This window comes from Megascapheus bottae, chromosome 4, assembly GCF_031878675.1.
Source record: "Megascapheus bottae isolate mThoBot1 chromosome 4, mThoBot2.hap1, whole genome shotgun sequence".
Classification (NCBI taxonomy): domain Eukaryota; kingdom Metazoa; phylum Chordata; class Mammalia; order Rodentia; family Geomyidae; genus Megascapheus; species Megascapheus bottae.
The window spans coordinates 4074122-4320184 of NC_143512.1; the positions used below are offsets into that span (position 1 = coordinate 4074122).

At 48.6% G+C, this 246063-nt stretch overlaps 6 protein-coding genes and 1 non-coding gene across 9 annotated transcripts in view; 4 read left to right on the forward strand and 3 right to left on the reverse strand.

Moving 5' to 3' along the window:
- The first annotated feature begins 24982 nt into the window (after positions 1-24982).
- Positions 24983-34757, forward strand: Cd74 (CD74 molecule). 2 transcript variants are annotated; one of them, XM_090331227.1, is made up of 9 exons: positions 24983-25149; positions 29925-30097; positions 30231-30310; positions 30671-30733; positions 31682-31777; positions 32105-32192; positions 33445-33636; positions 33988-34050; positions 34280-34757. In XM_090331227.1, the coding sequence occupies exons 1-9, from the start codon at positions 25073-25075 to the stop codon at positions 34288-34290; spliced, it is 843 nt and encodes a 280-aa protein (XP_090187353.1). In that variant the 5' UTR covers positions 24983-25072; the 3' UTR covers positions 34291-34757. The 2 variants fall into 2 exon arrangements, with proteins under 2 accessions (XP_090187353.1, XP_090187354.1); XM_090331228.1 differs by lacking the exon at positions 33445-33636 and having other exon boundaries at positions 24985-25149.
- A 1809-nt stretch (positions 34758-36566) lies between these two features.
- Positions 36567-75952, reverse strand: Tcof1 (treacle ribosome biogenesis factor 1). The gene is made up of 22 exons (XM_090331229.1): positions 75782-75952; positions 73066-73121; positions 68664-68806; positions 64392-64453; positions 62853-63039; positions 62154-62227; positions 58919-59131; positions 58594-58818; positions 58091-58306; positions 55716-55847; positions 55404-55547; positions 55113-55307; positions 54809-55018; positions 51339-51443; positions 44142-44252; positions 43655-43865; positions 42681-42763; positions 41845-42022; positions 39918-40457; positions 37333-37427; positions 37005-37057; positions 36567-36848 (listed from the first exon to the last, which is right to left on the reverse strand). The coding sequence occupies exons 1-21, from the start codon at positions 75887-75889 to the stop codon at positions 37031-37033; spliced, it is 3315 nt and encodes a 1104-aa protein (XP_090187355.1). The 5' UTR covers positions 75890-75952; the 3' UTR covers positions 36567-36848; positions 37005-37030.
- Positions 75953-112652: 36700 nt separating this feature from the next.
- On the forward strand, positions 112653-112754 carry LOC150063885 (U6 spliceosomal RNA). Its single transcript, XR_016535295.1, has one exon. It is a non-coding gene; the product is annotated as a U6 spliceosomal RNA (small nuclear RNA).
- Positions 112755-134196: 21442 nt separating this feature from the next.
- On the forward strand, positions 134197-141104 carry Arsi (arylsulfatase family member I). The gene is made up of 2 exons (XM_090331072.1): positions 134197-134686; positions 138936-141104. Exons 1-2 carry the CDS (start codon positions 134373-134375, stop codon positions 140341-140343), a joined length of 1722 nt encoding a protein of 573 aa, XP_090187198.1. The 5' UTR covers positions 134197-134372; the 3' UTR covers positions 140344-141104.
- Positions 141105-147938: 6834 nt separating this feature from the next.
- Camk2a (calcium/calmodulin dependent protein kinase II alpha) lies at positions 147939-211932 on the forward strand. Of its 2 annotated transcripts, XM_090331230.1 has the most exons (18): positions 147940-148159; positions 166187-166281; positions 173182-173241; positions 179508-179562; positions 180777-180842; positions 180931-181003; positions 182959-183061; positions 184260-184343; positions 184444-184538; positions 185528-185650; positions 185960-186043; positions 187619-187661; positions 190582-190622; positions 197108-197156; positions 203696-203771; positions 206002-206096; positions 209691-209919; positions 210147-211932. In XM_090331230.1, exons 1-18 carry the CDS (start codon positions 148098-148100, stop codon positions 210148-210150), a joined length of 1437 nt encoding a protein of 478 aa, XP_090187356.1. In that variant the 5' UTR covers positions 147940-148097; the 3' UTR covers positions 210151-211932. The 2 variants fall into 2 exon arrangements, with proteins under 2 accessions (XP_090187357.1, XP_090187356.1); XM_090331231.1 differs by lacking the exon at positions 210147-211932 and having other exon boundaries at positions 147939-148159; positions 209691-209923.
- Positions 211933-218745: 6813 nt separating this feature from the next.
- On the reverse strand, positions 218746-238543 carry Slc6a7 (solute carrier family 6 member 7). Its single transcript, XM_090331232.1, has 14 exons — positions 238286-238543; positions 233238-233421; positions 231683-231814; positions 231342-231576; positions 228273-228411; positions 227282-227416; positions 225392-225495; positions 225143-225267; positions 224100-224212; positions 223888-224019; positions 223060-223159; positions 222796-222896; positions 222177-222344; positions 218746-220287 (listed from the first exon to the last, which is right to left on the reverse strand). Exons 1-14 carry the CDS (start codon positions 238316-238318, stop codon positions 220078-220080), a joined length of 1911 nt encoding a protein of 636 aa, XP_090187358.1. The 5' UTR covers positions 238319-238543; the 3' UTR covers positions 218746-220077.
- A 6566-nt stretch (positions 238544-245109) lies between these two features.
- The window catches only part of Cdx1 (caudal type homeobox 1), a 14292-nt gene continuing 13338 nt past the window's right edge, over positions 245110-246063 (reverse strand). Inside the window, exon 3 of the mRNA XM_090331074.1 lies at positions 245110-246056. Coding sequence (XP_090187200.1) covers positions 245832-246056 — 225 coding nt within the window. The 3' untranslated portion in view covers positions 245110-245831. The remainder of the gene's footprint in view (positions 246057-246063) is intronic.

Genomic DNA, 246063 nt, shown 5'->3' on the forward strand with positions numbered 1-246063 from the left:
AGGTCCTTTTGTGCTGGGGCTGGCCTTGAACCTTGATCCTCGGGTCTCAGACTCCTGAGTAGCTAGGATTACAGGCGTGAGCCACCACACCCAGCTCACTAGTGTTTTCTTATTAGGTGGAGGCCAGGACATTTGTTTCTTTCTAGTTGTGATCAGGGCCTGAGCTGATTTGAGGTCCTGGGGCAGTGACAGGTCAGAGCAGATTGTTTGAGAAGATACAGGTACTCAAAATCCCAATAGGGTTGTTTCAGGCCCTGGTGGGACAGGTGAGCCTGAGTTCTACAGCCTGGTGGGGAGAAGGGAGAATGCTGGGAGCTGGGAGCTGGGTCTTTTCCACAGTTTCTAAGTTGTCATTTTAAGCAAATCAAGTCTTAAGACCTTGTTTTGCAAGTGGAGGTGTTCTAAAAATGGATGGATTCTTAAAGAGCCAGAGCAGAGTGGGAACTGTTGAACCAAGTGTAGCCTAAGCAGAAGAGAAGCCTTCCAGACCAGAGCCATATATAAACATGTGTGGGTGTGTAGCTCCCCGCACACCGTCTGTGCGGCTTGGGGAGCTTGCTCAGCTGTGCCTTGCTTTGCTTTACTTGGCACATCTTGGAGGTTCCACACCGGTACATAAAGTACATAAAGATTTGCCCCACAAATACACACCAAGTCCTATTTTCATCAGCAGTCAAAAAGTTCTTTCCGGAAGCTTGCATCCAGCTCCAAGGACAGAATGACACAAAACGATTCTGCATGTTTCTCTAGTGGTCTCTGCAGGCCCGGGGTAGAGGGTGGCTGACGAATAGGATTGGTTAGGCTAGGTAACAGAAAGGCTATTGTGTGGCCAGGGCTGGAAAGGTGGCTGAGAGCAGTAAGATGAGGTAGTTTAAATCATGGAATGTGCCAAGGGGTTTGTTGTCAAACCTTGTATTGGGATGTAAGCAGTGTAATCAAAGCAGAGGGAAGAAGCAAGTGGTAGGGCCGGAGGTCCCAGGTGTGCTTGATTGAAACAGCCCTGGGTATGAGCCAGACCCTGCTTTACTCATCTCTGAATCCTAAGCCTGATGAAGATGATGCTCTTTCCCCTGTAATCTAGCTAAGAAAACAAAGTAAATTGGCAGAGGTGGAACCCCTGTGCTCTGGCTAGCCTCACTGAGTTTTACCCACCATGCAGTTCAGTTCCTGTTACGTGGGTTTTAGTGGTCTTGAGTCTGAGCACAATAAATGTTTAAGCTCCATCCACATTGTGAATGTGTGTGCCAGAACTTCATTCCTTTCTACTGCTGGATAAAGGTTTGTTGTCAAGATTACAAAACCACAACTAGAGTGAACGGTCTAGGTTCTATCACTTAAGCCATGCCACTTCTGGCTTTTCTATGTATGTAGTACCAAGAAATCAAACCCTTCATGCATGCTAGGCAAGCACTCTACCATTAAGCCAAACTCCCAGCCCTAAAATCTTGAAATGAGGCAAGCACTGGTGGCTCATAGCCGCAGTCCTTGCTACACAGCCTCAGGCTGTGATCTGAGGGTTATTTCAAGCCATCCCCGGCAGGAAAGGTAATGAGATGCTGACCTCCATTTGCCCACCAAGAATGCCAGAAATATCAGGCATGGTTGTTTACACCTGCATTCCTAGCTACTCAGGACGCTGATATCTGAGGATCCTGGTTCAAAGCCAGCCTGGGCACTAAAGTCCAAGAGACTTTATCTCCAGTTAACCACTAGAAAACCAGAAGTGGCACAGTGGCTCCAGGAGTAAGGTGATAGCCTTGAGCTGAGCTCAGGGGCAGTGCCCAGGCCCAGAGTTCAAGCCCCATGACTGACTCCCTGCCCCCCAGCTCCCCTCAAAAAAGCCAGAAGTATAGCTTCTGGTTAGTTGGTAATATGCTAGACTTGAACAAAAAAAGCTCAGGGACAGTACCCAGCATGGACACAAAGTTGTTCTTTTCTTTTTGACACAAAGTTTCAATGAAAGTTGTTAAATGAGACTTTTGGTTTTGGCCAGTCCTGGGGCTTGACCTCAGGGCCTGAACACTGTCCTTGGGCTTTTTTCTCAAGGCTAGTGCTCTGCCACTTGAGCCACAGCACCACTCCCAGCTTTTCTATGTATGTGGTACTGAGGAATCAAACCCAGGTCTTCATGCATGCCAGGCAAGCACTCTACCACTAGGCCAAACTCCCAGCCCTTTAATGATACAATGATACTGTTGCTCTTTTTTTTTTTTTTTCTTTTTGGCCAGGCCTGGGTCTTGAACTCAGGGCTTGAGCACTCTCCTTGAGCTTTCTCAAGGCTAGTAGTCCTCTATCACAGCACCACATTCTCAACTTTTTTCCTTAGAAAAAGTAACAGGAATTGAAACCAGGGTTTTGTGTATGCTAGGCAAGCACTACCACTAGTCCAGACTCCCAGCCTTTTTTTCTCCTCCTGTGTCTGTGGCACCAAGGAATCCTGGGTCTTCATGCATGCTACACTATCACTCTATTATTAGGTCAAACTCTCGGCTGTTCCAGCCCTTTTATTTATTTATTTCTTTTTAAAATGCTTGTCTCAGGGCTGTCAGTTTTTTTTGTTTTTATTTTCCTCTCCCAAGGCTAGCACTCTACCACTTGAGCCACAGCTCTACTTAATGGTTCTTTGGTGGTGATGAGTCTCAAAGACTCCTGCTTGGGCTGTTTTCAAGCTGCTATCAGATCTGTGGGCCTTCTGAGTATAAGGCATGAGCCATCAACACCCAGCTGCTCTGAATTTTATCAAGTGAGGAGACAGGAGTTACAAACCTAAAAAGAATTCCAAATGATATACAGGTAACTTTTTTTCCCCTAAATGGTACTCCTTATACTGGGGTGGGCTGGCTTTGGAGGTGACTCACTGCAAATAACAGAATATGGAAAAGGGAAAATAGCAAGTTGCCATTGGAACAACCAGGCTCACTAACAGCCCAGAGTTGATAGCATTTGTATCACATGCCTTCTGGCTTGATGGGATGGCAAGAGCAGCTCACTTGTGGTATTGTTCCCCAAGCTCCAGGACCCCAATCTAGGCAGAAATCTAGCATTTGAAGCCCTGCTACAAAATCCTCAGACTGTGACACACACGAAGATCAAGAGCAAAGACTGAGCACATGCCAGCGTTCATGTCTTCACGAATGCATCTCAGGAAATGTAAGCTGGTAGAGCTACAGGATGCCAGGTGAGTGGTATATGGGGAATACTGGTTACAAAGGATAAACCTGAAATTCTCCCCAAATCATTACAGGGTGTGGGGGGGGGCAGGACGGGATAGGAGGGGAGCCTTTTGTTAGTGTCACCCTTGGGTTCAAGGCAACATGTGGCCCCTGGATTGTACCATTCTCCTAGATGTTTCCCCTTTCAGCCATTTAGCCAGACTCTTATGACCAGGCTTCCCAGAAGGGATCGCAGGATGAGTGTCCCCCACAGTGCCTGGCTCTGAAGGAGTGGCTCTTCTTCCTATGCCTGCTCAGGTCTGCTGCCAAGCCGCAGAAAGGACAGCTGGCTGGAATCCTGGAGGGAAAAGGCTGGAGCATTCTTTATTTCCTGTGATATGGGATATTGCAACGTGTCCTGCTGTTTCCTGGTAACAAGGGATGCAATCAACATCCCATTGAAAGCAGGTCTTTTCGGGGCTTCATTTGCAAAGATCCCAATTGCCATGCAGCTCAACTTGGAACCTGTCTGAAGAAAATGATGGGCTGTTTCTCATCTGAGCTTAAGGAACATAGAAGAGCAGCCCAGCCTTAGCAGAGGGGCCTACAGTGGACAGCCCCACTTTGCACTGCTTCTGGCCCCTCCTGTCACCAAACTACCTTGCTACTATGTAACTGAAAATCTGCCTGGCTGGGAATGTAGCTCAGGTAGATGCTTCATGCTCCATCTGAGTGTATCACCAATACCACAAGTAAGGAAAATAAAGCTAATTGCTCTTCCCTTCTGTTTAGACACCTCCCACCCTGTTTCTTCACAATGGATTCCCAACTCCAGGACATCTGGCCTGGCCACACCCTTCTACCTTGTGCCTTCAGCTTTGGCCCTTGCTTCTCCCTGGGCCCTCAGCTTGGCTCGTTTAGCATGTCTCCACCAGGCCTCACCACCTTCTGCTCGTCTGTTGGAATTGTTCTCACAATTGTATTATTCATTCTCCCTCAAGGTGCTTTGCCACTAAAAATCCCAAAGCACCTCTGTTTCCAAGTGGTAATCTTATTCTAATGCTCATTTCCATGAGGTGCTCATCGTTCTTGCCTGCAATTTTAGCCTCTCAGAGGCTGAGATCTGAGGATTGAGGATCAAGGCCATCTGAGGCAGGAAAAGTCATCTCCTAATCACCAGAAGGCCAGAAGAAGAGGTGTGGCTCAACTGGCAAAATGCCAGCATTGAGGGGGGAAAAAAAAAGCCAAGTAAGAGCATTGAGTCACTGGGTTCAAACTTCAGTACCACCACCACCACCAACAACAAAAGTAATGCCCATTTTCCCTTTATCCTCTGGGCAAGAAGTACACTTTGCTGTATGTCTGTTTCCCTGCAGATACCAGCCCAGGCTCTGCACAAAGTAGGGACTCCATAAAGATGGGTGAATCATTATAATACCAGATGAATGGATTTCTGCCTTGTGTAGTTCAGCCAAATCACTATTTTGAAGGGCCTCTCTTGATATAGAATACATTAAAACAAAACATTCAGTCTAGGGCTCAAAGAAGTGAAGGAAATTTCCAAGGCCTTTGAAGAGAAAAGAGCCTTCCAGATGAAATGGATCACAGAACAGAAGGCCGAAGGCTAAGCACACAGAGGCATCAGCCTGAGAACAAATGCAGTGATACTGAGGTTAGGTCCAGCCTGTTTTCACACTGTTTCCCAGTCCCAAGATGAGTGAGGGAGCCAAATAAATTTGATGCTTATGTTAAACCCGAAATTTTTGGATTAATTTGGTTCCGTGCTTGGCAGTGTTGAAAGCCATGTACTATTGAGCCCTCTGATTTCCAGCAAATTATATGAAACTGAATATGGGTTCAAATAAGCACCAGAACAAGACACAGTGGAAATATAAGACAGATTTAGATTCTCCCAAAGAACTTCAGATAATTAGAATCACAATAAAAGATATATATAACACATTGAAAGAAATATGCAGCAAGATAGAAATGAGCCAGCAAGCACTATATATACATATATGTACATATATATATACATGGTATACATATACCATAAATATAAACATACACAATACACATATATACACACGTGTGTATGTATATATATACACATACATAGTATATTTGAAAAGAAGCAAAGGAAATTCTCAAGCATACATATGATCGTTGAAATTAAATACTCAATGGGTATGTTAGATGCAAATTAGAGTCAGCTGAAGGAAGAATTACTTAACTGCCAAATAAACCCAAAGCTATTATAAAACAGAGGACTGGAACTGTCTGTATTTCTGTACAACTTCCTCTGATTCTAGCTGAAATATACAGCATTGGCCCTGCCAGTGTTTCTGGCTTCTGAGCAGCCTTCATTCACTTGGACAAATAATGACGTGCACATCTGCGATCCAGAGAAGCACTTACCAAGCCATCTCATGCAGGATCAGGAACATTTTCCCAAAAAATGTGACTGCATGGAGATATTTCCTTTGGATGCTTGCTTTTGGATCTCTTACCAGCCGGGTCTCCTGGGCCCATCATTAGCATCTCCTCCTCCAGCAATCTGTCCATTTTTCTGCCACATATATAGACTTTTAAGCCCTCCCCTACCCCAGCCCCAATGGACATGAGTGTCCACTCCTGAGTTCAGTGCTTTCCAGAAAAGAACATGCACCCAATTCAGATTGCTGGGCCCCATCCCTACAGCTTCTGCTTCATAGATCTGAGATGGAGGACACATTCCTAAATCTGCTGACGTTGATGGTTCAGAGACCTCACTTAGAAAGCCATAGGCCTCAGGCTTCTAGACCTATCTGTTTAGATCACCGTCCTCCACAGGACCTGAAACAGGTGCTATAAACACGTGTGTTCCATAAATGTTTGGGTGTTTTTTCCCCCCTAGTCCTGGAGCTTCGACTCAGGGCCTGAGCACTGTCCCTGGGCATTCCTGAAGGCTAGTACTCCACCACAGCACCAATTCTGACTTTTTTCTGTATATGTGGTACAGAGGAGTCAACCCAGATCTTTGTGCTTGCTAGGCAAGCACTGTACCACTAAGCCATGCTCCTGGTTTCTATAAATGTTTTATTGTTTGTTTTTGTGCTAGTTCTGGGGCTCAAACTCAAGGCCTGGGCACTGTCTTTGAGCTTCTTTTGCTCAAGACTAGCACTCTACCCTTTGAGCCACAGTGCCACTTCTGGCTTTTTCTGTGTATGTGGTACTGAGGAATTGAATGCAGGGCTTCATGCATGCTAGGCAAGCACTCTACTACTAAGCCACTTTCCCAGTCCCTATAAATATTTATTGACTCAAATTACAGCCATCTCATTTAATTGATTTGCAATTAGTACTGTTATTATTCATACTTTTGGAAGATCAAAGAGGCTAAATGACTTGTGCAAGGGCACACTGCTAGAAAGGGACACAACCAAGAGTCAAATCTGTGCTTGTTTACAGCCACAGATTGTGTCCTGAGTCATCACACAAACCCATCCTTAGTAGGCTGGGGCTCAGAGCAGTCAGGCTGCCAGTAAAGTCCTGGGGAGTGGACCTTCGTCCTAGCATCTTCAGAGGGAAGAGGATTGAGTTCTGTCTGAGGGAGTCCATGAGAGCATTGCATCTGTTGTATAACGGTGACCACCAGGTGGCAGCATCGTATGACAGGAAGCCTGAGTTCTGAGTTCATTGTCTAACAGCCCAATTTCTTCCTTTTAGTTTGTGCTGGTTTTAGGGCCAGAACTTAGGGCCTCATGCTTCTTTCTTGGCCTTTTCTGCTCACATTGACACTCTACTATATGAGTCCAGACTTTTTTTTTATTTTGGCCAGTCCTGGGACTTGAACTCAGGGCCTGAGCATTATCCCTGGGCTTTCTCAAGGCTAGCACTCTACCACTTGAGCCATCACACCACTTCTGGCTTTTTCTGTGTATATGGTAGCAAGGGATCCAGTCCAGGCTTTGGTACATGCCAGACAAGCACTCTTCCACCAGGCCATGTTCCCGGCCCCAGATTTTTTTGCTGGTTATTTGGAGTCTTGCAGACTTTTCTGCCTGGGCTGGCTTTGAGCCACAATCCTCAGGTCTCAGCCTCCAGAGTAGCTAGGATTACAGGCATGAGTTTATAAGTGCCTTTTTCTTATTGGTTTCAGTTTCTTCATCTTTGTTGAGAGGAAGTTCAAGAAACCCTTGTAGTTCAGGTATGATGGCTTCAAGTGACAATCATAGACCATAAAATTCAAATCTTTTTTTCTCCCTGCTGAAAATAGACTTTTTTTGGGGGGGGGTGGGGAGTCATGAGGCTTGAACTCTGGGCCTGGGCACTGTCCCTGAGCTCTTCAGCTCAAGGCTACCACCCTGTCCTTGAACCATAGCCCCACTTCCGGCTTTTTTTCTATGTATGTGGTACCGAGGAATTGAATCCAGGTCTTGGTGCATACTAGGCAAGCACTCTACCACTAGGCCAAACTCCAAGCCCCTGAAAATAGACTTTTTTTTTTTTCGCCAGTTGTGGGCTTGAGCTCAGGGCCTGAGCACTGTCCTTGGACTTTCTCAAGGTTAGAGCTCTACCACTTAAGCCTCAGCACCATTTCTGGCTTTTTTCTATGTATGTGGTACTGAGGAATCGAACCCGGGTCTTCGTGCATGCTAGGCAAGCACTCTACCACTAGGCCAAACTCCAGGCCCTGAAAATAGACTTTTAAGAAAGAAATATAGGGCTGGGAGTTTGGCCTAGTGGTTAAAGTGCTTGCCTAGCATGCATGAAGACCCCGGTTCGATTCCACGGTACCACATACATAGAAAAAAGCCGGAAGTGGTGCTGAGGCTCAAGTGGTAGATCTCTAGCCTTGAGAAAGTCCAAGGACAGTGCTCAGGCCCTGAGCTCAAGCCCAGGACTGGCAAAAAAAAAAAAAAAAAAAAAAAAAAGAAATATATAATACACTGCCAGGTGCCAGTGGCTTGCCCTTATAATCCTAGGTACTCAGCTGGCTGACACCTAAGAATCTTAATTTGAAGCCAGCCAAGGCAGGAAAGTTTTTTTTGAACTCGTTTTTCCAACAAACTACTCAGAAAAAGCCAGAACCACTTCTGTGGTGTGGCTCAAACAGTAAATTGTTAGCTTTGAGTCAAAGAAGCTCAGAGAAAATGCCCAGACAACCCCAAGACTGAAGGAAGGAAGAAAGGAAGGAAAGAAGGAAGGAAGGAAGGAAGGAAGGAAAGAAGGAAGGAAAGAAGGAAGGAAAAGGATGAGAGGAAGGGTGAGAGGGAGGGAGGGAGAGAAAGAAAAGAAAGAGGAATATAATACAGGCTACAAAATGAGCCAAATATTATTTCAATTTTTAGTAGCTTTTTGTTTGGTTGGTTGTTGTTGCTATCATGGGGCTTGAACTGTGGGTACTTTGCCTGGGCTTTTGTGCTCAAAGCTAGAGCTTTACCACTTGACCATACCTCCACTTCCAGCTTATTTTTGGTGATTACTTGGAAATAAGCATCTTACGGTCTTTCCTGCTCCAGCTGGAGCCATGATCTTCAGATCTCATCTTCCTGAGTAGTTAGGATTAGAGTCATAAGCCACTGGTGTCCTACTAGTGACCATATTTATAAAGTACAAAAATGAACTTTAATATTAATTATAGTCTATTTGATATAATATACCCAGTCTCCTAATTTATCCTTTTTTTATTGTTTTGTTTTTTGTTTTTGGCTGTGGAACTTGAATTGTGGGCCTGGGTGCTGTCCCTAAGCTCTTCAGCTAAAGACTCTCACCCTACCTCTTGGCCTATGTGTTGTCCCTGAGCTCTTCAGCTTAAAGCTACCACCCTACCCTTGGAGCTATAGTGCCACTTCTAATTTTCTGGTGATTAATTGGAGATAAGAGTCTCACAGACTCTTTGGTATCTGGGCTGGCTTTGAACTGCTATCCTCAGATCTCAGCCTCCTGAGTAGCTAGGATTATAAGTGAGCCACTATGCCTGGCTTTTATCCAAATATTTTAATATCAACATAGAATAGAAATTATAAAGATATTTGATGTTTAGGGCATAGCTCAGTAATAGACCACTCTTAACTTTTAGCTTCCCACCCCCCCCCACGCCAGTCCTGGGTTTGAACACTTTGGGAACTCTGCCTGAGCTCTTCATCTCAAGGCTAGCACTCTACCTCTTGAGCCACACCTCCACCTCCAGTTTATTTTAATGATTACTTGGAGATGAGAGTCTCTTGGACTTTCCTTTCTGGGCTGGCTTTGAGTGGAGATCCTCAGATCTCAGCCTCCTGAGTAACTAAGAATACAGGTATGAGCTACCTGCAGCTGGCCTTCCATGGAACTCTTTTGTCGGTAGTGGGGCTTGAACTTTGGGCCTGGGTACTGTCCCTGAGCTCTTTAGATCAAGACTAGCACTCTTACTGGGCGCAGTGGCTCACACCTGAAATCCTAGCTAAGATCTGAGGATCACGGTTCAAATCCAGCCTGGGCACTAAAGTCTGTGAGACTCTTAGCTCCAATTAAGCACTAGAAAACCAGAAATGTTCCTGTGGCTCAAGGGGTAGGTGATAGCCTTGAGCTGAAGAGCTCAGAGACAGAGGCCAGGCCCAGAATTCAAGCTCCACAACTGACAAAAAAGGGGAGGGGGAGGGGCAGGAGTTTGGCCTAGTGGTGGAGTGCTTGCCTAGCATGCTCGAAGACCCGGATTTGATTCCTTGGTACCACATACATAGAAAAAGCCAGAAGTGGCATGGTGGCTCAAGTAGTGGAGCTTTTTCCTTGAGAAAGCCCAAGGACAGTGCTCAGGCCCTGAGTTCAAGCCCCAGGACTGGCAAAAAAAAAGAATAATGCTCTACCACTTGAGCCACAGCACCACTTCCAGTTTTCTGGTAGTTAGTTGGAAATGAGTCTCATGGACTTCTGACTTTGGTGCCTATGCTGGCTTTAAACTTCGATCCTCAGATCTCAGCCTCCTGAGTAGCTAGGATTACTGGCATGAGCCCTGCTCAGGGAACTCTTTTGTTCAAATCACCAGCAAGAAGCTAAAAATGAGGCATAGCTCAAGTCAGAGTGCCAGCCTTGAGTAGAAAAAGCTAAGCAAGAAAGAGCGCGCATGCACACACACACACAAACACACACACACACGTTTTTAGTTTTAATTTTGCAATTAATTGTGCATCTCACGCAAACAGTATGTCTTAATTTGGAGAAATCACTTTTGGTTTTGCTTCGTTTTGTTTTATTTTTGTGTCTGCTCTGTGGTTTGAACTTAGTGTTTAGATGCGGTCCCTAAGCTTTTGTGCTCAAGGCTAGCACTCTACCACTTGAGCCACAGTTCCATTTCTGGCTTTTGATGATTGATTGGAGATAAGTGTTTTATGGACTTTTTTGTCCAGGCTCTCTTCCAACATGGCCTCCTGAGGTCTCTCAGCCTTCTGTTTTTTTTTTTTTTTTGTTTTGTTTTTTTACCAGTCCTGGGCTTGAGCTCAGGGCCTGAGCACTGTCCTTGGACTTTCTCAAGGCTAGAGCTCTACCACTTGAGCCTCAGCACCACTTCCGGCTTTTTTGTACGTATGTGGTGCTGAGGAATCGAACCCGGGTCTTCATGCGTGCTAGGCAAGCACTTTAACCACTAGGCCAAACTCCCGGCCCCCTCTCAGCCTTCTGAACAGCTAAGATTATAGGTGTGAATCACCAGTGCCCAACTGGAGGAGCCATATCTTAAGACTCAATCACCGCAAATGACTAGCCGCTGCCATATCTGACAGCAACAGTCCTAGATAGTAATGCCCAACCTTCATTGAGGTGAGCACTAGGCTAAATAGTTTACAGGAATTATCTTAATCCTTGCGTTATTCAGTAGGGTAGATAAGATCATTATTAGTTCCATTTTGCAGATAAAGAAAATGAAACCTCAGGAAAACGAAATGTTTCAGTAGAGATCACATCCTAAGAAGGTGGAAGAGTCGGGATTTGAATTCAGCTCTCCCTGGGCTACAAAATCTAGGCTCTTCATCCTGATACTATCTTGTCCTAGGAGATGTTTAGCCAGATAGACAGATAAGCCCACTGGCACAGATGCACTAGGGAGAGCCAAGCCTTTCACCAACAAGCAGGCCTGGGAAGACAGGAGGAAGTGGAGGGCTTGAAATGATACCATTGTCCATTCCCTGTGTGTTTGACAAAGCTGAGTTTGCCTGGCAAACCATCAGGGATTTTAAGGAAAAAATAATGATCTTGGAGGAAATCTTGTTTGTGTACTGAATAAAGAAAATGTGGCACGAATCAAAAATTTAAAAAATTGAAGCTGAGTGCTGGTGGCTCATGCCTATAATAATCCTACCTGCTCAGGAGGCTGAGATCGGAGGATTGTGGTTCATAGTCAGTCCCAACAGAAAAGCTGGTGAGACACTCATTTCTAATTAACCACAAGAAAACCAAAAGTGGCACTGTGGTTCAGAGTGATATAGCACTAGCTGTGAGCAAAAGAGCTCAGGAACAGCACTCAGGCTCTGAGTTCAAACTCTACAGCTGACAGAGCCAGGGCGGGGGGAAGGGTAGAACAGTAGAAGTAATCTAAGTGTAGGAGATGGTGGAATTCCTCAGGACAGGGCTAGACATAAGGTACTGGTGGTTACAGGGAGATAGGTTGTAGCTGTACTCAGAAAAAGAATAGTAACAATGATTACAATGCTACCAACAGCAACTTCAACTGAAGTCCAAGGTCTGAATTAGGATGGGTCATTCCTGGAGGTAGTGAGCTTACTGTCTCTAGGAGTATGCAAGCAGACTATTGGGGCATCAAGGGAATGCTCAAAAGCAATCCTTTGCCAGGTGCTATAAGCCTGGTGTCTCATAAGGCCCAGATCTGAGAATTGTGGTTCAAAGCTAGCCTGGGCAGGAAAGTTCATGAGACTTTTTTTTCCCCTTCACATATTTGTTTATTGTATTTAATAGAAGGGTTACATTAAATTCACAAACATGGTGCCCTGTCTCATGTTCTCATGTTTTGGTCCCCATTTCCCTCCCCCGGCCTCTGCCCGAGGTTTTTTTTTTGTAATCCTAGTCCTAGGGTTTGAACTCAATGTCTGGGCACTGTCCCTGAGCTTCTTTTGCTCAAGACTAGTGCTCTACCATGTCAGCCATGGCACCACTTCTAGCTTTTTCTGTGTATGGGCCAAGGAATTGAACCCAGGACTTCATGCATGCTAGGCAAGCACTCTACCACTAAGCCATATTTCGAGCCAGATTTCTTTTTTCTTGTCATGAGGCTTAAACTCTGGATCTGTGCCCTGTTCCTGAGCTCTTCATTTCAAGGCTACCACCTTACTCCTTGAGCCACAGTGCCACTTCCAATTTTCTAGTGCTCAATTGAAGATAAGAGTCTCTTGACTGTGATCCTTAGATCTCAGCCTCCTGAGTAGCTAGGATTACAGGCATGAGCCACCTCGCCCAGCTCCCGAGACTCTTATCTCTAATTAAACACACACAAAAAAAGAAAAAGTGGAGCTGTGGCTTAACTAGTAGAGCACCAGCCTTGAGAAGAAAAAAAATACAATGCCCTTCCTTGAGTTTGAGTCCCAATACTAGCACAAAGAAATACATAAATAGGTAAATAAATAAGCAAGCCAGCTATCCATCCTAAGTAAGACAGAGGCCCTGTGATATTAAGCTCATCTGGACAGTAATGGAGACAGAAGTCAACCATGTCAAACAGACTTGTAAGAAGTCCACATGGCTTTGTACTCCTGCCCTAGGGAAGGGGCTGCATTGTGTGTGGCGTCCACTACAGCCAGCTAGAGGGCGGGGCCGGTGAGAAGCAGTGTGGGAAGTGAGGTGGGAAAACAGGATCTACAGACAGTCCATCTGGGTTTACTAGCACTTAGCTACTGCTCATAAGTCTCTCTGAATCCCTCTGAGATTCTCAGGGCTTAGATGACAATAATAGGAGAAATCATAAGAGAATTCACACTCCATCAAGTTGGTGACCAGAGCGCTCTAGGGAGCCAGGAAAGACCCGAGCCAGGCTTGTGTGATCAAAAGTTCCACTCCTAGCCTGGCCCTGGTGTCTCACGTCTATAATCCTAGTTATTCAAGAGGCTGAGTTCTGAGGATCGTGGTTCAAAGTCAATCAGGGGCAGAAAAGCCTTTCATCTCCAATGCACTAGGGAAAAAAAAAAATGGAAGTGTGGCTCAAGTTGTAGATTATCAGCTTTGAGCAAAAAGCTAAGGAACAGTCTGCCCAGGCCTTGAGTTCAAGCTCTGGTTCTGACATAGATTAAAAAAAAAAAAAGTCCCTCCATGTCTGGCACAGTAGCTTACACCTGTAACCGTAGCTACTCAGGAGGCTGAGATCTGAAGATTGAGGTTCAAAGCCAACCTGGGTACTAAAAAGTCCATGAGGCTCTTATCTCCAATTAACCACCAGAAAACCAGAAGTGACCCTGTGGCTCAAGGGATAGAGCAGTAGCCTTGAGCTGAAGAACTCAAGGACAGTGCCTTAAGCCCAGAGTTCAAGTCCCACAACAAAAAACAAAAAACAAAAAAAGACCCTCCAAATTAGCTTGGTGAGGGAGGGAGGCTCCAGAGAAGAAGGAAGGTAGCAGGGAGTTGGTTTAGCCCAGTTTGTGGTTGTTCTTGTCCTTTCTGGTCCTGACCTCTGCTTTTACAAGGTCTGGCCTGTACAGAGCCCCTCCTCCAGCCCCTCCCTCCCCACCTGGAGTTCCTCTGGTTAGCACACCTGTACCTTGGGTCATCTTCCAGCTGCTGCCTCACTATTGCTTCACCCCTCCCCTAGTATTTGTCCCCCCCAGTCTTCACCCCCAACTGACAAACCCACTCTTGCCAATTTCCCCAGTGGCCTTTGTGTGGCCTAGTCCAGTAGGCATTTCACTGAGCTTCTCTAGCTTGTTTGGCCCAAGTGACCAAGCTGCACTCACAGCCTTTGTTGAGATCCATGAATGGATCCATAAGTGGTCTTGTCCTTTCTCACTGTCCTGGCTATTTCTCTATCCTATTTCTATAAACATGGTGGCTCCTCACAGCTCTGCCTCTGACCTATGGCTTCAAAGAGCATCTGCCTTGTGATAATCCACAATGTGTATGGTTCTTTTTTATTATTATTATTTTTTTTTTCTTTTGCCAGTCCTAGGGCTTGAACTCTGGGCCTGGGGGCTGTCCCTGAGCTCTTTAGCTCAAGTCTAGCGCTCTACCACTTGAGCCACAGCACCACTTCAGGTTTTTTGGTGGTTAATTGGAGATAAGAGTCTCACAGACTTTAGTGCTTGGGCTGGCTTTGAACCGTGATCCTCAGATCTCAGCCTCTTGAGTAGCTAGGATTACAGGCACGAGCCACCGCATTCAGCTCTGCTTTTTAATTCAGTACAGTATCTTCAACTATGGACTTGAGGTCCACATGTTGGTGTCACAGCAGAAGCCAGGCTGACCCAAGCTCTGGATTTTATCTGCCCAAGAATGTTCTTCTCTATTCGTTCCCATCTTAATGAATACCACTGCCACAACCACCATGTTTTCTCCCTCTCCCTCCCAGCCTTAGCCAGTCCTAACATGGCTACTTCCAAATCAATGACTTTCCTCTCCATCTGTCTTCCTCTCCCACTGTAAGGCCATCAGGCCTTGTCTTCCAGCTGCCCTTTCTACTCCCAGCCTATGCTGCCCCTGACCCAGTCACAAACTGACTCCTAACCACTGTGCCACTCTAGCCACTGGAGCCTGAACCTCAACTAATATTTGACTTCCACACCCCCCAGCCCTGACCTCCCAGTACACCCTCAACACTGACACTACGAGACTTGTCAGGCATCTGTGTTTCAGCTTCTGGTCTAAATTAAAAAAAAAAAAATCAAAATAAGCCGGGTGCAGTGGCTCACGCCTGTAATCCTAGCTACTCAGGAGGCTGAGATCTGAGGATCAAGGTTCAAAGCCAGCCCAGGCACAAAAGAATCTGAGACTCTTATCTCCAATTAATCCCTAGAATACTGGAAGTGAGGCTTGGCTCGAGGGTAGAGCAGTAGCCTTGAGCTGAAGAGCTCAGGGACAGGCCCAGGACAAGTTCAAGCAACATGACCCACACACACAAAAAAATCAAAATAAAATAATCTATCTATCTAGCACATACTTGTTCACAGTATGTAAATAAATATAAAGCATGTAAATATATAGATATGTCAGTCTCTATATCTATCTCTATTACAGTACTGACATTTGAATTCAGGGACCTGGACTCCCCAGGCAGGTACTCTACCACTTGAGCCACATCCTCAGCTTTTTCTTTTTCTTTTTTTTTTGTGGGTCAGGGAGCTTGAACTTGGCCTGGATACTGTCCCTGAGTTCTTTTTTTTTTTTTTTTGCCAGTCCTGGGCTTGAGCTCAGGGCCTGAGCACTGTCCTTGGACTTTCTCAAGGCTAGAGCTCTACCACTTGAGCCTCAGCACCACTCCCAGCTTTTTCTATATATGTGGTACCAAGGAATCGAACCCGGGTCTTCGTGCATGCTAGGCAAGCACTTTAACCACTAGGCCAAGTTCCTGGCCCCCTGTCCCTGAGTTCTTCAGCTTAAGGCCACCGCCCTACCCCTGGGCCTGGGTGGTGTCTCTGAGCTCTTCAGCTCAAGGCTACTGCCCTATCCATGAGCCAATCCCCACTTCCCATTTTCTAGGGGTTAATTGGAGATAAGAGTCTCAGGTCCTTTTGTGCTTGGGCTGGCTTTGAACCTTGATCCTCAGATCTCAGCCTCCTGAGTAGCTAGGATTATAGGCGGGAGCCACTCTGCCTGGCTCTCTGCTTTTTTTTTTTTTCTTTTCGTCATTTGTGGGGTTGAACTCAGGGCCTGGACATTGTCCCTGAGACTCTCAAGGCTATCCCTCTACCACTTGATCCTCAGAGCCACTGTTTATGTAGTGCTGAGGAATTAAACCCAGAGCTCCATGCATGATAGGCAAGCACTCTACCACTAAGCCACATCCCCAACCCTTATATTTTTGAGGGATGGAGTGGGGAAAAGGAAAGTGGGAGAAAAACGTGGGAAGGGGTATCAAGTTCAAGAAGCAATGTACCCACTACCTGGCGAATGTTACTGTAACCCCTCTATACATCACCCCACAATAAAAATATAAGAAAAAATAAATATTTTTGAAAGAATAGTAATAAATGAGTATTTCAGTCAATATTTAATAAATATTTTGAAGGAATCATACAGAGGACTCAGCCCCCCTCTGCCACACCACCGGGTCAAAGGCCATGCTTTTTGCTCATCTGACAGCTGGCACCTCACCCTAGGAAAGAGTGGGGTGCCCCAGATCCTAAATTGGTTGTAGAGTATGTGATTCTTGGAAAATCACAGTCCTGGCTTGGGCTCAGTTGCCTCTTGCTGGGAATGAGTAGAACAGCTGGTATCTTTCTCCCAGAAACACTGGAACTTTACAGAGGCTTTTCACTCACTCCAAAGCATCCCTTTTGGCCTGCATGGCTCTCCCAAGAGGCAATGGGCTCTATTTGCCCCATGGTACAGATTCTATGCACAGCGGATGAGGCCATTTTTTAAATTCCAAGAACCAGTGCTCACACCTATAATCCTAGCTACTCAGGAGGCTGAGATCTGAGGATTCCAATTCAAAGCCGGCCCAGGCAGGAAAGTTCGTGAGACTCATCTCCAATTAACCACCAGAAATTCACAAGTGGAACTGTGGCTCAAGATGATAGAGCACTACCCTTCAGCAGAAAAGCTCAAGAACAGTGCCCAGGCCTTGAGTTTAAGCCCCATGACCAACCAAAAATAATAATTCTTTAAAAATCCAGATAATTGCCAAGCTCTGCTTGTAGCATCCTGCAGCCCTGTCTAGGTGAAACAAAAGACAGTGATGGCTTCCTAGCCATCGGGGCTCTAGGCTGTTCCCCAGTCACAGGCACACTCCCCTGAGACGACCTGGGTTCTGATAGTGACTTCTGCCCAACGCTGTCTTCCACAGACTGGTCTGGATTAACTCACCTCACCTTCAAGCCTGTATTTGATCTCTTGAATGAGGCCCCGCCCCCACCTCCAATCCATGGTCTACATAGCTTGCTTGTCTCCTGCCATTACAATATAACCCTAATAATATCATAATTTAATCTACTACTACTACAACTACTACTATAACCCTAATAAGGGGCACAGGAATAGCCCCATGTGCCCCTGGCACCCCAAGTGCCCAGAACAGTGCTTATACAAGGTACTCAGTAAGCAGTCACAGAATGAATGAGTGACTAAGAAAAATGCCCCATGCTTGTCTAGGGTAAGTATTACAGACGTGGGAGTGGAACCTGGGCCGACGCCCTCCCCACAAGATCATCCTCTTTGCTCCCTTATTCATGGGTGAAAATGTACTGGCGCAGAGAAATCACCCCCTTGTGGGATGGTGGACCGGGTGGAAGGTACACTGCCTGCTTGTACTGGAACTGGCTCATCAGGGGCTTGAACTCAGGGCCTGAGCACTGTTCTTGGGCTTTCTCAAGGCTAGAGCTCTACCTCTTGAGCCATAGCATCACTTCTGACTTTTTCTGTGTACGTGGTACCAAGGAACCGAACCCAGGTCTTTGTGCATGCTAAGCAAGCACTCTACCACTAGGCCAAACTCCCAGTCCCCAAATAAACTATTTTGATCATATTCATTCTTTCCTTAGCCCTCATATGTCCCAAGCTTGATTGCACCTTTGTGCCATGCTTCAAGGGCCAGTGCCAGCTCTGAAGACCTGGCAGTGTGATCCCGGGCCAGTTCCTTTCCCTTCTCCAGCTAGATTTCACCCTAGAACAATGGAGAAACTGGGAGGCGGTCACTGCACCCCACTTCTACATGAGGACATGGCATCTGTCTTCCTTCCTTCCCCAGGTGGTGTTAAGCTCTTTTACTAGACAGTGATGGGTTTATAGGTCAACTAAGAGACTGTGACCTTGTACCCTGTTAGGAGTAATAAAGGGAACTGTGACTCCAACACTCAGTGTTGGGAGCCAGCTTCTTGTCTAGACTCAGCCTGTAGTCTCCATGGCAAGGACAGTGTGACCTGGGGGTCCCTTGTTAGCCTCATCCTAAAGTGTTTCACAGAGCGAAGGCTTTGGATTGCCATTCTATCACAATCAGCTTAGAACCTATTGACTTTGATGTATTTTGTCCTTACTTTAAATTTAGTTTTACTTTGAATCAAAGTTATGAATTCATACCGTTTCAAGAATCAAACATTTCTTCAAGGCTTGCTGTGAAAAACACCAGTCTCCAGCCTCCTTTTCATTATACTTTCATACTTTTCCAGATGAATTTCTCCTTTGATTATTTACCTCCTTAAATCTGAATAATTTTCTGGTATTCTTACTTCCTGATTTGGTACTTGCGACATTATCTGGTTGGCTTTTCATTATGGAAAATGAAAATTTAGCTCCTTCTCCCCTGCTTCCTCTACCCCCATGTCTCTTTTCTTGTCATTTTATCATCAGGGCGTTCTTCTCCTGTGTACTACCATGTGTCTTCAGTGCTACCATGTGTAGCAATGAGAATATTATCCATAGCAGAACTAAACTAGGTTTACTGTTCATTTCCTATTGATTTCATTTTTATTATTGATTGCCATCTTCCCAAGGAATAATAGTGATCTTGGTTGTTCTTTTGCTTCATTTTCTATGGAATTATTACACAGTTCAATCTCCTACCCCCTCCCCCAATGACCTAAATTGGGCTGGAAATGTGACTTAGTGGTAGAGTGCTAGCCTTGAGCAAAAGAAGCTCAGAAATGGCAAAAAAAAAAAAAGACCTAAATTGCCTGTTAGTATATTCAAACATACATTCAGCTCATTATCACTGTAGCTCACTGAGGAGATGTCTTTCAGGACCTTGGGGTCTGGCCTCTCTGGAACCCCTGCTTTGCTCTTGTGCTTTCTCCTCTCTGGCATCCTGGAGCTTCATGTCTTCTGTTATGAGAGGAATTTTAGCTTCTTGTATTGAGTGTCTTCCTTTATCCTTGAGAATTCCTCCATTTTATAGAGGGAGGAAATCATGGGGAAATAAAGAGTTTAGGTAGTGGCTGTCTGCAGATATCTTAATGACATTCCATATTCAACGATGAAGGCCTTGTTTCATTATCTGTGGTCTCCGGGTTATTCCTAAGAAATCAGAGGTTTCTGATCTTTTTTCATTTTTATTGTTTTGTTCATCATGGGATTCGAGCTCAGGGGCCTGGACACTGACCCTGAGCTCCTCAGTTCAAGGCTAGTGCTCTATCACTTTGAGCCATAGCACCACTTCCGGTTTTCTGGTGGTTAATTGGAGTAAGAGTCTCAAGGAAGTAGGATGCTGGTGGCTCATTCCTGTAATCCTAGCTACTCAGGAGGCTGAGATCTGAAGATCACAGCTCAAAGCCAGCTGGGGCACAAAAGTCAGTGAGACTCTTATCTCCTATTAACCACCAGAAAGCCAGAAGTGGGGCTGTGGCTCAAGGGGCAGGGTGGTAGCCTTGAGCTGAAGCACTCAGGGACAGCACTCAGGCCCAGAGTTCAAACCCCATGACAGAAGAAGAAGAAGAAGAATCAAGGACTTTCCTGCCCAGGATAGCTTTGAACCTTTATCCGCAATATCAGCCTCCTAGAATTATAGCTGTGAGCCACCTGCGCCCAGTGAGGATTCTGATTTTTGTATCCATCTTGCTTTTTATCTTCTGAAAAGTTGTAGATTTTCCTTCCTCATTTTTCTGAAATTTTACAATGATGTGCCCTGCTATGGAATTATTATTATTATTATTTCTTGGAATCATTTTCATGTCTTATTCTTGGTACTCAGTGGCCTTTTCAGTTTGGAAATTGTATTGAGTTGTTCCAGCCCTTCTGTATTTCCTGTTCTCTATTTCTGAAATTCATAGTTAGTTATTGGTCCTTTTAGACTAGTTCTTAATATTCTTTTTGTTGTTGTTGTTGTTGTTAGTCAAGGGGCTTGAACTCTGGGCCTGGGTGCTGGTCCTAAGCTCTTCAGCTCAAGGCTATCACCCTACCCCGAAGACACAGGCCACTTTCAGTTTTCTAGTGGTCAACTGCACCGTCTTTAGTGCTCAGGCTGGCTTTGAACAGCGATCCTCATATCTGAGCCTCCTGAGTAGCTAGGATTACAGGCATGAGCCATGGCACCCAGTTTAATCTTCCTTTTGTTGTAGTTGTTGGTCATGGGGCTTGAACTCAGAATCTGGGAGCTGTCCCTGAGCTCTTTTTCTCAAGGCTAGTGCTCTCACTGTGAGTCACAGTGCCAGTTCCATTTTCTGGACTAGGTTATTTCACTGGGAAGCCCCAATGTCAGAATTTTGGGGTGTCTCCTTCTGTGATGATCATGCTCCCCAGAGAAGTTTCCTTTATTCTATTGCACGGAACTGTGTCCAAATGTACAGTTTCTTTTCCTGTGTTCATAAGTAACTAGATGGTTCTAGGAAGAGCAGGCAGGACATTTTATACAATGGCCAAAGCAAGAGTGGAGAACCCTTTTTTCTACCAAGAGCTATTTGGATATTTGTAACATTGAGGGGAGAGGGTATACAAAATTATCAACTTAAGAAAACAGCTTATAGCACACTGTTGGCTCAAGTCTGTAACCCTAGCTACTCAGGAGGCTGAGATCTGAGGATCATTGCTCAAAGCTACCTCTGGCAAGAAAGTCTGGGAGACTCTTATCTCCAATTAATCTTCAGAAAACTGGAAGTGTCGCTGTGGCTCAAAGTGAGAGATCTCTAGCCTTGAACAAAAGAGTTTAAGGACAACATCCAGGCCCTGAGTTCAAGCCCCAAGACTGACAGAAACAAAAACAGGCAAAGAATCCAGTCTGATATAGTCAAACATTTAATTAACTCACTCTTAATGCTGAAACACTGTCTCTGATGTGATGTTACATGGCACTGATGATGCAAGTTGGCATTGCTTTTGCAGGTTTGCATCCTTATTTCTGGGGCACACGTAATTATTGGGGTTAATAAGTTTCGAAAAGAACTTCTTATAGCAGTTGTCCTGAACACAGATGTGTGTTTCGATGCATGTCTCCTCTGAGTGGGAAATTCATCATAGCATATGTACCACTGATAGGACTCAAGCAGTAGGAGGCTACGGTATTTAGCTTTCAAGCCATCATCGATTTGCAGGTGAATAATGTCATGTTCTAGGTTCTCAGGCACATCAGCTGGTTCCACTTTGAACAGTGTAGCGAAGATGTTCACAATTCCATTTGTTTCCTTTTCACATCCTTGAATTTTTCATTAAACGTTTCAATTAGTTTCACACATTCACCAGCATGTTCAAGTGTTATAGAAGCCTTTTGTCCTTCCCTAGTGGGGAAATGCACTGTGGCAATTTCTTTCAAGGGGCACTTTCCACAGCCTTAATTTAGCTTCAAATGGATTCACTTTTGAAACCCAAGAGGTGAGAGCAGACTGCAGCCCTAGCTAGACATACTGCTCTGACAGGTACTTGGAAATGTCCAGCGTAAATACTAGGTCACACAGCCACCTGTTATCCCTGAGTTCTCTGGCAGCTCGTTCCTTTGTCTCCATGAGCTGTGTGGTTTGATGCTGCAGTTTATGAAACCTCATCAGTTTGGGTTGGGAGAGTGGCCTAGTGATAGAGTGCTTGCCTAGCATGCATGAACATAGTTATGTATGTGTACATGTACATGTACGTGTGTGTGTGTGTGTGTGTGTGTGTGTGTGTGTATGCACATGCGCATCCTGGGGCTTGAACTCAGGACCTAGGTGCTGTCCCTTACCTTTTATAGCTAAGGCTATATTGCTCAACTACTTGAGCCATAGCTCCAACTTACAGCTTTTTGCTGGTTAATTGGAGATAAGCCTCAGGTCTTTAGCGCCCAGACTGGCTTTGAACTGTGATCCTTAGATTTCAGCCTCCTTAGTAGCTAGGATTACAGGTATGAGCCACCGTACCTGGCTCTTTAAAAATTCTTGAGCCTGGCGCTGGTGGCTCACACAGGTAATCCTAGCTAATCAGGAGGCTGAAATTTGAGGACCATGTTTTCAAAGCCAGCCCGGGCATAAAAATCCCTGAGATTTTTATTAGCCATGAAAAACTTGAAGTGGCAGAAGTGTCACTGTGGCTCAAGTGGGAGAGTAATAGGCTTGAGTTAAAGAGCTCAAGAACAGCACCCAGGCCCAGAGCTCAAGCCTCAAGACTGAGGGAAAAAAAATCTTGATCATGGGCTGGGAGTTTATATACAAAATGCATGAAGCCTTGGGTTTGATTCTTCAGTATCACATAAACAGAAGAAGCTGGAAGTGGCACTGAGGCACAAACGGTAGAGTGTTAGCCTTGAACAAAAGAAGCTCAGGGACAATGCTCAGAGCCTGAGTTCAAGCCCCAGGACTGGGGGGTGGTGGGGGAGGGAGGGAGGGAGAGAGAGAGAGATGAGATTTATGTGCTATCAATGAAGTTCCTAGATTGATTGAACTTAGAGTCCTGCCTACAGCTGCCTTGGCAAGGCCGGACCAAATGACTTCTTGGGCCTTACATGGCCTGTAGACTGGATATTCCCCACCCTTGTTGCAAAGGAAGCTTTTCCCTTAAGGGTGCTTTCAATCACCAACAGTCCTGGCTTCTGTTCTGTGTCTGGAAGAAACTTCCAGTCTGCTGTCTAGGAAGACACTTGGGAGAGCTTTAGCAGATGTAGCATGTGGAAAGGATTCCTGGCACAAGGAGATCTGTAGAATGGGGTGAGCCATTCCCATTTCTGTAGCAGGGGCACAGAAATCTCCCAGCCCTGTCAGAGATTTTATCCTTAACCAGTGGTAACTGAGCTCCACCTTCAATCCCTGTCCTCCCTGGAAGTTCCAAGCCTTTCCTCAGAGACAGGGTTGTCTCCTCAGGCAACCAGTCCCCATGCTGAAGCTGATAGGCAGCTTTTAGCCACCAGCTAAATATACAAAAACCATCTTGTTTTCATTTGTGCCAGTGCTGGGGCTTGAACTCTAAGCCTGGGTGCTGTTTTTGTTTTTTTTTTTTCCAGTCCTGGGCTTGAGCTCAGGGCCTGAGTACTGTCCTTGGACTTTCTCAAGGCTAGAGCTCTACCACTTGAGCCTCAGCACCACTTCCGGCTTTTTTCTATGTATGTGGTACCAAGGAATCGAACCCGGGTCTTTGTGCATGCTAGGCAAGCACTTTAACCACTAGGCCAAACTCCCAGCCCTGGGTGCTGTTCTTGAGTTCCTTTTGCTCAAGGCTAGTGCTCTACCATGTGAGCCTCAGCTCCTCTTCCAGCTTTTTCTTTTCTTTTTTTCTTTCTTTCTGAAAGGTCAAGTTGGGAGTTTTGATTAAAAGGCAAGCAACTGCATAGTAGACTCCTGTCCCAAAGACCAGCCATTCCTGCCTGAGCTGACTTTGAACCTCAATCCTCAGACCAGCCTCATTAGTAGCTAGGATTACAGGTGTGAGCCAGTGACACTGGGCCAAAAAAAACATCTTAAAGCTGGGCACTGGTGTCTTATTCCTGAAATTCTAGCTACTCAGGAGCCTGAGATCTGAGGATTTCAGTTTAAATCAGGCTGGGCAGACATATTGGAGTGCCAGCCTTAAGTGAAAAAGCCATATAAGGCACAGGGCCTTAAACTCAAGACCCAGTACTGGCACAAAAACAAACGAATAAATAAGGTTTTAGTAGCTGTTGTTAGGAACTAGAGGCAGAGATAAAAATATAATTCTCTTTCTTTCTTTCTTTCTTTCTTTCTTTCTTTCTTTCTTTCTTTCTTTCTTTCTTCTTTTTTCTGTTCTTTTTTTCTTGGGTTTTTCTTTTCTTTTTTTTTTTTTTTGCCAGTTCTGGGGCTTGAACTCAGGGCCTTGAGCACTGTTCTTGGGCTTTCTCAAGGCTAGCGCTCTACCACTTGAGCCACAGCACCACTTCTGGCCTTTTCTATGTCTGTGGTATTGAGGAATTGAACCCAGGTCTTTGTGCATGCTAGGCAAGCACTCTTACCACTGGGCCAAACTCCCAGCCTCAAATGTATTTCTCACTATGTCACAGGCACAGAAACATGGTGATAAAACCTTGCCAATACTGTTAAATCTCCCCTGGGCCTTTTGCCAGCTTTTCCTTTTTTGTTTTCTGAAGAGACTCCCATTCTCCTGACTTTGAACCACATAATTTCAGTACACAGTCCCTGTCAGTCCTGGGGTGTGTAGCTCTGGGTTGTATAGCAGCTTTTCCAGTTGGAAAGGAGGTGGTAGAACACTCATCCATGGACTCTGTGAAACAGCCATGAGCAGAACAGTCACTGTATCTGACACAGAGGAGGCTCAGTGAATGGTAGCAAGTCTTACTGTCACAGCCTTCACACCAAGACTCTCAGATGGAAGCAGCCGGGACACTGAGTCCATTTTTGATGATTGTCACAGATAAGGGAGAAGAGTCCTTGTCTAAGCTCCAGGTCAGGGTGTGTGTGTGGGGGGGACATATTCCCTCCTTTCTCCATGAGAAAGGAAGACAAATAAAAGACTTTCTGTTTCCAAGTGATTTCCTGTGAAATCAGAGTATTTGTTTGTCTGTTTCTGGAAACATCCAAAGAGCCTTATGAATCCAAAGGTCTGCCTGGAAACAAGTGATGAGGTCCCTGGTAAGCCAATAGGATCGTGCTGGCCTTTCTACCTGCCTGGGGAGCTCCCCTGCCCAACCCCCTACCTCCCCCTCCCCCTCTCCCCCAGATAAGAGGCAGCTTTCTTGAGTGGGGTATTTCCAACTTGGTGACTTTCACTTCCACATCCACCAGGTGGGAGGAGAGTCCTCCGTGGACCAATCAGATTCCACCTCAGCACCAACTTCAAGAGGTGAGCAGAGGCTCGGGTTCCAGACCACGAAGCAGCAGCAGCAGCAGCAGCAGCAGCAGCAGCAGCAGCAGCCGTAAGGTCAGTGGGGAAGACCAGAGGCCAGAGCCATGGAAGACCAGAATGATCTCATCTCCAACCATGAACAACTGCCCATACTGGGCCAGCGCCCTGGAGCCCAGGAGAGGTGAGTGTGAGCACCAGAACGGGGTCAATCCCACATAACTCAAACATGCAGAACTGGACTTGACTCTCTGGTGTCAAATGCTGACTTTCTGAGGGATTTTGAACCAATTTCTATCCTCTCTGGCCCCTAGTTCCTTCCCTTGTAAAATGGGGGCTCCTCTAGAGCAAGGGTTTGTAAACTTCCCTGAATGATTCTCCTGCCTCACTTTGGAAAATTAGAAGAGTCCTGAATTTGCCCCCTAGAGCTTTCACACTATGAAAAGCTTCCCTGGTTCCCTCCTGCAGCGGGCTTCAAACCCTAGGTTAGAAAATTAGGACCAGATTTTAAAATGTTCTGGGTCCTAGTGGAGCAAGTTTCTACAAGAGGATGCTAGAAGCAGCTCCTCACAGCTTCTCTATTACCAGTGGGCACAGGTGTCTGAATCAAGGGAATTAGCCTGTAGCTGAGGGGCAGACGTCTGCTATCACAGCAGCAGCTCAGAGAGCAGGGAGGGGTCCTGGCTGAGTTACTACAAGGGGCTCAGCATACATGCAGGGCATACAACAGTCTGGACCCCTGTCCCTCACAGCAAGAAGTCAACACAGCTATCTAGAGAACCCCTGGTCGCTTCCCCACACATGATCACCTCAGCCATGTGTTCCCCGCACCCAAATCCCCTAAATGTGGCTAAAATTCAACTGTCCCCCATAACCATTTCCCCTAAGACTCCAGGAAGTAATTTGTTAGCTGTGGAGACTTGCAGCCACATGTGATGTCAGCTGTTGCCAGGCAGACATGGGCTTGGGAGAGACTCTGAGAGAAGTCACGTGAAGACAAGGTAACCAGACAACAGCAGTCTGTAAAGTCCCATGGCGACCCCAGGGGATCCCATCTCCTCCTCTCCACTGTGAGGACCAGATTCTACTAGTGCCTGGGTGACCTCTGATAAATCACTGCTTCTCAGTAATAATAAAACAGCCACAATTATTGTTCTTATCTACTCTGCTGGTCACCAGTCCTCAGGCACTATTTATTTTTTATTTTTATTCTTTTGTGGATCATGAGGCTTGAAGCTGGCCTGGGCACTGTCCTGAGCTCTCTAGCTCAAAGCTGCTGCCCTACCCTTGAGTCAAGCCCCACTTCCCATTTTTTTCTAGTGATTATATGGAGATAAGAGTCACAGGTCCTGGCCTGGAGTTTAGCCTAGTGGTAGAGTGCTTGCCTAGCATGCACGAGGACCCGGGTTCGATTCCTCAGTACCACATACATAGGAAAAAGCCAGAAGTGGTGCTTAGGCTCAAGTGGTAGAGCTCTAGCCTTGAGAAAGTCCAAGGACAGTGCTCAGGCCCTGAGTTCATGGGCCAGGACTGGCCCAAAAAAAAAAATAAAAAAAAGGAGTCTCAGGTTCTTTTGTGCCTGGGTTGGCTTTGAACCTTGATCCTCAGATCTCAGCCTCCTGAGTAGCTAGGATTACAGGCGTGAGCCACCAGTGCCCGGCCTCAGGAACTATTTATACTCTGATTATTTCTCAGGCATCTAACCAAAGGCTAAATTTAATTCTTAGTTATCACACATTGGTGACATATTTATCACCCTTTCTACACAAAATCGGGACTTGCATTGGTAAGTCACTTGCCTGAGTTCACACAGCTGGTGTGCTTGAGACAAAATTTGACCAAGGACTACTTTGAGTTCAGTTTGAATTCCCTTTGGAAGGCAGGATTTGTGAGGAGTGGAGGTAATACTCCTCTGACCTTAGGCCATCTAGTGAGTTGAGACCCAGGATTTGGAGAGGGTACTTCCCCTCCCCCCAATCAACTTCTCTGGTTTTCACTTCAGTTCTAAAAACTGATCTGGTCCTGTGTGCTTAGGGCCATTCATTCCAGATTGGACCTGATTCAGAGCCTTTAATGAACATGTCTGCCTGGCAACATCTATGTCAAGGCTCTTGCTAATTCTGATTGGCTCCTAACTTTGGCCCATTACTTTTTTTTTTTAATTCCACAAGGAGGCAATGCAAAGGAGGAAATGAAAAGGGTGGTAACAAGAGTTGTAGTCTACCAGAGCCAGGGGACAGGCGATCAAGAGGTATAAAGAGGAAGGAAGTCTGATACTCAAGTTAACTATTAGCTCCTCTCAAAACAGTACTGGTATTTACATATAGAGTGTTAATATCATGCTTGCTATGAAGCCAAGTATTTTACTTATACTACTCTTTTTTTTTTTTTTTGCCGGTCCTGGGCTTGAGCTCAGGGCCTGAGCACTGTCCTTGGACTTTCTCAAGGTTAGAGCTCTACCACTTGAGCCTCAGCACCACTTCCAGCTTTTTTCTATGTATGTGGTACCGAGGAATCAAACCCGGGTCTTCGTGCATGCTAGACAAGCACTTTAACCACTAGGCAAAACTCCAGGCCCCTTATACTACTCTTTTAGTCAATCTTTTTTTTTACTGTGTTAGTCATGCGGAGAGGCAAAATGATTTTTCCATGGTCCCAGGGCTAAGTGAGTGACACAGCCAGGATTCCAATCCAAGTTACATGGTCTCATTTTCAATAGGAATCTGTCTTTTTTTTTTTTTTTTGCCGTCTGAGAGGAGAAGGCCCTGGGCTTCCCTAAACTCATGTGGCAGGAGGTAAAGCCAGGGCTAGAACTACCTGCAGGTTTGTGCTCAGGGTGCTGTGGGGTAATGAAGCTACTGTCTTTAGAGCACAGGACAAATCTTTGGGAAGATCTAGAAATGGCATTTGTTTTCCCCTTTTGCTTGGTCTCCTCCCTTTTCCCCTACAGTGGCTTTTTACCCCCTTCTTTTTTCTTTATTCTTCCAGCATATATCTCCCTTGGGCTGGACCTTAGCACAGGAGGTAGGGAGGGTTGTCAAGCATAGAGCCAATGAAAAGAGCTACATCTGTGACATCATGAGTTACTAGGCAGAAAGGATGTGCTAAGGGTTTCCTAAAACTGACTTCTCTGGAATAAGGAATCTTGACGGTTTCTAGCAGGGCATGTCTCAGCCAGCTTAAGGTGCTGTAACAGAATAGCAAAGACTGGTAGTTTATAAAGAACAAATTGATTCCTCACCGTACTGAAGGCTGGGAAATCCAAGATCAAGAGTTTGCATCTGGCTGTGACTTCACAAGGCAGAAAGCAAAAGGGAGGAATAAAAACAGCCCAACTCCCTCTGCCAAAGCTTCTGTTCTCAGTCATCAGCACACTGGCATCAGCTAATTTGAGGGGCTCTATTGAGATGATGACAGGGCCCCAGTAGTCCCCTCCCATCCTCTGGGTGAGTGGAGGGTGGACAAGATTCTGTACAGTAATATATGTTAGCACCCTAAAACTTTACCCAAGGCCCATGGCTGCAGAGGTTTGTGGGTGTGACCACCCCGCACTGGACAGCTGACCAGTCCTCAAAACACACTAGTAGTTCAGCTAGGCACAGATCCTACTCTTCTACAGACAGCACCAGGAATTCTGTGCTCACTGTCAGATCTTGTTTCTAAGAAGAAAGCCAAAGCTTAGACAGAGGACAGCACCAAGGCCCAAAGGCTATCAGGGACACACAGAAAATCTGGGGGTGGACAATTCCTAGGAAGGGGTGATGGCAAATGCTGTTCAGTTTCCCCAACCCATCCCCAAAATGTCAAGGCCTCACTTCCCCTTTTCACGTGGTCATTTCCTTCCTCTTTCTCCTTAAATCTGTCCTCACTGACGAAGGGGAAATACCCCTTGCTTTATGTGGCAAATGGCAGGCATCTTTTTTTTAACCAAAAAAATAAAATAACAAACACAACTCTGGCCAGGTGCCAATGGCTCGCACCTGTAATCCTAGCTACTCAGGAGGCAGAGATATGAGGATGATAATTTGAAGCTAGCTCAGTCAGAAAAGTCTGTGAGACTTTTTTTTTTTTTGCCAGTCCTGGAGCTTGAACTCAGGGACTGGGCACTGTCTTTGGACATTTTTTGCTCAAGATTAGCCTGCTGCCACTTGAGCCACAGCTTCACTTCTGGCTTTTTCTGTGTTTGTGGTACCAATGAATCAAACCCAGGGCTTCATACATTTTAGGCAAGCACTCTACTACCAGGCCCAAGTCTGTGAGACGTTGATCTCCACTAAACTATCCCAAAAGGCAGACATGGAGCTGTGGCTTCAGTGGTAGAGCTCTAGCCTTGAGCAAAAAGAAGCTCAGGGACAACACCTAGGCCCTGAGTTCAAGCCCCAGAACCGTCATGAAAAATTTTTTTAAAAAGTCCCTTTTGCCTGAGGGTAATTTTTTTTTTTTTTGCCAGTCCTGGGCTTAAGCTCAGGGCCTGAGCACTGTCCTTGGATTTTTCTCAAGGCTAGAACTCTACCACTTGAGCCTCAGCACCACTTCTGGCTTTTTCTAAGTATGTGGTACCAAGGAATCGAACCTGGGTCTTCGCGCATGCTAGGCAAGCACTCTACCACTAGGCCAAACTCCCGGCCCCTGCCTGAGGGTAATCTTAATCCTTGGAAGGTCCTCATGGCACTTCTGCCCTCACTGCCAGATGGCACAACCAAGCATTGAGAGGGCAAGGAACTTGGCTCTTCATTTAAGTCCAGAGTCCCAGCATGGCTCTGGGATTTCTATTTAGAAGGACTTTGGGAACTCCTGTGGTTGAAAGGATCTGGGAGTGTCTTCAAGCTGCACTTCCACAGCTGAATGGGTCAAGCATGTATCTGTTGGGGTGGCTAACGAGGCATCTTTTCTCACTCTCAGCCAGCCACTGGGGCAGCTCTCTGGATTAACCTCTGACTTTCACTCCTCTCCCTATAGGAAGTGTAGCCGTGGAGCTCTGTATACAGGCTTCTCAGTGCTGGTGGCTCTGCTCCTGGCTGGCCAGGCCACCACTGCCTACTTCCTGTATCAGCAGCAGGGCCGGCTGGACAAGCTGACGGTCACCTCCCAGAACCTGCAACTGGAGAACCTGCGCATGAAACTCCCCAAGCGTGCGTACCCACTCGACTGTCACTCATCTTAGTACCCAACTGGGACACCGTCCACTCCCTCTGGGGCTAAGATCAGTCCTGGGCCTCTCCTGGGCATCGGGGCCACACTCATGCTGCGTTCCCTTCCCCACAGCTCCCAAGCCTGTGAGCCAGATGCGGATGGCCGCCCCACTGCTAATGCATGCGCTGCCCATGGAGAGCATGCTTCACGGGGTAAGACAGCGGGGGACAGAGGGAGAGGAGTGCTCTCCTGGGTGCCAGCCTGGGTGGAGGAAGGTGCCAAGGGAGAAGACATGCCTATGGGAGAGGGGCAGGGCACACCTCAGGGAAGGAGGGCAAGGCTATTCTTGCCATCTAGGAGGGCACAGTACTCCCCTCCCCCTATTTGGTTTATAAAGCACTTATTTTCCATAGCATTCTCTAGTCCTTACTCTTCCTCCAAGCTTTTGGTTTCATTTGTGAATACTATTTCTGCTCACAAATCCATCTGGACCTGACTCCGACCCAGACTCCACCTTCAGACCCCCTCTCCACAGGGGCCGAGGCTAGTAATGCTGTCTTCTCCTTCCACAGCCCCCACAGAATGCCACCAAGTACGGCAACACCACCCAGGACCACGTGATGCACCTGCTCCTGGTGAGTGGCCCTGGAGCCCACACCACACCAGGCTCACTGGAGCTCACCCTCAGGAATACCTACCTAATCCAGCGTCCCCTCGCCAAGCCCTGGTCCTAGGGCTTGAGCTCTGGGTCTAGGTGCTGTCCCTGGCTCAAAACTAGTGCTCTACCATTTGAACTACAGCTCTACTTTCCAGATTGTGTGTGTGTGTGTGTGTGTGTGTGTGTGTGTGTGTGCCGGTCCTCAGGTTTGAACTCTGGGCCTAGGCACTATCCCTGAGCCTCTTTGTGCTCAAGACTAGTGCTCTACCACTTGAATCACAGCTCTAGTTCTGGCTCTTTCTGAGTAGTTTATTGGAGATAAGTTTCATGGTCTTTTCTGCTTAGGCTGGCTTCAAACCGTGATCTTTAGATCTCAGCTTCCTGAATAACTAGCATTACAGTCATGAGCCACCAGCACCCAGTGCACTCACGTTTTTTAGTGGTTAATTCAGATTAGAGTCTTATGGCCTTTCCTGCTTGGGCTGGCTTTGAACCATGATCTTTAGTTCTGTGGCTCCTGAGTTAGCTAGGTGTGAGCCATTGGCACCTAGCACCTTCCCGAATTTTTATTGCGTGTCTCTGAACTGAACCTAGTTCCTGGTTAGTATAGGAGACAAAAGATAGGTAACTCTGGGTGGCTGCATGAGGAAAGCAGAGGGCCCAGCCTATGTGGAGATGCCCAGGGGAGTCTTCTTTGAGGTAAAAACCTGAAAGATGAGTGGGTGCCTGGAGGCAAAAGACTGGGGTCTTATAGCTGCATAGGTTATATAGCACCAGGCTTATCTCCTGTATTACAAGGCTCAACTCCCATCATGGCTGAGGCCCAAGGTCCAAATCACTCCTTCCCTTAGAATGAAGAGCAAAGGAACATAACTTACATATTTCATATAGCTCTTTTCAACCTTTCTGCTCTGCTCCCCTGCAGAGGTCTAACCCCCTGAAGGTGTACCCACAGCTGCAGGGGAACTTCCCAGAGAACCTGAAACACCTGAAAAGCACCATGAACAATCTGGACTGGAAGGTCAGCAGGTTTCAGAACCCTCTATTTCCTGATGTCTTGTGAGACTTGGACCTAAGTGGAGGGAGGGAGGGGAAGACTGTGAGAGCCATCCTCAAAGGGCTGCAGGGACGGCCAGCTTCTACAAAGCTCTGAGCACTGAGGAACACCTGGAGTCATAGAGCCATGTGGATAGAGCACTGAGGGTCTTTTAAGGGTCATCTGCAGTGGACTCCAGCTGTTGAACCACCATGTTTCTGTACCAGGGAGCACAGCCCAGGTACAGAATATTGGGCAGAGTAGGACTCAATGATGGCTACTGGGCTTGACCACCTGCTTTACCCTCACCAGGTCTTTGAGAGCTGGATGCACCAATGGCTCCTGTTTGAAATGAGCAAGAACTCCCCAGAAGAGAAGCCTACTGAGGGTCCGACTCAAGGTAGGGTGGGCTTATGGGGTGCCAGGAACTCCAGTTGTCCCTGGTTTCTGCCTTGTGCAGATACACATCCCATCCTCCCAACTTAGAGTCTCTCATGCTGTTCTTTCTGAGCTCAGCTGCCCTGGCCCCATCTTATCTGTGGGTTTGCTTTTTTCCATCATATATTCCATTAGGCACAGCCTACACCTCATCTATCTACACCTCATGGAGGGTGATTGCTCACATGGAGCAAATGCATCCTCAAACCTACCAGCAGGAATTCCTGTCCTCGTGAATCAGAAAGGGGCCTGGGAGTCTCCCACCTCACCAGCAGCACATACCAAAATGCTTCAGCCCTAAAGCTTCATTCCCAACACCACTTCGAATTCACTGTGCAGTCCTAGGCAAGTCTCTTTCCTTGGCCTCAGAGGCCTGGACTGGCCAATGGCTCACCTGGCCCAGGCCTAGTGAGTGATCCCATTCAATGTACATGTCATTTGCTACTTCAGCTAACTCTTTGCATCAACAAACACACTTCTGACTTCTACTTGGGTGTTCCCAATAACAGGATGTTGAAATTTCTCAAGATGTAGGCTGCTTTTTTTTTCCCCTACTGTAATGTGGCTTGATGCCATAAGAAATGGTCAAGATTGGTTGAGTGCCAGTGGTTTATACCTGTAATCCTAGCTACTCAAAAGGCTGAGGCAGGGAAGTCCTTGAGATTCTTATCTTCATGAGCCACCTAAAAGATGAAAGTGGAGGCGTGACTGAAGAGGTAGAGTGCTAACCTTGAGTAGAAAAGCTCAGAAACATGTAGGCCCTGAGTTGAAATCCCAGAAACCACCCTACCCTCCAATAAAATGAAAAAAGGGAAGAAGGAAAGACATGATCAAGAAACTGGGCACTGGTGGCTCAGGCCTGCAATCCCAGCTACTTAGGAAGCTGAGGTCTGAGGATTGAGGTTCAAAGCCAGCCCGGGGACTAAAGTCTGTGAGACTCTTATCTCCAGAAAACCAGAATTGGTGTTGTTGCTCAAGGAGTAGAGCACTATTATTGGGCTGAAGAGTGCAGGGACAGCACCTAGGCCCAGAGTTCAATCCCAACCATTTACTTCTCTTTAGTTTTGGATCTTGCTGGTCTATGTAGGCCTTCTTTTTCCACCTGTGCAGTGGGTGGAGAGAAGCCACCAGGGTAGGCCCACAGCCGCAGTGTGTGGGTCTCAGCAGAGCCAGAGCTCACTCACTCACTGTCTCCATCATGCCTGTCGCTTCAGTACTGAGCAAGTGCCAGGAAGAGGTCAGCCACATCCCTGCAGTCCACCCGGGCACATTCCGTCCCCAATGCGATGAAAATGGCAACTATATGCCACTCCAGTGCCATGGGAGCACTGGCTACTGCTGGTGCGTCTTCCCCAATGGCACCGAGGTCCCGCACACCAAGAGCCGTGGGCGACATAACTGCAGTGGTAAGCAGGGGCCACGATGGATGCCAGCAGTTGGAAGGACCAGGAAGGACTAGGAAAGCCGAGGGGCAAGAAATCCCCCCTAGTGCCCATGGGGTCAGGATACTGGGATGTCAGCTTGTGGGTGGCAGGTACCATCAGTCCTGCATCCTGCCTTAGGTCCACCCATCTGGACAGCCTTCTGTTTCTGCCATGTCTCCTCTCACATCCACACATCTCTCCATGCACCAGACTCCCCTATCACTGAACCACCCGACTCGGCCCCCGATTGCATTCTTGTACTACAAGGTTTGCCTCATTAGGAGGGATGGTATTGGGTCCCTGCAAGTAACAGGTGGACTTGCTTCTCTGCAGAGCCATTGGACATGGAGGATCAGTCTTCTGGGCTGGATGTGACCAGGCAGGATTTGGGCCAAGGTAAGGCCTGGTGGTGTAGGGTCACCTTCAGCCATTCCTAGTGGCACAGTGCAACCACAGGCCATTCTCCACCTCATCCCGTCAAGTCGGGGGTGGGGGGGGGAGGCTACAGGGCCTACCTCAGGTCTTGGGCTGAATGGGGGCTGAGTCCTTTTGCTCTGATACTAGGAAGGGGTAGGGACAACGAATGTCCTCTAACCTCAACTGTAACTGTCACTTCTTTTTCCAGTCCTCATGTGAAGACAGCAGAAACCATCTCCAGCACCCAGCTAGCTGAGTTTGATTGTGGCTTTCCTGCTCCCCTCTGCCTCTAGCCCCTCTCCACTCTTGGGTCCCCAATCTTTCCCAAGGTTCTCATTCCATGGGACAGTGTCCTGCTGGTTGTCCTGGGCCTATCATCCTGTCCACTCCACATCTGTTGGCAGGGAGGCAAAGTCTGAGGTGGACAGATGCTCACTCGTGACATCACTGCAGTCTCCAACATCAAGTTACCTAGGCCCATGGGGAGGGAGAAGGGACACCACCCCAAACCTTAGGCTGCACATTTGCTGTCCTTTCCCCTCTGGCCTTGTCCATATCAATCCCCAAAGGTACCTGGTCTTTCCTGCAATCTCAGCCAACCTCCAGGTCCCCTGCTCAGCCAGCTTGTCATCAGCCATCAGGACTGCACCATGGCTCATAATGAGAATAAAATATAGTTTAGAACATTCTGGCTCTGAGCTTTTCTGTTGGGTTTATGTCTGCTTGATGTAAGGCCGAAGAACCCCAAATCCAGTAAGCAGCCCAAACTGAGGCCTGTGGGGTTGGGGCTGTAGTTGATAGACACAGATATTCTGGGTTGTGGCATGTTTAATATGCAAATATTCTCATACTTCTGAGAAGAGAATCTGGCCTACAGTTTTTAAGCACAAGTTCCTTGTGTTCCAGCTTCTGTTTCTTTCCCTATGTCCCCAATTCTATTTCTATACTAAGAGCGGCATGGGTGTGATGACAGATGACGATGGACACAAGGTCTCAGTGTCAGGCACTGTGCCCTTGTGGGACCCATGTGCCGGCTACTCTTTGGCTCCAGCCATGTGTCACCACGAGGTGGTGGAGGTTCTGGTATCAGCAAAGTCATACCATTTCTAAGTTTAAAGACTTCTGTGGGTCAAAACTGCTCCACGAGGACACTTATCTGCAGCCTCTCATCTAGAGAAACCCACTTGTAGAGAAGAGGCGGTAGAAGAGGGGAGCCCGAGGTCTGGATTGCAGGGGTGCCTGGCTGGGTGCCAATCTGGGTCTCCTAGAAGGCTGCTCATGCCTTTTCTGGCCAGGGCTCTGGCTGTTACCAGGTGGCTGAGCCTTAGAGTGAAGTTTCCAGACATGTCTGATGTTCCTCACAGATCAGGGGCAGAGGTAGACCTTTGCATGCTCAGGCTGGGGCAGCAGGAGACATCTCTGCCACCCCCCTCTCCCCTTCCTCATGGAGTCCTTCTGGACGGGAGGTTCCTTTCCTTGGGCCTCCTGTGCCTGCCACATCATTCCTCTGCCACCTACCTCCAGGGCTCCTGGCCCACTCAAGACCAACCCCCCGAAGTTTCCCAGGCCCCTTCTTTCTCTCTCTCTCTCTCTTTTTTTTTTTGCCAGTCCTAGGCTTGAGCTCAGGGCCGGAGCACTGTCCTTGGACTTTCTCAAGGCTACAGCTCTACCACTTGAGCCTCGGCACCACTTCCGGCTTTTTTTTTCTATGTATGTGGTACCGAGGAATCGAACCCGGGTCTTCATGCATGCTAGGCAAGCACTTTAACCACTAGGCCAAACTCCCGGCTCCCCCTTCTCTTTCTTATCTGGGCATCTGTACCATCTACCCTGGCATTTGGAGACCAACATCTTTCATCTCCTTCGTACTGAAGGTGACACTTCTCCAGGAAGGCTTCCCTACCAATTCAGGGAGCTTCGCGGAAGCTCTGGGACAATTTGAACCAGAGTCAGAGGCTCAACATGAAGCCTGAAAGGAATCCTGAGCACTGATTTGTTGACAACTGGGAGTCAGAATGACCTTTGTATGCATTAGTACTGGAGCTTGAGCTGCTGTTCATAGCTGCTATTCTACCACTTGAGCCATCACATTTGGCCTTTTGCTGATTCTCTGAAATTAAGCCTCTCAAGTTTGCCTGGTTTGGCTACAAACTGCAACCCTCATATCTCAGCCTCCTGGGTCACTAGATTATAGTCCTTGTCTCTGAATGACTTTCAAGACTATGTCTAAGGGTTACCAGACTGTCCTTCCAATAGCCAGGCGTACAGCATTTCCTCCAGTGCACTGGGAATGCTCATCCTTTCCTTTAGGCCTTTTATTTTAGTAAAACAAAACAAAACAGAACCCTAACAACCAGAACAACTGACACCAAGAGGACAAAGCCTCGGTGGAAATCAGCCAGAGAGCCAGCAGCATGGGGTGGGCCTGGCCAGCCTCACTGGTGCAGAAAGACAAGTGTGAGTGAGTGTGTGTGTATGTGTGTGTGTGTGAGAGAGAGCTCAAGGACTCCAGCATACTGACTTGTAGAGGGAAAGGCAGGTGACTTATATAAAAAATATATATATATATTGTACATGTCTATAGGAAGCGCCTTGCGTCGTGAGAGGGGCCCACTCCTCCTCGGACCAGCCTCCTGCAGGCTCACTGGCTTGGCCAGCGCGGTACCCTAGGACGGGCAGTTTTCTCATGGAGGGGGAGGAAGGTAAAGATCCAGTCCCAATCCACGACGGGCAGAGGGCAGAGGCCTGGAGATGGTCACCTCTCTGCCATGATATCCCTAGGGGGAAGGAAACAAACAGATGTCAGATTTCCTTAGTCTTTTCTCCACCAAGGATGAAGTGGGGCCTCCCACTGCAGCTCCAGCTTCTGGCATCAACCCTGGCCCCACCTTCCCTTACGGCCCCCTGGGTGTTGGGACCATCAGGAAGCATACCTGCGCCTCGTGCCTGGCATTCGCCTTCACACTGCCTGCTCTTCTGTCTTCTTCTGAAAGAGAAGTACAAAGGCTCTTGTCTGGGGCTCTCCTACCCTCCACTCACCAACATCCAGTGAGGCTTGGTGACTCCCCGCAGCGCCACGGAGTCTGCAGCTCCTTCTCCTCACTTCAGCCTCCCACCAAGACAGGGGCCCTCCCATGGCCTCCAGAGGCTGGGAGAGGGGACACCTGCCTAGACTGGTCCTTGTTAGGTCTTCATAGCTCCGGAATGGGAAGGAGGCAGGGAGGAGGCCCTTCCTTGGGTTCAGATCCAAGAACTCCCTACCTTTTTCTTCTTTTTCTTCTGCAATGGTGACTCGGGATCTTTGGTGATCTTCTTTGCTTTCTTCTTCTTTTCTTTTTTCTCTTTGTCTTTTTTTTCTGAGGAAATAGAAGAAGCTTTCTAAGCAACGAAGATGGATCCTAGGTGTTGGATTAGTGACTTTCTCAGCCCATAGGGCTCTGAGGACTTGTTCTTCCCAACACTGGTCCTCAACTCTCTTCACATGCCTGGGAAGCCATTAAAGCTGGCTGTAGTCAGGCTAGGACACCTTTTTTCCCCCCCAGTCTTGGTACTTGAACTCAGGGCCTGAGCACTGCCCTCGGGCTTTCCTCAAGACTAGCACTCTATCACATGAGCCACAGTACCACTTCCAGATCTTTCTATGTATGTGGTACTGAGGAGTCGAACCCAGGTCTTCATGGAAGCTAGGCAAATACTCTACCACTAGGCCAAACTACCAGCCCTGACACTTCTTTCTTTTTTTCCCTTTAAGGGCCAGCTCCATAATTCCTTTCCATCCAGGTACTTTTCTTTATTGCTTTTTTTTTTGGAGGGGGGGAGTTATGAGGCTTGAATACGGTCCCTAGATCTCTTCTGCTCAAGGCTAGTGCTCAATACCACTTTTTTTTTTGGTGATTAACTGGAGATAAGAGTCTCATGGACTTAACTGGCAGGCTGGCTTTGAACCATGACTCTCAGATCTCAGTCTTCTGAACAGGCAGGATTACAGGTGTGAGCCACCAGTGCCTGGCTCTGTTTTTCTTTAAATTAGTATCCCATACAACCCTTAGTACTGGGAATTGAACACTGGGTATGATAGATAAGAGCTCTTCCACTGAGCCACAACCTCAGCCATTTTTCTTTTCTTTTTACCTTTTTTTGGTCAGTTGTGGGGCTTGAACTCTGGGCCTGGTCACTGTTCCTGAGCTCTTCAGTTCAAAGCTACTGCCCTATTCCTGGAGTCACAGTGCCATTTCTGATTTTCTGGTAGTAAATTGTTCACGTTCTTTAGGGCCTAGGCTAGCTTTGAATCTGGATCCTCAGATCTCAGTCTCCTGAGTAGCTAGGATGACAGACATGAGCCACTGCACCTGGCTCCCTTTTTTTTGTTTGAGGAAGGAATGCTTGAGATGGTCATAGCAGGTAGTCTCCTAGTTGTTGTGGAATTACTGATCTTCCTACTTCGGCCTCCCAAGGGCTGGGATTCTAGGTATTCTAAAAAATAGTCAGCTGACTTTTTTTGGCCAGTCCTGTGGCATGAACTCAGGGCCTGAGCACTGTCCTTGGGTTTTTCTCAAGACTATCACTCTGCCACTTGAGCCACAGCACCATTTCTTTTCTTTTTTTTTTCCTATGTATACGGTACCAAAGAATTGAACTTGGGTCTTCATGCATGTTAGGCAAGCACTCTAGGTCAAACTACTGGCCCATCAGCTGACTTTTAAAGTAAAATTCTCTTGCCAGGAGCTGGTGGTTCATCAGGAAGCTAGCTACTCAGGAGGCTGAGAACCAAGGATCATTGTTCCAAGCTAAACTGGGCAGGGAAGTCCATGAGAGTCCTTTTCACCAATTAACTACGAAATGTCAGAAGTACAGCTGTGGCTAAAGTGGTGGAGTGCTAGCCTTGAGCAAAAGAAGATCAGGGATAGCACCCAAGCCCTAGGATAGGTATGCAGGTCTACACACACACACACACACACACACACACACACACACACACACACACACACACACACACACACACACACACACACACACACACACACACACACACACACACACACACACAGAGTGCGGTTCTGCCTTTGCTCTGCAGCATTAGGCACCAGGCATCTACAGGCTCTCCCTTCCACCTTGGCCAACTCAGAGCAATGCTCAAGACAACTGCCTACGTTAAGCAGCTTTTCCCTGCTGAGCCTGTTTCCCACGTGGAAATGGGAATGAAGTACTCCCTACTGTTACAGGGCTGGTAGAAGGAAGTGAGGAAATTCTACTACATGCGGATCTCAGTAAAAAGGCTGTTGCTACTTGGGAGAAACAACTGTAGAGATGAGGCTTGGTTAGGTGTTCTGATGCATTCTGCACCTGTGGAACTGACAGGATATGCAGGTATCTCCAAGATCTGTTTGCTGTCTTGGGCTAGCAGCAAGAGGACACCCTTCCCAGGGCTCAAAGTAGATGTGACTGCTGAATGAGCTCCAGAGGCAGGACACTGTGTGGGCCGAGGTGCCCTGCAATCTACTCTTAGCTTTGCCACTAGCTGTACCATGACCCTGGACAGCCACCTCTGAGTCTCTCACTTGGAATGGGACTCCTGCCACCAGTGTGGTTCCCTAGCCGCCCTCAGTAGGCACCAGGAGGAGGTGATGGCATTTTTTTTTTTTTTTTGCTAGGCCCGGGGCTTGAACTCAGGGCCTAGGCCCTGTTCTGAGCTTCTTTTGATCAAGGCTAGCACTCTTATTGCTGGCACCAAAGAATCACTTTCAGCTTTTTCTGTTTTATGAGGTATGGAGGAATGGAAGCCAGAGCTTCATGCATGCTAGGCAAGCACTGTACCACTAAGCCACATTCCCAGCCCCATCACTTACTCTTACTGGATTTCTTCTTGTCTTTCTTGCTCTTTGAGTGGTTTTCATCTCCACCCTCAGCCTTCACCATCCCCAGCTTCCCTTCAGGCTTGTCCTTGGCCCCTTGGGAACTAGGAGGTCCCTTCCCCTTCTTCTCTTTGACGTCACCACTCCCTTTGTCCTTCTTTGCTTTCGCTTTGGGAGTCCTGGAGGTCTTCTCTGGGAAAACAGCACCCTCCCCACCTTCCCCAGCTGCTGTCCGTTTCTTCTTGCTCTTGGGGAGCCCGGCGGCTGACTGGTCCCCTGACAACTTCCGCTTCCGGCTCTTCTTGCTACTCTCCTTGGTGCTGTCTGTGACCTTCTTCCTCTCTTGCTCTAGCAGCTGCGTCAGGACCTTCACCACGGACGCCTGCACCTGCGCCTCGCTCAGGGGCCAGGGCTGGCCCAGCAGGTGCTGGGTGATGCTGCTCTGAAGCGCCTGCGTGGATGCTGCAGAGCCAATGGCCCCTTTCTTGGGCTTTCGAGGCTTCTGAGGTGTGCCTGAGGCAGCCTCTTTTCTACCTGTGGAGAAGTCTTGGGGTCACACGTCTGAGAGAGTTGAGAGACAAGAGATCTAGAAGCTGAGGGGAGTCAGGAAAGATTTCTCTAACAGCACAGATGGGGAGAGTGAAGTCCCCCCTCTCATCTCCTAGATTCACCCTTCTCTCAACTTCAGCTCTCTCTCCCAACTGAAAGCTCTTCTGTGTCTTCACACCAAATCCCAGCTCCAGATGGGGATGGACAATGAATATAGACTATTACAGGAGAGGCCTGCAGTGAACAGGGAGATGCCAGGTGGGACGGGACAGAGGAGGAACTGCTGCGGGCAGTACGGGAGCAGGAGACCACCCTGCTGAGATACAGGTTCCAGCTCTTCTCAGGGGCTTTGTTCACGTGTATAAGACGAGGAGCTGGGTAAGTACTGAGCTCTCCTACTGTAAATCACAGACTCAGACATTCCGTCCATCACCTTTGATACACGGTGGGTCCTTGTCCTTCCTGGCCAGGGCTCCCAGCGGCTTGGGAAATGCTAGGGTGGGCTGTGCTGTGCACGCACGTGGCGTCTGACTAAGCAGGTTTACCGCCTACCAGAGTGACTTCTGGTGCTGCCTTTGTTTAGAATTTTCCACGCCTCTGCTTGCCTTTGATAATTGTGTGCTGACTACACGTGTTAAAAAAACCTTCCACAGCCCCCTCTAAAATGTCTCCTTGTCACACCCGCCTCTCATGTAAAAAGGAAGATGGGCAAGAAAGTGAGCAATGACTCCACCCCTGGCTCAGAGCAGGGAAGCTGCAGCTGAGACCTGGCCTACCTCCACCTCTCATCTCCCAGGTCATCTGGGAGGTCACCACTGAATCACAGAACTACACGAAGTTTCTAAGGGTGGACCCTGAAAGGGGCTCAGAGGTTGGGCCCTGGAGGCGTTCACCTCAACAGCCCATGTGAGGGTCCTTGCAGAGGGGCCATGCAGAGAATGTGACAGTGCCCCCCTGCCCTCCCCAATGCCATTTGCCTATTTTCTAAGCACCAAGTCTTGATATGACCTAGAGGCGTCTCCCCTGCCTCAAATGGTTAGGACACAGGGGTCCAGGGTGACTAGAGGTCTGTTCAGGCTTCAAAGTAAGGCAAAGCAACCTTGGGGCCAAAGCAGTGACCAGGGTCTCCTAAGCTGGGTTAGTTATCCTGAATCCTGACCCCTCCACGGTGAGTCCATTTGTGAGGAACTCAGCAGGGATGGTTGGAGAGAGTCAAGGCTTACTCCACAAGTCTGGAATCACTCAGAGCAGCCTCAGTTTCCTGGGGCTGGACAGTGCTGAGTCCCAGAATCCAACTCCCCTACAGGACCATGTGGGTGGGACACGGTGTCCTATGGCCATGTCCTCTGTTGGCTTGCTGCCCTTGACTTACCTATTTTAGGGGACACGGTGACTGATGTGTGTTGGGACTCGGCTTCTTGCTTCCCATCTGGGTCATCTCTGGCCAGAGCTGAGGAAGCTGAGGGATTGGAGTCTGGCTTAGGAGTGGTCTTTGAAGTCTGGGAATTGGCCAGGGTCAGCCCAGGACTCACATAACCTGAGAGGAGAGACTGAAGAAGCCCAGTGTAAAAGAGGCTGTGAGCCCACCCATCCAGGCCCCGGATACACACACATGGCATACTGCAAGGAAAGCAGCCCCGAGCCCCCAGATCAAGCTGGCTCTGTCCACACAAAGCAGGCGACACTCACACCCAGATAGGAGCTTAGCCCTGCAAATGCTTTCTCAACTATTTTAATTAGTATTTATTTTAGGCACATTTGAAAAGGAAATTTCTCATTACTGATGCAAATGGAAAATCACTAGACTTGGGAGTAACCTTATAAGGCATGTTACTATTTGGGCATTAACACAGGGTCAAGGCAGATCTTTCTACAGAACAGAGGGAAGGTTAGCTACTGTGGACCCTGGGGAGAGGATGCGTCCAGTACCTCAAGTGAAGGATGGTCAAGAACCTACCCTGGAGCTGGGCGCAGTGGCTCACGTCTGTAACCCTAGCTACTCAGGAGGCTGATATCTGAGGATCACAGTTCAAAGCCAGCCCAGGCACTAAAGTCCGTGAGACTCTTATCTCCAATTAGCCACCAGAAAACTGGAAGTAGGGCTGTGGTCTAAGGGGTAGGGTGGTAGCTCAGGGACAACACCCAAGTCTGGAGTTCAAGTCCCACGACCGACAGAAAAAAAAAAAAAGAACCTACCCTGGCAGTTACCTGTGAAGGTGCCACTATCTCATCCTCACTGGAATCAGACGTGGTCTCCTCCACCAGAGTCTCCCTCTTGGACAGAGCTGAATCTAGCAGAGAAGCAAAAGTATCCCGTCAGGAGTCCTGTCAGCCAGGCAGGATGGGCCACACGAGGGCCCATGCTACTCTAGTCTCTGCAGTGCCCATCCCCTGCCCAAGCCCCCATCAGCACTGGCTATGACATTCAAGGAGATACTCAAATACCCTAGCTCACCTGCTTGCTTGCTTTCTCTCTCTTTCTTTTGTGGGTCATGGGGCTTGAACTGTGGCCAAGGCACTGTCCCTGAGCTCTTCAGCACAAGGCTACCACCCTACCCTTGAGTCAGGCCCACTTCCCATTTTTCTAGAGGTTAATTGGAGATAAGAGTCTTACATGGGCCTCCTAGCCCTTCACCCGTCTTGCTTCCTCCACCTTCCTCCCTCTCCCCCCGCCCCCTTTCTTCTTTCATGCTGGTCCTGGGTACTATCCCTTATCCTTTGTACTCAACGCTATAGCTTTACCACTTGAGCCACAGCTTCACTTGTGGCTTTTTTGGTGGTTAATTGGAGAAAAGTTTCATAGACCCAGGCTGGCTTTGAACCACAATCTTCAGATCATAACCTCCTGAGTAGTGAGAATCAGATAGGGGCCACTGATACCTGGTAGCTTTCATTTTTAATTCCCAAACCCCATTCTTCCCTATTCTGGGGACTTGGGGTATTCAACAAAGAGCCAAATAGCCACAAAGCCACTGGTGGTTCAACAGCAGACTCATTTGGGTGAACTTCTTCATGGAGTTGTAAAAGTGAGTATAGCGGGGCCCAGTATGGGATGTCATGCGGGATCAAGTCCTAAGATCAGGCTGGGACCAGAGTTCACCCAGGTGACATTTTATGTCCTCTTCTCCCCTCAGGCACTCTGCCCGGCTTTGAGGTCAATATGGCCATCTGGGGTTCCTTACCATCCTGCTTGCTCTCGGAAGAGGTGCTGCTGCTGTCATCATCGCTGTTATCTGAGCTCTCAGGGGTTTTAGCTTTGGGTTGGCCCAAAGGAGTGCTTGTGGCCTGCTGGCCCATGGGAAACGTGGGCTTTCTGAACTTGTTGGTCACTCGGGCCTGGACAGGGGTGCTCTGGGGAGATGTCACAGGGAGAGCTCCCAGGGCATTACCAATCTAAATTGGCAAAAGAAGATAAGGGAAGTCAGGATAACAGGGGTGGATGTTTGCCCAGCACAACAGGACTGGCCTCATGCAAGAAGCTCCACACACATAGCCAAATGTGACCCTTCCCACCATTCTCAGGTGAGTACTCTCCAGTCCCTTCCTAAGCACAAGATGCCAAGAGAGCTAAAGGGAAGGACTGGTGTGAGAGCACAGGCCATGTGGTGGAGGTGAAATGGAATCCCAACCTGGAAGCAGAGCTCGGTCCCTTCAGCTCCCTACACTCACCCCACTTGATGACTGGGTCCGAGCAGGAGGCTGCGCCTCACTGGCTTTCTGGGTAAGGACCTTCAGGGCAGCCTGTGTCAGTGGAAGGGATGCCGGGTTCTTCTGTGTCACCTGTGGACAGTGACAGGCAACCTTGAGACCCATGGATTCTTAGAATACTACCTATGCCATGTCTGCATGGAGTAAGAGGACTGAGGAGCAATCAGAGGTTAACATCACCAGCTGGGCAGAGTATGTGCGACAGGGTTCAGGGGATGGATAAATCACATTGTTCATAAATAGCAGAGAAAGCTCCGGGGCCGGCAGAGACAGGAAGTCCAGCACTCTGTTGGAGCCTTCCTACTCCCTATACCCCAGCAGACACACAAAGAACCTGGGATGACGTCTGTCCAGAGCCTCCTTCAGTCCTTCTACACCACACAGCCTATCGCTGCCTGCCCTGCCCCTTAGATCTCATCCTGCTGGTTAGGTCCCCTTGTCCCACTTGAGTTCCTTTGGGTCCTAGTACCTGCTGGCATCCTAAATGCAGGGCATCCCTGCCCCTCCTTCCTAAAGCAGGTCACCCCATTTTTTACTGTACACTTCCTTCTCAGCACCTAGCAGCTGGTGAAGACTACCTAGATCCGCTTTCCTTGTTCAATGGCTTGGGAGCTCTAGGAGGGCAAGAGCCCCTCTTCCTTGTTCCTCAACAGCCCCAATGCCTGAGAAGGAAAGAAACACAATTTCTGGGTACAGTGACCAGTCAACCAACCCATTCCGCACCCACACTCCAGAAACGCTTGGGCTACAGTTTGTTCATGTACCTGGGTGGCACACAGTCCCTTCAAGCTCCAGACGCCCAACTCCCCAGTACCACTGCCTGCTTCTGCCCCTCAAAAGGGGCAGTGTACAGGAGTATGCTTCCTCTCTCTATGGGATGGGAGGACAAACTCAGAAAGCACAGGGAACAGACTAGGAGTCAGGACCTGGGTGCTGACCTTGGGTAGGATGTGCCAGTCCTGGGACTTGAACTCAGGGCCTACGTGCAGTCCCTGACCTTCTTTTTGTTTAAGGCTAGCACTCTACCACTTAAGCCACAGCGCCACTTCTGGCTTTGCTGGTAGTTTAGTGGACTTTCCTGCCCAGGCTGGCTTTAAACCATGACCCCTGATCTCACTCTCCTGAGTAGCTAGAATTAGAAGCCTGAACCATCAGTGCCAGGCTGTGTTCAGTTTTATTCACAATAGGCTATTAACTTACCCTGTTGTTTTTCAGATTTAGGAAGGACCAAAAGGAAAAAAAAAAAAGATGCAGTGAAAATAGGGAAAGTTGGGAAGAACATGCTTTGAATGCTAAAACAGGGTAGCTATTGCTCACGGCATTTTAAAACTATGGGGGAGGGGAAAGGCTGTAAGCCACTGCCTAGCAAGCGTGCTGGAAACGCTCATGGGGGAAGGAGACCCACACAGTACAGCAGGTCCCAGCCCCAGTGTGGGGCGCGCTCCTAGGCTGCTTCCTCACAATGTCAAGGTGGCTCGGGAGCCTGGGATCAGGGCGGTGGCCTGGAGCCCACCAATATTGCTGCTAGCTGGCACTGTCTCAGTGGTAGAAAATGGTTACCACTGTGCCACTTACTGCTACCTGCTGAGGCAGTGGAGAGCGGGCCCCATGCCACTCCCTCAGCTGTCAGTACCTGAGTGGTGGCTGCTTCCTGTTTCTTGCCTTTTGGTACCCAACTGGACTCCTCGTTGTTGCCTTGGGGCTGCCTGGAGGCTACCCTTGCGGGAGCAGCAGGCACAGTCACCCCCTTGGTTCTAACAGCTGAAAGGAGGAGAGGAGCAGCACATCAGGACGCAGAAGCCACCTGGACCCAGCTTGGTGTTACCCAATCACTGGCCCTTGCCGGGCACCTGGTACGGTGCCCATCAAACAGGGGAGCGGGCTCACCACTCTCCCCAAACCCCCAGGCAGTAGCTGGCGCTCTGTCAACTGACAAGGCTCAGGGATTAACAAATGGGGGCTGGGGCAGTGACCCAGGTCTTTTCAGTGCCTCTCTTCTCAGCTGGGCAGGCCAGTACTCCCGAGCCACATGACAGGCATGTACCACACTCCTCTCAGTTCAGGTAGCCTCTCTGAGAACCAGTAGGGTGAGGGGCTCAGGCTTCAACAAAGCCCCAAGAGACCCTTCATGCAGTGCTGGCTGAAGGAACTATGGTACTACTTTGCAGTCAGTAGGAATCACACTTCCAATATGTAACAAGAAATGTCCTAATAATGTGCTCAATAGTTCTGATACATCTGCTGATGAGGACAGGGCCCTGGATACAGGACTATCTCACTGATCATCACCCATCATCATCCCACATTTTAGTTAAAGTCAATGAGTATAAATGTCAGTCCTATATGAAGGAGGGGGATTATAGGTATTTTTTCCTTTGGTGATCATCTGTATTTCTTTTTGTTTCTATTTTTCTTGTTGGTTGTAGGGCCTGAACTCAGGCCTGGGTGCTGTTCTGAGCTCTGTTGCTCAAGGCTAATTACCACTTGAGCTACAGTGTTAGCACCACATCCCATTTTCTAGTAGTTAACTGGAGATGAAAAGTCTCATGGCCTTTACTACATTTGAGCTGTGATTCTCAGATCTCAGCCTCTGGAATAGTTAGGATTAGGGGTGTGAGCCACCAGCTCAAGGCTACTGCCCTACCCTTGGGCCTGGGCACTGTCTCATGCTTGGAGCTGGCAGAGACAATCCTCCAGAATGGGCTTTTAGCTAGCCCCCATCAAGATCCAATGCAGAGCCCTGGGCCCTGGCCAGGCACTCTGCTAGAGTCCTGCCCTGTCCAGCCCTAGTGGGCTGCAGCCCGACTCACCAGGAGCAGAGAACTGTGTGGCAGGGTTCACACTGTCATGGCCCTTGCTCTCTGAGGTGCTGTCACCCTGAGGCTTGGGTTTTCCTTGGGGTGCCTGCGGCCTGGGATTGTGTGGGGGTAGCAGCTGGCCCAGCTGGACTACGATTAGGGCTGACAAAAATCAGAGGGGGTTTAATCAAAACACCCCCCAGTGATTAAAGGCCAAAAAGAAGGGGAAGTGGGCAGAGGAGCTCAGGAGCATCTCGGCAGAGGCAATTCTAGTTGTTCAGGGCACTCCACGTCCCTTAGCACCCTAGGTACCTGCCAAGATGTAACACACCACTGGACAGCTCCCAGAAGCCCTGGGAAAGCAGCAGGGCCAGCCCCACTGTATCCATTGGAGATTGGTGTTAAAGCTATAAACAAGTCCAGAGAGGGGCCCAGGCCACACAGCTTAGAAGGAAAGCCAGAATCCGAATGTCAGTTTAGTTTTCTTCCCTCTCGCAGATTTTAGAGATGGTCAACTGCCGAGGGGCTGCAAAATAGCATCCCCACCACCTGTGGTCTAGCTGTAGCATATGGCTATCCTGGGGAGGTATTCACAGTTTCACTGCCCCTACTCCAGAGACTGATGCAGCCCTCACCCACACTGACCTAGTTTTCTCAACACAAGCTGGGCAAGGAAGAATCCGTAAATGAAGACTTAAGGGATCAATAAACGAACACAGTACATGACCATTATTTGAATACATTAGATGTATACATTATTTAAATACATTAGATGTAAAATAGCATTCATGAGATAACTGGGGAAATAAAAGACTGCCGGCTGTAGGCCAGTTTTTTAGATGTGACATTGTACTGTGGTTATGCTTAACATTAAAACAACTCTACCATTTTGGGTCAAGGTGCAAAGTGTGATCTTGAAAGCAAGCCATGAATACGGGGGACGAGAGGGCAGGGTGTGTGGGTGTGAAACGAGCTTACTCAGCAGTATGTGACTGAGGAGGCTAGGGATATGATATGGATTCTTTCTTTTTCTTTTTTTTTGCCAGTCCTGGGGCTTGAACTCAGGGACTTGGCATTGTCCTTGGGCTTTCTCAATGTTAGTGCTCTACCACTTGAGCCACAGCACCACTTCCGGCCTTTTCTGTGCATGTGGTTCTGAGGAATTGAACCCAAGGCTTCTGTGCATGCTAGGCAAGCATACTGCCACTAGGCCACACTACTAGCCCTAGATTGTTTATAATTATATATATTAAAGATAGGGTATATATGGATTCCAGGCGGGCTCAGTGCTGGGGCTGTTAAGTGTCCAAGTGTTCACCATCGTGCCCAGTATCACTTTAGTGCCCAGGCTAGCTTTGAAACTTGATCCTGGGATCTCAGCCTCCTGAGTAGCTAGGATTATAGGTGTGAGACACCATGCCCGGCAAGTTCTAGGTCTTGAACTCAGGATTTGGGCACTGTGCTTGGGCTTTGTCAAGCTTAGTGTTCTACCACTTTTGGCTTTTTCCGTGTATGTGATATGCAGGAATTGAACCCAGGGCTTCATGCATGCTAGGCAAGCATCTACCACTAGGCCACACTCATTATACCCAGCCCCTCACTATTTCATCTTTAGGTATACTTATACTTCCTAATTCTTACTGGTAAAAGAAAAAGCAAGGAGCAACAGTAACTCCTTACCATCAGACAAGTCAATCTGGCCAGGAACCCCTTTGTCCAGAATGTAACACTACATACTAGAGGACTGCAAGACTGTTTCCTTCTTCAATCCTCAAGCTGAAGAGACCTATGTGTAACCAGCCACCAAGCCAGGGAGCTCTACCCCTCACATGGCAGAGCTAGCTGGAAGTCTATTCACATTCTGGCCGGTGGGGGAACAAAGAGAGGAGGGCTGCCTAAGAACCTGGAGGCAGGCAGGGCGAGGTCTCTGCTACTTTGCTCTACCCACCTTCTGGGCCTTCCCAGGTACCCATCATCCCCAGAGGCTATGGGAAGAGAAGTAAAGCAATAAGGCAAAGCAGAACACTACCCATGGTGGGGGTGGTGGTGGTGGAGACTGTGTTGAGCTTAGGCCCTTCCTACCCTTGCCAAACAGCCTCCCCCGCGGCCGCTCTGATCTGCCACTTCCAGAGCCGTTCTCCCCATGTGATGAGAAAGAGAAGGATGGGAAGTGGGAGAAGGCTTGCAGTGGAGGGAGGGGATCTATATATATGTGAGAAGACAGAGGAACAGATTGTCGGGGACCAAGTGAGGCAGCGAACCCACTGAGGCAAACAATAGCGTCTCAGGATGTTAAAAGCAGCTCAGCAGCACAAGCCTCCTCCTAGCTCCACCTGCCCACGCCACCCTATCCCAGCCACAGGGCAGTCTCAGGGAGCAAATGTGGGGGCTAGATGCCGAGGGTGGGCCGGGGCAGGAGTGGGGGAGAAGGGTGGAAGGGAACAATGATCAGGTCCATAGGCATGACTGCTTTGTGGTTAAACCCTCCAACTCCTCAAGGTCCAGTTTGCAATAATTCCTCCCTGGGCCTGCTCCATGTAGGGGAAAGAGCACACAGGGATGTATGCACTTCTGCCTAGGAATGAAGCAGTAGACCCCATCAGTGAGCCTTTGGTTTCCTCCCTTCCTTCTGAGGGCCCAGAAGGGATCCACCACACTCTTGCCATCTGCTGAACCACACCTGGGGTGTTTGGACAGTAACTGCTGCTAGCTGTGCCTCTTTCTAGCAAGTCTTGGGTGGCGTTCAGACGGTGCTGAAAACCCTGGCTATCAAACCCTAATCTGTTTCCTTACCATTTCTCTCTTCTCAAACTGGGAGGGTAGGAATCTATTCGTTTTGTTTGGACAAAGTGTGTAAGGGGCATTTAGCGATACATTATACTATATATTATGATGCATTATAATATATGTATCAGTTTCCCTCCATGCCCTGCAGCCAGGGGCTCAACTACCACCCTGGAACCCAGCCTCTTCTGCCACTCATGGGATATGAGGAAAATGGCACAGGAGACTGAGGTAGAAGGGTCAAAAACCCAGGCCAGCCTGGGCGATACAGTGAAAGAAAACATCTGTCGCTAGAGAAATGCTGGATGATGATGTCAGTGATCATAGTTATGCGAGTGGGGACTGAGGGGCTAGAAGTGCTCCAGTTAGGGGAGGCCACAGTCCCAAGCTGTACCCCTCTTCCCAGAATCCTCCTGGGGAATGCTCGCTGCTAGCTTTTTTCTTACTGCTAAAAAAAAAAAAGGGACTCCATATAATCTTCAGTACTAGTATACCAATTTACTGGTTCAGTTTAAGCAGGATGTTCATTTTAATTGTGTTAAACCGCCCCCACACAGAAAAGCGAGGCACCCCCCCTCCCCTTTCCAGCTGTGTGGAACACTTCAGAAAGTGTCTCAGGATTCCAGAGAGCAGAAAGGCAAAAACAAAGGCTGAGCCCTGCAGAGGGGAGTGTGAGGTCAGCAGGGTGGGGATGAGTGCAGAACTCTCACCTTCTCTTTAGAACAAGAACAACAAAAGGTGTTCCCCCGGGGCTCTTGCTGGCTCAGCACAGTGCTTGGCACTGAGGGAGGGTGTTCATCATCCTCTGTAACTGCACTACTGAGATGTGCATCTGAGTGCCCCAACTCTGGGTATGCAAGCAGCACCAGCTTGATGGACTGACAAGCACATGGCACACACTGTGGAGGTGATAGGAGACCCCACAAGTGTGTGGATACAAGATGCCAGCACCATGAAGAGGCCTAGCCAAACCTCCAAGAGTGTGGGCTGAGCCCTGAGGGGGTTGCTGTTACCAGAAAGGGGCCTCTGAAGGCAGAGCAAACGCTGTTTAGATCTCACCCGTAGCACCAGCTTAGCAAGACCCAGGAGAGTGGAAAAACCTTTGAGGTGCCTCGGATACTCAGGCACATTCTCAGGTGAGGCACACAGTGAAGCCTCCTGATCCCCAGGAGGAACAGGAAGACTGGGACCTGGGAGAGGTGTGTGTGCTCCCTTAGTATCTGCAGAGCTCAAGCCTGACCTTCAAATGCCTCGTGACTACAGGCACTCTGCTCAGGAAGGGCCAGTGAAAGGACTTGAGATGCTTAACTTCAGCACATAAACACCACCGGGACCCTACTTTGCAGCTCAAACACCCCAGTGCGGAGAAGGCTGGCCCAGGATGGAGGAGTTGGGGTGTGGAGCTGGGTTTGACCCTGCCCCAGCAGGCAACCATGCATACCAGTGTGCTGAGAGAGAAGAGAGCTACAGTTGTTAAATGCTGTCTTGCATGTGCCGAGATTCCTTGGAGGAAGATGTGACCCCTCTAAGAGCCCTAGGCCAGCCCTGAGCCATGTTTGGAGAAGGTGCAGCCTACCTGGCTAGAAGGCAGCTCCTCATCACTGCTGTCTGAGGACTCCCCTGCATTCTGCATGGGGGCTGGAGTCAGGGCTTTGCTTTTGGCAGTGCTGGAGGTACAATCCTTCAGAGGAGACAGGATTGAACAGAATATGATGGGGGAGTTAGCTGAGGAAGTGCAGCCAGTGAGCAGTTGCTGCCTAGTGTGCCCACAGCCAATGCAAGCACATCCCCACTTGGCTTTTGGATTCTAATCTGTACATGTCATTTCTATTTTTAAAAAATGTCTTTTTTCTTTCCCCCCTTTTTTTGGTGTGTGTGTGGTTGTTACCAGAGTTTGAACTTAGGGCTTTGTGCTCGCTAAGACATTCTACTGCTGAGCCATACTTCTAGTCCTTTTATTTTTGGCCAGTCCTGGAGCTTGAACTCAGGGCCTGAGCACTTTCCTTGGACTTTCTCAAAGCTAGAGCTCTACCATTTGAACCACAGCAGCAGCACTTCTGCCTTTTTCTATGTATGTGCTACCAAGGAACCAAACCCAGGTCTTTGTGCATGCTAGGCAAGCACTCTACCAATAGGCCAAACTCCGGGCCCACTTTTCAGCAGTGGCTACTTTTGTTTTTTGGCCAGTCCTAGGGCTTGAACTCAGGGCCTGGGCACCAAAGGCTAGCACTTTACCATTTGAGCCACAGCATCACTTTTGGCTTTCTTTTCTGTTTATGTGCTACTAAGGAATCGAACCTAGGCTTCATGCATGCCAGGCAAGCAAGCACTCTATCACTAAGCCACATTCCTAGCCCAGTGGTGGCTATTTTTGATAGGATCTCACTTCCTGCCCAGGAATGCACCTGAACCATGAATCACGGCTGGGAGAAAAGGTACATGCTACCACATCAGCTTATTTCACAGATTCTTCTGCCCAGGCTGGCCTGAAAACATGATCTTCCCATTTCAACTTCCCACATAGCTAGATGACAGGTATGTGCCACTGTTCCCAGCCATTGGTTCCGAAGGGGTCTTGTGAACTTTTTATTTTGACATCCTCCCAATGTCAGCTTTCCAAGTAGTTTGAATTACAGGTATGAGCCCTTGCCAGACTCATTTCCTAATTAGGGTGTGTGTGTTGGTCCTGGGGCTTGAGCACTCTCACTTCTGCCACAGCTCCACTTCTGGCTTAGTTTATTGAGATAATAAGTTTCATGGAGGGGCCAGGAGTTTTGCCTAGTGGTAGAGTGCTTGCCCAGCATGTACCAAGACCTAGATTCAATTCCTTAGTGCCACACACAGAGAAAAAGGCAGAAGTAGTGCTGTGGCTCAAGTGGTAGAACACTTGCCTTGAGAAAGCCCAAGGACAGTGCTCAGGCCCTGAATTTAGGCCCCAGGACTGGCCAAGAAAAAAAAGAAGTTTCATGGTTTCTTCTGTCAGGGCTGGCCTCAAATTGCATCCTCAGATCTCAGCCTCCCGAGTAGCTATGATGACATGCATGAGCACCCAGCTTCGTTTCCTAATTTTTTTGGGGGGGGGGAGGGGGGAGGAGGTCATGGGGCTTGAACTCCGCCTGGGCGTGCTGTTCCTGAAATCTTTAGCTCAAGGCTACCACCCTACCCCTAGGCCTGAGCGCTGTCCCTGAGCTCTTTAGCTCAAGGCTAACACCCTACTCTTGAGCCAAGCCCCACATCCCCTTTTCTAGAGGTTAACTGGAGATAAAGAGTCTCAGATCCTTTTGTGCCAGGTTGGCTTTGAACACTGATCGTCAGATCTCAGCTTCTTGGGTAGCTAGGATTACAGGCGTGAGCCATTGTGCTGGCCTTGTTTCCTAATTTTTAAATAAGGCCACTACAATGCACATTGTTGACTGACTCCCAACAATCCTGCCCTGCAATCATCCTTCCTTACACACCACCGAGTGTGTTGTGGTGTCCCTCACTAATGCTCTGCAGAGGGGCAGGGGATCCCAGCCTGGGGTCTGGATAGGAAGCCTTTAAGGTGGTGCTATAGTCCTATGGTTCCCAAAAGCTGGTGGCACTGAGGGGTGGAAGAAATGCAGGTTACTAGGGATGCCACACTGCTGAAGGAAAGACTTTGCAGTAGCTTACTTCTGGACTTGGTACTCTGTTCTTACCCTCCATGTCACAATACTTACTACTCCAGCACCTCACAGAAATCTTAAAACAAAAGCTCTCCATGGGAATGGGAGTTTGGCCTAGTGGTAGAGTGCTTGCCTAGCATGCACAAAGACCAGGGTTTGACGCCTTGGTACCATACACATAGAAAAAACTGGAAGTGGTGCTGTGGCTGAAGTGGTAGAGCTCTAGCCTTGAGAAAGCCTGAGGACAGTGCTCAGGCCCTGAGTTCAAGGCCCAGAACTGGCAAAAGAAAAGAAAAGCTCTCCAAGTTGAGCCCATGGGTTAGTCTGGGAGTCAGGCCCTTAATATTTGCAGTAGTCTGCAACCAGCAGGATACAGCCTGAAAAACAGCTGCCTATGCTGACCACAGCCTACCAATCGGTGCACACTGCTTTGTGAGGTGCTTATCTCTACCTGGGCCCTGTGAACACCCAGCGGTACTTCAATCTCAGCTTCTTCACTGAGCTGCACGCCCAGACTGTATCTCCATTCTCAATGCTTACATGCATGAAGGAAGAAAACAGAAGAAACCTAAGAGGGGATGGAGTTTGTTGTGGGGTGGAGATTCTGTCTTCCTTTAGAAATGTAAGCTGGAGGCATGGACTACTTAATCTAGCAAGTAAAAGGCTCCGAGTTCAAACTCCAGTATATATTAAACTCCTGTATCATAAAATAAAAGAGAAAACACGAAGATCTAGCTGTAACAAGGACACATTTCTACAAGGTCTCAAATAGCTGAAACTGAAAGGCACTGTCCATCCCATCTGCCCTAGCCGCCGCCTTCTGCAGTCTCTCCTGGCACTGAAGCACAACACCTACTCATCACCTAACACTGTTTCCATTACATGCTTGAGCTCAACTGGAGTTTGTCACCCTCCATTTCTGGACATAGCCAGCCCTGCCACCTGCTGTAGCTGGGGAAAAGAAAACATCTTAGGAAAGAGATTCTCCTTCCCTCCTACTGCCCAGAGGTTACCCTAAGCTAGATCAGGCCCCTGGGAGCACCAGCCTTTGTGAGGCCCAGAGGAAGGGGTTTCCCCACCGCCCCACAGCCTATGGCCCCTGCATGGTAGTCCCAGATTTATTCTAACAGGGACAGCTTTGGAGGTTATGCTTGAGGTTGGTGAGAGCATGGGGCAGGCAGCTCTGTTCCAGTGCTGAGAAGGCCCTGCTGGTTATGGGGTGCTGTGGATGTCCTTTATCAGACCAGTTGAGGGGTCTCCAGGTTCTATCTGAGACAAGGAAGCCAGAAGAGGGGCCAAGAATCCTGAAACCAGAGTCACCATCTGTACTTCCTTCCTAGCGGGCCCTACAGTTGTAATTCAATTAACATGTAGGGTGATGGTGGTTTGAAAGCCTCACCTGGCCTTGGGTCACAGCTGCTGGTGTCTCCTCGTCACTATCAGACTCATCACTGCTACTGTCTGAGTCTTCCTCTGGTTTCCCAGCCTGGGGCTGAGGAGCTGCAGGCCCTGTCCTTCCAGATGGTGCTGAAGGGCTTGCTTTCTTGGAGCACTCTTGAGTAGGGGCTGAAGTGGCGCTGACCTGGGCTGTCTTAGCTGAGGGCTTTGTCTGAAGTGAAAATGAGGAAGTAGAGAGAAGGTGGATATACAAGAGCCGGAAAAGCTGAGGCCCAAAGCACACTTACAGCTCTCCCTGGGCCTACCTGGGCTGGCGCTGCCTCCTCCTCACTATCAGACTCCTCGCTGCTGCTGTCCGAGTCTTCTGCTAGCTTTCCAGCCTGGGCCTGAGCAGCTGACGGGCCCGTCTTTCCAGAGGGAATTGCAGGGGCTTTCTTGGAGGACTCTTTAGTCGGAGCTGAGACAGTGCTGACCTGAGCCATCTTAGCTGAGGGCTTTGCCTGCAGTGAAATGAGTGAAAGGAAAGAGCTGGAAGGTGGGCATGCAGGAGCCAGGAGCTGGGTCCAGGGCACACTTGGGGCTCTCCCTGAGCCTACCTGGGCTGGCAGTGCCTCCTCCTCACTGTCTGACTCACTGCTGCTGCTCTCCGAGTCCTCTTCTGCCTCTACAGTTGACCCCTTCTGTGGCTGGCCCTTTGTAGTGGTGGTGTTATTCTGAGGGGTTCTTGCAGGTGGCTTTTCCTACAACGGGAGGGGTAAAGGCATGGAAGGAGGAAGGAGAAAGTGTGGTCCTCCTGGATTAAGCTCCCACTTCATGGTGTGATGGGGTGATCATGATGTGGTACTCTGCCTACGCAGAGCCTGGTCCAGGCTAGGTCACTGTTAGGGGGTCTCCTCTGCCCCATTTACCTTGCCTGGAGTGACTTGTCTTGCTTGGGTAACTGCAGTGGCTACCTTTCCAGGAGCTGTCCCTTTGACTGAAGCTGCCTTTGCAGAAGTTGGGGAGGCTTTGGCCTCAGAGGCTTTCCCCGAGGGCTTGGTCTGGAGGAAGAGAAGGGAATTAGAGACGAGAAAAAGTTGAGAGTGGTAGTCTTGGGAGCCAGGAATGCCCATTCTGTAGTCAGAGCTACACTCAGATCTAACAACTGTGTAAACCAGATTAAATCACATGATCATTTCATCCTCTGTAAAATAAGCCTAGTAATAAGGCTCAACTATAGGGTTTTAATTTTTATTTTATAGTGTTGGTACAGGGACTCGAACATAGTACCCTAGGTGCCCCTTAGTTTTTGTGATCAAGGCTATAGTTCTACCACTTGAGCCACAGTTTCATTTCTGGCTTTTTGTTGGTTAGCTTCGTGAACTTTCCTCCCCTGAGCTGGCTTTAAACTTTGATCCGAGATCTGAGCCTCCTGTATAGCTAGGATTACAGGTGTGAGCCACCAGCGTCCAGCTACCTATAGAGTTATTGTGATAATAGGAGTATTTAAACACATTGCCAGGAGGCATCTAACATACACTCAAATTCACCACTGTAATAAAACCATCCAGAATAAAGGTGTTTCTAGGATTCTTTTTAGCTTGGTGTCCATGTCATTAAGTTCAGATCAAAAGATCAAGTTAAAAGCCATAAAGATAGGAAATACGTTTCTTCCTCCTCTTGGATGGAATGCTAAGGTAACAGTGAGAATTCAAACAGCTATCTAAAGTCTACGAGGCAGGAGCCAAGAACAAGATGGAACATTACAAGTTTTGTTTTGCTTAAACGTAATCTCAAGTCATATCCAGGGAACTCTCACAATGCCTGCCTGGGTCTTCGGTGAATACACAAGAGAGATAGGCACAACAAAGAAGGAACTAAGAGGAGTAATCACTGGGGAAGATCAGAGACGAGATGGCATTGGAAATCTGCAGCATTCTAAGGCACAGAGATGCCAGAAAGCATCTTGCCCCAGCACCTCTCAACTGCCCAGGGAGTCAAGGCTCAAATGTTCCAGCCGTGAGCTCATCAGAACAGCATTTGCTTTATTAAAGGTTCAGGAGAGAGGAGTACACAAATTCTTTCACAGATGGGAGAAAGTCAAAGCCATGAAGCCCACCTGGACTCAATAAGCCAGTGGAAAATAGGACCAAAACCACAGAGAATGTTCTCCAACCACAGTGCAGCTAAATTAGCAATCAACAACAGAAAGGCAGCTGGGTAATGCTAGATTATTTGGAAATTAAACAACCCACCTCTAAATAACCCATGGTTCAGAGAATAAAAATAAAACAGCCCCCTCTAGGGAGAGGTGGGTGGCTCAGGTGGGAAGACAAATGAGTGATCTACACAATGGCATCCTTTGAGGCACTGGGTCCGGCATGTGTGTGCAGCCTAAGGAAAGGGGAAATCTTCCTAGGAAGACTGCACAGCTTAGACCCCCAGGGACATGGGTGTCACAAGACAACAGCAAGCTGGAGAAGCAAAGATTCAAAGAAATGTGTTCACTAGTTTAGGGCAAAAAAAGGATCAATTCATGCCTGAGTGGTTATTGAACAAAAGAAAGTGGCAATTCAAGTAATAAGCAATGACAGATGGGGATAGGCAACATTTTCATTTCTCCTTGCTCTTCGAGGGCGGGAAGTCTGAGTCGTGGCTGCTGCACATCAAGCCTGGCCATGAATGGTCCAGAATTCACCAGACGCAGGCCCCTGACTGGTGTGCAGTCTCACCCTCCACGGGAGAGCTCATTTCTAGTGCACAAGAAAACAACCAAACCCTGATAGACTACTAAGTATGGAATCCAGGAAGTATGCTCCAGGCCCTGTCATCCCCGCCTCCCTAGGGAATATGCTCCAGGCACCCCCAAGTCAGGCTTCCTGGCCTTTACTCTGGCTACTTCTCTGCCTGGAAAACTCTATTCGCTGCTTCCCAAGAGACTTTCAACCCTAAGTTAGCTGCCAGTCTTCTGAAAAGCCCTAGGTGATCACTTGTCTCACTCAGCAAGCCTCCTTGAACACTCCGATCCAGTGGAACAACCTGCACACACTTCCATGACCACTTGGTAGGCCTTTCCAGGGTGAGGACCACAGCAACCGCTGCCCTGACTACCTAGCAGAGCAATGACTGGGCAAGGTGCGTGTGGAAACTCAGGGGGCCATGGAGAAGACGCAGAGAGTTCTGCCGGGTGGAAAACAAAAAGAGGGGAGGGGAACGAGGTTGCCCAGCAGGCTTCTATACACCCAACAACTGACATGAGAACAACCAGGATAATGCCACCTAGCAGCCTTCAGTCCCCTCTCACCTGAGCTGGAGTCACCGCTGCCACTGCTGTCTCCTCCTCACTATCTGATGAGTCCTCACTGCTCTCCGAGTCTTCTTCCTTGGATTGTTCAACCTTGACCTGGGGGGTCACAGGCCCTGTCTTCTGAAGGGACACTGGAGCAGCTCCCTTCCCCAAGGAACTCTTGGCAGGATCTGAGGCAGGTTTGATTGGGAGGTTCTTCCCCAAGGGTTTTGCCTGGAGTGAGACAGAGTAAAAAGAGCTCAAAGAAGGGTGTGTGCAGACCAGAGACCAAGACGGCTACAAATCTTGGCACAAAGGGGATAGGGCATAGGGCTCCTCTTTGTGGGCTCTGGGGGAAGAATCTGGAAGGAATGGGCCTCACTTGGGCTGGGGCTGCCTCCTCCTTACCATCCTCTTCCTTCTCTCTAATGTTCTGAGTCCTTCTACATTTTCTGTCCAGCCTACAGGGTGTAGGCCGCCTAAGATACTTCTCGGGGGACAAGGTGGCCCCTCAGCCTCACCTGTGCAGGGCTCACAGGTAGTGTTACAGCTGCTGGTGTCTCTCCTTCACTGTCAGAGTCCTCTTCGCTGCTGCTGCTGCTGTCTGAGTCCTCCTGCTTCGCTGCCTGGACCACTACAGGCCCTGTCTTCTTCATAGGGGTGGCTGGAGGAGCTCGTTTCTGGGGAGACTCCTTGGCAGGTGTCGAGGCTGCTCTGACCTGAACTGTCTTCACTGAGGGTTTTGCCTGTCATGAGAAATGGGAGTGAGGCGAACACAACTCACAGCACAGATGGCACTGCCAACCTGGGAGCCCAAGGGTGCAGGGGGCTCCCTGCTGACCTCACCTGAAGGGGGGTAACAGACACTGGCATCTCTTCCTCACTGTCAGACTCCTCCTCACTGCTGCTCTCCGCATTCTGCTCTGGCCTTCCTTTCGTGGCCGGGTTAGCCAGGGGACCTGTCTTTCCAGGGGTCACTGGAGGGGTACATGTTGAAGGAGTCTGCCTGGCAGAGGCTGAAGCAGTTTTGACTTGGGGAACTTTCTCAGAGGCCTTTATCTAGCGAGGGAGAAAGGGCAGTTTACTCTCATGATGCCTTCAGAATAAAGCTTGGAGACCCTCCAGGGCTTCCCCCTGACCTTGACTGTGCTGCAGCCACACCAGTCCCCAGTTTCTATTTAGGCTCCACAAGGACCAGGTTTTATCCCTCTTCACCTTCGTGGTCCCTGCTCCACTTGACAACCCTTTGGGGTTCCAGCACACACCTGGCATGGCAGGTCTCATTCTGCTCTGAACTATCCTGCACCCATGGTGGTGATAGCTGGACCCTTGCTAGAAGCACCAGTGCATGTCTGACTAGGCTAGGGAAGGGGATGGATGTGTTGATCCAGAGAAACAACAGAAGCAGCTTTGCTATGAAAAGAATGTGAGTTGGCTTGCCATCCTATCTACTTAGGAAGCTGAGATCTGAGGAAACCAGCTAAAGGCAGAAAAGTCCTTAAGATTCTTATCTCCAATTAGCTACCAAAAAGGCAGAAGCAGAGCTGTGGCTCAAATGGTAAAGCACTCTTTTTGAGTGCAATCACCAAGAGAGAGCTAAGTTCAAACCCCAGCACATACCTATACACAAGGCAGTCTGAATATGGATGGAGTGATGCCCTTAGAAAGAACTTCAGAACCCTAGCAACCTGTCAGTCTCCTGGGGAAAGATCTCAGTCTGGCCTCTTCTCAGGCAGGATAGCTAAAGGCCTCTTCCAGAAAGGTTCAGCCCTGAACCAATCTTCCCAGGAAAAAGGCAACTAACATATTCTAAGAATATTCTCAGGTACATGGAACAGATACCTCATACACACTTTTTAAAAATTTGATTGTCGGGATATTGTGTAGAGGAGTTACAGTTCAATTTGTCAGGTAGTAGGTGCATTACACATACTTTGTTTTGCTTCTTTTCAAATTCTACACCAAAATGGAGAGTATAGAGTTTCTGTGGAAGCTCATGTGAGCTTTTCTGAAAAGCGGATGTCAGTACTGCCAGCCCTTGATCACAGCAAAATTGCCCTGAGCTGGGGAGCAGCATCTACCCTGCCCCAACACCTAGGCCTTTACTGGGTCTACTCCCTCCTCAGGCTCAACACCCTTCAGGAATGACCTCCTACCAATGACCTCCTGTCTTTTCAGCTCTGGGCCTCAGCTCCAATCTCTTGCTGCCTTTGCTGCCTCCATACTTTACACTGCCATAACCCTACCCTACCTATCCATCCTGGGTGTGGGTACTCACGCTCCTCCTAACTCTAATCCCAACAGCTTGCCAGTCCAGTAGGCTTATCCTCGGGATGTATATCGTAAGAGGAAAGGCCCCTGCAGACCAGAAAGGTAATGGATCCCCTTTATCTAGCCTGGTCTTGACCTGAGAAGCAGATAGGACCAGACAATTAAGACCTGGAGTCTTAGTACTTGGGAGAAAAAGAAAGGGGGATCTTGAGCTATGGAGAGAGCTTGTTTCGAAAACCAAAACAGAACTAAAAAAAGTATCTTCACAGCAGAATTAGCTGGGTGGAGGACAGAAGCCTGAGCATTAGAAATGCAGACGGAGGTAAGCAGTAATCACCAATGGAGTAGGCTGCAGCATCCACCCTCTGAGAATCAGCCATCGTCGGCTACAACAGGCTGGAAAGACAAGTTCACTCCTTGGACCCAATCTCCAGGATAGGTATTCTCTGGTAGGGGTATATAATACAGTGGCTCTGCCAGCATCAGGGGCCATAGGCAACCCTTCCCCCTGTGCCTGGTTGCATGCTCCTGTGGGGGCCTCCTCCTCACTGCTCTCAGATTCTGCTTCTGGCTTAAACTTCTCGGGGCCTAGGGTAGCCCTTCGTGAATGCATGAAGTCCTGGGTGGTAGTTAGGAATCGAACCCAGGGCTTCATGCACACTAGGCAAGCACTCTACCATCAAGCCACATTCCCAGACCAATAGATACTATCTTTACACCAGTTTTCTAGAGCGGAACACTCAGAGTTGGCTCACAGGGACCACTGATTACCTGGCCTTGGGGAGCAGACTCAAGTCATTTTACTTGTTCCCTACTTGGTACACACAGAGTCTAGCCTAAGTGGGCATCCATGTGTGGCCCTTAAAACAGCTGGTGTCTTGAAAGGCCAAACCTGCCCTTGGCTTGCCCAGACAGCTCAGGCACATTTGCATTCTTTTTGTGAGATGTCCCTGAGACTTCTAAAATTCTGACTTTGGTTAATTGGAGTTAAAAGAGTCTCACGTCTTTAGTGCCTGGGCTGGCCTTTGAACCACACATGATCCTCAGATCTCAGCCTCCTGAGTAGCTAGGATTACATGCATGAGCCACTGTGCTTGGTATTCATGTCCTTTGCCCCAAACTTTTCTTTGCAATGGAGTGCTGAGAGCCAAGGGCATCCTTACAGCTCCAAAGTGAAAAGGCAAGGCAGGAACAGCCCATACTAGGAATGAGGTAGATGGGGAAACTCAGACTTTTCAGGGTCCCTGGGTGGCGAGGTAGCAGCCTGGGAATCACACAGATCCACTCTTGACTCTAGGTGATCTCTTTCCTGAAGCAGCGTTTGCACTGGACACCCTGTGCCAGCCACTAGCATTTGCCAAGCCACTCCAACAGCTGATCCCTCTTTCTGTTATACACCACCCTCCAATGTGGGCCACTGCCAGCAATCTTTCTGAAACACAATTCAGGCCACCTTACCTTTGAAACAGACACCCCACAGTGGCTTCTCAGAGCCTCAGAACAAAACTGCGGTGGCCCTCCAGCTTGGATGGTGGAGCTGCCCAGTCTATATGTGGTTTCTACCTGTATCTCACGTTCTCTCTTCCAGGCTGTCTCCACCCTTCCCCTACACTGTGCTCCATTGTCTTGTACAGCATCTCACTCCCATAAACTTGGCCCTTCTGCTATTTGGTGTGCCACAAGCAGCCTGAACTCCAATTGCAGCCACAACCTTTCTAGCTCCTGATCTGACTTGGTCATGAGATCTGAGCTCCACCAGGGTCTGGGAGTGATCAGAGAAGGCAACTACTGAAGATGGGGGGGCAATTACCTCTACATCTGTCTCATCACTTGAGCTGGAGGTGTCTTCACTGGAACTGCTGGCCTGGGCCACTGATACCATTCCTGAGGGGTGGACATAACATAGTGAGGGACACCCTCTCTTACTCACCTGCCCGCCCCAGTACATCTGTTATGCCAGCTGCCAGTGAAAGCCCAGTCCAGCACTTGCTATTCCTGTACACAGAGCTTATGTCTACTGTCTCCTACGTACCCCTCCACACCACCTCCCTCCCAAGTTGGAGTCCTTCGTTACCCCTGCTTTCCTATACACCTCTAATGGCCTCTCCAAGGCCAGGATAGGACCTTACAAACGTGCTCTAGGACCTGATGTCTAATATCTCCATTTGCCACCATGTCCATGTAATGCCATGGACTGGAATGCCATCTATGCAAAAATGGAAACCAACCAAGGCTTTTCCACTTAAGTCTCTGGACAACCTCATCGGTCCCTGTGACCTGCAAGAGTGAGAAGTCAGTACATGCTCTAATCCCACACTCTGAAAAGCCCCAGCAGTCTCTATGGAGCTGACCCAGGAGTCAGGAGAAGAGAAATGGCGAGGTGCAGGAGCTTCCTGACATCCAGACAAACTTCTGGATTCTAGACTGTCTCAGAGCTTAACAAAGCAGTGCTTCCGCTTGCATCAGTCTAAGCCCTATCCCCAATCTGAGCAAGTTAGGGGGTTCTTACCAGGCCTGGCACTGGCTCTGAGATTCTGGACACTGCCTTCCTCCTCAGTGTCTGGGACCAAGATGGTATTTGCTGAGGGCTCTGCTAACTTCTTGGGTGACTTTCCAGAGAGTAGATGGATTCCCGCCTTCCCCGAGTCAGCACGTGGCATGGAGTTCACTGTCTTGTTGGCCGTCTTGGTCTTTGCCTACATGGAACAAGAGGGCTAGGAACATTTTGCATGGCATGATGCTTGAGCAGCTTAGCCTGTTGCGTGTAGGCCTGACAAGGCTACTCCTAGGTAACCTGCCTCCTTGAGTCTCATCTCATCTTCATAACTTTTAACCAGTAAAAAGCCAAAGTGGAGGTAAGGCTTGAGTGGTAGAGCACCAGCTATGAGTTTGACAAAGTCAAGTGAGAGCTCAAGGTTCTCAGTTCAAACTATAGGATAAAAACAAACATTTTTTTTTTTTTTAAAAGCAGAGAAAGGCCGGGGCATTGGCTCATGCCTGTTAATCCTAGCTTCTATTCAGGAGGCTGAGATCTGAGGATCCTGGATCAAAGCCAGCCAGCGGCAATACAAAACCGAGACTCTTATCCCCAATTAATCACTAGAAAACAGGAAGTGGGGCTATGGCTCAAGGGTAGGGCAGTAGCCCACAGATGAAGAGCTCAGGGACAGTGCCCAGGCCAGAATTCAAGCCCCATGACCCCATCCCACCCCAAAATAAAAAAAGGAGAGAAAGGACATGAAGAAAATGTCATTAGAGGGCAGAAGTTTGGCCTAGTGGTAGAGTGCTGGCCTAGAAGACCCCAATTCCATATACATAACAAAAGCTGGAAGTGATGCTGTGACTCAAATGGTAGAGCTCTAGTCTTGAAAAAAGCCCAAGGACAGTGCTCAGGCCCTGAGTTCAAACCGGGACTGGAAACAAACAAATCCCTCCTAGCTCACACCAGTAATCCTAGCTACTCAGGAAGCTCAGGCATGAAGATCACAGTTCAAAGCCAGCCTATGCATTAAAGTCCATAAGACTCTTATCTCTAATTAACCACCAGAAAACCCAAAGTGGCCTTGTGGCACAAGGGGTGGAGTGGTAGCCTTGAGCTGAAGAGCTCAAGACAGCACCTGGGCCTAGAGGTCAAGCCTCACAAAGAAAAGAAAATGTCATTAGAGTTTCAGAAGCACAGGTGCCTTGTTCACTACAGTGCCTCCATATCTGGACTTCATCTAGGGTTTCTATGCTTTGACTGGAACTTACTAAGTATGAGCAACAGGTATCAGCTCCTCAGAAAACAGGGGAGTGCAAGGATGACGGAGGAATAAACACGCATACTCAGGTGCAGGATGTTTGGTGACCCACTGTAGAAACTAAGTAGACCCCATCTTACAGAAAAGGAAAGAGACCCAGAAAAGCAAACAGATTCACCAAGATCACACTGGACAAGCTCTTAATCCAGGCTGGGCAAATATAACCCTGTCCTTTTCCATTAAAAGAGATTATTCTCTACTGAACTTCTATTCCCACAGTCAACAATTTGGAAAGTGGTCCCACTCACCTGGACCTTTTCTGGCAAGTCCCCTGCTGTGACCAAAGAGTTGGTAGATGCCAATCTTAGGGCTGAAAAACACAAATACATACCAGGTAAGTCAGCCAGGTAGGCCTTTCTCATCTAAGACAGCTAGGCCAGATTTTACCTAACAAATCAATTGGTACTGGTTACATGCCGATGTGAAGATCTGAGGCTGAGCCCACCCTTGAGAGAAAAGCTCTATGATACATTAGCCATGCCCACTACAGTAATGTAAGTGCTACATTTACATCCTCAAGGGACTCCTCTGTGCCCAGTGATGTAAAATGCTGAGGCCTCCAGAGGGAAAGGACTGGCTTACATTCCTGCCACCCACTACACAACTCTGGTGGATGTTTTTCACACGGGCTAGTACATAGTGGCCCTGAAAGTCCATGGAATGAAGGTACAACAGTCAGCTCCACGCCTACAGAGAAAATGCTTGGAAATCAAGTGGCTCCTTTTTCGTTTTTTTATCAGTAAGGTTTTTTGTTATCAGCTAGGGTTTTATTTATTTATTTATTTATTATTTTTTTTGCCAGTCCTGGGCTTGGGCTCAGGGCCTGAGCTTTCCTTGGGTTTTCTCAAGGCTAGAGCTCTACCACTTGAGCCACAGCACCACTTCTGGCATTTTTTTCTAGGTATGTGGTACCGAGGAATCAAACCTGGGTCTTTGGGCATGCTAGGCAAGCACTCTACCACTAGGCCAAACTCCTGGCCCATTGTTGTTATTTTAAAATAAAGTTTATTAGGATAAAGTAAAGTAGAGAGAAATAGAGGAAAAGACTGCCTATGCAGGAAATAGGAGTAAATGACTCCTTGGGTGGTTTCCTAATGAAGAGGTAGTTGAACCATGAGTTGGGGCCTACTTATATGTGGAGATTTGTAGGTTATCAATGCTTTAAACGAATTATAAATAATTAGATCTTAGACAAAAAAGACTTCTAAGTTGTTATTATAGAGATGTTGCTGCTGGGTAAGGTGGCTCACACCTGTAATCCTAGCTACTCAGGAGGCTGAGATCTGAGGACTGTAGTTCAAAGTCAGCCTGGGCAATAAAGTCAGTGAGACTCTTACCTCCAGTTAATCACTAGAGAAACCCAAAGTGGCACTGTGGCTCCAGGAGTAGGGTGGTAGCCTTGAGCTGAAGAGCTCAGGGACAGGGCCCAGACCCAGTTCTAGCCCCACGACCACAAAAGAGGAGGGGGAGGGGTTGCTGAAAGGAATGGAATGATCTAATTCTTTTCTTGCACTTAAAACTTTCTCCCTCTTTTGGCAATTATGGAAAACTTTAAACATAGTTGGACAGGAAACACCCAGCTCCAGCCACGCTTTACTGTGGTCACCTCATTCTATCCATTGTGTATCTATGTTACCTGCCCTAATGCCCCAGGTGTTCTAGCTGGTATGGCCGCTGCTGTGACAGTGAGGGGGTATGCTGCTCAGCCCCCCCCCCCCCCATAGATTGTGGAGCTTGATCACTGGGCCTGGGCTCTTCAGCTCAAGGCTACCACCCAACCCCTTGAGCTACTTCTTGTTTTCCAGTAATTAAATGGAGACGAGTCTCACGGTCTTTAGTGCAGGGTTTGGCTTTGAATCAGGATCCTAAGATCTCAGCCTCCTGAGCCGCTTAGGATTACAGGGGTGATCCACCAAGCCCGGCTTCATAGTCCCTTTTCCCAGAAAGACTGCTTGCCTAAAAAATGCCAGACATAAATACCATCACGTACATAAATATGTTCATTTATTTTTCTCAATAAGAACTCCAAAAAGGGCCGGGAGTTTGGCCTAGTGGTAGAGTGCTTGCCTAGCATGCACGAAGACCGGGTTTGATTCCTCAGTACCACATACATAGCAAAAAGCCAGAAGTGGTGCTGTGGCTCAAGTGGTAGAGCCCTAGCCTTGAGAAAATCCAGGGACAGTGCTCAGGCCCTGAGCCCAAGCCCAGGACTGGAAAAAATAAAATAAAATAAAATTCTTAAAAAAAAACAACTCCAAAAAAGTGTAATAATAACTCCATTATCACAGCTTTAGAAATTGATTAAATTGAAGCTGGGCTTGGTGGCTCACACCTGCAATCCTAGCTACTCACAGGTCGAGATCTGAGGATCACAGTTCAAAGCCAGCCCAGGCACTAGAAAGGCAATGAGACTCTTATCTCCAGTTAACCATCAGAAAACCAGAAGCAGTGCTGTGGCTCAAGGGGTAGGGCAGTGTCTTTGAGCTGAAGAACTCCGGGACAGTGCCCAGGCCCAGAGTTCAAGTTCCATGACTGACCCCCCAAAAGAAAGAAATTAATTAAACAGTAGCCAGTCAGTATGAAGTGATAGGTAAGCAAGCAGGGAGGAGTGTAGGACAAACAGCAAACTTCTTTTTTCTGTTTTTTTTTTTTTGTATAGTTTAATATGGATTTGTTTTGCATTTATAATTTAGAAAAATTAAACAAGATATAAATTATACATACATCCAGTATGATCACATGGCATTCGTGTGTGTGTATGTGTAGTTCCTGGTGCTTGAGCTTTTATGCTCAAGGTTAGTACTCTTACCACTTCAGCCACAGCTCACTTTCAGCTTTTTGATGGTTAACTGGAGGTAAGTCTCATAAACTTTTCTACATGGGCTAGTTCTGAACCATGATCGTCAGATCTTAGTTTCCTGAATAGCTAGAATTACAGATGTGAGCCATGACTGTCTAGCTAATGAATGATTGATATATATATGTATATCAATATATCTCTATCTCTATTATCTATCTATCTATCTATCTATCTATCTATCTATCTATCTATCTATCTATCTCAAGGCCATGGGGCTTGAAATAGGCCAGGGTGCTGTTCCTAAGCTCTTCAGCCCAAGGCTACCCCCTCCCCCCCCCGGGCATTGTCCCTGAGCTCTTCAGCTCAAGGCTGCAGCCCTACCCTTGAGCCAAGCCCCAGTTCCCATTTCCTAGTAAATTGGAGATAAGAGTCTCAGGTCCTTTTGTTCCTGGGCTGGTTTTGAACCTTGATCCTCAGATCTCAGCCTCCAGAGCAGCTAGGATTACAGGCATAAGCTACCCCACGCCCAGCGCCCCAGCGCCTCAGTGCCGGTTTAGCTAAAGAACGTTTTTAAAAACAGGTTCTGGGGCCGGGAGTTTGGTCTAGTGGTAGTGCTTGCCTACTATGCATGAAGACCCAGGTTCAATTCCCTAGTACCACATATATAGAAAAAGTCAGAAGTTGGGCTATGGCTCAAGTAGTAGAGCTCTATCCTTGAGAAAAGCCCAAGGGCAGTGCATAGGCCCAGAGTTCAAGCCTCAGGACTGGCAAAAAAAAATAAAAATAAATACAAATAAAGATAGGGTTTTTCTATATAGCCTGATTAGACTAGGACATGTTAGGTAGCATAGCTGTCCTCAAATTTTTATGCTTCCCTTCTTCCCCCAAGGGTTAAAATTAGAGGAATACAGGCCAAGCACATGGATGATTTCTTTCCCTGCCCCTTCTCCCTCTTTCAGTGCTAGAGATTGAACTAGGAGGCCTTGTGTACACTGGGCAAGCATTCTACCAATTGAGCCCTCCCAGCCTTCCTTCAGCTTTTCAAAATTCTGTAATGAATATGTTATAATGAATCCCGCATTTCTTTTCTAATCAGAAACTTTACTTTAAAATCAAGAAATTGCCTTCTATAAGAGCAAAAACTGCCTAGGAGACACAGCAATGGCTCTGCTGTGGCAAAAAGAGACTCAAGAAGCAGGGGCTATAGAGGCCTCCACAGGGCCACTCGGCCTATGCTGGAAACCAGCCCAGCACTCACATGCACACTGCCGAGGCAAGGGAAGGTCCTCTCAAAGGAACCCAGTCACTCAGACAAGGGGCCTGCTGCATGGATTTGACTTTGAATTCAGTACTTGAAATTATAATTTACAAAGATTAAACAAGGTATAAATTATACATCCAGCATGGCCACAGTTCCTGTACAAATGCGACCTTTTTTCACATCTAATAGAACCCCAGGACTATGCAGCTCCTAGATCTCACAGGTGGGCCAATCGTATGGCAGAAGTTTTTATGGTTCCTCTTGAATGCCCTGAATTTGGAAACACAATTGTCTGGCACAAAGAAAGCACTTCTGGGACACCTGCCTAATCTCTTTCCTAAGAGATTCTACTAGGGTGTGTCCAGAGGGCAAAACAGAAGAGGATTGTTCACGAGGTGTTCCCAAAGGTGTAAGCTTTTGCACAGTCCCCCTGCCACACCTAGAACAGCGGGCTCTTACTGGCTTTGGTGGCTTCAGCTTCTGCCTCTTCCTCCTCTTCTTCTGAGCTCTCGGAGGTGCTAATAGGGTCCGATACACGAGTCTTCTTGGCTTGCAGTGCTGCATCATCCTCTGCCTTCTGCTTCTGGCCAAGCTCAGAGGTCCTGCAGAACAGAGGAGATTGTCTGTTCCAATACAGTGACAGGACACCTCGATGACACCTGAGAATAACCCCCCCCACACACACACATCTCCCAGGCCCTAAAGGAAATGTGAAGAGTTTAAACAGTTTTGAACTGGGTGGCAGTTAACTGTAGAGCTACTTTGCAGCTGGACCACTGAAATTTCTTTTCTTGAAGAACCTCAACCTCCAAGTAAGTGCCATGGCTTCCAGGAAGTATGATGGATGAGGGCCAAAACCAACTCAGAGCTAGAAGCTAGTCTCTTTCTTAAAGACTTTGACCATGAGGGACAAGTATGAATGAAACAAACTGAGGCAGACAGGGCAATCTCTGCCACACAGATGCTATGGCTAGGGCGCCGTGTGACACACAACAGCTTGAGTACTTTGTCCTTAAAGGAAACAAACAGGCCAGAGAAAAGGCAGCAATAGCCGATAAGGATATCACAGATGTAAGTACCAGCAAGTTATTCTCTGAACTCTTCCAGAAAACAAAAGGTAATACTAATGGGTTAAATGACAGAGGCAGAAGAACAAACATAAAAATCTTACAATACCAAGGGTCAAGAAGTGTCCTTGGGGCCAGGAGTGTGGCCTAGTGGTAGAGTGATTGATTGCCTAGCATGCACAAACCCTACCCTCAATTCCTCTTACCACATACACAGAAAAGGCTGGAAGAGGTGCTGTGGCTCAAATGGTAGAGCAAAAGTGCTCAAGGACAGTGTCTTGGCCCTAAGTTCAAGACCCAGCAGTGGCCAAAAAAAAGATGTCCTATAAAGGAAGAGAACACAAGATAATAGGGAAAGGAAAGAAAAAAAAAAAGAGTGAGGATAAAAGGTAGGAATAGAGATTTGTTGTTGTTTTTTGTTTGTTTTGGGTACTCCTATGGCTTGAATTCAGGGCTTGGGCACTGTCTCTCAGTTTTCTCAAGGCTAACGCTCTACCACAGTACCCTAAATGGGGTTTTACATATCCCCTGCTCTCCTGCTGTGCTAAGTAGCTCTTGTCAGGTTGTGAAACAGTGTTTCAAGTTTCTCTTTGCCAATGACCATAATTGCCCTGGAGGCAATTTCTAAGTCTTGACCTCTACCTCAGTGGGAATTTTAATGAAGGGATTGCAGGGCTCAGAGCAGTCTAAGCTATACAGAGTTTAGTAATCCCTAGCCTGTCCGTAGAATGTAAACAGCATGTCTCCTTATGCCGACCACTGGGAGGCTTCTGTGACTTATCTGCTGATCTCTATTCTCTATTGTAGAGGCTGAGCTGCTTTCAAGTTGTTGTATCCTATTTTTCTGAAACTTTCATACATATTACTTTCCTGAGCAATGGTGATTTGTTCTAATAAGAAACACTAAAAGATGCCTAATTCAGTAAATTCTGTTGTGCTGATCTTGTGAGGACTGTCCCTGAAACTTTTTTGCTCAACGTTAATGTTCTGCCACATGAACCACAACTACTTCTGGGTTGTTGGTGGTTAACTGGAGATAAGAGTCTTTCTGCCTGGGCTGGCTTTGAATCACATTCCTCAGATCTCAGCTTCCTGAGTAGCTAGGATTAAAGGCATAAGCCTTTGGTACCCAGCTTATTTTTTTTTTAATTAAAGAATTTATTAACATTGATTTTTACATCATATTTCAAATGATGTGTTTAACAAACAGGTATTCAAGAAGGGAATCTCTATATACAATCACTGGCACCAGCTTTATTTTTAAATAATAGTAAAAAGAGATGTTTAAAGTAGTGATGCCAATACACCATTGCATTTCATTCATTTGGAAAAGTGCTCCTAATAATTATTGACCACTCTTGGCATCCAGCTTAGTTTTTAAATAATAATAAAAAGAGATTTTTTTAAAAGTAGTGATGTCAACACACCATTGCATTTTCATTCATTTGGAAAAGTGCCCCTGATAATTATGGACTAGTCTTAAGTAGAACCAGGTATGTTACAGAGGATTACAGCAGTAGCTAATGGCCAGCAGATGATAGGCTCTGTGTACAACATCTGGCTCCTCCTCCAGAACCTGCCCCACCAGCCATGCCCTCTTCTTTCCTACTATACCCGGGCTGAAATTTCCATCTGAAGTTTAATTCAACCTCCTCAGTACCCTGGCAACCATCTCCTCCCCCACCACATTCTAGGCCCTATCATTAGGTTTCATTTCCTTTTGAGCATTTCTCTCTCTGTTGCTTTACTTAGTTCTGGCCTGATTCCTCACCCAATATATAAGGCCAAGAGGAAGTTCACTCCAATACACAGGCCCAAGAAGTTTGCCCCAGCAACTCCCAACTCCTTGCACACACTTAGAGAAAGGAGTCACTAAGTACCCTGCCCAGGGTCAAGGAGTTAAGTTTGGAGCATTGTCAGATATGCACCCAAATGGATGAATCTCCCCTAATTCCTTCTTTAGCCCCACTGATCTCCACCCCCAAGAGTCAGTCTGTGTCCTGTTTCCAGCTGGGATGGAGATGGCTCTCCCACAATCTGTATGTTATTCCTTCCCAGGAAGGCCACTTCTCAGGAGCACCTTGCTAAAAGCAGGTTTCATTTATTACCTATGATATAGTAACTTGTTCTGTCTCTTTTCTCCCAACAGAATGTTAGGTCTAGTTCAGCCCTTGTGGCTTTCGTCTGTAATCCTACTCAAGAGGACGGAGATCTGACCATGTAAATTCCAAGGTCTAGTGAGACATATTTTAATGAAAGGGGAGCTGTGGCTCAAAAAGGTCAAGGAACAGCACTCAAGCCCTGAGTTCAAGTCCCAGTACTGACACAAAAACAAAGAATAGTGCTTGGCTTGTAGTAGCTGTTCCATAAACACTGGGACATTTTATTTCATACAGTATTGTTTAATTTTTACAACGCAATGAGATAGCTACATTAGTTTTCATTTTATAGATGAAGACCCTTAAAAGTCAAGGTCATACAACTAGTGGTTGGGTTTGAATGACTAGGAAAGACCCTTGTTCTGAGAAGGGGCTAGCAGCAGGAAGGGTATGTGGTATAGCTCACCGGAAGCTGGGCCAGATGGAGAGGGTGAGAAGCAGAGGACATGCCATGTACTCTGAGCTTACCTAAGCACCAGTGGAGAGCCAGAACTGAGGGTGGACAGGTTTTTCGTGACTTTAGCTTTCCATTACAGACTGGCAGCCTCTGTTTACATACTACTGACAGCAGGAGGCTCACTGCCACTGTCCTCCCACTCATTTCTGGGTATCTCTGATAAGTAAGTGCTTGTATCTAGAAATGAGAACTTGTCTTTGATCGCTAGCATTCCTTAGGGGCTATGTCTCCGCTTCTTTGCCCCTCAGGGCAGGGAGAGAAAACAATCTTTCAATCTCAAGCCATTTCTCTGATGATACTCCCTTAACTGATTCCCGCCTTGGAAAGTGTTTACATTTCCTGTTTTATACTCCCCATGATCTTGGAGGCTTTCCTTCCAGCTCATGCGTGGACCTACCTTCCCACAGGTGCACAAGTCAGATCTGGGGGTCAACTAGACACTTCTGGAACCCATCCACATCCTTCTTTCATCCCTACCCTTCCCAACACACGCTGCCCACTGGCTCTGTGCTCCCACCTCAGGCCCAGCCAGGTCTTGTCTCACTCTGCCTTGTCCTTCTGTGGCTCCCATTGCTTGTGAGTAAAGACACACTTTCTCATTAGATGGCCAGGCTGCAAGGCTTGGCCTTGTCAGTTGCCTGGCTTCATCTGTACTATCCCTCGGCTACAGGCCTCAGCATCAGCAACTCCCACTGCCAGGTACTCTGCCTGCTTCTTCAATGCAATACCTAGTTTACCCCACTGCTTCCAAAAGCTCTATGTTACAGCCCTTCAGAGAAGCCCCAGAAACTTCCAACGAAGTTGTGTTTCATGTTCCCAAGCGCCTGTCTTTCCTAGTCCTGATTACTAGAAGCATTTTATGGTTACGTGTTTTATCCTACTTCCTTGTCTATAATGTCAGCAACAGGAAAGGAGCAATCAGTTCTGTATCATTTATAACAGTACCACCATTCCTAAAACAGGACTGGGCATTCTGCAGGTGCTCAATAAATGCTTATGATAAAAGATTATGACTTTCAATGTCCCCTCCCTTACCAAATGTCCACAGAGAAATTCCCACATGGGATGGGACCTGGCTTCTGGAGACAAGTGCCACAGTGGGTTATGGGGTTAGATCTGATTCCTGGATGACTGAATGGGGCGTCTCTGTCCTACATCTTTAGTCCCACCACACTTACTGTTGCCAGTGTGTATAGATGTCCAAAAGTGTGATAGACTGAGCCAGAAGATTCTTCTGCAAAAAAGTAAAGAGAACTACAATGAATTCCCAGCACGGTAACATCCCCTTGAGGCCCAGTGCCCCTCACCTTGTACCTGCACAGACAAGCATTTCAGAGAGGGTCTTTTTGCTTGTTCCTGACAATACCATTCAATTTCTTCTAGATACAAGAAGGGCAAACAAATAATTCTAGCTAAAAGAAATTTTTTTTTTTTGCTAGTCTTAGGGCTTGAACTCAGGGCCTGAGCACTATCCTTTTCTCAAGGCTAGCACTCTGCCAATTGAGCCACAGCACCACTTCCCGCCTTTTCTATGTATGTGGTACCGAGGAATCAAACCCGGGTCTTCGTGCATGCTAGGCAAGCACATTCAGCACATTGGTAAGAGGCATCTTTGAACCAAGACATGAGAAAGGGTATCAATGTATGTGAAGTAATGCACCTTCTATCTGGTGAATATAATGTAACCCTTCTATTAATTTCAATACAAAATATATGGGGGAAAAAAAGAGGGACCTTTGAGAGGCTGGAGGTGGGAGGGTCCATGAGAGCACCTTTCTAGGCCCACTGGCACTACCCATTTGGCCACTGATGAGACAGGGCTTTTCCTACTCATGACCTTTCAGAAGTCTTTCAAAGGTCTGGCTAGGCGACTTACCCAGTATACAAACCACAACCCAGACACTCAGGCATCCATGTGGCATAGCCTGTTGGTCACTAGGAAAAAAACGAACCCACATGGAACTAGTCTCTAAGTAGAAGCAGAAAGGAACTAGGTGAAATCCAAGCCCCTAGATCTGGGGCCCGAAGCCCACATCTTGTGAACAGAAGTGTCAGTGTTCTAATGAAACTGAGAGCCATGTGACAAGAACAGAGGGTGTCACACCTGAGCAGATGTACCTAGAGTCAGGCAGAGATCGTGTCAGAGATGATGGCACTCCTCTCCTTCTCCTTTAAACTTTAAGAGCTTTCATTATACCACATATAACATATTGTGGATGTGCTTACATCTGGGATAGTTCATGTCAGTGCCTAGTACCACAAGCTAGGAACACCAGACTGTCAGTTTCACTCTTTTCCATCCCAGGAATAGTGATGGCCTAGCTTCCCAAAGGGCTTTGCCATTTTTGTTATGTGAAATGCTCTCCTGTCTGGTAAGTACACAATTTATTCTCCCATTTTCTTTTGGTTTTTACACAAATGACATATCCTCAAGAAGGCTTCCCTGACTACTCTAGTAATAACTGAATGCTGCCATCCCCTTCCCCAATTGCTCTACTTCTTGTGACATTCAAACCTCTCATCTATCAGATATAATACACTACAAGTTTGTGTGTGGGTTTCTCTTTTGTTGTTGTTTTTGACCTCAGAAACTTGGTGCTGTCCCTGAGGTTTTGTGCTCAAGGATGCACTCAACCACTTGAGCTTCACTTCCAGCTTTTTGGTGGTTAACAGATAAGTGTCTCATGGACTTTCTTGCCCAGGCTGGCTTGGAAACATGACCCTCAGACCTCAGTCTCCTCAGCCGTTAGGGCTCCAGGCATGAGCCCCCAGCTCCTGGCTCAAGCTTGTATCTTTTATTTATTATGATTATGTCTGACAGGACATTCTTGTATGGGCTCATGCCTAATGAAGATGGACACTATCCCTTGCCCTCTTATCTCTTAGGTGAAATAACTGAAGAAAAGAACTAAAGTCCAGCCAGGATTAGGAAACCAATAGTTTTAGGGTTCACCATGCTTTGGCCCCTTCAAGAGGTCCTGAGAGCTCTTTTTTTATTTTTAAACTAATCAAATCCGTATCCATATGGTTAGCTTCAAACTCTCTGCCTCCATTTCTCAGAGACACTTCAGTCACAACAGATTTCTGTTTGCAATCCCTGAGCACACAACACTCCTCTCTCAACCCCAGAGAGAGGCATTTGCACCTCTACTTGAATACCCACCACTGCTTTCCGATCACAAATCAAGTTCCTCTTCCTCAGGAGAGCCGTTCTTGTTATTCCTGACTAGGGCACTGCACCATCCCGGTTTTAGCATCCTGAGCCTCTTATCTTTTGCTACTCAGTACTATCCGGCCAACTTTGTGATTCTCTGACCTCTCCCTAGTACCAGACTGTAATTTCCAGAACGGCACTGAAAACGCGCCTGGTTCCGTCTAAAAGTCGGAGGATGAAGTTAGCTTTAAATGATCGAGCACCACGAGTTCGAGTCCCACAGCTGTCCTAGGTCATCCTGGGTCACGGATGGCCAGGGGCCCGAGGCCCAGATCATTAACTATGGGGGCCCTGCTCCTGGCGTTCCTCAAGGCGTGATCGCAATGCACCCCAACCCAGAGCAATGTGGACGCGCTGGGGGGGACCGCGCCGAGCCACGTGGCCGGGACTTAGGAAACGTTAAAACCCCCCCGCTACCAGGAAGGGGTGGGGAAAAGAGGCGCGGGAATTACAAAGCCGCCCGGAGCGCCAGCGCCCTCGTCGCCCGCCCTCCCACTGCACGGACGAGGAAACTGAGGCCCGATCGGGCGGCGGGGAGCCGCGGCTGGGAGGCGCAGGCCGCGCTCGCCGCGCTCGCCGGGCGCGGCGCCGACCCCGCGGAGCCGGCTCCCGGGCCGCCCAGCCACCGCGGGGGTGCGGGCCACTGCTCCAGACCTTGCACGCGGCCCGCGGACGCCTACCTGGCCGCTCTGCTCCTTCACTTCCCGCGCGGCGCGCACGTAGCCCGTGTGCAGCAGATGCTGGTAGATCAGGGGAAGCAGCTCCCGCCGCTTCCGGGCCTCCGCCATGCCCGCGACCCCGGCCGGCCAGCTAGCACGCACGCCCCCTTCGGCCCCCCGCCCGCCACTTCCCTCCGCCCTAGGACCTCGCGCACCCCACTTCCGGCTCCTCGTCGCCTCGGTCGCGGGGCCCGCTGGGAAATGTAGTACTCCTGTGGACCGGCGGCCCAAAGGGGGCGGAGACAGACCAACAAGCCCTCCCATTGGCTCAGGGGCGTGGATAGACGTGAACCCGCCTCTGGGCCTGCCATGAGATGAATGAGTAGTACCTCTTTTTCAGAACTTCACTCCTACACTTCAATTTTTTTTTTTTTTTGCCAGTCCTGGGGCTTGAACTCAGGGCCTGGGCACTGTCCTTAGACATGTTTTGCTCTGTCACTTGAGCCACAGCACTACTTCTGGCTTTTTCTGTGTCTGTAATACGGAGGATTTGAACTCGGGTCTTTATGCATGCCAGGCAGGCCCTCTACAGCTAGGCCCACACTTTAGCTCTTTTACAGCCGTGAGCACATTTATTGCATTCCTCCCTGGACTTGAGCTTCCAGAATATTTCATACATGTTGTAGGACCCATTGCCAGTCCTAGAGCTTGTCCACAAGGCATGGGTGCTATCCGTGAGTTTCATTTGCTCAATGTTAGTGCTCTAATACTGGAGCCACAGCCCAGCTACTCCTACTTCTTTTGTGATTAACTGGAGATAAGAGCTCTGGTCTGTTTTTCCCAGAGCTGAATTTGAACTGTGATACTCAGACCTCAGCCTCCAGAGTAGACAGGATTACAGACATGAGCCACCAGCACTCAGCAACTTACCGGATTTTTCTAAGCCCATCAATTTAATTAAAAGCTGAGCAACCAGTTCCTTCCCTTCCTTTATATCAGTGCCCTTTGATCTGAGCTGTTTCCCACTGCACTCACTTCACAATTGGACTCCAGGAAAAATAGGATTCACTGATAATTTACCTTGTGGCAGAGGGCAAACTATCCCTCAAAACCAATGCCAACTGTGCATCATCTTAAAGTAAAAAACAAAAACCATTTGCTAACTAGTTTCTTTTTGTTTCCAAGGATAAAGTGATAACTTGTCTGGAAGTCACCTAAAGATAAGGACTGAAATAATGAACAACCAAGTCATATACGTTGCCCTGGACTGTATTAATGATGCATAACCTGCCCCCAATTGGCCCTATTTAACCTGAAACCAGTATTGGTCTCCCAAAGGTGGTTGAGGATATACTATGGTGTTGTCTTCTTGTGGCTACTATGTAATAAATCTCCTTTTTCTTGTCTTCACTATGTCTCTTTATTTGGCATATGGGAGTAAGTGTTGGGATCTAATGTGAGACTCCTAGACTTTGGATCTAGTTTTACCATGAGCCAGAAATGAGTTGTCTTTAATTTAGTCATTTATTTACTGATTGAAAAATCTTAGTGAACACTATTCCTCAGGCTTACTCATAACCACCTAGGCTTGGGTCATAGAAAGATAAACAAGTGCTGGGAATGTGGCCTAGTGGTAGAGTGCTTGCTTAGCATGCATAAAGCCCTAGGTTTGATTCCTCAATACCACATACACAGAAAAAGCTGGAAGTGGTGCTGTGGTTCAAGTAGTAGAGTGCTAGCCTTGAGCATAAAGAAGCTCAGGGGCCAAGAGTAGTGGCTCATGCCTGTAATCCTAGCTACTCAAGAAGGCTGAGATCTGACAATCATGGTTCCAAACCAGGCACTGAAGTCCCTGAGACTCTTAACACCCAGTCAACCACCAGAAAACCAGAAGTGGCATTGTGGCTCTAGGGGTACGGCAGTAGCCTTGAACTGAAGAGCTCAGAGACAGAGCCCAGGCCCAGAGTTCAAGCCCCACACTGACAAAAAAAAAAAAAAAAAAAAAAGCTCAGGGACAGTGCGTAGGTCCTGAGTAGCCCCATGACTGGCAGAAGAAAAAAGGAAAAAAAGAAAGATAAACATGATGTGGTGGTTAACCTGACAGCTCAAAGAGAAAGAGGTAATAACTAGGAGACGGTTAGTTGAATGTCTGATGTGAGTTGTCAGGCTAGGCAGAGCCCATGGGAGTACCTAGCCCCAAAGAGATAGCTGGTGAAACATTCCCTACACATTTTTTAGCAATTCAAAAAGGTATGCAAGAACTGTTCCTAAAAGTATTGAAAATGAAAAAATATATATACCCAAGCTGAGGTTTAAAGATTGTAGAATCTTTTCCCTCCTCTCCTTTCTTTCTGCTAGTGCCAAGGTTTGAACTTAAGGCATTATGTTAGGAGGCAGGTGGGCTACTTGAGCCATTTTACGATTAAGACAGTCTTGCTGTAATTCCTAGGCAGACCTGGACTGTCATCCTCCAGTTTGTACTTCCTTGTGTTGCTAGGATTATAGGTGCATGACACCACACCCAGCCATTGTGGTTTTCCCCGAGTTTGAGATGACACCACAACTTTTGTCCACCTACTACAATCACTAATTTCTTGGATTCTTCTGATTCCTGCTATAAAGGCTTTCCTGTGACTTTTCTCTCAATTGTAGCTTTGGCTGTAGGGGCTGTAGGTCTGTTGCACAGGTTCTTCTCTCTGTTTGGAATTATCCCCTAGCCTCCTCTATATTTAACTCAGGTTTCCTCACAAGCATCCTTTCCTCTGGGAATCCTTCCCCATCCTCTAAGTAAATAGCTTCTTTCCTTCTTGTTAAATGCTTTTACAATAGTTGCGCACGCGCGTGCGCACACACACACACACACACACTACTTTTAGGAGCTCTTCTGTGCATGTATGCTTAGGACTCAGTCCCCCCCTTGTGATAACCTTAGGTGGTAGAAATGAAAGCTAGCCCCATTTCATAGGTAAAGAAACTGAGGCACAGAGAAGTTATATAACTTGTCCACTTAGTTAATAAGAGGCAAAGCAAGAATTTAAACACAGGCAATGTGGCTTTGCAGCACTATTATTCCATTAAAATGTTACCTTTATTCTTCTAGCACGAACAATTTGTAGCTGTATAATGTGGTCACTTATTTAGCATGGCTTCTCTCATGAAACTACAACCTCTATTAGAGCCTAGACTTCAGTCCACCATAGATTGTTATTCCATGGCTAGCTGAATGAAGGACTTGGCAATTCGGGTTCTGTCCGGTGGAGCATGCCAAGAGGGGAGAAAGCAAGAGGGAGAGGCAGTGCAGGACAAACTGGAAACCAGCAGATAAAATCTTGATCTGAGATGGAAAAACTGAAAGAGGGCTCGGTGTGGGAGGCACTGAAGGAGGAGGATGGAGGGGGAAAAGTGAGAATGAGAGTCCTACTTCAGACATCTTGAGCTCGGAATGTCTGTGGATAACAAGGGTAGGTACTGTAGGTAAAACCCAGGGCATTTTGCTTGCGAGGTGAGCCTTCTACTACTGAGCCACATCCCTGGGCCCTGACTGGGTGCTAGGAAACCTGGATTGAGGCTACCATAGAGATCTGGGCTAGACAGAGTGACCTTTGGTTTAAAGGACTGGTATGGAGATTGTGAGGGATGCTAAGAGCAGGGCTGTTGCATAGAGAGGATCAGATGACAGTGGGAATCCTAAAGAATAAGGGAGGCAGGTTGTTTGTTGTTGTTTTTAAGGTTTATATGAAGGATAAGAGAGATAATGATGGTGGTGGTGGTGGTGGTGGTGGTGGTGGTGTGTGTGTGTGTTTACACTGGGGAAGAGAGATTAATCAAAGGGATTGAGAGCCCTGGGATAATGTGAAGAAGGCTGTGAGAGGAGGATGGGGGGAGTGGGTGGAGAGGCTGGCCTTCGAGATGAGGGGGGAGGACTTCTCTAAAATCCCGAAGGGGAGAACAAAGAGACACTGGGTACAGATGTAGATGTAGGTTTGTAGTGGGATGTGAAGGGGGATTTCATCTTGAGCTTCTATTTTTCTTGGCAAAGTGGGAGGTAAGGTCTGCTGAGAGTGAGGAAAAGTTGGTGAGGAATGGGGAGGAAGAAAGAGAAGGATCATTCTGAGGGTGGAGAAGCGACTTGCCCACAGAATCTCCAGTTCCCTGATCTGTCTTGACAACCCACATGTGGCTGATGGTCTTTAAGCATGTGTGTTCTAGCCTGGCCTGCTGAAATTTCCACCATCTGGTTTACCTGCCAGGTACCGACAGAGGAAAAAATGTAGTAGGGATCATGTTGGTATAGGGTTTTCCCAGATGAGCGGGGAAAAAGGACATAGGACTCTAAAGTGTTGGCAAGACTCTTGGTCATTGGATCTAGGCTTGGGAAGAAGTGTAATGAAGACAGGTAGGATTAGTTTTCAGAGACACAGTGCAAGCCTTTGCAGACTGGGCCATTTTAAGACTAGGAACCAAAAGCCTAGGGTCAGAGAAAGCTCTAGAGGGATGGTCAATTGGCATGTATGATAAGGATGCAAATCTTGGTATGAGCTGAGATTTCTTTACACAATTCCCTGCCTCCCAGAAACCATTATGCTTTCTTTAATTTTTTTTCTAGTGCACACAATGGGGCTTGAACTCAGAGTCTCATGCTTTAGCTTCCCTTCTCTCCCTCCCCCTCCCCACCAAAGGCTGGCACTTTAGTCTGTAAGCCACATGTTCACTTCTGGCTTTTGCAGGGAGAGTTAATTGGAGAAACAAATTTAATAGACTTTCCTGCCTTTGGCTGGCATTGAACCTTGATCCTCAGATTTTCTTGAAGGCATCCTTACTCTAGCTGAGAAAGCCAACACCCAAATACAAACTGCAGCCCTTGCATAGGACCTAGGAACACAGAAAGCTGTCAATCACTGTCTGAAAATTGATGGTGACAGACTTTCCTATAAAAGAAGAGGACATTGGCTGAGAGGAGAGCAAGATAGGGAAGGATATGCATTCTTGGCTAGCCTTGGAAGAAATAGAGAATGAGGTCTTTTTTTCCCCCTTAAGTCCAATCCTAAACAAACCAGGATAGTCTAATACCTTCTGTCTGGCAACAGGTTGTTTGTTTTTGTTAGGTCTCTAATAGGATTTGTTGTTGGCACTTACATTTTGTCCTCAGCTCTTAGGAGGCTGCTTGCTGCTTCTGAGGACAATTTCTTTATTTCCCTGCTTTTTGCTTTTCCAAACCATACCCTTCACTGAAGTGCCTCAGGGCCCAAGCTCAAAATTAAAACATTAAACCAATAAAATATAACATGGCAACAATTAAGGAAGCTGGGCAAACAAAGCAGAGCATTAAAAAAACATTTTGCCTTCTCCCAGTTAGGAAAAGATGTCTTTGTCAGGGAGTGGTAGAAGCTGCCAGTGCTGCTGGGCAAAGCAGCCAGTCTTAGTTACTCTGGACTCCGGAGCAGGGCACAGCCAGGCAGGGAGTAGACTGTAAGCTCAGCAGGTGGGGCGCTGAACCTTTTTTTTTCCCAGCTGGGAAGACTCTGGCACTCTGGTGGGTGATATCATGGGAGGGGGGGAGAGTAATTGGACTAGTAGTCAGAAAATTACATTTTTGCCCTGGTTCTGCTGTGTAACCTTGATCCAGTCTCCTGCTCTCTCTAGTCTTCAGCATTAGCTTAAATGAAATGGTCCTTCTCCAGCACAGGATTTAAGAGAAGAGCTCTTCTGGGATGACTGCTTCTTCCTCCTTCTCCTTCCCCTTCCCTTTCCCCTTCCCCTTCCTCCTCCTCCTCCTCCTCCCCCTCCCCCTCCTCCCCCTCCCCCTCCTCTTCTTCTTCTTCTTCTTCTTCTTCTTCTTCTTCTTCTTCTTCTTCTTCTTCTTCTTCTTCTTTTCCTCCTCCTCTCCTCCTCCATCTCCTCTTCCTCTTCCTCCTCTTACTTTTTTTCTTTTTTTTTTTTTTGCCAGTCCTGGGGATTGAACTCAGGACCTGAGCACTGTCCTTGGGCCTTGGGTTTTTTCAAGGCTAGAGCTCTACCACTTGAGTCTCAGCACCACCTCAGGCTTTTTCTGTGTATGTGGTACTGAGGAATCCAACTTAGGCTTCATGCATGCTAGGCCATGCTTCTGGCCTGGGATGGCTGCTTTTTAACCCTAGGACCCAAAGATGGTTCCCTTTATCCCTGCTCCAAGTTACTTTGGCCAGTAGATGTGCATGTCTAGAAGCTCCGCTCCCTTCCCTCTTTTTTTGTTGGTTCAGCTTTTGTTTGTTTGTTTGTTTTTGGGGGGGTCATGGGACTTGAACTTGGTCTGGGAGCTCTCCCTGAGCTTTTCAGCTCTAGTCTAGCTCCCTACTTGTTTCTAGAGGTTAATCAGAGATAGGAGTCTCAGATCCTTTTGTGCCTGGGTTGGCTTTGAACCTTGATCCTCAGATCTCAGCCTCCTGAGTGGTTAGGATTACAGGCGTGAGCCATCGCACCCAGCCCCCCCTCCTTTTTTTTTTTTTTTTGCCAGTCCTGGGGCTTGAACTCAGGGCCTGGGTACTGTTCTTGAGCTTCTTTTTGCTCAAGGCTAGCGCCCTACCACTGGACCACCGTGCCACTTCTGGCTTTCTCTGTGTATGCGGTACTGAGAAATCTGAGTACTGAGGAATCTGAGGAATCAAACCCAGGGCTTCATGTATGTTAAGCAAGCACCTCCCACTAAGCCACCTTCCCTATTGTCATAGAAGCTTTTAAAGGTTTACAAGTTGCAACTAAAGTAGCAAGTTAAACAATTCAGGGATGTATCCAGACAGTCAATCATCTAATCAAATCATTTTCTATACTCTCTTACCAACTCCCCCCGCCCCCACCTCTCCTGGAATTCAGATGCCCTTCCATTTGAGGTATGATCATCTCAGTTTTGATTATCTCTTTGCTCATTTCTCCTTTTTTCCTTCTTACAAAAAGGGATTTATAGCTAGGCTGGAGGTGGCTCATATTTGTAATTTGAGCTCAGAAGGCCTAGAGTTTAATACAGAGAACATACTCACACTTCCCTGATAGTCTGCAAAAACTCTTTTGAATGGTATTTTTACACTCCCCACCATATTTTATTTTATTTATTTTTGCCAGTCCTGGCTTTGAGCTCATGGCCTGAGCACTGTCCTTGGACTTTCTCAAGGATAGAATTCTACCACTTGAGCCTCAGCACCACTTCTGGCTTTTTTTTCTATGTATATAGTACCAAGGAATGGAATCTGGGTCTTTGTGCATGCTAGGCAAGCACTCTACCACCAGGCCAAACTTCTGCCCCCCTACCATATTTTAAACTCTAAATTCAGTTATTTATGCTTCTTCAGTTCTCTTTCACTGAGATAGTGTTCTGTTAGGACTTCAATTAAAGTTCGAAGCCAGCCAGGGCAGGAAAGTTTATGAGCTGCTCATCTCCAAGTGTCCACCAAAAAGCCAAAAGTGGAGCTGTGGCCCAAGTGGTAGAGTGCTAGCCTCAGGCAAAAAAAACTCAGGGAGGGGCTGGGGTTTGGCCTAGTGGTAGAGTGCTTGCTTAGCATGCACAAAGACCTAGATTCTATTCCTCAGTACCACATACATAGTAAAAAGCCAGAAGTGGTGCTGTGGCCCAAGTGGTAGAGCTTTAGCTTTGAGAAAACCCAAGGACAGTGCTCAGGCCCAGAGCTCAAGCCCAGAACTGGCAAAAACAAACAAACAAACAAGCAAAAAAATCTCAGGGACAGCCCATGGGCTGGCACATACATGCACACACATGTACATAATTTGTTGTATACACATATCTCTACAACACTTTATTTTTCCCTTAAAGATAGTATATCACAGCCATTTCCCAAACTTTGTGATCTACCATGTATTCTTTTTTTTGTGGTGGGCACACAGTTTCCTAGAGCATGGACTTGAGGCTACTGGCACTAGTCTGTTTATCCCCATGACTTCTCCAAAAAGCCCTGCTAGCAGATTGGAAAACTGCGGCTTTGAAGATCAAGACCTGGGCCAGGTTCTGGGGGGTGGCAGGCTTTAGACAGACCCTAGCTATTTCCACCAGACCCTCGGGCAGGACCATAGACAGGGTTGGGAGACTGCAGGACACAAGCAGTTTGGGACTAATATGATAGAACCCACCCAGTCAAAAGCTCTCAATTGTGGCTGCGACTTTAGCCTAGTGGTAGAGTGTTTGCCTTGCATGTAAGAAGACCGGGGTTCAATTTCTCGGCCCCACAGAAAAAGCCAGAGTGGTGCTGTGGCTCAAGTGGTAGAGCTCTAGCCTTGAGAAGGTCTAAGGACAGTGCTCAGGATCTGAGTTCAAGCTCCAGGACTGGCAGGAAAAAAACAAAACAAAACAAAACACTGAAAAAACCACCCAACTAGCCAGGCACCATGACTCAAACCTGAAATCCTAGCTCCTTGAAAGGTAGAGATGGAAGATCAAAGTTCAAAGCTAGCCTAGCCATCAAAGTCCACAAGACTCTATCTCAACCAGGTGCACAAGCCCAGGCTAGCCAGAGCATAAAGTGATACCCTAACTCCCCTAGAATAGGGGGGCAGTTGTGTGGCTCAAGTGGTAGAACACCAGCCTACCAAGTACAAGACCCTGGGTTTGATCCACAACACTTACAAGAGAAAAAAAAAAAAAGAGGAAGAAGTCATTTCTGAAGCCTTGAAGTCCAGAGGATGGAATCAAAGTGAACGAGAGGACCACATGAGCTTTTCCATCCTGGGCCACTTCACCCTTCTTTAGGCAATCTGGTGGTTGCCACTCCTGGGAGGTCACCATGCCTAATTTGCATTCAATTGACAAAGGGCATTGCAGCCCAGAACTCCTGAACTCAAGCAACCCTCCCAGCTCAGTCTTCTGAGTTGCTGGGATTAAAAGTGTACACCACTGCACATGTGCCCAGCCACATGTACTTTTATGCATGCATGCATGCATGCATGCATGTATGTATGTATGTGTGTGTACATATGTGTGCATGTATGTATGTATGAATGCATGTATGTATGTATGTATGCATGTATGTATGCTGTTTGTGTTTTGGTGGTACTGGGGCTTGAAATCATGACCTTGTGCTCTTGCCTGGCTTTTCTACTCAAGGCTGGCACTCTACCATTTGACCCACACCTCCACTTCTGGCTTTTTCATGGTGAATTGGAGAAAAGAATTTCATGGATTTGTCTGCTTGGACTGGCTTTGAACCAAGATCCTCAGATCTCAGCCTCTGGGGTAGCTAAGGTTGTAGTCCTGAGCCACTGACACCCAGCCTACATGTATTTTATTTTAATAGATGAAGCCAGAATAACTGTCAGCCTCATCAGTATAGTTGCTTTTTTTTTTTTTTTGTGCTTTTCTTTTGCAGAGCTGAAACAGCCCCTGGAAAGCATTTAGCCGAGCTCTCTCCTCCTACTATTAAGGTCCAGTGACAGGAAGTGACTAAGCCAGGTCCCCAGCAAGTTAGAGATAGAAGTAGGCCTCATAGCTTTTTGTCTGGGCCTCCTCCTCTTTCTCCAGAGCCTCTGCCTCTCTCCTTGTCCCTCCTATCTATCCCTGCTGTTCTACGCCACATGGCCCAGCATCATGCCCAGCTCTGCTTGTCACATCTCATCCAGCTGAACCATTGACCACGGGCTCTTTACAAGTACTGTGCTCTCTGATATGTTTCCAAGCTAGCAACCAATTCTTTAGTACCCATTGTCCAACGGGGAAAAATAGCACTTTCTTCCGAGGATTTGGGCAGCTTGCCCTTTTCTCCTTTGAAGTTTCACTGTTTCTTCTTTATCCTTCAAAGCCAAAAGCAAATGCCACCTCTTGTATGGTGCCTTCCCTGACTGCACAGGCTCTCCATCTACCACTTGCATTTGGTAGACTGGTTTTCTACCACTTAAGTTTTCTTCAACCAACCCCCCTCTTCTGTGCTGTTCCTTCCAGAATTCTTGTGATGCTACAGAAGGACCAACCAGGAGGGGGCAGTGCGCAACCAAAGGACGGTGTTCCTAAAGGTCAAGGTCAAATGGGACCTGAGCATAGGGGAACTACCAGGCTCAACCCCCTGTGGCTTGACCCTGAGCAAGCTCTGCTCAGGGCCCCTGTCCCAATTTGCATGACAGGGTTAGGTTAGTTCCTAAAATTGTAGTGGTGATACTAAGAAGCTTTGAGAGATAAATAGGTGGACATTTTAAAATGGAAATCATTATGTATTTATTTTAATGTGTATTAGACAAAAAATAACTAGCACATCAAACCTGTTATTTTGCAGGTAACATTGCCTAGGATGGGGCTAAATAGACATTTAGATAAAGAAACAGCGAGTCAATGTAAAAGAAAGTACCAATTAAATAATAGTACAGGTGGAAAGCCTACAGTGAATGTCTGTGATGGGGAAACATCACCATGTCTTCATCATTCTGGGATGTGTTGTGATTTGCAGGGATGTCTGTCTATGGAGGAGGGTGTGGGAGAGGGAGAAGAAGGAGCTGCCTGAAGGAACTGGGCCTTGGGGTGGAGGGGCAGGAGTTCAGCACATGCGCAGTGGCGTTCTCACCCCAGGCCCTCCTCCACCTGTGGGGGTATGTGGTGCTGGCTCCCCCTCCCGCCTTCTTTCCCAGCTTCCCTGTGGTTACTAGGGAGTGGGAGGCAGAGAGGGGCCGTGTTCTGGAAGCTCATCTGCTCCCTCTTTTTCACCCAGCACCCTGCTTGGCATATACTATTCAGAGTGATGATTAACAAAGATGTAGAAAGGCACTGGGGGTGGGCAGAAGAAATATGTAGCCAGTGTTTTTCTGCGTTCGTGAATGTCCAACCTGGAATGATCTGCTTAATGGTTTGGCCGTGCATTGGAAACCCTGGACTTACTCAATGAGAATAGAATTCCAAGACCCTCCTGCAGCAAATCCAATCTTGGGATCCTTGTATCTGCTTCTCAGAAGCTCCCCAGTTGGTTCTGATGCTTCTAGGTTTGGAATAGCTATGTTAGATAGTATATCTCCCTTCGTTGTACCCACGGAGGCTCCGAGAGGTTGGGTCACTTACTCAGAGTTACCCAGTAAATCAATAGCGATTATCCACACTCCCAATTTAGTCCTTCTCATGGAACCACCCATCCTAAAATGGGTCCAGGGTTAGCAGAGAGCTCCAGTGATAAATCTAGGGATTCTCTGAGCTTCCTTTGCCTGTGGGCTTGTCAAGGACTTTCTCTAGAAGAGAACACACTGTACACGCAGCCATCTGCTGAGGAGGCTAGAAGGAGTGGGGAAGGATGCTGGTGGAGAAGAGTGCAGGGGATACCGTGCCAGGGGAGGGGGTGGCCAGGAGATGCAGCCTTGTCCCTGCAGTTGCCAGTCTGCAGAGAGCAGGAGGCATCTTGGATGAATGCCATGGATGGTTGGGTGTTCACTTGAGATTCCTTCAGGAACAGAATTGGGGCCAATGCCTAGAAGGTGAATATCCAGATGGAACTTTCTGACAGTGATCAGTGACCTGGGAGACCACTGACTTTAGGGAAGTCCTCCAAGTTCTTTCCTGCTTTTTAAAATTAGAAGACAGTTGACATATGAAAAATATGGGGACAAATATAGGCAGTCCCTTGTTCCCATGGTCTAGATTGTGAATTAAGGCTATTCACTAATAGGTGCTTCTCAATTTATTTTGCCCCTCCTGAGAGTGGTCTGCCCTGGTGGCAGACAGCGTTCCTGTACATGCTTCTTTTCCTTCCTTTGCTTCCCTTCCCTCCCTCTTGGTTTCTTTCTCTCTCTTTCCTTCTTGTCTCTCTCTTCTCCTTCCTTTTCTCCTTCCCTTTCCTCCCTCTTTTCTTTCCTTCCTTCCTTCCTTCCTGCCTGCCTTCCTTCTTTCCTTTCTTTCACTTCTTTTCATACCAGGGTTTAAACTTAGGGCCTGGGAGCTGTCCTTTTGCTTTTTGGCTAAAGGCTGATGGAGATAAGAGCCTTATGGTCTTTAGTGCCCAGGCTGACTTTGAACCTCAATCCTCAGATCTCAGCCTCCTGAGTAACTAGGATTTCAGGCATGAGTCACTGCACCTGGCTAATTAATTAATTAATTAATTAATATTTTTTTTTTGTGGGGCATGGGGCTTGTACTCAGTCTGGGCACTGTCCCTGAGCTCTTCATCTCAAGGCTACCACCCTACCCTTGAGCCAAGTCCCACTTCCTGTTTTTTTTAGAGGTTAATTGGAGATCAGAGTTTCAGGTCCTTTTGTACCTGGGCTGGCTTTGAACTTTGATCCTCAGATCTCAGCCTCCTGAACAGCTAGGGCATGAGCCATCACCCGGCTTTAATTTTTTATGTTTTTGATTACTTTTGGAGTCTTTGATTTCCTGCCCAGGATTGGAACCATGATCCTCACATCTCAATTGGGATTACAGGTGTTAGCCATCAGCTGCAGGCTTATCTACATCAATCTTATGTAATCTATGTAGTCACTCATGAAACAGAGAAAGTATGGCATTGTCCATTTGTAAACTTTTCCTAAAGAGCACATAATGTAACATTGTATACATCATTCTACAACTTGCTATTTTCATTCCACATTGTGTTTGAAATTTATTCCCATGGATGTATACCATTTCAAAAATCCATTTCCACTATGGGGGTCTATTTCAGTGCATATCTCCAGCATAGTAACCCGCCCTCCTGTGGATAGGTGTTGGACTGATTCCCAGTTTTCTACAAGAGAAGCCACACTGTGGGACTGCCCTCATATGCATCTCATGTGTGCTTCTGGGGAGGTGCTGCCTTTATGAGCTTCTTGGGAATCACCTGACATTTCCTGGCTGCATCAGAACGGGCTTGTGTCTGCCAGTGAATGTCATACCTGAGAATGTGTGCCACCTAACAGGGTCATTGTCTCTAATGCGAATTTACCATTTGTATCCTCTCTGATATATAGGATGGGAGCATTCACATGACTTCATTGGTTGTCTGGATTTGGTTTCCTGGGATTCACCTTCTGTGTGGGGATAGTCTGTGGGATCATCTGTGTTTTCTGATTTGTAGAAGCTTGTTTCTGGGCTTCTCTGGCAGCCAGGGGCTTATCTGTTCTTATACTTATCAAGTGTGTGTGTGTGTGTGTGTGTGTGTGTGTGTGTGTGTGTGCATGCCAGTACTAGGGCTTGAACTCAGGGTCCGGGCACTGTCCTTGGGCTTTCTCAAGGTTAGAGCTCTACCACTTGAGCCACAGCACCACTTCTGGCTTTCTTCTACGTATGTGGTACCGAGGAATCAAATCAGGGTCTTTGTGCATGCTAGGCAAGCACTCTACCACTAGGCTAAACTCCCGCTCCGCCCCCCCCCCCCCACCCTCCGCCTTTTTTTTTCCAACTCGTGAAATCAGAGTAAGAGCAGTCCTGGGATATGAAGAGGCTGGAAACTGGAAGGAGGAGGCCAAAGCACAACAGGAAAACTGAAGTCCCCAAGAGAGGAGAGCTCACAAAGCATCTCCCCAGAAGTTGAGAGAATGCAGTGTGACATTTTATTCTTGCCTGACCCTTGGGGATCAGCATTCTCATGTCCTGTGGCTCAGGAGGCAGGGACCTGTGTGGAGAGAAAGAGACAGAAGGAAGGGCCACATCCTTCTTAGACCCTGACTGCTCAGAGCTTCCTAGGCCTGGGTGGCAGCAAGCTTAGGAGAGCATCTTGTGGCTCCAGGGAAAATATTTGTTGGGGGAAGAAAAAGACACATACCCTTGATCACTTTCATTCAAAGGTGACCACATGTCAGCCTACACAAACAGGTCTCTTGAGGCCATCGTGAGGGTGGAAATACTACCCCTGTCACCAGAGTGCAATGGTGTCATCCTGGCAAGAACAAGCTGTGGGGAAGGCCTCTGAGGTCAGCAGCTCATTGTCAATAAAGTTGAAGGGACAACCTTCCTCACCCCCATTTAGTGACCATCACCACCCCAGGGCTTCTGTCTGCTCAAGTGGCCCCGAAACTGCATGGCATTGAGCAATGCTATTTAAAATAGAAACATGTTTTCAGAGTGGGTGATACATTTGTATATTGTACAAATGAAAAGATACAAAAAGAATACAGAGTAAAGTAACTTCCCAGCCTCCTACTCCCCAACCCCAGCCCCTCAGTAGGAAGCGCTAAGGCAGAAATTATATGTGCATGCAGTACTTACAGATGGTGGCCTGTTATCTATACTGTGGTAAACTTGGCTTGTGATTTCCATGCCATCTTCTCCCCCCTCCTCCACTCCCCTTCCCTGCCCATGACCTTGATCTTAGGGCATGGAGCTATCATTTAGTTTCATTTCTTTTTCTTTTTCTTCACTCAGGGCTGGCATCTATGATTGGAGCTACATTTTCATTTCTGGGTTTTTGCTGGTTACTTGAAGATAAGAGTCTCACAAACTCTCCTGTCTAGGCTGTTTTTGGGGGGGGGAGGGAGAAGAGGCTGCTCATGGGGCTTGAACTCTAGGCCTGGGCACTGTCCCTGAGCTTTGCAGCTCAAGGCTACTGCCCTACCCCTGGGCCTGTGCATTGTTCCGGAGCATTTCAGCTGTAGGTTACTGCTCCACCCTTCGAGCCACAGCCCCACTTCCCATTTTCTAGTGATTAATTGGAGATAAGAGTCTCTGATTCCCAGTTCTGGAGCTGGCTTTGAATTGCAATCCTCAGATCTCAGCCTCCTGAGTAGGTAGGATTTTAGGCATGCGCCACCACACCCAGCTTCTAGGCTGACTTTGAACTGCAAACTTCAGATCTCAGTCTCCTGAGATTATAGGTGTGAGCCACTGGAGATCAGCACCCATGCCCATCTTTTCTCTCCCTTACATTTAGAGTCAGTCAGTAACACAGCAGGCAGGAATGAATGAAAACTGGATGGATGAGTGGATGGGGGGAGGAAAGATGGGTGCTTGATGCCCTTCTGGGCTTAGCTTTTGAACTAGGTATTTTAAGACACATCTCTGGCCTTGCGGGGGTGGGGGGTCTTTCTTCTCTTTTATACCACTGTAGGTGGGTAAATTCAGGCCTGTTTGACCCTGGCAAAAAGCCATAGTGGGGGAACTAAGTGAACCAGGCAGCCAAACAGCTTAATTGTCATTTCCACCAGCAGATGGTTACCAGGGAAACTAGAGGACTGTTAGAACAGGGAGGGGTTTCCAGGCAAGGCAGAGCTGCAAGATAGAATCTTAGATCAGAGAGGGGGAGGTTCTCACAAGTTCTTTAAGACTTTAATTTTTAATTTTCCTTTAGCAACAATCCAAAACAATTCCAATTGTATTTTTAGATCATTTTGATGTTTTCTTTACAATACTGCACAGCCATATAGCACTGAGGCCATATTAGCGCTTATATTTGTGATCATGTTAGCACAGTGGTTATCAGTGACTTTGAATAAAGTAAGGTTTTGCTGTTGGTCAGCCTAGGAAACTTATTTTTCTTCTGCCTTTTTTTTTCCCACTGATGCATTCAAAATACAAAGAATATCTGGGTGTCAGTGGTTCAGGGCTGTAACCCCAGCTACTCAGTAGGCTGAGATCCAAGGGATAATGGTTCTAAGCCAGTCCAGGGGAAAGAAAGTTCATACACAGCATCTCCAAAATAACCAGCAAAAAGCTGAGCTAGAGACATGGCTCTACTAATAGAGCACCAGTCAAGCAAATGCAAGGCCCTGAATTCAAACCCCAGTACTGGCCAAGAAAAGGTTCATATTGATGGGGTATCATATTACTGTGAATTTTCTTAAATTTGGATCTGTAGATCATTAAGATTCCTAGACATATTCTTTGGGTCAGAGAGAATTTTTCCCAGGGGGATGCTGGTGGACCATACTTGTAATCCTAACTACTCACCAGACTGAGAGCTGAGGATTGAGATTTGAAACTAGCCTAGGCAGGAAAGCCTGTGAGACTCTTCCCTCCAGTTGACTACCACAAAGCTTGAAGTGGAGCTGTGCCTCCTCTTTCAGTGGGCCTGGGTTGGGTCATTTGCATTCTTCTGCTTTAATTTCTCTTTCTCTTTTCACTCTGGCCATATGCCTCCATCTTGTGCAGGCCCACAATTTGTTCTCTCCCAAAAAAGTCTTTTCTTCCTTAAAAAAAAAAGAGGAAAAAGAAAAGAAGGATAAAAAAGAAAAAAAGGAAGAGAAAGGAAGGATCAAAATGCCTTGTTATGAGAGGAAATGAAATGTGAATGCTCTGCTTTTATAAAAAAGATAGAAAAGAGCCTTGAAGAGGCTCCATGACATTTCCATGGTCACTCTGTCTCTGGTAGAGGCTGTGCCCAGGTCTTGGGCTTCTTGCCTTTCATAACTGGGGGGCATATAGGCCATTTACAGTAATTTTGGATTCTAATTCTGGAAAGTATCATATTAACACTCAGGTGGAGCCTGCTACCATTTGGGCAAACATATTATCTTTATTTTTATTTGTTAAAGAGATTAGGGAAACCAAACAAATAAGTAAGCACACTGAATTTCCTTTAGCTATATCTCTCTTCCAGAGAAAAACACACCAATTCTCAGGTGAAAGGTCATACAAGAGGCAGCCAGGGCTTTCAGTGCCTGATACCTGGTCTACCATCTGGCCAGGCTGAAGGGCCACTCCAGGCCACTCAGGAACCCAGTTTTAGGACTGGGATCACTTATGGCAAGCAGTGGGCTTCAAAATGCAGAGATTGTGACTGATAATGGCTGTTTCTCCTAAGCTCAGCTTATTGTTTTACTTGTGTAAATGTGTGTGCCACCACCAGCACTTAAATGAAGAGCTAGAGTCATGTTCTTTCTTTTTCTTTTTTTTTTTTGCCAGTCTTGGGCTTGGGCTCAGGGCCTGAGCACTGTCCTTGGACTTTCTCAAGGTTAGAGCTCTACCACTTGAGCCTCAGCACCACTTCCAGCTTTTTTGTATGTATGTGGTACTGAGGAATCAAACCCGGGTCTTCGTGCATGCTAGGCAAGCACTCTACCACTAGGCCAAACTCCTGGCCTAGAGTCATGTTCTTTAGGTTTAAACCTGATGGGGTGATACGTGCCTGTAATCCTAGCATTGGGGAGATGGAGGCAGGAGGACTGATATTTCTAGGCCAGGCTAGAACACAAAAGAGATCTTGTCTCAAAAACACACACAAGGCCAGGCACTGGTGGTTCACATCTGCCATCCTAGCTACTCAGGAGGCTGAAATATGAGGATCTGCAGTTCAAAGCCAGCTTCAGGAAAGAGCCCATGAGACATGTATCTCCAATTAGCTATCAAGAAATCCAAAAGTGCAGCTGTGGCTCAAGTGGCACTACGCTAGCTTTGAGCAAAAGAGGGCTAGGGCCAGCACTCAGGTCCTGAGCACTGGTGGTCCTTGTTACTGAGGAGGTTGAAACTAGGAGGACTGGGGTTCAAGGCCAGCCTCGGCAGAAAAATGGAAATTCTACTTCAAATGAATGAGCAGAATGCCAAATGTAGCTCATTGAAGTAGCAGGGCAAGCAAGTCAAACTGTGCTACTGGAAAACACAACAATGAAAACAAGATTCGGAGGGATCTCAGAATGGAGGATGTGTCAGAAAAGATGTTATCTTCCATATCCATTCACTCAGGAAGTAGGGAAATAAGGAAACTCAAAGTCTACATAGCTGATGGTCTTGAGTTACAGGGCCGTAGAGACTGACATGAAAAAAGCCCAGTCCAGAGACTGAAATCAGTCAGAGCAGATTTGTAACTTTCATGGGCCAGAAGAGTCTGGGAATCCCAAGTGATAAAAACAGTCTGTACTCCAAAGAACTACCAGTCTGTGACAATGTGCCCAGGATAGTGAAAGGGAGATTGACCTTTGGAGTGAGACAGACAGTCACACAATGTGTGACTTGGGGCATGTCACTTGACTTGTGTGTGTGTGTGTGTGTGTGTGTGTGTGTGTGTGTGTGTTGGGGGGGCATTCACCTAAGGCTTCCACTTTGTACTTTCTAGGTTCAATGTTACGTAGGAGGGATAAGAATGTCCCAAGAAAGTGCTAAGCAAACAGCATGGTGTTAGCTGAAGCTAGGTCCATGGGAAGAGGACAAGGGAGGAATAGAAGAAAGGAGGTGGTGATAATAAGCTTTGTCTTTGGTCTCACTGCTAAGATTTTTCTTAGTGCTGACCTTCTCGGCTTCCCTCGAAGGAAGGAACATCTTGCTGTGGCCTCCCCCCCACCCCCAAATATTCTGGGCAGGAAGGAACAGGATCTGTTTTGTCAATGCAGCTTGCAATGAAGAGTCTCATTCAGGGAAGCAAACAGCTGCTTGACTATTAATAGGCAGGGGCCTCAGCCGCAGCCTGCTGGGAGGGCCTCGCATACAGCTCGCAAAGGTGAATAGCTCCTTCTGCCTGTCTGAGACTTGTTCCCTGTGATAGGACAATTGGAAAGCTATTTATTGCTTAGAAGTTCAGTCACCTCCAGTGCAGCTTGGCTTGGCCCTGCTAGAGTGCAGACTTTCCAACTCTCACACTTCTTTTTATGGTGCCAGTACCAGGACTTGAATTTCGGGCCTGGGTGCTGTCCCTTAGTGTTTTCTCTCAAGACTGCAATGCTACCATTTGAGCCACAGATCTACCTCTGGCTTTTTGGTGGTTAGTTCTTGCCCTGGTTGACACTAAATGGAGATCCCAAGTAGCCATGAAGACAAGTGTATGTCACCAGCATGTGGCTTCTCTCACTCCTTCATGCTACACACAGTCAGAGGCAGAGGGCTCTCCGAGAGTCTCCTGCTTACCAGAGACCTAGGCATCCCTGATGATGGAAGGTGGGTCTAGTCGAGCTCTTTATAGCTGCTCAGAAGGCAAGATCAAGCCCCACTCTCAAGGGGGGTAGGGGTCTGGGAAGGAAGGGGTGTCCATCTAGAACAGGAAGACATCACAAAAACTGGGGATGAAGCAAGAGGCCAGGAGAAGACACAGTGCATTCTGGGTCATAAGCCAGACCAGGGCCAAGGGGAGCCAGTCTCCCATGCCTGACTTCATTTGGCAGGCCAGGCCATCTATTCAAAGGCGTCTGCAGACAGGGCGGCTGAGACCAAGCTAATGGCAACCTGACTGGCTCCCTGGCAGCACTGAAGCCAAGCCCTGCTGTGCTAGAGACTTCATGGCTCCTGCCCAAGAGGACTTGGGGATCACAGGCTGGCATGGTTCCTGCCCTTTCAGGTGGTGGCTTCAGGTGGGGACCACTTCAAAGAATCCCCATTTAAAGCAAGGGCTCCCCTTAAGTTTCCTAAGGGTCCTGTCCAGGCTAATGAGATCATTAAGAGAGTCCTTGTTAAATAGGCTTACATAGAGTTTGCCTGTAAGGCCTTTGGCTGAGCCTTGTGCCCAGGCTGCAGTGATTTTTAGCCTCTGAGCATCTGTGTCTGGGTATGTACTTAGCAGTGTGCTGGAGAGCACAGATTCTGGCTCAGACTGCCAAGGATCCTGGGCCCCAGTTCTTTCTGGTAGTGTGACTTCAGGCTAGTTAGCAAATTATGCCTCAGTTTCCTCACTTGAAAAAGCAGGCCAGTGCTGAAGTTATACTGGAGATTTTTCTTCTCTCTCTCTCTCTTTTCTTTCCTTACTTTCCTCTTCTTTGCTTCCCCCCTTTCCCTTCCTCCTTCCCTCCCTCTCTCCTCCCTGCCTTCCCCCCCTCCTCCTTCTCCTGCCCCTTAGCTTTTATACTTAAGGCTGGTATTCTTCATTTCAGGCCACAACTCCATTGGCAGCTCTCCCCCCACCCCCCCGCCTCTCTCTCTCAGCTAGTTGGAGATAAGAATCTCATAGATTTTCCTGCCCCTGGTATATGGCTGGTCATAGCATTTTTCAAGTAGAATTGGTGAGGAAAGCGAGGTAAAGGTAAGGTAAGAGAACTAAAGCTGGCCGCAGGACAGTCAAGAGGTTGACCACAGGCAGCTCTCAGGGGGAGGTGGAGGCCGGAAGCTCAGGGTCAAGTGGATTCTGATGTCAGGGTCTTCTGCCTGGTGGCTGAGGGGACACTTAGCATAAACCTGCAGCTCCTTACAAACCAGGAGCTTCTTTGTAGGAGCGAAAAGTGCTTTTCCTATCTGTAACCCAGAACTGTAAAATGAATCCTGTCAGCACTGATCAGAAGGGGTTTTCCCCTGGTGCTTAAAATGGATGATACTATGCTACTACTAATAAAAACAAATATCATTTGTGGAGCTCTTATCATGCACCAGGTACTGTGCTAAATACTTTACATCCATCATCTCTAATACTGGCAGCTCCACGAGCAGGAACTAGGTCTGTTTTGTTTCACCACTGCATCCCTAGAGCCTAGCACAAGGCTGACATGTAGTAGATGTCTAATACATATTTATGACATAAAGAAATGATCCTAGGTAAGGAGCCTCCTCTCAAATAGGATAAGTAACTAAAGGTTGTTCAGCTAGAGGGACGCAGAGGGCAAGATTTACCCTGAGGCTTGAGTTTCAAGTTCCTGGGCTTTACTCAGCTCTGCAATCCCTGTCATTCTCTTTGTGGCAAGGGAATCAGCATTAGTGGCAAATCTGAGAGCTTGTGGAAAATGGAGAATCTAGGGCTGGGGATGTAGTTTAGTGATAGAGTGCTTGCCTAGCATGCATGAAGCCCTAGGTTCAGTACTACCTACCCAGAAAAGGCTGGAAGTGTCATTGTGACTCAAGTGGTAGACTGCTAGCCTTGAGCAAAAGAGCCTTGACTGTGCCTAGGCCCTGAGTTCAAGCCTCAGGACTGGCCAAAAAAAAAAAAAAAAAGAAGAGAATCTCAGCGACATCCACATGGTAATAAGAGCCTGAGTGGTTCAGATATAAAGGGAAGCATGATTCCCCCACTATTCCAAGCCACACCCCACCCCCACTCCAGCTGCTTAGGAGCCAATGTTCTTGGCTTGTTCAGCAGCTTCAGTCACACTGGACTTGATCATTTTGGTTCTATGTCCTTTGCCATGAAACTGCTGAGTGTAATTGTAGAGCTGGTGGCATTGGCCAAAATCTTGAAAATGATTACCTCTTAAGAAACAAAAGCATATTTTCACCTTTTAAGTCATACATGCCTGCTGTCAGTATGTATTCATGACGATGGAGGCAGGATTTTCTAGCTGGTGGTCTTTCTCTGAACAAGACCATCTCAGAAGGGATTCTTCTTCCTGATTCTTTGTTTTTCTACATCCAGTCATGGAGGTTGTGGATTCTCTGCCCCAGTCTATATTATGAGCAGATGATTTACTCTAGTGATTATATTCATAAACAATTCCCCAATGATTTAAATAGTTCTGTTGACTTGTGTTGTGAAACTTATGGTCTGGTCTTTCAAAACAATGTAAAGACATTCTCTCCTAGCAGAAGAAACAGAGAACATGGTTTTGTGGTTATTTCACCTGTTTTTCCCAGCTCCCTCCTCTCTCTCACCCAGTCTCTGTTTCCTGGGCCACTGACCTCATTGTGTCATTGTAGTCTCTGTGCCTCTGGCCTTTCCTAATAATTAATGTAGAGCTCTAGTTCAAGAATTCAAATGTGGGTTTGCTCCAGATCCACCCGACTTCCTCTTATGGGTTTGGGTAAGCAATAGTTCTTAGTAGAGACCACCCAGAAATTGTATGAAAAATTTGGCTTGGGTTGTATGGAGTTGGTCACTAATTTTCTCAGATCCTCACTGGGTCTAGGACTCCTCCACCTCCTCGATAATGATTGGTCTCTCATCTCTGCCACATCTCTTTCTCTCACTGGGTTTATTTTGCTTGGATGGTATCTTCTTTAGTGAACTCTATGCAAATCAGGACAATAGTCAGGAACACTTACATTGGAAGCTGTACTTTTTTTTTTTGCCAGTCCCGGGCCTTGAACTCAGGGCCTGAGCACTGTCCTTGAGCTTTTCCCTCAAGGCTAGGGTTCTACCACTTGAGCCACAGCACCACTTCCAGCTTTTTTCTATGTGTGTGTACTGAGGAATTGAATCCAGGTCTTTGTGCCTGCTAGGCAAGTACTCTACCACTAGGCCAAACTCCCAGCCCCAGACCTGTACTGTTTTCCCCCCTCTGTGGTACTGGCATTTGAATTCAGGGCTTTGCACTTGCTATCTATGTAGGCCACTCAAAGTACTTCCCCTGCTTGGAAGCTGTATTTTATTTTTTTCTTAGATTTTTTTTTATTGTAATTAGTAAAAGGGTTACATGGTATTTGCCAGATAGAAGGTGCATTAATTCACGTACATTGATACCCTTTCACATGTCTTGGTAAGGAAGCTGCATTTTAATTCTTTTTTTTGGCCAGGGGTGGGGGGTATAGGCTACCACAGTCCCACTTCCCATTTTCTAGAGATTAATTGGAGATAGGAGTCTCATGGTCTTTAGTGCCCCGGTCTTTGAACCTTGATCCTCAGATCTCAGTCTCTCGAGTAGCTAGAATTACAGGTGTGAGCCACCGTGCCTGGCTTACACTTTAATTTTTAAAGTGTGAGATCTTTTGGCAAAATACAGTTGCCTCCTTGCTTTAAGACACATGAAAGTCATTGGAATTTTATATATTATTTACAGATAATCCTTGATGCATGAACTGTTTTCCAGACCTCTCAAAAGTAATCTGGTACCCCTTGCTCTAGGAATCTGTAGCTCATAGACTCAAAGATAATATCATAACAGGATGGAAAAGGTCACAGATAATAGGAAAGGAAACATTCTTAGATATTATTAAATCTGACATCCCATTTTACAAGCGAGGATAGTAAGGCCTAAGGAGAGGTCACACAAAGAATTCCTATCAGACCCGGGGGTAGAAAACCAGTTCTTATTACTCAGATTTCATGCTTTTTTTTCATAGCCTGTCTATAGGCATTCTAAGAGGGGTTGGTGAGATCAATGGATCAATATTGGGTAGATAAATAGCAGAGGATCCAAGAAAGCTTAAGGATGCCTGTGAATTTGAGTTTTCTTTAGTTAGCCTGAATAAACTAACAGTCTTATTCCTTCTCCTCCTCCCTTCCTCCCTTCCCCCTATACAATACTCCCTCTCTGTCTCTCTGTCTCTGTCTGTCTCTGTCTCTGTCTCTGTCTCTGTCTCTCTCTCGCACACACACACACACACACACACACACACACACACACACACACACACACACACACATCATTAGACTAGACCAATGTTGCAATATAAGCCTGAGGATTCAAATAAGGGCTTCTCTTCTTGAAGGTTAAGAAGCATTAAATCGATTGCATTTGATGCCAACCTCAGTTTTCCAATAATAATGCCTATTATCTCAACAATTAATCATGCATGTGTTCATTTGGCAGTTATTTATTGAGAGGCTTCTATGTGTTGGGCTGAGAAATAAGCAGCTTTAAGTGTAGATATGGCCCCTGCTCTCTGACTGTCCACGTTCTGTGAGGTGAAGATTTTACACCTGCCTCATAGGGCAGAGCATACTGATTATCCTCTTTCTCCTGATTTCCAGTCTGGCAGGGTTGTCACTGATGCAGGGGAATCTAAACAGTCAGGACTGCTTCCTCTTCATGGGGAGGGGGGGTGGGCACTTTTGCCATTCCCAGTGGTAGGACCAGAATTTAGATTGTGGTCTTCAATCCTGTTATTTTCCTGTGTTCATGTGTGAAATATGTAAGTTCTCTTAGTCCCAGAGAAGGGAAGGGACTGATTGGAAATAATCAGTGAGTCAGGAGTCCAGCCAGGACTGCTTGCTTTTTGTTTTGTTTGTTGGTTGTAGGGCTTAAACTCATGGCCTGGGCACTGTCACTGAGCTTTTATTACTTGCTTGTGCTCTATCTCTGTGAGCCACAACTTCACTTTGGAGATAAGAAGATCACAGACTTTCTAACCCGGGCTGGCTTTGAACTACGATCCTCAAATCTCAGCCTCCTGTATAGCTAAGATTAGTAGCCACCAGCACCCAGCTCTTTTTCAACCTGGGTTTTAGAGGTTGGTCCTGGGAGCTGGGTCAGACAAAAGGGAGAGAGGGAAAGCAAGAGCAAGAATGCTGTGCCTGGGACGGCAATGGCAAAAACCGGGAGTCAGGCAGCAGATGGTTGTGGAGTCAGGAAAAGAGGATGTGAGGCTGAAGTTATGGTCATGGAGAAGTTATCATGAGGCCCGTTTCAGAAACTGAGCTCAGACCACAAAGCCTCAGGTACTGGGGGCCTGGCAGAAAGGGGAAAAATGGTGCCGTCAAATTTATGGAGGACGTCTGAGAATTACACTCGATGCACATCATCTCTGTCAATTGGAAAATGGATGATCTTCCACACTTCCTTGAGGATAAAGAATAATTACTGCTATTTAATAATGAAGCAGCAGCCATTTATTTAGTGAGAACACATGCTGCAGAGAGAGCCATTCACCAGAAATATACCATGCTATCCTCTGAGCAGTGCCCTCGTCCTGAATACATAGTGAGGAAGCAGACCACAAAGAAGACAAAGGACTCAGAGTGAGCACTGGTGGGACTGGAACTTCCATCCTCCTTCCCCCAGGTCAAGGCCTCTCCTGTTTTAGATCTGAATTTGCAGCCAGCCCAGCTGAGTTCCTGTAGCACCTCAGAGCCACTGAGGTCTTCCCTGGCCTTTAGACACTAGGCTCTGAGGGTTTCACATCCCCCATTCCAGAGAGAACCAAGCCTAAATGTCATCTAAACCTGATGATCTGCTTGTACAATCACACAGAGCTCTTGGAAGCTTAGGAGAGAAGAAGGCAATTGTCTTCTCCAGACAATGTGTGTGGCCTGAGAGGTGGACACTGAGTCCTTTGCCTATGGAGCAGAAAGGCACTTTATATCTCACTCAGGGACAGTCTCTGGGGTGAATGAGGGTGATGTCAGAAGATACCATTGAACAATTCTGATCACTTAAAGAGAAGGAGATAAAAGTTCAGTGACATTTTCAGTCCTCAAAATGTTTTAATTTGATTATAATATGTCATTAGTAACCTTTCCGAGCCTTGCTAACACACACACACACACACACACACACACACACACACACTCACACACACAATTTTTCCTCTTCTTTCTTTTTCCTTTTCTTTCTTTTTTTGAACAAGCCTTGGGCTTGGAGCCATTGGCAAGCAACAGTATCTAGTTAGAATTTAATAGCATTGTTTTATTGTATTTATTTTTACTTTTAGCTCCTATTTATGGCAGGTGAGACTGGTTTTCCATTTGCAATAGTGATTTAAAGTTTCCATTTTAAAGACATTTATTTAAGTTAAAAGGAGTCTATTTAAAGAAAAACCTTGAATAATAATAATACAGGTGCCACACAGACTTAGTCTAGGTGGTAAAGGTGGTTTGGCTACAAATGAGATTTAAGGAACATGGATATTTGCAATGGTGGAACAAAATAGCCATATAGTCTCATTGTCTTTTAGAAGTCCAGAATATAGAATCTAGCACCATAAATCCTAAAATAAAGATAGGAAATAATATAAAACACCTTCTGTCTCTCATAAAATATTAACATGGTCCTTCAAGGTCCTTACTGGTGTGGGAAAACTGACAACTCAAGAGATTTAGGATAGAATGAAATCACATGTGAAAGAGCCTTGGAACACATAACATGTTCATCAAAAATTAGGGATATTTGTAAAGTACTCTCCACTTTGAAGTTAGTAAACCACAGGATGTCTAGCTGAGACTTGGGAGTCAAATCAGACTTTTTGACTCTATGACTTCTTTGAGCACCCTCAGCTATGACAATGTTCTTGAGGAACTTGTGGCATTAGAGGGCATGGGAGAAAATCTGTAGAGGGGTTGGTCTGCTTGGTACCCCCAGAGACAACAACAGAGTTGGGGGAAGGACCTGGTCCTGGGTCCTGGGAAGGGAATGCTGTTAGAAGAAGACTGAGTGTATTCAGTCTTCCACTCATGGAGCTGTATAGAGCTGCCCCTTTGAAACTAGCATGTGCCAAGTAGCCTTCAAAGGGAAATCTGCTCTATGATTTAACCTTTTTCTGGGGCCATGGGTTTTTGCCTTCTGTCCAACCATCAGGCACCCAAGCAACTCTTTTTCTATCCCTCATGGCTATAAGTTGATTCCCAGGGTTTTACCAATAAAGACAATGGGGTTACATCCTGTTTGAGTTTTGGAGAGTCTCAGCTAGGACCAGGACATTAACAAGGCAAGAGCTTGAGAACGATTGATGTGATCTAAGTAAAAAGCATAGAGGCTTGTTGGAAAACACCCTGATCTCCCAGTTCCTTACAGACTACTTAACTTCATTTTTCCATGCACTTACAATTTATGGAGTCTCCTTTACCAGGAAGAAACTACCTTAAAAATGAAGACTCCATGGCCAGGCACCAATATAATCCTCGCTACTCAGGAGGCTGAGTTCTAAGAATCACGGTTTGAAGCCAACTTGAGCAGGAAAGTCCATGAGGCTCTTATCTCCAATTAACTAGCAGAAAGCTGGAAGTGGTGCTGTGGCTCAAGTGATAGAGTGCTAGCTTTGAGCAATAAAGAGCAGGGTCAGTGCCAGGTCCTGAGTTCAAGCTCCAGGACCAGTACACACACACACACACACACACACACACACACACACACACACACACACACACAAATGGAGGCTACAGGGTATGTCACCTTGCTGTATGAGATGGTGAGGTATAATAGATATATTGTCTGTCTTGGTAGTAATTGATGCCAACTTTTAGAAATGTCTACCTACCCATAGTCATATAAGCAGCTCACCGAGGGCTTGGGCCTCATGTCATTGTATGAATGAAGTGAACGGTCTCTGATGGAGGCCTAGTTTCCTCCAATCCCACAGCCAGTGGGCTCTTTCTCCTGATGGTCAGACTTTGACCTCAGTTGAATCTCCAGGAGGCCCAAGTCCTTAGAACTGCCCACTTCTTATGGTCAGCATCCTGTCTGCCAGGTTCAAATTTTCACACTCACTCCTAAAGGGTGTTCTTGCTCCCTCTCCCTCAAGACCTGTTTCATGTGGCTCTGTGAAGGGAAATACTCATGGGCGGTTGCTTCTCAGTAGTTACCAGGCTGAGGCTGGAAAGGGCCCCTCTTCCTGAGGTCGCCCACAGCCTGTCTCCCAGGTGCCAGAACCCTGTGTGTTCAGTGATGTGGATTCCTGAACACATCCTAGGTGGCCCTGCCAAATGCTTGACCCTTCCCTGCCCACTGTCCTCCAGACAGGCGCCTGGGGAGAAGCAAAGAAAGGACCGCTTCTCTTCCAGTGGGCCTCAAAAGTGTCTCTGCCATTCTCTCCCCATGAATCATGGAAAAAACAGCATGCCCCAACTGGGGAGGGAGAAAGCACTTTTTTTTTTTTTTTGGTCTAGCTACACAGGTCTCAGGCCTAGTTAAACTCTACTCTTGACAACAAGAGTTGTCCTACTGCGTCAGACCCTTTGAGTTCTCTTCTACCTACATCTCCAAAGGTTAACAGAATTAAACTGATATCACTTTTCTGACAAAAAGATTGACAGTCTGTCTTGTCCTCCATTTCCTGTGGAAGGCAGTTCATGGGATGATCAGCAGGTCTCCTGCCCACCCTCTCTGGTGTTACGCTGGGCTGGGACTGCTAAGTATTTCCTCATTAAAGCTCTGGCAGCTGGGCCAGGACTCGACGCCAACACCAATAGTTCTGGCCGCCTTGGAATGTTTGGACAGAGTTCTGCAGTTACAAGTTGTGAAGTTGAAAGGTCTTATGGATGGGGGAACCCTGCTGGTGTTAAGGGAACCCATTTCTCCTGAGGCCTGCATCTGCTGGCTTAAGATCCTAGCAGCAGGAAGTAAAGGGGAGAGGGTCAGCCAGAGAATGGAGAGGCCAGACAGGGAGCAAAGGTCAATGGAGCCCAGAAACAGGTGGGAAAAAGGAAAGGGCTGCTGAATTAGGGACAAGGAGTAGGAGGGGACATCAAAAGGCACTTTTGCCCCAAATTCAGAAACAAGTTCTATTCACAGGCACTCCCAAGTTCTGAGCTTGTTTTTACAATCAAAAGGACACCAATCTGATGGTCATGGTTTTCTCTCTGTGTGTGTGTGTGTGTGTGTGTGTGTGTGTGTGTGTGTGTGTGTGTGTGTGTGTGTGTTTGTTGTGAGGTCTGGGCACTGTTCCTGAGCTCTTCAGCTCAGGAACCACTTGAGCCACAGCACCACTTCCAGTTTCTGGTGGTTAATTGGAGTGTCCTGGCTGGCTTTGAACTTTGATCCTCAGATCTCAGCCTCCTGAGTATCTAGGATTACAGATGTGAGTCACCGGTGCCTGGCTGGTCATGGTTTTCTGTTCTCAAAGTTGTTGCTCTCAGGAAAGGATTCTGGGTTGGGCTTCACAGGGCAAACAGGATGCTGCTGGATCTTTCTTGGGAAACAAGACCCTGTAACAGGGTGCCTGTGATTCACACCTGTAACCTAGCTGCTCAGGAGGCTGAGATCTGAGGATCTTGTTTAGAAGCCAGTTTGGGCCGGGAAAGTCTGTGAGATGCTTACCTCCAATTAACCACTGAAAAGAGAGTATGAAAAAACTAAAGGATAGTATCTAGACTTTGATTCCAAGCACCAGCATAAACACACACACACACACACACACACACACACACACACACACACACACACACACACACACGCTGAATTATACTTACCCTCTTGTGATATTGCTGGCCAAATTGAGGTTTATTCATTAATCCACTCATTCTTCAAGTATTTATGGAATGTCTAAGCACTGAGGAACTGGTGAGAAAGCAGAAGGTCCATGCAGCATGGCTCTGATGGCTGTGGGCTGAAAAGCAGAGATTCTACATAGGCAGTATTACACCAAAGAAGAGCTAGGAAATGTCCAGGAGTCAAGGTGTGCTGTGCAGATGCAGACACAGGCTCTTCCCTCTCTGATGGTGACATGTCAGATTCAGCTCAAGAGTCAAGGAGGAAGACAGCTGAATGCCCAAGGTCTCTGCAGAAGGCATGGACAGGGCAAAGGCCATACGAAATGAGCATGGAGACAGTCGGGAAGGCTGGCAGGGTAGACCACATAGAGCCATGGGAAGGAATTTGGAGTTTATGCTGAGGACAACTGGAAGGCATGGAGCTTGGGAAAAAGTTCAGAGAACCTAAGAGGGGCAGATAAGGCTCACTGAAACATCTCTGATTTATAATGATTTTTTCTTACTACCTCCCTCTTGTCTATCCAGTTACAATCTCTGCTCTTTTAAGGGGAGAGAATGCAGGGAAGTATCTTGGTGGATGGGATTGCTTTCTTTTGTTAATATTATTATTGTTTATGGGTTTGAACTCAGGAACTCATACTTACTTGGCTTGCTTAATTGCTTTGCTGGCACTCTATCACTTTAGGCACTCTGAAACCAGTACTTTTTATTGTTTTATTATTTTGTTTCTTTCTATTTTGTTGCTTGAGATGGAGTCTTGTGGACATCTTTACCCAGAGTGGTGTCAAATCTTGATTCTTCAGATCTTAGCTTCCTGAATAGCTAGGATTACAAGTGTGAGTCACTGGTGCTCAGCTTTGAGTTACCTTCTTAGCTGTTGTATATTAATGGGTTGCAGACCACATAGTCTAAAAGGACCCTTGTACAACATCAATCTTGGAGAGGGAATGGGTCTTGTGATCCTGATAGCCATTTTTGGCTCGGATAACAAAATAGAGTGGGCAGGAGTGCAGTGGCCTTGGGAGGGAAACTAGGAGAATGGCCAGGAAACTGTATAATTCTTCATATGGATAAAACTGCTAAAGCAGTTTTCCTCTGGATACACCTTCCATGCTCTCTCTGTTATATATCACTGGGTCTGTGAGGCACTGTTTCTACTTCTGTGACAACACGTGTCTATTTTCTTGCTCCTCAGCTCAGGCCTCAAAGCTGAGAATTCATAGGCTGCACACATTTCCTATTATTATTATTATTATTATTTGAATATAGGGCTTGAACACTGGGCTTGAGCATTGTTCCTGAGTTCTTCAGCTCAAGGCTAGCATTTGATCACTTTAAGCCACAGAGCCACTTCTGGTTTTCTGGTGATTAATTAGAGATGAGAGTCTCACAGACTTTTGTGCCCAGGCTGGCTTTGAACCATGATCTTCAGATCTCAGCCTCTTGGGTAGCTAGGATTACAGGTGTGAGCCGTAGGCCCCTGGTTTCTCATTATTTTTTAAAGCTGGTAATTGGGAGAACAATTGGATTCTCCACTATTTTCTTTGGATAAAAACACTTTTTTGGGGCTGGTAGTTCGGCCTAGTGGTAGAGTGCTTGCCTAGCATGCACGAAGACCGGGGTTCAATTCCTTGGTACCACATACTTAGAAAAAGCCAGAAATGGTGCTGAAGCTCAAGTGGTAGAGTTCTAGCCTTGAGAAAAATCCAAGGACAGTGCTCAGGCCCTGAGCTTAAGCCCAGGACTGGCAAAACAAAAAAAACAAAACAACCCCCCCCCAAAAAAAAATCCCCACTTTTTTGTTGAAATAAACTCCTCAAATAGCTTAGGCTGTCCTCAAACTCACAATCCTCTGGTCTCAGTCTCCGAAGTGCTGGGATTACAGGCCCACCCCATCTTGCCTGGCTGGGTAAAGACATTTGTAAATAGCTACTATTAGCTGAGGTTGGTGCACAACTGTAATTCCAGTACTAAGGCAAGAAGATTGCTTGAGCCTGGGAATTCAAGACCAGCCTGGGCAATGTAACAAGGTTCTATCTTTTTAAAGAACTAACAAATAAAAAGGTAAAAAACAGTTGCTCATTTTTTTCCAGTCCTGGGGTTTGAACTCAGGGCCTGAGTACTGACCTTGGGCTTTCTCAAGGCTAGGGCTCCACCACTCGAGCCACAGCACCACTTCCAGCTTTTTCTATATATGTGGCACCAAGGAATTGAACCCAGATCTTCATGCATGCTAGGCAAACACTTTACCACTAGGCCAAACTTCTGGCCGGAACTGTTGCTTATTGTTAGATTTATTGGAATACATTGCAAATGTGTGGAAATGTGAGAATGAAATCACACACTCACCTTTAATGTAAACTAATAAATAAAAGCTATTAATATATTGATTATCTCTTTAAAGATAGGAGGACTCTTTGACATCAAACAAAAGCAGGAAGGACATAATCCCTAGTTTAAAAGAAACTCTTTAAGAGGGCTGGGAGTTTGGTTTAGTGGTAAAGAGCTTGCTTAGCATGCACGAGGACCAGGGTTTGATTCCTCAATACCACATACATAGAAAAAGCTGGTAGTGGTGCTGTGGCTCAAGTGGTAGAGCACTAGCCTTGAGAAAGACCAAGGACAGTTCTCAGGCCAAGTTCAAGCCCTAGGACTGGCAAAAAAAAAGTCTTTTAAGAAGGCGAATGAACATTGTTTTTTTTTGTTTGTTTTTGTTCAGGTCCTGGGTTTTGAACTCAGGGGCTAGGCACTGTCCCTGAGCTTCATTTTACTCAAGGCTAGCACTCTACCACTTGAACCAGAGCTCCATGTCTAGCTGTGTGTGTGTGTGTGTGTGTGTGTGTGTGTGTGTGTGTGTGTGTGTGTGTGTATGTGTGTGTGTGTGTATGTGTGAGAGAGAGAAAGAGAGAGGGAGAGAGAGAGAGAGAGAGAGAGAATCAGTGGTTGAATTCTGGGCCTGGGCACTGTCCCTGAACTCTTTAGCTCAAGGCTAGATAGAGCTCTATCACTTGAGTCACAACACCACTTCCGGTTTTCTGGTGGGTAAGTGAAGATAAGAGTCTCATGATCTTTCATGTGTGGGCTGGCTTTGAACTGCAATCCTCAGATCTTAGCCTCCTGAGTAACTAGAATTACAGGAGTGAGCCACCAGCACTTGGCTGAACATTGTTCTTACCATCTTCCATGAAAGCATCCTTTGGGCCAGGCCAGCACCTGGACTGCTTGCTCCTTGTGAGATCCTGCCTTGTTTTCCTGCCCTGGCAGGGTTATCCACCCCCCCACCCCAATGGTTGTGAATGTCAAGGGGCTATTTAAAAAAAAATTCACCTTGAAAGAGCAGCAGCGTCCATGGGTTCCAAAAACTGTTATTAATCCCTCAAAAACTTCCATGTTCCAACCAACCCGTGGGCATGCTTTTAAATGTTTGTAGTTGCCTCCCTCTCCCTCTCAGCTTTCAAGAAGTAAGGACTTCAAAGGCTGTTTCCTTGCTGAAATAAACATAGGCTGGAGGGAGCGGGAGAGAGGAATGGGCTTGAGGAGTGGAAAAGAAAATTGTGTTTTCTTCTAAAAGGGATCCGGGCTTGTCACTGTATGAATGGTATGGAGTCTGGAGAGCAAACATCAAGATGGTTGAGGAGGGGGGAGGGGGGCTGGGAGAGGATGGCCAGGTCCTCTGTGTGTTTAAGGTTGGAGTACACACAGCCTCGTGCACAAGACTGTTAGCGTCTCAGATGCTTTATCTGTGCATCATAGCTGGACCCCAGATTTCACTTGTAGGCTCTGTGGAAGTGGCTTGTACATACCTCAGTCTCCTCATCTGTAAAATGGGGAGAATCATTTTCATGAGGATCAGGCCACTTTATGGAAGTGTCATTGTTCTGACAGTGTCTGGCACTGTCAAAGTCCAAGGCCAATGGCGACAGGATTGCTGTGGAAGTTCCATTTCCAAGTCTGAAAAGTCTTATCCATGCCTGAAAAGTCTTATGATCCTGATCCATCAGTAGGGGAGATAACTGGATTCTCCAGAAAAGAAGCAGGCCCTTAACTCTCTCAGCCAGAAGTCAGTAGGCAAGAAAATACAGATCAAAGAGACAGGATCTAGCGCCTTAGTATGTGGAGAGGGGAGAGTGACCTGATTTTAGTGGATGGGGGAATCCACAGGCAACTAATGAGGAAGGAACCTCATTCGAATAGGGAGAGAAGGCCAGGCTGGGAGGCTGAGGCCTATTCCCAGACTGCCATGATTCCTAGGCCCTCAGTTGCCACTCAGGAACCCAGGTCAACCTGGAAGGGTGTGCACCCAGCCATGGCCCTGTTGTGATGAAGGGATGGATGGGAGGGAACTACTGGAGCAAGTCAGAGGCAGAGTAAGCAACCTAGCTCCTGTCTGAACTTCTGCCATGGAGCTTGTTCTTGGCTCTGATGGCAGACATGAGGAGTCTTTGGGACACTAGACTGTCTCAGGCTAAAATCACCTGGCAAGAAAGCAGGTGGGCCTCTTAGGAATTATCCAGTTTAAAGGCCTCTCTGTGCAGAAGATAAGACCAGAGCTGTGTGGAAAACTAGTCCTGTGTAACTCCCCAGGCTCATCTAAGTATCAAGAGGGTGGAGCTGTTAAGTCTAGAGGTATCTGTGGCTTCTCTGTGCCTGGGAAAGGAATCATAAAATAGTGACAGATGGGCTTGAACTCTGGGCCTGGGCATTGTCCTCAGCTCTTCAGCTCAAAGTTACCACCCTACCCTTTGAGCCACAGCCGCATTTCCTGTTTTCTAATGGTTAATTGGAGATAAGTCTCACAGCCTTTAGTGCCCAGGCTGGCTTTGAACTATGATCCTCAGATATCAGCCTCCTGAGTGGCTGGGATTACAGGCATGAGCCTACCGCTCCCTGTTCCTGAATTCTTTTTGTCAAGGCTAGTTCTCTACCACTTTAAGCCACAGTGTCATTTCTAGTTTCCTGGTGGTTAATTAGCGATAAGAGGCTCATTGGAACTTTTCTGCTCAGGCTGGCTTAGAACCCTGATCCTTAGATCTCAGTCTCCTGAATAGCTAAGATTATATGCATGAGCCACAAGCAGTATTTCTATTCTTTAGAATCATTTTGTAGAAAAATATTACACTGAGGCTTTTTGCATCAAGTACGAAGAAATACTTCACACCTTGTATCTACCCCATGATAAGATCCTCTGTTTTATAATTTTTTCTTTGATCAATCTAATAGTTGAATAACTTATTTTCATGCAGTGGCTATTGAAATAATATTATTTCCAATGTACGGTAAACATTGGAAATATAAAATATCATACTTTAAAAATATTAGTTATAAAATTTGAGCCTGCCTCAAGAGCAGATTTCTCTTCTCTCTCCTGCTCTTTTCTCTTCTCTCATTCTTCTCTCTCAGTATACTCCTACCTTCCTTCCCAAACCTCTCTCTCTTTTTCCGAGTAATTCCCCTTTAACACCATTCCCTCCTTTTTACCTGAGGTTTTGGTGGGTTCTGTGGTTCTAACAGTTGACAAAGGTAAAGCCTTTGGGGACCAACTATAGAAAATAACAGTTAAGGTTATTGCAATTGGTTTGGTTTGGTTTGGTCGTTTCTAATGGCTAATACTATTTTACCAATAGAATACATCAAATTACAGTCAACTGCTAGAAAATCCCAGATAAAAATGCACACATACAGTTGTTTTAAAGTCTTATCTTTTCCCCCTCTTTCCTTATCCTCCATTTCCTTTCCTCTTCTGTTTATTTCCATCAGAGTTCATTCTCTCTCTGTCTCTCTGTGTCTCTGTCTCTGTCTCTCTTTGTTCTATTTTTTTCCCCTATGGTTAATCTTGGGTGGTTACTGTATCTGACTTTGTTACCTCGCATATTGTATATACATTTATTTGTTTATTTGCAATAGGGAAGGGAAGAGAGGCAAGCAAGATTTTTGGGAGGGAGTGGGGGAAAGGAAAGGGGAACAAAAACATGAGAAGGGGTATCAATGTTTGACAAGTAATGTACCCATTACCAGATGAATATAACTGTAATCCCTCTATATATTACCCTGACAATAAAATGCGATTAAAAAAATAGTGACAGAGCCAGGCACCAGTGGCTCACCCCTGTAATCCTAGCTACTCAGGAGGCTGAGATCTGATGACTGAGGTTTGAATCCAGCCTGGGGAAGAAATTCTGTGAGACTCTTATCTCCAATAAACTACTCATAAACGCTGGAAGTGGTGCTGTGGCTCACGTGGTAGAGTGCTAGCTTTGAGCAAAAGAAGTTTGGGGACAGTGCCTAGATGCTGAATTCAAAACTTACTCAGGGCTTCACCAGGAAGGAGTAATGCTGTAGCTTAATGCTTAAACATCTCACTGTATGTTTTTCTGTGTTTGTACCACATCTCCATGAAGAGTAGAGTCACATGACCGTTTCCATGTTATAATTGAAGAAACTGAGGTCCAGAGAAGCCCTTGGAAGCTAGAACTGGTGAACAACAGAGCCCAGATCCAAACACAGCAAGTCTGGCTCTCCACTGTGCCCCTGTCAGGGCAGAGATGGAGGTATGTGCCATTCCTGGCTGAGAGGAATGAACACAGAAACAAAACTCCAAGATGGGAGAGGCAAGGACATTTGGAGGAAGTGAGCAGTTTTCTGAAGTAGTGGGTTTGGGGAAAGGAGACAACAGGGAAGAACATTCTCCAAGGAAGGCAAAGGCTTTGCCCCAGTTTTGGCTTGGCGAGTGTCTTGCACAGCACAGTAATTAAAACTGTGGGCTGTGGAATGGGGAGGCTGTACCTTCAGTGTGATTGTGGATGGCGTGCTGCATTGATTGGAATAGCTATGGTACGGTATGCTGCAGTAAATAAACAACCGGAACCTTTTCATGGCTCCTTACATCCAGGCTTATGCCTTGCTTGTCTTACATAATCCTTATGGCTCAGCTGGGCATGCGCTCTCTTTTCCCCCACTTCTCTGCACTATCCTCATTCTCAGACTCCTCACCAGCAGGAATTACATGTTTGAGTCCAGAAGTAATGCCTAATTCAAGAAGGGCTGGCAACTGGTCTCATGGCCCCCCTCAGTCTTAAAGGAAGCCATCTTCCATGATCCCGGGAGACAAAGAGCCAGAATGTTTGTTGAACAACCACGGAGGACAGCCACACAGATAGGCTGCAGGAATGGCAAAGACCACAGTAAAAATCCATTTCCTTCCCAACCTCGTCTCAGTGTTTAGAGGATGTGTTAGGTGGGTACTTCTATGTACCTGCATCCTCCTGTATCTGCTTATCCCTTCTGAGCTTTGAAGTCATGGCCTCTTGCTTTAATTGAGCTTTCTTGCTCATGGCTGGCACTCTGCCACTTGAGTTACATCTCCAGTCCAGAATTTTGCAGATTTTTTTTTTCTGTCTGAGCTGGCTTTGAATCTCAGTTCTCCAGTTCTCAATCTCCTATGTAGCTAGGATTACAGGCATAAGCCACCAGCACCAACCAAATTAAATTTTTTTTGTATGTGTGCCAGTCCTGGGGTTTAAACTCAGAGCCTGATTGATGTCCCTGAGCTTACATTTTTATTATTATTATAAAGGTACAGTTACAAAGGAGTTACAGTTTCATAAGTCAAGTACTGATTTCGTTACTTTCTGGACAATGTCACACCTTCCTTCCCCCCCTCTCTGTTTCTCCTTCCCATTTCCACCATAAGTTGTATAATCTATTTTCAACATAGTGTTTTGTGAGTACCACTGCTACATCTGTTTGCCCTTCATCCCTCCATTTCTGTGGCTCTCCTACCCTGCCAAAGACAGGTAAATGAGCAAACAAGACAAAAAGAGAACAAAAACCAAACAAAATAAAAACACTCTTGTTTCCATTTCCTGGGCTTCTTTTTGTTAACTACTATTTTATAAGACCAGAGACATATAGGCATTGTACCTCTGTGTTTCTCCCTTAAAAATATCCACCTTTGGTCTTTCTGTGTGTGCACGCCTAGAGTCTTCCTGAACTTTTTTTGACAAGACTAGTGCTGTACCACTTGAGCTATAGATGCACTCCTGGCTTTTTGGTAGTGAATTAAAGATAAGAGTTTCATGGACTTTCCTGCATGGTTGAGCTTTGAACTGAGATCTAAGGAGCTCAGCTTTCTGAGTAACTAGGATTATAGGTGAGAGTCACTGGTGCTTAGATCTAATATATATATATATTATATAACATATAATATATATAAATTTTTGGCTGTTCTGGGATTGGAACTCAGGGACTCTCACTTACTCAGAAACTGCTGAGCCACATCTCCAGCCAAGAAATTTCCTTTGAGAAAAAGAATTTAATATAAGTAAATAAAACACTTGCTTTAGCAGCACATGTACTAAAATTGAAATGATACAAAGGAGATTACAGTGGCCCCGTGAAAGGACGAAATGCAAATTTGTGGGCCATTACATTAAAAAAAAAAGCTGGGCACTGGTATCTCACATCTGTAATCCTAGCTATTCAGGAGGCTGAGATGTGAGGATCACAGTTCACAGCCAGCCCAGGCAGGGAAGTCTGTGAGACTGTTATCTCTAACAAACTACTAAAAAGCCGGAAGTGGAGCTGTGGTTCAAATGGTAGAGTGCCAGCCTTGAGCTAATCGAGGCTTTAATCAAAGTTCTTAAAGCCTCAGCATTCACAATTGTTAAATGGCAGTAATCCAGGTAACAACATTACAGGGTGGCTAGCAAAAGCCAATCAAGCTCTCAACATATGTCTTGACCCAGAGTAAGTTATTTGTGTAGCTATTTACGAGTGTCTTGATAGGGAGCCCCTCACTTCCCAGCCTCAGTTTCCCTGGCTATGAAGTAGATTTGAGGATGATCTATGGCAGGCTATTATCCCTGCTGAGAATAGCTGAATGCCAGGATAATTGAACTTCATAGTAGAGAAGACGCTATGAACCAGGCCAGCCTTATCCCCTGTCCTGTCCCGTCCCTTGTCCTCCCCTGCAATTGCTAGGCTTCTGACAGACAGCTGTGTTTTTTCTGCTGAGCAAGAACCTTAATCATAAACAGCAGAAATTGGGTGACCTGTGGCTTTGAATGCTTCACCCCAGGGGTCTGGGTGAGAAAGGGCTCCCTGTGTCTGGGGCCCAGGGTGATTCTGCATACCTCCTGTCCAGTCACTTACAGATTTGCTCCTGGAGGCTTCTGGTAGTCCAGTCCATTCCAGGAATAGCAGAAGGCCCAGAGCAGCTTTGCTGTAATGCTAGTGCTCCCCAGAAAGGCCTTCTGGTGCCGTGAGTGCTGAGGGTCAGTGGTGTGGACTAGACATGGGGTGTCCCCTTGGGAAATGACCACATACTACATACACAGAGAAGGCTAGAAGTGGCACTGTGGCTCAAGTGGCAGAGTGCTAGCCTTGAGCAAAAAGTGTCCAAAGACAGTGGCCAGGCCCTGAGTTCAAGCCCCAAGACACACACACACACACACACACACACACACACACACACACACAGAGTGCTTTGAGTTAACTTCCTCTTCTGCTGAGATTTTCTTACTTATTCTCTATTCACAGTTTTATTGTCTTACTTTTCACTAAAGTTTAATTTCTACAATGGCAGAGACCACTTCTGTTGCTATCTATATAGTCTCTCCTCAGTGAAAGTTTTGGCTACTCACATCAGTTACCTGTATGACCCACAGGCCCTGGAAAGTCATGATTTGAGCTCTGTTCCCTCTGGCAAGCACTTATGAAATCCCTGTTGAACAAGTCAAAGAGTGAATAAAAGGAGCACATGGGAAGAGGCCCTGAGTAATATTTTTTTTATTACTAAGTAACCGTGAGCCGAAGGCAGGTGGCTCATGCCTATAACCCTAGCTATCAGGAGGATAAGATTTGAAGAATACAGTTCAAAGCCAGCCTGAGCAGACAAGTCCAGCATTCTCTTCTTTTTCTTTTTGTCAGTCCTGGGGCCTGAACTCAGGGTCTGAGCGCTGTCCTCGGGCTTTCTCAAGGCTAAAGCTCTACCACCTGAGCCACAGCCCCATTTCGGGCTTTTTCTATATATGTGGTACCAAGGAATTGAACCTTGATCTTTGTGCATACTAGGCAAGCACTCTATCACTAGGCCAAGTTCCCAGTCCAAGTCCAGCATTTTATTTATTTATTTATTTTGTGAATCATGGGACTTGAGCTGTGGGCCTGAGCACTGTCTCTAAGCTCTTCAGTTCAAGGCTACCACCCTACCCCTGCAGCCACAATGTCACTTTGTGTTTTCTAGTAATTAATTGGAGATGAGCCTCATGGTCTTTAATGCCTGGGCTGGCTTTGAACTGCAATCCTCAGTTCTCAGCCTCCTGAGTAGCAAGGATTATAGGCGTGAGCCACCATGCTAGGCTGAGTCCAGCATTCTTATCTCCAGGTTAGAGATGGAGATATAATTCATGTTTTAAAGTACTCATCTTTTTTTTTTTTTTTTTGCCAGTCCTGGGGTTTGAACTCAGGGCTTGGACACTGTCCCTGAGCTTCTTTTGCTTAAGGCTAGCACTTTACCACTTGAGCTGCTGTGCTACTTTCAGCTTATTCTGCTTATGTGGTACTGAGGAATCGAACCCAGGGCTTCATGCATGCTAGGCAGGCACCCTACCACTAAGTTACATTCCCAGCTGAGTATTCATCCTTGAATGAGGAAAAAGCCAAGGGAGAGCATGAAGCCCCGAGTTTAAGCTCCAGTACAGGCACTCACACATCCAAAATCCAACCATACGATATTATCAGTGCCCTACATAAGAGCTAGTGTATTATGTATGAGGCCCTATAGTTCTGATTTGGCTCTGGTTTTCCCGTTTTCAGAAGCCCAGAGAAGTCAAGGTCTCTCTGTGAGTAGGAGGCAGAGTTGAGACGTCAATCTCAATGATTGGTTTGTCTGTGGCAGAACCCATGCACCACCACCCCTAAATGCCACCCAAGACACTCTTTTAAGTGACTTGCCCAAAGAGGGTTGGAGGGAGGTGGAGAGGTGTCTCCCTGCCTTTCATCATGCTCCCCTGCTCTTCCATTTGCTAGGACTTTCCATTTTCTCCTCAACACAGAGAGCACAGCAGGTCAGTATTCCACTTCTGGACAGTACAGAGGTGGCTCTGGTCTCTCTGAGTCATCCAAATCCCTGTGGCCTCACAGGTCAGTTCCCAAGATGCCAGGCCATGACCTGAGGCCACTCATCCAGCTGGCACATTTGTCTAAGCTAACTGGAGAATTCACAGGGCTCACCCCACAAGAAAGACCTGAGGCTGAGCTGTGGTGCTACCCAGCCACCGGGAATGCTGTTGACTCATACAGTGGGTTGCTGGTGACTCAGGGGCCAAGCAGGCACAGCCTGGGAAGGGGAGAGGAGAGAGGGAAGGGAGGAAGCAGAGGAGACTGGAAGGTCTCCTGGTGGAATGCAGGGCAGGCCTGGGCTCACTGCCTGACATGAGGTAAGTACATACCAGGGACGGTTGTATCTAGAAGGGCTCTGCACATACTAGCCCTTGCTACAATCCAGATCTGTGATCATGGGAAGCTCCTTACCTCCTCCAGGAACCTTGATTGCCCCATCTGTGAGTAGAGGATGGGCTCTGCTGGTCTGTCACCTGTGAGTCACATCGTAACAGTGGGTAAGAAACAGGTGATACAGGGTTTGGAATGCCAGTGGAAAGAATCAAGGCTGGGATTTGCAGGCCAAGACCCTGGGTTAGGAATGAGGAGTCCAGGTTCTACTTTCCCTCATGGGGTGACCTTGTAGCATTACCTTGTCTTCCACAGCTCCTATTCTTGTATCTATCAAAGGTTGGACTTAAGTCAAATTCCGCCCTCTGTGGAGAAGGCTCTGGCCACCCTCTCTGCTTGCTGATTCCTCAGGGGCTCATGCAATGCCATCTCATCAAAAGCAACTTTTAGAATTTTCTGTTCAGAATTCATCTCTCATAGATATTCAAATGAGGGTATGAATCTGCATTTGATGACAAAAACTGAAATACATTGTGGATAAAAAAGCAGGAGGCAGAATAAAATACATAAAATGCATTTCTATCCATATATGTGTATCTATAAGTAGAAAGGCATGGAGAGAAGCATATTGGGATATATATATATATGATTATCATATTAATTATGATCATCTCTGAGTCATGGAAATTATATTGATCATTCTTTCCTTCTGCCTGCCTGCCTGCCTGCCTTCCTTCCTTCCTTCCTTCCTTCTTCCCTTCCTCCCTCCCTCTCTCTCCCACTGACTTTGTGCTGGAACTGGGGTTTGAACTCAAGGTCTAGATGCTATTTCTTACCTTTTTCTTCTCGAGACTGGTACTTCACCCCATGAGCCTTATCTCTACTTTTGTTTTTGTGGTTGCTGTTTTGTTTTTGCTCATTAATTGGAAATAAGAGTCTCACAGACTTTCTGATCAGGCTGGCTTCAAATCATGATCTTCAGATCTCAGGCTCTTGAATAGCTAGAATTATAGGCATAAGACACTGACACCCTGGATTTCTTTACTTTTTCTTAATATTTTTAAGGTTTTTTTTTTCTAATTTGTATGTAACAAGAATGGTACTTATTACAGGTGCAATAACACTCAGAAGGTTGAGATTTGAGGATTGCAGTTCATCTCTAGTTAACCATGAAAAGGCCAGAAGTGGAGCTGTGGCTCAAGTGGCAGAAACCATCCTTGAGCAAAAAAACTCAGGGACAGAATCAAAGCTCTTGAGTTCAAGCCCCAGGACTGTCATGTAAACAAATACATGAAAAGACAATTGAACTTTTTACTTAGGAAGCTTTCTTAAAGGCAGGGAGCATGGCCTGTAGTGGTAGAGTACTTGCCTAGCATGCATGAAACCCCAGGTTTGATTTCTCGGTACCTCATATACAAAAAAAGGCAGAAGTGGTGCTGTGGCTCAGGTGGTAGGGTGTTAGCCTTGAGGAAGCTCAAGGACAATGTTCAGGCCCTGAGTTCAAGCCCCAGGAAGGGGGAAAAAATAGAAGAAGCTTTCTTAATTCTTCCCCTAAGCTGAGTCCTTGTCATTGGCCTGTCTGGCTCTAAATTGCTGCCTATGTTTAGGAAAATCTGTTCTCTGTCAGTGAATTTTCCCAGTTTGGACAACATTCCTGAGAAAATCAAGTTAAAGAAGGAAATGGTTAATGGTTTCAGGCTATGATCTTGTGACTCCATGGTTCCTGACCCATGGTAAGGCAGGACATCATGGTGGGGGCATGAAGAAGAGCAGAGCTTCTCCCTTCGTAGGGGCTGAGAAGCAGACCGAGAGAAAGCAAGAACAATATATCCTTCAAAGGCACATCCCCAGTAGCCTGCTTCCTTTAGCCAGGCCCTGCCTCCTTGTAGCCTGTTCATTATGAATTCATTGATGAATTGACTCAATGATGATCTTTCAATAGCACCAGCTAATCAGAACTCCTCCCTGGAAATTTATATTTTTATTATGATGAAATTCATATATCCTAAAGTTAACTATTTAAAATCAATTCAATGGAAGTCTATTTACAATGTTATGCAACCAGCACCTCTGAGTTCCAAAACCTTTTCATCATTGCCAGTGAAAGTTTTCTCCATCCATCCTTCCACCATATCTTGCCAACCACTAAGTTCTGTCTCTTTGGATTAGCCTGCTATGTATGTTTCGCACAGTGTATACAGTTTCGCGTGTGTGACTGCTTTTACTTAAGATAATGTTTTTGACATTTGCCTGTCATCGTGTACTTCATTTCTATTTTTGACTGAATAATAATCCGCTCTATATATTTACTAACTTGTTTATCCATTCATCCATTGAGAGGACATTGGGATTCTTTCTACCAGCTGGCTTTTGTAAACAGCCCTGACATAAATGCTCATGTATTTTCAGCTGTTTACCTACTATTGAACTGCTTAGTCATACTGTGTTCTTTTCCTTACCTACTAGATAATTTTATGATGCTTAACTAAACTTAATACAGCAGTCATCCTGTTTTATATTCCCACTAGCAATGGCAATTGTAGTGTGTGTGTGTGTGTGTGTGTGTGTGTGTGTGTGTGTGTGTATGTGCCAGTATTAGAGCTTGAACTTAGGGCCTCGTGCTCCTTCTTGGCTTTTTCCACTCAAGGATAGTGCTCACTCTATCACTGGAGTCATACTTCCACTTCTGGTTTGTGTTTTGTTTTCTTTCTTTCTTTCTTTCTTTCTTTCTTTCTTTCTTTCTTGCTTGCTTGCTTGCTTGCTTGCTTGCTTGCTTGCTTGCTTGCTTGCTTTTTGTGGGTCATGGGGCTTGAACTCGGCCTGGGAACTGTCCCTGAGCTCTTCAGATCAAGGCTACCACCCTACCCCGGGGATTAGGCACTGTCCCTGAGCTCTTCAGCTCAAGGCAACCACCCTATCCTTGAGCCACAGCCCCACTTTCCATTTTCTAGAGGTTAATTGGAGATAAGAATCTCAGGTTCTTGGGGCCAGGAGTTTGGCCTAGTGGTAGGGTGCTTGCCTAGCATGCACGAAGACCCGGGTTCAATTCCTTGGTACCACACAGATAGAAAAAAGCCAGAAATAGTACTGAGGCTCAAGTGGTAGAGGTCCAGCCTTGAGAAAGTCCAAGGACAGTGCTTAGGTCCTGAGCTCAGGCCCACAACTCCCCCCTGCCCCCCCCCCAAAAAAGAAAAAAAGAGTCTCAGGTTCTTTAATGCCCAGGCTGGCTTTGAACCTTGATCCTCAGATCTCAGCCTCCTGAGTAGCTAGGATTACAGGCATGAGCCACCGTGCCCCGCTGACAATGGTATTCTTTAACATGGACTGTCCCAGTGATCCTGAGGGCTACATGTGTGGAAGAGTGAAAATGATACCCAAAGAGGGACCAAAGTAAAAGACAGAAAGAGTTCCAGCCATCTGTGAAGCTTAGCTGTTGTATTCCAGGTCCTCCTCAGAGTCACAGGAAGAGACCCCTTCGTTCTTGCCTAAGCTGGCGAGGTACATTTCATATGTAGTCCTGACTGGTCCCACCGAGTTCTAAGTCCTGCTGCTCAAGCTATGTGTGCAGTCTTGCTCGAGCACTGAGTCCCAGTCTGGACTCTGAGGCTGAATTCCTTCCAGTTCCTCTGTTCCCAGGTCACCCCAAGACAAATTTGGCCTCTAGCTGCTCATCTGATAGGTAATAAGGTCAAGGAGGCTGGTGGTAAAGGGAGGTAGGGATTAGGGGAAGAAGAGAACTAAAGTTCTCCTGAGGACAGGGGAGAGCAAGGAAAACAGAAGGAGGCTGGAGGCCAGGCAGGAGGAAAGGGAGGAAAGATGGAAAGAAAACCCCAGTAGAATAACCAATGTTTGGATGGCCTTCCACAAGGTAAATGAGACAGCCTGTCTGTGGCCAAACATGAAGGCCTTTTAGGTTCTGAATGGAAATGACTCCAATTTCATTTTCTGGGTGGAGGGAAGAAATGGAAAGTGATGGAAAAGGGCAGTTTCAGATAGTTTCAGAGTCTCATAGTTGAGTTCTGGGTCCACAGGGGTAGGGTGAAGCCTGCTGCTATTCTTAGTAGGCTCTGGGGAGCACATGGCCTCAGGATAAGGGTTCTGGATGGGCAGGTAAGGAAGTTTGAGCTCAGGCCATGAGCATGAGAGAGTCCCCGAGGACCTCAGAGTATCTGGAGGAGGAAAAGCCCATTCTTAATAGGAAATGATTTTGTAATCATCAGTAAAGATGGCCCAGCCTTCCCTCTTAATGCGGTTTGATTGAATTTTCTGGTGTGTGTGTGTGAGTGTGTGTGTGTGTGTGTGTGTGTGTGTGTCCTAGTACTGGGGCTTGAACTCACAGCCTTGCACTCTCACCTGCCCTTTCCACTCAAGGCTGTTGTGTACCACCATTTGAGCCGTACCTGGCTTTTGGCTAGTTAATTGGAGATAAGAGTTATAGATTATTCTGTGTGGGCTGGCTTTCAATGGGAATTCTCAAATCTTAGCCTTCTGAGTAGCTAGGATTATTGGCATGAGTCAACGGCATGCAGCAGATCTGCTTAGGTTTTTGTTGTTGTTGCTGTTGGTTGTGGGGCACAGTTTTTGAGCTCTTGTGCTCAAGGGTATACTGCTCTACCACGTGAGTTAGTGTTTCTTCTGGTGTTCTGGTGGTTAATTGGAGATAAGAGTCTCAAGGACTTTAGTGTCCAGGCTGGCTTTGAACTGTGATCCTCAGATCTCAGCCTCTTGAGTAGCTAGCATTACAGGTGTGAGCCACTGGTGCCCAGTTCTGTTTAGTTTTTGATAGCTGGAGTGTAGACACCTAGAACTCCACCCATGGATGTTGTGTTATAGGCCTATCTTCTACAGTCATGGCTTCTGATATGTGTGCTGCTTTGCTAATGAAGCACTTTATTCTGGGTGGCTTGAACAGCATTGTCTCAGAGTTCTCAAGTCTAGGAAGCTACAATGAGGGGGTCAGTAGAGCAGGGTCCTTCTGGTGGTCTTTGGGAAATTCTCAGACAACCCTTGGTGCTTGTTGCTTTGTAGATTCGTCATCTGGACTTCTGCCTTCATCTTCACTTGTCATTATTTCTTTGTTTATCTATCTGTGTCCAACTTTCATTTTTACGAGGACATAAGTCTCATTGGACCCAATGTCACCCTAAAAACTATCTTATATATGTGTGTGTGTGTGTGTGTGTGTGTGTGTGTGTGTGTGTGTGTGTGTGTGTGTAGTATGTGCTGGTCCTGGGGCTCGAATTCAATGCTGTCCCTGAGCTTTTTTTGTTCAAAACTAGTTCTCTACCACTTGAACCACAGTTTCATTTCTGCTTTTTTTTAAAGTAGTTTTTATTAACGATAAGAGTCTAATGTGTTCTGGAAGTCTGGCCTCGTGGTAGAGTGTTCACCTAGCATGCACGAAGCCCTGGGTTCAATTCCGTGGTACCACGTATATAGAAAAACCTGAAAGTGGTACTGTGGCTCAAGTAGTAGAATGCTAGCCTTGAGAAAACTCAAGGACATTGCCCAGGCTCTGAGGTCAAGCCCCAGGACTGGCAAAAACAAACAAACCAAAAGAGTCTAATGGACTTTCTTGCTTGGGTTGGCTTTGAACTATGATTCTCAGATCTCAGCCTCTTGAGTAGCTAGGATTGCAACCTTGAGCCACTGGCACCCAGCTTTTAGTAACCATCTTTTCTGCTGATGACCTCCGCAAGGATTCTGTTTCCCAGCCATGTCACATTCTCAGACACTTGGAATTCAGCATATCTCTTTTATGGAGACACAATTCAACCCATAACAACATGATACCCATCAGAATAAAGGGAAAAAATAGTTGTGGCACATTATAATTATATGCACTACATTTGAGAGAATATTCCTGACAGGAAATAATTTCCATTTTGTCTAAGCATCTCTGAGTACAGAGACTTCTGTTTCCAAATTTTACAGATCTGATAATTGGAAGAATTTTCTACAGCCTAGAGTCTGGCTCCGTGTATTTCTCTTTTTAACACACACACACACGCACACACACACACACACACATACACACACACACACACACACACACACACACACACACACACTATTACCAGACACTGGGGGACACATTCATGTCTCCAACCAAGCCATATCTGCATCTTTGTGTTATTAGGCCAATAAGGACAGCTTTGAAAACAGCAAGAATAGTGGAAGCTGGAATTGGGGATGAGAATGTGGCTTAGTGGTAGAGTGCTTACTTAGCATGTACGAAGCCCTAGGTTTGATTCCTCAGTACCACATAAACAGAAAAGGTGGGAAGTGGTGCTATGGCTCAAGTGGTAGACCCTAAGCCAGGTAGATTCTGGCTCAGGCCAGGCTATGAGTTCAAGCCCCAGGACTGGCCAAAAAAAACCCCCCAAAAACCAAAAAACAAAAAAACAACAATAGTGAAAGCTATTTCTCTATCAAGATATACAGCTTAGGTCTAAGAGTTCCATCAAGCCAGGCTCACACCTGTAATCCTAGCTACTCAGGAGGCTGAGATTTAACGACAGTGGTTCAAGGCTAGCCCAGGCAGGAAAGCCCCAGAGGTGCTTATGTCTAATAAATCATTAAAAAGCCTTAAGTGAAGCTCTGGCTCAAGTGGTAGAGTACTAGCCTTGTACTAATAGGCTTAGGAACAACGACCATGCCCCAGGATCCTGAGCATGCGAGACACACACACACACACACACACACACACACACACACACACACACACACACACACACACATGTCCTTTAAATATACATTGGAGGAAAGCTTACCTATCTATTATGGGATAGCCACTGTGCTGCTGTGGCGGGTACCAATGAGGCAGAGGCAAGCAAATCAAGCCAGGTATAAATCTGCCTTGTAGACATCACGGTCTCCATGGAGGGCTGGGTTTTAAGCAGGTGGAGTTCTCCCAAGGGTGGATAATTTGGATGGAAGGGGGAAATCCAGCCACAGACTAGGCTAGAAACGGACTAGTTCCCTATGAGAGAAGTATCTTGAATGCTCCTGTGAGAAGAAGCCTTCTTCCAGAACAATCTCCATGTTGTAGAGCTGTAGCAATCAACATTTCAGACTAAATGGAGTTTCCTCAGTTTGGCCAGGAGTATGAGAGTTGAAACCAGAGTCACACTGCTCCTAGGACAGGCTCTGCCTGGAGATCTGGCCCCTGCCATTGGTCTAGAAACTTCTGGCTGAGTAGAAACTCATGAATATCCCCAGACTTCCTGCCAGTGGCAGCCAACCCCAGCTGTCTGCTACCTGTTCTTGCCTAGCTTCCATCAAGATGGGCAGTTGAAGAGCTATAGCCCTCCTCTTTGAACCTCAGTGAGACTCAATGGATGCCAATGGATTGTTCACTCCAAGAGACCACCTTTGTGTGTGTGTGTGTGTGTGTGTGTGTGTGTGTGTGTGTGTGTGTGTGTGTGTGTGATGGTGTTTGAATTCAGGGCCTGGGCACTGTCCTTGGATACTTTGTGCTCAAGGCTAGTACTCTGCCACTTGAACCACAGTGCAATTTCCGCCTTTTTCTGTACATGTGGTTCCAGAGAATTGAATTCAGGGCCTTGTGCATGCTAGGGAGCACTCTACCATTAGTCTAACCCGGCCTAACTTTTGCAATTTTGGGGGGTGGGTGGGTGGGTCATGGGGCTCAAACTCTAGGCCTGAGCGCTGTCCCAGAGCTCTTCAGCTCAAAGCTACCACTCTATCCCTTGAGCCACAGCCCCACTTCTGTTTTCTAGTGATTAACTGGAGATAAGAGTCTCAGGTTCTTTAATGCCTGGGCTGGCTTTGAACCTTGATCCTCAGATCTCAGCCTCCTGAGTAGCTAGGATTACAGGCGTGAGCCACTGGCACTCGGCTCCCAAGAGTCCATCTTATAGTGTCAGCCATGGTGATCAAAAGGCACAGAGCACCTGTTCAGCAAGTGACCGTCAAGAGAGGACTCCTTGACTTTTGAGGGTGGGGACAGAAGACTTGTTGCCTTTGGTACTTGCTTAGTTACAAGAGTCTAGCACCAACACAAAGTGCCATAAGAGAGAAGGAATACAATTATGCGTAAAACTAAGGTCCAGGGGGGTGCTTTTAGCTTCAGGTGTAATTGGGAAACATTATATACTCCAATGACAGCGTTAGGCATCTTCTCCACCTCCATCCCTGGCTTCCCCCTTCCTCAGAAGCAGCCCCAGGAGAGCCCAACCTGCTACTTTTCTTACTCCAAGTTAGGGATAAAAGAGACCATTTCAGGGGCTGGGAGTTTGGCCTAGTGGTAGAGTGCTTGCCAAGCATGCATGAATCGAACCCTGGGTTCGATTCCTTGGTATCACATACACAGAAAAAACTGGAAGTGGTTCTGGGGCTCAAGTGGTAGAGCACTAGCCTTGAGGAAAGCCCAAGGGTAGTTCCCAGGCCCTGAGTCACAAAAGAGACTATCATAGAATGGGGTTCAGTGGGCAGCCTTGGGTTACTTGCTAATACCCCAGTGGTTCCTGAGGCCAGGGACAGCTGATGCTCAGATGGGTCAAGCCTGTTACCAGAGTTGATCCACCAGGAGAGGATGAAGTAGCTTTATTCAAGAAAATCTGTCACCAGGAAAGAGGAAATGATTGTAAGATATTTAACAAATGCCATTGTAGACTGAAGTCAGGCCATTCAGGCAGATCTTTTCAACGCTGAGCTTTGGTTCTTTCCATGTCACCGATGTCACAAACAAGATTCCCGTCCTTCCCTTTTCAGAGCTTTCAGGATGCCTTAAGTCATAGAGGAGAGCTCACTGGAAGTAAGGCATTGCAGGTATCTGGCCTATGTGATGTAAACCCTTTACACATTTATGTTAGTCCTTCCAACCATCCATCCCTCGGAACAGATGTGGGCTGGGAGACGCTGCGAGGCTAAAGCCTTGTCACACAGCCAGGAAGGGTGGAGCTGGTGTTTTGAGTAGTGCCCTCCAAGCATGAAACTATATATAAACTGTAAATAACTTTACAAGCATAAGGGATTATTAGTAATGGCCTGTTCTGTTAATAATAGTAATTTTTAAAAAGCCTGAAAGGGAAATTAAAATAAATTTAAACAAATGTTTGTTTAGCACCTACTATGGGCTGATCACTCACCAGGGGCTTAGAAGGAGACACATAAATAACTGTGAAACAGGCACACTGTGATCTAATAGAACCATAAATGTGCCCCTGAGGGTCGGCAGCAAGAGGCAGACTCGATGTGTTGGGAGGAGATGGTGGGGGGTCTGGAAGGGTCTCTTGGAAGCGCGGGGATTTAAAGATGAAAGGACTTCCACAAATGGGGAGGGAGTGAAAATTAACTTGTAAAGGACTTGGGAGGATCTAAAGATCCAGCCCAGAATTCTTGGGTAAGGGTTAAGTACTTCTATGCAAAGTAACTTTCATACCAGCATGAGCTTCAAAAGTGATTGACTAAGTAGAGCACAGCAGTTGCCATGGGAACAGAAGCAAGCTTCATCCCTGTCATTAGCAAGCATCCCTGGCATCCGAGCTGTCTAGCCAGGGCCAGGAGTCAGCGGGGGCCGGGTTGCTCTGTCCCTTAGAAGAGAAGTCCAAAAGATCGTTGCCCTTGGGAAATTAATTCTTGTCTCAAGGGAGGCAGAGCTGACGGGTGACACCTGGGTCTAAGAAGACAGGCAGCCAAAGGAAGCCTCTGTCTCCAGGGGCAGAGGTCTGAGGACACCCCAAAGCGACTGGAGCAGGCTAAGGGGGAACTTAGAGCAACAGAGGAGGATAGATGATGAGTCTGCAAGAAGGTTGTCTGATGGCTCCATTTCCACCTGAGCACCATGGTAGGAGCAAGTTGGGGTAGCTCCACCCACAGTTTCAGCCCACAGGTTGTGTCTGGGTCATTTCCCTGTCTGCTCCCAGGGCTTCTAATGGCTGCCTGGCCATGCAACACACTAGGGATTTCGGTGCTTCACCATTCCCTCAGCCACAGTGGGATCTTCACTCAGGCAAGTAGTAGTTCTGAGGCATAGCTTCTGTCTTGCCTTTGGTATTTTCCAGCTGTGTAACCTTGGTCAAATTCCCTTCCCTTTCTGTGCTTTCGATTTCTCCATCTTTGAGTTGCAGGTAACAATTTTGCCTACTTCCTAGCATGATGGGAGGGTTAAGTGACATAACTGATACGAAGAGTCATATAGTGCTCATAAATATTAAATAAATGCAAATGGCTACATCATTATTATTGCTTCTAACTGTAGATTTGGTGAGACTACAGGGTTCTTTTGCTCTCCATGCAGTCTCCTTATTGTTTGTGCTAAAAGCCCATTTCTCCAACTATAACAGATGGTAACAACGAACATAGAAACAGCTGTATTTGGACCTATCTATCTTCCTTGTATCCTATGACTGTAAGAAAGGAGAAAGAGAGCTAGCAAGTGCTCATGGCTCATGCCTGTAGTCTTACCTACTCAGGAGGCGGAGATCTGAGGATCATGGTTCAAAGCCAGTCCAGACAGAAAAGTCTGTGAGACTCTTATCTCCAATTAACTGGCAAAAAGCCAGCAATGGCACAAGTGGTACCAGCATTGAGTGAAACAGCCAAGTCAGGAGTTCAAGACCCAGCATGGGCACCAAAAAACAAAAAAGAGGAAGAGAAAGTTCTGTTGCTAGATGTCAGACTAATAGGCTTGAGCTTTCTACTGGAGACTGCTAATAGCTATTGAAATTTTCAGAGGACCAAAACAACTTGATTGGGGAGAATGCAGGTTTGTCTCCTGAGGCTGTATGTATACTTGCAGGCATGAAATCAAAGTATAATGACAATAGAACCCAAATATAGAAACAATAATAACAATAGCTATCACTTGGAAAGAGCTCATTATACACTAGACACTGAACTAAGAATTCCTTTAGAAAGGAACTGTTATTATTTTCCCCCATTTTATAAATAAGAAAATTGGGGCTCAGAGAGATTAACCCAGGTAGCTAAACTGCATAGCTAGCAAGAGTACAGGCAGCCTTGGACTGAGGATCTCACATATTTGATTTTGTACTAAGGCCTGAAGTCAGGACCTTGAGCTTTCACTTGAGATTTTCTTCTCAAGGCTGGCAGTCTACCAGTTGAGCAACACCTCCATTTCCAGCCTTCTGTTGGCTCATTGAAGATATGAGTCTCATAGACTTTTCTGCCTGGGCTGGCTTTAAACAGCGATCTTCAGATCCTAGCTTCCTGAATAGCTAAGATTGCAGGCATCAGCCACTGGTGCCCAGCTTAGGGATCTCATATTAAACCAGAACATTCTTTCTTCTTTTGAGGAGGGGCCTTCACCACATTCTATCCATTTCAGTACCCCACCCTCTGTTTCTCTGGGCCTTCACTCGATTTCTCTGAAAGTACGTATGTGAAGAGGAATTAAAAAAACAACTTCAGCTGACTAGTGAGGATGGAAGCCCCACATCAAAGTGGGCAGAGTCCAGGATTGGTGAGCTGGAGGCCAGTGTGGGTCCTGTTAGGCTAATTCCTCCCAAGGCTGGCAGAAGCCATGGCGGGAACTTCTGAGAACATGGAAAACAAGTCCTTTCATACGGCCTTCCTTTGAGCTGGCCTCCGGTGGGGCCGGGGGGCCAGGGGTGGGTGGGTGGAGGGTGGGGAGTGTGCAGAGAGGTGAGCCACGGTCGGGCTGGGCAAACAGATTGGGCAGTGGTTGTGAGTACAGAGTGCCCATTGTGCACCGAGCTCTGCTTTCAATAATCCACTCGGAAGAATGTTTCATTGAGTGCCACAGAAAGAAGTCATTGAGACTGCTGGGCCCCAAGAAGAGTTAAAGGGTGCCAGGCTCTTGCCACTACTAGCTCAGATGCCTGATATGGGGATCCTGACCACTAAGATGAGGGACACTCAAATGGGAAGAAGCAAGGATCAGAGGACATGTGTTCCCCTGCAAATGCTAAGGGTGCCCCCAGAATCAAGGTGGAAAATGCCTTTCCTCCTAGAACCATCTGCTCGAGTAATAAATACCCAGAAAGCACTGGGGCATCAAGATACCCCCCCTAGGCAGCATATAGGGAGGACAGCATATTGGGCAGGCCTCTTTCTCTCTCCTGGACTTCCTGCAAGGGGGTATTAAGGGACCCTGCCACTGCCTTTATTGACATAGCTGGCACCTCTGACCTTCCATTAACCATTAAATAATTCTCATTAATAATGCACTTGTGAAGGGTAGGTGTTATAGGGAGAACCAGAGGTCACCTTGCTGGGTGACCTCTGACAGGAGCTCATGAGGAAGATATAGCCTGTCCAGGAGTGAATAGTAGAAGTGGGGTGCTGTGTTCCCACAGCAGGGCTACATGCCATTTCTAGTGGTGGGGCTCCCAGCGCTGGCAGCATAATGCCACCTGTAGGTGGCAGGACAGCTAGCAAGCAGATGACACAACCTGCCACGGAGAATGAGCAAGCCAACACACTCTTGTTGGCTTGCTAAGAATACTCTTCTTTCCCATCATAGTGGATCAGCTGAGGCCATTATCACTTCCCTGAACTCATGGCACGGGGAGAAGGCCCTACAGCCAAAGCGAATGTCCACTGTGTGCTTTTCATAATGATCAGTTTGGATAGAAACCTTTAAAACCAAATAGACTAACTTCCTGGCTTTCTGAAGAAGAGGATCCTGAACAGGATTCAAATTTGAGTGGATCAATATCACTCACTTTCAAGCTAGGCTGTGTGTCTTGGTGATGCCCCAGAGCCCTATTCTGGTGCATAGTTCTTGGCTACTAAATGCTTCCCAAATCCCAGCCATTTGAAATTCATCAGAACATTTTTCTGTATTCTTTTTCCTTCCTTCCTTCCTTCCTTCCTTCCTTCCTTCCTTCCTTCCTTCCTTCCTTTTCCCTCTCTCCCTCCCTCACTGCTCCCCCCCCTTATCATTGAACTCAGGGCCTTATAATCTTGCTTGGGTTTTTCATTTTTTTGGCTAATGGCTGGTGTTCTTGAGCCACTTGAGCCACACTCTACGTTTTTAGCTTTTTTTTTTTAACTTTTTTTTTGTGTCAGTCCTGGGGCTTGAACTCAGGGCCTGAGCACTGTCCTTGGCCTTTCCCAAGGCTAGAGCTTTGCCACTTGAGCCACAGCACCAAGTCCAGCATTTTTTTTTCAATGTATGTGGTACCAAGAAATCAAACCCAAGTCTTCCTGCATGCTAGGCAAGCTCTCTCCCAAACTCCCAGCCCCCTTTTTAGCTTTTTTTTGTTAATTGGAGATAAGAGCTCTACAGGATTTTCTGCCTGAGTGGCTTCAAACCACAATCCTCAGACCTCAGCCCTCTAAGTAGCTAGGATGATAGGTGTGAGGCACCAGAGTCCAGCTTTATTCTTTTATTTCTTTCTGATGTTTTACTGGGACATGTGTTACTACAAAATATTCTCAAGCCAACTTCTTACCTGAGCTCACTGCCTTCTGCTAGTCTTGGACTGGGAATGAAATGATGGCTCTTGCTAGAGCCGCGTGTGAAGTAAGAGTCAGCAGGTTTAGTATGGAAGGCCTAGAAACTCCTGGGAGCTAAGGGATTGATTCTTGTGATATTTCTGACTATTCAGAGGCCTTCTTTGTGTTCTTTCAAATTCTGATGTGGTCAGTCTAGACAAATTGACCTAAAGTGAGAGGCTGACTGGTATGCAGAATAAAGTCTTCACCAAGGCTTCTAAGTATCCCAAAGGAAATCATATCTACACTAAGGCAATTTTAGTTTAAAGATGACAAAATACCATATATACCTATACTCTTTGTCTCTGCCTCTCTCTCTGTCTCTGTCTGTCTGTCTGTCTCTCTCTCTCACGCACACACACACTTGCACGCACACATACAGGAGGCATAACACTGAAAGAAGAAGCTACCAAACATTCTTACCCAGTTTTCCATTTTTAGATCTCTATACCCTAAAAAGCTGTTGGAGGACAATTAGCATAATGGCATATTCAAGTTTGCAAGAATATTCTAAGTCCCTTTGCATTGTTCCCCACTTTAGTTCCAAAACCTTTCTGTTCCCTCCTAGACACATGGACATTTTATTCCTTGCCGCAATGGAGAACTCAGCACGTTTCCAAGTCTGATTTTATCAATGGAAATAAAATCTCCAAGAGTCAGGAAGTCACAAAGCTATACTCCTTGTCACTTCTAATCTGCATTCTGTGGGCAGATGTCAGTCTTCTTGAAGTGTTGGATGTGGCTGTCGTGTGGAGGCAGGGAATAAAAGCATGATGTGAACAGGGGATGGGTCTTTCCTGAGTGGAATGGGTGGGCATTTGTGACGTCTGTCATCTGGGAAACTGCTGGGTTCAGAAACAGAAAGTGAGCAGCATAGATTAGCCTGTCTGCCTCTCTGTGCCTTCCTTCTGGGACCTGAACTTGGGCCTGAGTGAGGGTAGGGCTTCTAGACACACCCTAGGAAAGGAGGTAGGCAGAGAACAAAGAAGGCATATAAGTAGTCCATCTTGAAAACAATATGACCTGGATCCCCATTACGCTTTATGTTTATTTCTGACTTGTCTTCTCTGAGGTTTTGGAATGTCTGGTTGAAATGCTTGAACCCCACCCAGCTGCATAATGGCATATAAGAAAGAACGGAGGGCCATGTTCATTTCTCCTTGGGCATTAAAGGGGAAGTAACATCCTCTGAGGCCATGTGGGTTTCAGTGATTACCAAGAGGGATGTGTCTATTGGGGAACAAGAGCTAGGTCTCAGTGGTACACCCACTTCTCTTCACATGGTGATTCACCCATTGCTGTTGTCCTTTTATTGAGCAAGCTGCTGGAGTTCCTATAAAAGCAATCCCTTAAGTTGTCCTGGAATCTGTCTCCTAGTAACTTTCACCCACAGGACTTACTCCTTCCTCTCAAAAATCACAGAGCTGGGCTTAGTGATGCATACTAGTAATCTCAGCAACTTGGAGGTGGAGGTAGAAAGATGGAAGTCCATGGCTAGCCAGGGCAAAAACATTAGACCCTTTCTGAAAAGCAAACATAAAAATGAAAGGACTGAGAATGTAATCCGAGCAGTACAACACTCTCCTAGCAAGCGCTGAGGCCTGAGTTCAAACCTCAGAATCACCATTGAAAAAACCATAAGGACTGGGCACTGGTGTCTCAGGCCTGTAATCCTAGCTACTCAGGAGGCTGAGATCTGAGAATTGAAGTTCAAAGCCAGCCCAAGCACAAAAGTCTGTGAGACTTTTTTTGTAAATCAGTTGTGGGGCTTGGACTCTGGGTCTGGACACTGTCCCTGAGCTCTTCAGCTCAAGGCTAGCACTTTACCACTTCAGCCACAGTGCCACTTCCAGTTTTCTTGTGGTTAATTAGAGATAGAGTTTCATGGACTTTAGTGCCTGGGTAGCTTTGAACTACAATCCTCAGATCTCAGTCTTTTGAGTAGCTAGGATTACAGATGTGAGCCACTGACACCAAACTGTGAAACTCTTATCTCCAGTTAACCACCAGAAAACCAGAAGTGGTAGAGTGGTAGTCTTGAGCTGAAGAGCTCAGGGACAGCTCCTAGACCCAGATTTCAAGCCCCAGACTGACAATAAGCAAACAAACAAACAACAGGGACTGGAGGCACTAGCCAATGAGCAAAAGCATCAGGTACTGAGCTTAAGTCCTGGTCTCACACTTAAAGAAAAAGTAGCAACATAGAATCATCATCTATTGCTTACTATGTGCTGAACACTTCACTGAGCACTGCACTATTGATTTATGTTATTGCTGCACTTACAGACAAAGCAATTGACACTGAGGGAGATAAAATAATTCCCCAAGGCTAGCCCAATGGCAGGATTTGAACTCAAGCAGTCTGGTGACAGAATCCCTGCTGAAACATTCCCAGGACTCAGGAATACTATCTTTCCTGCTTCTGAGGCAGCTCCACACTGATCTTCAGCCTGTGATCTTGCTCCCCTTGGCCTTTTTTTTTTTTTTTTTTAATCAGGCTGATTCCCTCTCTCCCCCCTCCCCCTCCCCCCTCCCCAATTACCATCTCCTTCTTTCTTTTTGTGTGTGGTTCAAGTGAAAGGCAGTCCTGGTCAGTTCTTCCTGACAAAGGTCTGAGAAAGCATAACAAACGCAATAACCTGTCCTACTTTGGCACCCAGGACAGCCTGGGCTGAAGCCTCCGGAAGCACCATTTTAGCAACCTTCCCCTCAGGAGGCTGTACTTTTCCTGTCTGTCCTCAACATCTCTTTTGCCAGAACAACAGGCTCAGTTTTCCCTTCTGATAAATCTGGTCACCCTAAATCTGGGGCTTTGAGCAAACAGGAGTGGCTGGCCCCACGCAGCCCTCATTTCAAAATGCAGATTTGCCATGGGCTGCTATTTTGGAGGTCTGGTTTTCCTTCCCCACACACAGTGCTTTGCAGCCAGAGGGATTTGGGATTTGGCAGGCAAAAGGTGTTGGGAGAGAAGATACACCTGGGCAGTCTTTGTTTCCCACATCTGCCAAGAAGCACTGGGAGAAAGACAGCCTCTGGTCACCTAACACTGGCAAAAATTCAGCATAGCCCACCCCTTCCTGGGATCAACCATGGAACTAAAAGAACACTTGCAGCCTTAGGACTGAAAGAAGCCTGGCTGGTTTTGTTCAGCTCAGTTTTCCCATTAAAAAAAAAAATGCAGCCTAGTACACATTTGGAAAAATGTTGTAGAATGGAAGTTAAAATGTATACCCAGTGGCCTGATAATAGTTCTCTTAAAGGTTTATTTGGCCTTACATGATTCTTACATGTTTTTACTTTAAACTGTTACAACAATGAACAACTGGAGTATGGTGGAGGGGATTCCTTTTGAAAAGTCAGAAGGTCTGTAGACAATGATCCAATCTAAATGTACCTGTGACAAGGGACAGCCAGAAACAAGGCTCTGTGATCTCTTTATCTCTTTTGTGCCATAGTGAGCTTGAACTCAGGGCCTGATACTTAATGGCACTCTACCTCCTGAGCCATACCTTCATTTTTGGCTTTTTGCTGGTAAATTGGAGATAAGAATCTCTTAGATTTATCTGCCTAGCTTGGCTTCCAGTATGGATCTTCAGATCTCATTCTACTGAGTAAGCTGGGATCACGGGCCTGTACTTAAGTCTGCACAGTCTTTGGTGGCTACAGCCACTGGACTTCCCTGTGGCAATGCAGCTGCCACTGCCAGGCTCACCCAGTCACCTGCCTAATTCCTTCCCCTAACCTTGCTTAGCATGGAGGTTTTCTGGATGATCTTAGAGCTCTATTGTGTGCCAGGTTGTGGATATAAGATACACACAAGGGGCTGGGAGTTTGGTCTAGTGGTAAAGTGCTTGCCTAGCATGCATGAATACCTGGGTTGGATTCCTCCGTACCACATACACAGAAAAAAGCTGGAAGTGGTGCTGAGGCTCAAGTGGTAGAGCTCTAGTCTTGAGAAAGTCCAAGGACAGTGCTCAGGCCCTGAGCTCAAGCCCAAGACTGGCAAAAAAAAAAAAAAAAAAAACAAAAAAAAAAAACAAAAAAAAAAACCCAAAACAAAACAAAACAAAACAAAAAACCCCAAACAAACAAACAAACAAAAAGATGCACACAACTGTCCTGATAAGTTAAAAGGTTGGTTCTTTTAAGATTCTATTGGGAAATGCAGAATGTGTACTGACTGGAAGGGGTTGAGAGGGCAAAGCCCACTACCAGGCCCAATATTGGCTCATTTTGGGGGCAACTACTGTGAATCTCTCCCCCCTCCCTCCAGGTAAAAAAAGCCACTACAATTCTTCGACTCAGAGGTGTATCCATCCGTCCCAGGCCTCAGTTTCCCCACCTCTAGGTCGACCCCATTGGACTAGAAAACAATATGCATGCCTTTTTCCAGGGCTGGCTTTCAGTGAATCAAAAGATTCCGTAATCAGGGAATGTCTGACTGGGCCATTCCGGAATTATTCTACAGAATTCCAAACAGCACACCTCCCTCTTTTCCCAGGCCGGGCGGGCGCGGGAGTGTGTGCGCCCCGCCCGAGCTGGCCTGGGCACCTTGCCCGGGGGCGGGACCGTGTCCGCGTCCCGCCCCTCCACCTGGGGATCGGCGGGCAGATGTTACAACTTTTCACATTCTTTGCCGCGGTGTCCCCTCCCAGACCCGCCCCAAGCCCTGTCGCCCTCCCCTTCCCTTCTGGGGTCCTGCCCACCTCCCTGCGGGGAGCCCGGACGGTTCTGAGTACTCAGGGCGGGGCACGAGGCCCGCCTGGGGGTTACGGGGTCGGGGGGCGTGGAGGAGAGCGGGAAAAGCCGGAGAGATCCGGGGCCAAAAGGAAGAGGAGAGTTAGGATGGTGGAGAGCACTTTAGGGCAGCCGCCACGCCGCGTCTCGGGCTGGTCGGGCTAGGCTGGAGGAGAGGGAGCGAGGGCTGCGGGAGGCGGCGCAGCGCAGCCGGAGCACCCCGCTGAGGGCAGCCGGGTCGAGTCCCCGACGGTCAGCTCCCATTCCGGGGACAGACGGAGCCTGGGCTGTCCCCGGGGGGGCGCGGATCGCTCTCGCCCCAGGCATCCAGGCCGGAGGGGCGGCGGTGCGCCCCGAGCGCGAGACGCACTGAGGCCCGGGCGCTTTGCGCTCCCGGACGCGAGGCTGGCTTGGCGATGCACGCCCTCACCGGCTTGTCTCTGGTCAGCCTGCTCAGCTTCGGTTACCTGTCCTGGGACTGGGCCAAGCCAAGCCTCGTGGCTGATGGGCCTGGGGAGACCGACGTGGAGCAGCCGTCCATCGCTCCGTCCCAGCCTCCCCACATTATCTTCATCCTTACTGACGATCAGGGCTACCACGATGTGGGTTACCATGGGTCAGACATAGAGACCCCCACGCTGGACCGGCTGGCAGCAGAGGGCGTCAAGTTAGAGAACTACTATATCCAGCCCATCTGTACGCCTTCCAGGAGCCAGCTCCTCACTGGCAGGTAGGTATGGGCCGGGGCCTTAGGACTGGGTGGACAAGCTCCACGTGTACCCAGATTTCCTCTGCTCCCAAATATCAAGACCTCTGAAAAACCTGTGCTGTGGGCTAATTTTGGTTGTGAGTTCATTGCTAAATTCCTTGTCTTCTCAGGTCTTACAACTTCCATGACCCAACTTAACACTGAATGTGTCTGATGTCTTTGAGCGCTCTCTCTCTTTCTCTTTCATTCTAGGACACACACTTTCTACCCAATGTGGAGGAGACATCTGGTCATTCTTTTGTTAGAAAAGCATGGCAGCGCTTGACATTTATTTTGAAAGCTACAAGTCTATTGAAAGAACTAGCCCCTGTACAAGTCCTTTAACTTTCCCGAGCTGAGCTTCAGTTGCCTTGTCTTTAAGATAAGATGAAGAAGTTTTTTGGTATTAAACAAGCTGTGTGTGAAGAATGAGTTCTGTGTAATAACACGCTGCTTGGCTGTCAATAAGCAGCAGCTTGCAGAGGACTGGAAGGATTTGGGTCCCCACGGTTCAGTGATTATCGTTGGATGAAGCCCCAGGAATTGATCTGTGGCAGAGGAATGCATTGACCCATTTACTCTTAGGCTAGTTGCTCACTTTTTCAAGCTTCTAGATTTCAACGGCAGAATCCTGCGGGATTGGCTGGGGATTCCAGATGTGCTACTTTCTCCTCAGGAGCTATCCACAGTGGGGCAGTGGGTCACAGGATTAAAAGAACAGGGAAACCAAAGGGAGGTATAAAAGGCAAGGTCTGGCCACTTATGAGAAAAGCCTTTGGCAGGACTGAGCTAATTCTCTTTGGAAAGGGGCCAACGAATGCTTTCTCCAAGTTCCACCCAGAGCCACAAGTATGATCTCAGGACCTAGAGCCCTAGTTTTCCATTTCCTGGATGGGAGAAACTGAGGCCTACTGTCCGGTATCCAAATTCAGTGTCTGTAAGAGAGTGGTCGGAGAGTTCAAGAGCTAAGCAGTGATGGGAATGGAATAAAGATGCCCTCCCTTTCTTTGAGCTGACACTCAGCATTTGAATCCAGGAATTGAGCGGAAAAAGAAGGTGGGTGGAGATGCTTTTACAGCTGAGGCCCATGGTAGTGGGCATACACACTGCATAGTGACCAAGCTCCTGAAGAGAGGAAGAAAGGAAAAAGCTGCTGAGAGTTTTATACTAGCTAGCATTTCTAGAGAGTGGAGATTGGTTTAAGCAATAGAATGAGCAGCCAACACTCCAGTCCCCTGATCTGTGAAGTTTGCATCGCACTGCATGGTATCATGCATGCAGCGTCTACCTTTTTGTAGCAGACTCTCACTCCTCTCCTTCCTGTTTGTGGATACATCCAGTTCTTGTGCTTGGTGTAACTGGAGAAAGCTAAAGTTGCTTGTGGCACTCATCTGCAAATGGCTTTAGTAACTTTTCTTTTTCTTTTTTTGCCAATCCTGGGCTTAAGCTTAGAGCCTGAGCACTCGGTTGGGCTTTCTCAAGGCTAGAGCTCTACCACTTGAGCCTCAGCACCACTTCTGGCTTTTTTCTTTGTATGTGGTACTGAGGAATCAAACCTGGGTCTTCATACATGCTAAGCAAGCAGTCTATCACTAGGCCAAACTCCCGGCCCCTGGGCTTTAGTAACTCTTATCTGCTCTACCCCACCCTATCCTATACAGAGACACTCAGCTGGGACTCAACATGCTAGGGTACGTCTCTGATCAAATCTAAACATTTGTTAGCTTAGTGAAGCTGGAAAAACTGTTATACAGAAATGTTAGCCTGATTTGCATAGACTTGGCTTCAAAGCTCAGCCCCACTGCTTGCCAGCTGTGTCCTCTTGGCCTAGCCTCTGCACTTTTGGGATCCTTGATTTCATCTGTGCAGTGGGGGTAGTGATAGTCTTCATTGCCTTGGGTGTATGTATGTGTGCTGATACTGGGGCTTGAACTCAGGGCCTCTTAGGTTTTTCTGCTCAAGGCCTGTGTTCTCTATTTGAGCCATAGCTCTACTTCCAGGTTTTTGCTGGTCAGTTGGAAGTAAGAGTCTGGTGGATTTTCCTGCCTTGGGCTGGCTTTGAATAGCAATCCTCAAGTCTTAGTTTCCTAAGCAGCTAGAATTATAGGCCTGAGCCACCAGTTTTTAAAATAAGGATTGGAGATAATATATGTATGTGGTACATAGTGTTAAAAAGGAAACACAGAGCCACTAGAGATGGGCTGAAGATGTCAGGTCTTAGGCTAATTTGGATTCCTGGCAGAGTGGGGGGGGACGAAAGACTGTGGGATTCTGACACATTTGCAAAGTGAAGTTTTGGGCTTCTTATTTACACTGAGACTTTTTAAGATACTGTAAGATACCAGATCATATGGGGGCTTGACCACAGAAGCAGGGAATTCAGGATTTTGCTAACATTTCATTTATTTCTGCCTCAGGGTGTTTGCCTGTGTGAGAGGCCACATGAGCTCATTGCAGGCACGTGGAGCTGGTCTCATAAAACTTGGGAACTGGGTGGGTCTTAGAGATTTCCCATTCCAGACAGCTCACTCATGCACACAAACAAGCTGATGTTGCATGCACAGAGAAATGGGCAGCCTAGTTAACTGGGATAGATTCCTGCCCAGACTCTGTTTGGATTTCTGTTTAAATCTTAGTTCTGTCCTGACTACTGAATGACTCTGGGCAAGCCCCTTTCCTCCTCTGTCCTTAGTTTCATTTAAAAAGGCAGATGAGGTGTTGGAGGTTTGGGTTGGGTGGTAGGGCACCTGCCAATGCTATGTAGCATCAGACTACAAATTCCAGTCCCAGTTTTTTTTTCCCCCTAGGGTAGAAAACAACAACAACAACAACAAAGTAAAATAGAAGAGTTGGTTCCTATCTGGCTGTAAAGCCCTCTGAGTGTTAGCATTCATTTACTCAGCCATTCACTTATTTGTTCATCCATTCATTCATTTACCCATTCATTCATTCCACTAGTAACTGCCTAAGCATCACCGGGCTGCTGGGAACACTAAGCTATGTAAATAACAGTCCTGATACCTATCAATGGGCTCAGGAGTTTGTACCATTTATATAATCTCATGGCCTAGGAGGACCGCGGTGACATGCTGTAAATGGTAGGAGAGTAGATATGAAACATTATAGCATGGTAACAATTAGGGTAGACTTTCAAGAGTGGATAGGAGTTCACCAGTGAGAGGAGCACTTGCCCAGGCCCTTTAGCAAGTTAGGTAGGTAGGTAGACAGATAGATAGATAGATAGAGTTCAGGGGCTCTGAAGTCAGGAGGCAGATTGCTTGGGATATAAAACCTATCCCAGCTACAGTTAGGATTTCATTTTCTGGGCCTCAGTTTCTTGAGTTGGGAACTGGGAATAATAACACATAGGATTTCATTTTGGTGAAGATTAGGGCACTGCTGAGCACATAGTGTAAGCTTGGTGTTAGCTAGTGTTAATGTTATTTTGCACTGCTGGGACTGAATTAAGGATTTTACACTTACTGGGTGGATTCTCTACTACTTGAGCCATGACCTTAGCCCCACCCCTCCCTTTTTTTTTGCCAGTTGTCCAGAGGCTCAAATTCTGGGCTAGGGTGCTCCCCCTGAGCTCCTTTTTACTCATGGCTTGTGCTCTACCAGTTGAGCCACAGTGCCACTTCTCACCTTTTCTGTGACTAACTGGAGATAAGAGTCTCATGGGCTTTCCTGCCAGAGCTGGTTTTGAACCACAATCTTCAGATTTCAGCCTCCTAGCTACTAGAATTACAAGCATGAGCCACTGGTGCACAGTGCCATTTTGCTTTTAAAACAAGGCCTTGCTGCTTCCTTTGCCCAGTGTGGCCTCAAACTCATCACCCTCTTGCTTCCATCTCTCTAGTTACTAAGATTACAGGTGTACACCTCCACACCTGGCTCAGTTGTCATTACGGACCTCTGTTCAACTCTTCAGTCCTCGCTCACTTCCCTAGCTGTAGCTGTGTGATTCTGAGCAAATGGCTTAACTCTGCTGAGCTTCAGTCTCATTTCAATCTCATCTGTAAAATAACAATGACACCTACTTCCATTGATTTGAGGATTCAGTGAGGGAGTGCATTAGAGGCACTTAGGTAATACTTGGTGCTTAACTGTTACTGTCTTTGCTGGCACTGGACCAAAGGCCGCATCAGGGTGGTATTGGGGGTTGGTTGGTAGGAAGAAGAGCAGTCTATGACTCACCTTCCATTTCTGCCCACTCGCCCCCTCCCACCAGGTACCAGATCCACACAGGATTGCAGCACTCCATTATCCGCCCACAGCAGCCCAACTGCTTGCCTCTGGACCAGGTGACACTGCCACAGAAGCTGCAGGAGGCAGGTTACTCCACCCACATGGTGGGCAAGTGGCATCTGGGCTTCTACCGGAAGGAGTGCCTGCCCACTCGCCGGGGCTTCGACACCTTCCTGGGTTCCCTCACAGGCAACGTGGACTATTATACCTATGACAACTGTGATGGCCCGGGGGTGTGTGGCTTCGACCTGCATGAGGGTGAGAATGTGGCTTGGGGGCTCAGTGGCCAATATTCCACCATGTTGTATGCCCAGCGAGCCAGTCACATCCTGGCGAGCCACAGTCCCCGACGCCCCCTGTTTCTCTACGTGGCCTTCCAGGCAGTTCATACCCCTCTGCAGTCACCTCGGGAGTACCTGTACCGGTACCGTGCCATGGGCAATGTGGCCCGGCGAAAGTATGCAGCCATGGTGACATGCATGGACGAGGCTGTGCGCAACATCACCTGGGCCCTCAAGCGCTACGGTTTCTATAACAACAGCATCATCATCTTCTCCAGTGACAATGGTGGCCAGACTTTCTCAGGAGGCAGCAATTGGCCCCTTCGAGGGCGCAAGGGCACTTACTGGGAGGGTGGTGTGCGGGGTTTGGGCTTTGTCCACAGCCCCCTGCTCAAGCGAAAGCGCCGGACCAGCCGGGCCCTGGTGCATATCACTGACTGGTACCCAACCCTGGTAGGCCTGGCAGGAGGCACTGCCTCAGCGGCCGATGGGCTGGATGGCTTCGATGTGTGGCCGGCCATCAGTGAGGGCCGGGCCTCACCACGCACAGAGATCCTGCACAATATCGACCCTCTCTACAACCATGCCCGACATGGCTCTCTAGAGGCTGGCTTTGGCATCTGGAACACGGCCGTGCAGGCTGCCATCCGTGTAGGGGAGTGGAAGCTCCTGACCGGAGATCCGGGCTATGGTGACTGGATCCCACCACAAACGCTGGCTGCCTTTCCTGGCAGCTGGTGGAATCTGGAGCGGATGGCCAGTGTTCGCCAGGCCGTGTGGCTTTTCAACATCAGCGCTGATCCTTATGAACGGGAGGATCTGGCTGGCCAGAGGCCTGATGTGGTCCGAACTCTGCTGGCCCGCCTCGCTGACTATAACCGCACGGCCATTCCCGTGCGCTACCCTGCTGAGAATCCCCGGGCCCATCCTGACTTCAATGGGGGAGCCTGGGGACCCTGGGCCAGTGACGAGGAAGAAGAGGAAGAGGAGGAGGAGGAAAGCAGGGCTCGAAGCTTCTCCCGGGGTCGCCGCAAGAAAAAATGCAAGATCTGCAAGCTTCGATCATTTTTCCGTAAACTCAACACCAGGCTGATGTCCCATCGGATTTGATAGGTGGGGGTGCCAGGGACCTCAGGTTCCCTGCAACACTTCCCCCATGTCAGCCTGGCCCTGCACCTTCTGCAGGGAAAAGGAGGATGCTAAACCCCACAGATGAACAGAATGGAAATAAAGTGGGCGGTATGGCTGCTCAAGTCCCAGACCTGCCTGTCCACTGACTCCCTCTGTGACCTCAGGTGACCCCTGTCCGCTTGCAGCCCCGCTGCTCATCTGGGAGATGAGCTCTGTGTGACATGCCTGGGGCCACAGTGGAATCCTGACTGACCTCACCACCTGCCAGCGGATGGAAGGCCTCAGCCTACCCCGTGAAGACCAGGTGGAGGTAGTTCCAGGCCAGATGCTGACAGGAGCCACACCATCTGACTGCTTTGTCAGGGGACCCTTTCAGAGTTGAGGGTAGAGGTGCAATGAGGGAAGGTTGTCCTTACGAGGCCTTCAGTGACTTGGCCAGACCTGGGGCCAGGTGGTGAGGGGAGCTGTGCTGGAATGCTTCTGTTTCTGTCCCCCAGTGCCCAGTGAAGCTGGCTGGGCCCTCGGTGGCTTCAGTTCTGGAGGTGATGGACATAGCTGTGAAAAAGAGCCTCTGAACCAGTCACTGCTTTTGACCAGGGCTGCTATCCTTCCCCTCTGGGTGTCAATTTTCCTAGCTATATATGGGAATGCTGCCTACCTCACAAAGCTGCAGAAGACTGGCCATGGCAAGGGCTGAGGAGGGGCCTGCACACTTGATTAAAGTGCCATTCCACAGAGGCAAGGACACAGCACTGTGTAAGCATCTTTTTGGGAGCATGTGTGTCCTTGGGGAACCTGAGAGTTCCTGGTTGGCTAGTGAATGGCAGAGCGTGTGGTCAGCCTGGCCAGGAGGTGAGATGCATGGAAGGCCTGCCACAGATTGACTGTGTGATCTCAGGCAAGTCCCTGACCCTTTCTGGGTCTCAGTAGTGTCCTGTGTACAGGATGATGTGAGAGCCCTTTCTACGTGGCCATTCTGAGTGCTACTGTATGTGTGCGTCCAGGGGGCTCAGCTAAGCAGTGGGGAGGAGAGGTGTGGGGGTTGCAGAGCCTGCTTGCTGCCTAACAGCTCTACCCGCACACTGCGCTCTGCATATCTCTCTTCAGGTTCCAGTCGGCACAGTGTGTGTAGGCGAAGGCCCTGCTGTGAATTTTGAAAATAGTTATTTTTGTCACTGGCAAAGGAGGCCTGTTAGGACTCGTCAGCTTGTAGATGAGCGGGATGGGTGGGGTGGGGTGGGGTAGGGTGGGTGCGGTGGGGATGCGTCTGTTGGTGGCATGGTTGCACCCTTGCTGCAGCAGTCGAGTCTTAGGCTCCATTCACCCTGGCTTGGGCTGCAGGGTGAAGAGACCATCATGTTCTGTTTTCATTTTTTTCTTCTTTTCTCTTGTCCCTCATCTGCAGCCTTTCTCTGCTTCTGTAGTGTTGATAGCTGACCACCAGGACAGGGGCCAGGGCTGACACAGGCTCCAGGCATCCCCAGCATCTTTGCCAGCTCAAGAGAGAGGCTCTGAAGAAGTCAGACTGGGATCTGTCCAGTTTGCCCGCTGCTCAGCAGTATACTCCAGCTTGTTCCAGATGTACACGCAAGACCAACGAAACAGGTGCAGCCAGGCTTCCATGCAGCTTCAGGCTGTGGAATTCCGTGGGTGCTCTTCAGAGGCCTGCTGAGTTAGTCCTGCCCAAGCTCCTGCCCACACTTCAGTTTGTACGGTGTCTGACTTTTGGGACCCAAAAGTACAACCATAAATAATTCTTCTGTGTTTCGCTGGGGCTCCAAGGTCTCTTCTTTGTGGCCAATCTGACCTTAAACCATGGAGACCCTAAAAAGGAAATGTGGCCCCACTCTCACCTGACCCGAGAGTTCTTTTCACCCCAGACAGTGGCCAGTCTAGCCATCTAGACTGTTCATCTATCCTGGTGCTTTGTGCCCTTGGCTGGCACTTCTGGGCATGTGCTTTGATCACCGGAGCTCTTGGGTAGGAAAGAGGAGGGATGATAGCCAGGAAGAGGGGCCCAGAGATGCCTTCTGCTGTCCCTGTTTCTTCCTTGGCTGGGCCCAGTGACAGCAGACCTGTTAGCTAGAGGGATTAGAGCCAGGTGATAGTCACGGGTCCTGGCTGTAGAGAGCTGGGTTTGACGACTAGTCCTTCATACCTGCCTGGGCCTGAGAAATATTCTGCTTTCAGTGCTCTATGGCTCACTTGAGATGTAAGCAAGAACCCTTGCCATGCCAAAAAAGGGAGGAGAATCCAAGCAAAAGAAAGAGCACTGTTCTGGGAGCCAGGAACTCAGGGCTGTCCTTACTGTCTCTGACTGTGTTGTTATGAAACAACTGTCTTCCCTCCCCTGGCCTTGATTCTTATCTCTGGGACCAGGATGGTTCTCTAGCCCTTGCCAGCCCTCATGGAGGCTTGATGACCCAGCACGGGACTGCTGGAGGTGCTCAAATCTAGACCACATGCCTTGGCTGAGTAGATACCTCTCACTGCCCATGTTTGCTGTCAGGTCTGAACAGAACATTGTGCAGATTGCTTAGCACAGGGCCTGACTGAAGTAGGATGGCTTTAAGTCCTTGAAATCAGAGAATGAGTATTTTGTCCCTATGTTCCTGGGCAGAAGTAGAGGCCACGCTGGGGAGATGTCTCTTGCCAGCTCACCTGACCTCAGAACACCGATTCCCTTATTGCATGGCATGATTCCCTAACCCCTGGCTCAGCACCCTCATCCTCTGCCCTGTCTCTCTTTGCTCTCCCACATAGGGAGGCATTCTTCTGGGGGCACTTCAGAAGATCCCTGACTTGCCCCTCTGCTCTCAGCCTGGCACCCCTCACTGTACCACATTCATCCAATCATCCTCCACCCCAACCCTTGGGCAGGATCACCTCTCTCCTGGCCCACTTCCACCCCCACCCAACTGCTGCCGTTAGTGGGACACACCCCAAGAGGGATCCTTCAGATGGCACGTGTTCAGTGTGGTACCTGCTCAGGTCCTGTGGGACCCTGTGATAGTTAGACACATGCATGGGAACACACAAGTGGTCTGTGGAAGGCAGGATTTGATTTGGCTGTCACCAGAACTCTGATCATCCACCCAGGAACTCAGCCAGGCCTCCTGTTATCAGGCGCATTTCCTGTTTGCATGCCAGCATGCCAGGCCTAACTCAGAAACCTCCAGGGCAGGCTGCCTCTCCCCACCTCTCCCCCGCCCCGCTTCCCCCGGCCACCAGCCTGTGCTCACAGGCCTGTTCTTGAGTACAGTGCACATGGTGAAGACAGGGGCACACGTGCCTGCCATGGCCCTGGGGACTGAGGCGTCTGGCAGGAACAATTCTCCTGATGCAATCATCAGCTCATTCAGTGCCACGCAGGCCTGGCTGGCTCCTCACTGCAAGCCACTACCATGCACAGCTGCCAGCCTTGTGGGCTCAGGGAAATGGTGAGTTAGCAGCAGGCCTTCTCTGCAGAGGGGCAGTTATACTCAATATGGGGGGTGTCCATCCCAGACAATGCCAGAACCCCTACTCTAGGCTCTAGAAGGCTCAGGGGTGGTTTACATTTAAGTGCTAAGGAGGTCTCTTCCTCATCTTCCTCCATTTTCCCCTTTCCCCTGTGTCTAGTAATTTCCATCATCAGATGGATCCTGAGACCTGCCCATCCCCCAGCGCTGCATTCAAAGGAGAGGAAAGTGTCAGAGAGCAAGAAGCAGAAAGGAGGGGAGATGGAGCAAGAGCAGCTGTGAGAAGGACTGGACAGGGAATACCGAGGAGCAAGGGAGAAAAGGGAGTAGAGGAAGAAAGACAAGAAAGAAGGGAGAGTTCGGATCAGGAACAGCACGCAGTTCGGCTCTGTCTCCTACTGGCACATTAGTCTCCCTCACGATCACTGCCAGAGACAGGGAGAGTGTTGGCCTTCTACACTATCTCCGTGAGTGAGTGAGTGTGTGTGTGTGTGTGTGTGTGTGTGTGTGTGTGTGTGTGTGTGTGCTAGAGCTTAAAGTCAGGATCTGGGCACTGCTCTTATTTTTTCCTTTTTTTTTTGCTCAAGGCTAGCACTCTACCACTTGAGCCCCATTTACAAGTCCAGCTTTTTGCTGGGTAATTGGAGATAAGAATCACTCCAGTTGGCTGACTTCAAGCCATGAACTTCAGATCTCAGCTTCCTGAATAGCTAGGATTACAGGCATGGGCCACAACACCTTTCCTCCATGATTTCAGATTACCCCCTGAATCTCTGCTAACTTCTGAACTGCTCCATTTCACCACGGAAAGGGGGAGAAGGAATGGTGATCAGGCTAGCTCCAGGCCAGGCCGGCATATCATCTCCTGTTGTTCACAACGTTACCCTTTTATTAATACAGCCATATGGCAATTTATTTTTTATTGCAGTCCTTTCCCCACAATGTTAAGGATTGAACCCAAGGCCTCATGTATGCTAGGCAAGTCTTGTACTACAAGCTGTACACTCGGCCCCTGTTTACCGATATTTTAGGGGATGCAGTATGCAGCTTAATTTTACTGATTTTTTTTTTGGTGCCAATCCTGAGGCTCGCAGTCCTTGGGTCTGGGGGTCTATCGTGAGTTTTTTTTTTTTTTGGTTGGTTGTTGGGCTTGAATTCTGGGTGTGGGCTCTGTCCCTGAGCTCTTCAGCTCAAGGCTAGTGCTCTACCACTTTGAGCCACAGCATCACTTCCATTTTTCTGCTAGTTAATTGGAGATAAGAGTTTCACAGACTTTTGTGCCAGGGCTGGCTTTGAACTGTGATCCTCAGATCTTAGCCTTCTGAGTAGCTAGGATTAGCATCACCCAGCTATCCTTGAGCTTTAGTGCCCAAGGGCTGCAAAGATGGGGTGACTGAAAGGTCATGAAGGTCTTGGAGAGTAGGCAAGCATGAGGTCATATTTTAATTTTAGAAGGACAATGATCATTCTCATACTATAGTTTAACTCCTCCACTCAGGAAAACAAATGGCACTTTGGTACATTTCACAGCTCACCAGGCAGAAGCCTTGGACCAGCCTTTTCCCACAGCAAGTGCGGGCAGGTAAATAGTTCCCAACACTCTGGGTTTCCAGCTCAGCCCCTGTAATCCTATAAATTACCTGGAAGGTAACCTGCAGGCAGGACTCACTGTGTGCCTCTGAGAATTCTCTAGCCCCCAAAGTGCATCCAGTGGGCCCTGGGCACCTGGCACACTCTGCTGAGAATCACTGGTATGGGGGGTTGAGGAACGAGCTCTCTACCAGCCACTTCTAGGAGGAAGAGGGGAGGGCATGGAGGGGAAGGAGAGACGCAGCAAGGGAGGAGGGTGAGGCTTAGCCACTAATTGCACCATTACCACCTTCAGAAAAAGCAAAAACCACTCCGTTTTGTTTCTGTACACAATATGCTTCCCGCTTCTGCCGCCAACGTGGCAATTCAGAGGCAGAGTGGAGAGGCCTGTGCTTGGGGGCCGCACAGCTGGTGGGCAGCAGGCAGGGCACAGAACACCGTGGCCAAGCTGGAGGCATGAGGGGGCCACCAGGAGCAGGGGAAGGGCAGCCTTGCTGTCCTCCTTACCCAGACCCTCTAGCGTGTCTCATCTCCATGACCTCCATAGACGGAAGTGCTGCCCGCAGCCTCCGTGTCCCTGAAAGCACTAGCCATTCCCCCGGGAAGCTAGTGCTGTTCAGTCATTTCATGGCTACATGGTTTATAGGCTGTGTGATTTGGGATGAGTGTCTTAACTTCTCTGAACCTCGGTTTATTCATAGTTAATAATATTCTCTACCTCATTGTATCCCCTATCTCTGGGGATTCAACGACTTGATCACAGTGGCTAGCCTGCTATATGTGCCCAATCCAAGGCAGCTTTGGTTACAGAGGGACTCAAAGCTTTCCCCCTGCGTCTTCGTTGAGCCCTGTGAACCCACACTAAACTAGCACCAAACCTTGGCACTTTGGGATGTCATTAACTGGAATTCAGCACATGATTGAGACTTCACCTTGTCTTGGCCTCATGAGTAGAAATTACCACAGAATAAAAGCCTGGGGCTAGAAAAAGAAAAGGCCACTAGAGTCTCCAGCCAACCAAATGATAACTTTGCTTTAAAAATCAGTAAAGTGCTACATGCAGTAATTCACGCCTGCTAGCTACTCAGGAGGCTGAGATCTGAGGATCGCAGTTCAAAGCCAGTCCTAGCAAGAAAGTCCATGAGACCTTAAACTTCCATGAATCATCAAAAAGCCATAAATGGAACTGTGGTTCAAGTCACAATAGTACTAGCCTTGTGCACAAAAGTTTGGGGACAGTGTCTAGGCTCTGAGTTTAAGCCCTAGGACTGGAGAAACAACAACAGAAAGCCCTGGAGGTTCAAAAAGACCAATGCTTGCCTAGGGTTCATTATACAGCTAATAAATGGCAGAGCTGGAACTTGAACTCAAGTCCTTAGTCTTAACCTCCAGTTGCTTTCTTCTTGACTACACCCTACACCCCACCAGGTAAGATATGAAGCCATAGTAAAGGCTAGTGTCCTGGAGAAAAGAGGTTGATAGGGTAGATGCTCAAAGAATTTAGAAATGAAGACTTTAGAGCAGGCAGGTCCAGGCCACTGGCTGAGCCCTGCATAAGCTGGGCTGTGTGTATTCCATTGCAGCAGCCTCTCTCTTCTTTTACCTTGCCTTGAAGCACAAGCAGAAACTGGGGCATGGGCCCCAGGAGACCAGATCTCCTGGTCCCTCTGGGGGCATGAGTGGGGGAGAGGCCTTGGAAGAAGTCTCAGGAGAGGTTGGAGATGAACAGAGTCCTGGGGTCTTTTCTGCACTGACACTGCAACAGTGATAAAGGTGGCAGAAACTGAGGCAGAGGTCAAGCCAACCAAACAAAAAGACTACAGAGAGGAGCAGAGACAGTTTCAGAGAAGAGAGAGAAAAGAAGAGAGAGAGAGAGAGAGAGAGAGAGAGAGAGAGAGAGAGAGAGAGAGAGAGAGAGAGAGAAAGAGAGAGAGAGAGAGACAGAGAGAGAGAGACAGAGACAGAGAGAGAGACAGAGAGAGAGACAGAGAGAGAGAGACAGAGAGAGAGAGAGAGAGGGCTGTAAACCTTAGAACCCAGCTGTTGCCCAGCTGTTGCCGGGGCAACGGGGCAATACCTGTCTCTCCAGAGGAGATGAAGTTGCCAGGGTAACTACATCCTGTCTTTCCTGAGGACCATCCCAAAATGTGGCACCCACTGGCCGTTACTATAGCAACTGCCTCTTTGCCCCACTTAATCCCATCCCATTTGCTAGAATGGCCCCATAGTTGGAGATGGGGGAGGTGAGAAGAGATTACTTGGAGACTAAGTTTGTTCTGTTTCTTTTCTGCCTCCCCTCAGCCCCTAACCCTCGGGGGTACTGGGTCCACCCGCCCCCGGACACATGCAGTCCTGTGGTATTATGTGCGGTAGGGCCAGGGCGACTGGGAGCAGGTTTCACAGTGGAAGGCAGGCAGGTGTTGGGGAGGCAGTTACCGGGGCAACGGGAACAGGGCGTTTCGGAGGTGGTTGCCATGGGGACCTGGATGCTGACGAAGGCTCGCGAGGCTGTGAGCAGCCACAGAGCCCTGCTCAGAAGATCCAGGCTCTTCAGTCAAGCAGGCTCTTCGTTCGCACTCAGCAGCACGGGCAGGCGAGTGGCCCCTGGTTCTGGAAGCAGGGCAGCAGTGTTCTCATCCTGGTCCCCCATCCTCCAGGCTCACCTGCCCGTCCAGTGCTAGCATGGCCACCATCACCTGCACCCGCTTCACGGAAGAGTATCAGCTCTTCGAGGAACTGGGAAAGTGAGTTACACTCAGGGAGTCCTGGAGGGTGAAGAGGGTCAACCTCTTGGGTGCGTGGAGAGTGTGCCTACATGGCTCAGAGCTCTCTGGCATGTAGTGGCAGGCAGGTTGCATGGTTTAGGGGGGGGCAGTATTGGCATGTGCACAGGGGGTCCAGAGTCAGGCATGGGCACATTTGTGAGTGCAGACATGCCAAGCTAGCAAGATATATGTAGCTATAAAGGTGACAGGTTGACCGTTAGGTTAGCATGCACTCAAGTAGACATGACCTGGGCACACAGACATTCTTAGAAACGCGGGGCTAGAAAAAGGGATTTTCCTCAATCAGCTGACTTCAAGATAGAATCTCTTCTGTACTTTCACTTGTATACCTCTGCTGACGGAGAGCTCACTACATTCTAGATAGGATGCCGACTGTGCAGCCACGGTGCAGCTTGCCAACTTCTCCCTACCAGCACCTCCCCTCCCCACTTCCCTCTTTCCACTTCCTACCATGAGCAAGAGTAATGGCGCAGGAGGGGTTAATATGCCAGTGGCTGGTGGGGGGGAGGAGGGGATTGCCATCTGCAGGCTGTGGTGGGGTTGTGTACCTAAGCTATGGTCCGTGGGCAAAGTTGCTCATTTTGTTATGCCACTCATGTTCATGCAAGAAGAATTGGAGGTTGAGGAGAGAGGGAGCCTTGGGGTGACCCAGAGGGGTGCAAGTGCCTGTTGGGAAGAGATTGCTGGATGCCCATATCTAGGCTTGTGGAAGATGGATTAAGGGTTGGGGACAGTTTGGAGGTGCAGTGTGCTTTGTGTCAAAAGGAGTGCCAGTGTCCTGCTGGGTCTTCTGGAGCAGCAGGAGCTGGGGAGAAGCCCAGAATGTGGGTGTGAGGTCTGGACCTGTGTGCACCAGGGCACATTTCAAGGTGGGGGTTGATATGTACTGCTATAAATGACTCTCAAGGGGAGCCGATTGTGTTGTGTAAGAACCGACTCTGAGGAGCCCTCAGACATTCCTGTGTGTGCACCAGGAAGAGGTGTCGATGTGTCTGATCTGTGTGTAGAGCTTGAAAACGCAAGTGTGCCCAGCAAAGGTTTGTGTATGTGCAAGCAAGACAGGGTATGCTATTGACCAGCTGGCACGGGTGTGGAGGGCACATGTATTACCATGTGTGCACATGTGTGGCAGGTCACAGCTGTGTACACTCATCCGCAGGCACACGTGTGTGAAGCCTGGGGTCTATAAGGGCTTACATGTGAGGTGGGACAGAGTGGTGACTCAGTGTGCACATCTGTGTGAAAACGGGGAGCATGCACACAGGAAGGCACATGTATGTGCATGTAAGTGTGTATGTGTGTGTGTTCATCTGTGAGGCCTGGACTTGAGGACTTGTGTGTAGGTTGTACATACATGCGAGCTCATGCTAGCATCTGCATATGTGTGGGAGGTGAGCCTATGGCTGCATGTGTATATATATATATATATATCTGAGTTCACACACACACACATACACACACTTGTACAATCAACCTACCCTGAACCCTCTCCCACTACACACACATTCTGGTTCCCTAGGGCAGACACATATTCTTGTACAGATGTGTGTTCACTGTTGCCTGCAGACTTCCTGCCTTTCTAAGTATGTCTTTGTGCTAAAGGTAAGGGCAGGGATGGATTTAGGGCTGCTCTGCTGACTGGGGCTCTCCCTTCAACTTTAACTGGGAACCCTCTCCAGCTAAGATCCATTATCTACCAAGAACTCCAGAATCGCCTGAATAGCCAGGAGCTGTCTTTGAGGAAGAGACTCAGGCTGGGTCTGGGCAGGAATGTGTCACAGAGCACAGAGATGGAGTGAGGATATGACTCAAGCATTCGAAGGAAAACAAAGTGCTGTTTTGCCCTGGGAGGAGATGGGGATGCTCAAGATTGGGCTTAGTGAGGTGACTTGGTAAAACTGCTGAGCCCCTTGGCCTCCTAGGCCCTCGGAGGCACTGGAGTAGGAATAAAAGGAAGAGAAGGCTTTGGATGGTCACTGTAGGAAAACTGAGGCTAGCAGGCATATCCGGGCCTTGTCCAATCAATTTCAGACCTCTTCCTTCCAGAACTATCAGTGTTCTTAACCTTTTTTTAGGTCACATATTCCTCCAGGAATCGGATGAAAGTCTAAATTGACATTCCCCAAGAAGAGAAAAGTGCACAAGCTTACAAAATGTTGCATACAGTGTCAGAAGACTGCAGGACCTCAGAAGGCTGTGTGTGGGCCTGGGGTGAAGGATGCTTGTGCTGGACAGAATGGGGTGAGGTGGCTGACAGAGCACCTGTGTTCTGGAAGAGGCCTTCAACTCTTGCTCTGCACGACAGCTTCTGTCCAAGCATCCAGGAGGACAGGGATGTGGGGGGGGTAGCCCCACCCCACCCTCAGCCCTGAGAGATTGGCTGCAACACCCACCTGCAAACTGGAGATAAAAAGGGAGGTTAGGATTAAATGAGATGGTACATACGAAGACTTCAGTCTGGTGTGTGCACAGTGGGTCTCATGTAGGCATTGCTGCTGGGTGGATGCTGCTCTCAAGGATGGGGAAGGCTGGGGAGGGGGTGAACCTTGTACATGTTTACCTTTTGCCTGAGCTGGCAGGGAGGCTCGAGGTCCTCTTCTGTGAGGGAGGCATTGAAGATGTCTGCAGAGCTGACCCCAACAAGGATATGATTACCCCCATGCAGAAGCTGAGTCCCTTTCCAGAACCCACCCTAGATACCCACACAGTGACTGCGGGCAAGACTGAGGGTGGACTTAACAGTGGATGTAGGACCTTTGGCTCATCTCTGGCAGGGTCCGGGCCCAGCCAACTGCAGAAGAAATGACTCTCTGGGGCTCCCCTCAGTCCTGCCTGGTAAGTTCTGGCTTGTCATGGTGGAGTTTCCAGAAGCTCAGGATGCGGCCTGCTGTGTTAGGATGGACAGCCAGCAGGGGTTGTGGCTGGAGTGCAAGGGGTTCTGGGGCTTTTACATGCTACCGCACTAAAGCGTATGAATTTTAAAGAGACATTTAATTCCAGAGCCAATACAGAGTTAAGGTGGGCCTTCTGTTAAGGCAAAAGAGATTAGCTTTCTCCTTCTTCCTTGACCTCGATTCTCTTCCCTTTCTGGAACCCAGGAGTGTGACTTTGCCTAGAAGTGGTTTTGATGTCAGCTCTAGGGGTCAAGTGGACTGGGATAGTGGGACATGGCTCCCAGGACTCTCAGCCTTCTCTGATGTCCAGAATCCCCGAGAAAGGCAGGAATTCTGGGTTGGGGGAGGGGACAAGGACTCAGGATGGGGGTCAGGAGGGGGTGGGGGGGAGGCAGCCTCCTCCTGTCTTTGCTATTTCCTGGGCTTTGGGTCTGCCCCCGCTCACAGAGGTTAGAGAAACAGAGAATCACCCTGCAACCTGGATAATCACTGGGCTGTACAGAAAGCGCCTGCGAAGGAGATTTTTACTTGAGAGAGGCAGAGAGAGGGAGGAGAGAGCTCAACCCACTCTTTTCTCTCTAGAAACAAGGATCTGAAATTGACTCAGGCAGCACTGGGGAGGGGAGGCTGGCAGGGGTGCTACGGGTTGGCCACAACGACAGAGCCAGGAGAGGACTGGATGCTGAGCTGAGCTCGGTGCCCACTGGGGGTGTCCTGTTGTGTGCCATCCATGACTGGGCTGTCGAGGGGTGGTGGGAAGACCCAGTAAGAGCAGCAACCATACTGGGGGTCAGGTCCTGGTGCCTAAGCCCTCTCTTGGACTGTAACTTGAGTAGGATGGACTTTTCCCTCCTGCCCTTCTCGGCTGAGCCGTTAGGAGAAAGTTTGACAACTTGGAAACACCATGCCCCACCCAAGGACAGCATGCTGTGCCTGGATTCCCCACCTGTATCCAGGCAGCCTGGGGGGGGCCGCTCCCCCTCCTTCCCTCCTTATCTCCCTCCTTCCCTCCCTCCCTCCCTCCTTCCTTCCCTCCTGCTTGCTTGCTGTGTGTGTTGGTCTTGGCCTTGAACTCAGGGCCTGGGCATTGTCCCAGATGTTGTCCCTTGTACTCAAGGCTAACACACTACCACTTTGGTCCACAGCTCCATTTCTGGCTTTGGGGTGGTTCATTGGAAATAAGAGTCTCGTAGACTTTCCTGCCCAGGCTGGCTTTGAACTGCGATCTTCAGATCTCAGCCTCCTGAGTAGCTAGGATGGCAGGTGTGAATCACCAATAGCCAGCTGTTGTATCATCACGATCCTGCCTTGACATTTTCCCGGACCACCTTGAACGAGTCCCTAACTTAACCATCTGGAAAACAGGAGTTAATCTCTGGGCTGCCGCTTTCCAGTTGCTCTGTAGCCTCCTGCCGTGGAGGGCTTCATAGGAAACTCAGAACCCAGCACAGCAAATTTGCAAGGGCTACAGATGCTGTTCATGCATCGCGTAGATGGAGAGAAGCCCACAGAGGGACTTCAAAAGGGTCCAAAGCCACTGTAAGAGGCAGTGGAGAGCTAGGAGTCCATGATATGCAAGGCCCAGAGGCCAAAGCTGGTGAGGTGGGACAACCCACTTGGGATGGGGGCTTGGGGAACAGGGGAAGGGACAGGCTTTCCTGGCTCTCCCTCCAAGCCATCCGAGTGGCAGGCAGACACACGTTCTGGTGCATGCCGCAGCCCTCCGCCCCCACACAGGCTGAGACACACTGACACTTCCCTGAGCCTCCCTCCTCCCTCCTTTCTCCCTCCTTCCCTCCCTCCTGCACACCCATGGCACTGCTGCCAGCAGCCCCTGCAGTCTGGAGCTGTGGTCTCCTGTGTGACATGAGAGCAGCCCCTTTGGGACACCACACAAGCGTGAACCTTCCGGTGGGTGCACACACACATGCACACACTCGTGTGTACACATATGTGCACATGCACAGATGCACAGAGCACAGGTTCCTGTCCCGTTCCACTCAGGGTCAGAAAGAGGACTTGGGCTGTGCTTCTGAGCTCCTCCGTTTCGTGATCTCTCTGTCCAACTCTCCAGCCCCTCTGTCTCTGTCTTTTCCACTTCCAGTCTCTGAGCAGGCCCTCCGCCTGAGCCCATCCTGCTTCGCATACAGGCTCACTTCCTCCAAGCTTCTCCGTAGGAAATTCCCACCTTAGTGCTATCTACCCAGCTCCTCCCTGAAGAAGGTTGAGCATCTCAGTGCCTAGGGTTAGAGGGAAGGGAGGTTTCTTTGATACTTGCTGCCATCTACAAGTATTTCCTGAGCAGGTGTTCTGTTCCCAGCTCTGGTTTGAGCTCAGCACACACCACAGGCAGAACTTTCTATTGTCTTCTGTCCTCATGGGGGTACACAATCTGGTACAAAGACAGTATTAATTAAATCACCTCGGAAGTTATTATTTAAATGCAACTATGTAAAGGTGATGAACACAAACAAGGGCTACAAAGAGACCTCTTATTAATGGAGCGAGGGAGCTATCCAGGAGGGCTTCCCTGAGGAGGTAGCCATCAGGACTAGAATTGAGTGAAAGTTACTTGGAAGGAAGTGGGTGCACATGTGTTTCTGAGAGTGAGAAAAGCTCAGGCAAAGGCTCGAGTGTTTCCAGCTAGCATGTCAGCTCTGAGAAGATCTAGGGTCTCACCATTCTCTGGCCTGCACAGCCTGCTCCTCTTCCCCCAACTGCCAGACCTTGGATCCTAGAGGGATATTAAAAGCCTGTAGTTGTCTCGTGCAAGGTGAAGATCTGGAGGCCAAACAAGTGCCAAGGAAAGAGGGCCTTCAGGGGGGATAAGGGCATCATGGGTGGGGGAGGAGGCTTTTTCTTTCTCCCTAGGTCTTTATCGATAGCTGGCCCCAGAGAGCCAGCAATGATAAATGCCCAGATGAGAGGAGGTGGATTTTATTTCAGGACTGCTCTTTAGTTCCACAGATGTCCACAGCCTCTGGACACGGTAGGTCAGTAGGTATGTTTGTCCTGGCCTCCCAGAGTGCCTTTCTGTTCCCACATTTCTCCCCTTATTCAGCAAGATGCTGGCAGCAAGAATGGAATAAGGATTCACACTGCCGGGCCGGGCCAGTCTCCATTCACTCAGAATATCTGAGAGACCAATGCTCTTATTTTATGGATAAAAGGGCAAAAGAGCTTTGTCCAGGGTCACATAGGCTCTTTCCCATGCATGGCGTGCATCCCTTGGGGTCTCTCTGTCTCTCTGTCTCTGTCTCTCTGTCTCTCTCTGTCTCTCTCTCTCTCTGATACCAGGACCTTTAAAAGCCTCTGGGGAGTTTGGCCTAGTGGTAGAGTGCTTGCCTAGCATGCACAAAGACCCGGGTTCGATTCCTCGGTACCACATACATAGAAAAAAGCCGGAAATGGTGCTGAGGCTCAAGTGGTAGAGCTCTAGCCTTGAGAAAGTCCAAGGACAGTGCTCAGGCCCTGAGCTTAAGCCCAGGACTGGCAAAAAAAAAAAAAAAAAGCCTCTGGGTGTGCGCCCTGGAGAGGCAGGCCAACCAGCCATCAGAGGCTGGCAAGACAGCATCTCCTCTGCCTCTCTCTGTTCTGGCTTTGCTGCTAGGCATTGACAATCCTTTTCTATTCCCTCCACCCTTTCCTCCCCCCTTTTTTGTAACCCATTCAAGAAAAGCCATGTGCAGCCCAAACAAGGAATATGTTGGAACTTCTGTTGGTTCAATGTTCCCTGCAGCAAACAGAATCTTCCGGTTCTGAGGCCTTCTGTGTCTCCTGTGAGACTTCTGCTGGGTTGGCATTAGGGCCGGGGGTGCAGGACAGCTTGTGCCCACAACATCTTCTGGAGTCTGGGAGTGGGTGGCACAGTGGCAGCAGGCAGGAGGAGAGAAGCTTGGTTTGAGTTCTAATCACAGAGCTGTGGCAAGAGGGTAAGATGAGAGAAGAAAGCATCTATTCCAAGCCAGCCTGGCTCCTCTCATCTATTTGCCATTTGGAACTGGCATAGCTGTGCTGTATGTATATGTTATTAGAAGAAACTATTGTTTTCAAAGGCAAATGAAGTTTAAAAGGATGAGAAGGGGCTGGGAAGGTGGTGTGGTGGTAGAGTGCTTGCATGAAGCCCTGGGTTCTATTCCTCAGCATCACATACATGGAAAAGCTGGAAGTGGAGCAGTGGCTCAAGTGGTAGAGGGATAGCCTTGAGCAAAAGAAGCTCAGGACAGTGCCCAAGTCCTGAGTCAAGCTCCACGATTATTCCTCCTCCTCCTCCTCCTCCTCCTCCTCCTCCTCCTCCTCCTCCTCCTTCTTCTCTTTCTAACTGGAGGCTTATACCTGAAATCCTAGCTACACAGGAGGCTGAGATCTGAGGACCATGGTTCAAAGCTAGCCCAGGCATGAAAGTCCATGAGACTCTTATCTCCATTAACCACCAGAAAACTGGAAGTGGCTCGATGGCTCAAGTGGTAGAGCGCCATCCTTGAGTTGAAGAACTCAGGGACAGTGCCCAGGCCCAGATTGCAAGCCCCTTGACTGACCAAAAAAAAAAAAAAAGAAAGAAAAAAGGTTTGTTTTGCTTATTAATATTTGAGTCTCCACAGAATTAGAGTTGCCTAAGGAGCACAGAAGCAAGTACGATAGAAACACCTTGTGTGGGAATTTTCCTTTTGATTCTGAATGCTCCTGCCTGGCCCGAGCTTTTGAACTGTTTGGAGAATTAGAAGCCTTCTCAGGTTCACATATAAGCTAAGACTGTTCTTCGTGCCAGCACATACTCTTTTTCAAACACCCTGAATCTGTCTACTTCCCACAGACTTCCCTACTGTAAGCCCCACTGTGGATTCAAATTAGGGACCCCTCTGATCCCCGAGTGTGGGATATCAGAAAAGTAATGGGCTTCGGTTCAAGGTCTTGGACCTTGGCTTCTATGTAACTTGAGGGGTAGGTCTCCATGGTAACCTGAGGGATATGTCTCCATGGTAACCTGAGGGGTAGACTGCCACAGTACGATACTATGGGGCATGCTAGTTTTTGATGGAACCCAACAGGGGATGCTGCTTTGTGCTGACCCTAGCTCTTTCCCTTCCTCCAGAAGTTCTTTTTTTTTGGGGGGGGGGGTTATGGGGTTTGAACTCTGGGTCTGGGCACTGTCTCTGAGCTCTTTAGATCAAGGCTACCGCCCTATCACTGAGTCACAGCCCCACTTCCTGTTTTCTTGTAATTAACTAGAGATAAGAGTCTCTCGTTCTTTAGTGCCCAGGATGGCTTTGCACCATGATCCTCAGATCTCAACCTCCTGAGTAGCCACCGTGCCTGGCTCCTCCAGAAGTTCTAACTTTGCCCTTCTTGGTAACTCCTGGGTAGTGAGATCAGCTCACTGGGCTATGAATTATTGAGACCAACATGTCCTGACAGGCAGCAGTTCTGTCTGCTCAGGATCAGGGACCTTCTGATATCACCCCAGTTCATCTCAGAGAAGCAAGATGCTTCAAGTGTTTTCACAGACAGAGAGATTTGAACAGGAGAAGACTGGTGAGAGTAGAAGTAGCCAGCTCAAAGAATGGGACTAGAATTATGGGGACAGGTGTAGACAATGGATAGATGTCAATTCAGTGGTGTGGTTAACCTCTCAGGAGCCACAGACTCCTTTGCTCAGAACAATGCACAGACACAAAAATCATTCCTATATTTGTGCCCATCTTGGGGCTTGAACTCAGGACCTGGGCATTTTCTTTGAGCTTTTTTTTTTCTCTCTCAAGGCTAATGTTCTATCACTTGAGCCATTTGGTAGTTAATTGGAGATAAGAGTCTCACGGACTTGCCTGCCCAGATTGCCCTTGAATCATGACCTTCGTGAGTAGCTAGGACTGCAGATGTGAGCTAGTATGGGGCTTATCTTGATATGCTTTTGAGTGGACTCACAAATGTCCAGAATATCCCCCAGAGGTACCAACTAATGGCCCCTGGTCCTGGGAATGAAGGGGGAAATAGTGAGAGGAAGGGTAGAGAGAGAACAGGACGGGCAGGGGGCAAGAGTGAGGAGTGGATTCCCAGAATCTTAGAGGTGGGTGAGCAGCAGGCCAAGTGCCACCTGCTATGGTACAGACAAGGCAGATTAGACGCAAGGAGGTTGACTGCCAGGGTACTGGGGAAGGGGAATACTGGGTGGGAAAACCTTGCACAAGCATTTCTTCCATGGAGCCCGGGGGGGGGGGTAGCAACCAGATTGTGGTGGGTTCATGGAGTGTGGGAGGTGGGAGAGGAGGCGGCGGATGTCGGACATTTGTTCTGGAAGTTTGGCAGCAAATAGGAAGGGAGGAAGGAAGCAGCCAGGCTGCTGGGTCGAGAAGAGCGTTCTTAGTGGTTTTATTTTTTGGAGAAGGGGGAGGGGGTTGTTTGGAGAAACAGCCTAGGAAGAGAAGACCCTGAAAACTGTAAGAAGCATGGACAATCAGATTAGAAGGGGTCCCAGGTAGAGGGGTGGCTCATGAGTGGCCTCCTCCCAGAAGGCCACATGACAGCGACTCTCTGCAGAGACCCACGCGAGTTCTCGGCTCCAAGGGAGCTTTCCACATAGAGGCAGTTGGTGGTGACCCATCTTCAGTTGCAGGGACCACTCCCAAATGATCCAGGAGAAAGTAGGACTGCAGCTCCTTGCCCTCTCTTTCCATTGGGGAAACTGAGGCTCAGCAGCATAAGCCAGCTAGTAGCCAAGCTGAGTCAGAGCCTTGGGTCTTCTGAATCCTCACCCAGGGTATTGCCGGACTACCATATTAACCCTCCAAGGAGTGCCAGGCTAGAGAAGGTGATGGGCCCCTTGTGGCTGACAGCCAGCAATGCCCAGATCCTGCTGCCTGCCAGACAGACAACAAGCAATTTCCCAGTGTGAATCGAACTCTTCACAGCCCATTAGTGTGCTCCCACATTCTCAGCCACACAGTCGATCCACTAGGACTCTGCCTCCTTGTTGTCTGCGAGGCTGGGTGGGGCCTCCCTGCCCACACGGACAGCGAGGAAGCAGCCCCTTTCCTTGTGGTCCCCCCCTGTCTCCTCCCTGGATCACTGTTGCCTTGAGCTTGGCAAACCAGGTCCATTTTGTTTCTGATGATGCTAGCTGCTCTCATCCCCTTGAATATAATGATGCCCGTACAAGGCATTTTGTCTCAAGCATTTACTGTACTCCTGGGACTCCACTAAGCTCATTGCCTACTTTATTATCTCATTGGATCCCTGAAGCAACTGCACAAGGTAGAGGGCTCTTATTGTCCATATTTTACAGGGGGAGGAAACAGGAAAAGGAAGGTGAAGTGACTTGCTAGTAAGTGGCTGAATCTTAATTTGAACTCTGGCTGGGCTAGACCATAAGAGCCTGCTCTTACCCACTCAGAACTACTTTCTCCAACACAGTGGGCAGAAACTACATACAGACCCCTAAAGAAAATACAATTAAAATTCTGATCTGCAGATCCACTCACTAGTCAGATGGCAATTGCACTGTAGCTATTTGCAGAGAGTGGCTGTCATACCGGACAGCACAGATAATTCCCCCCACACAGAGATTTCCACTGCTGAGATGCAACACTGAAGCCGGAAAAGCCAGAGCCCCACCCCAACCTCATATTGAGGATGAAGAAACTGAATTCTCAAAGCCTCTCACAAATGGCCCAGGAGGAGGTAGGGCCAGGAATCCTCACCATTGTCCTTCAAGTAGGGAGACTGAGGCCCCAGGGGGACAACAGGATAAGCTGGTAGGTAGACAAGCTAGATGAGGACTCTCCTCCTCTTTCTCCTTCACTTTTCCTCTTTCTCCTTCTCCTTTTCTTCGTCCTCCTCCTCCTCTACCTTCCTCCTCTTCCTCCTCCTCCTTCTTCCTCTTCCTCTCCCATCTTCCTCTTGTATCCGGGCTAGAACTCAGGGTCTGGGTGCTGACCCTTAGCTTTTTGCTCAAGACTGGTGTATTACCACTTAAACCACAGGTCCATTTTCAGCTTTTTGGTGATTACTTGGAGATAAGAGTCTCATGGACTGGCTTCAAATCATGATCCTCAGCTTCTAGACTCCTGAATAGCTAGGTGTGTTCACAGGAACCAATAGTGCCCAGTTCAGGACTTGGGTCTTCTGAGCCCCTTATCTAGGGTCCTTGGTGCTGTCCCTGATTTCCACATTACACATTTCAGATTCTAGGCCAGAGAAGATGATGGGCCCTGATTCTATCGAGTCCATTCCATATTTTACCTGGCTACATTCTGTGACCTTCGTGCTCACATGGACATAGACTTGAAGCACATGGTACCTGGAGCCTCACTGAGTCACACACTCAAGGCATCCACATTTTCACGAATACCTGTGCCAGACACCCTCTGCACCCCCCTTCCCCTGCATCCTGGAGCACCACCCACCTCTTCCAGGAGCACACCCGACCCTTCTCCATCTCCACTTAAGTACCAACCCATTCTTTCCCTATACCCGGAGCACAATACGGATCCTTTTCCCTTCTGTTGACGACATTCTCCTCTTTCCAAGGAACCTGGGAGCACTTTCACAGCCAGTAACTTCCCCCCATTTACACAGGGCTCCACATTCTGGCCTCACCCCTTCTCCGAAGGGGAGACCATGCCCCCACCTTGCTTTCCCCACTCTTACCTCCTTGCTCTTCAGTCCTGTCTTTTCCTAAACTCTTGCCCTTCTCCTCCCCGCCCTGCCATCTGCTGACTGCCTGCTTGCCAGGTACTCTAAGGCAGGCAGGGTAGTCTTCTGCCTTGAAGATGGAGATTTGAGGTTGTAGGAGTAAAAATGACAAGGCTTTCTGGCCCAGGGGGTTTCCTCACCTTTCTGCACTCCTCTTTCCTCCTGCAATGTCTTCTGCATTGGTCATTTGATGGATGGATGGCCTCCATTGCCCTCTTATGGGAAGAAATAGAGAGATCGAGTGCTAAGTTCGGAGCCACATAGCCAAGTAGGTCCAACTAGGACTGGAGCACAGGCCTGCATGACAGAAGAACTCCTAATTCCTGAGAACTACACTCGCCTGCCTTTGGTGTAGATAAGGAAGTTCAAGGGTCTGAATTCTCTTCACAATCCCACTAGGACCATTCCTGCCCACCCAGGCCTCAGTTTCCAGGTCTGTTAAAGGAGGGCTTTTAATTCTGATTTCTTGAGTTGCTGTGGTGTCAAGAGAAGCCTAGTGGTGCCTGTAGTCTCGTGAGGCAAGCCTAGGCTTGAGAAGTCAGGAGAAATGGCCTGGTTCTGAGAAGTGCCTCCTTCTGCGCATGTAAGACAGATGCTGTGTCCCTATCCTCAGACCAAAGGCCTTACATACCTGACTCCACAAGCTCAGGGCATCCTACAGGACTCTCAGTACCCTATGGCCAAGTGCTTACAGCCTGGGCCTCTAGTTAGAAATCTCCAGCTTACAGGAAATTGTGCCCTGTGCTAGCAGCCTGCTCAGAGGCTCCCAGCCAACAGCACCAGAATGTCCAGGAGACGTGGTTTGTGACAGGACTTTCCCAGAAGGTAGACAGGTTACCTCCAAGCTGTCCAGGAAAGAATCACTTAGAGAGGGCGTTGTTTTTCTGGACCTGTACTCAGAGGTTCTGAGTTAGTAGGTCTGGGTGGAGGCTCAGAATTGATTGTGTAAGAGATTCCCCAGGTAGTCACTGGTTTGATCTGAGGCCCTCACCGAGAATAAAAGTGTTTTTGCTGTTTGGGTTGTTTTTGTTTCAGTACCGAGGATTCATCAAAGGGCCTATGTATTCTACCCACCTGAGCGTGCTCCCAGTTAGTTTGTCTTCAGTGTCTTTTTCACATATGGTCTTATATGAAGTTTGCTTCACTAGCCTCCAATCTATTTTGATCCTCTTGCCTCTACCTCCAAAATATCTGAGATTGCAGAATCACACCATCATGTCCAGCTTGTTTTTGAGAGAAGGTTTCCTTATTTGTCAGGGCCAGTCTATAACCACAGTCTAGGATGTCTGCTAAGATTTCAATTCTACCCTATCTGGGTAGGAGGTTTGCTTATTATTGTTTTTTCTAATGGAAAAATTCTATTCATCTTCCTCCCGCATCTCTCCACCCACACACTGGTAAGCAGGGCAGGCCCGGCCCAGCCCTCTACAGCTTGCAGCCTCTTCCTTCCCTGCCCTCTGCTCTACAAAGCACTCAGAACCCTTCCCAGGCTTGGTTACTTTAAATGTTTGCTCTCAAGATGGCTCTTGAGAATGGCATCTAGGTGGTTAAAGGCCTTTGGGTCCATGTATCGGCCTTTGAGAGATAATTGTCCCTATCTGTCCCCAGATGACGGCTCCTAATACTGGCTGAAGATCTCTCTTGTCTCATTTTCCCTTTCTCTCCATGGTACTTAAATCCCCCTTCTGTTTCTGCAAGTCATTCATTGCCTACCAGTATAGAGAGGAAAGTGAAGTTCTGGTCCCCAGGAACTTGTGGGCAGAGGGAGAGATAAGGAGAAATGAACAGCCCCTACCTGGGCTAGGTTAGTGAAATGGTGAGAGAATGCAAATGTATATTTCATATCTGTATCTGCTTCTTGTACAGAGTTCCTCAAATCCTTGCAGCATTCTAGGTAGTGGGGTGACTGGAATAGTTTTTCTTCTAGTATTTGGTCTTTGACCCCATAACTCTTTTTGGAATTTACTGGCCATTAAGAACATTCTCTCTCTCTCTCTCTCTCTCTCTCTCTCTCTCTCTCTCTCTCTCTCTCTCTCTCTCTCTCTCTCTCTCTCTCTCTCTCTCTTTCTCTCTCTACCTCTGGACCTTGGTGCTGTCCCTGAGCTCTTCAGCTCCAGGCTCTATCACTTGAGCCAGAGCACCACTAGCCGTATTCTGGTGGTTAATTGGAGGTGAGAGTCTCATGGACTTTTTTTCCCAGGCTGACTCTGAACTGCGATCCTCAGATCTCAGCCTCCTGAGTAGCTAGGATGACAGACATGAGTCACCAGCGCCCAGCAGGAACATCTTTTATTATACTCATCATGGGATCCTGGGTAGGATTGGTCACCAGAAAGACCAAGCCATGATTAGAACCTTGATACTGAACTAGGAGTGCATTCCTATAATCCTAATAACTCAGGAAGCTCAGATCTGAGGATCATAGTGTAAAGCTAGTCCAGGCAAAAAAGTCTGTAAGACTCTTACCTCTACTAATCTACCAAAAAGCTGGAAAGTGGAGTGGTACATCAAATGGCAGAGTGTCAGCCTTGCACACACAAAAAATAAGGGACAACACTTAGACTCTGAGTTCAAGCCCCAGAACCGGTACCAGTATACACACACACACACACACACACACACACACACACACACACACACACACACACACTCAGAGAGAGAAAGAGAGAGAGAGAGAGAGAAAGAGAGAGAGAGAGAGAGAGAGAGAGAGAGAGAGAGAGAGAGAGAGAAACATGGAACTGTCATCTTAACCCCCCATCTTCCAGGAAGGACCTCAAGCATTGAGCTAATAATTGATGTGTCTCTGTGATAGAGCCTCCAAAAACATTCCCAAAGCCCGGAGTTGGGAGAGCACGTGGGTAGATAAGCATGTTCATGTGGTAGAAGCATGGTGTGCTCCATAGAAGCAGACTTTCAGTGCTCAGGATGCTCTGGGCTTGCCGTCTGTATTTCTTCATCCAGCTGTTAATCTCTCTCCTTCACCGTATTTGTCTTGTGGAATAAACCAGTACATGTGTTTTCCTGAGGTCTGTGAGACATCATAGAAAATTCACAAACCCATGGGGCCGGGAGTTTGGCCTAGTGGTAGAGTGCTTGCTTAGCATGAACGAAGACCTGGGTTCAATTCCTTGGTACCACATACTTAGAAAAAGCTGGATGTGGTGCTGAGGCTCAAGTGGTAGAGCTCTAGCCTTAAGAAAGTCAAGGACAGGGCTCATGCCCTGAGCTCAACCCCAGGACTGGCAAAAAAAAAAAAATTCACAAACCCAAGAAGGGGTTGTGGGAATTCTCCATTGCTAGCTAAGCTGAGCAGAAGAGTGGTATCCCGGGGTTCTGCTTCCTGTGATTGGCATCTGAAGTAAGCGGGGTGGGATTCTTGTAGGACAGAGCCCTTAACCTGTGGGTCTGGGCTCACGCTAAGCAGTTATGATAGCTCTGTTGTAGGAGACCCAACTCAAGACCTAACTCATGAAGGAGAATCAGTTTGAATGAAAGAAGCAGCCCATTTATAGTGTCCAGAAATGATGTACAGTGTGTTTAAAGAAAAGTGAGTTTTCTTTATATAACACATCACCAAAGAGGAGCCTGGTGGCAGGCCTCCACAGCTCATAGAAGTGTTGGGGTCTCGCTTGTAAGGAAGAGGCAAGGTTTCCTGCCCCAAGGAGAACCTGAACTTATTGATGTGAGGCCATTGATTTGTGTTCTGACCTTCTCTTTCTTCCTCATCCTTTTCCTTGAGCCTCCAGTGGCTTACTTCCTGGTAGATCCCCCCCACCCCGGCTCCAATGTGTGCACAGCAGGGATCTATGTCAGTCTGTGGTTTCCTCCATCCACCAATGTCATCCTCTGCCTCAGTTGGCCTCATCTGTGTGGCTTGGACCTATCCATCCTCCAACATGGGAGATGAAACTTGGAACAGGGATATGTCCTGGCAGGAAATGGGAGGCTCAGGTGGTATGGAAGTCAAAAACCAGGAATGAAAATATGTGTTGTGGACAGTGGCTCTGCCTGCCACTTGTTGTGTGACCTCTAGTGGTCTCAGGGAGCTTCAGTGGGCTCAAAGTCTTGGGAACTACTCTAGATGTACAGAATGAGAATTGGCATTTTAGTGAAAGGCCTAGAGGATTGAAATAAATACTAGCATCTGGGAAGCCTGCCCAGAATCCCCTCAGCTTGCTATTGGCATGTGGTTAGGGCAGCAATAATGCTGACCACAGCATCAGGCCCTCAGGATCCGCTCATATGGGAGGTTGACCAGAAGGCCTTGGTGAAGAATAGCATCTGAACCCACACCTAACCTTCAAACTAGATTTATCTTTCCTCAGCTCAAACTCTTTGGTAATAAGATGTCAGTATTTAAACACTGGGATATTTCTCATCCATTTCAAGACTTTTGGAATCTCTTGAAAAATTGAACAATGCAGGAAATGAGCCTGTCCCTTCTGGCAGCAATTATTCCCAGGCCCCACATTCACATTCTCTACTTGTCACTAATACTTTGAGGATAAAAATCTCAGGGTTTCTTAAAACACCTGGAAATATGGCCCACCTCTGTCTTCATAAAATTAAAAATGAGCCAGGTGTCGGTGGCTCATGCCTGTAATCATAGCTAATCAGGAGGCTGAGATCTAAGGATCGCAGTTCAAAGCCAACCCAGGCCCGAATGTCCATGGGACCCTTATCTCAAATTAATCACCAGAAAACTGGAAGTGGTGTTGTGACTAAGATCTTAGAGACAGAGCCTAGGCCCAGAGTTTAAGCCTCATGACCAACAAAAAAATAAAAAAATTAAAAATTAAACCAATGCTGAATTGTTCTATCCTTCTCACTAGCAAATATAAAAAATAAAATTTGGGGGCCAGGAGTTTGGCCTAGTGGTAGAGTGCTTGCCTAGCATGCACAAGACCCAGGATCGATTCCTCGGTACCACATACATAGAAAAAAGCCAGAAGTGGTGCTGAGGCTTTAAGTGGTAGAGTTCTGGCCTTGAGAAAAATCCAAGAACAGTGCTCAGGCCCTGAGCTTAAGCCCAGGACTTGGAAAAAAAAATCAGTTTGCTAACTCACTGGGTTGACAAGGAAGATAGAGAAAATGGGTTCCCTTACATGATCAAAATGGCCAAATACCATTTGCCTCTTGATCAAATGCTATCTGCCATTTTCCACAGGCAAATGCATGGGTGGGAAATGTAAACCTACTGCACATATACAAGGGCACTTGTGGCACTGTTCATTATAGCTAACGATTAGAACAGACTCAACTGTTCTTCAATAGGGAGCTGGCTTGCCATCCAATTACAAATACATATTCAGAGCTTTTTACTCGTGATGGATATGAAGTCTCCAAGGTGCACAGTCTAGAGCCATATGTGTGTGAGAGAATCGGCAGAGAGAGCCAAGGACCCAGGCAGTGGTCACCTCTGGGGTACAAAGAGAGTGGGGCACAGGAGTGCTTGTTTAGTTTTGTATCCTTTGAACTTTGAACTATATCAGTGTATTACCTACTTACAGCCAGGCTCTGGTGGCTCATGCCTGGTATCCTAGCTACTCAGGAGGCTGAGATCTGAGGCTCTCAGTTCAAAGCTGGCCTGGACTGGGAAGTCTATGAAACTCTTATCTCTAATTAACCAGAAAAAATTCAGAAGTGGGGGTGTGGCTCAAGTGCCAGCCTTGAAAAAAAATAACCTAAGGGATTTTTGCCCAGGTCCTGAGATCAAGCCCTAGAATGGGCACAAACAACAGCAATGAGAAAACATGTGGCCTGTTCAAAGAATTAAAATATTACGGATTTTTCAGAGACTTATAGTCTGTGGCTCTGACACTATAGGATTCTAATGTTTCACAATTTGATGTGTCTAACCTTCCTCCCTTCTGTTTTTTTTTTGTTGTTGTTTTGTTTTGTTTGTTTGTTTGGTTGGTTTTTTTTTGGTCAGTCATGGGGCTTGAATTCAGAGCCTGGCTGCTGTCCTTGAGGTTTTTTGTTTGTTTGTTTATTTGTTTTTCTTGAAGTGAGTACTCTATACTTCGAGCCACAGTGCCACTTCCAGTTTTCTGGTGGTTAATTGGAATTTAGAGTCTCATGAACTTTCCTGTCAGACTAGCTTCAAACCACAATCCTCAGGTCTCAGCCTCCTGAGTATCCAAGATTACAGGCATGAGCACTAGCACCTGGATGAGTCTAACTGTTGATGACTTTTCTGGACTTGCTTTGGGTGAGACTAGATATTTTCGGTCCCTCTCTGGGTCTCTCTGGCTTTCTCCATCCTTAATGTGGCCACAGTTGCCTCTGTGAGTGCAAACAGCTGCAGGGAGGGCATAGAGGTGGTAGCTCTGCAGGAACTCTGGCGTCCCTGGGGAGCACAGTGCTCAGACCCCTAACCTCTTGGCCCTCTCTGTCTTCCTAGGGGAGCCTTCTCTGTTGTGCGCAGGTGTGTGAAGGTGCTGGCTGGCCAGGAGTATGCTGCCAAGATCATCAACACCAAGAAGCTCTCGGCCAGAGGTAGGTTCTAGCCAAACCTCTTCCCTAGGGCTTTCCTTCTCTCCTAGCTCTTGGCTTCCCTTTCTTGGAGAATCTAGGTTGTGGGCCAGGCAGGTCCCCAGGATGCCTTTCCAGGGCATCTGATAGAATTTCCTTTCCTTGCTCTTCTGTACCCGGATCCTTTCTCACCTTCACACTCCTGTTCCACTGCCCGCTGCCTAATGCCTCATCCCAAGGCTGGCCTTCAGGCCTCTGCTCAGCTCAACCCTGACACTTAACCTCCACCATTTCTCTCTCTCTCTCTCTCTCTCTCTCTCTCTCTCTCTCTCTCTCTCTCTCTCTCTCTCTCTCTCTCTCTCTCTCTCTGCCTTATCCCATTTGCTGATTTGATTCCTTGTTGTTAAACCTTGATCTTAATCCATTGCCTCGTGACCGGAAGCTCCAAGATGGGCGGGGCTTGCCACTGAGATTGGTGCTCTCAGCACCTGGGACAGCGCCCAGGTCCAGGCAAGGTGCTAGGCGTGGCCACGAATTCCAGGTGTCTCCTCCATCTTACAGGCACACTACACTCCTGGGTCTCTGAATGGGTGGGGTGGGTGTGATCCTGGTTTTGGAAATGATACATTCGTAATTCTAATTTGTAAAAGGATTCAGAAACCAAAGCCCTAGAATCGCAGAAGTGATCTTGGATACAGCAGACTGAAAAATCCCAAATCTACTTTTTTTTTTTGGTCTCACTACTGGGGCTTAAACTCAGTATCTTGTGTGCTTTCTTTTTTTCTTTTTTTTTTGTCGGTTGTGGGGCTTGAACTCTGTGTCTGGGCATGTCCCTGAGCTCTTCAGCTCAAGGTTACTGCCCTACCCCTGGAGCCACAGCACCACTTCTGATTTTCTAATGGTTAATTGGAGATAAGAATTTTGTGGACTTAACTGCCCCGGATGACTTTGAATTGTGATCTTCAGATCTCAGCCCCCTGAGTAGCTAGGATTACAGGTGTGAGCCACCAAACGCAGCCCTCTTGGCTTTTTTGCTCAAGACTAGTGCTTTACCTCTTGAACTATGCCTTTACTACTTCTGGCTTTTTAAAATTTCTTTTTTTAAAAAACTAGTCCTGGGGTTTGAACTCAGGGTCTGAGCACTGTCCTTGGGCTTTCTCAGGATAGAGCTCTACCACTTGAGCCACAGCACCACTTTGGGTTTTTTCAATGTATGTGGTACCAAGGAATCGATCCCAGGTCTTCGTGCATGCCTGACAAGCACTCTACCATTAGACCATGCTCCTGGCCCCCACTTCTGGCTTTTTGCTGATTAATTGGAGATGCATCATGGACTTTTCTACCAGGGCTGCCTTTGATCCATGAATCTCAGCTCTCAGCGTCCTGAACAGCTAAGGTATAAGGTATAAGCTACCAATGCTTGGTGTGAGATGCTCAAGTGTGTGCTAGGCATTTAAGGTTTAGAAAAGCCTTCCCTCAGAATGCTTACCTTTAGCATTTATTTCAAAGGGCAGGAGTGGCCATGCCCATGGGGAGATTATTTTCAAAGATGCTACAGTCTTCCCAAACCCCAATGCATAAACTACATTGGGGGCTAGCTGATGTGGGGGGAATTCTGTTGGTTGGTGGGGGATGCAGGCATATGTCTAGACACTTGACAGATTGCAGCTGTGTGGGTGTGGGGCTCCAGAGCTCCTGTCTGTGCTGGGGCACAATGTTCATTCTCTCTCGGGCCCTCAGGCCTCCCTGCAGGCCTTGCTGCTTTCATCTCCTGCTCAGTGACTCGGGGATGTTGTCTAGTTACAGATCTCTGCATCCTGCAGTATGAAGAGGCTCAGTACGGGGTCTCTGAGGACCCTGGACCCTTACATGGCAGGCTTGATCTGTGGAAGGTGTGGAATCAGAGCCAAAGCCATGGCCAGGGCCAAGGAGCCAAGGCAGGCAGGAAGGCTAGCAAGAACAGTGCTTCACATCCTCAGATCCATATGCTGGATTAGCTGTTGGATGCTATATAGCTAGGGACAGACGGTGCCCTCTCTGTGCTTGTTGTCACTAGGAACCAAGACAGGTGTGGGACACCTGGAGTTCACTGGCCCCTCTGCACCAGACTCATGACTTGGTTTGAATGCTGGGGCCCTGGCTCACAATTTCAGGAGTACATCGATGCATACATGCATGCACGCACACGCACAGAGGCAGGGAGAGATGACAGCACAGGACAGCAAAGAGGTCATGGCTCCAGCTGGGAAAGGTGGCGAAACAAACATTCCTGAAAGACAGCATAGACCGCCTGTGGCAAGCTGTTGGTGGAGTTCTTGACCTCCTAGGAGGGGAGAGGAAAGCGATCCAGGCCTGGGTAAGTGTGCAGGGTGGGGGTGGGGGTGGGGAGGTTAGCAGGGAACATTCCAGAAGAAGGCTGCCAAGTGTCAGGCACTTTTCCCTACTGGGAGAGGAGGAGCCAGCCTCTTTTGTTTGTCACTCAGGGAGTCTCCAGGGGGGCTTTCATGCTTCCATTTGGCTTCACACTCTACATTTCTCCTGCGGATGTTCAGAAGGGACTGTGCCCACCCGGGTGTGTGCCCAGCCCTCCCAGCTAGCAGTGGATTCCTTGAGCTGGCTCTACCCCACATCTCCAGCAACCCCACAAGATGCTTTGAATACATATTCTAAAACTAGTCTTTAAAAAAAACACTCATAATTCAAAGAAATGAGTGAAATGAAAGTTATGTTTGCATGCCCAGATTCCTGTCAGCTCTCACCCCCAATCAATGCCTTCCAGTCTTTAAAAAAATCTTTCTCTCTATATATGTACATGTGTGTATGCAGCTGCACTTGAGAGAGAAAGGGAGAGAGGAGGGAAGGAAGGAAGGAGGGAGAGGGAGGGAGAAGAAAGGAAGGGAGAAAGGGAGGAACCAGTGAGTTCTGCTCTAAGGTTGATTCAGTGGGTAAGGCCCATGCCTCTGAGGATGCACAGTAGTCGCAGTGCAGTGGAAGGAGGAGAATCTGGGACAGGCTCTGGGCAGTCTTGACTGGGGACTCGCCACGGCCCCAGCCCTTTTCCCCTTGCAGCCTGTGTGGATGCAGGGCACAAGGACAGTGCTGGTGCAGTGGCGAGTGACTGTGACCTCCTTAGGCTCTAGGCTCCAGTGGGGAGCCGAGGGGTCGCTTCCTTGGCTCCTTAGCAACTAGTCTCTGGGCACGCAGTTGAAACCATGGCAGGAGCTCATCTGGATTACCCTTCAGCTTCATTCATGGGGTCCCAGGAGAAAGTAAGGCACCCACCATTCCTATTCTCCTAGCTTCCCTTCTGTGCACATCTAGGTCTTGGGATTTGTTCTCTGCAGAGGAGAGGGAGTTTCCAGTGCAGCCTTGTGGATTTTTCCACTTGTGCTCATTGTCCCTTTTAAGATACATACATATGCATACACATATGTACACACATATGCATACACATATATGTGTACATACATAAACATGCACATGTATATGTATACATATATGTATATATGTATGTACACATATATTTTGCCAGTCCTGGGGCTTGAATTCAGGGTCTGGGTGCTGTTTCTTAGCTTTTTTCATTCAAGGCTGCACTTCTGGGGATTTCAGCAGTTAACTGAAGATAAAAGTCTCATAGACATTTCTGCCTGGGCTGGCTTTGAACTATGATCCTCAAGTTTCCACCTCCTGAGTAGTTGGGATTATAGGTGTGAGCCACCAGCACTTATCAGAAGAAACCTCTTGAGACAGAATTCTGGGCATGAAAGGAAATCTAAGGCAGGAATCTGGAGTCTTGCTTCCCTGTGTGTGACCTTTTACCACTGTGTGACTCTGATGAGTTAAACTGGTCACCAATTAAGTAGTGATAAAAGTAGGAAGCAATGTGGTACAGTGATTACAAATGTGCATTAAGTAGGAGCCTGCTCTGATGCTTGTTTGTATTAGGACCTTGGACACACCAGTTGGTGTGGCTCAGTGGGACAGTGCTTGCCTAGCAAGCTCAACTCCTTGAGTTCAAACCCCAGTGTCTACTTGCAAAAGAAGAAAAGAGAAGGCAGCCAGGAAAGCTCTCTGGAAAGGTGACATTATACTTCCTCAGTGTCAGGGACCAGTCATGAGAAAGTCCAGAAGAAAAGCATTCCAATCAGGGAACATAACAAGTGCAAAGGCCCTGAGATGGAAAGGAGCTTGATTTGCCTGAAGCCAGAGAGAGGACCAATATGGTCTCAGCTCTGTAGGTGAAATAAGGTAGAAAATAGAGAGACCTTGTTGTCTGTGGAATTCAGGGAAAGCCCAAGAATGGGGCCTTCAGAACTCTAAGTTCTAAAAAGGCCTGTCCACGTTTACAAATAATTTGGATAAGAGGGTGTTTCCTTTATCACCGGACCTTAGCTTCTTCATTTACATAACAGAACAAGGCCTCAGAGGCTTGAAGGAACATGGTCCTGACATGTCTTCAAGTCTTTGAACTTCCAAACATGACATTGGGGGTTCTAAAATCATTATATAATGTATGTGTTTCCATTCAACATATAACAGTCCATGCAAAGCAAACCATGCCATGCTCTGGCAAGAGATTTGCAAGAAGAGTGTTTGTGTATTTCTAGTAGGGTGGGTTGGTGGCCAGTTTAAAGTTGTGTGGACAGCATTTTCCTGTCAGTGATCAGAACAAAGGAGCCACAGGGCTGGTCCCATGGAGACAACATCAAAACACTGTAAGTAGCCAGCTACTGGTAGCTTACTCTTGTGGTCCTTGTTGCTCAGGAAGCTGAGATCGCCACTGACTTGGGCTTTGGAATCCCCTGGGGAACAGAGACATTGCTCTGGGATGGAGAGCTGGGTGGCTTAGAACAAGCCTAGAACTTTTTTCCACCATCCTCAGCCTCCAGCCTCCTTGCTTGCTCTGGAGGGGTCATCTGGCCAGTAGATTCTAGTCCTGGCTGGCCTCTCAGCGTCAGTCTATGAGATTTCCCCTTTGTGGGCTTCGAAGTTCCCACTGTGAGGAGGAGGTGTGGCTCCACTGCTCAGCTAAGTTTTGTATTCTACTTAACTCTGAACCTCTGACCTTCCTCCACAATGCCAGAAATTGGTGGTCTTTCTCCCAGAAGATTGTAGAACAGGCTTCACGGTACCTGGCTCACAGACAGGACAGGTTGAACATCCTCAATTTGAAAAATCCAAAACTTTCTGAGCACCATACAACAAGAGAAGTGGAAAATTCCACACAAGGAAGAGCTGTTAGGTGCAAGAATAATGAGGATATTAGATAACTGTGCCTTTAGGCTATGTGGACACAGTGTATATGGAAGCATTTATTCTGTGGTTAATCTTGAGTCCTAGCCCCCATATATCTCATGATGTGTATGAAGGGATTCTTGGCCTATAGCCTATATTTGCTAGTGGGTTCTCTTAACTCCATTGTTAGATGGCAAGCTATTAGCTTCCAAATTGTGAGGAAAAAATACCATAAGAGGCACTGGGGAAGCATTCAGCTCCACTCAGCCACTGCTGAGGGAAGCTTTGCTTGCTCCACTGCAGTTTCTTTGTGTGTAAAATGGCAGTGGAGTTCACAGCCAACTGTGGTAGCACAGTCTGAGTCGGGGGTCCTGGATGGCAGGCTCTCCTAGTTCTAGGTGGGTGAGAAGACCCAGGAGTTTGGATGGAGATTCTGAAGGCTCTGGGCCAGCCCTGAAGCTGCAACATACAAATTCTGTCCTGCGGGTTTTGGGGACACTCTGTCCCTACCCCAGAACTCTCTGAAAGGGAGGTGGCTCTTGGTAACCAGCAGAGTTCTGTGGGAGCTCTTCATACAGTCTTTCTTCCTCTTCCTTCCTTTCTTCCTCTTTCTTTCTTTCTTTCTTTCTTTCTTTCTTTCTTTCTTTCTTTCTTTTCTTTCTCTTTCTTTCCCTCCCTCTCCTTCCTTCCTTCCTTCCTTTCTTTCTTTCTTTCTTTCTTTCTTTCTTTCTTTCTTTCTTTCTTTCTTTTCTTTCTCTCTTTCTTTCTTTCTCTTTCTTTCTTTCTTTCTTTCTTTCTTTCTTTCTTTCTTTCTTTCTTTCTTTCTTTCTTTCTTCTTACAGGTAGCACTCTGCCACTTGTGCTACAGCTCCACTACCAAAGTTTTTGTTGTTGTTTGGTTTGGTGGTTAATTGGAAATAAGAGTCTCACAGATGTTCCTGACTGAGCTGGCTTCTAGTTGCAGTCCTCAGATCTCAGCTTCCTAAGTAACTAGGATTACAGGTATGAGCCCCTTGTGCCTGGCCTCATTAGTTATTTCTTGATTCTGTTGGGTACCAGGCGCTCAGGTAGATGCTGGTGGGGGAGCTGGGTTGACGGGCACCCTGCCTTTACAGATGCAAGTGTCTATGAGATAGAGAAACATTTTTGCCTGAGGTCCCTAAGAACACAGAAGAGGGCCTTGCCATGAGGGCAGTAAAGGCAGGTTGCTAGGCGCTGGTGATGTCTGCAGGTGGATTGATGGCTAGACACATGGGAGGACGTGGAGATGGTCTATGTTGAGAGCTGTGTGCTCCAAGATCGAGAGGGCCAAGATCGTGTTTAAGTGGAAGAATCCAGCAGCGTCTGCTAGTGCCAGGACATGAGGGGCAGGTCTGGAGGAGGGGCAGCAGGGGCTAGTCTGGGGTACCCCAGGCAAAGAGGGGGCAGCAGAAACTAGGCAGGGGTACCCCAAGCTGGGCAGGGAGAGGGAGGTTGTCTTGTCACACCAGACGAGTCTTGAAGAAATCCTAGAACCTGATTGCACAGACAGGCAGGGATTCACACAAGTTTCTACAACCCAGGCCTTCCCACCCCACACACCTCACTACTGTCCCCAGGAGACAGAGGCCACTCTTCCAGGGGTAGAGCTAGGGTGTGGGTGTGGGCCCTCCCTCTCTCCCTGGGACTCACCTGGCCTTTATGTTTCAGATCACCAGAAGCTGGAGCGTGAGGCGCGCATCTGCCGCCTGCTGAAGCACCCCAATATCGGTGAGTCCTGGGGAATGCAGCTGCTCTCTTTCTGTGGGGAGGGAGGCGACAGAGGTGGGAAAGAGGGTGTCTGTAGGGCTCCCACACTGCTGGAGACCAGCTTGTTTTGGGGGAAGGTGAAAAAAGGGCCCTTCCTCCAGTCCCATTCCGCCTGCTGCAGCCTCCTCCAGACAAGCTGTTCATACTCTGCTCCCCAAGCTCCAGGGAGCTGTAAATAGGCCAGGGGGAAGCTTCGCCTTGCATAGCCCCCCTACTCCCCACAGTCCACCCCTCCGTGCTTGAGCCCTGCACCAGGCCCACTCACCCTCCTCTCTATGGCTCTGATCTCTGTCCCCTGGTGAAGCTGGGTGCAGGGTGGGTAGCCAAACACGCATAGGGACGTATCCCAAGACAGAACCTCACTGTCTGACAGCCCCACTCCTCTACACCTGGGGTGCCGCTCTTTGCCATAAGGGTTCTGGGTCATGTGGGGAGGGGCACGGCTGTGAGATCCAGCTGTCAGGGTAGCTGTGTGACCTTGGTGAACCATTCCATGAGGGGAAGGACATATGGTCCAGCAGATCTGAGCACTTGGATGTCGTGTGGAAAGGAGGCTTCTGACTTAATGTGTCTCTGATGAGACCCAGTGGTTCTTACAGAGGCTGTGTGTGCGCATGCGCTTGCATGTGTCACTCCATCTCTGGTCAGGGATGCTTCCTCTATTTGTAGCTCTCTCCCCTTTCCATTCTCAGCCTTGATAGGAGGACTAAGCTATAGGCTCTGGGATGACAGATGTAGGTCATCCCCTGGGTTTGCCAGATCCTTGCTGTGTGAACTTGGACATGTTGCTTAACCACTCTGAAGTGTTAGATGCAAAATACAAATAGGTATAAAGGGAGACAGGTATAAACCTGTCCCAGTACTGGCACCAAAAGAAAATATCACAAGAATGTCTGAAATTCATGACTTCAGATGTATAAATAAAAACTAGGCTACAGACTTGTTTCTTCTATCCTTGGAGGGCAGGGAGAGGAACTCACCATGTAATGCAGGCTAGCCTCAAACATGAAGTTTTGTTTCCTCTTCTTGAGTGCTGGTATTACAGGCATGCCCCACCATGCTTGGCTTATTCTGTGACAAAAATCCTTAAAAGTCAAGTGCTCCTCAACTCGCTGCACACAGACACTGTAGACCCTGGAACGAGAGATGGAATACCCTTAAGTCCTGCCTGCTTTCTTGGGTTTGGACTGGTGTTTCTCAGAAGGGTTCTCATTCTGAGAGGGAGGCTGTATGTGAGCACAGAATCATAAGGAGGCCTGGCTTTTCCTCCTGGGTTCTGGGGTGTGATTCTACCCCTCTCAGGGACTGTAGGAGAGCTCAAACCAGCCTGAATGACCCCATTCCCAGAGAGCCCACTTCTGAGTCTCCTAGGAAGAGCTTGGATGGGCAGCCATTTATAACAGCACAAGGAACTGGAGAGAAGTCTGGGATGGAGAAAGCCTACCCCAGCTCTGCACATCCCAGGAGCCCCAAGGCCTTTTCAGGTCCAGAGGCTGAGAAGGCTGGGATCAGAGCATGGATCTGGGATCTCAGCCTTCCTGGCATACTTCCAAAAGGCATCCTTCTGGATGGTTCTGGTTGTCGTGTGGCTTCCCATTTGGGAAAGGGGATAAAGCTGACCTCCCACCAGAGTAGACAAGAAGCATCTACTCTCCAAGAATCCTGGAAGACAGGTGGGGGAAGAAAAGGGGTGCAGCCACACTTGGCCTTGACACACTAATGATACGTTTGCTGTGGATTAGCTTGTTGAAAATGGAGAATCTGGGCCTGGGAATATGGCTTAGGGGTAGAGTGCTTCCCTAGCATGCACAAAGCCCTGAATTCAATTCCTCAGTATCATGTACACAGACAGAAAAAGCCAGAAGTGGTGCTGTGGCTCAAGTAGTAGACAATGCCCCGGCCCTGAATTCAAGCCCCAGAACTGGCAAAATAAATAAATAAATAATGGAGCCCGCTCTTCACTTTGAAATGCACTGAGAAATTAAAATAGATGGGTAGACAGAAAAATGGAGCGAGATCTAGTAAGGCCAGTAGATTGAACACTATGAATCAGATATGAATAGTAAGTATAGAAGTACTCAATTAACTGTACATTTACTTAAAAATAAAATATTGCTGGGTGCTGGTGGCTCACACCTTTTATCCTAGCTACTCAGGAGACTGAGATCTTAAACTTTTGCTTTATATATTTAAAACATCTGTCAGGTTTTTGTTGTTGTTGCTTTTTCTTTTTGCTAGTAGATAGTGGAGTTGAACTCAGAGCCTCGTGTTCTTTTTTTTTTTTTTTTGTGGGTTGTGGGGCTTGAACTCTGGGCCTGAGTGCTCCCTGAGCTCTTTAGCTCAAGGCTACCACCCTATCCCTGAGCCTGGGCATTGTTTCTAAGCTCTTCAGCTCAAGGCTACCACCCTACCCTTGAGCCACAGCCCCACTTCCCTTTTTCTAGTGATTAATTAGAGATAACAGTCTCACAGTCTTTAGTGCCTGGGCTGGCTTTGAACCTGGATCCTCAGATCTCAGCCTTCTGAGTAGCTAGGATTACATGGGTGAGCTACCTTGCCAGGCATTAGCCTCATGTTCTTGCTTGGCTTTTATCCTCATAGCTGGTGCTTTACCATTTGAGCCATACTGCCACTTCCAACCTTTTGCTGGCTAACTGGATTTAAAAGTCTCAGCAGGGCCGGGAGTTTGGCCTAGTGGTAAAGTGCTTGCCTAGCATGCACAAAGACCCGGGTTCGATTCCTTGGTACCACATACTTAGAAAAAGCCAGAAGTGGTGCTGAGGCTCAAGTGGTACAGTTCTAGCCTTGAGAAAAATCCAAGGACAGTGCTCAGGCCCTGAGCTCAAACCAAGACTGGCAAAAAAAAAAAAAAAAAAAAAAAGTCTCAGCAACTTTTCTGTACTGATTTCAATCCATGATTCTCAGATCTCATCTTCCTGAGTAGTTAGGATTACAAGTGTGGGCACTGGTGCCCAGCACATCTGTCAGTTTTTAATGAGTGTCACGTTTTGCTGCTAAGAAAAATTTAAAGAAGAAAGGATTTGTTTTGCCTCTGGGCTTCTGATATTCCAGCCCCTGGTGGGGGCGGGGGAAGGGGGAAACTGGGCTCTATTATTGTTGTTGTTGTTGTTTTGGCCAGTCCTGGCTTGAGCTTAGGGCCTGAGCACTGTCCTTGGGCTTTCTCAAGGCTAGAACTTTACCACTTGAGCCACAGCACCACGTCCAGCTTTTTTCTATATATGTGGTACCGAGGAATTAAACTCAGGTCTTCGTGCATGCTAGGTAAGCACTCTACCACTAGGCCAAATTCCCAGTTCTCCATTGATGTTTTTTGTTGTTGTTGTTGTTGCTTTGTTTGTTTTTGTCAGTCCTGGGCCTTGAACTCAGGGCCTGAGCAGTGTCCTTGGGCTTTCTCAAGGCTAGAGCTCTACCACTTGAGCTACAGCAACACTTCTGGCTTTTTTCTGTTTGTGGTACTGAGGAATCAAACCAGGGTATTCTTGCATGCTAGGCAAGCACTCTACCACTAGGCCAAACTCCCAGCCCTGACTCTATTGTTTATAAGCTTCTGTGAATCTGACATCAGGGAGCAGGTGGTAGAGTGAAATGCTCACTTCATGGCTGCCTGGAAAGAAAGAAGGGAAAACAGGTCAGGGGGAGTGCTGGGGGGGGGGTTAAGGGATGGGACTAGGGTGTCAGGGACAAGATATCCTCTTTTTTAATGTTATTTTATTATCAGAGTGATGTATAGAGGAGTTAGTTACATTTGTATGTTCATGAGTGGGTACATTACTTTTTGAACATTATTACCCCTTCCCATGTTTTTCTCCCACTTTCCTTTCCCTCTCCCCACCCCTCCCAAGTTATAGAGTCCATTTCCAACATACTTTCTTGTGAACATCACTGTTACATTGGTTTATCTATAGTCTTTTGACTCCTCATCTTCCCCCACCCTTCACTTCCCTGATTCAAATAAACAAATAATGTATATACAATGCCCAGGTCAGATACAAGTTAAAGGCAGTCCTGGCGACCTGACTCCTCCAACTAAGCCCCCACCTCTGAAGTCAGAGCCATGCAGCTATCACTTCCTCAAGGGTCAATCCACTGGTGGAGCCAGTGAGAGCATGTTACATGATGCAATCGCCTCTTGATAGCGCCACCAGCTGGGAACCCCAGCTTTCCACACATGAACCTTTTCGGGGAAGATGCTCTATAGCCAGACCATGACAGTTTGTAATGTCATTTAAGAAAATTTTACTATTTTGATAAATGTGGTGGATTATGCCTGGTCCTATCATTCTGTTTGGTTTTGTTTTATTGTGCTGGTACTGGAGCTTGAACTCAGGGCCTCACACTCTCACTAGGCTTTTTCATTCAAGGATGGTGCCAGGTATCCCCTGTTTTGGGGTTTGAGACTTGGACTCAAGCTCAGTACCTTGCTCATTGGCTAGCTCTACCAGCTGAGCAAACCTCCAATGCCAACGCTTCTGGCTTTGGAGGAGTTCATTGGAGATTTAAAAATCTCACAGATTTTTCTTGCTCAGGCTGGCTTCAAACTGTAGTCCTCATATCTCAGTCTCCTGAGTAGCTAGAGTTATAGGCAGGAGCCACCAGCTTCTGGTGCATCTTAACCTTTTAATTTAAGCCTGGGCCCCTGTGATCTTCTATCTCTTGTTCCCAGGGGGTACCTTCTTGCCTCTCAACCTCCAAAGTTTTTGTAATGATGAGCCATCCAGAGGGCTCAGGCTTTTGTTAGTAATTTTTTTTTTGCCAGTCCTGGGCCTTGAACTCAGGGCCTGGGCACTGTCCTTGAGCTTTCCTCAAGGCTTGCACTTAAGCCACAGCACCACTTCCAGCTTTTTTTTCTATATATGGGGTACTGAGGAATTGAACCCAGGTCTTCAGGCATGCTAGGCAAGCACTCTACCAGTAGGCCAAATTCCCTGCCCTGTTTTGGCAGCCATGGAGCTTGAACTCAGGGCCTAGGCGCTGTCCCTGAGCTTTTTTACGCAAGGCTAATACTCTACCGTCTTGAGCCACAGCTCCACTTACAGCCTTTTGGTGTTTAGTTGGAAATAAAAGTCTCACAGACTTCTCTGCCTGGGCTGGCTTTGTACCTCAATCCTCAGATCTCAGCCTCGTGAGTAGCTAGGATTACAGTGTGAGCCTGCCAAGGGGGCTCAGTTCAGAGTCAGGAACAGGTGCACAGGCACAATTGAGTGGCAGTAAGGTTTACAGTGAGAAGTGAATGCTCCCTACTTCTTTCTTCCCATAGGTACCGGATGCATACTCCCTTGCATTCTCCCAGACTGGTGGCCATGTATCAGCTTAATGAAATACATCCTTTTTAGAAAGAACGATACGGCTTGTGCTTTGCTTTTTTCCTTAAATGGCATAATTTGGAAATGATTCCGAGCCAGTGGCTGTATAAACTGCCACATTGTTCTAGCAGCTGCCTGGCTTTCCTTTGTGAAGATCATAGCTGACCGAGCCAAGCACTGCTCCGTGGACATTTTTAGGCTGTAGCTCAGGGAAGGACGGGCCCTCTGCTTCCACAGCTGGCCCCTGTGCTGATAGGGCCCCGGGCGGAGGCACTTCTGTTAAAAAGCTCAGGTTCTTTTGGGAGACCTGGGAGTTTTCTGTTGCTGGTAAATGAGATGACAGAGATGACAGCTTAGTACTGTCACTCACCCCCCCCCCACACACAACTCCATTATCTTTCATATATAGGAGCAGAGCAGGGATGTTAGCTTAGGGCCAGCACTGTATAAGCACCAGCTGTATGCCTTATACACTTCAACAACAATACCTGTAGTATTAAGAGTGTCATTTTTATGGTCCAGGCAAAGGAAGAGGCTCAGAGAGGCTTAGCAACTTGTCGGTGATCACACAGCCGGCTGGTCTATGGCAGAAATGAGAGCCACAGACTGTTTTCAATCTGTTTCCAGACTGCCCATTCATGAAACTGAGGATTGGAGAAGGGAGAGGGTTAAACCTTGATATAACAGAGGTCTTCAATCATTACCTCAAGGCCTCATTCAGCAATGCCTGAGGTCTTGGTGTGTCATCTGCATCTGTCCAGATGTCACCAGTGAGGCATGCAGGGCTAAACGTGTGCTCAGTGGCTAAGGAGTTGGGATATGGGTTGCACTGGGGTAGGAGGGGCAGCGGGGGTGGTGATCATTGTGTCCGGGCATAACGCACTGCTTTCACCTCTTCCACAGTTCGGCTCCATGACAGCATCTCAGAGGAGGGACACCATTACTTGATCTTTGACCTGTGAGTCCATGTGAGGGTGCGGGGTGCCTGGATAGGGATGGCCTCTCTGGACCTGAGGGGTCCCCAACATCTTCAGGGTGGGATGGACCTCTCCTCCTCCTCCTCCTCCTCTTCCTCCTCCTCCTCCTACTCCTCCTCCTCCTCCTTCCCCCTTCACTCCTCTCCCCTCCCCTCTTCCTCCCTCCTTCCTCCTCCTCCTTCTTCTCCTTCTTCTCTTCCTTCTCCTCCTTCTCCTCCTTCTCCTTTTTGAATTCTGGGCCTAGGTGTTGTCCCTGAGTTCCTCAGCTCCACGCTACTGCTCTACCCCTTGAGTCATAGCTTTACTTCTAGTTTTCTAGTGGTTAATTGGAGATAAGAATCTCACGGACTTTTGTTCCTGGGCTGGCTTTGAACTGCGATCCTCAGGTCTCAGCCCCCTGAGTAGCTAGGATTACAGGTGTGAGCCACTGGCACCTGGTTCACACTGCTTCTGGTTCACACCAAATGCTTTTAACTAGCATCGTATATTTATTTTTGTTTCTGTGCTATTTGTGGCCAGTGATGCCAGTTTGCCCTTCGTCATGGCAATATAAAGTTGCCTTTTGGAATGGGGTTTGTTAAAGCTGGAGTTAAATGGCAGGCTGGTTTCCAGGTGGGTGGAAGCAGTCACCTATGCCACTGGCCATACAACAGGCTTTACTGGCCTGTCCATCATTGGAGAGGGAGGGTGGATCATGCCTGCTGGGCCAGGGGATATCGGAGAAAGCTTTGCATTTTCCACTCAATTTTCCTGGAACCCAAAGCTGCTCTACAAGTCCTCAAGACTTCCTCTCCAAAATAACCCCCAAACAGCTGGGCTGGAGATGTTTGTCAAATGATAGAGAGCCAGCCTAGAAAGCTCAAGGCCCTGAGTTCAAACTTCATCATGGAAAACAGAGGGGGAAGGGGGGGGAGGGAGGGAGAGAGGGAGACTAAGCTAAGCTGTAGAACAAATAGGTGAAAAACTAAGCCTTGGGCTTCCAAGAGCTTAATGAACCAATCACGTGTTCTGAGACCCACCCCAAAATAAACAAAAGCCAGTCAAGACCCCACGGTGGGGGTAGAAGGAAGGGTGTACTATAATAGCAGCTGTCTCAGCCGGCTGGCCCCTCTTCCCCAATGACTTCCTGGAGAGCCCCCAGGCTGGGTGGCCCTGGAGCCGCTGTGTGCAGGTGACTCCACCCTTGTCTTCCCAGGGTCACGGGTGGGGAGCTGTTTGAAGACATCGTGGCTCGGGAGTATTACAGTGAGGCTGATGCCAGGTGAGTGCTGGGCAGGGCCTGGCAGTGGTACCAGGGTGCAGGGTGTTGGTGCCCGCTGCCCTCAGTCTTGCTCCTCCTCTCTCTCCAGTCACTGTATCCAGCAGATCCTGGAGGCTGTGCTCCACTGCCACCAGATGGGAGTGGTGCACCGAGATCTGAAGGTGAGTAGCCTGTCCCTCAGCTCCTCTGCCCTGTGCTCATCCTGCCCTCCCACCAGCTGGCTGCACCTGAAATCCCCCCAACCACCTACATGGATGGGAATGTTGCCCCACTGGCTGATGAGGAAGATGGGGCCACTGGATTTGGGTCGCAGGTCTCTGAATGCCCAGGCCCAGATGCTTTGTCGTTCAACTGGGGTAGGGAAAGAGAGCAGGCTGGGCTCAGATGCCAGCCAGGCCATGATCCAGCCACTTAGCCAGGAGTTTCTTGACCTCCTGGCTTCCCTGGGGCCGGAATTTCCATAGGAATTATGAAGTAAGTGCAACCACAGCACCTGGGACACAAACCTGCTGTTGGCATCTTGTTGTTCTAATCTTGGGCCGTGAACTCAGGACCTGAGCACTGTCCCTGAGCTTTTTCTGTTCAAGGCTAGTGGTATACCACATTGAGCCACAGCTCCATTTATGACTTTTGGGGGGATGATTAATTAGGGGTAAGAGTCTCATGGACTTTCCTGCATGGACTGGTTTTGAACCACGATCCTCAGTTCTTCCTCAGATCTCCGCCTCTTGAGTTGCTAGGATTCTAGGCATGAGCTACCAGTGCCCAGCTTCCTGCTGTTGGTCTTTACTCTGGGGTCACTGGTAGGCAGAGTCCTCACTCCGCTGACCAGAAGAAGGGACGAAATAAGTCTAAGAGCTGCTGCACAGCTCTGTCTGGCCGATCCCCTCTGCAGAGCTACCAGCTCATCCTTGCTTTGCCCAACAAGAAACTAAGACTGTGAAGTCTACAAGATTTTCCCCGAGAATGCATCTCAGTTCTACCTGACCTTCAAACCCCAGATTCTGTGACCTGAAGTCATTTCACCCAGCTCCTGCTGGCCCCAACCCCTTCCAGGGTGACATTGCCATTCTTTGGCTTTTAGGGGCCATGAGCTCACCTCCTGTGTGGATGTTCCTATCCCATCTGGGAATGCCCCTTTTCTTGGTCCATTTGAAGCCTAGTTTAGCGCCACAGCAATCAAGTCTCCAGCTCCTGACAGCCCTGGAAGAACTCAAGCAGCCTTGTTGTGGCTGCTAAGGAGACTCGCCCATTCCACAAAGGAAGTACCTCCAGCCTCCCTACCCTGGATACCCTCTTGAGCATGCTCCAGACAGTCTGAGTCCCTCTTTGGGTCATAGTGCCCAGCATGGAACCCCTCCTTGACTATCAGAGACCATCCATTGCTTCTCATTTGTGCTCCTAGTCTAGACCTGCAGACAGCAGATAGATATGTGCTCCAAGAGGGATCACTGGCCATGGTGGGGGGCAGCTTTCCCCAGGGACTGTTCCCATTGTACTACAGCCCCCTCCCCCTGCCACACACACACACACACAGAATGAGAAGAGGAGGAGGAGGAGGAGGAGGAGGAGGAGGAGGAGGAGGAGGAGGAGGAGAGCCTAGATTTAGGCCATTCTGGATACACTAATTAGTGACACAGTCAGCAAATCAGGGCAGGAAACTGCTGAGACCCAGGATGTGTTGGGATTGTAGGCCCCACAGGACAAAGGAGGCCTCCACGAAGTAGGCAACAGGAGCTTCATTTGTTTGGGTCTGGGCTAGCTTTGGAGTGAGACTCCTTGAAAGGCCCCCTGGGGGAAAGCAGGAGGGAGGAAGAGTAAGAAGTCTGCATACCTTGGGATGTTCATTAAGAAAAGATGGCAGAAACTGTGAGGGGGCTTATGTGGACTGTCTCCTTTTTTCTAGACAGACCCCACCCCTCACATCACTCTGCCCTGCCTCCCCTCAGTCCTGGCTCCAGTGCTGGGCTGACTGGTGGAGGAAGCTAACAAAGGATGGAAGGCTTACCTTAGGATATCCCCCCTTCCTGGCACTGAGGCTCTGGGTCTACTGACTTTCTCTTGGCCTCTCCTTTTTCCTCTTCCTCCCTCTCTCCTTCCCCCTTTCTCTGTGAAGCCGGAGAATCTGCTGCTGGCCTCCAAACTTAAAGGTGCAGCAGTGAAGTTGGCGGACTTTGGCCTGGCTATAGAGGTGGAGGGAGAGCAGCAGGCATGGTTTGGTGAGTGCTGCCAAGAGTGGCAGGGGTGGCAGGGGGATAACAAAGGTGACTGCTGGGTGACAGGCCTGGCCTAGGCAGGGCTGTCCCCATGTTGGCAGCTTGTTGACTCTTGTTGCACCTACCCTGGGGCTCCTCTGTGTCTGCACGCCAGAGGTCCATGTCTGATGGTACAGATGACAGGGCAAGCTAAGAAGTATGGGAAAGGTCTGGTGAACTTGAAAGAGCTCTGATGACCCAGCATGCTCTGGGATTTTGGTAGAATGGCCCACATTTCAACAATCTGGGGCTAGTTTTTCGTGGCAAGATTCATTCATTCATTTTGGTGGTAATGGAGTTTCAGCATAGGGCTTTGTGCTTTTACTGATGAGCTATGCCTCCAGCCCTTAGTAGGCAGTGTTGATCAACGATAAGAACTCAGCTCTGGGCTCACATCCCGACTCTGCTGCATAAGAGGCGTGTGACTGTCGGTGAGTCATTTCGCCTCTCTGAACCTTGGTTTCTTTATCAGCAAAAGAACAGTAAAACTATGCTCCTCAAGGTGGTATAAAGGTCACTAAGAACAGGAATAGAAAGAGCCCAGCTCAATGCTTAGCACATATACTCAGCAGCTAGGAATAATTCCTAAGGCTACTCATTAATGTATTTTATGTGTCCTTCATTCCAACAAACCCTCTCAATCCTGGGGAAATATGTGCCAGATGAGGAAACTGAGGTCTGGAAGGTAAAGAAACCACCCAAGGGCCTCAGGGGCACAATGAGAATGGAGACCAAGCTGCTGCCTTATAGGCAGCTCCCACCCAGGAGTATGGAGAGCAAAGGGCTCGGCTCTCAGCCCAAAGCTGACGAGGAGCCGCATTTCCCATCTTGAAGGCCACCAGCAAGTGGTTAGCTAAGGCTGCTTGGGAGAGCCAGAGCCAGTGGGCAGAAAGGAGCTCTGTGATCCATTGCTGCTGTCTGGCTGTGGGCTCTGGAGTGGGGGAGAGTGGCAGGCATGTGATGGACCCATCGGTCAGGTTGGGTTCCGAGGTTGTGCTGAGGATTCACAATGCAATTTCAGCTGGGAGGTGTGGGGGGAGGCAGGGTCTGTCTTCCGGCTCCAGGGCGACCCGCATCCCCTCTCCCGGCAGGATCTTGCTCCAGGTTACTCACGTGCCAACCTCTGTGTGTGTGTCTGCCTGTGTGTGTGTCTGGGGAGCAGGGTTCGCAGGGACTCCTGGATACCTCTCCCCAGAAGTGCTGAGGAAGGACCCGTACGGGAAGCCTGTGGACCTGTGGGCCTGTGGTGAGTGCATCCCTGGGCCCCTCTCTCCTTCTCATGGGCCATCCCTCCTTCCTCTTTCCTCCCCACAAAGGGCTTAAAATGGTCTTGGTCCTCTCTCCAGGGGTCATCCTGTACATTCTGCTGGTTGGGTATCCCCCTTTCTGGGATGAGGACCAACACCGCCTGTACCAGCAGATCAAAGCCGGTGCCTATGATGTGAGTGCCACTCTTCTCTCCAGCACCCCCTCCCACCCCAGGGCCCCCTCTAGGCTCCAGGGAGAGCCAGCATGCAGCGAGGTCCAGAGATCTGGGGACACCCCTTCTGCCTGCCCTCCTGGCCCACTTAGACCCCTCTGCCGCTCTCTGGCTCTGGGGCAGGGGATGAATCCCAGAGAGGCAGGAAAGCTGTAGGGCCACGTGGTGAACATGAGAGGCTTAGTGGCTTGAGGCTCAATGTTTTGGGTTAAAAGGCCTAAAAGGCCAAACAACACCGATATGGGGGTAAAGAATGAGGATTGGCCATAGTTTTTCTCTTTTCATATATAAAAACACTCACAATAAGGAACACTTCTGTAACTCTTCCGACTGCTTGACTTTGTGCATGACATTTAACCCTTAGCTCCATCTGTTACCATATAATTGTTATCAATTCATTTTATAGATAGGGAGGTGAAAGCACAGAGAGGCAAAACCATTGTCCAGATCACATAGCCCAAATATGGTAGAAGTGGGAATTTGAACCTCTGAAATCTGGCTCTTTGTGAGCCATGCTTCTCACTACCGAGCTATACTGCTTTTCCATAAGGCCAGGATCTAGTACGTGATGTGTCATGTGATTTAGATGGCATTTTATGTCCATAGGGATGGCTCAAGAGCTCGTATGACTTTCTCCAGATCTCACATAGAAGACAGAAGCTAGACTCGAACCCAGGCGTAGTTTAGACTGTGGCTCTTGGGTGTGCTGCTCTCTAGGCAAGTCCCAGGCTCAGAAATCAGAGACAGGTCTCCTTTCTCATTGGCCATGTCCTAGGGTCAGAAGACCCTGGTCCTTTCCCTGGTTCACGGGAAGTTCCAGGTGGTGGTTGTGGAAGCTTGAGTGGTTAGGCAGTAGGACCCCTGCCTGCTCCCCTGCCAGTCAGGGGCTGAGGGATCGCAGGGGTGGCCTGGGGCAGGCTGGGCAAACCTGGCCTCTCTGCCCCTTCCAGTTCCCGTCACCGGAATGGGACACCGTGACACCGGAAGCCAAGGATCTTATTAATAAGATGTTGACCATCAACCCATCCAAGCGCATCACAGCTGCCGAGGCACTCAAGCACCCCTGGATATCGGTGAGCTTCAGAAGCCAGGGTGCTCAAGGACTTCCCCCGCCTTGGACCTCATAGCCCCAATGTGGGGCTCGGGAGGCTTCATCCGGGAGTCTCTGACCTCCTAGCCCTTGAAGATGATATAGAAACGAGCAAGACTCTGGGCTGGAATCCAAACTAGGGGTGATACTGGCATTGCCTGTCTCACACCAGGACTTCAAGCACCCTGTGCCATCCCCTAGAACAAAAATTATCCTCCCAGTGATGCTAGCCACAGCTCCAGGAACTACCTCCTCACTGCCCCCACCCCCAACTCCCCTTTTTTTCCTCTAGCACCGGTCCACTGTGGCCTCCTGCATGCACAGACAGGAGACCGTGGATTGCCTGAAGAAGTTCAATGCCAGGAGGAAACTGAAGGTAACAGGCCATCGTCCTTTGACCCCTGACCCTCACTCCCTTCCCCAGGCTCACTCATTCTTTCCTCATTGATTTAACATGCACGTCTTGAACACTACTGCATGCTGGCTGGTGGGGTTGGGCTTTGAGGAGTGAGCACAGGATTAGATCCTGTCCACACCCCATCTGTGCTGTGTGAAGAAGACACACAAGCACCCAGGATATTTCCAGCCACTGGTGCATGCTGTGCCTCAACAGGGGAGGATGCCAGAGTGCAGTGGCACTCCTGGGTATGGAAGGACTTGGGAAGGAGCCCAGGAGGCCTTCCTGGAGTTAGTGGTATTTAAGCTAACCATGAAGGAGAAGCAGGTATTAGCCCCCTGAAAAGTCAAACTAGGAAGATGTTCCAAACAGAGTAAAGAACCTTCACAGCCCTCTGGAAATGACAGCATGACCTCTTGGGACCACCAACGCTTCCCAGGGGCTGGAGAAAAGCTGTCTGGGAAGGAGACTACAGTGAGGTCAGAGATCCAAGGTGTTACATGCTAAGAATGATCAAGTCACTCAGAGAGTGACTGTCATCCTGAGAAAGCTACTGTGGGATCCATGTGGCCCAGAGTGACCTCTCTTAGCAGGTCCTGTGAGCCCACAGGCAGAGACAGCTCCATCTGTAATAGGCAAGCCATCACACTTCCAGCAAGGACACTGGGTTTGGCCAGGACCGTGGCCTAGTGGTAGAGTGCTTGCCTAGCACGCACAAAGCTCTGGGTTTGATTCCTTGGTACCACATACACAGAAAAAGCCAGAAGTAGGGCTGTGGCTCAAGTGATAAGAGTGCCAGCCTTGAGAAAGCCCAAGGATGGTGCCCGGGTCCCAAATTTTGGCCCCAGGACTGGCCAAAAATAAAAGAATACTGGAGGACATATGTGGAACCCCTGGCTCTCTGGAAACCTCCTCACCCAGGCTTTCCTTGATGTTTTACAGCAAGGACACAGGCCAGGGAGTGATGGCTGGCACAAGCTAGCAGAACTGCACAGTACCCCAAGCCAGCATGGGAGCCATGCAGGCCTCAGGAACGCTTAACATCACAGACTAGTGGATTAAGAGAGCATCCACCTTGGATTCAAGTCCAAATCAGAGTGTCAGGGCCAGGAAGGCTTTATCCCCCAGAGACACATTTTTCTCCTTGGGGTCTAAGCTCAAGGATTGTGGAGGATACACTGGTCTTGAAGAGAGGTGCTCTCAGCCAAGTAGGAAGACTCGTGGCCTGCTGTACTTGCCTAAGTAAGAAAGAAGCTTCCATGGCCTTTAGACAACTCCACTGGCCTTAAGTTCAACAGCTTGAGCCAGATAGACTATGGACTTAGCGATATCCACACCCTGGATGGCCCTGTCCCAAGAGCTATGTGAGACAAAGCTGGCTTCTCCAGGGAGCGGGAACTGAGTCTGGGTGCCAGATGGTGGGAAAATGATGGGGAGAGGGCAATCTATGTCTCTGAAGGGTGTTCCTGCCTGTCCTCCGTGGCCCTTCTGTTCACGTTTCTCTTCTTCTCCTCATGGCCACCCCCTTCCTGGCCTCCTCTTCTGTGTTTGCAGGGAGCCATTCTCACCACCATGCTGGCCACGAGAAACTTCTCTGGTAGGTAGTGGGGCTGGAACCCCCACTCTCTCCTGCACTAGTCTTCTTGGATCTTTGCCCTGTGGAGTAGTTGAGTGAGCCCAGAATGGGGGCTGCAGGGGATAAGATGTGTGGGGTTTAATTCACTTGCCGCAGACCTGTACACAAAGGAGAAGAAATCAGAAATCAGCAAACCAAGACATCCATAGTAGGTCAATCTGGAGATTCTGGGGGTTTTCTGGCTGGGCCAGTCAGAGGGGAAGGCTTACATAAAGTCTAGGGACAGCCTCAGCCACATACCACTACCATGGGAGCCCCGTGGCCCAGCTGCCCTCAAGCTCCTGCTCACGTGACCTCACTGGCAGGCAGCAGGGGCTGCTGTCATCTCCCTTTTCCAGATGAGGATGCAGAAGCTCAAGAGGTGCTTTCTGACTCCCTCCCTCCCACAGTTCACAGGACTAGAGAGAGGTAGAGCCTGCCTTTAGCACTGCTTTGACAAACCCAGAGCAACAGGTCATAACCAGACTGGGCCAACAGGAGAACAGCAAGAGCCTACCAGGCCCGGGTCCAATGCAGGCTGGTCAAGGCAGGGAATACCCGAATACCCTGGCCCTGTGACCCCAAAGACAGAAGAGGAAGAGATTAGCAAGCAGCTCTTGTGGCACGTAGGCCAGTGCCAGGCTGGCACCACCCAAGGCCTGTCTCTAGGGGAGCCCTGGGCACTGACAGGAGAACAGATATAGACTGCAGATATGGCAAAGCTCACCTGGGGCGCCCTTGGATGGCCCTGGGCCAGCACAGATGCTTGCCTGCCTTGCACATTGCCAGAGGTCAGCTCTGAGCAGGGCACAGGCCTGGCTTCCACGAGAGGGGCCATTTTGCCCGTGCGACCAGCTGGGAGGGAGGAACGTGGCTTATCCCTAGACAAAATCCTGCCATTTGTTAGGTTGAAAGCCAAGCCACCCATCCCAGACATTTAGAGTCTTTAAACAACAACAGTAATGGGCCAGGAGTGTGGCTTAGTGGTAGAGTGCTTGCCTAGTATGCATGAAGCTCTGAGTTCAATTCCTTAGTACTGTGTACACAGAAAAAGTGGAAAGTGGTGCTGTGGTTCAAGTGGCAGAGTGCTAGCTTTGAGCAGAAGTGCTCAAGGATAGTGCCCAGGCCCTGAGTTTAAGCCCCAGGACTGGCAAACAACACCAACACCAACAGAAACAGTGGCAACTGTTTCTGAAGCATACTAGTTTAGAGTCACAGTGAAGGCCCCATGGATTATATCCATTTCTAAATATGCTGTACAGTTATGGCTGTTATGGCTAGCTAGATAGACAGATGTTGAATAGCTATGGCTATATATTTTGACCCTGTGTTTGATCCCCAGCATGTTAAAAAGAAAAAGAAAACCAATGACAAAAAAATGGAATTTTAAAAAGAAATATGTTGAACTCTGGCCCTAGGAACTATCTCTGAGAATTGTCTTTAAAGCTAGTGCTCTACCACTTGAACCACAGCTCAACTTCTGACTTTTTAGTGGTTCACTAGAGATCAGAATCTCATGGACTGTTCTAGTTGGGCTGACTTTGAATTGTGATCCTCAGATTTTATCCTCCTGACAAGTCAGAATTATAAGTATGAGCCACCGGTGCCTGGCTTGGAATGAGTTTTAACCCTGCAAAATTCAGAGATTTTATACAAAACCTGAGATTTCTGTGATCTCTTAAAAACCAGAATCTGGGCACATTGGACATAAACCCTCCTTCAGGACCATGGGCCCCTGTCCCCAGGCCTCAGTCTTCATTCCCTGCTTCACAATGTCTGCAGCCAACATCCATTCCTCTCAGGCCTGAGACCCAGAGTTGCCGCCTACAGTTCTTTGTAAGTGGGAAACAAGGATGAATCTTGAGGAGTCATAGGTGATCATATGGGGTGTAGGAGATTTAAAAGCAGGGCCAGCCGTGAGACCATCCCTCAGAGGCCCTAAGGCATGGATGCCCTGGATCCAACTCCCCAGTTCCTACTTTCGGGACTGCCTGGAGAAGGACCAATCATAGCTGCCACATACTGAGCAACAACTGTATACATAGGCTCAGTGCTGTGCTAAAGAACTTCCCGCAGTCCTGCCTGTCTCCCTCACTTAAGGCACTGCTTAAGGTATGAAGAAGCTAGATGCCAGGCAGGACAAGACTGGACATTTGTGTATTTCCTGGCTGATGCCCACTGCCAGGGCTCTCCAGCCAGGAAATGAGGAGGCAGAAAAGGGATATGACAGAGGTGGAGGCGGGGGGGGGGGGGGGGGAGCTGTTGTTGTTCTGTAGGTGGCCAGCCACCAGGAATATAGGCATCCTTAGTGTGTGATCCAAGCGTCTGGGATTGCAGCTGGGGTGGAAGGAAGGGGCTGGGAACTGGACGGGAGTGAGCCCCAGTGGGGGCATCTGCTTCTTGTCACCAGCAAAATGCAGCCTGCAGCTGTCTAGAGTGAGTAGGCAGGACTGACACATGACCTCTGAGGCAGCAAGGGGCTAAAATTAGAGAAGGCCAGGGCGGGCAGGCATGTTAGGGGGAGCGTCCAGCCCCAGCCAGGCAGCAGGCCTCAGTGGTGACTACGATCCAGAGGGAGTCCCCAGGCGGAGACAGCCATCCCGCCATCTCAGAACAGGCTGGACACAGACTCCACCCAGGAAGCCAGAGAATTGTGTTTGAGATCACTGGGATCTCATGGCTACCAGTGGGACACGAGCAGACCTGGTTTGCTGAAGAGGGAGGAGGAGCAGCAGGAACAGCAGGAGGAGGAAGTCTCTCCCCAGCTGCTGAGCCAGCTCTGTTCTGACATCGTCCATCCTCAAGCTCCTTGCCGGCTACTTGTGGATGCTGCTTTTTCTGGCCCTATGGGCCCTGGTGCCCTGCCTGGTATTGCTAACCCTCTACTTTCTCTCCTCCACAGGAGGGAAGAGTGGAGGGAACAAGAAGAATGATGGTGTGAAGGTAAGCTCCCTGAGAGCCCGGCAGGCCTATCTGGGCAGAGTCTCTGCTCACCTACCGGGAATGGCTTTTCAGGCTCAGGCCTTTCTCATGGTGTTCTGGAAAGACACAGTCATATTCCTGGTCAGGATCTGGTCTTGCTTGGTGGAAATAAATGTGTGCATGTGTGTGTAGGGGGGAGGGTAGCTAGCAGGAGGGTGGGGGAAGGAAGAGCTGGTGTCTGGGTTGAAGTGAACACAAGGAATGAGACAGATCAGAAAGAGTTGATTTTGCGGGAGGTAGTGGGCTGGAGGTCTGTGAGCAAGAGAATGCAAGGAGGGACAGAAATGGTGACAAAAGGCAATCTCCGTCCAGGTGTGAGTGGACTGAACACACTAGTTGATTCAGGAGGCCCATGGAGGATGGCCAGCCATTCCCTTTGATGTTGGAATCCACAGGTCTTCTCTTCCCACCAAGACCCACTGGCTCAGGGCCAAGGATCCCTTTCACTCCTCACTGGGCCTGTCCCCTGTGCCCGCCCCTGGTGCCTGAGCTACTCTCCTCCATGCCTCGCTGGCCTCTCCTTCCATCTTTTCTCTCCTTTCCCTCTGCACTTGGTAGGAGCCTGGTTCCCTGCTCTCTGCACGCTCTCTTCATACTCAGTTCCCTTACAGGTTCCCATCTCTGGAGATCCTGCTTTGTTCTGGGCTTAGAGCCTGCCTGGTCAGGCCCGGGGCTGGACAGGCCCAGGGCTGGCTGGGCCCAGGACTTGGGGCAGGGTGAGACACCGTAAGAATGCAGGCATCTAGATGTGCTGGTGGCTGCATGGTTCTGTTCATGATGGCACGTATGGTTTTTAGATCTTGGGTGGGCTGGAGGAGGTCTGGGGTGGATGGCCAAAGCCAGGATTGGCCTCACCTCTGCTCTTTGGGTTCTTCTGTTTGAGTTTCCCTTAGTGCCAGATGTGGACTTGTGATCATTTTTAATTCTCTAGCTTTAAAAAAAAATAACAAAAAAACAAAAAACAAGCAAAAGCAAAACAAAACAAAACAAAACAAAACCATCTTATTGTTCTCCCTTCCTACACTGGTGCTAGAAAGATACAGGCCTTGTGATGTTTCTACTAGTGATAAACTACATGCAATGGTAATTCCCTTAAATTGTGGTGGAGCTGGAGATTTCCTGTTTCCTAAAGTTTTTAATTTTTGTTGTGACAGCTAGGGTTTGAACTCATGGCCTTGCGATTGCTGGGCGGACCCTCTTCTGCTTGAGTGATGCTTCCAGCCCTCTTGGTTTTGATTACTTTTGAGACATGGTTTTGCTTTTTTCCTGGGTCTGCTGGATTGCAATCCTCCTATTTACTCTTCCCACCATACCTAGGATGACGGAACCATGTTACCATGCCCAGGTTTGTCTCTTAAGTACTTTTGGCCTGAGGGAGCTTCCAACTGTGGTCTTCTCTATGGAAGCCTCCTGGGTAGCCAAAATTACAGCCATGAGCCACCGCACCCTGCAGCATATTTCCTGTTTTTCAGTACTTGTTTTCTTTTGTAAAGACATAGTCTTGTTATTTAGCATTGACTGGCCACGAACATCTAATCCTCAGCTTCCCACATGCTGGATTACAGTTATCTAAGACCACAGTCATCTCTACTGTTTCTCTTCTACTATATCTATCTGAAGATAGATAGGTAGGTAGATAGGTACACAATTTCTAACCATGTGTTATACTGCCTATAGTATTTGGCACACTCATGCACGTGTTCATGGTTTTAGCCTTGGCACAATAGGCTATACTTTATACTCTAAGGGTATAGCAAGTCTGTGCAAGGATACTCTACAATGTTTGAATAACTACAAAATCACCTATTCACAGCTCACAGAATGGACCCCTGTCATTGAGTGACATGTGACTACACAAAATTATTCTGGGAGGCCCTCTGGCATCGATATGGAGGAATGGGATGGGGAAAGGCCCTACTGGCTAGCACTGGCTCCCTGGAGTAATCTTAGCTGCTTATGAGCCTGAGAGCCAGAGGATCAAGGTTTAAAGAACATCCAGGAAGACAAGTCTATGGAACACCAACTCCAAAAATAACCAGCAAAAAGCCTTGGGCCGGAAGTATGGCTCTAGGGGTAGTGCACCAAGCCAAGTGTGAAGCCCTGGGTTCAAATCCCAGTACTAGCAGTAAAAGACAGAGAGAAAGGAAGGAAAGAAGGAAGGAAGGAAGGAAGGAAGGAAGGAAGGAAGGAAGGAAGGAAGGAAGGAAGGAAGGAAAAAGGCCCAGTTTCCAAGGTCTAGGCCTCTTACACTTATCTCAACCAGAGAAGTTGGTTTCATAGCTGTTGAGACAACTGGGCAGGTTCCCCCACAGCTGGTATTTAAACTCCCTGAGCCTGCCCTTGCTCTTTCCTGCAACGAGGTCACAAGTATTCCCACCTCCTCGGCTATGTGTGCGGATTATCTGGGATAATGGGCATTTTGAGCTTAACACTCTGCTACTGTGTGATACATACTCAGCAGACGGTGATGTTTCCCACAGGAGACTTTTCAGGAAAGTTGCTCAAGAAATGATTTGGAAAACACAGGAAGAAAAGCCGCCCTAATTTGTAAGGTTAATACACACTTGTCCCACATGTAGCTCTGGCTTGCTTGCTCTTTGGGTGTGCCTGAGCTGGCTGGCTCTTCCATCCAATGCCAACAGGCAACTGGAGCAGCTAGGCCGCAGACACTGGTGAGCTGTGGTGCAGGTCAAGGGAAGGGAGGGATAGAGAGAGGGGCTGTGCCAGTTTGTCTGGCAGGATGGAGCCCTGGCAAAGGCTGCCAAGGAGACATGGAGCATGGCGTCTCTAGGGGCCTCCCTTCAGCTGGGGATGGGGTCACAACTCTGTCTTGATCTTCACGGGAGGAGTTGGAGGACAGCAGTGGGTAAGAGCAGCTCAGACAGAGCACAAGGGCTCTGTTGTCACCACAGGATTTTCCAGGTGCTCAGCTGGATCAAGCCTCATTCAGGAGAGACCCCAGTGACTTCTAGGATGGCCTGGGTGTGGATGATGAGAAACTTAAAGGCCATTCCTGGCCCAATTTTTGTAGCTCAGCTTCCTTCCTTCTCATGGGACGCTGGCAGTGTCATTCAGAGGATCTGCCCCAGCCCCTGCCTACACCACTATTTTGGGAGGCAGAGAGCAGAGCAGGGGTGGGGGAAGGTAACAGGCATGTTTGCTCAAGTCAGGAAGTCATGGGTTCCAGTCTGAAGACCAAGTCTGGTCCTATGGTCTGTGCAAGGCAGAGCACAGGCTCCTGGTGGATTGTAACATTCACATACCCCATCGAAGGGAAATCGGTGCTCTTCCTACAACCCAGTCTTCAGACCCTAGCCTCCCACTGTGGGGTTTCATGAGACAGCATGGTTGCCTGGTTGTCTGGGAAGAGGCCAACTGGTGGAGTTACAGAGGTGACTCCCCTGTACTTCACAGGCCTTTAAGGACTTTCCAAGGTGGATACTCAGGTTTAACCATTCTCGCATATGTTCGAACCCCACTTCTGCATGGGGTTCTAGAGAGGTAACTCTTCCAACTCAACTCTCAAGTGCCTAGTAGGTGGAATGGTCAGCCACCACTGCCCGTGGCTTCTACAAAGCGGGGCCCACTGCTCCCACCCCTCACCCCACTCACTGCCCCTGTTGATGTCCCATCCGTGCCGTCGTGACTTCTCTCCCATGTCCCATCCTGTCACTGTGCGTCTAGATCTGATGCAGTCTCTGCTCTGTGTTTCCTCTTCGTGTCCCGCCTGGAACTTCCTGGCCCCTGTACGGCTCCTCAGGTTTCTGTTGACAGCTGAGTAGAGTGGCCTGACCCAACTCCAGCCAGGGAGGAGGCCAGCACCAGTCAGGAAAGGAGAGGAGAGGAGAGGAGAGGAGAGGAGAGGAGAAGGGAGGAGAGGAAAGGAGAAGGGAGGAGAGGAGAGGAGAGGAGAGGAGAGGAGGCTCACTACATCATAGACTTAGCCTAGAATTAGATCTGAGACCCTCAAGGACTCTGTGGTACTTCTCAGGGCACAGGCCTGCCCAGGGTTAGCTCAAATCTTTTCTTTCTCCCTATCCTACCCCATGAAGTAGCCCCTAGGAGATGGCTGGCATCTCAGATATGACAGCAGCCCGGGACAGAACAAGCCTTTGAAGAGGGATCAGCGTGGGAGTGCCTAGAGGCCCCAGACGGAGGACCGAATCCTACACTCAGGGCCTGCAGCAACACTCAGTGATGACACTGGCTTGCTCAGAGAGCTAGGACAGGCGGCTAGCTGTTTCTGGGCCTCAGCTTCTCATTTCCCAATATACCATGCTCAACCTGCAGTCCTCAGTGAGTATGGATCTTTACGACTGCGAGCTCTAAGCCAAGCTCCAGTGGCTCATGCCTTTAAATGTAGCTAGTAATGACACTGAGATGTTAGAATCTTGACCAGATCAGGTAGACAAGAGTCTTATATCCAATTGATCAACAGAAAGTTAAAAATGGAGATATGGCTCAAGAGGTAAAGTCATGTGGGGGGAAAAAGCGAAAGGCGTAAGGCTCCCCCAAGTTTAAGACTTGGTGCTGGAAAAACAAAAAAGGCTGTGCACTCTGATCGCACAGGGAAAAGTTGGTCTCCATTTGTCCTCTAGCCCTCTCTAGCTGTACAGCAAGTTCAGAGGATACTAGACTAGGCCAATGGGCAGAGCCACGAAGACTCAGGGTATGGATTCAGTATAAAGGAGCCAAATAGGACAGTCTCTATGACAAAGGCCACTGCGAGGACGCCCTGAGGCCCCTAGGATTCCTGAGGACATTATTGCAAGTGGAGATGACCTAGCTTCCACCTCAGACACATTTCTACAACTCCTCCTTGGAAGGGGTTTCTCTGAGGAGACTTAGGTCTGTACTGTTGACAGGTTTCCTGAGGCTGGGCATGTAGCTGAGGGGTAGAGCACTTGCCTAGCATGTGCAAGGCTCTGGGCTCGATCCCCAGTATCACACTCAAAGGCAAAACGGAACTAACAAAGACTAATGAGTTTCCCAAATGATCACCATACTTAGAAGTGGGGTTCGGTTCTATCAGCCAGATTTCCGGGGAGCCTAGAGGGAGACTTTGGCCTCATCTTCAGACCTAAACCCCTTTCATCCGTCAAATCATTGGATTCTGGAGGCCTTGGGTAACTGACATCCAAGAGCCAGAGCTGCTTCATCCACTGAGTGAGGTGTGGTGGGCAGCCCTGATCCAAGACAGGGCTAGCCTTGAACTTGGCCATTAGATCAGCAGACTCAGGTAGCTATACCTAGGAAGGCAGAACTTGAGGCTGAGTGGCCTGGCTCTGCCAGGCCAGCGGTGGCTGGTGGCCCTGACGCCTGTGGATGGCAAAGGACCACTGAGGATGACCCCGAGGCCCATCCTCCTTCCAAACCTCCCTGCTGTCGTTTCTCTGCTCCCTGCCGTTTTCACGCTGTGTCTTTTCCTGTCCCATCTCTTCTCCTTGTTTTTCCAGAAAAGAAAGTCCAGTTCCAGCGTTCAGTTAATGGTGAGTGTCTGCCGTCTCCCAAACGCCGGTAAATGCTGGGCTTCGGCCCTGGGCCTTGGCCCCTTGCTCCCTGGCTCCTGCCCTTCCTCTTGCAGGTGGCATGGGAACCCGGGGCGGGGAGAGCGTGTCCAGGGAGTGCTTGGTATGTGTGCCTCGTGTGACATGTGTGTGTGTGTGTGTGTGTGTGTGTGTGTTGTGTGTGTGTGTTGTTGGTGTGTTTCTGTGGACACTCCCAACTCTGCAGCCCAGACACACGAGGCGACAGCAGCCCTGCCATTTCCCTCCAGTCTAGAGGTGCACTTGAGTCTAATCCCACGTCCAGCCTCTGGCTTCTGCATAGGCCTCATTTGAGGGCTTGGTTTGTGCTGATTGTGGCCAGGGTGGGGCTTGGTTTGGCCAAAGCAGCATGTGCCACCCTGGAAGAGGAGCCATGCCCTGCTTCTGTCAAAGGTGCCAGGGGTGGCCCGGTGATCCATGTTCCCTTTCTTCTGACTCCATGGCTGTCTGAATCAGTTGTGTGGATTTTCCTCCCCTCTGAAGAGCCCACCCTCTCTCACACTGGACCCTTTCTCTCTGTCTTCCTCTCTGCCAGTGTGTGTATTTCTTCCCCATTCTGTGGCCACCATGGTGTCTCTTGGCTCTTCCATATCCCTTCTTTGCTCCTTAAATGGAATCCCCTCCAAAAAAAACTAAAACAAAACCAAGAACCCATCTCAGCCCTCCCAGAAAGACCAGGCATCTCCTTTGCAGGTATCCCTCCATCCCGGGCCCGTCCCAGCCACTGGCTTTGCGGGGGTGCCCCCTCAGGCCGGAAGGGTTTGCAGGAAGCATCTGGACAGCTGAGCCTGCTAGGCGTGCAGACATGGAGCAGGTCGCCAGGAAGCTGGGGCGCCCCGATGAGCCTCGCCCTGCCCTGCGTGCCAGCATTCCTTACCACCACCCTCTTCTCTTTGGCAGGAATCGTCAGAGAGCACAAACACTACTATTGAAGATGAAGACACCAAAGGTAGGGAAGTTTCCCCACCATGGGAAGCTTTCCTGTTGGCTTGACCCTTGACCCTTGCACAGCCTCACTCGTGTTCACTTATGCAGCCAGTTTAAGGTGCCCTGAGGGCATGGCTTCCTTATGTGGCATCATGGAAGTATGCAGGTGGGGTTTTCTTATTTTAGACTTGGAGATTTGCTTAATTGTTTAGTTGGGGAAAAAATAGTGACCAGATTCAAATCATGAGTGGATAGTAGTGGCATGAAGTTTTCTTTTAAAGTAAGTGTTTTTTGTTTTGTTTTGTTTTTTGTACCGAGGATGGAACCCAGGACTCTTGCTAGGCAAGCACTTTGCCACTGAACCTGAACTACATGCCAGTCCTTTGATGTTTGTTTTTGTTCTTGTTTTACCAGTCCTGGGGCTTGAAGTCAAGGCCTGGGCACTGTCCCTGAGCTTCTTTTGCTCAAGGTTAGTGCTCTACCACTTGAGCCACCGCATCACTGCTGGCTTTTTCTCTGTGTGTGGTACTGAGGAATCTAATCTCGCTTCATGCATGCTAGGCAAGCCCTCTACCACTAAGCCATCTTCTCATCTTCCCACCCCTATTTTTTTAAAACTATATTTTGTGTGTGAGTTTTTTTCTTTTTTCCCCAGGTCCTGGGGCTTGGACTCTGTGCCTGGGCACTGTCCCTGAGCTCTTCAGCTCAAGGTTACTGCCCAACCCTTTGAAGCTCAGCGCCACTTCTGGTTTTCTAGTGGTTAATGGAGATAAGCATCTCGCTGGCTTTGAACCTCCATCCTCAGATCTTAGCCTCCTGAGTAGCTAGGATTATAGGTGTGAGCCACCATGTCCGGCGAGGATCTTTTTTAAAGTGAGGTTTTTAAAGTGAGTGTTTAAGGGTGACATAATTTAAAAATAAGACGAGGTAATAAGAGTAAAGGAAGAGAGAGAGTGAAAAATCTAGAAAGTTTCCTTGGTCAGAGTACAGGAAACCAAGACCAACAAAAGATCAACCATACCAACCAAAAAATCTTCAGATTATTGTGCCAGCAGTTGTTGAGAGCTCCCAGATGATCTGGGCTTGCTGGTACTTATACTTGTAATCCCAGCACTCAGGAGGTGGAGATAGGAGAATCTTTCATTCAAAGCTATGACTCAAAATGAGAAAGAGAGAGACAGAGACAGAGAGATGTGGGGAGGTAGAGAGGGGGTAAAAAGAAGGAGAAATGAAGGGAGAAATGAAGGAAGGAGGAGAGAGGTAGAGAGGGAAGAAGGAAAGAAAGTGGTGACTATAAAAGAAGAAATAGCCAGCCACAGTAACCTTACACCTATAATCCCAACTACTCAGGAGGCTGAGATCTGGGGGTCTTGGTTCAAAGTCAGGCTGGGCATGAAACTCCATGATACTCTTATCTCCAATTAATCATCAGAAAACTGAAAATGGCGCTGTGGCTCAAGTGGTAGAGCACTTGTCTTGAGCTGAAGAGCTCAGGGACAATGCCTAGGCCTGTGCCCTTTCCCCAGAGCTGCATCTAGCCTGACATACACATTTTCACAATAGCCCCACAGAACACACCTCGAGAAGGAGGGGTTAGGGTTTGCACCCAGGCAGTCTGGGCCTGGCAGCCAGCTCCTTGATGGCCTTGCTGGGTGGAAAGCACACGGGGAGTGTGGAAGAGGAGCTTGGTGCTATTGTCTTTGATGGTTAGCAATGTCCGGGTGTTCTGCTTGTACCAGGCACCCAGCCCAACCTTACTTTTGTCCTGCCCTACTTTTGTGTATGTGTAAGTATATGCTGATACTGGGGCTTGAACCCAGGGCCTGGGTTCCCGAGCTATTTTTGCTCAAGGCTGGCACTCTACCACTGGTGATTAATTGGAAATAAGAGTCTCACAGACTTTTCTGCCCACGTTGGCTTCGAACTGGGATTCTAAGATGTCAGCTTCCCGAGTAGCTAAGATTACAGTTGTGAGTGGCTGGCCTCACCCAGTTCTACGTGTATGTAAGGACAGGGAGATGAGCTGGTTCAAGGGTTTGCACCCCAGAGATCATTGGGGTGCCTCTGAAATAACATAAAAGATATTGACCTGGAGAGAGCCTAGCTATACCAGATGAGAGACCTTTCAGGATTTTAGATAATTTTCTTGAAAGAGAATCCAATAGGGATGAGCTCTGGCTCTGGTAGAGAGCATTGCTTAGCTTCCATGAGGCCTTGGGTTTGAATGAAAAGTAAAGGAAAACACACACACACACACACACACACACACACACACACACACACACACGTCATTATATTTTTGTGTAACTGCAGTTTAAGTTTTCAGGTGATCATGCATGACATGTCACACTGGTTCCTGGTGGCCAGCAGTCTGGGAGTGAGGGGGTACGGGGGGGGGATGGAAGGGGGCAGAGCTGGTCTGCACATGTTCCTTTCCAGCCAATCTCAACTTGTGGGATTCTGGGAATAAACACCACAGCCCGGTACCAATGCATCCTTCTAAAGAACCGCCAGCCACCAGCCCAGGCCCAATGAGCCAGATCAAATCGTGTCCCCAGCCCAGCCCCTGATGACTCCAGTTCCACACGTCTATGGTGGCCAAAACTATGGACCCTTAAAGCCACTCCTCATAACTGAGACTCTCTGCCCCAATGGGGTTCTGAGGTGACTATATATGCCTCAGAATCCTCAGAGCAGACAGGAACAGTAGGGGTGACCCCAGCCTGTACCTCCCCACTGGAGTTCATTTGCTGGGTGACCCTGGATAACTTACCTCTCTGAGCTTCTTGATGATGGTAGTGGCAACCTCAGAGATTACAGTGTGGATGAAATGTAAGGCTGTGTATAAAGCTGTACACACACAGCATTTGGCATGTGGTAATTGTCTAAAAAAGAAATCTTAATTTTTTTCCCCACATTAGAGTTCATAGTTGAATGACAGGAAGCCTCATGACATTTTCTTAGAACATCAATTTTACTCAGACTATTTTAAGACAGATATTTATATATTAAATAGAGAAGTATTTGGAATAGACGTGTCAGAGACACCATCCACCAGGGAGAATGACTTCCGGTTGTACCCTTAAGAAGCATGGGTGCCAGCCCTATTCTTGGCTTTATAGAGAGGACAGGAGAAAACAGTGTCTTGAATTTTTGTTCTCGTCTGTCTCTCTTAGAGAGGAGGAAGAGTACCTTGGGATTATTCATCACAGGACTGGGTCCTTGTTCCATGCCTCAGTTTCCCCAAGTGTGAAATGCCCTCAAGTGTCCTTCTGTTGTCCCCAGACTCCTGGGTTTAGAGAAATTTCCCTGAGAAGCATTTTCTGGCATTCATTTGTCAAGCCTTCTTACTGAGTGGAAACAGTGGATGGCTGGACTGACTCGGGCACGTGTTAAAGTTTATTAGAACTGCCATCCTCTGGGGAACAACTTTACCTATAGAAGGAAAGGGAAGGGAATATTTCAGAGCACCTCTACCTACATGCAAGGCCTCTGGCCTCCGCCAGGCTTTCCTCCCTACTTCTCTGCCTCCTCCTGATTTGCTCTATGCAAATTCTATCTTTTCTTGAACCTGAAGAGCCACCTGAGAAGCTGGGCAGAGATACTTCTGGAAATATCAGCTAGGAATGCTGTTCCCATCACAGCCTCAGTAAGCTGTGTTATCTCAGGAGATTGTCTAAACCTCTTGGGGGGTCCTTTTTCATTAGGAAAGCACCCCCATATAGTCTGAGCAATACCATCAATGGTTACTGAGCAAATAGCTATTGGACAAATGAATTCTGCACATAGCAGTGGGACACAGCTGGGCAGAAAGAGCCCAGATCAGAGTGGACTTCAGGTTCATGAAGCACAATAAAGAGGGGTGCATTGCTGTTTACTGGCTTTCATCTGGTGGCAAATTTGGTGCTTTTGGAGGCAGTGCCTTAGGCAATCAAGGAGGGGACATTACATGGTATAGCCCTGGTATCAAGAAGCTATCCAGACTGCTCAGGAACCTGGAAGGGAAGGTGGCAGCTCCTGCCACCACATTCCCTGAGTCCTAAGAAGTTTGGATAAAGGGAGGGCAGAGCTGGGGCAAGAGCTCACTCCAGGAGTCCAGAGAGCTGAAAGACAACCAGATGATAGCTAGGAGGGAAGAGGTCTCAATTGGAGCCAGGCAGAGATGCACATAGCAACTATGGTGTAATGACGGAGGGCTGCCTGGCAGGCTGCCAGCCCCAAGGCCTCAACTAAGGCTGAGCTCTGCATCCTGGGCTGCTGGGATTTGAACCTGTCCTGGCTGGTGACTCAGGCCTGCTCTCAGGATACACTTCCATGTGTAGGATTGCAGATGACAAAGGGCCGCAGCTCCATTCACAAAAGTACCAGGTGTCATTCACATAAATGAGTGGAACATGAGTGCCATGAGTGCCACATCGGGAACTGGTGGTTTATGCCTGGAATCCTAGCTACTCAGGAGGCTGAGATCTGAGGATTGTGGTTCAAAGCCAGCATGGGCACAAAAGTCCGTAAGACTCTTATCTCCAATTAACCACCAGAAATGGAGCAGTGGCTCAAGTTGGTAGAGCACTAACCTTGAGCTGAAGAGCTTAAAGACAGCACGTAGGCCCAGGGTTCAAGTCCCATGACTGACCAAAAAAAAAAGTACGAATGGACACACTTTGAACTAACTTCTCAGAATCATCTAGAAGGTCACTGCTATTCATATCGTCACTATACATGTGGGTAAACTGAGATGCAGGGCAATTTCCTTGCAGAAAGGTACGCAGCCACAGGACCTAGGCCCTTGACTAAAAACTTTGCTGGATCTCCAGCTCTAAAACGACAGGGGTTATCAGGGAAAGAAGGGGTGGCACCAGGTCCCTCAGGGCCTCAGGTAGGGTTACTGTGCCTGGTCACTTATGATTTCACATGGGATGGCTCTACAGTGGTTGCTAATAGTCCCAGCCTCAGCAGAGGAGATCAGGGCTGACCAACAAGGGGTTTTTAGAAGCATCCACTCATCCATTCATCCATGTGCATGCGCGTGGAGAAGGGCCTGTCTTTTGCTGTGGTAGTTAGCACAAATGGCCTTTCCCGTCTACCAAATACCTGCTTGCCGCAGGCTGGGCAGGCCCCACCTCCAGATCACTCACTGAGACATGCTGGGAGGTTTCCATGCTGGAGACACTAAGTATACACCTTTGTTCATTAATGAAGGACTGAGGTGGCCAGGCCAGGTCCAGGCTTCTGGGAAACCCTGGCCCAGCCTCATATTAAATGGAGGAAGAGCCAAGCCTGTGCCAAGCAAATGTGTAGGGTTAGTGTTAGGAGAGTCAGTGGGTTGAGGCAGCAGGGTCCTATAGAAAAGACCATGGGCCTAGGGCTGGATCTCTGCAGCATGGAGACAGCAGGGGCAGCTGGCAAGGAAAGGTGTAGGGAGATCAACACTGAAGCTGGCCTTGGTGTCCTAGCTGCTGAGGACTGTCCAGAGCCCATTTTCTTCACAGTGGTGAGCCACTGACATTCTAGGTTTGAGCCTAGGGAGGAGGAAAAGAAGGCCTGCTCTGGGGAAACTGAGACAGGCTACTATTAGGCTCTGCTGGGGGCCAGGACACCAGGTTACAAATGTTATCACTGAGTCTGGGTCACTTCAGGCGTGGCACAGGAACATGCTGTCCTAGTCTACCTCCCAGGGACCTTGAAGAAGGAACCCTGCATAGAGGCAGTAGCAAATGGCTGTGCTTATGGTGTGTACCTACTATGTGCCAGAGTTTGGGACAAGTGCTTTGAATGTATACCATCTGCACAGTTGCATAGCTTGAAAGGACCCGGCCTGGGATTTAGAAGAAGGTTTGTTTGGGATTGTCTTCTGGGTTCTTTCTGCTACTGAATGAATGTATGGTGGTAGCGTGCCCATATCACAGATGGGAGAACTGAGGCCAAGAATATCACACATCTAATAAGGTATCTATCTAGCTGTCTATCCAAGAGACCAGCTGCCTGGGGAGCTTCTGTGGTAGCTGAAGGAGAACAACTTGGAATGTGTTCATGGTTGTGTTCTAGGATTTCACTGGCTTAGATTAGATAGCTCAGTGCCTGCATCCTGTAGGCACTCAAACTGAGCAACATGGATCTCCAGGCCCAGGGGTGAGTAAGCCCCAAAGCTTCCCTTAGTGGCCCCAGGTTTGGTCATGGGGAAACCTGGTTCATAGTTGGTGACCATGTCACATGTGATACTCTTGGGATTCATATGGCAAAGCAAAGTGGCAGGGAGACATCATTGAGAGTCAAGATCAATGCTCCAGCCAGGTCTTGGGGGCAAAAGCTGGGGCTGAGCTGCTGCCTGTGTAGCTGTGGGAACCATCACCTGAGTTCACCCTCCTGGGCCTCAGTTTCTTCTGTGACACTAGGACATGCTATCTAGGGATAATGCAAGGCTGAGTGACGTCACCCACTTGAGGTCTCAGTCCTAGTAAAAGACTGCCTGGCAGGAGACAAGGACTTGGGAAACAACAGTCAATGCTTCCTTCTATGCTATTATTACCATTATTTCTGTGCCCCCCCTTCTCTGCCTTACAGTGCGAAAACAGGAAATTATAAAAGTGACAGAGCAGCTGATTGAAGCCATAAGCAATGGAGATTTTGAATCCTACACGTGAGTCAGCTAGGTTCATTCTGCATGCTGTTTCTGAATGTGTTCAGGGGTACCGATGGTTAACTTTGGGGTCTTCTATGCTGACCCTCATGTACTGGGCCCTGCATGTGCTATGACTAAATTCACATGTCTGTGCTGTGCTCAGGGTCTGTGCTTCTATCGAGCTTTCTGCTCACAACTTTCCTTTGAATCCAGTCCTCCTCTCCTGCTCCCCTCAGCTCAGTCCCTGCAGGAATGCCAACTCAACTCCTTTGCTTCCTTCCCATCCTATATGAGAAAGAGAAGAGGCTGACAGGCCCTTCTTCAGGCCTGCCTAATGGACCTGAGTCTCACTCTGCATCTCCTCCAGCCTCTGAGCTTACCTGGGCACAGGAGCACACAAGGTCCCAGAAAATTGTCATTTCAGTGAGAAGACAGGAGAAAAAGTATCTCAAAATCAGTACCTTAAGTCCTCTGAGGAGTGTGGCAGCGGGCATACAAATAGCAGAAAAGAAAGCTGGTAGCTGGAGCTATCTAGTATTTCCCCTCACTCCCCCAGCCTTGCTCTTGGTGTGTCCACAGGCTTGGCTGCAGCACCCCCTGGTGGTCATTCATGACTTTCCTGGTTGGCCTAGAAGCAGCTGGCCCCAGGGAGGAGTATTCTGGGTTTAGGCCTTAGCATGTGGGCCAGTCCTGACAAGGCCTGGGTTTCCAGAGCCCACATGTGCATCTTGGTGGACACAGGCTAGAGGGACCCTTATTTGTTGGGTGAAAGTAGGATGGGCAGAGAGGCAGAATGCTTAGGCAGCCAGTTTCCTAGTTTTTGCTTGTGCTAAGACCTGCAGTCTGCCTCCCAAAGGTTTCGTAGGCCCTGCATTCTAACATGTGAGGGTTTTAGCCACAGTAGATGGCAAAGCCGAGATATTCACTGATTCTCTTGGGAGGAGCAAGGCACGTGGAAGGTGCATGTGTAACCCTGTGATTGGCATGTCCTATACATATGCATGTGCATGCACATATACATGTGTGTGTATGGTTGTGACTGTGTGCACCAGGAGTGTGCATAAGTGTGTGCTGGGGTGGCATAAAAGCATGGAAGCTCTAGAAGAGCTAAGTGTGGCTGTATCCTGCTCATGGCTTTGAAAAAGCACAGCCAGGGAGCCAAGGAAACTGAGGTGGGGAGTCCCTGGGCTCTTCCTGAGGTTGTCTCCCAGCTCTTGGATGCTTCTTCCTTTGCCAATCATAGCCTGCTGTAGGTTCTCATCCTCACTAAGAACTCTCAGACTCATGGTGCCCTGGAATCCAGCCCTCACATCTATGAAAAAAGCCCTGGGTTTGCTATAGACATGATTCAATTGGAGCAGATGGTTCTGAGACTCTTCACCTGGGGAGACGGAACACCCAGACAGCAGCGTTTCTGCCAGGAGGCTCCACCTTCCATGTGTCAGCACTCAGACTCCACCTTCAGAGGATTCTGAATCGGGAATGGTCCTGAACACCCCAATTTGCTTGAGCACAGCCCCTAATCTTTGGCTTAATACATCGGTAGAATTTGGGGTCCTGAGTAGGGAAGCTAGTTGCATGGGGCGACCCTGCAGAGCTTTTGTCTAGTTCAGATGATGCTGAGCTAGACAGTCTCTTCATGATATCTTCAGTTCCAACCTGGATTGGGAGTGTGGCTTGTCCAGAGGCATTTCCTGTTTCTGGCTTCATTGCCAGAGACACAAACTATCTAATAAACCTGGGGGTGGAGAAACAATTTGTTTCCCTCTCCTGACTGCCTGTCACAGTCTCCCCTCCAGGTACACACCTGGCTATGTGAATAGAGGAGATTCTTTTGGAAAGGTAAAAGGCAGCCCCCCACCCCCAGAAAGACAGATGAGAACACCACTCCTTTGGAGACACCGCCTTGGGCCAAGACACCATGAGCAGGCTGCAGCTCACCCCTGCGGGCGCCTGAACCACACACAGGCCCCCACATGCCCAGGCCTAGCTTCAAGGGATTAAACCACATGCTTAGAATCTCATAACTAGTAAGCGGCAGAGCCAGGACCTGAACCTGTTCTTCTGGACTCAGCTGCCACCAGCAAGTCTGTATCACCCTGTGCGTGGCAGTGTGCAAGGCCTTTTCCCACCAGCCCCCTCCATCTGTGAGGCAGGCATGGCTGTTCCCTCTTGTCGTAGGCTCGCCCTCATGGGTGCAGCGGCAAACCACCCCAGTCCTCTTTTTCCTCTGGCTTCCTTTCCTCAGGAAGATGTGCGACCCGGGAATGACGGCCTTCGAACCCGAGGCCCTGGGCAACCTGGTGGAGGGCCTGGACTTCCATCGATTCTATTTTGAAAACCGTGAGCAATCCCTTCTCTCTGGGTGCCTGTTGTCTGCTCTCTGTACCATGTCCTGCCGATGGCACAGCAGGGTGACAGGCAGGTCCCCAAGGGCAGCTCAGGAGCCAATGAAGAGGAAGAAGATCCCATTTAAACAGGGGTTTCTACCTTCTTGGTTCCTTCTCTTTAACTCTGGCCCAACAATGGCTTCCACAGCTCCTCCTGTGACAGAGAACTAGGCAGGGCAGGCAGGTGGGTCCCCAGAGACCAGGGATATAGCTGACAATTTCTTCCGGGTTCAAACTCATGAACCTCCTGCTTTTGATTACAGGACTAGGCCACCCCGGACCTGGCGCTTACACCACAAACTGCCCAGCAGGTCTCTAGCTGGCTCCTGGGTTGTTCCACAGTTGTTACATAGGCATGCTGTGAGGAAATGAGTAGGGACAGTGAATTCACTCTGCTGTGCCCCTCTTGTGTGTCTAGATCTCTGTTTTGCATGTCTGGCCTTCCTTTGCCTTTTCTCCACAGGAGAGACCTCTGTAACTTGCAACCAAGGGCTGGCAGGGGGCCAAGGCTTGGCCTGATGTAGAGTGTTTATTGCCTGTCTGTGTCTCACTCAGGCCATGGTACAAAGGTTAGAATGCACTTAGGATTTGGAGGAAAGACCTAAGAGGTATATGCAGGACCCCAGGAATGAAGGACACATACCACTGGGCTACACAGCATGATTTCTGGTGATACTAATACCACTTCCAACATAGCTCACACAGTAAGAGAGCTACTCCTGTTTAATTCTCTTTGAATACCCTGACCTCATTAAAGGGAAAAGGGAAAATGAATGCCCACAATTCCTAATTTATCTCTTTACCAAAGTCCCAAAGATTACATTACTTTGTTTTGTGTTTTCTGCATTTAGTATTAACTGTTCATTCTGTGATACTGATCGTCCATGAGTGAATGGACTAGAAAGTTTTCTCACTCGTGTGCGTGTGTGCGTGCGTGCGTGCATGTGTGCGTGTGTGTGTGGGGGGGTCCTTGGGGCTTGAACTCAGGGCTTATGCATTGTCCCAGGTGGTAGGCTAGTGCTCTACCACTTGAGCCACAGCTCCACTTTGAGAGCTGTTGTAGTCTATTGGAGATAAGAGTCTCACAGACTTCCCTGCTGGGCTGGCTTTGAACTATGTTTCTTAGATCTCAGCCTCCTGAGTAGCTAGGATTTACCGATGTGAGCCACTAACATCTGACTTAGAAAGTTTACAATTAGCATTAAATACTTTCTTGACAGAAATTCAGGTGGCATTTGCATGGTAAATAAGGGTGGTATCTCAGTGACTGAAGATCCAGTTCAATTCTCACTTAGAAGGGAAACAGAGGCTCAGAGACAGGATATGACCTGTCCAAATAAATCCAGAGAGCCAGTGGCAGAACCTGGCTCTAACTCACTCCCTTGCAGGTATGACCAACCTCTCCTCACTGTGGCAAACTGCTGGGACTAATACTCTACTACTGGTTTGCACTTTTCTGGCTTAATTGTATGTGGTACAGAGATGACAGGGGACTCGTGATTTAAAAAGAAAGAAAGAAAAAAAAAAACAGCAAAATGCTGTGAAGAAAAAAACGCCACAAGTTCATAAGGAATCAAACTCTGATTCATTTCTCAGCTGCCTGCCTTTGTCTTCTGGGGGCACTGTTTTTCTGGTATAAATGTTCCAATTTCCTACCCCACCAGGCAGAAGCTCAACTCCATTGGTACAGATGACAATGAGAACTAAACACAGCAGAGCCTGTGTAGCCCCTGGCTTGCCCCATTCTAACACTGGCCCTTGGACTCCACTTCCACCAAGAGTTTGATTTCTTTTAGGTTCTACTGCATTTCTTTCAGAAAATGGACACAACTTAAATAAGCCAAGTCAGATGTCTTTTCTGGGCCTCAGTTTCCATATCTGCTAAACAGATGCAATGAAATAGGTGGACTTGTGGGTCTCCAGCCCTGTTTGCTATCAGGGACATTTATGGAAGTCTCCTTGCATTTTATAGGAGGGCTATTTAGTGACCTTTGACCTCCCCCAAGGTTACTCCCAAGCTTTTGGCATGAAAGGTGAACATTCTACAAGTCTGACTGCTCAGAATTCAAAACCTGTTATCCTGTTTGTCTAAGACTTAGGATTTTGATTGCTTATCCCAAGCCTGGGAATAGCATAATTATAACATCAAAATGGATGTTACTGGATGTCTTCTTCAGTCCCGGGTTGGGGGAGGTGGGGGAAACATATATATGACATTTTTCAGGTAAAAAGTGGCTCACAAATCCATCTAGATATCAGAATCAGGGGGTAGGGGAAGGGAATGGAGACTTTCATTATGGTTTCTTGAACTGGGAAGTTTAAGGGTGGAGTTGAGAATCCCACTTTAAGTAAGCCATCTACCAGATCGCACATTTAGGCTACTTCAAGGGAAGACCCCAGTTCCAGTTAGAGATAAGACCCTAGTGGCTGCTCTAACCCCCACCTGCCTGGGTCTTTGTCTTTCTGCACTTTTGTTTTCTATCTTGATGATTGGGCTTCTAGAACCAATGTAAAAATAGAGTTAATAATAAAAAGGGATGGGAGGCCAGGAGTTTGGCCTAGTGGTTAAAGTGCTTGCCTAGCATGCATGAAGACCCGGGTTCGATTCCTCGGCACCACATACATAGAAAAAAGCCGGAAGTGGTGCCGAGGCTCAAGTGGTAGAGCTCTAGCCTTGAGCAAGTCCAAGGACAGTGTTCAGGCCCTGAGCTCAAGCCCAGGACTGGTAAAAATAATAATAATAATAATAATAATAATAATAATAATAATAAAGGATGGTTCATTGGTCGATTTCAGAGACTTTGATCAGATCTGTCACCATTACAAGGTCTGTGTCTCTAGAAAGCTCCATGATCTCACTCCAAGGCTACCAACACCATCCTAAAGGCTGAAGGTTTCAGTGCCCACTGTTCTAATATTGCCCAGGTTTCTAGAATCTGGTCTGCCACCAGTTAGAGTGGACAGGCAAGGGAGGGGCCCCAGGGCCACGTCTGAACTACCCCTGTCTCATGTTCTCTGTAGGATGTGTCAAATGAAGAATATTCCTATTAAAACTCTGATTTCCAGATTCTCTTGAGAAACTGGGTGGGATGGGTCTTGTGTATTCACATACTTGCTATGTCCAGGAGGAAGCTGTGCTCAGGTCATCCTTTAGCTGGGACAAGGAATTCTACTCACCACACTGCCCATCACTCCTTATTGTCTTCCTGATCCACAGTCAGGGGATGAAGAGTGTAGCCTCTTAGAGCCAGGCCTGCATCCTCATTGACCTCCCTGCTCTGTCCCTCTTGGGATCGGGGTTTGTGACACATCGAAGTCACCTGGGACTATAACATCTTGACCCCACACTTAATCTAAGAGTCTTTGATTTTGAAGTCTGAAGGACTCAACCTCTCTGACATATCCGTTGTGTTTAAGCTGGGATGCCATGTTCCTTACCTGGATCCCAGGTGGCTGAGTCTTGTGTGAGATGATAGACAGACAGAGGGCTGGCTCTTGGGAGGGCTCCCCAGTTGCAACTTGTCTGCCTCTCCCACCCCACCTCCAGTGTGGTCCCGGAACAGCAAGCCTGTGCACACCACCATCCTGAACCCTCACATCCACCTGATGGGTGACGAGTCGGCCTGCATCGCCTACATCCGCATCACGCAGTACCTGGATGCGGGAGGCATCCCTCGTACCGCCCAGTCTGAGGAGACCCGTGTCTGGCACCGCCGGGATGGCAAATGGCAGATCGTCCACTTCCACAGATCTGGGGCACCTTCTGTCCTGCCCCAGTAAGAGCCACCCTTCTCCCCACCACCCTGACTCCCCCCCCCCCCGCCAGGGGGAGCACATGGGAGAGGTTGGGTGCTGTCCTGAATCATGGAAAGGCTGCAGTAGATGAGCTTGGGGGAGTCATGCCAGGAAGGGGACTGGGGGCAGGGGCCTGGGGCAGAGAGGGATCCCTGAATTACCCCTTCCTCCCCCTCCCACTGACTGCCATGTGTGCCATATTTTACAGCTGAAGGACCAGGCCAGGGTTTCTGCGTTGCTGTGTGGCAGAGAATGCACTTTTTGTCCGTGGAATGTGGTTGCTGGTTCCCCATCTTGGATTTTGCTGGAATTCACCTCCCCCTTGTCACCCGACCATTATCAGCTGTGCGTCTGCATTGAGAAAACCTGCTTGTCCACAAAAGCCATTGCACCTCTGCACCTCATCTCTGGAGTAAAGGGCCAGAACCCCCCCCCCACCCTACCCCCATTCTCAATCCTGTTCTTTCTCTACTAGGGTAGTGGGGGGCCAGGGACCGCTCCCCCCAGCTTCCATTTGCTGCTGTTGCCTGCTCTGATCTTGCCTGTTGATGAGAATACCCCAACTGTGTGTTCACCAGATTTGGGGAGAATAAGAAGCACATGGGCAGGGTCCCTTTCAGATCTCTCTTCTTCTGGGGTCCCTGGGAATGCACTGAAGAACCCCCCCCCAAATCCCTGAGCCCAGCCTCCCTGTGGGAGAAGATGAGAGAGGAGCTGCTGCATTGAACTGCTTCCCCCTGACCTTCTCCCCCTCTCCCACACCCGGACTGGCCCTTCACAAGAGGCGAGAGACGGACAGACAGGGGGACACGTTCCACTCCCACAGTGCTGTGTGGGAGTTCCATGAGCCCCTCTCACTGCCTGGTCCCTAGGACAACGCTCGCCTCTAGCACTGACTCCGTCCACCCATCATCCATGGAGAATTCCAGCCTCATCCTGGTTCTGAGGGAAACTGATGCTATCTCGAGGGCAAAGGGAAGCAACGTTTATGTACACTTCTCCTTGGACCGCATGCCTTTTTATAGCCAAACTTCTGTGTATTTCGTAAATGGATCTCATGTTCATGGGTATTTCTGTAATAACTAAACCTCTCAAGTGGTTGTGAGGAGTTCCGGCTGGGAACAGGGTAAGGGGTAGATTTTATTCGGTTCTTGATTTCGTTTTGTTTTGCTCTCCTGGTTCTCTCTGGGGTGGGGCTTCTTGTCTGTGATGGCTTAAGGGAGAGGTGGACTTGGCTGCAGGGAGCAGTCTCTGTCTTCTGGGCCTAAGTTACCCAGGCAGGCCACCCACTTGGGTGCCTAGTGCCAAGAATGTGAGTCTGGCCAGGGAGAGGGCACAGGTGGTCAGGAGAGAATCACCCCAGCTTTGCTTTGCTCTTCTCACACTGGGCTCCCCTTGACTGCACATCCCAGGATCTCTTCTTCCAATATCCGAGTGCTACCCCAGCGATCCCCACCCACCTCCAGGGTCCCTGAGCATGGGTATTCATGGCTATCTCTCTCCTTGGTATCTGGCAGCCAAAGCAGAGCACTGGAACCTTCTCATTACAACTCATCTTGAGCCTCAGGTTCTTCCTCTCTCTTTCTCAAGCTCTCTCTTTTTGTGTACTCTCTCTCCATCTTCCTCCTTCCCTCCTACTCTCTGCACTGTTTTCTTTGCATGACTTTATATGCAGTAAGTTGAAAAAAAAAGATGAAAAGAAGAAAAATACTCAGCAAAATCAATCTATATGTTTTGGACAAAAACAAACAAACAAACAAAGAGGTGTATTTTTGGTGTCTGACTCAGAATTACGTTGCTGCCTCTCTATGCTTTTGGCCTCTGTGTGGCCATGTTCTGCCAGCATGAGATTCTGTCCCCTCTGGCGGATTCTAGGGGAGGAAGAACCACATCCCCAGGGGTTTGGAGGAGACTTAGTTCCCCTAACTGTCCTGGGTGTTGTTGAAGCAGTGGGTTATAAAATGTCTGCTGGGCAATTTGTTCAAGTCCCGCTGCTCAGGGACAGGAGACACAGGCTTCTAGACTATGGGCCAGGAAAGAGGTCGCCCAGGCCTCTGGTTTTTAAGCTGGCCTCTTCCTGGCTTCTGGCCTCGGCAGAGACTGCTGCTGTAGGCCAAAGGGTAGGCTCTTGCCCTGCCCCAGTAAGGCTTGTTTCAGCCACGGAACTGCCTGTCCCCTGTGAACTGCCAGTTCCCACGGCCATCCCCAGCCACGGGTGAAGGAGGGGTGGCCTTCACCAGGGGAGCCACAGTCACCAAGCAAGGTCTGGTTTCTCTGCCAGTTGAGAGGGTTAAGTGTTCCTGTTCCGACTGGTGGAGAATCAAAGGGATGATGATGTGAAGCCCAATCTACTCACGGGACTCACAGCGTTTGTTGGCTGGCCTGCTATCGGCTTCAGGCCTGGCCAGGCCCTGTCCTCTTCCCTGCCTGCCCCTCGTCCCCCTCTGTGGTGCCTGTCCCTTGCTCATCAGCAGTGGACCATGGGGGAAAGAGAAGTGGCTGCAGGGTTAGGAAACTAGACTAGACTTGCTGTGTGACCTTGGGGGAGTCCTTTCCCTCTATGGACCTTGGTTTCCCTACAGGGGAAACTGAGGCAGAAGACCCCCCCATGCTCTGCCTCTTATTGGCTGTCTCACCTTCTGTCCACTGTGTGCCTCTCCGAGTGCCAGAGACGGTGAAGCAGGTCCTTCCTCCCCAGGCTGAGATGGTCCCTGGGGACCAAAGTGACCCTGAGACAGCCAACAGGCAGAGGAACTGGCAGAAAAACACTGCCCAGAGCCCACCCTCACCAGACCAGCTACGTGCTCCTCCAAACACCCTCTGAGATGCAAAAATCAACCAAGTCAAAACCCAGGCTCTAGCATGCAACTATGTTTACAGGAAAGCACTCTCCTGGGGTTTGTGCCATCATGGCTCAAATCCTGCCCCAGGTCTCCTGTCTTCCTTTAATGGGAGACCCTTGGGGATGTGTTAGCTAGGCTTCCCATGCTGGTTTCTTTGTTACTATTCATTTGGGATTTTGTTTCAGTTCTTTTCTGTTTTTTTTATTATTATTATTAATTTTCCTTCAAATGTGGCTGTGAACTTGAATGACCACTGCGCAAACTTTCTGCTATTGGGGGGTGGGAGGGTTGGGCAGAGAAGAAGGGGCATCTGTTTTATTCTTGGTGTTTTCAGTGCAATAAATAGCTACAAACTTCTGTGCATTTTATGTTTCTCCATCTTGCCAAATAGGGTCCCTGGGAGGCACTTGATCCAGAGCTCTCCTATGGGAACAGATAAAGATTCATTGTGACTGGATCATAGGCTCCCAGCTGAGTCAATCACTGTGGCTGAGCCAATCAAACGCTCCACCCTCAGAACCACGGATGAGGCTGGCTTCCTCTCTGGCTCTTGAAAATGGATATGGGCTAAGAAAATGGACATGAGCTAAGAAATGTCCCTAGAGGGCTCTGGACAAGGATCATTTTCTCCAGGCCTCAGTTGCCCTTGGAAAAGAAAAAATTTGCCCCCCCCCTCCCGTGCCTCCCCATTGGTTCTCTTCTCCCAGCCAATCTCATAGCTAAGGAGAGTGGTTTGGCAAATGGGATGATCTACAAATATGTTTATGGACCTTATCTAAGGGATCTTAGGACTGGACTTACTCGCTGCAGGCTGATTCTGAGCCCAAGCCATTCATCTCTGGCCAAGCAGAACTAGGCTGGTAACACAACGGGTTTGCCCCAGTACCGCTTGGCACACAAAGAGAGTGGCCACTGCAGGCTGTTGATGTGGGATTTGATCTAAACTATGTGCCCCTCACCAAGAGGGCCTGGATTCCGAAGGTTTAAGGGGTATCCAGGCTGATTCAGCCTCCTTCAGGGTCTGTTCTCGCTAGTGCCTAAGGTGGCCAGGGGAGTGTCTAATGGAGTGAAGTTACTAACTTCTAACTTCACTATGCCTGTCCACCCTGGCACTGCAGAAGGCTTTGGAGGCCATTTCAGGAGTGTACCAGCAGGTGGCAGCACAGGAGTGGTTACACAGGTTCTCAGTTGGGGGACAGCTGCTTGATTTCCAGAGATGCTTTTAACTTTCAAAACAGGATCAACTCCTCCTGAAACACGGTTTGTATTTCACAGGAGCACGATGCTCTCTACTTCACAAAGGGTTTTCACAACACTTCTTGCCCTTGTTTTGATGATGAAGGTAAGGAAACTCAGGACGACTGCTTTCAGAACCAGGATGTACCCAGCTTTCTAACTCAGGTTGAGGCCCCTGAAGGGGCCTGTCCTGCTCTGGATGGCAGGGGTTTCTTAGGAACTCCCCTTAGACTATCGTCCCCTTCTCAGCTTCACCACTCATTGTGTATACCTGCTCTCTCACAAAGGGGCTCAGGTCCCTTCTTGGGCTTCCACAGAACTATTTGCCTACTTTGTGGCTAGAAGTCAGCTAAGCAAGCAAGCAAGCATCTACAGAACAGTATGCTTCTACGAGGCAGGAGAGCCTCCTGTCTGTGCTCAGGATGCACATAGTGTGTGTGTGTGTGTGTACCAGGGCTTGGATATTACATCTTAGTGTTTTCACTCAAGGCTGGGGCTCTACCACTTAAGCCAGTATTCCACTTCTGGCTATTTGTTGATTAGTTGGAGATAAAGAGTCTCATGGATGTTCCTGTTTGAGCTGGCTTTGAACTGGGATCCTCAGATCTGAGCCTCCTGAGCAGCTAGGATTGCCTGAGCATTCCATGGCCCCTGCCACCCCAGTGGCTGCCTCTTCCTGGGTACTGGCCAAGTATAGGCATGTTTCACCATATTGCATACTTGCAGTCCTGGGCACAGCCTCCTGCTCTAGGCCCAATCATTCTTCTCATTCCACAAGTGGAGACTGAGCTGCTGAAGCTGCCCAAAGTGGCCCTAGTATGAAGGAGGAAAGAGGGATGCTTCCTTGGCCATGCAGGAGCCAGGATGGGCCCAGAGGAAGACTCAAGGGTGAGGCAGACAGTCTCCAGTCCCCCAGGTTCACAGAACAGGATGGGACAGGACTGGAGGTGGGCTGACATGTGGGGGCCTTGGAGGAGAACAGGCTTAGGAGGAAGTTGCAGGGGTGAGGTGGGGAAACAGAAGTGTCAGAGGACTGAGGGAGCCCTGAGGCTCCCATGCTGGTGCTTGTGACTTTTCCTGGAGATAGGTGGGGCCTGGGAAAGGCTTTCCTTGGCCTGGGTTGTAAATCCATCAGGAAACAGTGCAGTGGGTGTTGGGAATGTTAGCCCAGGGTGAGGTGGAGCAGGTTTGGCCCTCTGAGAATGGCTCCTTTGCTTGTGCCACCTCCCCCTGCTATCCCCTCAGCCACTCACCGCTGGCTCACAACTGTAATTCTAGCTAGTCAGGAGGCTAAGATCCAATGACTGAGGTTCAAAGCCAGCCTTGGCAAGAAAATCTGTGAGACTCTTATCTCCAATTAAACAAAAAAGCTGAAAGTGGGGCTGGGAGTTTGGCCTAATTGCAGAGTGCTTGCCTGGCATGCACAGAGACCTGGGTTCATTTCCTCGGTACCACGTACATAGAAAAAAAGCTGGAAATGGTGCTATGGCTCAAGTGGTAGAGTTCTAACCTTGAGAACACCAAAGGACAGTGCCTAGGCCCTGAGTTCAAGCCCCAGGGCTGGCCAAAATAAAAAGAACAAATGAAAGCTGCTGGGTGCTAGTGGCTTATACCTAGAATCCTCACTACTCAGGAGGCTGACGTCTGAGGATCTCAGTTCAAAGCCAACCCAGGCAGGACAGGAAGCTACACTGTGGCAAGTGCTAGCCTTGAGCAAAAGGAGCCCTGGGACAGTGCCCAGGCTGAGTTCAAGCCCCAGGGCTGGGAAAAAAAAAAAAAGCTGAAAATGGAACTGAGGCTCAAGTAGCAGGGGTACATCCTTGAACAAAAAAGCTCAGGGACAGTTGTTTAATCCCCTACAAGGAAAAAGCTAGTCTTTTCATTTTACCACTGAGGCTGGGTCTAGAGACGAGAAGTAGCAGATTCAGCTGGAATGTGGAGCCAGAATTTGGCTCTGACTAGCGGATGTTAAAGTCTGCCTTGACTCCTATTCTGGACAACTCTCTGGAGGTTACAGCTCACAGATGCTGTGGACATTAACGGGAAAACAGTTGCTTTCTCCCTGATAAAAAGAGATCCTGGAGACGTGGGGGCAGTGCTGGCCTCACTTCAGCCAGAGGGCTCCACCTGCTGTTCTATTCCAGGCAGGCAGTAAGACAGAGGGAGTGTGTGTGTGTGTGTGCAGTCAGTCATGGACACTCTTCCAAGGCAGCACCCTAAGGAAAATGGCCTAGAACTCAAGAAGCCAAACTTTCCATAAGCCACCAGCAAAAAAAAGAAAAAAGAAAAGAAAAGAAAGGAAAAATAGAAAAATGTGAAGGAGAATGACAACAACACAGACCCACAATCTACAGTCACATGGAATTCTGTGAGTCTCGCCTTTCTTAACCCTTTGCTGGATCACTCCCAAACCACCAGAAAATGAAATTCAGTGCGACACTCCTTTATCCACAGTGTGAAAGGCAAAGAAAATCCAGTGTGGGTGAGACACAGACAGAGACAGAGACAGCCAGGCACGGTGACAGCCACACTTGGGTCTATGCACACCCCAACCCAATGAGAGTCTGCTTAGAGGAGTCCCCACACTTCACAAGGAAAGGGCCTGAAACTTAGGGAGAATGCAGCCACTTCTGTCCTATCTGCTTGGAAGGGGGGAGCAGTAAAACAGCCCAGATCTGTGCAGCCTGAGCCTCCTGAACCCCAAAGTGCTGTGGAGCCCAAAGAGTATGAAACAAAGGGTTTAACCACACAGAAATAAAGCACATTGTCTCAGAGGTATGTGATCTCAGAGGGCAGGCCAGGCTAGGCTGCAGGACGAGCCAGATGTGGTGGGGCTGAGTCAGACCCCAGAGGAGTCCATATCTGGTTGAGAATGGAAGAAGGCCATGACGGAGGACGGAAGGGGCGCCTAGGCAGAGTGAGAGGCTGGACAGGACAGCCATGGATGCTCAGGGAGCAGAGCAGAGATAAATGCTCTAGGGTGAAGAAGGGAGACAACATGTCCTTCATGTCTGCTCTTAGAGATCACTGCTAGAAGTGACTGTAGGTAATCCAGTGCCCATTCCATTATTTCCTGGTGCCCAAGGAAGCACTTGCTTTGAGCGCGCGCTCTCCCCCCCCCCCCTCTCTCTTTCATCCTGGAGCTTGAATTTAGCACCTGGGCTCTGTTCCTGAGCCTCTCTGTGCTCAAAGCTAGCAGTCTACCATTTGAACCACAGTGCCACTTCCAGCTTTTTCTAAGTAGTTTACTGGTGATAAGAGACTCATGGACTTTTCTAGCCTGGCTGGCTTTGAATCATGAATCTCAGATCTCAGCCTCCTAAGTAGCAAGGATTACAGGCTTGGACCCCCAATACCCTACTTCTCTTTAAAAGAGACCTGGCAACCAGGACTACCCTCCTGAGAGAAAGTCCACAAAGACTGGCAAGGTGTCTTCTCTAGTTCCCACTGCCCCCTCTCCCCATTCCTCCTCATCTATCCAACACCCACTTAACATCACCTGCTAGTGACTGTCCCTTTCACATCCACAGCTTGGTTCATTTAGTCCCCTGTCCTTGTAATCCTTAGATGGCATTTGCCAGGCCATTCTGGGATAGATTGAGGTCGGGTTGTACCCAGGGGTGATGTTCCCTTTGAATTGCCTGCTCCCCTGTCACTGCGCCTGCAGCTGGGCTTCTCTGGCCCCCAGTCAGCTTCCACCATGGTCAGGGCCTGGCTGGTGTTTACTGGGGTCTATTCTAAGTAGAGAGTCCTAGAATCAGTAGAGGGCAGAGTCAGGGATAGTTGGGGCCAGGCAGCAGATGGAGGAGAGTAGCCTGGCAGGAAGAGCTGTCTGGAAGCAGTGGAAATAGAAAAGACAGAATGGCCCAAGGACTGGACCAGGAAGGGTACATCAAGGCTGGCGTTAAGGGGGAATGCAGAGGGACAAAGCAGATGGCACAGGGGCATTAAGCTGGTGGGATCCCTAGCCTCCCAGATCCTTCAGTCTCAGAGGACAGAGAAACCTACATTCCAGGATACTCTGTACCTGCTTCCAGAACACCTGGCTGCAGCTAAGGCCTTCTGAGAAATGTCCCCAGACCTATGGCTGAGGGTGGCTTGCGCATCTCCTCCCAGGGACCAGCAGCCCTACTTGCAAGGGACAGCCACTTTAGGATTCTCTTTAAATGAGTAAATTATCTCTTTCCTGCCATCTGCAGCCTCGGAGGGGTGAGAGAGGCCTGGCCCTTTCTTATGAATACCTAATAGTAGCCGCCTTCCCTCCCATCCCCAAATTAAAAAGCCTTGCAAAACACCTGGCCTGCATCTGAAAGACGGCAGGCTCTTTCATCTGAGCAGACTCTGCTTCCCAGGCTCAGCCTTCCAGCTGCAGCTCTCACCTGCAGGGAAGGCTACAGGGAGCTGGTGACAGAAAGAAGGCCACTGGAAGGGAAGGGACAATGCAGCCCAGTGCTCATCTGCCACTCTTCCCACCTTAGGCAAGTCCGTGAACCTCAGAGTGTCCATATTTGGAATGAGGATTGAATGGTGGTATAAGGGGCTCAGGGTTTATTTTCCTTCCTCAGTTTCCCTTCCCCCATGGTCCTGGAGAAGTGGAAGAGCAAGTGTGAAAATGGGGGTTGGGGGAGGGGGATACTGAGCCTTGGTCTCCTCTTTTTTATTTGGTGGAAGCTAGGAGCAGCCTATCTCTTGTCAGCAGTAAAGAGACTGGAGGATGACTTTATTTGATGTTTATTAACAATCAACCAGCAGGACACAGATGGGCAAGGGAGGCCTGGGGAGAGATGGGGTCTGGAGTTTGGCTTAAGCTGCATGAGGTGATCCTGTGGCTGTGTGTGTAAAAAACCAGCCTGTCCATCCCTGTACCCTGCATCTCTCAGGGACCCAGGGCTACCCTCTGCCTTTATTTTCACGCTGGTTCCTGAGGCTTGTACCCTGGAGCAGGGTGTGTGGCCTCAGGACCGGATGACCCAGTGTGGGTCACCCACAGCCTAGGCTCTCTTCCCAGCAGCACGCGGGGCCAGAGAAAGCAGAAGGGCTACAGGGACAGGGAGGAAGGAAGAGAGGGACCCTGGGTCCATGCTTATGAGCCCTCATTCCCATCTCCGCAGTGTATGTTGCTGGGGCCTCCTGTCACCCTACACTAGTTGTCCAATTGTGAGGATGTGGCCCTTCTCTGTAGGCTTGGTCCCTTTCGTTCCCTAGTCCCATCCCAGTGCTTTAAATCAGACCACTAGCAGCTCTTGCCTGCCCCCTACAGGCCTCCAACCATGACCCTGCCCCAGCCCATTCTGCACAGACCCAACGCGGTGCTGTTCAGTCTCATGCCAACCCCCTCCACCCTGGCTTCCTGACTGCCTCTACTTCTTGCTCTTTTATTCCAACTTGAACCCTCTGGTCACCCGCTAATTGTCAGCATCATCCAGGGTTCTGGTCTCTGCCTTTGGTCAGCCCCTTCCTGACCTCACAGGCAGCTGTTGTCCAGAGGTTTCCCTTTCTCTGTGAGTCTCCTTCTCCAGTCCCCACCTCTTCTGAGAAACCTGGTCCCCACCCCCACCCCCCACAATCCCTGGATCTTTCTACTTAATTTACCCACCTGTGACCCCTGGAAACCCCTTAGTTCCTCTTTCTTCCTGGAACCCCAAGTTCAGGTTTTATGAGAGTGTGAAGACAGCTTCTGAGCAGAGGTGCAGGGTGGGGGGGGGGTCTGAACCCTGAAGAAACATGACTGTGTGGTGACTGCTGCCCCGAAGGAAGGGGAGCTGAGCAGCTGGAGGCCTGGGGTCAGATTGTCTCTGCCATGTAACCTTGAGCCAGTGTCTCCTTCCATGACTGCAACATGTGTATCTGCAGAAACAATCAGCCTTGGGGTGTGTGTGTGTGTGTGTGTGTGTGTGTGTGTGTGTGTGTGTGTGTGTGTGTGTGTGTATGTGTGTCTCCAGACAGGAGTTCCAGGTGCCTCACTGTGGCAGCCTCCCACAGTCTCTCAGAATCCCAGCAGGCTTGGCCACCCACCCCTTGTGGACCCTGGCAGGGCCTCCTGTCCACCTGCCTCCTGCCTCATATCATGGACTCCTCCTCCTCGGCGATCTCCCGGTCCACCTCTATGGCTGTGTTCTCGAAGCTGGTGATGCCGCCATACTTGCGCATATGTACCATCAGTGGCTTTGGGGACTGGCTCCCAGCCAGAGTAGCCACATACATGCCCGTCCGGTTCTCTTCCAGCGATGGGCCCCAGTCTATGGCTGGCCGGCTAGCCTGCTGGAGCCGCTGCAGCAGAGCAAGGAGAGGTTAGTGGGTGCTTTCCTTGGTCAGCAGAGAGCTGCTGGCATCCCCTGGTGGAGTCCTTGCAGTAATCTAGGGGGAAGCGGGTGAAGGAGACTCTACCACTTCCTGAGAGACTCCCCAGCCCGCTCTGCACTGCCTAACTTGAGAACCCAGAGTGCTAGGAACAGAGCAGGGCTAGTACAGCGTGGCTGTCAGGACCACCAGTGGGGCCCTTCCTCTGCATCTGCAGGGGGTTCAGAAGCCCACTCCACATCTTTTACCCTGAATGTTGAGCTCAAAGGAGCTGGGAACTCTCAGGAAAGAACCAAGATCTGGGAGCTCTGAGGTGAGCTTGCAGCTGGCCTTCTCCTTCACCTTCCCAGTCTGGTCTCTGCCTCTGTCTTGTCCCCCTTTGGAGCCCCCATTTCCAGGGAGAAAGCTGACTAAGTGATGACTAAGCTCGAGCATTCCAGAGCTGTGGCTTCTTAAACACATCCCTGGGCCTCTGGGACACCAGCTTCACATCCCTGAGAAAGGGAGGTGCTTGTTAGTTGGTGAAGCCCACCGAATGCAGATTCCAAGGGAGTAAGGGTCATGACCTTGGCCTTGACTGAGCACAACTCCATCTTCACAGCATTGAACTGCATGAAGAGCTGGGAATCCTGCTGCTCAGAAACATGCCTGTGGCTTTGTGACGTGCCTCCCCACTCCCTCCTTGACTTCAGCCCCAGGGGCTCTTCCTCCACTCTCTCTGTTCCAGGGACACCCTTCCTCCTTACTTCCCTCCAATGGGAAGGCTCTTCCTGCTTTGGGACTTCATTCATTCCTTGCTGCGAGAAGTACTCTCTTCCTAGACCTCTATATGGCTCTCTGTCTCCATTTTGTCAGATCGATTTGGCTGCCCTCGTCAAAATACCATCCTCCATCAATCTTTCTCCCTCTCCCTCCCTCCCCCTCTGTCTGTCGTCTGTCTGTCTCTCCTTACTCTGCTTTCTGTGTGTTTTCTAACTTACCACTACTATCTGTTTATGGTTTGTCATAACAGACACTGAGGCTGTCATGGAGAGATATTGAGCCTCTCTGTGGCATCCAACAATATCTGTGGACATTACCACATGCAGCCTTGAGGGAAAAACTTCCCTCTGGGGGAATCCTTGGTTTAGACCAGGCCACATCAGGGTCTTTAAATTCTAGGCTTGACGATAGCCTCTGGCCACCAGAGAAATGCACAACCACAGCTGAAGTGAAGGCTCAGCCCACAGAGGGTGGCTGAGGCTCAGAGAGGAATAGATGTCTGCTGTGGGTCATCCTTTGAGGTCTGCGGACTGATGTGCCAAATGGCTTGGATTTGTTCCCACCATCCTCTCTCAGGTACCCATGAGACACGCAGGGTTCCCGGACACTCTTTCTCCTTCCTTTCTTTCTGCCATTCCTTTTCTTTCTTTCTTTTTGTGCCAGTACAAGGGCTTGAACTCAGAGCCTGGGCACAGTCTCTTAGTTTTCTTTATTTTTTTTTCCCCCACATCTGGCATATGACCACTTGAGCCACAGCTTCACGTCCAACATTTTGCTGGTTAATTGGACAAGAGTCTCACAGAGTTTCCTGCCTACGAATTCGATTCCTCAGCTCTCAGCCTGTGAGTAGCTAGGATCATAGTCTTCTGGCTTTCTGGGCATGTTTGATGCCCCTTAGTATTGTTCTCTGGTTCAGCTCTAGAGGGAAGTTCTGGGCTAGCAGTTCAAGTCCTGATTCCCCTCAGCCAGCCCCTGTCATCAGTGATCTTTAGGGGGTGCACCCCTCCACCCAGGCCCTGTGTGGGGTGCCACAGGCCGCCTCCCATACCTGCATTCACCTTGACCCTGAAGTCAGGGTCAGGGTGGGGTGGACTCACCTCCCAGAGCGAGCCCTCCTCTCGCAGCACGGCCAGAAGCATGCCCGAGGGAATCATGAGGCAGGACAGCAGACCCATCAGGATGCCCAGCAGCTCGGCCCAGGCAGGGAAGCGGTAGTTGCCATACTCGGAGGGCTGGTACTTGACAATGCTGTACACCAGCAGAGCCTGCAAAGTGGGGTCTCCAGTATCACGTGACATGCGTGGGGAAGCCTGGCTCTGAGCTGCCTTCTGGCCTGAGAGGACCTAGCCCAGAGTTAGGTCCCAGGCTATACCAGAACCTAACATGATCTATCTCTGGCAACCTGGCCTGAGTTACCCCAGCTCCAAGTTCACCCATTACCAAGGCCTGTAGCAGCCCAACTCTGCCCCAGATGGCCTTAATTCCCAAAATGGCCTGTCCTGGAATCATCCTGCCCCAGGAAGGGGACATCATAGCTTAGGAAAGGCCCTTAGATTCTGTCAGCCATAGGTACAGGAAAGCCTGGCACAAGTGCAACAACTGAGACCAGTGTGGGCTAGGAGCCTCAGGTTCACCCCACTGCCCGACAGAGGTACCGCCAACAGACTGAACAGCCTTGAGACCCCAGCCAGCAACCTTCCCTCCCACTCTGGTTACCAGGAGCGTGGCTGGAGACAGGAAGAGCCAGCAGGCCCTGAAGTAGAGACCGGGCTTGAAGCCTAACATCATGTGGATGTCTCTGCAGAACCTCTGGATGCCTGCACAGGGGAGAGGAGGACAAATGGCCCCACCTGCAGGCTTCACAAGTCGCAGCAGCCCTTCTCCCACCTCAGGGGACCCCACCTGGAGCTCTTAGGCCAGGTACCCAAGGCCCATGAGTTCCAGGCAGAGTTTAGTCTCCTTCTCCAGAGAACTTCTCACCATACACCCGGGTGACAGCGAGACACGTGGTTATCACGGCCACCATGAGCCCGAAGCTGGCACTGTAGTCATCCAGGAGGACCAGCCAGTACATGCCCCCCTGGAACACAAGACACAGCTCTGAGCCACCTAGTCTTGCTCCAGGCTGAGCAGGATGCAGCCAGGCTGGCAGGAGGAGAGCTTAGGTCAGGGGATTCTGACCACCTGCTCAGCCCTCTCTTCATTTCTTCCAGATTCCCAACATCCCTTCTCCCTGACTGGACCCCCATTTGCCAGTGAGCAAAGACAGGTTCAGGGAGGGAAGTCTGAGGCTATTCAGCAATGCAGGAGTGAAGTCTGAATCCAAGTCTTTCCAATTAACCTTCCTCTCTTTTTTTTCTCTCTCTCTCTTTCTCTCTTTTTTGTTGGAACTGGGGCTTGAACTCAGAGCCTGGGCACTGTCCCTTAGCTTTTTTCACTCAAGGGTGGCGCTCTACCAATTGAGCCATACCTCTACTTTGGGCTTTTGGGTGGTTCAGTGGAGATAGTTCATTGTCTTGAGGATTTTGCTGCTGCCTGGGATGGCTTTGAACCATGATCCTCAGAGCTCAGCCTCCTGAGTAGCTTGGATAATAAGGGGGAGCCACTGGTGGCTTGCCACATTAACCTTTCAAAACTAGGATTTAACTATAAACAAGATCAAACTATCTTCTTTGGGAGACAAGGCTTGGGGTGCAGCAGGCCCTTCACGAGGAAGACACAGGTGGTTCAGTGAGGGATCCACCTGCTAGAGAAGCTGCCACAAGCCCAGCCCAGCCCACCCAGTCCAGGGTCCTGCAGGCCACTCACGTCGGTGGTGAGAATCAGCCCCATAAGGTACATGGCCACACAGATGAGACCCGAGAACACCGCCTTCTTGGGCCGCAGGTAGTAGGGGAACTCATCTGTCACTGCTGTCACGATGGTCTCCAGAAAGGCAAACTGGGGAGGGGAGTGAGCAGGGGTCAGAGCCCTGCAGACATGAGGGTCTACTCTCACCCACTCCCACTGACAAGACTTACCTGGCTATCCAAGCCAAGAGTCAGGAGCATGAAGAAGAAGAGGAAGGACCAGAAAGGTGACAGAGGCAGCATGGTCATTGCCTGGGGGTAGACGACAAAGGCCAGGCCAGGGCCTGGGCCAAGGGCACCCAGGGTCAGCAGCTTGGGGCATTCAGCAGGCCCCATAGACACACTCAAATGCACGTAGCCACTTCCATGTCTTTGGACACACTCATTTAGCCAAACCCAGAGACATATACTTAACATACACTTTTGACACATTCTTAACTCCCAGGATGTAGGCTAGCACATTGTAGGTGCTCAATAAATAGGACTTGCTGGGCACCAGTGGCTCATACATGTAATCCTAGCTACTCAGGAGACTGAGATCTGAGGATCCCAGTTCAAAGCCAGCCTGGGCAGAAAAGTCTGGGAGACTCTTCAATTAACTACCCACAGAAAGCTAGAATGAAGCTGTGGCTCAAGTGGTAGAGTGCCAACCGTAAGTGAAAAGGCTAAGGGATAGCATTCAGGTCCTGGTTCAAGGCCTAGTACTGGCACAAAAAAGAAACAGCAGTTGACACACTAGGTGACTTAATAATGGGTAAAAGAAACGAAAGGTAACATACTAAATGGTTTAATAATGGGTTCGTGAATAAACAGGACATGACTATACAACCTCATCAAAACACGTCTATACACAATCATTTGCACACATACTTACACACATCCATTGGCACAAGACACACTGATTCACAAGATCACTGTCACCCTTGATTCAATTGCTCAGAGACATCTCAACCAGGATGTGACTCCTTTGGACAAACAAGGTATGAGAGGTAAGACAGAAACTTACCCCTAGACACAGAGGGATGCACTCTTGTGTATACACCCATCCACACCCATTTCTTTGCACAAGGACACCCCGAAACTAAGACATGTCCATTCACATGCACGTGCATGCACACACATGACCCAGCCATTCACATCTTGTTGGCACGTGTGTTTGTTCCTGGCCCCACCCTCCTCTGCCTGACGCCCTCTCCGCCCAGTCTGCTGCCCACCTGCTTTGGCTACTTGATCGACAGGCACACCCAGCTCCTGAGACATGTAGCCCAGCACGGAGAAGATGGCGAAGCCAGCCAGGATACTGGTGATGGCGTTGCCCAGAGTGACAATGAAGGTGTCTCTGCCAGGAGAATCCAGGCACACAGAGCAACATGAGCCAGCCACATTTGCCACCCACAAGGCCTTTCTGGCCAGGACTGTCTTCATGGACTTGGTACAGGCTCTGGGCAAGGACAGACACTGACCTGTATATGTTCTGGTGAAATGTGTTGTAGGAGGCAAAGGTAAGGAGACCTCCGAAGCCCACACCTAGGGAGTAGAAGATCTGAAGGGCAGCTTCGATCCACACCTGGGCCAGGGAAGGAGGAAGAAACAGTACAGAGGTCTGGGGAGGACATGCAAGAAGGTGGGGGTAAGCCAGGTGATGGGTATGGTACCGTGTGGGGAAGATCCAGACTCACAAACCTTGGAGCTCTCGGAGCAAACCTGGCCCAAGCTCTCACAGGGCACAGTGGTGGGCATGCCCCGCCCCCTCTGGATCTAGTTCCCACCTAGGGTCTAGCAGATGGCTTCTAAGCGTGATCCAGTTCTAAAGGAAGTAGCACCTAATGTAAAGTTTCTAATAGATTTGTGATAATAAGCCCATGTGACCCTTCTACTTCCTGCCTAGAGCCCAGGGAACTTGGGCTGGGTCCCATCTTGATCATTTTCAAGCACTGTGGCCAGAGCAAGCCACATCACCTCTCTGGACTGCAGGTCCCTCCTATGAATGCGGGAAGCCATGAGTGGTGTCTGCCCCACAGGGAGAGATGGTAAGAATCAACTCATTATAACATATGCTAGAGAAGATTGGACAGCATCGCTAGTGAATACATGACCGTGACAGCTGTCTGGGCCATGCTGTTATCATCTTTACACACAACTGCTGCTTTTGGGTTTGAAGTCAGACAGACATGAAGGGAATCCCAGTCCTGCCATTACCTCGCAGTGGGACCTTAAGTTTGTTACTAACCCTTGTGGACCTCAGTTGCATTGGTTACAAAATGGGAGAAATTGTGTTTTCTTCATAGAATGCTTAAGATTAATAATAAATAAGTAAGTAAATAAAGGTATGGCTCAAGTGGTAGAGCACCAGTCTTTGGCAAAAAAAAGCCTAGGAAGAACACATCTAGGACTCCCCTAGCAGAAGATTATATCAAAACCAATGTACATGAGGTCATATAGGATGAGACTAACTGAAATGAACTCTAAGCTACGGAAACAAGAGGTTTATCTTGTGTGATTGTTGTTCTTAATGTACTATGTTATTTTTCTTCTCTTTTTATGCCCTTATGGTTAATCTCATGTGATTACTGTATCTGACTTGGTTACCTGGTATATTGTATATATGTTTATTTATTTATTTATTTGAAATAGGGAAGGGAAGGGGGAAACAAGGTGATTGGGAGGGGGTAGGGAGAGGGAAATTGGGACAAAAACATGAGAAGGGGTATCAGTGTGCGAGATGAATGTAACTGTAACCCCTCTACACATTATCCTGACCAAAAAAACAAAAAGCATAGGGAGAATATGAAGCCCTGAGTTTGAGCACTAGGCTGAGAGAGGGGGGGAGAGAGAGAGGAAGAAGAAGAAGGGAAAGAAGAAAAGGAGAGAGAAAAAGAAAGAAAGGGAAAGGAAGAAAGGAAAGAAGGAAGGAAAAAAGGAAAGAGAGAAGGAGGGAGTGGGAGGAAAGGAAGAACAAAGGAAGAGAGGAAGGGAGGGAAGGAAGAGAGAGAAAGAAAACAAAAACAGAAGGTTCCTTTATGAGTGTCAGTGACTATAATCCTAGCTATTCAGAAGGCTGAGATCTGAGGGTTTACAGCCAGCTAGGGTAGGAAAGTCTGTGAAACTCTTATCTTCAATTAACCACCAGAATGCTGGAAATGAACTGTGGCTCAAGTGAAAAAGCCAAGAGCCCAAGTCTCTGAGTTCAAGTCCCAGTACTAGCACACACACACACACACACAGCAAGTGACAAAGGCTCATAGGAAGGGCTGGTATAGCGCCTCCTGCTGGGAGCTTCCTGCCACCTCTTCCCACTCCTTGAACTGGACCTGACCCCGCCCTTCAAGCCCCAGCACCATGCTAGGCCTCACCTTGGAAGACAGCAGGTGGTGAAACTGGGGGGTGAGATAGAACTGGATGCCCTTCCAAGCCCCTGGGAGAGTCACTCCTCGAACCAGCAGCATGAGCAGAATGAGGTAGGGGAATGTGGCTGTGAAGTACACCACCTGAGAGACAAGAAACAGAGAACAGGAACAGAGGCTCTGGCCATCATTCCCCTGAGACCTTCCTCTTAGAGACATGCCTCCCTAGCCTTTGAGCAGCCTGAGCCAGGAACAGGCCACCATTCAAATGGTCTCTTTCCCTCCTTCCTGATTCTACCCACCCACCTAACCAGCAAAGTGCTGCTACTCAGTTTCCCAAGGCTATCCCAGATCAATGTGCACTGCCACCAGCATTGGTGACAAAAACCTCCTTCCCCGCATACCATGCCACCCACCAACAGTCAACCTCCTCTAAACCCTTGCCCTCCTCCAAAGCAACAGCAAGTCCTTCCCAGAACCTGACAAGTCTCAACGTCCTAGCTGCCTTAGCCATGACCACTCTCTTTCTAAATACCTTCTACCCTGTCCTTCTGGTCTTTTAATGCCTCATGGACAACAGCTCTCCCACAGTAAGGGCAAGTTCTAATTTATTATTATTTATTTATTTCTTGCCAGTCCTGGGCTTGAGCTCAGGGCCTGAGCACTGTCCTTGGACTTTCTCAAGGCTAGAGCTCTACCACTTGAGCCTCAGCACCACTTCCGGCTTTTTTCTATGTATGTGGTACAGAGGAATCGAACCCGAGTCATTGTGCATGCCAGGCAAGCACTTTAACCACTAGGCCAAACTCCTGGCCCTCAAGTTCTAATTTATAAATGGCAGAGTGAAACATCAAGTCCTGGAATAGCCCGATTGCTGTAACAGGCTATGGATGCTTCCTGCACTTGCTCCACGTCCAGCTGCACGGACCCAGGTCCAGCCAAACCCTGGTGAGAGCCTCTTCCTGGCCAGCTCTCGGGCCTTGAGCTCCGCAGGCCTCACCTTGCCAGAGGACTTGACTCCCTTGAGGATGCAGAGGAACACGATGAGCCAGGCCAGTAGTAGGCACAGGCAGAGGCTCCAGCGGATCTCCCCGGGCCTGCCGATGCCCTGGCTGCCTTGGATGTGCAGGACGTAGCGGCTGTGGAAGACAGAGGTCTGAGTGCACTGTATTCCACGCGCCACAGACAGGGGACAAAGCCACGTCCACCCTCCCAGGCCTCACTGGCTATTTTCCATGTGACCCTTTCCTGACCACCCTTCTCTGATAGGCTGAGTCCTAGAGTTGGCCTCTGGGTCCTTCCAACTTCTATGCTGGTCAAGCAGTCGGCAGAGGGGTATCTGTGTGTATGAACACACACACGTGTACACGTGCATGTACACATGCACATGCATATGTATATATGTGGACACATGCATGTTGACACTATCAAAAGTTTAGCCATTAGTCTGCTCTTATGCACCACATTTCCTTCTGGACAGCCCCTTTCCCAAGGTGCCAATTCCTCCCACCCCACCCCACCATCAGTCCTGGGTGATCAAGGCTCTCTGTGTTCTCTCTATCCTCCTTGTAGAGTCCCTGACCCTCTACCAAAACCCTTTACTAAAAACCCTTCTGGTGAGAGGTGTTAGAAATGCCATGTATACTCTGCCCACATCTACCCACCACAAGCTGTGCCATTGCCTCAGGGACACCTGGCAGCTGCGGTGAGTCCTTTGGCTTTGTGCTTTGCACCCATGCCCATGAGTCAGACACTCTTTGGCATGCAAGGCCATCTTCTGGATGGCTTTGAAATCAATATATTCATGAACTACGAGGTCTCTTCAGATTGGAAGCCAGAATGACTCAAGACACAGGCCCATTTGGGAGAAGCCACTCAGGGAAGCCCTTTGCAGGAGAAGGAAGGGAATAATGTAGTCTGTTCTCTGGCCAGCCAGAGAGCTAGTCTACTGTAGAATGTTCCAGAACAAGGTTGGGAATTGAGAGTACGTAGTGTTCATATTACCCCATGGGGCAAGACTCCAGGTCTTATTGTCCTTGTATAGTGGGAGACCGAGATTGCCTGGGGAACCTCCAAGTCCTGCGGCTTATTCCCAGGGCTCCTGAAGTCCCTGACACTAGAGTAATAGCTTTATCAGTGACACAGTGTCTAAATCTGACAACAGTCCTTTAGTCTCATCTCTCCTAGACTAACCAGAGATTGTGTGTGTGTGTGTGTGTGTGTGGGTGTGTGTGTGTGTGTGTGTGTGTGTGTGAACACAAGTCAGTGCCAAGCCTGGGGCTTGAAGGCAGGGCCTATGCACTGTGGAGCTTTTGAACTCAAGGCTATGATTCTGCCACTTGAGACTTCACTTCCAGATTTTTACTGGTTAATTGGAAATAAGTCTCACATACTTTCCTGCCAGGACGGTCTTAAAACCACAATCCTCAGATAATAGCCTCCTGAGTAGCTAGGATTATAAGCATGAGCTACGGGCCTAGCAGGTGCAACTTAATACACACTAAAAATATGAATGCTAAGAAATTCAAATAAGCAGAGTGTTAGGTGGGTGCTTGCAAGAGAGGGTTGGGATAACAAGGAGGCGTGAATGAGAATGAATATGATCAAAGTAGTTTGCATGTATGAAAACAGAACAATGGAACTTGATGGAATTGCTTTAAGAAAGGTGGGGGGTAAAGGACAGTGACTGGGAGTTGATATTGATGAAAATATATCTGTACATGTGTGAAAATGTCACAATGAACTCCTCCTTGTACTAGTATATGCTAATTAAAAAACAACAAAGAATGGGTGACTCAGATGTGGGGGTGTACACCTATGATCTTAGCCTCAGGAGGCCAAAGCAGGAGGGTGAAGAATTTTATGCCAATGTAGGCTACCTACATTGGCTACCTAGAGAGACTTTCTCTCAGGAAGGAAAGAAGGAAGGAAGGAGAGGGAGGGAAAGGGAGGGAGGGAGGAAGAGAGGAAAGAAGAAAGGGAGGGAGGGAGAAAGGAAGAAAGAAAGAGGAAAGAGGAAGGAAGGAGAGTGCGAAAGGAAGGGATGAGCGAAGACAGAGGAGGGAGAGGAATTACAGGCTCATGCCTGTAATCCTAGCTACTCAGGAGGCCAAGATGTGACTATCCCAGTTTGAAGCCAACCTAACAGACTCTTATCTCTAATTAACACAAAAAGCCAGAGCACCACCCCACTCCTGCACATAAACATTGCTAGAAGAGGAAATTGACTCTAAAATGTCACTATTGCCACCCCTCCCTTCTCCCCTCCACCAAGTTCCTGGTCATGGACCTTGACCTGAGGGAATATGTACTGTCTCTGAGTTTCTGCTCAAGGCTATGCTCTACCATTTTGAGCCATAGGACTACCTCCTATATTCCGGAGATTAACTGGAGATAAGTATCCCAGAGACTTTCCTGCCTAGGTTGGCTTTGAACGTGCTGCTCAGATCTCAGCTTCCTGAATAACTAGGGATACAGGCATCAGCTACCAGCGCCCAGCTATTGCTTTCTTTTCAGCATCATTATTGTTGCTAGCATTTACTGAACACACACTGGACTGTATAGACATATTTGCCCCATTTTAGATGCTTGGCCCTGGCTGGCTCATATCTCCAGTGTCCAGCTGTCCCTACAAAGATTTCCTGCTCCCAGCCTCTTCTCTGGCCATCACCCTATAACTACCTCTACTGCTTGAGCAGCAGAGCACTTTTCTCTACCCAGCGAGAAATGAGCCTATCCACTTCGATGGACAATAAATCTTTCTTTCTTCTATGTGACTAGCCTCCGTGTGGTTTTCTGCACAACTGATACCTATCCTTTCCCATAATCTTCCCAACAACTTGCTGAAATCACGACTCCCTCTGTCCCGGTTTTAAAGACAAAGCAAGAGAAGCCAAGTCAATTATTCATGATCACACATCTGGTGAGGTGAGAAGCTGAGATTAGAACTCAGAGTCCTCCCCAACCCTGCCCCTGAAGAGTGCTCCTAGCTCCTTGGGGGTGCCAGTCTCCCTGCCTACCCTCAGCGGTGGCAGAGGGGCCCCGCCAGCTGCGCAGGCGCAGTACTGACCTCCAGTACTCCTCGCTGGGGCTGACGGTGCTAGTGAGGTTGATGGGCAGTGTGCCATTGCCACCTTTGGGGCCTCTGTGCTCCAGGCAGCGCTCCGTGTTCCACCAGTTGCCACAGTGCTCCCAGGGCAGGTTGCTGGTGAGGGAGGCGAAGAGGTAGAAGAGGACGTAGGCGATAATCATGTTGTAGTAGATGGCCACCAGGCCTACGATAAGCAACATGGCCGCGCCGGCACCTAGGAAGAATCACCACCATCTCTCTAGGCTTCAACTTCCTTCTTTGCCTGGACAGGAGTGGGCGGGGGGGGGGGGGGGGGGGGCAGGGGGGAGAGGTGACCTCACCTTTGAAGAGGGGGCTGATTTTCCAGACAGCCAGTGGCCCCAGGCTGGAGAACTGACCCAGGGAGAGCTCAAGGAAGAAGAGGGGGATACCACAGATAGCCAGCATGAGGAAGTAGGGTACAAGAAAGGCGCCTGCAAGGAGGAGGGAAGGTTGAGAGGGACTCGGTGGGTTAACTTCCCCCCAAAGCCAAGCTCTGGCCCAGCTCCCCCGACAGCCATTACTTGCTAGGAGATGGAACCATGAACTGAGAGGATTGGCAGGAATTTTGTTCTATAGCTAACTCTAGTGCCCAGCACAGAGCTGGGTTCAAAGAAGACATGTTTTGTGAGTAAATGAATGAGTGAATGAAGGAGAGAGTAAATGAAGGAGAGGATAAATATTTTTCCTACTAGAGAGTGCAAACTCCTCCATGAAAAACCAATGTCTTCAGAGCTCTGGCTCCCTGTACTTCTCCCCTCCTTGGATATGGAGGGCTGTGAGGCCCTCCATAATCTTTTTCCTTTTCTTCCTCCTGCAGAGAACTACCCACAGCCAAGGGGCTCTGGAGAGGCTGCATTCACCCTAGCTATCCCGCCCCCCCAACCCTCTCTCCTGTACCTCCTATATATATCAACCAAAGACATTCTCAGTAATTTCTCTGAAATTCTGACCATGTTACTGCGGAGGCAGTCCATGAGAAAGACTGCGTGTCTCAGGAACAAATGGCCTTAGCACCCCAACAAGGGTAAAGAAATAAAAAGGAGGAAAGAAGAGGGGCAGCCCTGGATATGGAGAGTTCACAGAGTCTTAATTCCACATTTTTAATCTTATAAATGTATTTATTTTGTCTAGTTTTATCTGAATTTCTCTCACTTGATTAATACCCATTTTGCAACATATTTAATAGACAGCTGGAAGTCCAGGGAGCCTGAGAGAGGCAGTATATCTTGGGAATACCAGGTCTTCCCTAGGACTTTGGACTAAAAACTTAGCCTCCCCAGACCCCAGCTGCTTCAGCGTTTCCCTAGTGTCTACCTAATGAGGCAGCCACCAAGCTGGGGTCCTGCGGGTGGAAATCGCTCAACCCTAGCTACTGTTAATGAGTCTTGGAACAATTACTTGATGGAGAAGCGGGGACAATAGGAAGCTTTTGTAAGAAAGGAGCAATCTCATATATGCAATCTGAATGGAAAGTAGGAGAGCAAGAAATAGTGCAGATCTGAGAGAGAAAATGATTGATAGAGCGGGGCTCTGGAGGAGGGATTTGGGAGCATATTAGAAAGCATGGTGGTTATTGACAGGCAGATAGAACCCTTTATCTCCAAACACAGGCAGCTCACTCTGCCCACTTCACAGGACCCAGGGCTCTGGAGCCTCAGAGAGAAACCCACATGGTTATCAGTCTTGGGGATGAGAGAAAGTAGGAGGGACCTGGGCAATAGAAAAGGACAAGGTAGGGTAAATTCCTTCCTCCTAGCCCAAGGTCACAGTGGCTGAGGCCCCCCAAAAGCTCATTCCAGCCCAGAGCCTTGGCCTACCATCCCAGAAACCCCTTATAGAACCTCAGGGCCACACCTCCTCCGTTGGTGTAGGCTCGGTAAGGGAATCGCCAGACATTTCCCAGGCCCACACAATAGCCAATGCAGGAGAGCAGGAAGTCCAGCTTGCCCGTCCAGTTCCCCCGGTCTGCAGCAAAGTCCACATCCAGATCCACATCACCCTGGTCACTGGGGGTCATCAACAGGTCTGGGGTGACAGGCTGTCAGGAAAAGAGACCAAAATGAGCCAGGTACTGGTAGCTCACAGTAATAATCCTAGCTACTCACAAGACTGAGCTCTAAGGATCCTAGTTCAAAGCTATGCCGGGCAGGACAATCTGTGAAAACTTTACTTTCAATTACCTACTAAAAACCTGAAAGTGGAGCTGTGGCTCAAGTGGTAGAACACTAGCCTTGAATGAAAAAGCTAAGGAACAGTGCCCTGGCCCTGAGTTCAAGCCCTAATACTGGAGAGAAATATATATAGAGAGAGACAGAGACAGAGATACAGAGAGAGACAGAGACAGAGAGAGATAGAGACAGAGAGACAGAGAGACAGAGACAGAGACAGAGAGACAGAGACGGAGGGAGAAAGACAGAGAGACGGAGGGAGAAAGACAGACAGAGACAGAGAGACAACAGAGAGAGAGAGACAGACAGACAGCAAAGTGGAGAGGGAGGAAGAGGAGGAGAAGGGGGAGGCTAAGCTGGAACTGGAGCCTCTAGCTACAAATATGGACTTGGACAGGGCTGAAAGGAGAGGATCTGAGGTTTCAGATAGCAAAGCGCTCTCATTTGGGCTGATGTAGCCTTGTGCAGAAGATCTTGGGGGGGAAGGCAGCTCTAGCATTGAGAAAGCTTTCTGGTCTTATCTGAGCTCACCAGGCTAAACCAAGGATGGTTGTATTTTGATGATGATCTCTGCAATGGCTCATTGCATTCAACATGTTATTCATATTGTCTGATTTTATTCTCAATTCTGTGAGTTAAGTACTTATCAAAGCCCCGTGCTAAGCATGAGGAAAACTGAGGCTCAAAGAGGGGTCAGGAGCTGATGGGCTAGTTCAGCTACCGTGCTGGAGTCTGTCTCCATGCTGGGCACTTAATTTTAAGAAAGACAGTGTAGAACATGTCCATAGGGTAGATGGCCAAACTGGAAGGTGTTCAAGAAAAGGGGTTATGGGGGGACAAAGGGAAGAAGCCCAGTGCTCTTGGCGTAGGAAGCTGAGAACTTGACAGAATCCCAACTCTCCAGGGGAGGAAGGCTTAGACTTATGCCCTGTGACTCACGGGGTCCAAATGATGACGGTAGATTCTGTCTCATAAGAAGGAAAAAGATTCTTAAGCCCTCATCTGTCTCAGAAGGTCCTAATTTTGCTGTCACTAGAGGCCAGCTATTCTTAATGTCCCCTTCTGTGACTCAGAGTGGGTGGAAAGCCCCACTGGACATTCTTCCTTCTAGCAGAGGCTGGAGGGTAAAGGCCCAGCTCCAGCCATAGGGGATCGTAGCCCAAACAGCTACCAGTTGGCATATCCATGGTTTCCCAAGCTTGGCATATGGAGGGAAGCTTAGAGGCAACAGGAGGTGCTAAAATTCTGGGACAGTTCCAGCAAGTGACCCAGGAATGGGTCAGACTAAAGGAGCAACCATACTCTGCCTGATTTCCTCTGGAATTCACACCCTATGGCAGAGAAGAGTGGAAATGGTAAGGTCAATTAGTATTCTCCAGGGTCTTCAGAGACGAGAAAGGACCTCCCCCACTCCTGTAAAGAAATCCCAGTAGGAAAACCACATCACTACTGGCCTGGGAATCAGAAAATGGCTAGTCTAGTTTAAGGTCTGTGCTAATATGCTGTATGACTTTAGGAGTCTTCTATGCCTCCGTTTCCCCATCTGGACAATGAGGGCATTATATTAATCATAGTTTTCAATAATGTTATTGAAATATCACATAAGATGTTCATAGGTATTCTGTGGGGGAAAAGCTGGGTTAACACCAATGAAAATATGCTGTTTTGCTGGACATCAGTGACTCATGCCTGTAATCCTAACTATTCAGGAGGCTGAAGTCTGAGGATTAAGGCTTGAAGCCGGCTGGGGCAAGAAAGTCTATTTCCAACAAAGCAATATAAAACTGGAAGTGGAGCTGTAACGAAAGCAGTTAAGTGATATCCTTGAGCAAAAAAGCTAAGGGACAGAGCCAGGCTCTGAGTTCAGGCCTCAATACCAGTAGGTGTATACATGTACATGCACATGAATGTGCGTGCATCTATCAGTGTGTATGAACGTGCGCGCACACATGCACGTGCACGCGCGCACACACACACACACACAAATATGTTGCTTTGCCACCAAACTTGTCAGAGCCTTTCATGAACCTATATATCCAATGACTCTCCACATAGGCCTAGAATGAAGTATTTACAATTTTACCTAAAGATATGGTTGTCCTAGGAGATGCTAGGTTGTATGTATCTGGGGACATGTGGCTCTAGGCAGTCACAGCAGTACTGGGATCAAGATGGAGAGAGTAGGACTGGTGTGGCTTAGTGGCAGAGATGTTGCCCTGCGCTTTATCCAGAGGCAGAAAAGAAGGGATGGTACATGTCACAGGATTGGAGATATCTGCTGAGGTGACAGAGTCGGGGAGATCCCAACAGAGCTGGGATCAGGTGGCAGTATTGGGGCAACACTGTGGGGGCCACAGTGGTGATCTTATCTGTAACTGGGCAGTGGCTGCAAGATTATACGGGATGGTGACAATGACAGAGAATGAAAAAGAAACAGCGGCTTTTAAAGTCACTAGGCCCAAGGGTTGAGACCAACATGGGCTGGACTGGTGGTTGTTTGCTGTGATCTGGGCCATACTTGGGGTGGCAGTGGCTCCACACTTACCGGAACCCCTCCCTCTCCCTAAGGTGGCAGAGCACCAGCCTTCTAGAACCTCTGGCTCCCAAGTGATCACCAGGAGGGATGTGGCAGCTGACACTGGTTCTGACACTGGTGTTGAGGCAGGCCTGTCACTCTAAGACCCTCCTGCCTCCTTCGGGCCAGCTGGCAGGAGGTCCTGGTAATGAGGTTCTTCTGATCCCTCCAGAGAAGCTGCCCTTTCCATGCTCACAAAGCGGTCCCCAGCTCTGTTTCCATGACGACAAGAGTTCTAAGAGCAGGATGCTGCCAGCTCGGCCCCCTCCTCCCCCAATCAGGAAAGCTTGCTTGGGCCCCACAGTCAAGGGAACCAGGGTCCTCCAAAGCTGAGCCAATCAGAAACCCATCTGGAGCCCCCACCCCACTCCATCTGATTCAGTGAGGATGGGGCTTGCTGGGAGACACATGACAGCAATCAAATTATTGGGCAGGGTCCAAGCTCTCTGAGCACTTCATATTTCCACTGGCGTGACAGTCTTCACTCCCACCCCACCCCCCACATATTCTAGGGGCACACACCTGAGCAATAGATGTAGGCCCCATTCCCCTCCCCACCCCCCAGCCCAGGGGGACTCAGAGAGGCAGGATTGGCCAAACCAAGGCTCGTGCAACCTTCTGCATGGAGAGAGACAATAGGAATCTGGAATTCAACTATTCAACTTCATCACTGTGTAGACAAGAAAACAGTTTTTCAGGGAGGAAAGGCACGACGAGCCCAAGGTCAAACAGCACATTAAGAGCAAAGCAAGATTAGCTTCCGGATCCCTTGATATGTCCCTAGCGCTATCGGGCTGGTTCTGGCTTCTTCACTCACCCCCAGTGAACCAGAGAACCTTAGAGAGCCTTGCCCCTCAGTTGGCCTATCTATAAAATGTAATAGTAGGTTCTAATACTCAGAGTCATTGGAGACAAAACCAGGTAAGGCTAAACTCCCAGCTGGAGCTTCCTAACATTATTTACATAATGCATGGGGTCTGTCAGAGAGGGCCAGGGGCTCTCTTGAGGAGGGAGTGAAAGGGAAGAGATGATGAGTGGGGAGAGAGAGAGAGAGAGTGAGAGAGAGAGAAAGAGAGAGAGAGAGAGAGAGAGAGAGAGAGAGAGAGAGAGAGAGAGAGAGAGACAGAGAGACAGAGAGACAGAGAGAGAGAGAGAGACAGAGAGACAGAGAGACAGAGAGAGAGAGAAAGACAGGACCTAAGAGGTCACACCAGTGGCTCCAAGAAGTCACTAATGCCTGCCAGTAAAAATGACTGATTTACCCGAGTGGTTCCGTGTCTTGAAAGCTGAGGGCAGTGAGCGTGTGTGTGTTTATGTGTATGTGTATGGTGGGGGGGTGGTATTAAGTCTCCTCACACCCTCCTGCCCCTTGCATTCCTGCTCCCAAAACCAGTGGGGGAGGGGCCTTGGTATTGTCCACACCGAAGATGGTTAGAGAACAAACTGGCCCAAAGTCACCAGAAAGGGGTCTGGTGCAAAAACAGCCCTCAGGATTCCCTTGGCGAAGGCAGGTACTTTTAAACCAAAAGCCAGAAAACTTCCCCCCAAATACTCCCTTCCTCCCCATCCCACTGTCTGCGATCTCCAGCCTCACTGGCACAAGAAGGGGAGAAACTGAGGGTGGGAATCCAGTTTCCACCTCTACCTGCCATCAACCTCTCAAAAACATTCATCTTGGGGATTCAGCCTGGAGGCTCAGATGGGAAGGAAAAGGCCGCCAGCGAAAGAAGGACCCGAGAGGACGCAGGCCAGGCGAGGGTCCATTTCCTCCTCCTCAATATGAGTCCCACTGGAAGCTGGTGCTCGGCTCCTAACAGTCCCACCCCGCAGTCAGCCCCGGGCAAGAGCAGGCAAGGAGAGGAGATGGGGTGACCCCAGCGATCCCACACACCCCAGCCTCCTGAGGGTGGACACCTGTTTGCAGGGCCAGGCCTGGTGAACCCCGGCTTCCAGCACCCCCGCACACATCCCACCCCAGGTGGCCAGGTGGGTGAGAAGACTACGACCCCGCCCCTCCCTGTCATCCAGCTCAATTTGGCCTCCCCGAGCCTCGCAGTCGCCCTTTCCCGGTCCGGGGCCCATCCAATCCCCGCGGGCATTGGCGGGCCCCCTGGAGGGCACCGTCCGCAGCCGGCCTCCGCGCCCGCCCTCGCGGCTACCTTCCGGAGGTGAGCTCCCTGCAGCTTCTTCATCGTGGAGGGCGGTGCTGGCACGGATGGGAGCGGACGCGATCCGCGAGCCAGGCGCGAGGACTCCGTGCGCCCGCCGGCCGCCGCCGCCGCGCCTTTTGCCCTGCGGCTCCCGCGCGCCGGCTGGGGTGGGCGCGGGCGCACGCGCTGCCGTCCCGCGGCTGCGGGCGTGGGGCGCCGGCCGGGCGCGGGGAAGAACGCCCCTGCCTCTTTTTACGCAGCTCCCGAGGCTGGGGAGGCACCCAGACAGACCCGATGATGGACAGACGGCGCGGGGGGATGCGCGCGCCCCCGCACGCAGAGCTGCGGATTGGAGGGGCCTGGGCGCGTGGGGAGGGGTGGGCGCTACGGAAACCCTGGGCCCCAGCCACCTCCTGGGTGACCTTGGGCGAGTGACCTGTCCTCTCAGGGCCTCCCTACCCTTAGCTGAGCAAGAAGGGAGAGAGGCAGGTGGTGTGAATAGACGCCAATGGCCCCAACATCCCTTTGTTTCTCTCTCTGTCTCTCTCTTCTTTCTGCATCTGGAAAATGGGAGTTAGAGTGTCACTTCCTTTACAGACATGTGAGGAAATCAAGGAAAGGAAGCATAGAAAACAACCAGCACGGGACCTGGAACATAGTAAACACACAACCCAGTGCATCAGAAGTCAAGTATTCATCCTATGGTCCAATCTGGATTTACCCAGGACCTAAAATGGTTCCGGAGCCTGGCATCTGTGGCTCATGCCTCTCTGGTCATGGCTACCTTGACAAGGCTGAGATCTGGAGGATAGTGGTTCAAGGCCAGCCTGGGCAGAAAAGTCCACAGACTCCATGTCCAAGATAACCAGCAAAAAACAAGACTGGAGGTGTGACTGAATGGTAGCTAGAACACTAAGCCATGAGCAAGCAAGCTAAGCACCTGAGGCTCAAGTTCAAGGCTGATATTGACAAAATAAACAAACACAATATACTATAATACAGTATAGCATATTAAAAATTAAAAGAAAATGGTCCTGATGAGGTATCTTACTTTCTCAACCTCACAAGGCAGGTGTTAGGATTCCTATTTTGTAAATGAGGAAATAGCAGAACAGAGAGTTCAAGTAATTTACTTATGGATGCACAGCTCATGGGTAATCTAGGAACAGTCAAGCTCATGGACCCCTCGGGTTACTCAGTACTTTGTGAGCACTGGGTTCTTTTCTACAGCAGTAGGATTTGGGGAAGATTCTCATTCTACACCTGTCAAACGGGCCACCAGCCAGCCAGAGCATGACTGACCTCTCAGAAAGTTCTGAGGTAGCCCATGAGCCTGCAGCCAGGGTAGGAAATAACCAGCTAGACCTAGGCTTGCTGGGACTAAACACTGTCTTGGGGGTGGGCACGAGCATGGTGAGTGGTGTCCCTTTTTTCTTGACATGTCCCAGTTGTCATTGAGATGGGCATGGGAAAAAGTGATGGTAAGTCTAACTGCTGGAGCTTGAAAGGAGGTAGGGACAGTTCAAACACCAGCAAGGACCGGGATGAAGGCCCTGCCTTTTTCCCCAACCCAGTCCAGCTGCTCCTCTCTTTAAGCCTGGCCACCCAGACCCAAGAGAAAGGAGCTTCCCACATGGGACCCAGGGTGTGAGGAGAGGACAGCCACATTCCAGAAGCCCAGCTGTGCACATGACAATGGACTTCTACATCTAAAAGCAATGTCTTCATTCTTCCCAATCGACTGGGAAGACAGATGTGTGCATCATTTTACACTCAAGGAAACTGTCCCCCAAGGAGTGAAGTCATGTTCCCAAGATCACACAGAGCACAGAATCTGTGGGCCTGGGAAATCCGGACAGCAGGGCTGTGCCTGAAGAGAGACAGAAGCCAGGGCCCCCAGAATCTGAGGCGGCCCAGTGAAACAACTCACCCCTCCCCCAGGGCCTGCCACTGCATCTGCCACAGGACAGCCCCATCCTCCATGAAGCCCCTGCCCAGCTGAGGCTCAGAGAATCATGATAGCTAGTAGGGTGTGAACAGGGATTCAGGTTTCCCAAGACTGACTGCAGCTGGGGGAAGAGAGAAGAGGGCACACTTATTGCAAATGTGGGGTGTGAAGAATCTAGCTCCACCTTTTTCAGATAGGGGAACTGAGGCTCAGGGAGCAAGACAAAAACAAATCACATGGGCAGTGGAGGAGGATGACCCCACTTTGGCTGGACCATCCTATACTTCTCTGTCCCCTTTCCCCAGGACCAGCCTCAGTCAGGAAGCAAGAAAATGGTAGCAGTTTCTGAAGGGGCTGTGTGTGTGTGTGTGTGTGTGTGTGTGTGTGTGTGTGTGTGACACACACAGGTCCTGGGGCTTGAACTCAGGACCTAGGCACTTTGCTTTTCCCCTCCAGGCTGGTACTGTACCACTTGAGCCACAGCTCTGTTTCTGGCTTTTTTTGCTAGTTAATTGGGGATAAGAATCTTTCTGGACTTACCCCCTGGGCTAGCTTAGAATTGTGATCCTCAGATCTCAGCTTCCTAAGTAATTAGAGCTGAAAAACACAGTCAGCAGCATCTGGCTTTAGAGGGTATCCTATACATCCATCACCCTACCCATTGAAGCCCCAATTTTGTGATCATAAAAGTGAGAAGACTGGAGGGACCAAACCTTGGACTAGTCCCTCCCTCTAATTCCAGAAGTTTTGGCCAAAATAACAACTTAGGAATCCAAATGGCAAATACCCCATTTCCATGTATCAAATCCTTCCCTCTGCACCCTCTTCCTTCCTCCTCTCAGTATTTCTTCTGGTCTCACATCAAGGCAGAAGTGAAATGGAGATGTGTACTGATTTAAGAAAAGTGTGAGATGAAAATGTACTTCCTTTTATTATATAGGGAGATATTTTTAAAGGCATATAAATAAACATTTTTTAATTTGCCTAAACGTTCAGATTTTATCACTGTGGCGCATGTGTTTTGTTACACCAGGAGTGGTGACTGCGAAAAATGAGGTTGCAGACTGCTAGTCCATCTGTTGTGGTGCAGAGGAAGTAGTTTCGGAGCAGCCCCTGGCCTAGCAAGCTGGGATCACCCCACAACACTGCCCTGGGCAGGCCTGGACCGACTGGCCCTCCTCACCCTCCTCACCCTCTGCACCTCACCTACCCAGGGTTAAGCTGGCATCCTCAAAGATCCAGGGACTCCTACTGTTGTTTCTGCCACCACGACCTGTTACATACATGCAAACATTCATATGTATAAATGCACATGTCTGCATGTGTGAATACACACACACACACACACACACACACACACACACACACACGCTGCTGCTGCTGCTGCTGCTGCTGGGGACCTCCTCTCCCAGAGCACTCAGGGCTCTGAACCCCACGACCCTCTCTAGAATTCAGCCAAGGCTTGCTCTGCTCAGCCCATACTGGGCTTTTGCCAATCAGTGACAGATTGATTCCTCCAGAAGACGAGAGTTCTTACTTGGGTGTGGGCCCTACAAATCTCCAGAAATTGTCCACAAAAACATCGTGTGGATGATTCTTACTGGCTAGAGGCCACCATCCGGCTGTGAGCCTGAGAGCAGCAGGCCAGGTTTATTTGTGGCTCAGGTTTTTACCACTAGTACATGGCCTGTTGTCTGGCTGAGGGGAATAGATGGACAGTTCACCTAGACAAAGCAGCACTGCCTTTCCTAGCCCTGTGGTGGCTGCAGGCTGAGGTGGAGGGGATGCTTCTTTCCTAAGCCAATACCATACTTACCTCCATCTCTATTGAAATTCTGTGGGCAACAGGAAACTCACCAGGTATAGGGAAGCCCTGTGGCACTGCTTGGAAGTGCACTGGGTATGCCAGGTAGCTGACACCTATAATCCTAGCAGTTCAGGAGGCTGAGAGCTGTGGATCATAGGTTGAAGCCAGCCTGGGCAGGAAAGTGCATGAGATGCTGACCTCCAATTAAACAGCAAAAAGAAAGTTGTTGCAAAAACTGGAGAGACAGTGTAAGCCTAGATACTCGGGAGGCTGAGATCTGAGCTTCCCAGTTCAAAGCCAGCCCAGGCACCAAAGTCCATGAGACTTTTATCTCCAATTAACATCAGAAAATCAGAAGTGGTGTTGTAGCTCAAGTAGTAGAGCAATAGTATTGAACTGAAGAGCTCAGGGACAGCACCCAGGCCCAGTTCAAGCCTCACAACTGGAAAAAATAAAATGTCAAGACAAAGAATGAACAAATGCAGCAGTGGACACTATATTGAAAATGAACTATGCAACTTGTGAGTGGGGATAGGAGGGGAAAACCGGGAGAGTGCCAGGGAAGTGTAATGTTGTCCCAAAAGAAATGTATGCATTGCCTGACCTATGTAACTGTAACCCCTTTGAAGATTGCCTTGATAATAACCATTTTTTCTTTTAAAAAGCTGGAAGTGGAGCCTTGACTCAGGTGGTAGAGCATTAGCCTTGAGCAAAAATGCTCAGGGACAGCACCCAACCCCTAAATTCAAGCCCCAGGACTGGTATGTGTGTATTACACACACACACACACAGCTTTTTTACCAGTCCTAGGGCTTGAGCTCAAGGCCTGGGCACTACCCTTTGACACTTTTTGCTCAAGGCTAGCACTCTGCCACTTGAGCAACAAGGCCATTTCTGGCTTTTTCTGTGTATGTGGTACCGAGGAATCGAACCCAGGGCTTCTTGCATTCAAGGAGAGCGTCTACCACTAGGCCATGCTCCTAGCCCCATGACTATACTTCTTAATGGAGTTAAAATACTAATTGGTAAGTGACTGCTAACCAGCCTATGAGCCCAGCCGGCCTCCTGTCTTCCTCTATGAGCCAATATCACAACTCCACAGCCTGCCAATCAGTGGTCTTCCAAAGGCTGGGGACAGGTCTGTCCTGACTTAGCTGTCCACAGAAACCATCTGTCCTCAGCACAGGGCATCTGGCAGATGTGCCAGCATCGCACACTCGAGTGCCACAGCCCCCTGTGAGCAGATTCTTAACACACCAGTGATGACTGCGTGATAGGCCCAAACCACCATCTTAGGACCTGTAATTTTCTTTTTCTTTCTTTCCTTTTTTTTTTTTTTTTTTTTTTTTTTTGGACAAACAGGCAGCAAGCGTCTGAGGACTTCAGTAAGACTTAAATAAGACTGAAGTCTCTCAGCCTGGAGGCAGCCATGTTGGAGCACAACCCATCAGATCAAAACTTGCTTCCTTACTGATAGTGGAGGAGTTATCATAATCATTCGGGCATTCCAGTAGGGATGGGAGAGACTCCAGTTAGGAAGCGCTGGGAATAAAAGAGGGAGGAAAATTCAAGGGATTTATTGCTGTGAGGCTCTCTCAGTCTTTCAACAACCAAAGCATTTTCCACAACTACATGATCAAACCCATTTCTTTTTTTCTGGAAGATCTCGTTGTATACAGATGGAAAAGGAGGCCCAGAGGGCAGAATTAGCTACCCGTAAGGTTACACAGCAAATGTTTATAAAGATTAAAAATAATCCCAGCTACTTGAGAAGTAGAGATCCAGAGTATCATAGTTTGAGGCTTGTCTGAGCCAAAAAAATAAAATAAAATAAAAAAAATCATGAAATCCTATCTGAAAAAAAAAGCCAAGGGGTTGGAGGTACACTCAAGTGTGGCAGGTCCTGAGTTCAAATCTTGGTACTGCCATCTACGTCCCCACAGGTTCCACTCCGCTTGCTCTTGAAATTCTCATCCCCTATTCTGGTTCCATGTCGGGTTTCTATGCCTCAGGGGTCCCCTGGATCCGGTGGACCTCCTGCCCTGCTATCGTGGGCCCCAGGAACAAAGGGTGAACAAAGGGCGAAGGCACAGGCTGCACACACTTTTATGGCCTGGCCACCTCCCAGAACAGTAAACAGAGGGGGAAGCAGCTGGCACCAGAGCCCTCTGGGTTAAAATGGCCCCAGGTTACAGACCCACACACCTCTGGAAGGGATGCAAAACTGAACAGGGGAGCTTCTCCCATGAGCTAAAAATTCATCCTGCAAGTTGTTGCTCATGGTTCCTTTGTGTATTTGTGTGTTTGTGTGTGTGTGTGTGTGTGTGTGTGTGTGTGTGTGTGTGTGTGTGTGTGTGTTGGGTGGGGATTGGGGGGGTCCTGAGGCTTGAACTCAGGGCCTGGTCACTGTCTTTGAGCTGTTTTCCTTGAAGCTTAACAGTCTACTACTTTAAACCACAGCTTCACTTCTGGTTTTCTAGTGGTTAATGGGAGATAAAGAGTTAGATGGACAGTTTCCTGTCCAAGCTAGCTTCAGAGGGCAATTCTCAGATCTTAGCCTCCTCAGTAGTTAGGACTACAGGCGTGAGCCACCAGTGCCTGGCCTTCCTTGAGGTCTTATTTAAATGCTGCCTCTTATAGGAAGCCTTCCAGGCTTTCAGGAAAGCCAGGAGCCTGCTCTGTACTCTCCAGAGGAGCTGGTTTCCATGGTGCTTCTATTTAGTGCCATGTAGGCAGTCTTTCCACTAGAATGGGGTTGTGTGTAGCAAGGGCCGTGTGCATCCAGGCTACAGCTACTCCTGGAACAGGGAGTGACAGCTAGATCCCACTGTCTGAAAGAAAAACCGGAACGAGAAATCATTAAAAATTCAAAAGAGGAATAGATGGGTCTGATGGTTTTGCTTGTAATGTGGACTCTCATTTTCTCAGTCTCATAGACCTGCTCTTAACAATGTGCTGTTTTGATCTTTTTAAATGGATTTTGAAGGCGTCCTTCCTTGCAGGCCTTACAGAACAAAAGGGAAATATACAATTGTTAGAGAAAGATGAGGACAATTTCACTTAATTTTTTTTCTTTAATGCTATGTATAGTGGTTTTATACAGTTGTGGTCAAAAAAACATTTTTTAAGGGGGCAAATTTTTTTCTTGAAGCTAGATCCAAGAGATTCTACTCTCTGTAACACTTGTCCCATGGTGAGTTCCACGTGGCTCATAGAAGCAGGCTTGCTAGGTGGTGAGAGACAGCTTAGTGGGGGAGGTAGCTGGTCGCTTCTGACCCCGTCTCCCAACAAGGGCTTCCCCTCTGTCCCAAGGCCTCCTGGGAGCTTGGGAGAAGAGCCAGCTTTCTACTGCCAAAGGTGGTACAGGTGGTAAAGCCTTTCCTTCAGTCCCAGCCCTGATTTCATGTCAGCCTCCAAGCTGAGGTAGGCCGGGGCAGGCAGGATGGGGCAGGAGCAGGTAAGGCTGCAGGATGAAGACACAGCAGACTGCATCCCCTCAGGTCAGGTCTGGAGCATTTCATCTTCTCTGTCCCATCTCCCCAATCTCCAGGGTCAGCCATGTTCCTGTTGCAGCGCCCACACCACATTCACCCCCTGAACCTGTAGAGGAGAGGGAGGGTCTGGGAACTTGAGACACCCCCAGGAGACTGAGACCACATGTCATGGGGTGCAGGTCAAGGGGTGACTTGTCTCTAGTGACCCCAAGATAAGCCGCAAGGCTGGAACTCAGACTAGGCTTCTTAGAACCCAGTAGAAGCTGAGTTCCCAGCACCTGAACCCCCAGATTCCAGTCCCCAGGGCTATGGCAGAAATTCTTCCTTGATAGATATGGGCAAAGAGGCTCCCAGAAGGCCAGCGTTGTTGGGGCACAGGCTTCCCAGGGGTGGGCCAGTGGGGCCAGGGGTGCTGTCCAGTATTGGGGGCAGCTGCTGGGATTGGGGTGGTGGTGGTGGTGGCGGCTGCTGCTGCTTCTTTTTATTCACTTTGCGCTCCTTGGCCCGGCGATTCTGGAACCAGATCTTCACCTGTGGT

Coding starts and splice junctions, on each gene's coding strand:
- Cd74 (XM_090331227.1), top strand. CDS start 25,073: ATGGAAGACCAGAATGATCTCATCTCCAACCATGAACAACTGCCCATA. Junction 31,778..32,104: donor TGAACAATCTGGACTGGAAG/GTCAGCAGGTTT, acceptor TACCCTCACCAG/GTCTTTGAGAGCTGGATGCA. Junction 32,193..33,444: donor TACTGAGGGTCCGACTCAAG/GTAGGGTGGGCT, acceptor CTGTCGCTTCAG/TACTGAGCAAGTGCCAGGAA.
- Tcof1 (XM_090331229.1), bottom strand. CDS start 75,889: ATGGCGGAGGCCCGGAAGCGGCGGGAGCTGCTTCCCCTGATCTACCAG. Junction 58,819..58,918: donor TGTCTGTTACCCCCCTTCAG/GTGAGGTCAGCA, acceptor TTCTCATGACAG/GCAAAACCCTCAGTGAAGAC. Junction 55,019..55,112: donor AGGAGGCAGCGCCAGCCCAG/GTAGGCCCAGGG, acceptor TTTTCACTTCAG/ACAAAGCCCTCAGCTAAGAC.
- Arsi (XM_090331072.1), top strand. CDS start 134,373: ATGCACGCCCTCACCGGCTTGTCTCTGGTCAGCCTGCTCAGCTTCGGT. Junction 134,687..138,935: donor AGCCAGCTCCTCACTGGCAG/GTAGGTATGGGC, acceptor CCCTCCCACCAG/GTACCAGATCCACACAGGAT.
- Camk2a (XM_090331231.1), top strand. CDS start 148,098: ATGGCCACCATCACCTGCACCCGCTTCACGGAAGAGTATCAGCTCTTC. Junction 166,282..173,181: donor CAAGAAGCTCTCGGCCAGAG/GTAGGTTCTAGC, acceptor TTTATGTTTCAG/ATCACCAGAAGCTGGAGCGT. Junction 197,157..203,695: donor TGAAGATGAAGACACCAAAG/GTAGGGAAGTTT, acceptor TCTGCCTTACAG/TGCGAAAACAGGAAATTATA.
- Slc6a7 (XM_090331232.1), bottom strand. CDS start 238,318: ATGAAGAAGCTGCAGGGAGCTCACCTCCGGAAG. Junction 222,345..222,795: donor TGTCTCCAGCCACGCTCCTG/GTAACCAGAGTG, acceptor CCCACTTTGCAG/GCTCTGCTGGTGTACAGCAT. Junction 220,288..222,176: donor AGGAGGGCTCGCTCTGGGAG/GTGAGTCCACCC, acceptor GCTCTGCTGCAG/CGGCTCCAGCAGGCTAGCCG.